We start from the raw sequence: 287645 nt of genomic DNA, 5'->3' as shown, positions 1-287645 counted from the left end.
GTGAAAGGCATTACAAATTGTACTGGACATGAATAGAGATGATTATAAACTTAAATGCTGCACAAATTGAAATTTGAATCCCACTTCAGATCGTCCTCTAGAAACAGAATTGCCCTGAACCTGAATTTTACTACAGTCATTTGGGGTGGGGTTGGGGGCGTGGGAGGGATTGTTACTGTTGAGTTGCGAAGCTCCGGCTCAAGCCTCACACAAAGATGTTTAATCTGTACAAACATAGGAACTCACTGAACGTAGTGCCCCCTATAGTCATGGAGGGGAGACAGGCTGCAATATTTAACATCACGGAGACTTGAGAATCCTTCAGTGGAACAATGCAAACGCATTTACACCACGGTCATTGCAGAGGGATTGATCTATTCGAAGCAAAGCAATCCAATGATATTGACGATAAATGGTGGGAGCCCCTTACTACTTTTCTAAAGAAGGGTCTAGGCCCGAAACGTCAGCACTGATGCTGCTTGGCCTGCTGTGTTCATCCAGCTCTGCACCTTGTTATCTCAGATTCTCCAGCATCTGCAGTCCCTACTGTCTCTTACTAGTGTCACTCGTGTTTCTAGAGTGTCATTAATCATGAGTTTGTTTCCTTTTCTCAAATTCCTGACAGACAAACCACGGAAACCGAACATCTCCCTGAAACAGTCTTCCGGCGTCTTCGTCAGGGGCGAATTGGTTAACATTACCTGCAGCGTAGATTTCCAGTCATCGCGGTACAGTTTCTATCTGCACACCAGCGAGCAGAGGAGGCGCATTTTCTTTGCTGAGCATAGGTCCAGTTTCATCACTTTCCAAATACAGGCGGCTGAGTCAGACTATTATATGTGTGAGTGCGGCGTAAATGTCTCGGGGCAACGAAAGTATTCAGAGCTCAGCGAGAAGCTGCATGTGGCCGTGATCGGTGAGTGGAATTGACCACCAAACTCTGCTCTTTCAATTTCACGCGTCTGTTGGGGAATCGATGCTAACTTTTCATTTCCCGCTTTCTTCTAGAACGTCCAAAAATGCCAGAAATCGAGCTAAACGAGTCCGCAAGGATCTTTCTGACAGGCGAATCCGTCAGCATCGTATGTCGAGTGGGCGCTCCGTCCACAGTCCGTGGGTTTTATCTGTATAAAGGCGACAGTGACCGTTCTCTTCAACAGATCCGTGAACCTCACGGGTCCAGTTCTGTCAGTTTCCAGGTTGTAGTCAACGAGACAGGAGAGTACAGATGTGCCTATTGGACCATAATGGCCAAACGATTGATAGACTCTGAGAGCAGCGTGTCTGTTTCTGTCCTTGTTCTGGGTGAGTTTAGTAATATTTTGAGCTTTGTGTAGTGCCTTTGTTTCGCCATTCGATCAACAAAACAACAAGGAAAATTACGGTGATAATGGGAACTGCAGATGCTGGAGAATCCAAGATAATAAAATGTGGAGCTGGATGAACACAGCAGGCCCAGCAGCATCTCAGGAGCACAAAAGCTGACGTTTCGGGCCTAAACCCTTCATCAGAGAGGGGGGATGGGGAGAGGGTTCTGGAATAAGTAGGGAGAGAGGGGCAGGCGCACCGAAGATGGAGAGAAAAGAAGATAGGTGGAGAGGGGTCACTTCGAAGCCTGCACCGTCATGCTTCCCGTCACAACTACTGCGGAGCCACTCGGTGTCCTCACAGCACCAGAGACCCGGGTTCGATTCCGGCCTCTGGCGACTGTCTGGGTGGAGTTTGTACATTCTCCCCGTGTTTGCGTGGGTTTCCTCCCAGGCTCACCAGTTTGCTCCTACAGTCCAAAGGTGTGCAGGCTAGGTGGATTGGCCGTGCTAAATTGCCCCATAGTGTTCAGGGGTGTGTGGGTTTATAGGGGGATGGGTCTGGGTGGGATGCTTCAAGGAGCAGTGTATACTTGTTGGGCCGAAGGGCCTGTTTCCACACTGTAGAGGCACTAAACTAGCCCTGTTCCTATCATATTTGTGTAATTGCCAAGATGCCCTTTAAAAGTCACGACAGTATCAGCTTCCCCCACCTGCCCTGGCAGCAAGTTCAAGGAACCACCACCCTCTGTGTAAAAAAGAAACTTAGAGGCACAAAAGCTGACGTTTCAGGTCCTAAAGCTTCCGACTGTTCAGGCTGTCCATGCCCTTCGTAGTCTAGCGGACCTCTATTAGGTTTCCCCTCAAACTCCGTCATTGAGAACAACCCAAGTTTCTCCAACCTCTCCTTTTTATAGCTAATGCCCTCCATACCAGGTAACATCTTGGTCAATCTTTTCCATACACTCTCTGAAGTCATTGCGTGCTTCTGGTAGTGTGGTGACCAGAATTGCAAGCAATGTTCCAAATGCGGCCTAACTAAGGTTCTATGAAGCTGCAACATTACCAATTTTTAAACTCAGTGCCCCATCGGATGAAGGCAAGCGTGCCTTCAGCCTTGTTGACTACCCTCTCCACTTCCTTGTCAGTTTCAGCGGCCTCTGTGTATGTCTACACCTCGATCCTGCAGCATATCAGTAGTCTAAAGGGTCCTGCCATTTCCTGTACATTTTGCACCTGGATTAGACCTTCCGAAGTGATAACCTCACATTTTTCCAGATTAAATTCTATGTCCCATCTTTATGCCCGTGTCACCAACCGATCTATGTCCAATATATCCTTTGACAGTCTTCATCGTTATCCGCACTGTAATTCCACCAACCTTTGTGTCATCAACAAATTTACTAATCAGACCAGTTGCATTCTCCTCCGAGTCATTTATACATGTTACGAACAGCGAGGGTCCCAACACGGATCTCTGTGAAATGCCATTAGTCACAGGCCTCTATTCAGAAGCGTACCCTTCCACTGCTACCCTCTGTCTTCTATGACTGAGCCACTTTTTAAAAAATCTATCTTGCAAGATCACATGTGCGAAATACCTTCTGTATCAGCCTGCCATGAGGGACCTTGTCAAAGGCGTGACTGAAGTCCATGCAGACAGCATCCACTGCCATATACTCATTGATTAGCTTCAAAAAAACTCAACAAAGTTATTGTGGCACCAGAGCCATCCCCGCTCCCCCCCCCCACCCCACCCCTCACTTCACAAAACCATATTGCCTCTTGCTTATACGCCCACTGAATTCCAGGTGGGAGTAAATCCTGTCTCGAAGAATCCTCTCCAATAATTCTCTACCACTGATGTGAGGCTCACTGGCCTGTAATTAGTTGGATTATCCTTGAGGCCCTTCTTAAACAAAGGAACAGTATTGGCTATTCTCCAGTCCTCTAGGGCCTCCCCTGTAGCCAGTGAGGATACAAACATTTCCCTCAAGGCCCCACTAATTTCCTCCCTTGCCTCTCTCAGTATTCTGGGGTACATCCCAACAGGCCCTGGGGACTTGTATACCTTAATGTTTTACAAGACCCCCAAGACCTCCTCCGTTTTGATCTCAACATGACCCAAAGTATCTACGCGCCCTTCCCCCAGACACATCATCAACCTGGTCCTTCTCTATGGTAAATACTGATGCAAAGTGCTAATTTTAATTCCTTGCCCATTTCCTCTGGCCCCGCACTTCAATTCCCTTCCTTATCCCTGAGTTTGCCAACCCTTGCCTGGCTACTTCTTGCTCTTTATATGTGTACAAAGAACCTTGGGATTTTCTTTAATCCTGTTGACCAATGACTGTCCATGACCTCTTTTAGCCGCACCCCCACCCCGCCCGACCCCTGGCTTAGGTTTCTTTTGACTTTCCTCAAATTCCACCCTTGTTTTGTGTGTTTCTAGCCTCTTAGCCTTGATAAAAGCTTTCTTTTTTTGTCTGATTAGGCTCACAATATCTCTCATTATCCAAGGTTCCCGAAACTTGCCATACTTATCCTTCATCCTTAAAGGAACATGCCATTCCTGAGTTCCCAGCAACTTACACTTGAAAGCCATCCAGATATCATATGTTGCCTAGCCCTGTAACATCTGCCTACAATCTACAATCTTCAGTTCCTGCCTAAAATTGCTGTAATTAGCCTCCCCCCAATTTTGCATCTTCACCTGACAACTGTGCCTATCTTTATTCATCAGTACCTTTAAAGATTACTGAATTGTGATCACTGTTCCCGAGCTGATCCCCGACTGAGACACTGACCACCTGGCCAGGCTCATTCCCCAGTACTAGGCCCAGTGCAGCCCCTTTCTTAGCTGAACTACCTACGGACTATTTCAAGAAGCCCTCCTGGATGCACCTTACAAATTCTGCATCATCTGAGCCCCAAGCACTAATTGAGTTCCAGTGAATGTATGTGAAGTTAAAATCACCCACTCCAACAACACTGTTGCTTTTACATCTTGCCAAAATCTGCCTACGTATCTGTTCTTTTATCTCTCGCTGTCTGTGGGGAAGCCTACAGTAAATCCCAAATGTTGTGACTGCTCTCTTGCTGTTTCTGAGCTCAACCTTCATTGCCTCGCTGTATGAGCCATCTGAGGTGTACTCCCACAGTACACGTGTCGTATAATCTTTAACAAGTAATGCAACTCCCCCACACTTTTTATATCCCCTTCTCTTCTGCCTGAATCGTCTGTATCCTGGAATGTTCAGCTGCCTATCCTACCCCTCCCTTAACCAAGTCTCTGCAATAGCAACAACATCATAGTTCCAAGTACTAATCCAAGCTCGAGGTTCATCTGCCTTACCTGTGACACTTCTTGTATTGAAACAGATGCTCTTCAGTCTCCCAGGTCCATCATGATCAGCAGCCAGACCCTGTCTGCTTGTTGTCGGAGTTTTACTGGCTCTATTCTACAGTTCCCTTTCAGTCTATTCACTGTTGTAATGTTTCCAATCCCCCTACCCAGCTAATTTAAATCCTCCCGCGTGACACCAGTAAACTTCCCAGCCAGAATATTTGTGCCCCTCCAGTTTAGATGTGACCCTTGTCCAGGCCCCACCTGCCCTGAAAGAGATCCCAATGGTCCAGGTATCTGAAACCCTCTCTTCTACACCACCTGTTCAGCCACTTGTTGAGCTGTACTATCCTCCTAATTCTAGTCTCACTAGCATGCAGCACATCCTGAGATTACAACCTGAGAGGTCCTGCTCTTCAACTTTCTACCCAATTCCCTGAACTGCTACTGCAGGGCCTCATTGCTCGTCCTGTCTATGTCGCTAGTACCGATATGTACACGGCCTCTGGCTGTTCACCCTTGGCCTTCAGAATGCTTTCTGCCTGTTCAGAGGCATCCTGGACCCTGGCACCAAGGAGGCAAGTTACCATCCTGGAGTCTCTTTGATGTCCTCAGAAGCTCCCATCCATATCCCTAACGAGAGAGTCCCCTGTAACTACTGTTCCAGTGCTCTTGCCATTAAGCGAGCCATGGCGCCATCAGCCTGGGTGCTACTGATGTTCACCTCTAACAGGTCAGCCCCCCCCACCCCCAGCATCCAACATGGTATACTTGTTGGAGAGTAGGACAAATGCAGGGGAAGCCTGGAGACGTGTCCGAGACACTGGAGGCATCGTGGATCTCCCACATCTCTTGACAACTGCCCCTCCACACAACACCTTCTGGAAGACGTGACTGCTCTATAGCTGATCTCCCCCCGCGTCAGCCAATCACGCAGCCGCCCTCTTCAAGGTCAATCGTGGCTGATATGTTTCTCAGACCCGGTCTCCTGCCTTCTGCCTGTGACACTTGAGCCCCTTACTAAGCAAGGCCTTATTTATCGCTGTCTCATACACACTCCATGACGTGCACTTCACAGCAATGGGTACCACAGATTCACCACCCTCCGGCTGAATAAAAAATTCCCTCCTCATCTTAGTTGTAAATGGGCGGACCTACACTCTGAGGCTGTGCCATCTGATCCTAGTCTTTCCTACAAGAGGAATAAATTTCTCCACTTTTGTTTTATGCAGGCCTCTCAGTGTTCGGTAAGTTTCAATCAGATTCACCTCCGGACTTCAAAACTTATTGAGTACAGATGCAGAGCCCTCAGTCGCTGCTCCTGTGAAAGGCATTACAAATTGTACTGGACATGAATAGAGATGATTATAAACTTAAATGCTGCACAAATTGAAATATGAATCCCACTTCAGATCGTCCTCTAGAAACAGAATTGCCCTGAACCTGAATTTTACTACAGTCATTTGGGGTGGGGTTGGGGGCGTGGGAGGAATTGTTACTGTTGAGTTGCGAAGCTCCGGCTCAAGCCTCACACAAAGATGTTTAATCTGTACAAACATAGGAACTCACTGAACGTAGTGCCCCCTATAGTCATGGAGGGGAGGCAGGCTGCAATATTTAACATCACGGAGACTTGAGAATCCTTCAGTGGAACAATGCAAACGCATTTACACCACGGTCATTGCAGAGGGATTGATCTATTCGAAGCAAAGCAATCCAATGATATTGACGATAAATGGTGGGAGCCCCTTACTACTTTTCTAAAGAAGGGTCTAGGCCCGAAACGTCAGCACTGATGCTGCTTGGCCTGCTGTGTTCATCCAGCTCTGCACCTTGTTATCTCAGATTCTCCAGCATCTGCAGTCCCTGCTGTCTCTTACTGGTGTCACTCGTGTTTCTAGAGTGTCATTAATCATGAGTTTGTTTCCTTTTCTCAAATTCCTGACAGACAAACCACGGAAACCGAGCATCTCCCTGAAACAGTCTTACGGCGTCTTCGTCAGGGGCGAAATGGTTAACATTACCTGCAGCGTAGATTTCCAGTCATCGCGGTACAGTTTCTATCTGCACACCAGCGAGCAGAGGAGGCTCATTTTCTTTGCTGAGCATAGGTCCAGTTTCATCACTTTCCAAGTACAGGCGGCTGAGTCAGACTATTATATGTGTGAGTGCGGCGTAAATGTCTCGGGGCAACGAAAGTATTCAGAGCTCAGCGAGAAGCTGCATGTGGCCGTGATCGGTGAGTGGAATTGACCACCAAACTCTGCTCTTTCAATTTCACGCGTCTGTTGGGGAATCGATGCTAACTTTTCATTTCCCGCTTTCTTCTAGAACGTCCAAAAATGCCAGAAATCGAGCTAAACGAGTCCGCAAGGATCTTTCTGACAGGCGAATCCGTCGGCATCGTATGTCGAGTGGGCGCTCCGTCCACAGTCCGTGGGTTTTATCTGTATAAAGGCGACAGTGACCGTTCTCTTCAACAGATCCGTGAACCTAACGGGTCCAGTTCTGTCAGTTTCCAGGTTGTAGTCAACGAGACAGGAGAGTACAGATGTGCCTATTGGACCATAATGGCCAAACGATTGATAGACTCTGAGAGCAGCGTGTCTGTTTCTGTCCTTGTTCTGGGTGAGTTTAGTAATATTTTGAACTTGCTTTATCACCTTCAGGGCATAAGACGTGGGAGCCAAATGAGGCCGTTTGGCCCGTTCAGCCTGTTCGACCGTGGCTGGTATGTTTCTCCAATGCATTCTCCTGCTTTCTTCCCTGTCAACCTTGATCCCCTTAACAATCAAGGCCCTGTGAACACTCCATGCCATGGACTGCACATCCCTCCACGGCAATCAGGTCACCACCCTCTGGCTGAACTAATCCCTCTTATCTCAGTTCGAAAGCATGGTCCCTTCGCTCTGAGGCTGTGCAATCTGATCGCAGTCTCTCCCACGAGTGAAACATTTTCTCCACGTTCGCGCTGTCCAGGCCTCTCTGTGCTTTGTTTTAATCAGATCCATCCTCGCCCTTCTAAACTCAATTGAGTACAGGTCCAGAGCCCTCAGTCCCTCCTCCTGTGAAATGCATTCCAAATTGTAAACGCGAACAGAGATGATTACGAGCTTGAAATGCCGCACAAATTGAAACTTGAATCCCGTTTCAGATCGTCGTCTAGAACCAGAGATTTCCCTGAGCCTGAATTTTACAACAGTCGTTAAAGGGGAATTGTTGCTGTTGACTTGCACGGCCCCGGTTCAAGACTCAGTCGAGATGTTTTATCTGTACCAACGTGAGAACTTACTGGACGTGGCGCCCCCTTTAATCATGAAGGGGAGTCAGACTGTAGTGTTTAACATCACGGAGACAGTGAACCCTGGAGTGCAACAATACGACTGTATGTACACCACGCTCATTGCAGAGCGATTGATCAGTTCACAGCGAAGCAATCCAGTGATATTGACGATAAAAGGTGGGTGGCTCTTACAAGCGTACTGCATTTAAAGTTTGCTGGCTTTTTAAAAACTGAAAATGTGTCCTCCTAAACAAAGATAATTTACTCAGAGTAGTAAGGGAATGGATTTACTCAGAGTGTAGTAAGTGAATGGAACGCTTTGCCTGCAACGGTAGTAGATTCACCAACTTTAGGTACATTTAAGGCGTCATTGGATAAGCATGTGGACGTAGATGGAATAGTGTAGGTTAGATGGGCTTGAGGTCGGTATGACAGGTCAGCACAACATCGAGGGCCGAAGGCCCTGTACTGTGCTGTAATGTTCTATGTTCTATAACCAGGCGTAGAGCTGGATGAACACAGCAGGCCGAGCAGCATCAGAAAGCTGATGTTTCGGGCCTAGGCCCCTTTCTCATCCTAAACAGATCAGATTTAGATTCAAAAACCGATTAGGATTGATTTATTCGTGTACGATCCTGTACTGTTTCATTGGTGTTTTGTTATTCTCCCACGGAACATTGGTATCCCTGGCTGGGCCCAGCATTTCTTGCCCCATCTTCTCTCAATGCTCCCTTATGAATGTGGGTAGTTAGCTGTCCTGTTGAACCGCTGTGGTCCCAACGCTGTAGGTAGACCGGCAATCCCTGGAGGGAGGGAATTCCAGGATTTTGAGTCAGTGAGGCTGAAGGAACAGCTCAGATAAGTCGGGATGGTGAGCGACTCGGAAGAAAACGCGCAGGGGTTCGTGTTCCCATGCATCAGCTGCCTTCCGCCTTCCGGATGGAAGTGATCGTGGGTTTGGGAAGGTGCAGTTTTGAGGATCTTTGGCGAATGTCTGCAGGGCATCGCCAGGATGGTACGCATTGCTGCTTCTGAGCATCGGTGGAGGATGCTTGTGGATATGGTTACAATGTGGCAATGCCGACGGTTAACCCAAATAAGCATATAAACTATATCCTTGCATCAGAAACTCTCACCACCCTCAACAGAAGCCGAGATAACAAGGTGTAGAGCTGGATGAACACAGCAGAGCCAGCACTCGTAGGAGCAGGAAGGCTAATGTTTCGAAAAGGGTCGAGGCCCGAAACGTCAGCTTTCCTGCTCCTATGATACTGCTTGGCCCGCTGTGCTCATCCAACTCTACACCTTGTTATCTAAACAAAATACTGTTTTTAGCGCTTGAATTTAACGATTGCTTTCCATTTTATTCTCCTGCTTAGACCACGTGCGAAAACCAACCTGTCTGTTGGAGTTTCATGATTACCTCCTTGCAGAGACTCAAAATGCCACTATGAATTGTACAGCGCCGATTCCCTATCCATCCATGACATTTCTTTTCTACGGGATTTCTCAAACTCCCATTCATTCCACTCAAGTGACGGATGGCCAGAGTTCTGCTGCTTTTGATTTCTTGGTTCCTCGATTTCGAAACAAGAGCGTTCACTACTCATGTAGCTATCAAGTAGACATTGGTGAGAGATGGATAGAATCGGACAAATGCATCCCGCTCCGTTCAGGTGAGTCGGCTGTGGAGTGTTGCAAAACATGTATCACGAGAAAGGTAAACAGCATTGGATAAACAAGAACTCTTCTTGATGGAGCCTTTTCAGCTCTGTTTACAGGAGAAGCTCATTTTGTTGGGTTAGGAAATGACGATTAAGCATACGTACTAAACAAGAAAACTGTTCTCAGATTGTCGGAATTATTATGGAGCAGAAAGAGACTGTGCGATCCCCCAGTGCCAACCTCCTGCCATCCCCCACCCTAATATCCCTGCACGCACCATTTCTGACCAATATCGCCGAATCAAACCTGCCTCCAACACATTTCTCGGCAGTAGTACGTTCCACTCGCTGGGTGAAAACATATTTTTCTCACATCATCCTGGATCCGTTTGCATGTCATTTTAAATCTATTTCCCACCACCCCCCACTCCTCCACCCACCCCCATGCCCTCCACTATCCGCTGTTCTTTCCTTCCTTCATTTTACAAAAGAGAGTGCTGATGTTTTTGATCGTTAAGAAGCCCACTTAAAGTCAGACTCTTCAAAATGTGAGAGCATTGATTTTTGCCAATTAACACCCCAGTAGTGACTGTCGAGTCATACAGTACTAGAGTGGCCCTTCGGTCCATCGATGCTGTACTGCAAATGGTACTCTAAATCTACACTCGTCCCATTTTACCAGCTGTAGGCTCCATTGTTTTGAATGCCATGACAGTCCAAGTGCTCGCCCAAGTTTAAAAGTTTGTGAGATTTCCTGCCTCCTCTACACTTCAAGGCAGTGCATCTGGTTCCCCATTACTACCTGGTTGAAACAATCTTCAAATCGCCCTCTACACCTCCTGCCTTTCACTTTAAAATCAGGATCCTTCATTATTGACTAAGTGGAACACTTGCTTCCTGTCCATGGCCGTCGTAATCTTCCACACCCCCACAAGGTCACCCCTCCGGCTTCTCTGCTCTGAGGAAAACAACGCGAGCTAATCCAGTCACTCGTCATTGTTGAAATGTTCCATTCCCTGGCAACACCCTGGTGAATCTTTGCCGTACCCCCTCCATGGCAAAAACATCTTCCTTATAGTGCAGAGACTGGAAATGTACACAGTTGCTCCAGCTCACCAATGCCCCGGACACTCACCTCCCTGTGACCGTGTGCCGAGTTCAGATTTGTTCTGTGTTAAAAATTAAATCTGTTGTGGTGTGCAAATGGTGATTCGAGGGCATCTGTTTCCACAGGACTCAGGCCAACGTATGCATTTGTAAACTGTCAATGCAAACATATAAGCCGTTTGACAGGGATTGTTTTTGCCCATGTGTTGCAGATGGAATCTTTCTGAAGCTTCTGATTATTCTAGGCTCTGGCCTGCTGCTACTTCTGCTCATCATCATTTTGATCTGCACGATAGTAATCGTTAAAACAGGTATCTGCACTTTCAATAACACCATGATTTATAAAATCGTGAGGAGCGTCAAAAAGGTGAAAAGCCAAGGTCTTTACCCCAGGGTAGGTGAGTTCAGAACTAGGGGGAATATTAAGAGGTGAAAGGGACCTGAGGGGCAACTTTCTGGAATAAGCCACAAGAGGAATGGTTAACAATGAAAACATTTAAAAGACACATGGGAAGGTACTTGGGGAGGAAAGGTTCAGAGGTGTATCAGCCGAATACAGGCAGTTGGGACTCTTTCAGTTAAGGGGACCTGGTCAGCATGAAAGAGTTGGGCCGAAGGGTCTATTTCCATGTTGTATGACTCTAATATGCTGAAGGATTGTCATGTCTAATTCACTTGGCAGTGCTTCTGAGGCTAACATGAAGGACTCCCCTTTTCATGCTCTATTTTCCCCTGAGGTGTGGTGACCCTCAGGTTAAACCACCTCTGAGACAGAAGGACTGTGCCCCTCAGGAAGTTTTCGTTTTGTAACATCTTCAATGAGAGGAATTTGATGCCGATAGCATTAATTTTCTATGAACAGACGTCCTCTGGCCGTACTGTAATAAAACAAAGAAGTGTGGGATGCTGGAGATCTGAAATGCACAAAAACAGAAGTTGCTGGAGAAAGTCAGCCGGTCTGGCAGCATTTGTGGAGAGAGAGGGAGAAATAAATTCAATGTTTCAGACCGTTATTTTGTTCTAAAGTAAAGCCAGCGCCAACTTATCCCACCGCTGAGAAACTCTGTCTTTTGAGAGAGGCAACTGGTGGTGGTTTAACCTGTGGGTGACCAGAACTTGGGCGATGGGGGAGTTTGCAATAGAGAGTACTGCAGAGTAACCCCAGCTGGCGTACAAATTGAACACACACTGTCAGCATCACTCTAGCTTTTTAAAGCAGCCGTCTAGCCAACTAAACAAAATGACCTCTTCATCATAGAATCCCTACAGCATGGAAACAGGTTCTTTGGCTCAACAAATCCACACTGAACCTCAGAGCATCCCACCCAGACCCATCCCCCTATAAACCACCTAATCTACACATTCCTGAACACTACGGGCAATTTAGCACGGCCAATCCACCTAACCTGCACATCTTTTGGACTGTGGGAAGAAACCCACGCAGACATGGGGAGAATGTGCAAACTCCACACAGACGGTCGCCTGAGGTGGGATTCGAACCCGGGTCCCCAGTGGTGTGAGGTAGCAGTGCTAACCACTGAGCCACCGTGCCACCCAGGCTTGAAGTTAACCTTCAATCTTTTTGTTTAAAAACATAATTGAAGGCTTGCTCCCCTTGCTCAGCAGCAGACATTTGGCAGAATGAAACCACTTACTGCATTCTGGAATAGGGGTACAATATTGAGCATAAGAAAGCAGAGAAGTAGGGTCTCTGTCTTTTTAAGTGCTGTTGGTTTCACGTGTGGTATATATTTTCCATTACATTTCCTGAGAAGTGGTGCATCATGTCAGCGGTCTGGTGGCTCATGTTTTGAAAAAAAAATCTGAAAATGAGAAAGTACAGCACAGGAACAGGCCCCTTTGGCCATCCAAGCCCATGCCAATCATCATGCCTGAATTAATCTAAATACAAACTTGCCATTTTTCAATCCATATCCCTCTATTGCCTCCATATTCATGTACCCATCTAGGTGCCCCTTAAATGTCTTCAATTTTCCCCGTCCCAAGATCTCTTCTGGTAGTGCATTCCAAGCTGCTCCCACTCTCTGTGTGAAAACCATTCCTCGCACATCTTCCTTCAGCTTTCCCCCTCATTCGCTAATCTCCAGTCCTCTGGAACTTCACTTGTGGTCAAGGAGGATGTGAAGATATCTGCCAATGCCTCAAATATTTGCTCCCTGGCCTCTCTGAGTAAGCTGGTGTAGCATTGTTGTCTTACAGAGTGAGGGCCCTTGGCTTGATTCCAGCTTTGGGCGACTGACTGCATGGAAATTGAATGTTTTCTCCATGATGGCATTGGTTTCTGCTGGGTGCTCTGATTTGCTCCTGTAGTCCAAAGATATGCATGCTAATCCAAGGTGGATTAGCCTTGGGAAATGCAGAGTTACATGTTGAACTTGTACAATATATTGGTGCAGCCACTTTGGAGAGCTGTATTCATTTGAGTTTAGAAGGTTGAAGGGAGGTCTAATAGAAACATACAAGGTAATGTATGGCTTAGAAAGGGTGGACGCTGGGAGGTTGTCTCTGTTAGGTGGGGACTCTAGGACCCATGGGCACAGCCTTAGAATTAGAGGGGGTAAATTTAGAATGTAAATGAGGAGACATTTCTTCAGCCAGAGAGTGGTGGGCTTGTGGAATTCACTGCCACGGAGCGCAGTGGAGGCCGGGATGTTAAATGTCTTCAAGGCAGAGATTGATGATTTCTTGATCTCGCAAGCAATTAAGGGCTATGGGGAGAGTGCGGGTAAGTGGAGTTGAAATGCCCATCAGCCATGATTAAATGGCGGAGTGGACTCAATGGGCCAAATGGCCTTACTTCCACTGCTATGTCTTATGGTCTTATGGTATGCAGTTGTGGACACCCTGCTCTAAGAAGGACATTATTAAGTTGGAGTCGGTGCAGAAAAGATTTACAAGGATGTAGCCTGTGCTGGAGGAGTTGAGTAAGAGAGGGATGCTTGATGGGCTGGGGCTTTTTCACTGGAGCACAGGAGGTTGGAGAGTCTTTCCTCCAGGATGGGAAGTCCAAAGTTTGATGGCATAGGTTTACGGGGTGATGGGAAAGATTTAAAGGGAACCTGAGGAGCAATTGTTTCTCACAAAAGGTGGTTCGTATGTGGAATGATAATGATCTGCCAGAGGAAGTGGAAGATGCAAGTACAGTTACAACATTTAAAAGAGAGTTAGGTAATACATAGATAGGAAAGGTTTAGAGAGCTATGGACAACATAGAGGCAATGGGACTAGTTCATTTTGGGACACCTGGTCAGCATGGACGAGTTGAGCCGAAGGGTTTGTTTCCGCGCTTACTCTGGAAATCTAAAGCTTGGTTGGGGGTCTGGGTGGGATGGTCTTGGGCGGGGTGGATGCACTCGCCGTGGAGGGAATGGCCTCTTTTTGCACTGTCGGGATTCTGTGAAATGTTTCTCTGCTAAAGTCTGTCTTCATCAAAATAAGTAGAAATATGTCTGACATGTGATCTCTATTATGTATCTGATATTTATCTCTTCTTTTATCCTATGTTCAAACTAAACCATTCAGGCAGGAACAGGTGAGACACAATATTGCATTTTGTATTTTGCAATAAAAGTTTTGCGTTGCAAATTTCTTGTCTTTACTTTGCATGCCCCTAATATGACATTTGAACACGATGATCAATTGCTACTTTGACAAGTAGAGCAAAAGTTTACAATGTATTCAGGGTGATACATCATCAGCGTGATTGCATGTCTAAGGTTGCACAGCATCTCAAGTGGGGACTGCAAACTGGAGTGATTGCAACTGTAACCTATTGCATAGATTTCAGAATTCCACATTTCAGAAAGAATGCAAAAGCATTGAGGAGAAAGACATGGGTAGGAAATATTTACATGATTGAGTAGATTCAGATTGGTGGACCAGTGGAGACACTTCGATTATTATTTCTCACTGGTTAATGCATGAGATGTGGGGGTACTGCTGGCTAGAATATGCCCAACTCTGACTGACCTCTGGGACCACCATTTGAACTGAGTTCTGGATCTTTCAGATCATGAAACTCTAATGATTACCAACCCAGAGTCCTCAACCACTCCTCGTATAACGAGAGGTGGGCTTTTCAAGCAAAAACAAAGCATGTTAATTATTAAACACATTATTCCAGACTTTAGAAAAAAAAGCAAGTGGTAGAATTCCACCATGATAGAATTTGAGCCCAGACCCTCAGAATATTGCTGGACCTCTGGATTAAAATTTTGACAATAACACCATTGGGCTGGGGCCATCTATTTCCCCTTAATCCAACTAATTGAGATGAATAATAATGTAATATTAAATGGATATATTGTGCTCTTTTCTGTCTGTTATTTATGAGATTCCTCTCACTTGTGTGAGTTATACTTTATCAAATTTTCCTGACTCTTTCAGTTTTTGGCAGTTAGATAATTAGATCGCTGTCAAAGTTCACATCAAATGAAATGTAAAATGCCAATTGAATGTTTGTTGTTGGTTTCAGGGAAGAATCTGTAACGTTGGATCAAGATACCAGGATGAACGTATTCGACTGTGAATGTTAGGATCCATTTTGATAGTAATATTCAAGATCAGAGACACAGCAGTACACCTTTCAGGCCCTCAATGCTGTTCTGCTATTCATGGCTGATCTGTAGCCTAATGCCATATACCAGTCTTCAGCCCCTGTCCCACTGATGTATTCACTTAAGAGAAAAGAGAATCCTCGAATTAAAATCAGCAAATGATCCAGCACCCACTAACGTTTAAGAGAAATAGTTCCAAACCTCCCCAACACTTTGAGTAGAAGTTTGAATGAGCTTATCTAAGAGTACAAAGATATCTTGATCAAATGGGCTAATGGCCCAAGAAGTGGCAGGTGGAGTTAAAAAAAACATAAGTGCAAGCTGGTGTATCATTATTAGACAAATTGGGACAGGACTTATGACTTAACAGTAGGACCCTGAGGAGTGTTGTCAAACAGCAGGAACTAGGGTTCTTTGAAAGTGGCACTGCAGGTAGACAGGTTGGTAAAGAAGGCATTTTGCATACTTTCCTTCACTGGTCAGAACACTGAGTAGAGGAGCTAGGACACCATCTTGTGGCTGTACGGGATTAAGGTGAGGCTACCTTTCAGAATACTGTGCGGGATTCCAGTTGTAGGAAGAATGCTGTTCAATTGGAAAAGGAGCAGAGAAAACAATTACAAGGGCGTTGCGGGGACTGGAGGGTTTGAGCTAAAGGGAGAGATGGAGTAGACCGTGACTTTTACTTCAGAGTAGGAAATTGAGACGACCTCTTTAAAGGGTTACATAATCATAAGGGACATGGATAAGTTGAATAGGCCAATGTCTTTTTGCCGGGTCAGGGAATTCCAAAACTGAAGGGCATTGGTTCAGGTGAGAGGGGAAATGTGCAATAGGGACCCGATGGTCAACTTTTTTCAAAGGACCAGTTTCTGAACTGGGTGATGCCATGATTCTAAGTGCTTCCTGAAATCTTTCCCAAATGATCTGGACCTAATCCTCAGGCTATTCCTCCAGTTCTAGAATCCCAAACTAGCGGAAGTTGTTTATCTTTATCTACCCTGATCCGATGTTGCTTTCAAATACTGTACACTTTGGAACTGGTGTACACTGTCAAGCCAAATAAATCTGAGAGTTGAATTATTGTAAATTTCTTTTGCCCCCAGATGGACAAAGATACTGACTTCAATAATATTTCAATAAAGGGGAGTTTCTTGGTCCTAATGTTCTCAGTTTGTAGGAAAAGACAGATGGATTCAGGAATATTTAACATTTGGTAATTATAATCTGATCCATACTAGCTATGTAGAATCGAATAGTTTGACCTGCAAAGTGGCCCCGATGTGAGTTTATATTGCATTTTTTTTTACTTTTATTGGACAGAATTCCAGCATCCTGACAATTCTTTTCTTTTTAAAGGTATTCTTAGTAAAACCATCATATGAGTAATATGCTACGTTAGTGAGAGTTGGTACTTGATAATCGTTACTGTGTGACTCGTTGTTAACACAGTAGGTTTATACCTGGCATTTTATTTCAATCTCCTTGTCTTACAGTTTTCAGTTAATAATAGTTCTCAAAACCAAATATTTGGCAAGGATCTTGAAGAATCACAACAAAGCCTTTCCCCTCTCTTTCTTTTCTGAACTGTCCCCTAACAGAGATTGAGTGATATTACAAACTTAAAGAGATGTTACGCATTCCTCAGTGCAGACGTCAGTGACAAGAGTTAGCCTTTAAGCCTGCTCCCCTATTCAATGAGATCATGGCTGATCTAATTTTAACCTCAACCCTACATTCTTGCATGTCACGCCCTTCCCCTGATAATCATTCACCTCCTTGGGAATCAAGAATCTATCTCAGTCTGCCTCAAAAACAAATTGATTCTGCATCCATTGACTTTTGAGGAAGGGATATCCAAAGACTGTCAGTTCTCTGACAGAGAAAATATTCCTTCATCTCTGTTTAAATAGGCACCTCCCACATCCACCCCTCGGGATATTATCTGTTTTGATTCCGTCGCCTCTGAATATTCTAAACTCCAGAAGTCACATGGCTTAGCCTGTCTAGCTTTATCCTCATGGAGCAATACACTCATTCCAGAGATTGGTCTGGTAGACCTTCTCTGAACTGCTTTCAACATATTAACATCCTTCTTTAAGGACAGTGAGCAGTCCTGTTTGATACTCCAGATACAGAATTACCAGTCACCTTTATAAATGAAGATGATATTCCAAGCTTTGCATTCATTTGCCCCTTCAATAGACCTGCTAGTATTCTTCAACTTACTGTGCATTTAGACTAACATGTGATTCATGCAATAGGACACCAAAATCCTTTTGTGCCTCAGATGTTTGCAATCTCTCAACATTTAGATGTGCTTCCTTCTTAATCTTTCTGCTAAAATGACCAATGTTACACTTTCCCAGATTGCCCTCCATTCGGTACATATTTGCCCACTCACTTCGCCTCCCTATCCTTTTGCAAGCTCCTAACTTTAGCTTTCAAATCACTTTCCTCCCTATAATATTGTTTGTCCAATCAAAACCATTCCTAATCGATTCCCATATCATTTCAAAAGAAGCTAAATTGTGCTGACATTTTAAAAAATAACTCTGCCTATTCAGAGTTTAAGATACTCCTTAAGGATAAGCTGGAACAACACATGTATATTAATTGCCAAAAGCAATTGGTAAGTTCTGTGTTTACTTCCACTGGCTTTCATCAGAATAGAATCCTATCTAAATGGAACACCAATTCCACATTCCTAACTGGGCTTTCAATCACAGAGTTCGACGGTACAGCAACTGGCCCTTCAGCCCATCGAGTCTGTGCCAGTCAAAAAAAAAACAACCAGCTCATTATTCCCTAATCCCATTTCCCTAGCACTTGGTCTACAGCCTTGGCATTTCAAGTGCACATCTAAATCCTTCTTCAATGTGACAAGGATTTCTGCCTCTCCCTCCCTTTCAGGCAGTGAGTTCCAGATTCCCTGCCATCCTCTGTGCGGAGAAAGTTTCTCCTCACATGGCTTCAAACCTTTTGCTCCAACCTTCAATCAATGTCCCCAACTTGTCAAAGCAGGAGGCTTTTCTTGCTGTCTATTCTATTTAGGTCTCTTTTTGTTTTATAAATCTCAATCATGCCCCCAACCAAATCAATCTCCTCAGCTCGAAGGAAAATAAACTCAATCTGTCCAATAAAATAAAGCAAAGAACTGTGCCTACTGAAGATCTGGAATAGATGTAGAAAGCACTGGAGAAACTCAGCAGGCTTGGCAGCATCTGTGGTGACAGAGAAACAGAGTCAATGTTTCGAGTCCAGTAACCCTCCTTTAGAACTGGACCTGTTGAGTTCCTCCAGCAGTTTCTGTTTTCATCTCTGCTTATCTAACCTCTCTTCACAACTGAAACTCTTCGGCCCCAGGCAATATCCCTGGTAAATCTCCGCCTGCGCTCTTTTCACTGCGACCACAGTCCCCATAGAATGTGGGATCCAGAACTGCACACAATACTCTAGTTGTGTGGGTTAGCTGTTTTATATAGCTCCAGTTTTATGATACATCAACAATTTAACAGCTGGGGCAAATGTGGTGATATAGTTAGTTAAGATGTCAGTTGTATTTTTTTTATAACCCTTACACCAGTAATTGCTTCACAGATTAGAAGTATAAAGCTCAGGAATTATATTTAATGCACATGGAGTCATACGTTTGTTCTTTACATGAATCTTTATGTTTTTCAGATGCAGTGATCAGCTGGGGAGCATTAACTAGAACTGTCCCTGAAGACGTAAGCTCATCTGTCATGATAATATTTTATATCTCTGTATAAGATTACGTGTCACAGGCACAAAAGTGGAAGTCAGGTACTACTGAAGTGTTACTAAGCGGTGTTGCAGATTCTAAGGGTCAGATGAGTTGACGTGCCTCCAAATTGCTGCTTACTCATAGTGTGGCTTTGACCTGTCATTGTTCTGTGTCACTTCCAGAATTATCTTCTCTTTGTGTCATTAGTAGACGAATGATTGTGGTGACCCCTCGCTTAACTACAAAGAAATCTTTGACATTGAAATTAAAGTGGAAAAGAAAAGATGCAATTTAGTTCGATAAATGATACTCCAAAGCTGAGCATCAACAATCATTGCCCTCCTGTAATTTTTGAAACACAGCCTCAAGTGCACTTCAGTAAATTATGCTCAATTTTGGAACTATTTTAATTTGATTTGATTTGCTTTAGTATTATCATATACTGAGATGAAGTGAAAGGTGCCGTTTTGTGGGCTACGGAGGCAGATTATACCTTACCTGAATACAGCAGGGCAAGACAACAAATTGCAGAATGTAGTGTTACAGCAACAGAGATAGTGCACAGTGCGAGAGAGAGAGAGATCAACTTCAATATCTGAGAGGTCTGATAACAAAAGTCTGATAACAATGAGGAAGAAGTTTCACTTGAATCTGTTGGCACGTGTTTTCAAAGTTACTTTTTTATTTTCTGCCAACTGAAGGAAAAGAAAATATCTAAGACAGGGGGGTCGCTAATTATGTTGGTTGTTTTTCCTGATGCATGGGAAGTGTCGATGGATTGATAGCTGGTTTTCATGTTGGACTGAGCTGTGTTCACGGCTGTCTGTAAGGGAAGCTATATTATCGTGAAGTTAGGTGCAAAATGGACATCAGAACGACAGAAACATGCGAACAAGAAACAGAGGGGAGGTACTCAGCCTTTCCACCCTGCTGCACCATTTAATAAGCCATCAACTCTACATTCATAATAGCAAAGTGTGGAGCTGGATGAATACAGCAGGTCTAGCGGCATCTTAGGAGCACAAAAGGGTCTAAGCCCAAAACATCAGCTTTTGTGCTCCTAAGATGCTGCTGGGCCTGCTGTGTCCATCCAGCTCCACACTTTGTTATCTCGGATTCTCCAGCAGTTCCCATTATCTCTGATACAACTCTACATTCATGCTTATGTCCTCGATAATCCTTCATCCCAGTTTATAATCAAGCATCCATCCACTTCTGCCTTAGAAGTATCTAGAGATTTTACAAACACTGTTTTTAAAGGAAGGGAATCCAAGAAAATAAACTCACCAACCTCAGAGAGAAAACAGATGCTTTCCGTCTCTTTTTAAAACTGCAACTGTAAATATTGAGAAACTTTTGAGTACAGAGAGTAGTAACTGATCAGAACCTGTCACCTGAAAGCACCGTGGTTCCAGAAAATCACTTCAATATTAACTGGAACCTATCTTAGGCACAGAGGTATATGGATCTACAGCACAGAGAAAGCACCATTAGGTCTGCACCAGTCAAAAACTATCATGTAACTCTTGAAAGCCCGTTTTCTCAGCACTCAGCATCACAAGTGCACATCTAATTGTCTGCACTCCAACTTCCATTGCTTATTGGTCTTCATTACTAGAGGTGCAAGCCATGGAGGTTTAGGACATGTTTAATTGCATTGAATACTGTCACAATAGGGGAACAAATGGAGTGACAGACAGGCACACATTTCTATTTGTGGGCAGGTCTATAATGACCCAAGTGTAAATTTAATGAAATAAATTTAAATGAAACAAAGAACAGCAGACACCCTAAGTCTGAAACAGAAACAAAAATAGCTTGTAGATCCCAATAGGTCGGGCAGCATCTGTGGTGAGCGATAGAGAGACAGTTAATGTTACAGTTCGTAAATATAGAAAGTGCGAAAGAAATTCAAAAGGTCTGGCAGGAGTTTTAGCAACAGAGAAATAGTTAACATTTTTTGAGTGGAGTGATCCTTCTCCAGAGCTAATAGTAGCCAACAAAATAGGGTATATGTGCTGAAGACAAGGGGGTGGCAGAGAAAGGAGTGAGGGGATGGGGGGACACAATCCAGAGAGATATAAACACAGGTTGTCAAAGACAGGCTTATCAACCATTCTGTTAAATGCATGGTTGATATTAAGCAAGGAAGAAATTTAAAAAAAACTGTTAATGGGGACAATGAGTAGATGAGAATAGCTGTGCTGAAAGCAGTCGACGTATAACAGGGATAGTAGGAACCGCTGACGTTGGAGAATCTGAGATAACAGGATGAACACAGCAGGCCAAGCAGCATCAGAGGAGCAGGAAGACTGATGTTTCAGGGCCTAGACCCTTCTTCCTGCTATGTTCATCCAGCTCCACACCTTTGTTATCTTGGATAGGCCCGAAACATCAGCCTTCCTGCTTCTCTGATGTATAACAGACCTCGGGTGTGGGGTCTAGGTAAAGGAATTGAAAGGAAGTGCACCAATGATTGAACTCGATACTGAGCCCCGAGGCTGCAGGGCCTCTCAGTGGGAGACGAGATGCCCTTCTTCCAGCTTTGCCAGACTGTGAGATGGAGATGTTGGCTGGGCGGAACACGATAGGGTGTCAAAGGGGCAATTGGCTGGAAGCTTGGCGTCATTTTGTTTTATGGATGGAATGTCCAGCATTTCGCAAAGCAGTTGTCAGTCCGTTTCATCTCCATACTGGAAAGGAGACCACAATATGAGTAGTGAACTCAATGGACCAAATCGAGTGAAATGCAGCTAAAATACGGCCACATCTGGAAAATGCATTTGGTCCATTGGATAGTGAGGAAGGAGGATGGAAACAGGCCGATATTGGCTCTTCAGGGGTTGCAGGGGACGCTGCCGCGGGGCTGTGGGAATGTGCTGGGACCGGAGGAGGAGTGGACAGGGGGCAACAATCCCTGCGGAAGGTTGACAAGGGAGGGGGCTATGAATATACGTCTGGTTGTGGCATCCAGCTATACAGCTGGTGGAAAAGGCAGCTCACAAATGTGGGTGCTGGTGGGGTAGTAAGTGGGGACCAGAGGGATAATAGGAACTGCAGATGCTGGAGAATCCGAGATAACAAGGTGTGGAGCTGGATGAACACAGCAGGCCAAGCAGCATCTTTAGGAGCAGGAAAGCTGACGTTTCGGGCCTAGACCCTTCATCAGAAATGGGGGATGTCATGCGTGATCTGTGTTGTGTGAGAACAGAGAAGAGATGAAGGCAGAAGTGCAGGAATTGGGTCAGACCTTTCAGCCATTGTCAGGGGAATATGAATGTAAAGTAATTTTGATGAGCTGCAGGAAAATGAGGTGCCATATAAACTGGCAGGCAGTCGTAGATGTAATGTGTACAATTCTCAAAACCCTGCTGCAGGAAAGATGTTGTTAAACTACAAAAAAGTGAAGAAAAAAAAGTCAGAGGAAGTTACCTAGACTGGAAGGCTTCAGTTACAAGGAGATGCTGGGACTTCTTTTCCTGGAGCGTTGGAGGCTAAGTGGGTGACCATAAGGGGTTTATAAAAGTATGGGAGACATAGATAAGGTGAGTAGCTAAGTTCTTTTCCCCAAGGGTAGGGGGGTCTAAAACTAGAGATCATAGGTTCAAGGTGAGAGAGGAAAGATTTAAAGGAGACCTGAGGGGCAACTTTTCACGCAGAAGGTGGTGTGTATTTGATACAAACTGCCAGAAGGAGAGGTGGATATAATTACAACCTGTAAGACATTTGGACAGGTACATGGGTAGGAAGGGTTGAGGGGAATGTGGACCAGACGCAAACCAATGGGACTAGTTCAGTTTACAAAATCTGGTCGACATGGATAAGTTGCACTGAAGGGTCTGTTTCCATGTTTTATGTCTTTGTAACTCTATGACTCTATAAAAGCAACGTTTTCCTGCTAAACCAAACGCAGGTTAGAAAGATCTCAGAGGGACTTGACATGCCTTAAATCTCTAAGTCTACTGAAGGTAAACTGGAAAGTGGAATTAGACAAAATGACACCCCCTTTAGCCTGAGCAAACAAAATAAAGGGGAAATTATTTCAATGAAAAATGGTTTTAACATTCCTCATTTTTTTAGATGTGAGGTTTTTTTTGTTTGTTTATTCATTCATTCGTGGGACATGGCCATGAATGGCTAAGCCCAGCATTTCATTCCTCACCCCAATTGCCCAGATGGCAGTCGGGAATCGACCCACATTGCTGTGGGTCTGGAGTCACATGTAGGCCGGAGCAGGTAACGATTTCCTTCCCTCAGGGACATTAGTGATCCAGCTTCAAGCCCATCATTAGACTCTTAATTCCAGATTGCTGTTTTTTTTTCTTTTTAGAAACTGATTCAAATTCCATCATATGCTATGGTGAGAATTGAACCCGGGTGCCTAGATAAATAGTCTAGCGATAAGACAACTAGACTGTCACCCCACCAACGTGAGGTTAAATAGGTAAATCGTGAGGGCACACTGTTATTTTTATGGCTATAAGTTGAAACACGAGGATGCTCATTGAGTCCTGGGTGTCCCTTGTACACCAGTTGCTAAAAGTGAGCATTACAGGAGCAGCAGGAGGTCAAGAAGGCAAATGTGATGTTGGTCTTCATAGTGAGAGGATTCAAGTCCAGGAGCAGGGCTGTCTTGCTGTAAACGTACAGGGTGAGATGACACATCAGACTATAGAATGTGTGCAGTTATGATCTCCTTATCTGAAGAAAGATGTTCTGGTTAAGGAGGGATTGTGACAAATGTTTACCAGCTGATTCATAGGATGGTAGGACTGACGTATGAAGCGACAATGGATCAGTTAGGATTATATTGACTCGAGTTGAGTGGGGGATCTCACTGAAACCTAAAGGGAGGGAAAAAAATTTGAGAAGAACTAGACAGGGTAAATCGAGAAAGACATTCCTAATGACTGGGGACAATCCAGAGCCAGGAGATCAAAGCCTAAAGGAGACAGGGTAAGACTGGGTTCAAGAAAAAAGTCGTCACCCAGAGTGGGGTGCCGCAGAAAGCGGTTAAGGTCAAAACAGTGTATGATTTCTAGAAGGAGTTGGATAGAGCACTTGAGGCGAAAGCAAATCAAATCATAACGTGGGCCAGGGAGGGAGGCATGAAATGTGGGAATAATCTAAATGTTCATTCATGGGATTTGTGTGCTGTACATTTATTGCCCATCCCTGAATGCCAAGAGGGCAGTAAAATGTCAGGCACATAGGTTGATCGACTGTGACCACGTTGAATGTTGGAGCAGGCTCAAAAGGGCTGAATGGCCTCTTCTGGCTCCAGCTGTCTATGTTTCAATTGGCCCTTCGGTCAGTGAATACATAGGCCAGCTGAGGGAAGACCCTAGATAAAAATAACAAAGATAAGAACAGGGTGATGGTGTGGGGGAGGTGAGAAAAATGAAATGACAGACCACTTAACTTTTACTTCATTTGTAAATGTAGTACGAAGTGTTTATTTTTCTTCCAGCTGGAGCATACATACGAGACGGTAGATTTTACGGATTTATCTGCAGGCCCTGGTCACCGTTGGAGGAGAGATCCTTCCATTTATGCAACAGTGAAGTAACAGCTGATCAAACAGGTTACAGTTTACCCACTTTGGCCATGATGGTGGAAAATGGTCAAACACAGGCTCATTTATTGCTTCCTTTCTGAGCTCTCTGCAGAACATTTGGATGCCAATCACACCACTAGCGATAAACATTTCTCCATGCATCTAACCGAGGCTTTTTTTAAGCTATTTATTTTCGCCCACTTTTGGTGACTTCACTGATGTTTTTCTGTAACGAAATAAACTTTTTAATCACTTACTTTGGCAGTTTTGCTGCTTCAGTTTTAGGTTTCAGAGAGAAACTAACCATCACTCCTTAGATTTATTCAATGCTACCAACAACTCTGTATCCCCCAGCAATCAATATTTTGGGGGTTACCATTGACAGTTCAATAATCTATCACTCCTTCACATTCAACACTGTTACCATCACTGAATTCTCGATTTCCCCACCCCCATAATTGACATCCAGGGGTTTACCATTGAGTGAGAATCTAGCCATTGTGCCTTGACATTCAGTGTTATTACATTCAATGAATCCCTCTGTGCCGATATGCCATGAACCAGAAACTGAACTGGACCAACCATATAAATACTGTGGTGATAACAGCAGCTCAGAGACTCAGAATTTTGCAGTGTATAACACTTAACTCCTAACTCGCCGAAACCAGAGCACCATCAGCAAGACACAAGTGAGGGATGTGACTGGAAGCTCTCCAATGCTTTCGTGCCCTTCCTAAAGTATGGCACGGAGAAATTAACACTGTAGTCATGTTGAATGCTAAGCTTGAGTCACACAAATGTTTTACATGTCCTCCTTACTCTTGCAGTGGGAGTCGGTTACCTAAGTTGGCTCTTCAGGGAAGAAACTGTCATTGAATCAGTTTGGTTTGGAGCTGTGAACTATGAGCTGACAGGTTAAGGCGACCTTTGGACTGTTTTTTTTGTGTGGGTGTTTTAAAAAGGGAGAATGAATACATCAGTTATGAGTCCAGGCCTGGAAGTTAACTGCAGTTTGATTCTTGATCAAAGGACATTACATGCTCTTCAACACTGGGGATGTACAATATAGAACATAGAACACTACAGCGCAGTACAGGCCCTTCAGCCCTGTGAACCAAACTGAAGCCCATCTAACCTACACTATTCCATTAGAATCCATGTGTGTATCCAATGACCATTTAACTGCCCTTAAAGTTGGCAAGTCTACTACTGTTGCAGGCAGGGCATTCCACGCCCTTACTACTCTCTGAGTAAAGAACCTACCTCTGACATCTGTCCTATAACTATTACCCCTCAATATAAAGCTATGTCCCCTTGTGCTAGCCATCTCCATTGGAGGAAAAAGGCTCTCACTGTCCACCCTATCTAATCCTCTGATCATCTTGTATGTCTCTATTAGGTCACCTCTTAACCTTCTTCTCTCTAACGAAAACCGCCTCAGTCCCTCAGTCTTTCCTCATAAGACCTTCCCTCCATACCAGGCAACATCCTGGTAAATCTCCTCTGCACCCTTTCCAATGCTTCCACATCCTTCCAATAATGCAGTGACCAGAACTGTACGCAATACTCCAAGTGCGGCCGCTCCAGAGTTTTGTACAGCTGAAACATGACCTCATGGCTTGGAAACTCAATCCCTCTACCAATAAAACCTAACACACTGTACGCCTTCTTAACAACCCTATCAATCTGGGTAGCAACTTTCAGGTAGCTATGTACATGGGCACCGAGATCTCTGTTATGTTTAAACAGAAAGCAGATGTTGGGTCATTGAAGAGGTCAGTGCCTAGGAAATGATGTCAGCAAAGCTGGGAGATAACAATGATCAAACAGGGAGTGGAGCTGGATATCTGAAGTATTTTCAACCAGGAAATCAGCGAATGAGTTTGGCTGTTTATGATGCAGCGGGAGGATTTTAAAGCTCCCTGCCTGGCCTGGTGTTGAAAATACTTATCAGTGGGACAGAATTTTTCTCAGGGTCATCTGGAAAAAGGCAGCCCTTCAGAAAATCAAACAAGGAACAGTCATCCATGTCTGTGGGCAAATCATCATGAATACAAAATGAAACAGTGTACGACAGTGGACAATGACGTATCCCTCCCTGACATGCTCAACGATTTCCACGGTCAGTTTGAACAGTATACCCCCCCAGCATTGGTGATGCCTGCCCCTTTAGCTCCAGACACAATTGTTCCCTCTGTCACCGCTTCAGAAGTCAGATCAGTCTTCCTGGGAGACAACCCGAGGTCATGCAGTTTGGACTCGACTCTGTCCTCTGCGACTGGATCCCCAGCTTTCTGACCCCTAGGCTGCAATCAATGAGGATAGAAAACTGCAACTCCTCTACAATAACACTCCACACTGGAGCACCCCAAGGAACCATCCTCAGCCACCTACTGTACTCGCTGTAACACTCATGACTGCATTGTCAAGTTCCAAATGAACGCCATCTACACGTTCACTGACATGCACTGAGGGCTTGTTATGTCGGTAGGCAAGCTGTAGCAGAGACTGGGGTTGACGTGGGCCATGGCCAGCCGCTCGAGGCACTTCATGGCTATTGAAATCAGGAGATATTGGGCGGCAGTCATTAAGGCACACTGCATGTGTTTGCTTGGGTACGGGGATGACGATGGTTTTCTTGAAGCGGGTCGGGACTTTGGCTTGTAGGAGGGAGAGATTGAAGATGTCGGTGACTACCTCCACCAGTTGATGTACACAGGATCTGAGTGCTCATGCAGTGTGGTGGCTCAGCGGTGAGGCTAGGGCAGCTGCCTGCTCCGGTTTCCTCTCACAGGCCAAAGATGTGCATGTTGCGGGGGGGGATTGGCCATGGGGAACACAGGGTTACAGGGCAGGGGTGAATAGGATGCTCTTTGGGTTGTCGGTGTAGACTTTACAGACCCAATGGCCTACTTCCACACTGTAGCAATGTTATGTTTCTAAAGGTGGCAAATCGGTTTGCAAGAGCAGGCAGAGCTGCGCACAATTCAGTAAAGTATCATGATATAAAGACAGACGTTCAAATCAAAACAGCCTTTCAAACTGTGTGCAGCACTTGCAATATGGTAGAATTAAAAAACTTTCAAGGGCCCTCAAAATTGAGCTGAATGGTTCCTAATCAAACTCATTTTTGAATAACCAGTCCCAGACTCTGAATAATCAATTCCAGACTCCAGTTTGTAGCTTAAGTAAAAAAACACTTAGCAATTTACTAACAAGAGCAGAGTAAAAATGAGAGCATAATGTAATGTAATTGATGTCTATGGTTTAAACCCATTGTTTTCAGCCCCATTCACACAAATGACAGACAGATGCAGCCAAAGGAGAAATTAAAAGAACATATCAAAACCAGGCAGATTATAAGTGATTTTACAAGTGATTGATTTTATTGTCACATGTACTGAAATACAGTGAAAAGCTTTGTTTAAGAGTGGTACAGGCAGATCACAGCAAGCAAAGGGTGTACTGATCAAAAAGACTTAGACACATACAGGCTACATTATTTGAGGCTAGGGTCTATTCAACAGTCTGTTAACAGCTGGAAAGAAGCTGCTCTTGAACCTGCATGTGTTCAGGCTTCTGTATCTACTGCCTGACAGAAGAGGTTGTCAGAGTTCATTACTTGGGTGCGACAGATCTTGGATGTTGTTGGTGGCTGTTCCGTGGCAGCGAGAAATGTGAATAGAGTCAGTGGATGAAAGGTTGCCTTCTGAGATAGTCTGGGCTGTGCACACTGCCATCTGTGTTACATCTGTAGAAGCTGGTGAGGGACCTTACAGGCATGTCAAATCTCCTGAGATGTCGGAGGATGAAGAGGTGTTGTTCTGCCTTCTTGACCATCACATTTATGCGGGAAGTCCAGGACAGGTTGATGGTTATTGTCGCTCCGAGGAACTTGATCGTATTCACTCTCTCAAACTCCGTTCCTTTGATGTAGGTAGGGCATGCTCTCCTCCTTTCTTTCTGAAGTTGACTATCAGTTCTGTAGTTTTGCTGACGTTGAGAGGCAGATTGTTTTCATTGTGCCACATCACAAACCCTCTACTTCCCTGTTGTATTTTGATTTGTCTTCATACTATAAAGATGAATCATCACATGGTCACGTCAAACAATAAATTTATTATTGCGTTTCTCTACAGCTAACACGTCATGAACCGAATAGCAACAGTGTCTTCAAATAACAACTCTACTTGCAGTAATGTGTCCAGTTCTGGACACAACACCTTCGGGAAAATAGATTGACCTTGGAGGGAGTACACTGTAAGTTCACAAGAATGATACCTGGGCTTCCGAGGTTAAATTTTGGGGCAAGAGACTATACGAATTAGACCCGGTATCTCAAGAAATTGTTGGGGTGGTATGGTGGCTCAGTGGTCAGCACTGCTACTTCACAGCATGAGGAATCCAGGCTCAATTCCAGCCTTGGGCAACTGTCAGAGCGGATGTTGCACACTCTCTCCATGTCCTCCCATAGTCCATAGAGATGCAGGTTAACGTGGATTGACCATGCTAAATTATCCATAGCGCTGCGGGATGTGCAGGCTAAGTGGGTTAGACACGGGCAATGCACTGTTAGTGGGATAGAGTACAGGGCGGGTCTGGGTGGAATGCTCTTCAAAGGGTCAGTGTGGGCTCACCAGGTCAAATGGCCTGCTTCAACACTGTAGGTATTAAGCGGAGATCCGATTGACGTTTTAAAAAGTATTAACAAGAAAAGGCAAGGTAAGGATAAATTATTTCCTTGAGTTGGAGATTCGAGAATAAGGGAGGGCATGGTCTGGTCCTAATTCTCAGACTATTCGAGAGAGATGTTAGGAAGTGCTTCTACACACAAAAGTGTAGTTAAGGTTTTGAACACTTCTATAAGTGACAGGAAATTCTTCATCAGTTGTCAATTATAAATTTCAGGTAGATATATTTTTGTTATGCAGTAAGATGAGATATGGACTGAAGGCCACAGATTAACCACTGAATGGCGAAACAAGATTGAGGGGATGAATGGCTTTCCCATGTTCCCAAGTTCCCATAATTGCATAAGTCACTTGAAATGTTAAATAGAACCAAGTTGATCACTAAAATGGTTAATTTTGTTGACTATGCTCATTAGCTAAGATAAATAAAATCACTCATGTCCATCAATGTACAAGAAAAACAATGCATTCATTGCAACAAATGTATCCTCCAACATGTGGCCAAATGGATATTTTTAATGATCAATATGCAAATTCAAACTGAATCCACATCCAATCCTAATATGCAAACCTTCATTTGCATGTAGGATAAGCAGAAACAATGAGATAACTTATTTATCCCCAGAATTTTTTGGAATCAAAAAAAAAATACAGGGAAGAAAGGAAATGAGGCTGTGAATGAAGATTGTAACCTAAAAAAAAGTGAAATAAGATGTCAACCTCACACATTTTTACTTACCTTTTATGGTGATGATATCATATTATTGCCAACAGCAGTGGCTCTCAATTTGTGGCTGGGCGGTTGGGCCTAGGAATTGTTGCAAATTACAGTTTATTCTCTTTGCAGGAGAGTTGACTGTCATTTCTTTTCTTTGTGGAGATGAGGGGAGGGATTGACGTCAGTCACTCTCGCAAGATTTTGGCGGTCTGATAGTGTATCTGCTGCTCTTCCTTCTCCTCTCAGTTCTATGACAATCTGCTCCTCACCCTGCAGCTGGGCAGTTTCTGCTTTCTTTCTGAACCAAAGGCTCCTGGTTCCAACGTGTCTCACTGAAGGATCATCTCCACCTTCAACAAAAGTTATATACTCTTACAAAACCCAATGATGATCACCGCACTGTTTCAATGTGACTTGCTGAATCTGTGTGTTCAGACTCCCATTGTCAAAACTTATTTCACCAAACATATACGTAGTGTTTGCACTGCCTTCTTATACTCCTTTACAGTCTTAATAGCTGTGTCATAATGCCTCTTTTACACCAAGATTGAGAGTAAACAGGGCTGAATTCAATAAATCTGTAGCCAACGTTTTTTTAAAAAAACGTTCACTTGTGGTATCCAGGCATCTCCGGCTGGCCAGCATCTGTCATCCACCTCTAACCTCCCTTGAACTGACTGGCTTGCCGAGGCAATTCAGAGGGTGGTTGAGAGTCAACCACATTGCTGTGTGCATGGAGTCACAAGTGGGCCAATCTATGCCAGGACGACTGATTTCCTTCCTGGCAGGATATTAGTGAGCTGGATGGGGTTTTTTTCCAACAATCAACAATGGTTTGATCAATAGAGTCTTAATTCCAGAAGGTTATCCCCTTTTTTAAAATTGTGCTCAAATTCCACCATCTGCCTTGGCAGGGTTCGAATCCAGGCCCTCAAGACATTAAAATATATTCCCTACGGTGTGGAAACAGGCCCTTCGGCCCACTAAGTCCACACCGCCCCTTGAAGCATCCCACCCAGAACCATCCCCCATGACCCATACACCCCTGAACACTGTGGGCAATTTAGCATGGCCGATCCACAGCTAACCTTCTGACTTAATATAGTCTAGTGATAATACTACTACACCTTCACCTCCCCATAATAACATGTTCCCTAAAGAGTTAGAACTTGCATGGAATCAGTTCTAAGAACTCACAGTGCCAGTTAGGTGAATTGGCCGTGCTAAATTGCCCATAGTATTCAAGGATATGTAGGGCAGGTGCATTAGTCACAGGAAATGCAGGGTTACAGGGACAGGGTAGGGGGATGGGTCTCGTTGGAGTCCTCTCGGAGTGTCAGTGTGGATTTATTGGGCCCGTTTCCACACTGGGGATTCTATACCATTCCCAAGATAGTGACACGATGCTTAGCTAAAAGAGCACTCAATTTAACATTTATATGTACTTTTGAAACGTGGAAATAAGCAGATTTTAAGCAGTCTTACACTGCATGCAATATGTTATTTTTAAACATAGCTATGATTTTTATTTCTAGCTGCGCAATACAGCATCTAGTTAGTCCATGATACTGTGGTTGTGGTTGACTTGTCAGCCAAAGTCTAAATATAAAAACCACACTCACTCCAGATTACATGCATATCTCTACCTTATTTCTTCTAAGTTACGGTAGAATCAAATGTGGACCAAATGCATATTTTAAGTCATCATGCACTGCAAAAGCCAACAGTTGAAAGAGTGCTGAGAGCTTGCAGTGTCTATGTGGCCTTGAAAACACTGTTTAAGCACCAAAACTGCATGTGTTAATTTGGACAAACATGAGATGCCACATAGCAGCGTAAGAGTTATCATCACAGAAGTTCAAGTTCACATTTGTACAAGCCACATGATCTCCTCATCATTTACACATCTATTTCTGCTGTGTAGCAGAACTGCAGGTCTGAAAGTTAATTGCCAGTTGCCACTTGGTCAAATAGATGCTTCAGCTCCAGAGCGCCCTTATGCTCAGACATATGGTCAACTGCAGCATTGAGGGGAGGGGGCCAGTTGGGAAGGAAGAGGCCAGAGTTTGAACTGCTTCATGGACTGCATTTTAGTCCGAGGTAGTGTGCCTGTGAAAGTTGTGAGAGCTGAGTCCCTGGTGAAGTCTGGAGTGTACTGGAGGCAGGTCCTCAGTGGGGTTTGGAGCAGACGAGGGGTGAATGCCCAGTGGTCCCTGGAGCAGTCTGAAAGTGAGAATCTGGTGCGGTCTGGAGCTGAGTGCCCAGTACGGTCTGAGTCAAGGACTGGCATGGCCAAGAGGCAAGTTTCAAATGCATATAAATCCATCCCCTCAGAACTTCCTTAAATGAGTTATCTGGGTGTCCTGCAGTGCCACAATGTTGCCACCCAAAGGTTGCAGGAACAGCAACTCATACTCCGCTTGGGAACCCTGCAGCCCAATGTTATCTATGTGGATTTCACAAGCTTCAAAATCTCCCCTCCCCCTACTGCATCCCAAGACCAGCCCAGCTCACCCCGCCTCCCTCTCACCTATCCCCTTCTTCCACCTCAAGCCCTACCCCCATTTCCTACCTACCAACCTGATCCCACCTCCTTGATCAGTCTGTCCCCCCTGGACTGACCTATCTCCTCCCTAACTCCCCACCTACACTCACCACGACTGGCTCCATCCCACCTCTTTAACCTGTTTGACTCCCCTCCATCCATCTTCTATCCGCCTCCCCCTCTCTCCTTATTTATTTCAGAAACCCCTTCTCCTCCCCCATTTCTGAAGAAGGGTCTAGGCCTGAAACATCAGGCTTCCTGCTCCTCTGATGCTGCTTGTCTTGCTGCGTTCATCCAGCTCGACACCTTGTTATCTCGGATTCTCCAGCATCTGCAGTTCCTACCGTCCCTGTCAGTGTCTACTTTGGAAATATGAAAGTGTATTTATCAGTCTTTCTCTGACATTTACTGTTGTGTGCATGTGAGAGTGTACTTACCCATCTGTCCCTGTCAGATACTGTTGTGTGTGTGTGTAACTACAGTTATTAATGCCTGTCAGTTTTAAGTTTGTGAATGTGAATAAATGTTTCATTCTGTACCTGTCAGTTTCAGGTATGAGAGTGGGAGTGTTGTAATCAGTCTCTACATGTCAGTTTCTGCTGTTTCAACAGGAATTTAGTTATTGATTTGTTCCTGTCAGTTTCCGCTCTGTGAATATGCAAATGTAGTTATCGATCTGTACCTGTCAGCTTCTGCAATGAGAATGTGTATCTAATTCTCTGTGCCTGTGAATTTTATAGTGCAATCATTATTCTGTAATTGTCAGTTTCTGCTTTGTGAATGTATGATGCAATTATTAATCTCTACCCATCAGTTCCTAGTTTTTTTAATGCGTTAATGCAATTATCACACTGTACCTGTCAGGTATTATGGTTTTTGAATTTCTGTATAGGTAATCATTCTATCGCTGGCCTTTACAGCTATGTGAATGTGTATGTGAAGTTACCCATCTATGCCTGGCAGTTTATGCTCTGCGAATGTGTGTGTCATTATCATTCTGTTCCTGTTCGTTTCTACTGATTAGTTACATAACTGTAACTATTAGTTTCTGCTGAGTGAATATGTCAGTGAAGTTATCAAACCGTACTTCTCAGTTTACGTTATGTTCAACTAACTGTGTTCTCATCAATTTATTCTTGTCCATTTTCATTGTGTATTTATGAATTGGTTGCTGTCAATATTTGCTGCGTGTATTTCTGAGTGTATTTACCAATCTGACCCCATTAGTTTCTGCTTTGTAAATGCTTAAATACAAGTATCGATTTGTGCCTGTCAGTGTCAGTTTCGTGAACATGTTTGTGTAACTATCAGTCTATCCATGACCAATTGTGCTGTGTGAATGTGGGAGTGTATTTATCAATCTTTCCCTATTGGTTTGTGGTTATCAATGTGTCTCTATCAGCTTCTGTTATCCAAATAGCTAAATTTAGTAGTCATGCCGGAAGACTAAAGATTAATAGTGGTATCACATCAGCCAATGAAAGATGGTAAGGAAAAGCCAGGAAAATATAGATCAGTGAGCCTGATATCAGTGTTGGGCAAGTTGTAGGAGGGGGATCCTGAGGGATGGGAGTCACATATAATTGGAAAAGCAAGGGCTATTTAGGGATAGTCAACATGGATTTGATCTTGGGAAATCATACCTCACTAATGTGACTGAGTACTTTGAAGAATTAACAAAGAGGCTTGAAGAAGGCAGATTGGTGGACACAATGTATATGGACTTCGGTAAGACATTTGACAGGCTTCCTCACGGTAGAGTAGTTAGTGAGGTGAGATCACACAGAGTAGAAGGAGACTGAGCCACTTGGAAACAGAACTGTTCGAAGGTTGAAAACAGAGGGCGGGGGGGTGGTGGTTGCTTTTCAGATAGGAGGCCTGTGACCAGTGGCGTGCTACAAGGATCAGTGCTGCTCCGATGCTTTTTGTCATTTATATAAATGTTTTGGATGTGAGCACAGGAGTTATGGTGAGTAAGCTTGCAGATGACACCAAAATTGGAGGTAATGCTGACAGCAAAGAAAGTTACTTCAGAGTACAATGAACGGGACCGTGATCAGATGGGCCAATGAGCCCAGGACAGACAGACGAAGTTTAATTTAGATAAATGTGAGGTGCTGCATTTTGGAAAGGCAAATCAGGCAGGACTTATAAACCTAATGGTCAGGTGTTAGGGAGTGTTGCTGAACAAAGATCTTGGAGAGCGGTTTCGTAGTTCGTTGAAAGTGGAGTCGTAGTTTTTGATCTATACCTGTCATTTTCTGCTTTGTGAATATGGAAGTTTAATTATCAATCTGTACCTGTCAGCTTCTGCTAAGTGGATATGGCAGTACAGTTAGCTATCTGTCTGTGAGTTTGTGTACGCGAGTGTAGCCAAAATCCCTCATTTCAGACATCACAGTAAACATTTTCTGTACCCTCTCCAAAGCTGATGGGCTGAAGGATATTTTTCTGTGCTGTAGACCTCTATCACTCTATGTATAAGTGATAATCTTATTGTATGTATCATTTTCAGTTACATGCACTGCATATGGATTTCCATAGCCATTAGTCCTTGTAGTTTTCATGTTTGCTTTTGGATTGAATTTTAAATCAGTAAGGAGTTGTGTGCACATGCACGCAGTCATCATTGTCGATTTGGCAGAAATTAAAAGAGAAATTCCTGCAAAAAATTCAGTTCTGAAGTGTCACTGAACCACAAACATCAACTCTGCTCTCCCTCCATAGCTTCAGCCTGCCCTGCTGAGTTTCTCCAGCAATTTTTGGATTGGTTTCTGATTTCTAGCATTTGTAGCTCTGATTTTTTTTTTAAACTTGTAAGACGTTGGCACAGAATGCGTGTTTGGAATTCACATTGTTTATTTGTTACGCCTATCTTAGGGATAAAGATCTATGATAGGAATCATTCTGTCCTTTTCAGTAGTTCCTAACTAAATGCAAGTTGATTCATCCTTTATTTTGGCGACTTATCCGAGAATGCAGTTTCTTTCTGTATTTCTAATTAACAACTATTTTATACAAGATCATTGAAACTATACAAAAGCTTAATCATGTTATTATCCTGGCTATAACTTTAAAAATGCCCTTAACAGATATAGATTTGATTTCAGTGCTGTGTGCATATTTTGGATGCGGATTCAACCTATCCCTCTTCAGAAGTGGTGTAAAAGTGGTGACATTTATTGGAAATTGAGTGGTTTGCTTTGTGAATGTAGGAAGGAAAATAATAAACTTGTACTTTCTCGGTGGTGTCTGACTCTGTTTGAAACTCTCTCACTGAAAATTGAGCTTCTTCTGATTCTGAAACAGACTGCTCTGTGACTGTGGAAAGGATGCTCTTTGCTCGGACAATTGTAACAAACCTGCTGTTTGATCGAAGGAGCTGGTCACACTTAGCTTTGTACTGAGGAAATATTATGCTGCCTTTGTACTTTAAGCATTCGCCTGTTGGAGGACAGAAGTGATATCTCCTGTAAATCAGCATCAGCTGCTTTTGCTCATATCAAACTGTTCAATTTAACAGTCTTAATAATAATTAGGATTTTATTTCAACTTGAAGCCAGCAAATCGGACAGAACTGTGGATCTGATTTCACTCTTTCCCCAGAGCTGCTTCGTCTGAATTGTTTTTTAAAGCTCCATATCAACTCAGTGACACCCTAAGTCTAACCAAAACGCGTTAATGTTCATGAATGGGACAACCTTATGCAAGTGTAAATGTGAGTTTAGTTTTTGATCGGTAGCTGTCATTTTCTGCATGGTGAATGTGTGACGATAGTTATCAATATGTACCTGATTCTGCCCTGTGCATGACTGTGTTATCAAACTGTAGCTTTCAGTTTATACGATGTGAATGTGAGAGTCTGATTTTCATCTGTTTCTCGTGAACATATTCACATATTTGCCATGCAGAGGCTGACAGGGGCAGATTGGTAAAGACACACTCATGTACAGAGCATAAACAGACATGGATAGATTGTAAACTAAACTCACATAACCACGTTGTAGAAACCAATAGGGACCTGCCACAACATCCTGGGATACACTTGATCAGGTCCCGGAGATTTATCCACCTTTATGCTTTCTCAGACCTCCAGCATTTCCTCTTCTGTAACGTGGACTGTTTTTAAGACATCTGTATTTCTTTCTCCTGAGTCCCCTCGCCTCCATTTCTTTCTCCATAGTAAAAACTGAGGCAAAATATTCATTTTGTTTCTCTCCCATTTCCTGTGGTTCAATACATAGATTATTTCATTGGTCCTCAAGGATTTTGATGAACTAAGTTGCTCTTTTGCTTTTATTGTACTTGCAGAATCTCTTTGAAATATCCTTCACCCTATCTGCCAAGGCCATCTCAAAGCCACTTATTGACCAGAGTTCTCTCTTAATGACGCTACAATCCCTGTATTATTCAAGAGATTCACTTAGAACATAGAACAATACAGCGCACAACAGGCCCTTTGGCCCTCGATGTTACGTCGGCCTGCGAACTAATCTAAGCCCATCCCCCTACACTATCCCATCGTCATCCGTATGCTTATCCAAGGACTATTTAAATGCCCCTAATGTGGCTGAGTTCACTACGTTGGCAGGCAGGGCGTTCCACACCCTTACCACTCTCTGAGTAAAGAGTAAAGTGTAGGTTAGATGGGCTTGAGATCGGCATGACAGGTTGGCACAACATCGAGGGCCGAAGGGCCTGTGCTGTGCTGTAATGTTCTATAATCTATAAACCTACCTCTGACCTTGTCTTAAATCTATCACCCCTCAATTTGAAGCTATGCCCCCTCGTACAAGCTGACGTCATCATCCTCGGAAAAAGACTCTCACTATCCACCTTATCTAATCCTCTGATCATCTTGTATGTCTCTATTAAATCCCCTCTTAGCCTCCTCCTCTTGAATGAGAACAGACCCAAGTCCCTCAGCCTTCCTTCATAGGGCCTGCGCTCCCGACCAGGCAACATCCTGGTAAATCTCCTCTGCACCTTTCCCAATGCTTCCACATCCTTCCTGTAATGGGTTGACCAGAACTGCATGCAATATTCCAATTGAGGCCTCACTAGCATTTTGTACAGTTGCAGCATGACATCACGGCTCTGGAACCTCAATCCCTCTACCAATAAAACCTAACACACCGAAAGCCTTTTTAACAGCACTATCAACCTGGGTGGCAACTTTCAGGGATCTATGTACATGGACACCAAGATCCCTCTGCACATCTACACTACCAAGAATCTTTCCATTGACCCAGTATTCTGCCTTCCTATTATTCTTCCCAAAGTGAATCACCTGACATTTATCCACACTGAACTCCATTTGCCACCTTTTGGCCCAATTCTGCAGCTTATCCAAGTCTCCCTGCAACCTGCAACATTCTTCCACACTGTCCACCACTCCACCAACTTTAGTGTCATCTGCAAACTTACGAACCCATCCACCTAAACATGCGTCCAAGTCACTTATAAAAATGAGAAACAGCAGTGGTCCCAAAACATATCCTTGAGGCACACCACTAGTAACCAGACTCCAGGCTGAATATTTTCCATCAACCACCACTCATTGCCTTCTTACAGAAAGCCTGTTTCTAATCCATATCTCCCTCAATCCCATGTCTCTGTATTATCGCCAATAGCCTGTCATCTGGAACATTATCAAAGGCTTTACTGAAGTCCATGTACACCACATCAACTGCCTGACCTTCATCCACATGCTTGGTTACCTTCTCAAAATACTCAATGAGGTTTGAGAGACATGACCTGTCCTTGACGAATCCATGTTGACTATCTCCGATCAAATTGTTGCTTGGTAGATGATTATAAATCCAATCTCTTATAATCCTTTCCTGTACAACAGACGTAAGGCTCACAGGTCTATTATTACCTGGGTCATCCCTACTGCCCTTCTTGAGCAAGGGTACAACATTTGCAATTCTCCAGTCCTCTGGTACTAAACCTGTAGACAATGAGGGCTCAAAGATCAAGGCCAAAGGCTCTGCCACCTCCTCCCTAGTTTCCCAGAGAATCCTCATAAAAATCCCAGGGGAATTATCTACCTTCACACCTTCTCGAATTGATAACACCTCCGCCTTACTAACCTTAATCCTTTCAATTCTAGTAGCTCGTAAATCAGTCTTCTCCTCTACAATATTCCCCTTTTCCTGAGTGAAAACAGATGAGAAATATTCGTTTGGCACCACTCCAATCTCCACAGGGTCCACACACAACCCCCCATTTCTGTCTTTGACTGGCCCTATTCCTACCCTAGTCATCCTCTTATTCCTCACGTACTTGTAGAAAGCTTTAGGGTTCTCCTTTATTCTACCTACTAATGTCCGCTCATGTCCCCTCCTTGCTCCTCTTAACTCTCTCTCTAAATCCTTCCTAGCTAATCTGTAATTCTCCATCACCTCATCGTCACATGAGCCTCCTCTTCCGCTTAGCAAGAGATACAATTTCCTTAGTAAACCATGGTTCCCTTCCCTTATCGCTTCCTCCCTGCCTGACAGGGACATACCTGTCAAGGACACGCAATATCTGTTCCTTAAACCAGCTCCACATTTCGATTGTCCCTATCACCTGCATTTTGCTACCCAATTCTATGCTTCCTAAGTCTTGCCTAATAACATCATAATTGCCCTTCCCCCAGCTATATCTCTTGCCTTGTGGCATGTTCCTATCCCTTTCCATCGCTAAACTAAACGTAACCGAATTATGGTCACTGTTCAACGTGCTCACCTACCACTAAATCAAACACCTGGCCTGGTTCATTACCAAGTACCAGATCCAGTGCGGCCTCCCCTCTTGTCAGCCCTTCGACATACTGTGTCAGGAAACCGACCTGCACACATTGGACAACTTGATCCCAGTTGTCTTTTCCTAATCTATAACCACGTCGTATTCACGACCAGAACCTCAATACCTTTATTCTTCTATTGTTCCCTATTTTTACCAGTCTTCCCTTTCACTCTGACAGGAACATAACGCCTCTGGACTCTCATGATTTCACTTTGGACTGCCTGTCACCTGCCAGTCATCATTTCATCGATGAATAATCTTCTCCTACCAACTTTTAAAAGTTCCTGTCTCATCCCATCAAAATTTGCCTTACTCCAATTAGGTACTTGAACTTTTGTACAAGGCCTATCGTCTTCCGCAACTGTTTTAAAACTAACTGTAACAAAATCAGTCCTGTCCTTCCATCAGCCATGCTTCTGTAAGCGCTACAATGTCTCAGTCCCAAGTTCCTCGACATGACTTCAGTGCGTCTGCCTTTTTTATAAAGGCCCATTGCATTTTAACATGTTACCTCATCCTCTGACTTGATATTGCCTGCCTTTTCACATAAACGTGCTCTTTATAGATTCATAACCATCCTGCGCTGTCTTTTGAATCTCACGGCTATGAGTTTAAACGATCATGAATAGCACTCTCAAATCTTCTCACCAGGATATTGATCTCCTTACAGTCCAGGTGAAACCCACCCCTTTTGAAAAGATCTTTTCTGCTCCAGAAGAGATCCCAATTGGCCCAAAAATCTCAATCCTTGACCAATGCACCATCAACACAGCCTTTGATTTACCTGCCTTATCATCTTATTCCTATGCTCACTAGAGCAAGGAAAAAGACAGAAGTGTATGTCCTGCCCATCAAAATAAGGCGAGCTTGACAATATTGAACCGATCAGTGTAACAGTCAGGACAAACATCAGAATATTCATCTTTAAAGACAGCAATTCAAATAGAACACAGGTCTGATTCCATTGCTGCCCTAATCTGCACCTTGTTTGGTGATTTTTTTTTCAATTCATCTACAATTGAGTGAGATCCAGAGACTAACCAACACCTGCACAACTCCGTGAATACTTTGAGCCAATGCAAGAGGATATGTGGATATGTGAAATTGTTATCGGTCTCCACCTGTCTGTTCCTGCTTGGTGAATGTCCGAGTGTTGTTATAAGCTGTAAATCTCAGTTTATGCTCTGTGAGTGTAGTTATTATTTTATTTCCTCTAAGTCTCTGGTCTATACAGATACAGGTGTCAGGATCTTGTACATGAAAAAGTGTGAAAGTCAATGTCAATCTGTTCCTGTATGTTTCTGCAGTGTGAAGCGGTAAGTGTTATTATCAGTGTCTCTTTGGTAGCTCATACCATAGGTGCACCATCCTCTGCTTGAGAAGCTTCCCCAGGTCCTTTTTAAATATTTCCTTGCTCACCGTAAACCTATGCCCACTATTTTTGGGCACCCACAACTCTCGGAGATAGACCTTAGCTATTCGCCCTATCCAAGCCCCTCATGGTTTTTCTCATGTCTATAAGGTCACACCTCAGTCTTCAATGGTCCAGGGAAGTAAGCCTCCTTATAGTGCAAATCTTCCAGTCCTGACATCAACGTCATTATTTTCTGCACCTTCTCAAGGTTAGCAGCATCGTTTCTATAGCAGGGTGACCAGAATTGTATGCAGTACTGTAAAAGTGGATTCTGCAATATCCTGCACAGCCGCAACATGAAATCCCAACTCTGATACTGAAGGCACTGACCAATGAAGGCAACCATGCTGAATGACTTTTTCACCACATTGTCTATGTGTGACTCCACTTTCAAGGCACAACATACATACACCCGGAGGTCTCGTTGTTCGTCAACATTCCCCATAGCCTTACCATTAACTGTACAAGTCCTGCTCTGTTTTGAGCTCTGAGAATGTACAAGTAATTACCATTCTCTCCCTGTCAATTTCAGCAATGTGAGTGTGCAAGAGCACTATCAAAGTAAGCCTATACTGCATCCACTGTACCCGGTGCGGCTTCCTCTACATTGGGGAAACCAAGCGGAGGCTTGGGGACCGCTTTGCAGAACACCTCCGCTCAGTTCGCAAAAAACAACTGCACCTCCCAGTCGCAAACCATTTCCACTCCCCCTCCCATTCTCTTGATGACATGTCCATCATGGGCCTCCTGCACTGCCACAATGATGCCACCCGAAGGTTGCAGGAACAGCAACTCATATTCCGCCTGGGAACCCTGCAGCCATATGGTATCAATGTGGACTTCACCAGTTTCAAAATCTCCCCTTCCCCTACTGCATCCCTCAACCAGCCCAGTTCGTCCCCTCCCCCCACTGCACCACACAACCAGCCCAGCTCTTCCCCCCCACCCACTGCATCCCAAAACCAGTCCAACCTGTCTCTGCCTCCCTAACCGGTTCTTCCTCTCACCCATCCCTTCCTCCCACCCCAAGCCGCACCCCCCGCTACCTACTAACCTCATCCCACCTCCTTGACCTGTCCGTCTTCCCTGGACTGACCTATCCCCTCCCTACCTCCCCACCTACACTCTCTCCACCTATCTTCTTTACTCTCCATCTTCGGTCCGCCTCCCCCTCTCTCCCTATTTATTCCAGTTCCCTCCCCCCATCCCCCTCTCTGATGAAGGGTCTAGGCCCGAAACGTCAGCTTTTGTGCTCCTGAGATGCTGCTTGGCCTGCTGTGTTCATCCAACCTCACATTTTATTATCAAAGTAAGCCTGTCAGTTTTTGTTACGTCCCAATACAAGTTTAACAATTGATGTATACATGTCTGTTCTTGCTTTGTGACTGAGTGAGTGAGGTTGTCAATCTGTAGTAATCACTTTCTACTCGTGAGTAACAAAGTGGCTTGGTTCTCTGGCAATCAGTAATATTCTCAGTGACTGTGACTCACGTCGTGATTTCTGTCAAGTCTGTGGAGGTGAGGAACAGGAGAGATGGGGTGAAGGCATGGCGAGACCAATTTCATTTGAGAGCCATTGTGAATCAACATAATTTCTTGTTTGGATAGCGAATGTATGTACCAGAAACTGGTCCTACCCATCAGTGAAAGACCTTTCTTTTTTTACTGTTCTGTGGGATCACTGAGACATTTAGTTTAGTTTCATACACATACATTTTTGGTGCTTTGTGAAAGAGTATTATTCTACATCTGTCTATCCATGCTGCATGATATTTTATATTGGTAGTCTATACAGCTGAATGTGATTTCCTTAACACCAAATCAGAATCACAGACTTGGTCCAGCGCAGAAATAGGCCATTCAGCTCATTGTCCTAGTACAGGTGCATTCTATTTTTCATCTGTTCTCCATACTAGTTTCCAGTAATTGTTGGGAATGAAGCTTCTCAGCTGCCATGATATAGTTATGGAAATAGAATACTGGCTGAAAGGGATTGGAATTGTTATCTTAGTCAATTGCAATGTTGTTATAGATTGTTTATGGGCAGTGCAGACTTAATAATTTTGAAGGGCTTATTCTGTGATGTAGAACTCTTGACTTGAGATCTGACAGTAGGAATCAGTTTAAATGTAAAGTTATCTGATACATGCAGTGTACATGGATCTTTATCACTTTTAGACGTCATATTTTTACATCAGAATGATGAACAAATTTGCAAATCACTGTAAATCAGTCAGGAGGGATGTGTGTATATGTCAGGGATTGGGGGTGGGGGGTCAGAAAGCAGATATGGTCATTGTTTGTGTGTACACGCAGTAAGCATTCTTTCTGTATCAGACTTTGGACCAGAGGTTCATTTGGAATTTAGAATGTTTAATTGCTGTGCTTAGTATAGGACAACTATTCATCAAAAAACATTAATTTTGTCCTGCTCAGTTAGATTAGATTCCCTACAGTGTGGAAACAGGCCCTTCGGCCCAACAAGTCCACAATGGCCCGTTGGAGCATCCCACCCAGACCCATCCCCCTATAACCCACACACCCCTGAACACTATGGACAATTTAGCATGGCCGATCCACCTAACCTGCACATCTTTGGACTGTGAGAGGAAACCTGAGCACCCGGAGGAAATCCACGCAGACACGGGGAGAAGGTGCAAACTCCGCACAGTCTGTTCCCCGAGGCCGGAATTGAACCCAGGTCCCTGGTGCTGAGAGGCTGCAGTGCTAACCGCTGAGCCACTGTGCTGCCCCAATTACTGATGTCAACGCTTCGTTCTATATCTGCACTCAATACCTACTCCATGTATTCTTGTTGTAATGATGTAACAGCACAATCTATTTGTTGAATTTGTCACGTTAAAAATGCCTTTACTACATGTGAATTTAATGCAGTTTTTTTTGGAACTAGAGTGACTGAATCCACTCTGTGACTGGAAAGAATTTTCTCAGCTCTGATAGCTGTAACATACCTCCTGGTTGGTAGAAGCAGCTGGTCACATTTGGCTTTGTCATAAGGAAAGATTACGTTGCCTTGGTCCATTAAATAACTGCCTAGTGGAACGCAGAACAGATTTCTCCTGTAAATTATCAACTGAGTATCAAAAACATCAACTGATCAATGCAATATTCAGATCATAGTCATTTTGATTCTTTGGTTCTTAAGCACCATAAGTTGAACAGAGCAGGGTCTGGTTCCACTCTCGCCCTGAGCTCCTCGTCATCTCTTTCTGTGAAATTCTAAAACAATTCACGAAGTCACAAAACTAACCGACACCTGTACAGCTCCACGAATGGAATGCTTACACAGTTCACTACCCAGCTCCCAAAACACTAACTGTTGAAAAGAACAACAACGGGCACTATTTCAAACATTTCATTTGAGAATTTTTAACCGGTGACTGCTATGTTTATCCCTTACACGTTTAGCATATTTGTATATACTGGCTGTTTTTCTTTGCACGCTTCAACGCCAATTCACAACAAACAGCGTGAAACAGAATCTAAGCAATGAATTTTCATCAGTGTTTGGAGATTTGAAAAGCACAAGACTGCCCCCCAGCAGCAGCTTCTTGCCGCTGTGTCTCCCTCCGCAGGCCCACACACAGCCCGAGAAAGGCCTCTCTCTCCCCGCCCCCAGGCCGCTCACTCCAAGTTCAGGGACCAGTTCCTGCTCCGCTCGGCCTCTTACCAACAGCCCCCGGTTCTCCCTGAACTGAGCCCGGTCTCGGAGCCCCCTCTGTGTCCCAGACTCACATCTCGATGCGCTGCTGGAAGGAGCCTGCTGTTCCCTCGCTTCCCTGGGCGCTGGTCTCTCCATTGCGGCCTGTTTCAAACAAATCGCTTCCACTCACTGAGTCAATGCCCCTCAATGGGGGGGGGGGGGCTCACGCATGCGCCCTCCAGTCAGCACCAAGCTGCTTTGGTTTTGTTGGGGGAGGAAAATTCCAGCCTCGCGCATGCGCTGCTTTCTCCAATGATTCCCAGCAGCAATTGGCCATTTCCCCATTTCGCTTTTCTCTCAGCTTGAACAAAGCAGCTGGGGGCTGTGGGGAAAACCATCTCTCCCCTGACTTGAATGTTGGAGATGCCAAGATGTTGATAGTAGAGGATGCAATAATGCTGAGGGATTGGAGAGATGGTCAGGTTGTCACTTACTGTTGATGGACAGTGTTAGTTATTTCAACAAAATACCTTGTTGTTTTCCAGCCGAAGCCAGGACACTGTTGACATCTTGTTGAATTCGGACGTGGTCTGCTTCAGTCCACGAGGAATCACAAATGGAGCTGAACGTTGTGCAATCATCGGCCAACACCCCATTTCTGAACTTCTGGTGGATTGAAGGTCATTGATGAAGCAGCTGAAGATAGTTGGGCCTTGGACGCTACCCTGAGGAACTCCTGCAGAGATGTCCTGGAAGTACGACGACTGACCTCCAACAAACACAACCATCTTCTTATGTGCCTGGTGTGATTCAAACCAGCAGAGAGATACCTCCTGACCTACCCGGGGCTCTGAAATACCAAACTTGGTCAGATATAGCTTTGATGTCAAGCACAGTAATTCTCACTTCATCGCTGGGATTCACCTGTTTTCTCTATATTTGAGCAAAAGCTGAAATGAAGCCAGGAGCTGAGTGATGTTGATGGAACCTAATCTGAGGATCAGCGAGCAGGTAATTGTTGAGTAGGTGGTGATTGAAAGCCACATATATCCGTGGTATATGAACAAATGTATTCTTACCAGATTTGCAGATGATGTAAAACTGAGTATGATGTGGGAAAATGTTAAATATTTTCAGGGGGATTTGAAGAGGCTTAGTTATTGGGCAAGTTCACAGCAGATGGAATATAATGTGGAAAATGGTAAGGTCATGCACATTCTTTGGAGAGACAGATGTGCGTATTAATTTCAAAATGGCAAGATGTTGAAAGTGTACATTTACAAATGGCCTTGGATGTCCTTATCAAAAGATCACTGAAGACAAACTTGCCGGCGTGCAAGATGTTAGGAAGGCTAATGAAGTGTAAGCCATTATTAAAAGATGATTTGAGTGCCGGAGTTGTGATTTTGCTCCAATTCCAAAAGAAGCGGTTGAGACTGCACCTGGAATAGTGGCCCATTTTTGCGTTCCTCTTTCACAAGAAAGGATACAGTTGACATACTGAGAGCGTAGTGGCAGTTCACAGCATTGGAAGAGAGTTTGGGAAACTGGGATGTTGTAGTTTTGACAAATGAGAAATTGTCTCACTGAATCCTTCAAAACACCAAAATGCATTGACAGGGTATATCCAGTTGAGATGTCTGCCCTGCAGGGTCATTCTCAAACCTGGAAGCATTAACTGAATGAGAAAAGAGATTCTGTTCAGGGATGAAACAAAGAGGGTTTTGTTTTTTTTTTACACAGGATATAGTGAATCTTTGGAATTTTTTTTCCTGGTGGTTGTAGAAGCTCAGTCAACGAGAATACTTAAAGTAGAGGTCAATAAAAATTTGATTGTCAATAATGTGAGAAGTTATGGGATATAGTGGATAAGCGACATGGAACTTCCTGATTAGGCATGGTCGTATTCACTGATTCATGTCTGATTGGCCCCTTCTTTTTCCTACCGTGTCATGTTCTGAGACAGCAACTCAGTCTAATTCAGCCATGAACATAGCTAATAACTGTGCTTCACAACACAGGGATGCTTCTGTACGTTACAAGCATGTTTCTGTGTGTTCCAGGGCTGCTGCCCTGTCTGACATGGAACCTGTTGTGTGTCCACAGGGGTGCTGCTTTGTAATTACAGGGAAGCTGCTTTGCGTTCACAGGGATGATGCTGTGAGTTGCCTGTTTATTTCCCTGTAGTACTGACACAACACCATACTAGCAAATGATGTCGTACTGTGCAACACTATGACGACCCAGTTTTACACTTGCTCACTGATCAGTTTTGATATAGCCTCCATCCACCCTAAAACCAAGCTCCATTACAGCAACACACAATCCCAAATCTCTCTGGTATTGTACCGGTTAATGTGAGTGACGGTGAACAGAATTGGACATGTTGCACTGACCCTGAGAACAATCCTCCTGTATTACAGCGGGGCACTCACTGTTCCTTCTCCTCTCGGAAAGTCTGACCGGGCACACACTCACCTTGACCGGTGGTTAGCTCCATCCCTCATGCCGAGAAACTCCAGGGTCTGTGTGTCCGTGTTTACTGTTGAGCTCCTGAACTCGGGTTGAGATTGGGACTTAATGTTCGTTATCAGGTCAAATACAACTGAAATCATCGGCCAAGCTCACTAAGCAAAGGACAAGCCCAAAGCGAAAATGACCAAGAAAGCAGCAAAGAAATGAAGGAGTCAGTGCACAAAGTGACCACCTGAACCAAAAAGTTCTTCTCAGAGCCACCCACGCTCTCAGGACAGAGCTGATGCCGGATCAAATGATCCCTGTCCCAGGTCCGAATGTATGCATACCTTAGATATTAATTGATTTGAATAACTCAAATACGCACACCCGTCCCTGATTTACACCCAGCCCCTCTCCCACATTCTACAAGAAATCAGAGCGATGGCCCTCTCTCACTGAGAATCAGTTCGAGCGCAGTTTCAGTTCATCTCCATTTCCTTTTCACATATTTATGGAGAGAGTCTCTCACAGAGGAACACTGGCGCAGGAAAGCCGCTTCAGAACACAATCCCAAGAAATGCCTCAGTCTGGTTCAGCTGGAAGAATAGAAACTGAGATTGAAATGGAAGCGATAATGGGAACTGCAGATGCTGGAGAATCCAATATAATGAACTGTGAGGCTGGATGAACACAGCAGGCCCAGCAGCATCTCAGGAGCACAAAAGCTGATGTTTCGGGCCTAGACCCTTCATCAGAGAGGGGGATGGGGTGAGGTTTCTGGAATAAATAGGGGGAGGCGGACCGAAGATGGAGAGAAAAGATGATAGGTGGAGAGGAGAGTATAGGTGGGGAGGTAGTGAGGGGACAGGTCAAGGAGGTGGGATGAGGTTAGTAGGTAGGAGATGGAGGTGCGGCTTGGGGTGGGAGGAAGGGATGGGTGAGAGGAAGAACAGGTTAGGGAGGCAGAGACAGGCTGGACTGGTTTTGGGATGCAGTGGGTGGAGGGGAAGAGCTGGGCTGGTTGTGTGGTGCAGTGGGGGGTGGGGGTTACGAACTGGGCTGGTTTTGGGATACGGTGGGGGAAGGGGAGATTTTGAAGCTGGTGAAGTCCTCATTGATACCATTGGGCTGCAGGGTTCCCAAGCGGAATGAGTTGCTGTTCCTGCAACCCTCGGGTGGCATCATTGTGGCACTGCAGGAGGCCCATGATGGACATGTACTCTAAAGAATGGGAGGGGGAGTGGAAATGGTTTGCGACTGGGAGGTGCAGTTGTTCATTGCGAACCGAGCGGAGGTGTTCTGCAAAGCGGACCCCAAGCCTCCGCTTGGTTTCCCCAATGTAGAGGTAGCCACACCGGGTACAGTGGATGCAGTATACCACATTGGCAGATCGCTCGATAAAATGACATTTTGTATTTTTACCGTCGCATGCTGTGCTAGCTTTTAAGATGTTTAAATCGGCGTGTTGTTTAGATTAACCACGGTTTCACGTTCGGTTGATCAGTTTAGCTGGACTGCATCAAACCCCGCGCTTTGCTCCTGCCTGTTTCAGGCAATGATCCAAAGTGCTGGCCGCGCAGACTGCAATCTCTGTTACAAAGAAAATTCTGTAACATATTCGGCACAATCCAAGTTGCAGACGAATGGTGTTTTACGTTGTAATATTTATTCACTTTCAGGGTGAAATCAGCGGGTTATTTCAAATCGGTTAACTGCAAATGAGTTTGTCAATCAGCCTTCAACAATTATCGCTTTTAAATTTGAAAAGCCCGCCAAAACATACAAAGGATTTATAAGTTTAGGTCGTGTTTGTCGGTTGATCCCCTTGGTCGGTACAGAATCGATTTGCCATTTTTCTCCTGTGCAGGTACTCAACGGTGTTGTTCCCTGACGGAACAATGGGGACAGCATTTTGATTATTTAATGCCGCAGTCCCTTACAGCTAAAACTCCACGTTTACTATTCCAGGGCTACAGCTGTTCTTGTTTTATCTTGACCAGATAAGGCCCTCAGTGACGGTGAGCGGACCCTAAACGTGAACTGTTTTCACTTCCACAAATTTTGCCAGACTGGTGAAGCTTTTCCAGAGATTGTTTTTTTCTCAGATTTTTATATTGGTTCATTTTTTTAAAAAACCTAAAATTAAAACAAAAGCTTAATTATCGCAATTTCATTTACACAGTCCTTAGACTTCACTGAAAAGGAAAAATAACCAACCAGCAGTGACAGTCTAGCTGCTTTTCACTGATGTTGTGGGTGGCTCTTAAAAGAGCCTTTGGGTTGTCAGGTTACAGAACGGTCTCTTCACTTTTTAGTGGCGCCCCCAGCGGCGGTTTTCTTGGGCAGCAGCACGGCCTGGATATTAGGCAGCACCCCGCCCTGAGCGATGGTCACACCTCCCAGCAGCTTGTTGAGCTCCTCGTCGTTGCGCACGGCCAGCTGGAGGTGCCTGGGGATGATGCGGGTCTTCTTGTTGTCCCGGGCCGCGTTACCGGCCAGCTCGAGGACTTCAGCCGTCAGGTACTCGAGCACCGCAGCCAGATAGACCGGCGCTCCGGCACCCACACGCTCAGCATAGTTACCCTTTCTTAGGAGCCTGTGAACACGGCCCACCGGGAACTGCAGCCCGGCCCGGGACGACCGGGACTTCGCCTTCGACCGAGCTTTCCCGCCACCGCCCTTTCCTCTGCCAGACATCACCACAGTCCCACAAACACTTCCACAGAGAATGCTGTAATGCGGCCACATCCCGCCCTCTTATACCTTCGGGAGGAATGGGGGTGCGGCCATTGCTGATTGGTCACATTGTTCAGTATCTCCTAATGTCATTTCAATGCCCAATCAGATATCTGCTTCCCTCACCAATCCGGAGAGGGCCCGGGGAGGAGGCCGGAAAATCCCGGCGCCAAATCATCAACCGCTTTCTTTCAAACTCGAAAAGCCCGCCACTAGTTTCAAAACGGGAAGAAGTTTTACAAAGAAGAATGCGTTCATATTCCAGATAATTTACTTTTAGAATACACCTGTATACGCCACACAATCTCTCTCTGATTCCCCGGCCGAGTTGAAACCAACTATTTTTGATCGTGAAGTCCTTTTTCCCCGCAAAAACTGAAGAATAAGCGGAAGGGGGAAAGGAAAGACCGCCGAAAGTTATTCTCTGCACAGATTGAATTTATTTCACATCAGCACCCGGATATAATGATAAAAGTATCACACAGCTGTTTCTTTCCCTTTGAGCGCATTACTGCTTTAAACAATATTTTACACTCGCGCTCCCTATTGCACAAGATCAACAATATTTCTACTTTTGCGATGCCAGTCCGGCAGCTGTTCTGCTTTCATCTCGGTTCACTTGCAAATTTTCCCGCCGACAGCAGAAAGCCTCATTTATAGCTTTCTGCAAACCAGGTAGAACCCGCGGGGAGATTTTAAAAATGAAACAAAATTCCTCTGCGTGGAAACCGTAGGAAAATACCGGCGCCAAATCATCAACCGTTTTCTGTCCGATTTGAAAAGCCCGCCAATATGGGCAATACGAGGAAGAGGTTTTACAAGGATTTTTGCGTTAATGCTTACGATTTAATTTCCTTTCAGTTAAAAATGTTCACTTCACATAATCTCGCTCTGTCACTCCCTAAGCAACATCGTTTTCAGAAAACATTGTAAAATAGCCCTCACTTATTGTGCTGGATCAGTCTTTCCGGACGGTCTCGGTTCATTTTGAAAGCCTCTCACCGACAGCAGAAAGCCCCACACACTGCAAACTGAAAAAAAAATCGGATAAATTCCCTGACAGATTTGGAAATTGAAAAAGGAATCGCACGGCATTTCTCTTAATGGGACTCAAATAAGAGATCATAATTTTTCATTGCCACGGGTGAAATCCAGCGTTCATACCCTATTGGGACAAATTTGAAAAAAAAAATCCAACATGTAGGATATAGGGGGAAAAGTTTCACAAAGAGGAATAAACAGTTTAATTTTTCTTTGAATTTAATTCAATTTCACATTACAAGTGCACGTTGATGTATTTATAAAAACTTACACAAAGTTTTTCGGGGTGAGCGGGTTAAAACTTGAAACAATAGTTTGAAGTTGCCCTCCCATATTGTCCTTGAACACAGTTTCACACTTGCGACTGCAATCCTGGCTCTGGCTTTATCTCAGCTCATTTTGAAAGCCTCTCACCGACAGCTGAAATCCTCAATGACAAGTATCCCCCAACATCTGTTCGTGGGACTCGAGCAGTTAGTTTTCTTTCCAGGGGGTGAAATTCCTGATCAAGGAGTAAATAATAACTGGAACACGTAGGAGTTGTTGAAAAAAAAAATGACTGAGTGACGATGAATGTGTTTTCTGTGCAGGGAGGGAGGAGACTGGGTAGGAAGGCAACCGAAAGTAACCGACAGAGGGACAGGGACCGCACGGTAATGTTTAGAACGTTTGTGTAAACAAAGATAAAGATTAGAGACATTAATTATAGACAGAGAATCATTTACAAACGAAAAATGGTTCAACTGCTTCATTGAAATTGTGGGTGGCTCTGAAAAGAGCCGTTGGGTTTTGGATGTGTTTTTCTCAGCACAATGTGGAGTCTCACTTGGAGCTGGTGTACTTGGTCACCGCCTTTGTACCCTCCGACACGGCGTGCTTGGCCAGCTCCCCGGGCAGCAGCAGCCGCACCGCGGTCTGGATCTCCCGGGAGCTGATGGTGCTGCGCTTGTTGTAATGGGCCAGGCGGGAAGCCTCCCCCGCGATACGCTCGAAAATGTCGTTGACGAACGAGTTCATGATGTTCATGGCCTTGGAGGAGATGCCGGTGTCGGGGTGAACCTGCTTCATCACTTTATAGATGTAGATGGCGTAACTTTCTTTCCTGGATCGTTTCTTTGTCTTGCCGCCTTTCCCCGGCGCCTTCTTGATGATTTTTTTGGCGCCCTTCTTCGAAGTTGCCTGCGCTTTCTTCTCATCCGGCATCGTGACGGTCACTTTCAGATACAATAAACGGAAGCAGGCTCGGAGCTCGCTTTTTATAGGCTGCTGGCGTCAGCAATGCTAATAAGGGATGGGGGAAAAGTCTTGTTCCTGATTGGGTAGTTTACAAGAACGTCAGACCATGTGATTAGCCTTTCTGTGATTGGTTAGTGTGAAACACAAAGTGGATCTGTTCGGATCTTCAACGAAATGTGAAACACAAACCGAAATTTTGTACACGGACCAAATTCCTAGCTCCCTTGCAGTTGAACTTGTTCCTGTCATCCACTAACATTTTGAACACTACCTCCGAGATTTTAATTGTGACAGGGTGTTTTATTCTGCTCATAGTAATCTTTTGTGAGTGAAATGTTATCTTGTTTCATCACTAGCTGAGATTTCCTTATTAGGCTGTGGGCAGGATTGTATTGTTCAGACATTCGGGTTTATTGAGGGACACTTTGCCGAATATCTGTCAGTCTCTGCATTATGGAAATGGGAGTGCAGTTCTCGATCTGTCCCTGTCTGTTTAGGCAGTATGAATGATGATTATTCTCTCATAAATCAGTCCCCGTCATACAGTCCGAGAGACGTACAGGGTCCACCTCGTCCATGGACAGCAGATATCCGAGATTTCTCTAGTTCCATTTACTAGCATTTGGTCCATATCCCACGAAACACTTCCTATTCAGATACTCATCCAGGTGCCTTTTAAACGTTGTAGTTGTAAGAGCCTCCAGCACATCTTTTGGCATTCAACCCATTCACACACCACTCTGTGTGCAAACATTGCACACCTTTGGTTCATTTTACGTCTTTCCCACTCATTTAAACCCATGCCCTCTCGTTTTGCATTCTTCTATCCTGGGGAAAAGATCTTGATTATGCACCCTTTCCACACCATTAAATTTTATAAACACAGCCTCCAACACTCCAGGCACGGTTTCATCAAGGGGAAGTCATGCCTGGCAAATCTGCTTAAATTCTTTAAGGAAGTAACAAGCAGGGTAGACCAAGGAGACCCAATGGATGTTATCTACCTGGGCTTCAAAAAGCCCTTTGGCAAGCTGCTGCATAAGAGGCTGTTGAGTAACATAAAGGCCCATGGTGCTAGCATGGATAGAAGATTGGCTGCCTAGCAGAAAGCAGAGAGTGGGGATAAAAGGCATGCTTTATACATTAATGATCTGGATGAAGGAACTGTTTGCATTCTGACTACGTTTGCAGATGATACAACAATAGGTAGAGTGACAGGTAGTATTAAGGTGCTGAGGCTGCAGTATGAATTGGACAGGTTAGCAGAGTGGGCAAAGAATTGGAAGATGGAGAACAATGTGGGAAAGTGTGATGTCATGCACTTGGCTAAGGAGAATAAAAGCATGAGAGATAATGATAACTGCAGATGCTGGAGCATCCGAGATTTAAAAAAAAGTGTGGAGCTGGATGAACACAGCAGGCCAAACAGCATCTCAGGAGCACAAAAGCTGACGTTTCGGGCTCAAACCCTTGATCAGAAAAGTGGGATGGGGAAGAGGGCTCTGAAATAAATAGGGACAGACTGGGAGGTGGATCAAAGATGGGTAGAGGAGGAGGTAGGTGGAGGGGAATCTAGAGTTGCAGTGGTGTAGAGATCCCCTGAGGTTTGTCTGGATTCTCCAGCATCTGCAGTCACCATTATCTCTGATACAATTTTAACTTCACTGCAAAGCGTCTTCCAGGGATGCCTGACCTGAAGAAGTTACCATCCTCCCTCCAGAATAAAAGCATAGACTCTTTTCTAAATGGGCAGAAAATTCAGAAGTCTTGCGTGCAAAGAGACTTGGGAGTTCAACTCCAGGAATCTCTCACGGTAAACTCACAGTTTGAGTCAGTAGTCAGGAAGGCAACTGCAATACTGGCATTTATTTTGCCAGGAATTCAAGGCAGAAATTGACAAATTCTTGATCTCACAAGGAATCAAGGGCTACAGGGAGAGTGCAGGGAAGTGGAGTTGAAATGCCCAGCTGTGATTTAAATGGTGGAATGGGCTTGATGGGCCGAATGGCCTTACTTCCACTCCTATGACTTATGGTCTTGAAGATGTTTAAAAAAAAGGATGTGCTTATGAGGCTTTAGAAGACTCGAGTCAGGCCACATTTGAAGTAGCATGTGCAGTTTTGGGCCCCATATCTCAGGAAGGATGTACTGCCCCTGGAGCAGGTTCAGAGGAGGTTCACGAGAATGGTCCCAGGAATGAAAAGCTGAACATATGAGCAATGTTTGAGGATTCTGGGACTGTACTCTTTGGAGTTTAGAAGGATGATAATCAAAACTTAGACTACTGAATGCCTGGACAGAGTGGATGTTGGGAAGATCCTTCCATTGGTCGGAGAGACTAGGACCCAAGGGCACAGCCTTCAAGTAAAGGGAAGACCTTTTCGAACAGAGATAAGGAGAAACTTCTTCAGCCAGACAGCGGTGAATCTATGGAATTCACTGCCACAGAAGGCTGTGGAGGCCGGGTTATTGTGTACATTTAAGGGTGAGATAGATAGGTTTTTGATTATCAAGGGGATCAAGGTTATGGGGAGAAGGCAGGAGAATTGGCTTAAGGAACGTCTCAGCCATGATTGAATGGCGGAGCAGACTTGATGGGCCAAATAGCCTGATTTCGGCTCCTATGTCTTATGGTCATATAGTAATACAGTTTGGACACAGGCCCTTCCACCCAAACTGGTTCATGATGACCGTGGTGCCCACTCAGCTGGATCCAATTGCCCACATTATATCCCTCTAAATCCTTCCCTTCCATGTACCTCTTCAAATGTTTTTTTTAAAAGTGTTGATATTGTGCCTGCCTCAACAACTTTCTCTGGCAGCTGATTCCACATGTGCTCCACTCTCTCTGTGAAGTTGGCACCCCTCAGGTCCTTCTTAAATTCTTGCCCCGTCTCACCTGAAACCTATGCCCTCTAGTTTTCAATTCCTCATCTGTGGGGGAAAAAAAACAAACACGATATGCATTTATCCGACCTATGGTGCTCATGATTTTATACATCTGAATAAGGTCACACTTCATTCTCCTACGGTCCAAGAAATAAAGTCCTACCCTGGCCAACATCTCACCATAACTCAGGACCACTAGTCCTGCATAAATTTTCTTTGAACGCTTTCTAGTTGAACTCGGTCTTTTTTACAACAGGGTGACCAAAACTGTACACAATACTCCATGTCTATTCAAAATGCCTCGATCAATGAAGGCCAGCACGCTGAATTCCTTCTTCAGCACCCTATCCACCTGTGACACTGCTTTAAACATACTACGTACCTGTACTCCTTGGTCCCTCTGTACCACATCACTACTCAGGACGTTACCATTTGCTGTAAAAGGCTTACTGTAGTTTGACATTCCAAAGTACAACACCTCACACTTATCTCCATTGAATTGCACTTTCCAATCCTTAGCCCACTTCCCCATCTGATTAAGATCCCTCTGTAATTTTCGATAACCTTCCCCACTATGAACGATACCGCCTAACATTGCATCATCTGTAAACTTACTAATCATGCTTTGCACATTCACATCCAGATCATTTATGTCAATAACAAATAACAAAGGTCCCAGCACCAATCCCTGTGGCACACCACAAGTCACAGGCCTCCAGTCCGAGAAACAATCTTCAACTGTCACCCTCTGCTTTGTACCATCAAGCCAATTTTGAATCCAATGAGCTAGCTTTCCCTGTTCAAGTGAGCCACAACACACTGCAGCATCGCGGAGTTTCACAAAGCCAAGGAAGAACACTGATAGTGTCTTTAGAAATGATAGTTACCCAAAATGCATTGTTCGCAGATGCCACACAACTGATGACAACAGGAAGACGCAACACATCCAGTGATAGTAGTCACCAGACTATGCACTGAGGGTGTGAAATAACCACCAGGTTACACTACCACGTAAGAATCATGATAGCCCACGAACTGACAGCCGCTGTTGAGAATGAAGGATCCAACATTCACAATTAGCAGAAACAATGCGATTTACAAGCTACCATGCAAATACTGCCAAATACCTTCCCTAAGGCAAACCGGGAGAAAACCCGCCATCAGGATTCATGGGCATCAACTCGCTGCCAAAAGTCATGACCCACTATCACTCACCTTAATGCACGTGGATAAAGAGGGACAGCAATTTGACTGGGACAACGTAGCCATCAGAGGACATCCCAAACAAAGACATGCACAAGAATTCAAACTAGAACTCCATTAACAAACATGTCCAGCTGGACACCACACACCAACCACTAAGAAACCAATCTGGAAGTGTTGCTCACCACCCCAGCAAAGTGAGGCACATAAATAGCAAGAAGGACAGAATACCAACGTTTCATTCACGGTGCACTGATGATGTGTAGTGTGGCGATGAAATGTCTGTGAACAAACTTACAAGCTCAGTGAGCAAGTCAACAGCATCGTATTTAATGAACTGACCCTGACATTTCCTGCAAGGCAAGTGTGAAAGTGATTATCAACATGTATCTGTCAATTTCCGCAATTTGACTGTCACTGTGATCAAACTCTGTCAGTTTCCGCTTGGTGGCCATGTGAGTACAGTTATCAATAAGGACGTTTCAGATTCCGCTCTGTGAATGAGAGTAATTATCAAACTGTACATGTCAGTCAGTTTATGCTGTGTGTAACTGGGAAGGCTGATTCCAGCATCTGCAGTTCTTGCTATGTCCAAGGTTGTTATCAATCTGTTCCTGTCAAGTTCGTCCATTTGGATATGTGCATGAAAGCAATATGCACCTATCATTTGCTTCTCTGTCAATTTGAGAGTCCAGTTACCAAGATGTACCTGTGAGAACCTACTCTGAATATTTGAGTACAGTCAGCAATCCGTGCCTGTCTGTCTGTGGATTTGTGATTGCAGTTCTAGGTTTGTAGCTGTCACTTTATGCTCTGTGAAATTGGGAGTGTTATCATCAATATATTCCTGCCAGTTTCAGTCTCTGTGAATGCGAGTACATCAATGAATACGTGCATGATAGTTTCTATTATGTGACTATGTGAACATTTTTAATCAACCTTTTACTTGCAGTTTCTGAAGTATCAATATGGTCAAATACCATTTTTTTCGTCTGACCCGACAATATGAATGTGTGAGGTTAGGTATCCATGCGTACTGGTCACTTTCTACTCCTTAAAGTGGATTAGGTTTCAGGCAGCCAAAAATATTATCCGTGGAAGCGTGATTCATTATGTGGAGTTGATATCAGAGTAATTCTATGCAGATTTCCTCCAAGTCCTGAGGGTATACTTTGGATAAGGATTCAGTCTACCCATCTTCAAAAATGGTGTAAATGTCAATGGGTTATGTTAGGTGAAATCTGTTTGAACTGGGTATTTTGAATGGAGAGAGAAGCAAAATAAAGTGGCATTCCTCCGTGTTGTTTTATTGTCGGTTTGAACGTGTCTGACTGGAAATTAAAGTTCAACGTGTGTCTGACTCAATTTGCTCCGTGACTGTGGAAAGGACGTTCTCTGCTGTGACAGTGAGAACATACCTGCTGTTTGTTAGGATGAGCTGGTCACAATTGGCTTTGTACTGAAGAAATGATACATTGCCTTGTTCCTTCAAGCGTTTGTCTGCAGGAAGGAAAAAACAGATAGCTCCTGTAAACCGTCATCAGATGGGTTTGAAAACATTAAACTGATCAATTCAACATTTCGCTAATAAACATTCAGATATTTAAATTATCACCAGGAATTCTAACAGAACTGTGGGTCTGATTGCACTCTTGCCCTGAGCTGCACTACATTTGATCAATTTTGAAAAATTCAACTCTAATTGAGTGATGCGCAGAAAGTAACCAACCCCCATACAGCTCCATGACTGGAACTACCTAATGCAAGCTTGTCTGTGCATATGAGTTTAGTTACTGATCCATTCATGTCATTTCATTCATCTCAATCTCTACATTTTTATAATGCGTGCATACATTTATCAAATCATGACAACTTCAAACACACATGCCTGACAAATGAGAAAAACCAAGGAACTGCAGATGCTGGAAATCAGAAACAAAATTAGAAATTGCTGCAAAATCTCAGCAAGTCTATCAGCATATGAGTGTGGAAATGAATGTTCTGAAGTTGAACCTCTGTTCTGAGGAAGTGCGACGGGACCTGTAATATTACTCTGCTTTGTTTCCACGTGGATGGACTGACAGATACAGGTACTGACTGACTCAGAACTAGTTCAAAATACAGACATCATAACTAAAGATGTGATCCAAGGACTAACAGCTATGGAGATCCATTTAAACTCCAGCAACAGAAACCTGATCTGTTCAAAATGATTATCACTCACACATATCTAGTCATAGACAATGACAGCACAGCAAACAGTCCTGTCTCTCCAAGCCAGCAATGATTAGAAACAACCAGCCAATAATTACATCCATTCAGCCAGCATTCAATTTCCATAAATGTATCACGGTGGCAGGGGAACTACCATCTCCACCTTTATCGCAGGATTGTTCTCAAATTCTTCATCTTGTGGAACTAGATTTTTTTTGTTCTGTTGTACGCTAGAAGATTTTATAATCATGGACATTTATTTAAAAAAATAATAATTTAAATGGTAACTGGCTCTCCACTTTACATGAAACATTTAAAATGCTCAGTTTTCGAATGCAGGAAGATTGAAGGATCAATGGAGTGTGGCTGTCCATCTTGTTCCATAACAACGGTTCTTTTCAAAAAAAAATCTCATTATCTAAAACCTGGGTACTCACCCAATGGTCCTCAGTGTTAAATTTTAGTTTCCAAATTCTTCACAAAATAATCTGGCTCTCCTCTTTTGATGGTCTGTCACATATGGACCAAGTTCTGAAGGATAATAGAATGAAACCTGCAGGGCTATGGGATGTGTGCAGGAAGATGTGATTGTGATGGCCATCTGGGGGTGTTTGGGTCAGCATGGACATGATGCACCAAATGACCTCCTTCTGTTCTGTACCATTTTTACAATGATTGATTGGTCTAGACCAATGTTTCCCTGTCAGTCTCTGCTGTGTAATACAGAAGTAATTTGCCAAAGATTTAGAGGGACACATTGATAACTACACTCACACATTCAACAGGTAGCAACTGACATGAATGGATCAGTAACTAAACACATATGCACAGACAAGCTTGCATTAGGTAGTTCCAGTCATGGAGCTGTACGGGTGTTGGTTACTTTCTGTGCATCACTCAATTAGAGTTGAAGTTTTTAAAATTGATCAAATGTAGTGCAGCTCAGGGCTAGAGTGCAATCAGACCCACAGTTCTGTTCGAATTCCTGGTGATAATTTAAGTATCTGAATGTTTATTAGCTAGATGTTGAATTGATCAGTTAAATGGTTTCACACCCAACTGATGATGGTTTACAGGATCTGTTTCTTTTGTGTCAGTTTCTGCTACGTGCTAGCATGAGCATATTTACCAATCTGTAACTTTCAGTTTCTCCTGTGTGTATCTGACAGTGTAGTTATAAATCTGTTATAACAAGGCACAGAGCTGGATGAACACAGCATGCTAAGGAGCATCAGGGGAACAGGAAAGCTGATGGGCCCTTCTTCAGAAAGTTGTGGAGGTGTGAATACATTTATCATACTTTGCCCGTTTCAGGGGTGTGTGTGTGTGTGCGCGCGTGCGTGTGTGTGAATGAATGAAGTTGTCAATCTGTCCCTGTCAGTATCTGAAATCCGAATATTCAAATGTGTTTGTGTAATTGTCAGTCTATCCCTGATACATTCATGGAGCAGAAACTGAGGTTCTGTTTTCAATATATTCCTGTCAGTTTCTTCTTGGGGAATGTGTGAGCATTTTTATAAGTCTGTACCTAGCAGCTTCTGTATCATCAAGACAGGAATTTAGTTATTAATCTGTACCTGTTAACTTTGGTTTTGTGAAGAACTGGGTGTAGTTATTGATCTGTACTTGTCAGTAGCTGCCACGTGAAGATGTGATTGTAATTATCAAACTGTCCCTCTCAGTTTCTGCTGTGTCATATGTGAGTTTAGTTGTCAATCAATACCCATCCATTCCTGCGTCATGAATTTGGGAGTGCATTGCAAAAAAACCGGCAAATTTCTGTGAATGTGCAAATATAGATCACAATCTCTACATTTTTATAATGTGTGCATATATTTATCAATCTGTACCTGTCAGTTATTTTGCATTCTGAATGTGTGCATAATTGTCATTGTCCCTGTCGTTTTCTGATACGTGAAGACAAGAGTGTAGTTATCGATATACAAAGAATAAAGAGAAGAAAGAAAATTACAGCAGAGGAAAATGCCTTCCGCCCTCCAAGCCTGTGCCGATCGAGATCCTCTGTCTAACCTGTCATCTATTTTCTAAGGGTCTGTGTCCCTTTGCTCCCTGCCCATCCAGATACCTGTCCAAATATATCTTAAAAGATGCTAATGTGTCTGCGTCTACTACCTCCACTGGCAACGCATTCGAGGCACCCACCACCCTCTGTGTAAAGAACTTTCCACGCATATCTCCCTTAACCTTTCATCCTCTCACTGTGAACTCATGACCCTAGTAATTGAGTCCCCCACTCTGGGAAAAAGCTTCTTGCTATCCACCCTGTCTATATCCCTCATGATTTTGTAGACCTCAATCAGATCCCCACCTCACTCTCCATCTTACTAATGAAAATAATCCTAATCTACTCAACCTCTCTTCATAGCCAGCACCCTCCATACCAGGCAACATCCTGGTAAACCTCCCCTGCACCCTCTCCAAACAGTCCACATCCTGTTGGTGATGTGGCGACCAGAACTGTACACAGTATTCTAAATGTGGCCGAACTAAAGTCTTATACAACTGTAACATGACCTGCCAACTCTTGTACTCAATACCCCGTCCGATGAAGGAAAGCATGCCATATCCCTTCTTGACCACACTATTGACCTGCGTTGCCACCTTCAGGGAACAAAGGATCTGAACACCCAGACCTCTCTGTTCATCAATTTTCCCTAGGACTCTTCCATTTACTGTATAGTACGTCCTTGAATTAAATCTTCCAAAATGCATCACCTCGCATTTGCACGGATTGAACTCCATCTGCCCAACTCTCCAGTCTATTTATATTCTGCTGTCATCTCTGACAGTCCCCTTCACTATCTGCTACTCCACCAATCTTGATGTCATCTGCAAACTTGCTGAACAGACCACCCACACCTTCCTCCAGATCATTTACGTATATCACAAACAACAGTGGTCCCAGCACAGATCCCTGTGGAACACGACCGGTCACAGGTCTCCAATTTGAGAAACTCCCTTCTACTACTACTCTCTGCCTCAATGATATGTGATTGTCACTTTCTTCTCTATGGCTGTGAGAGTATTTTCTCATTTCTGCCAGTCAGATCCTGCCCTGTAAATCTGAGAAACTAATTATTAAGCTATACCTGTCACTATCTGATTTGTAAATGCATTTATCGTTCTCTCCCTGTCAAGTTTCTGCTGTGTAAATGTGCAAGTGAAGTTATCGATCTGTGACTGTCAGTTTCAGCTGAATATTGCTCTTTCAACATCTGCAGGTTTTCTTTGATGTTCAAATATCTGCTCATTAACATGAATAAGATTTTATCTGCAGCTATGTAAGGTGCTGTAAGTGAAACCGTCAGTGTTTATACCATTCGCTAACTCTCGCAGTGCGGCTGAAGTTTGAGTATGTTCCACAATATTCATTCTATGGTACAGTTTAAGTTTTATTCTAATATTGGTCAGTCTCTGGTTTGAATGTGTTGAGTTTAATGTGCACATTTTTGTTGCAAGTTCACTGTACGAATCATTCTTAATTGTAAGTCAAAAAACTTGGTATCTGCTTGAACATATGTTATTTTCTGTCTGTTTTCAGGTCAACATTTAATTTCCTTCAGGTAGATTTAAAACTTTATATTCGGCAGTGGGTTCTGCTATTCAGTTTGTGGGTCAAACAAATTCAATGGCAATGTAGGTTTCAATCTGACACTTGTCCTGATATGCAATTCTTCCAGTTTGTACAAAAGGAAAAAAAAACTTTAGTTACCTCTCTCAGTCTAAGACACCGTGAGATATTTGGAGGTACAATGAATCTCTTGTTCAATCTACTACTTGGACTACTTCATGGGAATTCAGTATGTCAAAAAATTCACACAATTTTTTTTGATGATGTCGCGAACAATTGATACTTAATTTATGACCATGGCCATTACCATGTAGTTAAATCCTACAGGGAGTGCATGGAGATTGGAGAACTGAGCTCACTTTTTGTTCTGTTTGTCTCTTTCATAGAAGGCTAGCTCTCTGACCTGAAATCTGAGAGTAGAAATCATTTTTAGTGTTACATGTGCTGAGGCTTGAAGTGTACATGGTCTTCATGGCTATTAGATGTTGAGGAATGTGTGTTGGAACGGTGCATGTATGTATTTGGAATACATCGTAAATCACTCAGTAAGTCGGTGCGTGTGTGCGCGCGCGCATGTGCAGTTTATGTTATGTGCTCTCAGTAACTATTTTATGTCACACATTTGGAAGTCACATTATTTAATTCTTCTCTCTATGCCTGGGACATCAATTTGTCAAAACATAGACAGAGTCCTGCTCAGTTACTGATAATGTGAATGTTTTCTTCCATATCTGTACTCACACTGTGCGAAGTAACTGTGTAACTGCATGAACTATTTCTTCACCTTGACAGTAATTTGAAAAACATGCTTACTAAATGCAGATTTACTGCAGTTCCTCGGTGTCCGAATCAGATGAAGATTCAGTCTGTGACTTTTCAAAAATGTTGTAAATGTCAGTCGGCTATGAATGAAGAAAATTATAGCAACCGAGGAGGTGTGCATTGGGAAGAGAGAAAACAAACTACTTGTATTTTGTTGCTTGTATTTGACTGTTTTTTTGAATGCATTTCTCTGGAAATTGAGTTCACTGTGTCTCTGACTCAAACTGCTCTTTGCCTGTGGAAATGATCCATTCTGACAGCTGTAACATACCTGCTGTTTGTGAGAAGCAGCTGCTCACACTTGGCTTTGCACCAAGGAAATGATACTTTGTCTTGGTCCTTCATGTATTTGCCTGGATGAAAACAGAAGAGAAACATTCTGTAAATCAGCATCAGCCAGGTTTGACAATCTCAAACAGATTAACGTATATTCAGTTGATAATTATTAGGATGTTTCTTTTCTTCAACTTCACCTGACAATGCAGCAGAGCTCCAAAAGCTTGAGATTTTAAAATAAGCCTATTGGACTATCACACAAATCGTGAGACTTCGGCCTTTTCTTTGAAGCCATCAATTCAAACACAGGTCTAACTCAGCGAGGTCCAGAAACTGAACAATTGCACAGCTGCATCTAAAGGTGCTACCTGAGGATGCTGTAATATTGACAGTTTGTGTTACCAGATCCCAACACACTAACTGTTGTAAAGAAGCACAACAGACACTATTTCAAATGTTTTTGCTCGAGACATATAATCTGTTGACTCCAATCTGCGTCCCTTACAGGATTCTTATATTTCCACCATCTTGCCTGTGTTTCCACTATTCTTTGCACAATGACGATAAACAGTGTGAAACAGTAGCCAAACAAGCAGCATTTGGGGCAGGGCCACCAATGGCATGGACTGCTTTTCCCAATAATTCCCAACAACAAACATCAATGGGTCATTCCCTAACTCCCTTCTCTCCCACTGTGAAGAAAGCAACTGGGGCTGTGGGGAAAAGGGCAGAGAATGCTTCAAGCTGAGGCATCAGCCCTTTGTGGAGCAATAATAGAGCTCTTTCCCAGGTCACATTAATAACTCCCTGTCTCCAGCTCTCTCAGAATTGAATGAGCAATGTTCGGGCTGCCCAAGTCTAAGAGACACCGAATGGCTGGCAGCTAAGCTGTTCCTCTAGCCCTGCTGCATATGACTGACATGTGGTTAAACAGAATGAAAAAAGCCTGCTCCAGCATTTAACAAAGACACAATGGTACTTTTGAGAAGAGGTTATTCCGAGGCAAAAGGGAGCATTGCAAAAACAACAGCTGCAAGATTTGTTGGAGTCAGTTTGAAGGTTTGCAACAAAAATTGAAGGGGACAGTAAATTCTGCAATAAACAAACAGTTGAACTAATGGGATTATGGCTTGTAAAAAAAAATCTACAGAATCAAACAAGTTCATTAAAATTGATAAGCAATTGATTTCAGTCCCTTTAATGAAAGGATATTGTCCCATTAGATGAATATAGTTAGTTAGGACGAGGGGTGTCAATCATCCCAAAGACAGCTGGCCTAGCTCATCATGAAAACAGCAGATAACTCCATCTTGCAGCGATATTCACAATATTAAGAAATTGGTTCCAGTGAAAGATCCTTCAGATGGATTTCAATGTAATTCTAAATCTATATACAAGCATTAGGGGAGAAGATTCAGATATGGGTATGAAAGTTAATTAGTCTCCAGAAGGTTTCCTATGTGACTAAAGGAATGCCTGGTGCATCCAAGAAGAAGCAAATGGCTCACAATTCATTAGCTCCAACAGAGCTAAGAGTACGGTAAGCAAAATGCTTCAAATAAAACTCACTTTATAATACAATTAATATCATGAATCTCATAGCAAGTCGTAAGAATCAACTCAGCAATAGTAAGCCCTGCCAATGCTGCAGTTGGAGATAACACAATGTGGAGCTGGAGGAACACAGCAGGACAGGCAGCAGAGGTGCAGGAAAGTTTAAGTTGTGGGTCAGGACTCTTCTTCAGAAGCATCAACTTTCCTGATACTCTGATGCTGCCTGGTTTCCTCGTTGGAGTGAACTGTCTGTTTTATTATAATTCAGACAGTGGGAAAATAAGAGGAGTAACAGAATTTAATAGAGACACAAAATTAATACAATTGACAGCAGAATTCAAGCTAGCCTGATAGGTAAGTGATTCTGGGGCATGACTGAAGGTGTACAGCCAGTAACTTTGAAAAGCGAATTAATAGATGCATGGAAAGATCCCATGGCCTGGTGATTACATTGGCTGTTAAACATTATGAGATTGTGGCGACTCTTGGCCTGGCTAATAGAGGGCCCATCTTCAATTAGGAGTTTCAAAGGATTCGTTGTATCGAATATGGGGAAAGGCACAGTGATCCAGTTGCATTGAATCACTGCAACAAAATGTATAATACTGTATTCCACTGTGAGAATCAGAGTGTCATCAATCGCTTTCCAATCTGAGCTAAAAATTAATGATGTAACTGCATCTTCAAGAGGGGTGGCTGTGGCCCTCTCCCCGCATGATCTGGTGACTGGTTGACGAAATACTGCCATTAGCCTGAATTCTGCCTGCCCCGAGTCTTTGTCCTCGGTCTGGAGTTTCACTCCTGCAGGGAATCAAAGAAGTGGATTGAAAATTTGGCCCATTCAATTTGCTCCACTGTTCAATGACAATATCTGATCCAAGTGAGCCGTTAACTGTAGCATTCATTCACCTTGACCTTTATCCCATAAATATTAATTCAATGTTGAACGAACATACAGAGAAATGAAAGAAATGGGACATTCTCACTGAAGCAACACGCAAGTATTGGATGGCACCCTGTGTCAGTGGTATCTAGATGGAAGTGGTCGTGGGCTTGGAAGGCACTGTCTATGGAGCATTGGTGAATTCCAGCTGTGCATCTTCTGGAAGGTACACATTGCTGCTTGAGCATTGGTGTTTGAGGGAATGGACGTTTGCGGATGTGGAGCCAATCAAGGTTTCTCTCCTGGATGGTATCTTGCTTCTGGTGTGTTTGTGGAGCTGCACTCATCCGGGTAAGTGGGGCTAAACCATCACATTCCTGACTTGATCACATTAGATGTTGGACAGGATTTGGGGAAGCAGGAGACCAGACACTCACTGCAGGATACCCAGAGTCTGACCTGTCCTTGCAGTATCTGTATTTATGTACAGAATCAGTTCGAGCATCACAGCGTCCATGAGTGAAACAGAATGGGGACAGACCCTTTCATCCAACTGGTCTGCAATAGATTAACATCCCAAACTGACCTCGTCCCATTTGCCAGCATTTTGCACATATCCCTCTCATGTCGACCTGTTCGTCTACCCGTCCAATGGTGTTTAAAACTTATCATTGTACCCTCCACAAGGTGTACCTCTGTCAGCTTGTTCCAGACATGCCCCACACTCTGCACTAAAGAAATCTCCCTCAGGTCTCTTTTAACATTGACCCTCTCACTGTAAACCTATGCCTTTAAGGTTTGGGCTCCTCCACCCGAGAAAAAGAGACCATGGCTATTCACCCTATCCATGCCCCTCATGACTTTATAAACCTCTACAAGGTCACCCCTCGGTCTCTGACGCTGCAGGGGAGAAAGCCCGAGCCTGTTCACCCTCTCCAAACAGTTCACACCATCTCGTCCAGCTAACATCTCTGTAAACATTTGCTGCGCCCTCTGCAGTTCAACAACTTCTTTCTGACAGCAGGTTGGCCAGAACTTTAAGCAGTAAAAGTGGACCCAAAACATTTCCTGTACAGCCACAACATGACATTTCAACTCCTATTCTCAATGCACTGACCAATGAAGGAAAACACTTGCTTCACCACCTTATCCACTTGCAACTCCACTTTCAATGAACTACGCACACAAACACCTTGGTGTCTTTGTTGGGGAACACTTCCCATGGCCCTCCCATTAACTGTCGAACCCCTCTCCTGTTTTGAACAATGAGAATGTGTGTGTTATTATCATTCTCTTCTTGTCAGTTACTGCAACGTGAACAAGAGCAACTATTAACGTATGCCTTTCCGTTTCTGTTAGGTCCATTTGTGAGTTTAGTAATTGTTGCAAATATACCAGTTTTTGCTGTGTGACTGTGTGAGTGAAGTTCTCAATCCAAAATAATCAATTTCTACTCTTGTGCATCAAAGTGGTTTTATTCTCTGGCCACCAGTGATATTCTGTGACTGTGCTTCAATCTGAGAGAATAGTTATGAGTGTGTAGAGAGTGAGCCTTAATCCCATTTCCATTTGCAGTTTATGAGCTTTCTGTCAGTCTGAGGGGGTAAGCAGGTGGAGAGCAGATCATATTCCCAACAATTTGTGGAAACAGTTGAAGAGTACAAATGTTCTAGAGCAAGCACAATGGGCTGAATGGCCTGCTTCTGACATTTACTTGGTCTGTATTTCTGAGGCATTTTCATGAATCCAAGTGTTGGATAGTGCGTCAGTGTAAAGATATCATGTAGAAATGGACAGACAAGCTTATTTTTCTTTTAAAAAAGCTGGCCCTGTGAGTCAGTGTAGGTTGTTTCCAGTTTTACTGAGATACTTAGTTTCACTTTGTGTACTGGGATATTGAGTTTTTTTTCATTTATTTATTTGGAGAATTTTATTCTGTATCTGACAGACCATGCTGCATTCTCTACTTGTCAGGCTTTGGCAGAGAAAGTGCATTTGCAATTCACATTATTTAATTTCTGTGTCTTTGTATGAGACATCATTCATCAAAAGATAATTTTAGTCCTAAATAAAAACTCAAAAAACTTCAGGTGCTGCAAGTCAGAGACAAACATGGAATTTGCAGGAAACGCAAAGCAGGTCTGGCAGCACGTGAAGAGAAATCATGGTTAACTTTTCAAACACTTCCTCAGTTCTGCGCAAAGGTCACTGGATCCGAAACATTATTTCTGATTTCTCTTCACGCATGCTGCCAGGCCTGCTGAGCTTTTCCAGAAAATTCTGTTTTTGTTTACTATTTCTGTCCTCAGTCACTGATAAACATCACAAGTTTCCTTCTATATTTGTACTCAATACCTACTCCATATATGGTCATTGTAACAACTTGATCTGTTTGTATCAGACTTAAATGGAACTGCAGATGCTGGAGAATCCGAGATAACAAGGTGTGGAGCTGGATGAAGACAGCAGGCCAAGCAGCATCTCAGGGGCAGGAAAGCTGACATTTTGGGCCTAAAATTTTCATCAGAAACATCAGCTTTCCTGCTCCTATGATGCTGCTTGGCCTGTTGTATTCATCCAGCTCTAAACCTTGTGATCAGGTTGTATACCTGGATTATAACTATCAAAATACCCTCACTTAATGTGAATTCAATGTAGTTATTGAGAGTATATTTGTGACATAAATTCAATCTCTTCTCTTCAAATGCTGTGAATGACAATGGGCTGTCAAAAATGACCTTTACTGGAACTGGGTTAGATTATATTGAGAAGAGGAAAAAAAAGGTTACATTTGTATTTTGTTGGTGGCATTTGATCGCTGGTTTAATTGTTTCTTTCTGGAAATTGCGTTCAATGCGAGTTACTTAAACCGCGACTGTGGAAAGGACAGTCTCCGCTCTGACAGTGGGAACATACCTGCTGTTAGTAGGAGCAGCTAGTCACACTTGGTGTTGCACCACGGAAATGTGACATTGTCTTGGCACATCAGATAATTGCCTGGAGAAAGGCAAAAGAGAATTCTCCCGTAAATCGACATCCACCGAGTTTCAAAATATCAAAGCTCATCAATAGAAAATTTCGTGAATACTCATGATAATTCCTTGTTTTAAAGCCAACGAGTCGAACAGAAAAGGGTCCGGTTACACAACTAACCCGGGTTCCTCCTCTTTCTTTTAGCGAAATTCTAAAACAATTTACTAAGATACAAAAACGAACCAGATCCACGAATGGAATGCTTACACGGTTCAATATCCAGCTCCCAATACACGAACTATTGAAGGGAAGCACAACAGGCACGATTTCAAATATTTTGCTGGAAACTCTTAATCCGGTGACTGCTATGTTTCTCCTTCGCGGGATGAGCCCGTTTGCACACACTGCTTTGTTTTATTCACGGTTCAATGCAAACTCGCAACTAACAGCGTGAAACAGCAGCCAAACAATGAATTTCCATCAGTGTTTAGAAGACTAAAAGCTACAAGACTGACCCCCAGCAGCAGCTTCTTGCCGCTGTGTCTCCCTCCGCAGGCCCACACACAGCCCGAGAAAGGCCTCTCTCTCCCCGCCCCCAAGCCGCTCACTCCAAGTTCCGGGACCAGTTCCTGCTCCGCTCCGCCTCTTACCAACAGCCCACGGTTCTCCCCGGTGCGGCTTCCTCTACATTGGGGAAACCAAGCGGAGGCTTGGGGACCGCTTTGCAGAACACCTCCGCTCAGTTCGTAACAAACAACTGCACCTCCCAGTCGCAAACCATTTCCACTCCCCCTCCCATTCTTTAGATGACATGTCCATCATGGGCCTCCTGCACTGCCACAATGATGCCACCCGAAGGTTGCAGGAACAGCAACTCATATTCCGCCTGGGAACCCTGCAGCCATATGGTATCAATGTGGACTTCACCAGTTTCAAAATCTCCCCTTCCCCCACTGCATCCCTAAACCAGCCCAGATCATCCCCTCCCCCCACTGCACCACACAACCAGCCCAGCTCTTCCCCCCCACCCACTGCATCCCAAAACCAGTCCAACCTGTCTCTGCCTCCCTAACCGGTTCTTCCTCTCACCCATCCCTTCCTCCCACCCCAAGCCGCACCCCCAGCTACCTACTAACCTCATCCCACCTCCTTGACCTGTCCGTCTTCCCTGGACTGACCTATCCCCTCCCTACCTCCCCACCTACACCCTCAGGGGGTCACAGTCTAAAGGAGATGGGGAAGGGCTGAGGGTGGGGAGAAATGTCTTCACCAAGAGGGTGGGGAGCCAATGGGATTCTCTGCCACAGAAAGTGGTTGGGATCAGAGTAGTGAATGTTGTTCAAGTAGCAGCATCGAGTTCTTAGGGGCAAAATGTCTTGGACAGCCACATCATAACATCTCAACTCCTACACTCAGTGTTGGAACTGATGAAGGCAACTGTTCCAAACTTGCTGTCCGCCTGTGACTCCACTTTATGGAACTGTGTGCCTGCACCCTTCGATCCCTCTGTTTGACAACACTCCCCACGGCCCTACCATTAACCTGCCCTGGTTTGCCTCAGCAAAAATGCAACACCTCTATATTTGTCTAAATTAAACTCTACCTGCCAGTCCTCGGCCCATTGGCCCAGTTGATCAAGTTCCCAATGTACTCTGAGATAACCACCTTCACTGTCCATGAGGCCACCGATTTTGCTCCTGCTCCTCATTTACTATGTTTCTGTATTGTCCTATTTTCAGGCTGAGCAAGCAGACCAGCAACCATCCTGAATCACATACACCACCCTGAGGCACACAGATATGCGAGGGGATGAGGAACCAGGTCAAGGTGAAGAGGGAAATGTTTATGCCAATCTTCCGCGGACATTGTGAGACAGCACAGAAGAATCCCTTCAATGCCTCACAAATTGATGGATAGCAATTGTTCCTTCCAGCAAATAAGGGGTCCGCCTCCCCCTCTCTCCCTATTTATTCCAGTTCCCTCCCCCCATCCCCCTCTCTGATGAAGGGTCTAGGCCCGAAACGTCAGCTTTTGTGCTCCTGAGATGCTGCTTGGCCTGCTGTGTTCAACTAACATCAATTGGTTACTTCCCCAATTCCCTTTCCTCCCAGTTTAAGCAAAGCGAATGGAGGCTGTGGGGGAAATGGCATGAAATGTTTCAAACTTTGTGAAGCTCCAATGGAGCTCATTCCCGGGTCATGTTAATATCTGCCTCCCCCCGGCTTTCTCACAATCTGGTCGGGAAGCGGAGAAGCTGGCAGCCGTTCGGCCCATTAAATATTCTATACTATTCAATAAAATCACGTCTGATCTCATGTTAACTTAGATATTTAATTCTGCTGGCCTTCGTCCCATATTGACTCTGTCAAGGTAACACAGAGCGATGGAATAAATGTGACATTATTACGAAGGCAGAATGTAAGTGCTGTGGGGTGTCTTGCAGCGCAGAGGTAGTTTCCCTATTTCTGGGTCAGGTGGGCCGTGCTAAAGCCACACCCGGACCAGAGGTGTGTACTAATATCCCTGGGCCCGATGCAAATACCAGTTTGGAATTGATGACTGACTTTATTCTCAGTATGCTGCAGGCAGAAAACTTGTGATGAATGGGTTCCCGCGACGAATGACCCACCTGTTTTTTCTTGTTTGCGCATTCCTGGGAAGAGGACGTCTCTGCCTTTGTCCAGCATTGATTGCGCGTCCCTAGTTGCCCCCATTGAGAAGTTGGTGCTGAGCCACCTTCTAAAATAGTTCTCGTCCATGTGCTGCCTACATTGCAGTTCACAGGTAGTTCCAGGGTCTTGATTCAGAGACAGTGAAGGCAAGGGGACGTATTTCCAAATTAGGATTGTGCGTGATTGGATGGGAAACGTGCCTAGTATCAAGGTGGTGTTCCTCCACATCAACTGCCCAAGCCCTTTTAAATGGATATATTCGTGAGTATGGATGGTGGTCTTTTTACACTCTACAAAACTGTCATTTTAGAGGGCTATTTAACACCGTTTTTGAAATTTGAGAAGAGATTCACTGGTATTTGCAGAGTATGTAAGGCTCGAGTCAAATAGAAAGGATGTATAGGGGTCAAGATCCAGAATGTCAGCTTTCCTGTCACGAAGATGCTGCTTGACCTGCTGTGTTCATTCAGTTCCACACCGTGTTTTCATGGATAGGCTGGGGCTTTTTTTCACTGGAGAGTAGGATGTTGAGAAGTCACCTTCTCACAGTTTGTAATATACTGATGGAGTGAGACAAAGTTAATGGTCGTTGAACTTTGCGTGGGATGGAGGGAATAGAAAATCAGGGCAGTCATTTTAATGTTACAGGCGAGAGATTTTAAAAAAGACACGAGGGGCGTTTTTTAAACATAGAACACGGAACGATGTGGAATAAACTACCTGTCGAAATGGTCGACGTGACTATAATGACATTAAAACGACATTTGGAGAAGTGCATAAACACGACAGTTTTGAAAAGAAATAGGTCAGGGACAGGGAGATGGAACGAATTCAATTTGGTATTATACTCGGCCTCTACTGATTGGACTGAACGGTCTGTATCCTCACTGTATGACTCTGTGGGGGAAAAAAAACAGAGACAAGCCATTGAGTTGGATGATCTGCCATTTTCATGGTGAGTGGGAGGAGAGGTTTGAAGGGCTGATGGGTGTTATTTGCCCAGTTGCTATTCTTTACGTTTCTATGAGTGTGATTCCCAGAAACGATGTTGAGTATTGTCACTGCAATTGAAAAAAAAACTGATCTCGGTGATCAATGTGACTTCAAACCAGATGAGTGGCTCTTGCAGCTGAATATGCAGCAGAACGAATCTCCGGCGCACAGACCTCGGAGAGTTTCACAATTACTGAGGAGAAAAACTACAACTAATTCCCTGGGTACCGGAGCACAGGCTGAAAGGGGGAGAAAGTACATCCTCCCACAGGTACATTTAGAGATATTTCTGCCCTGTGACTGTATGGATGTGAATATTGAGTCAGAGAGACTGTAGGAAAAGGGCGGGCGGGATAGTCACACGTAAATGTGCTTGTGTGTCCGCTCATATCATGATATTTCCACGTCTCTCTTGTGCAAATCAAAAAGATTTTCATTTCAAGTCATCCCCCTGCTCCTCCACTAAACCTCAAAGATAGAATTCAAGGCAATATATTTGTTGATTTCAAGATTTCAGTCTAAAAATGATGATAATGCCAGCGCTCAGCTCAGACAGCGCGATCAGTGCAGCAGCAAAATGCGGTAAAATCGACAACGGAGCCGTCAATTCGAGTGAAAACCTTTCAGCCGCAAACCTTCCCGTGTCAGGGTCAGGAACGATCGAGCCTGGCTCTCTGGAGATGCGGAATTGCAGAGGAATTGCAGAGTTTCTGCCGAGAGAGAAACACAGACAGGCAGCAGGAGCAGGGAGCTGAGGGCAGGTTGTCTCCGCGCCGTCCGCTCGCTGCCTTTAAGTTGCTCAGTGCCGCCACCAGCAGCTTCATTGCTGACCCAGTTCAGTCTGACAGAGAGAGATTCAGCGCAGAGTTCCCGACATGAGCGACAGTGCAGCCGCCGAAACGGCTCCTCCAGCCTCCGCCAGCACCAAACCCAAGCCTCCCAAGAAGAAGAAGGCGGCGGCTCCCAGGAAGAAACCAGCCGGTCCCGGGTTGGGCGAGCGGATTGTGAAGATTGTCGGGGAGAACAGCGATCGGAAGGGGACGTCTCTGGTCGCTATAAAGAAGGCGCTGCAGAGAAGCGGGGTCAATGTGGAGAAGCAAAATGCACAGATCAGGATGGCTGCCAAGAGGTGCCTGGCGAAAGGCTCCCTGGTTCTGGTGAAGGGCCAGGGCGTCTCCGGCTCCTTCAAACTCGCAAAGAATCCAGTCAAGGCAAAAGTGGGAAAGAAGGCGAGACCAGCAGCAGCCGCCAAGAAAGCAGCGGTGAAGAAAACAACGGCCAGGAAGGTGGCAGCGAAGAAATCCCCAGCCAAGAAAGCAACAGGCAAGAAAGCGGGCGGCAAGAAGGCAGCAACGCCAAAGAAAGCGGCGAAGAAAGCAGCGCCGAAGAAAAAGACTCCCGTGAAGAAGGTGATAAAGACCAAGAGCCCCAAGGCCGCAAAGCCGGCCCCGAAATCGAGGAAACCGAAGGCCAAGCCCAAAGCGAAAGTGACCAAGAAAGCAGCAAAGAAATGAAGCAGTCGGTGTAACATGTAACAAACTGAACCCAAAGGCTCTTCTCAGAGCCGCCCACATCTCTTAGGAAAGAGCTGAGCCTGGATCGAATGATCCCTGAAATAACATGGTGCAGAGCTGGATGACCATAACAGGCCAAGCAGCATCAGAGGAGCAGGAAAGCTGACGTTTCGGGCCCAGATCCTTCTTCCTGCTTCTCTGGTGCTGCTCGGCTTGCTCTGTCCATCCGACTATACACCTTGTTATTTCAGATTGTCCAGCATCTGTAATTCCGTCTATCTCTCAAATGATCCCTGTCCCGGTTCCGAGTGCAGACACAGCATAAACTTGAATTGATTCGAGTAACTTAAATATCACATTTCCGAGAGCGGAGACTGAGAATGGGGATGGTATCACATGGGGATGGTCACTGAAACTGCATCTGGCTATTTCATGCCGCGACTTGTAATTCTGTCCAGACACAAATGTTACATAATGCAGTATATGCATCTCATTAACCCTTCCAGGAATGTTAATTTGTTTAATTTTAGGACCACTGGCGATGTTTTAACGGTGTATTCCTCCCATTTACCTGCGAAAGACATTTCAGGCAGTAATTACAAATTGTGTTCGGAATGCTTACAATCTGGGCGAAATAAACATGTCCCGAAAAGAAAAGGGATTTTGCAATTAATCGCTTTGAAGATGTTTAATTCGGCGTGTTTGATAAGATTGATTAACCACGGTTACACGGCCGGTTGATCAGTTTGCCTGGGCTGTATCAAACCCCGCGCTTCCCTCCTGCCTGTTGCAGACAGATCAGGCAATGATCCCGTGTCCTGTCCGCGCTGTGGGCAAGCTCGGTTTGAAACAAAATGTGTTAGCAGCGCATGCGCGTTCCTTACTCCCAAACCACCAAGACGCCGGCAGCCGATGAAAGGAGCGCATGCGTGAGACCGTCCCCCAGCGCTGGCATTGAGGAGTGTTGACTCAGTGAGTGGAAGAGGTTTGTTTGAAACAGGCCGCAATGGAGAGACCAGCGCCCAGGGAAGCGAGGGAACAGCAGGCTCCTTCCAGCAGCGCATCGAGATGTGAGTCTGGGACACAGAGGGCGGCTCAGTTCAGGGAGAACCGGGGGCTGTTGGTAAGAGGCGGAGCGGAGCAGGAACTGGTCCCGGAACTTGGAGTGAGCGGCCTGGGGGCGGGGAGAGAGAGGCCTTTCTCGGGCTGTGTGTGGGCCTGCGGAGGGAGACACAGCGGCAAGAAGCTGCTGCTGGGGATCAGTCTTGTAGCTTTTAGTCTTCTGAACACTGATGGAAATTCATTGTTTGGCTGCTGTTTCACGCTGTTAGTTGCCAGTTGTGGGGCTTCCTATAAAGGACGCAGATTGGAGTTAACAGATTATACGTCTCGGGGGGGGGGGGGAAACACATTTGAAACAGCAGCTGCTGTTCTTTTCAACAGTGTGTTGGGATCTGGTAACATGAGCTGTGTCAACAGTGTAGCATCTTCAGGTCGCACCTCAGATGGAGCTGTGCAATTATTGCTCAGTTTCTGAATCTCACTCCGTTGCTATCGAATTACATATTTGAAAAAAAATTCCTCAGACAAGGAGCAGCTCGATGTAAGAATGGAATCAGACTTGTGTTTGAATTGATGCCCTTTAAAGAAAAGACTGTGTCAAGAGAATTCTATGCTGTGGTCCAACAGGTTTATTTTGGAGTTCTGTTGCTTTGGGAGGTGAAGTTCAAGAAACGAAACACCCTAATAACTGTTCACTGAATATATGTTAATCTGATTGATATTGTCAAATTTGGCTGATGTTGATTTACAGGAGATAACTCTTCTGTCTTCCTCCAGGAAAGTACTCGAAGAAACAATATTTCCTTGTTACAAAGCCAAGTGTGAGCAGTTGCTTCTAACTAACACCAGGCATGTTCCTGCGATCAGAATGGAGAATATCTTTTCCAGAGTCAGAGTGGATTGGATCAGACTTGTTTTGAGCTCAATTTCCAGAGACTTGTCCATGGAAACAACTAACAAGCACAACTGAGGAAAGGCAAGTTTATTTTTTTTTGTTTTCATTGTCAATTGACATCATGCTCGTTCCAATTAATATCACTTGTAGCCCATTAACATTCACATCATGTTTGAAATGTTAACAGCTGACTCCTTGTTGAAAGTACTGACAACAGGAACTGAATCAAGTTTGCATTTAGGAAAGGTATTTTATAATATCTCAAACCGGATAGAGAGACTCCTCCTACCACCCCTTTGATCATGACCCTGCCCCAATCGCCAAAACAATATCAACTCCCAGACCATCCACAACCTCAGCACCTCAGGTACTCTCCTGCCAACAGCCTCTGACCTCATCTTTCCCCAACGCCATGTTAACTGTTTTTGCCTTATCCCTAAAATCCACAAACCCGACTGCCCCGTTGACGCACACTGTCTCTCACGCTCCCACTTTCTGCAGTCAAATTGGATGGCCACGGGTACCCACATGGGCCCAAGCTATTCCTGCCTCTTGTAGGATACGTGGACCAGCCCCTCTTCTGCAGCTACACTGGCCCCACCCCCACCTCTTCCTCCGTTATTTCGATGACTGTATCGGTGCCACCTCGTACCCCCACAAGGAACTCACAGTTCATCCACTTTACTAACATCTTCCACCCCAAGTTTAACTTCACCTGGACCATCTTAAATACATCTCTCTCCTTCCTGGACAGCTGTTTGTTTGCATTTCTGGAAACTGGTAACTAATTCAAGCCAACCGACTGCCACAGCTACCTAGAATACTCCTCCCCTCCCCTACCTTCCTGCAAGAATGCCGTCCCCTATTCCCAATTCCTTCCTCTGTTTCATCTGCTCCCGAGATGAGGCATTCCAATCCCGGTCATTGCAGATGTCCTTGTTTTTCAAGGACTGCCATTTCCACTCCACAGTGGCTGAATATGCCCTTGACCTCATTGTTGTTATTGTGAAGAGGGTGTCTAAGGGACAAGTTGCACAAATGAGAGCAAAGACAGAATCTCCTTTGTCAGCACGTATCACTCCATCAAACTCAGGATTCAACGCATCTTCCTCCGCCACTTCTGCCACCTTCAATCTCACCCCACTCCCAAGGACATTTTTCCCTCCGCAACCCTATCAACCTTCCAGAGAGACTGCTCTCTCTGACTCCCTCGTCCACTCCACACCCCCCATAGCCCTACCACCCCTGGCACAGTTCACTGGAACCACAGGAAGTGCTACACCTGCCCCAATATCTCTCCCCTTATCCCCATCCCAGGTCCCAAGAAAACCTTCCATGTTAAACAGATGTTCATCTGTATGTCCAGTAATACATTTTGTTGTGTCCACTGTTCCTGATGTGGCCCCCTCGACATTAGGGAAACCAAGCGGAGGCTTGGAAACCACTTTGTTGAACACCTACGCTCACATTGTGACAAATGACTGCACCTCCCCAGTCATGAACCACTTCAACACCCCCTCCCACTCCTTGGATGACATGTCCATCCCAGGCTGCCTCCAGTGCCACAACGTTGCCACCGGAAGGCTGCACGAGCAGCAGCTTATATTTCACTTGGGAGCCCTGCAGCACAATGTTCTCAACAAGGGCTTCAAAATCTCTCCACCCCAAACCCACCCAGCATGTCCCTGCCTCCTTGACCTGTCCATCTTATCTCCAATCAATCTGCTTCTCCCACCTCACTGATCAACCCCCACCGGCACTTCGGCCTACTAACCTTAGCCCTGCCTCCTTGACCTATCAGCCTTCCCTCAACCCACATCTGACCTCCCTCCCTACACTTACCGTTACTGGCTCCAGCCCTGCCTCCTTGACTGGCCATCTTCTCTCCACCTATCTGGTCCTTTATCCAACTTTTGTCATCATCTCCTCACTTCTCTCTATTTATTGCAGAGTCCCTTTCTCTTCCCCCATTTCTGACAAAAGGGTTCGGTCCAAAAATGTCAGCTGTCCTGCTCCTCTGCTGCCTGACCTGCTGTGTTCATCCAGCTCTACACCTTGTTACCCCCTCAAAGGAAGACATCATGTTACATAGTTTGAACAACTACGTCTGACAAGTAGCAAATCGCTACTGAGCACATGCAGACACATAGACAAAGCTGCTGACTGAGTCCCAAATATGCTCATTGTATCAACACATAACATACAAAGACTGAGTATACATTGTTGTCATACACACTGCAGGGAACAGAAGCAAATACATAAAAAATGTTTACAGCTCTGTTTTAAGAAAAGCAAGAGAGTCTACAGGACAGAAAAAAATACCTTTCAGCCCATGGGGTTGATAGTAGACAAAAACAAGCACCTGACAATTCTGATCCCATTCAGCCAGCATTCCATTTCAATAAGTGTGTCATGGCAGTATACGATTTGCCAACCCCAACCTTATCACAACGTGATTCTCAATGTGTTCACCTTCAGGAACAGAAACCATATTTTCCGTCTGTCTTGTAAAATTTCTTTTTTTTTGGGTTGGGGTGAAGCATTGAAGTGAATTTGGCAACTAAGTTAAACAGTTTTCTGCAGTGTCACTTGCCCCTCCCAATGAAATATTCCAGAAACACGCAAGAAAACAGAATGCTGTTTCTTCACGTTAGTGATGTAATCATCATTTAAAGCAATGAAGAATGATCCATTTAACTAAATCTTGTAATTGTCAAATTTTACTTTCTCACAAAGTTCAACCATATTCAATAAGTTTAAATCTTCTCCACTGTAAGACAGAAAATACAAGTCATTTTTCTTTCTTCATCCCCACGACAGCGCATTGTAAGAGTATTGCTGATGCCATGTGCCATCGCACAACAGAGCAGGGTTCTGTAATATCCATGGTAGTATAATTAATGAATTAATGAATTAGCCGATACCCTTCCCTGTAGAAGGAACCTCGTGGTCATTCAGCTGAATACAGTTGATTTGTTCATTGCCCTTTTCCTTTAGACTCAGAGAAAGGAATGCCACATCAATCTATTCCCTCAGCATTATTCACAAAACTATGTTCCTGTGTACTCAGAAAAGCTGATGTCACCTTGAAGAACGGCGCTTGATACAATTTCTGTCAGTTAGACTCTGCTCTGTTGGAGTTACAAAACCTTTTGCTTTTACATCACACAATCCATTGCACAAAACAAATGCATGGAGCAATAACTGACAGGTACAGGCTGATAACTGCACTCCTACGTTCTTAAAGCAGAAACCGACAGGCTTGGGCTGATAACTAAACTCGGAGATTCACAAAGCAGCAGCTGGCATGTACAGATTGATAACTATACTTCGATATTCACAGAGCAGAAACAGACAGAGAAAGATTGACATCTGTACTCTTATTCATGTGGTATAAACATTATAGGTACAGATTTCTAACTCCACTCATTAACACACCGAGCAGAAACTGACAAGGAGAAATTATTTATATTTCAATACCAGGACTGGCAAATCCAAATTGCTAAGCACATTCACAGCACACTCACTGGCTGATAGGGAACGATTGATTAAATGTCCAGAAATAGTCATGTAACAGAGACTACCAGTTACAGATTTATAACTGCACACTCAGACACACAGAGATGAAACTGACAGGGACTGACCGGTAAATGGACTCGGACATTCGCGTGGTAGTTACTGACAAAACATAGAACATAGAACGTTACAGCACAGTACAGGCCCTTTGGCCCTCGGTTGTGCCGATCTGTCATACCGATCTCGAGCCCATCTAACCTACACTATTCCATTCAAGGTTACGCTAACAACTGCACCCACACATGCAAAGCTCGGAACTGACTGGTAAAGATGAAAAACCAAGCTCACGTGTTGACATAGCAGAAACTGAGAAGCGAAGTCTGAAGCCTGCTCTCTTCCATTCAGATAGCAGAAAACGACTGGCACAGATGGATAAGTATACTCACCTTGCAGACACTGACACGAACATTCCCACAACACAAACAATCAGGTAAAGACTTACAACGGCATTCTCATATTCACAAAGGGGGAAAAAAGTCACAGTCAAGTCCAATTTGATAACTTCTCAAATAAACACAGGGCAGAATCTCACAGGTCCCCGTCAGTCTCTGCTGTGTGAATACATAAGTAATTTAACAAAGGCTCACCAATGTGTGAGACATGAATAGATCAACAAATAAACTCATATCCACAGACCCACTCACATTGTGTACTCCCATTCATGGACCTGGACACTTAGTTTGTTCCTGGACTTCACTCAATTGGTATGGAACTAACAAAAAGAAAAATCACAAGACAAAGAAGCAGCTCAGAGCAAGAGTGGAATCAAACACCTAATTCTGTTCAGATTCCTGGCTTGAAATTAAATATTGTAATGATTATTAACTGAACATTGCATTGATCAATGAAATATCATTGAACTTGGCTGATGTTGATTTACAGGAGGGTTTTCTTCAGTCTTCCTCCAGGCAAATACGTGAGGGACTAAGAGAAAGTAATATTCCCTCGGTACAAAGCCAAGTGTGACCAGCTGCTTCTAACAAACGGAAGGTATGTTACCGCTGTCAGAGCAGAGAGCATCCTTTCCACAGTCACAGAGCAGATTGAGTCAGACACATATTGAGGTCAATTTCCAGTGAGATTTGTTCCAACAACACAGAGGAAATAGAAGTCTTGTTTTTTTTCCACCATTCACGATGCACATCTGCCCAGTTCGAACAAATTTCAGCATTGTGTTTTGCGAGATCTGCAGCTCGGATAGTGGATAATGTTGAGCTGGCTTGCTTTTCTTCATACAGTTCATCACCATGCTCGGTGGTATCATCAGTGGAGCCTCCAATGAGTCAATGTTATTCCACTCCCAGTGGAATTTATACTGTATGGTCCATTATGGTGACTACTGTCATTTCTGGTTTTGATCTGTCTGAGTTTTCATATATGGGGTCCGATTCTATAATCTTGTTGATTTGAAGTATGCATGGAAAACCATACCTCTCGGAATTCCTGTGTGTCTGTGTTTGGCTTGGGCTACCATGGTTACTTTGTCCCATGTTAACCTGATGGCCTTTATTGTCTGAATATGATACATTGAGACAACCAAGGCCATCAGTTAAAATGGGACAAAGTAACCGTATTAAAAACAAAGAACTGTGGATGCTGTAAATCAGGAACAAAAAAACAAACTTGCTTGAAAAGCTCTGCAGCGCAGCAGTAACTGGTTCTGAGGAAAGGTTACTGGACATGTAAGGCTAACTCTGTTTTTCCCTTCACCGATGCTGCCTGTCCTGAGCTTTTTCCAGCACCTTTTATTTTTGTTGGATAAAGTAACCACAGCAGCCTAAGCCAAACATAGACATGTACAGGAATTCCTAGAGACATTGTTCTCCACACAAACATAGAATTGGACCCCATGTATAAACCCATACAGATCAAAACTGAAATGACAGTACTCAGCATAACAGACCTGACAGTGCAAATTCCAAGCAGAGGAGAATAACATTGCATCATCAGAGGCTCCACTGATGATGTCACCTAGCATGGTGGCAAAACGTCTGAACAAAAACAAGCCAGCTCAGTGACCAAGTCAACAAAGTCACATTTCTGCATTCACAGCCCATTGACATTTACACCATTTTTGAAGATGGACAGACTGAATACTCGTCCAAAATATACACTCAGAAACTGAATCTAATCTCCATTAAATCACTCTGATAACAGCGACCACATAACAAATTGCATCATCACAGAATATTACTGGCTGCCAAAGTTCAGCCGTGTTGACAAATAGAAACTGACAAGCATGTGTTGATATCTCTGCTTAATCATTCACCCTGTAGAAACAGGCAAAAAACAGGTTGACACTCTCATATATGGGGAAAAAAAATTTGCTAAAACCATTCTCAAATTCACTGATATGTACAAATTAATATTTATGCTCACACACCAAACTACACGTACACAAATGATAACTATGCTTACATATCCACATCATAGCAACAGAGAAGAACGGATTGTTGATAACGCTCCAGTTTCACAGCATAACTTCACAGGTCCAATTTTATAAATGCATTTAAATATCCACAGACTTAACAGTCTTTTTTTTAGGTGCAGTGTGATAATGGCAGTAGATTCACTAACTTTAGGTACATTTAAGTCGTCATTGGATTAGCATGTGGACGTACATGGAATAGTGTCGGTTAGATGGACTTCAGATTGGTATGACAGGTTGGCATACGATTGAGGGCCGACGGGCCTGGCCTGTACTGTGCTGTAATGTTCAATGTAACGACACTCCAATTTTCAGAAGCAGATTCTCACAGGTACGTACTGATTATGAACTTCACGTGTCCATGAAGCAGAAACTGACAGGAACAGCTTGGTAATAACCCTCCCAATGTCATACAGCTTGAACTGACAGGTACACTTTGATAACTACATGCATAGCAACAGTGCAGTATCTGACACCTATGTATTGGTAACTACACACATACACACTCTCTCTCACACACTCACTGAGCAGAAAATGAGAAATATAAATGGATAACTAAACAGACATATTGACAGGCTAGATGGATAACTACACTCATATCTTGCAGCAGAAACTGATAGTGACACTGATTGAAGAGCCTAAGTGGGGGAGAGAGAGTAAAATTTGTCAAATCAATAGAAAGCAAAAAGCACTGGTCACAGTACATCAGTGCTCGTCTGTGACCGAGGTAATCCGAGTAAAACTGATACCGAGACACGCTGGCAGGTGTCTGAGGAATGTTCGAATAGTTTGGGCCTAGATATATTGGAGATTTGAAGAAGGACGTCAAACCTTTCGAGGAAACAACAAGTAAAGGGTCTTGACGGAACAGGCAATTTAAAATAGTGTCTAAAGATGGTGCGCACGATTAATGCTCTCTTTCAGGAAAAAAAAAGTTGTCGATTGGTTTATTAACATATCGAGGTGTTTTTGAAATGTGAAATGAATATGCAGGTGCAGAGTGCAGATTTCGGGCCCTTTTTGCCGCTTGCATTTAAGGTTTTGAAAATCCGATTCAAGGTCAGAAATGGACATTCCACTCGGTTCGGGAATGCGGGAAAGGGAGATGAAGTCAAATATACATTCATAATCTTGAAGTAAATTTCTTCACGCATTCTATTCTGTTAAATGTCCGAGTTTTCGTTGAATATTGGCGGGCTTTTCGAGTTTGAAAGAAAGCGGTTGATGATTTGGCGCCGGGATTTTCCGGCCTCCTCCCCGGGCCCTCTCCGGATTGGTGAGGGAAGCAGATATCTGATTGGACATTGAAATGACATTAGGAGATACTGAACAATGTGACCAATCAGCAATGGCCGCACCCCCATTCCTCCCGAAGGTATAAGAGGGCGGGATGTGGCCGCATTACAGCATTTTCTGTGCAAGTGTTTGTGAGACTGTGGCTATGTCTGGAAGAGGAAAGGGCAGTGGCGGGAAAGCTCGCGCGAAGGCGAAGTCCCGGTCGTCCCGGGCTGGGCTGCAGTTCCCGGTGGGCCGTGTTCACAGGCTCCTAAGAAAGGGTAACTATGCTGAGCGTGTGGGTGCCGGAGCGCCGGTCTATCTGGCTGCGGTGCTCGAGTACCTGACGGCTGAAATCCTCGAGCTGGCCGGTAACGCGGCCCGGGACAACAAGAAGACCCGCATCATCCCCAGGCACCTCCAACTGGCCGTGCGCAACGACGAGGAGCTCAACAAGCTGCTGGGAGGTGTGACCATCGCTCAGGGCGGGGTGCTGCCTAATATCCAGGCCGTGCTGCTGCCCAAGAAAACCGCCGCTGGGGGCCCCACTAAAAAGTGAAGAGACCGTTTTGTAACCTGATAATCCAAAGGCTCTTTTAAGAGCCACCCACAACATCAGTGAAAGAGCCTCAGACCTCGATTCTGTTCGATTGACTTAATTTTAAATATACAGAGCCTGGGACTTCGCAACGTCAAATTTCAGTCACATCATTCATTGATCCTGTAGTTGTCACAGTTCGATAGAAAATGAAATCCATCCTGCTGCTCCTGATTTCGGTAATATTTCCGTTCAGAGCTGGCAGCCGATGAGCAGGAAGAAGTTATGATGAGCTTATTATAAAATTACAATGTATAACATAATTGGAGAACAGAATAATCGTTTTGCAAATACGTTTTCCAGTCCCACTGCTTGTTGTTCGCTGCCAATTTCACATCTCCCTTCATCGCATTCGAGAAAGCGAAAGTGACCCGGGGCAGCACGTTGCAGGGTCTTTTGCTTTTGATAATGAACGGCCACTGACCCTCTGCGCATTAATCTCGGTTCAGCTCATTTTCCTGCCTTTTGTATTATCGAGTCCTCACAGTGTGGAAGCAGGCCATTCGGCCCATCGAGGCCCGACTGACCCTCTGAAGAGCATCTCTCCCAAAGTGCCCTTCCATATCCCTGTCACTCTGTCTTTCTCTGGACACACTGGGCCCATAGCATAGCCATGCCACATAAAGTGCACATCTTTGGACTATGGAGGAAACCAGAGCACCTAGAGGAAATCCTCAAAGACATTAAGGCCACCCACCAGCCTACCTTTTATCCTGGGAGAAGTAGCCCTGGCCTGTACAGCTTCTCCCTGAAGCTGAGCCCCTTACAAATCTTTTATGAATGTTTAAGCTTAAAGTAAAAAAAAAAGCTTCTAGTCAATCTGGCTGTTCATCATCTTGAAACCTTGGATGAACTGTCTAATCCATTCCCTACGGCAGACCAGGAGTGCAGCATCAAAAGGGGACGACCAGGGCTGTTTCAGAAAATTCAGCGGAGAAGGCTTCAGCAAATCCATCAAAGATACCAAGAGGCAGGACTGGAACAGTTTAGTGGCCCCAACCAACCAAACTGAGCAAAGCAAGATAGTGGACAAAGACAGTTCCCACCCTGATGCTGTCTATGCTTGGTTTACACAGAATGCCAGCAGCATGGTGTCCACTCCCCCGCCAGGCCTCAATGCACCTGTTCTATCGGTCACTGCAGTTGTCAGATCCGTCTTCCTGGTGAGAACACCCAAGGAAAGTAACTGACCTGGACTGAAGCACCAACTGTGCATGTAATTCCTGTGGGGAGGTACTCTGACATCTTTGATGTCTCCCTCTGACAAGTTGTACTCTGCACCTGCTTGAGAAGACCACCATTATCCCAGTCCTAAAAACCACATGCAGTATGACTTCATCTGTACTGCCCAGTAGCTCTGGCATCCAAAATCATGAAGTGCTTAGAGATGCTGGTCATGGCCCACTTGAACTCTCGACTTTCAGCCTGCCTCAATCCCTTGCAATTTTCCCACTAATGCAACAGGCCCACAGCAAGATGCCCTTTTCCCAGCCCTGCAATCATCCATGGAACATCTGGGCAACAAGACCACCTACAATCAGGCTTCTGCTCATCAACTACAGCTCAGTCTTCAACACCATTATCCCTGCAAGACGGATCTCAAAACTAATACCTCAGGCTTGGCTCCATCCTGTGCAACTGACTCCTCAGCTTCCTGAAACACAGACCACAAATCGAGAAGATCGGCAACTGAATCTCCTCTGCGAGGACATTCAAACACTGCAACCCTCAAAAATGCATTCTCAGGTCCCTACTGTACTCCTTGTATACTCACTATTGTTGTCAAATTCTGAATGAATGCCACCTATAAGTTTGCTGTTGACAACACGATGATGGGATGGATAATAAATAATGATTATTCAGATGACAGGAAGGAGATGGAGGGTTTGGTGACGTGGTGCAATGATAAAAAGAAAACTGAATGTTCACAAATCAAAAGAACTTATAATTGGCTTCAGAAGGAAAAGAGCAGAACACACCCTCAGGTCCATCAACAGAGCAGGGTGCTGAGAGTGTCAATTTCCCAAGAGTTACAATAACCAACAACCTTCATGGGACTTCCCACACAGATGCAATGGTAATGAAGGCACAAAAAGGCCTCGTCTTCCTGAGGCTGCTCATGTATTTGGCATGTTACTCATGCACCATAGAAAGCATACTGTCTGGGTTCATCAAGGCCTGATATGGAACCTGCTCTGTCCTGTTCCACGAGCAACTATGGAAGGTTGTGTTCACACCCCACACCGTCACGGCACCCAACTTCCCAACCATGGGCTCTCATTGCTGTGCAAAGCCTGAGACATCAAAATCCATCCAACCCCAGTGGTGCCCTCCTACAACCTCTTGCATCAGGCAGAAGATACAGAAGCTCGAACACCCACACCAGCAGGTTCAAGAACAGATTCTTCCCTGTCATTGTTAGACTGACGAATGGACACTTAAATTTCAAAAGTGTTGATCTTGCCTGCATACATCCTGTGGAGTGTAACTTGTATGCCTTATCATTTCCATTTTTCACATTATGACCTGTATGTGCTTACTGACTATGATCTGGCTATACTGCTCGCCAACAAAACCATTCACTATTTAGGAACATGTCACAATAAATCTGATTAAATTCCTGTAGCAGAGAGACCAGAATTGAATGCATTATTCCAAGTGTTCTAATCCATGTCCTGTAAAGCTGCAACTTGTCCTCCCAACTACTGTTCTCAATATACTGGCCAAATTTTCCGAAGGATACCATCAGCAACAAATGTTGAAACAGAAGTTAAACAAGATACACCCTTATTTTCAAAAGGCTGAAAAAGCCACCCCAGTGCCCCCTGAAAGAAGTTTTGTACAAGATGTGATAATGGGCCAGTTGGAGGTTTCAGTTCAGTGTTGGTTAATGCAGCTACATTGTATGTGTTCAAATATCATGAAACAAAAACAAAAACGGCAACGTCTGATCAGGTTCCAGTTTCACAACTGATTTTTCTTTTTGTGAAGAGAAGGTGTGTGGCCAAGATATTGTCAATTCACACATTCTTTCCAAGCAGTTTTAAAAGGCAATCATTTCACATTGAACATCTGTCTCTGCCTCAATTATATGAAAAGAGCACTTCCTTAAAAACAAGGCACATTGCTGAATTTACCTTCACCCACTTGTTCAAAATGTGGGAAACTGGCATATTTACTGTCAACCACTCATGCCTCCAGTAGCTTGTGAGCAGGCGTCAGCACTAAAAACATATTCAACCCTAATCATCAAAACCCTGAAGCCTGCATGCATGTTACATTTATTATAAATACAGAGGTTAAAGCAGTTTGAATTTGTTCATCAGATTATGAGCATCACTGGCTCAGCTAAACCACCTGTAATTGCCCAGAGATCCATTATATATAGTCAATATCAGTGATGGGAGTGTGGAGTCACACCTAAAAGGGAGAGAGAACATAATAAACTCCAGTAACTCATTGTTCAGCTACTTACATTTGCTCAAGTTGCTGTTGCTTTTTTTGACTCCATTTCCAGGGTGACAAGCCTTAGTGGGGTATGGACCATGTGCTTCACCCCTGGCAAACAAAGGAATTACCTTCTATTTAAGTCAGAGAAAATGGGAACTGCAGATGCTGGAGAATCTGAGATAACAAAGTGTGGGGCTGGATGAACACAGCAGGCCAAGCAGCATCTTATCAGCTTTTGTGCTCCTGTTTCGGGCCTAGCCCCTTCATCAGCAAATGGAGGATGGGGAGGCAATTCTGAAATAAATAGGGAGAGAGTGGGAGGCAGACTGAAGATGGATGAAGGAGAAGATAGGTGGAGTAGCGAGTATAGGTGGGGAGTTAGGGAGGGGATAGGTCAGCCTGGGGAGGATGGACAGGTCAAGGGGTGGAAGATAAGGTCAGTAGGTAAGAAATGGAGATGTGGCTTGAGGTGGGAGGAGGGGATAGGTGAGAGGAAGAAAGGGTTACGGAGACAGGGTGGGGGCAAGCTGGACTGGTTTTGGGATGCAGTGGGGAGAGGGGAGATTTTGAAGCTGGTGAAATCGACAGCACTAGGCTGCAGGGTTCCCAAGTAGAACATGAGTTGCTGTTCCTGCAACCTTCGAGTGGCATCATTATTGCACTGCAGGAGGCCCAGGAGGGACATTTGCCTGAGAAGTGGGAGGGTGAGTTAAAATGATTCGTGACTGGGAGGTGCAGTTGTTTATAGCGAACCGAGTGTAGGTATTCTGCAAAGCTGTCCCTAAGCCTCCACTTGGTTTCCCCAATGTAGAGGGAGCCACAACGGGTACAGTGGATACAGAATAACACATTGGCAGATGTGCAGGTGAACATCTGCTAGATGTGGATCATCTTGGGGCCTGGGATGTGGTTGAGGGAGGAGGGGTGGTGGGGGGGGGTGCGAGTGGAGCACTTCCTGCAGTGGCAGGTGAAAGTGCCAGGTGTGGTGGGGGTGGAGGGGAGTGTGGAGTGGACAAGGGAGTTGCAGACAGAGTGGTCTCTCCGGAAGGTAGATAAGAGTGGGGATGGAAAAAATGTCTTGTGGTGGGGTCGGATTGTAGATGGTGGAAGTGTCAGAGTTCACCTCCCACTCATGAACAATTTTACCTCCCACTCCCATTCCTCAGACGACATGTCCAACCTGGGCCTCCTGCAATGCCATAGTGATGCCACCCATAGGTTTCAGGAACAGCAACTCATTCTCCATTGGTGCCCCATTGATACATTGACGGGGATGAACTTTCATGGAATCTCGACACAGCAGGAAATGGCCTTTCGAGCCTGAACGAGCCTCCGAAGAACATGGAAAGAACAGCTGATGCTACAAATCAGGAACAAGACCAGAAGTAGCTGAAAAAGCTCAGCAGGTCTGGCAGTAGTGAAGAAAATAAAATCCAGAGTTAACGTAGTATCAGAGATAATGGGAACTGCAGATGCTGGAGATTCCAAGATAATAAAATGTGAGGCTGGATGAACACAGCAGGCCAAGCAGCATCTCAGGAGCACAAAAGCTGACGTTTCGGGCCTAGACCCTTCATCAGAGAGGGGGATGGGGGGAGGGAACTGGAATAAATAGGGAGAGAGGGGGAGGCGGACCGAAGATGGGGAGTAAAGAAGATAGGTGGAGAGAGTGTAGGTGGGGAGGTAGGGAGGGGATAGGTCAGTCCAGGGAAGACGGACAGGTCAAGGAGGTGGGATGAGGTTAGTAGGTAGCTGGGGGTGCGGCTTGGGGTGGGAGGAACGGACGGGTGAAAGGAAGAACCGGTTAGGGAGGCAGAGACAGGTTGGACTGGTTTTGGGATGCAGTGGGTGGGGGGGGAAGAGCTGGGCTGGTTGTGTGGTGCAGTGGGGGGAGGGGATGAACTGGGCTGGTTTAGGGATACAGTAGGGGAAGGGGAGATTTTGAAACTGGTGCAGTCCACATTGATACCATATGGCTGCAGGGTTCCCAGGCGGAATGTGAGTTGCTGTTCCTGCAACCTTTGGGTGGCATCATTGTGGCAGTGCAGGAGGCCCATGATGGACATGTCATCAAGAGAATGGGAGGGGGAGTGGAAATGGTTTGCGACTGGGAGGTGCAGTTGTTTGTTGCGAACTGAGCGGAGGTGTTCTGCAAAGCGGTCCCCAAGTCTCCGCTTGGTTTCCCCAATGTAGAGGGAGCCGCACCGGGTACAGTGGATGCAGTATACCACATTGGCAGATGTGCAGGTGAACCTCTGCTTGATGTGGAATGTCATCTTGGGGCCTGGGATGGGGGTGAGGGAGGAGGTGTGGGGACAAGTGTAGCATTTCCTGCGGTTGCAGGGTAAGGTGCCGGGTGTGGTGGGGTTGGAGGGCAGTGTGGAGCGAACAAGGGAGTCACGGAGAGAGTGGTCTCTCCGGAAAGCAGACAGGGGAGGGGATGGAAAAATGTCTTGGGTGGTGGGGTCGGATTGTAAATGGCGGAAGTGTCGGAGGATAATGCGTTGTATCCGGAGGTTGGTAGGGTGGTGTGTGAGAACGAGGGGGATCCTCTTGGAGCGGTTGTGGGGTGTGAGGGATGTGTCACGGGAAATGCGGGAGACGCGGTCAAGGGCGTTCTCGATCACCGTGGGGGGAAAGTTGCGGTCCTTAAAGAACTTGGACATCTGGGATGTGCGGTAGTGGAATGTCTTATCGTGGGAGCAGATGCGGCGGAGGCGGAGGAATTGGGAATAGGGGATGGAATTTTTGCAGGAGGGTGGGTGGGAGGAGGTGTATTCTAGGTAGCTGTGGGAGTCGGTGGGCTTGAAATGGACATCAGTTACAAGCTGGTTGCCTGAGATGGAGACTGAGAGGTCCAGGAAGGTGAGGGATGTGCTGGAGATGACCTTCCACCCCAACCTTCAGTTCACCTGGGCCATCTCCAGCACATCCCTCACCTTCCTGGACCTCTCAGTCTCCATCTCAGGCAACCAGCTTGTAACTGATGTCCATTTCAAGCCCACCGACTCCCACAGCTACCTAGAATACACCTCCTCCACCCACCCTCCTGCAAAAATTCCATCCCCTATTCCCAATTCCTCCGCCTCCGCCGCATCTGCTCCCACGATAAGACATTCCACTCCCGCACATCCCAGATGTCCAAGTTCTTCAAGGACCGCAACTTTCCCCCCACGGTGATCGAGAACGCCCTTGACCGCGTCTCCCGCGACACATCCCTCACACCCCGCCCCCGCCACAACCGCCCCAAGAGGATCCCCCTCGTTCTCACACACCACCCTACCAACCTCCGGGTACAACGCATTATCCTCCGACACTTCCGCCATTTCCAATCCGACCCGACCACCCAAGACATTTTTCCATCCCCTCCCCTGTCTGCGTTCCGGAGAGACCACTCTCTCCGTGACTCCCTTGTTCGCTCCACACTGCCCTCCAACCCCACCACACCCAGCACCTTCCCCTGCAACTGCAGGAAATGCTACACTTGTCCCCACACCTCCTCCCTCACCCCCATCCCAGGCCCCAAGATGACATTCCACATTAAGCAGAGGTTCACCTGCACATCTGCCAATGTGGTATACTGCATCCACTGTACCCGGTGTGGCTTCCTCTACATTGGGGAAACCAAGCGGAGGCTTGGGGACCGCTTTGCAGAACACCTCCGCTCAGTTCGCAACAAACAACTGCACCTCCCAGTTGCAAACCATTTCCACTCCCCCTCCCATTCTCTAGATGACATGTCCATCATGGGCCTCCTGCATTGCCACAATGATGCCACCCGAAGGTTGCAGGAACAGCAACTCATATTCTGCCTGGGAACCCTGCAGCCATATGGTATCAATGTGGACTTCACCAGTTTCAAAATCTCCCCTTCCCCTACTGCATCCCTAAACCAGCCTAGTTCGTCGCCTCTCCCCACTGCACCACACAACCAGCCCAGCTCTTCCCCCCCACCCACTGCATCCCAAAACCAGTCCAACCTGTCTCTGCCTCCCTAACCGGCTCTTCCTCTCACCCATCCCTTCCTCCCGCCCCAAGCCGCACCCCCAGCTACCTACTAACCTCATCCCACCTCCTTGACCTGTCCGTCTTCCCTGGACTGACCTATCCCCTCCCTACCTCCCCACCTATACTCTCTCCACCTATCTTCTTTACTCTCCATCTTCGGTCCGCCTCCCCCTCTCTCCCTATTTATTCCAGTTCCCTCCCCCCATCCCCCTCTCTGATGAAGGGTCTGGGCCCGAAACGTCAGCTTTTGTGCTCCTGAGATGCTGCTTGGCCTGCTGTGTTCATCCAGCCTCACATTTTATTATCCAGAGTTAACGTTTCAGCTCCGGCGACCCTTGCAGTTCTGAGGAAAGCTCACGCGACCCGAAAACTTAGCTCTGATTTTTTTTCTTCTTCAGAGATGTTGCCAGACCTGCTGAGCTGTTTCAGCAACTTCCGGTTTTGCTCCGAATAGCATCAACCGAAACAGGCTGGGGCCTGAGGGAAAGTGTGATGTCTGGTCTGAACCCCCTACATATTGGCGGGTTTTACAGATTTGAAATAAAGTGGTTGATGATTTGGCGCCAATTATTTCTCCCGCCCACCTTCCCAGCCCTGTTCAGTTAGAGTGGGGTAACAACAAGGGAAGCAGAGGCAGGGAGGTGCTTTCCTGTCACTCAAATCTCCAGCACACTGGGAGGCTTCAATTATGTACTGCCATCAATTTATATCTTCCCCACAGCAATGTCCGTTTTGTCTTCCAATTAACGTGACAAATCCACTTCTCGGCCAGATTGAAATTGTTTAATAACAGACGAAACGACACAATACAACAGCAGAAAAAAACTGAGCGATAATAAAGTAACCAACATTGCCAATCGATTGCTGCTCTCTCGGGACAGTTTAGTGGCTCTGAAAAGAGCCGTTGTGTTTCTCGGGGTGAATGTGCAGGGCCGGGCACGCTCCGTTTAGGCGCGCTCCCCGCGGATCCGCCGCGCCAGCTGGATGTCTTTGGGCATAATGGTGACCCGCTTGGCGTGGATGGCACACAGGTTGGTGTCCTCAAACAGACCCACCAGGTAAGCCTCGCTGGCCTCCTGCAGGGCCATCACGGCCGAACTCTGGAAGCGCAGGTCGGTCTTGAAGTCCTGAGCGATCTCCCGCACCAGGCGCTGGAACGGCAGTTTGCGGATCAGCAGCTCGGTGGATTTCTGGTAGCGGCGGATCTCCCGCAGAGCCACCGTGCCGGGCCTGTAGCGATGAGGCTTCTTCACTCCGCCCGTGGCCGGAGCGCTCTTGCGGGCCGCTTTGGTCGCCAGCTGCTTGCGCGGAGCTTTCCCTCCAGTGGATTTGCGCGCTGTCTGCTTGGTTCTGGCCATTCTCTGCAACACACACACAGGCTGCTACTGTCAATGCCGACGCCGCTGCTGCGCTGCCTATTTAAGGGGATGGAGAGCCCGCCCTAGAGCTGGGATTGGATACAGTCCCGTCCCTCAATCCCCTGAGAAACAGCTCCGGAAGGGACAGAAAAGGCAGAAAAATATTTTTTGGAGTCTGATTGGTTAATTTGAAATGACAGTTGGTCTCTTTCAAAAAGCCCGCCGATTTTATCCTCGCGATCCTGAGTTCAAGGTAAATATTTAAAAGGTTTAATGAAGTCCGACTCCGATCAAATCGTGTACTTTGCAAACTAAGTTTTTTGAATAAAATCTACATCAGCGGAGACAGGACGACAGGATTGCCTCATCTGTCTGTAACAGGCGTGAGGAAAGGGGGAGGGCGTGTAATACAGTCGGACAAACTAATGAACCGAACTTGTAACTACCGTTAATGCATCTAAACACCGCCGAATAAAGCATTTTAAAAGCTAATATGGTGTAACACAGTGTAACGAATAAAGTTACACAAACTCAATTTAGCGGCACATCTAACTTTCACCGAGGTTATAATTAGTCCCAAGATAATTTGGCGTTGCTTCCTGCAACAGGCTGATGGAAAGTGAATTAAAACTTCCACAGTTGTCCCAGAATCAAAACTGAACGAAATACCATTCCTGTAACGGTTAATGAAATACAAATACAGCAATATATGTTAACTCCAGCCCCCAACTGGATCTGTAAATAAAACTATTCTCCACAATGCAGTGAACACAATTTTCGGCAAAAAGAGCTGCGGTCTCGAGCTTCATGTTCGAAGCAGATAAAAACAGGGACCTTTTTTTTCAAAGCAGTTGTGATACAATTAAACGCCCATAATCCGGCCTTTCTTAACAAGACAACATGGTTGCTTCCATTTCTACGTCAGTTTCTATTCCCCCAGCTGAATGAGACAAAATCATTTCTTGAGGATTGTGTGGTGAAGAGGGGTTTCAGAGCCTGTGTTTGACTCTTTGAGACTCTCCCTGCATGTGTGAAAAGCAGACTGACAAAGCACTAGAGCCTATGGTCAGCGTGAGCAGGACCTCAGAGTTATTGTAGAGTATGGAAGAGGGGCTGAGTGTAAATCCGGTAGGTAAATACGGAACAGTTATTCACATAAATTAGTGTCTAATTTATTCCTGCACTCGGAGCTAGGACAGGGATCATTTGATCCGGGCTCAGCTCTCTCCTGAATGATGTGGTGGCTCTGAGAAGAGCCTTTGGGTTCAGGTCGTTACACGTTGCACGGACTGCTTCATTTCTTTGCTGCTTTCTTGGTCACTTTCGCTTTGGGCTTGGCCTTCGGTTTCCTCGATTTCGGGGCCGGCTTTGCGGCCTTGGGGCTCTTGGTCTTCATCACCTTCTTCACGGGAGTCTTTTTCTTCGGCGCTGCTTTCTTCGCCGCTTTCTTTGGCGTTGCTGCCTTCTTGCCGCCCGCTTTCTTGCCTGTTGCTTTCTTGGCTGGGGATTTCTTCGCTGCCACCTTCCTGGCCGTTGTTTTCTTCACGGCTGCTGCTGGTCTCGCCTTCTTTCCCACTTTTGCCTTGACTGGATTCTTTGCGAGTTTGAAGGAGCCGGAGACGCCCTGGCCCTTCACCAGAACCAGGGAGCCTTTCGCCAGGCACCTCTTGGCAGCCATCCTGATCTGTGCATTTTGCTTCTCCACATTGACCCCGCTTCTCTGCAGCGCCTTCTTTATAGCGACCAGAGACGTCCCCTTCCGATCGCTGTTCTCCCCGACAATCTTCACAATCCGCTCGCCCAACCCGGGACCGGCTGGTTTCTTCCTGGGAGCAGCCGCCTTCTTCTTCTTTGGAGACTTGGGTTTGGTGTTGGCGGAGGCTGGAGGAGCCGTTTCGGCGGCTGCACTGTCGCTCATGTCGGGAACTCTGCGCTGAATCTCTCTCTGTCAAACTGAACTGGGTCAGCAATGAAACTGCTGGTGGCGGCACTGAGCAACTTAAAGGCAGCGAGCGGACGGCGCGGAGACAACCTGCCCTCAGCTCCCTGCTCCTGCTGCCTGTCTGTGTTTCTCTCTCGGCAGAAACTCTGCAATTCCTCTGCAATTCCGCATCTCCAGAGAGCCAGGCTCGATCGTTCCTGACCCTGACACGGGAAGGTTTGCGGCTGAAAGGTTTTCACTCGAATTGACGGCTCCGTTGTCGATTTTACCGCATTTTGCTGCTGCACTGATCGCGCTGTCTGAGCTGAGCGCTGGCATTATCATCATTTTTAGACTGAAATCTTGAAATCAACAAATATATTGCCTTGAATTCTATCTTTGAGGTTTAGTGGAGGAGCAGGGGGATGATTTGAAATGAAAATCTTTTTGATTTGCACAAGAGAGACGTGGAAATATCATGATATGAGCGGACACACAAGCACATTTACGTGTGACTCACCCGCCCGCCCTTTTCCTACAGTCTCTCTGACTCAATATTCACATCCACACAGTCACAGGCCAGAAATATCTCTAAATGTACCTGTGGAAGGATGTACTTTCTCCCCCTTTCAGCCTGTGCTCCGGTACCCAGGGAATTAGTTGTAGTTTTTCTCCTCAGTAATTGTGAAACTCTCCGAGGTCTGTGCGCCGGAGATTCGTTCTGCTGCATATTCAGCTGCAAGAGCCACTCATCTGGTTTGAAGTTACATTGATCACCGAGATCAGTTTTTTTTTCATTGCAGTGACAATACTCAACATCGTTTCTGGGAATCACACTCATATAAACGTAAAGAATAGCAACTGGGCAAATAACACCTATCAGCCCTTCAAACCTCTCCTCCCGCTCACCATGAAAATGGCAGATCATCCAACTCAATGGCCTGTCTCTGTTTTTTTCTCCCATAGAGTCATACAGTGAGGATACAGACCGTTCAGTCCAAACAGTAGAGGCCGAGTATAATACCAAATTGAATTAGTTCCATCTCTCTGTCCCTGACCTATTTCTTTTCAAAACTGTCGTGTTTATGCACTTCTCCAAATGTCGTTTTAATGTAATTATAGCCACGTAGACCATTTCGACAGGTAGTTTATTCTATGTTTAAAAAACGCCCCTCGTGTCTTTTTTTAAAAAATCTCTCGCCTGTAACATTAAAATGTCCGCCCTGGTTTTCTATTCCCTCCATCCCAAGCAAAGTTCAACGACCATTAACTCTGTCTCACCCCATCAGTATTTTACAAACTGTGAGAAGGTGACTTCACAACATCCCACTCTCCAGTGAAAAAAAGTCCCAGCCTATCCACGGTGTGGAACTGAATGAACCCAGCAGGTCAAGCAGCATCTTAGTGACAGGAAAGCTGACGTTTTGGATCTTGACCCCTATCCATCCTTCCTAGATGGCTCGAGCCTTACATACTCTGCAAATACCAGTGAATGTCTTCTCAAATTTCAAAAACGGTGTTAAACAGCCCTCTAAAATGACAGTTTTGTAGACTGTTAAAAAGACCACCATCCATACTCACGAATATATCCATTTAAAAGGGCTTGGGCAGCTGATGTGGAGGAACACCACCTTGATACTCGGCACGTTCCCCTCCAATCACCCACAATCCTAACTTGGAAATACGTCCCCTTGCCTTCACTGTCTCTGAATCAAGACCCTGGAACTACCTGTGAACTGCAATGTGGGCAGCACAGGGACCAGAACTATCTCAGAAGGTGGCTCAGCACCAACTTCTCAATGGGGGCAACTCGGGGCCCGCAATAAATGCTGGACAATGGCAGAGACGTCCTCTTCCCAGGAATGCGCAAACCAGAAAAAACAGGTGGGTCATTCGTTGCGGGAACCCATTCATCACAAGGTTTCTGCCTGCAGCATACTGAGAATAAAATCAGTCATCAGTTCTAAACTGGTATTTGCATCGGGCCCAGGGATATTATTACTCACCTCTGGTCCGGGTGTGGCTTTAGCACGGCCCACCTGACCCAGAAATAGGGAAACTACCTCTGCGCTGCAAGACACCCCACAGCAGTTACATTCTGCCTTCGTAATAATGTCGCATTTATTCCATCGCTCTGTGTTACCTTGACAGAGTCAATATGGGACGAAGGCCAGCAGAATTAAATATCTAAGTTAACATGAGATCGGACGTGATTTTATTGAATAGTCGAGAATATTAAATTGGCCGAACGGCTGCCAGCTTCTCCGCTTCCCGACCAGATTGTGAGAAAGCCGGGGGGAGGCAGATATTAACATGACCCGGGAAAGAGCTCCATTGGAGCTTCACAAAGGGCCAATGCCCCAGTTTGAAATATTTCATGCCATTTCCCCCACAGCCTCCATTCGCTTTGCTTAAACTGGGAGGAAAGGGAATTGGGGAAGTAACCAATTGATGTTTGTTTCTGGGACACAGCGGGGAAAGCAGCGCATGCGTGATCCTTGCAATCCCCACCCCGAAAAAAGCTGCTTGTTGCTGACCAGAGGAGCGCATGCGTGAAGCTTTCCGCTGAGCCGCTATTGAGGGGCATTGAGTCAGTGAGTGGGAGAGGTTTGTTTGAAACAGGCCGCAATGGAGAGACCAGCGCCCAGGGAAGCGAGGGAACAGCAGGCTCCTTCCAGCAGCGCATCGAGGTGTGAGTCTGGGACACAGAGTGGGCTCCGAGACTGCCATTGATTCGGGCTCAGTTCAGGGAGAACCGGGGGCTGTTGGTAAGAGGCGGAGCGGAGCAGGAACTGGTCCCGGAACTTGGAGTGAGCGGCCTGGGGGCGGGGAGAGGGAGGCCTTTCTCGGGCTGTGTGTGGGCCTGCTGAGGGAGACACAGCGGCAAGAAGCTGCTGCTGGGGGTCAGGCTTGTAGCTTTTAGTCTTCTAAACACTGATGGAAATTCATTGTTTGGCTGCTGTTTCACGCTGTTAGTTGCGAGTTTGCATTGAACCGTGAATAAAACAAAGCAGTGTGTGCAAACGGGCTCATCCCGCGAAGGAGAAATATGGCAGTCACCGGATTAAGAGTTTCCAGCAAAATATTTGAAATCGTGCCTGTTGTGCTTCCCTTCGATAGTTCGTGTATTGGGAGCTGAATATTGAACCGTGTAAGCATTCCATTCGTGGATCTGGTTAGCTTTTGTATCTTAGTAAATTGTTTTAGAATTTCGCTAAAAGAAAGAGGAGGAACCCGGGTTAGTTGTGTAACCGGACCCTTTTCTGTTCGACTCGTTGGCTTTAAAACAAGGAATTATCATGAGTATTCACGAAATTTTCTATTTATGAGCTTTGATATTTTGAAACTCGGTGGATGTCGATTTATGGGAGAATTCTCTTTTGCCTTTCTCCAGGCAATTATCTGATGTACCAATCAATGTCACATTTCCGTGGTGCAACACCAAGTGTGACTAGCTGCTCCTACTAACAGCAGGTCTGTTCCCACTGTCAGAGCGGAGAATGTCCTTTCCACAGTCGCGGTTTAAGTAAGACTCGCATTGAACGCAATTTCCAGAAAGAAACAATCAAACCAGCGATCAAATGCCACCAACAAAATACAAATGTAACCTTTTTTTCTCTTCTCAATATAAACTAGCCCAGTTCCAGTAAAGTTTATCTTTGACAGCCCATTGTCATTCACAGCATTTGAAGAGAAGAGATTGAATTTATGTCACAAATATACTCTCAATAACTACATTGAATTCACATTAAGTGAGGGTATTTTTATAGTTATAATCCAGGTATACAACCTGATCACCAGGATTAGAGCTGGATGAACACAACAGGCCAAGCAGCAGCATAGGAGCAGGAGAGCTGATGTTTCTGATGAAAAGCTTAGGCCCGAAATATCAGCTTTCCTGCTCCTGAGATGCTGCTTGGCCTGCTGCCTTCATCCAGCTCCACACCTTGTTACCTCGGATTCTCCAGCATCTGCAGTTCCCATTTATCTCTGATACAAACAGATCAAGTTGTTACAATGACCATATATGGAGTAGGTATTGAGTACAAATATAGAAGGAAACTTGTGATGTTTATCAGTGACTGAGGACAGAAATAGTAAACAAAAACAGAATTTTCTGGAAAAGCTCAGCAGGCCTGGCAGCATGCGTGAAGAGAAATCAGAATTAATGTTTCGGATCCAGTGACCTTTGTGCAGAACTGAGGAAGTGTTTGAAAAGTTAACCATGATTTCTCTTCACGTGCTGCCAGACCTGCTTTGCGTTTCCAGCAAATTCCATTTTTGTTTCTGACTTGCAGCACCTGAAGTTTTTTGAGTTTTTATTTAGGACTAAAATTATCTTTTGATGAATAATGTCCCATACAAAGACACAGAAATTAAATAATGTGAAATGCAAATGCACTTTCTCTGCCAAAGCCTGACAAGTAGAGAATGCAGCATGGTCTGTCAGATACAGAATAAAATTCTCCAAATAAATAAATGAAAAAAAACTCAATATCCCAGTACACAAAGTGAAACTAAGTATCTCAGTAAAACTGGAAACAGCCTACACTGACTCACAGGGCCAGCTTTTTTAAAAGAAAAATAAGCTTGTCTGCCCATTTCTACATGATATCTTTACACTGACGCACTATCCAACACTTGGATTCATGAAAATGCCTCAGAAATACAGACCAAGTACATGTCAGAAGCAGGCCGTTCAGCCCATTGTACTTGCTCTAGAACATTTGTACTCTTCAACTGTTTCCACAGATTGTTGGGAATATGATCTGCTCTCCACCTCCTTACCCCTTCAGACTGACAGAAAGCTCATAAACCGCAAATGGAAATGGGATTAAGGCTCACTCTCTACAGCCTCATAACTATTCTCTCAGATTGAAGCACAGTCACAGAATATCACTGGTGGCCAGATAATAAAACTATTTTGATGCACAAGAGAAGAAATTGATTATTTTGGATTGAGAACTTCAGTCTCACAGTCACACAGCAAAAACTGGTATATTTGCAACAATTACGAAACTCACAAATGGACCTAACAGAAACGGAAAGGCATACATTAATAGTTGCTCTTGTTCACGTTGCAGTAACTGACAAGAAGAGAATGATAATAACTCACACATTCTCATTGTTCAAAACGGGAGAGGGGTTCGACAGTTAATGGGAGGGCCATGGGAAGTGTTCCCCAACAAAGACACCAAGGTGTTTGTGTGCGAAGTTCATTGAAAGTGGAGTTGCAAGTGGATAAGGTGGTGAAGCAAGTGTTTGCCTTCATTGGTCAGTGCATTGAGAATAGGAGTTGAGATGTCATGTTGTGGCTGTACAGGAAATGTGCTTTTTTACTGCTTAAAGTGCTGGCCAACCTGCTGTCGGAAGGAAGTTGTTGAACTGGAGAGGGCGCAGCAAATATTTACAGAGATGTTAGCTGGACTAGATGGTGTGAACTGTTTGGAGAGGGTGAACAGGCTCGGGCTTTCTCCCCTGCAGCATCAGAGACTGAGGGGTGACCTTGTAGAGGTTTATGAAGTCATGAGGGGCATGGATAGGGTGAAGAGCCATGGTCTCTCTTTCTTGGGTGGAGGAGCCCAAACCTTAAGGGCATAGGTTTACAGTGAGAGGGTCAATGTTAAAAGAGACCTCAGGGAGATTTTTTTAGTGCAGTGTGTGCGGCATGTATGGAAGTGGCTGACAGAGGTACGCCTTGTGGAGGGTACGATGATAAGTTTTAAACACCATTGGACGGGTAGATGAACAGGTCGACATGAGAGGGATATGTGCAAAATGCTGGCAAATGGGACGAGGTCAGATTGGGATGTTAATCTATTGCAAACCAGTTGGATCAAAGGGTCTGTTCCCGTTCTGTTTCACTCATGGACGCTGTGATGCTCGAACTGATTCTGTACATAAATACAGATACTGCAAGGACAGGTCAGACTCTGGGTATCCTGCAGTGAGTGTCTGGTCTCCTGCTTCCCCAAATCCTGTCCAACATCTAATGTGATCAAGTCAGGAATGTGATGGTTTAGCCCCACTTACCCGGATGAGTGCAGCTCCACAAACACACCAGAAGCAAGATGCCATCCAGGAGAGAAACACTTGATTGGCTCCACATCCGCAAATGTCCATTCCCTCAAACACCAATGCTCAAGCAGCAATGTGTACCTTCCAGAAGATGCACAGCTGGAATTCACCAATGCTCCATAGACCCTTCCAAGCCCACGACCACTTCCATCTCGATACCACTGTGACACAGGGTGCCATCCAATACTTATGTGTTGCTTCAGTGAGAATGTCCCATTTCTTTCATTTCTCTGTATGTTCTTTCAACATTGAATTAATATTTATGGGATAAAGGTCAAGGTGAATGAATACTACAGTTAACAGCTCACTTGGATCAGATATTGTCATTGTACAGTGGAGTAAATTGAATGGGCCAAATTTTCAATCCACTTCTTTGATTCCCTGCAGGAGTGAAACTCCAGACCTAGGACAAAGACTCGGGGCAGGCAGAATTCAGGCTAATGGCAGTATTTCATCAACCAGTCACCAGATCATGCGGGGAGAGGGCCACAGCCACCCCTCTTGAAGATGCAGTTACATCATTAATCTTTATCTCAGATTGGAAAGAGAGATTGATGACACTCTGATTCTCACAGTGGAATACAATATTATACATTTTTTTACAGTGATCCAATGCATCTGGATCACTGTGCCTTTCCCCTTATTCTATACAACCAATCCTTTGAAACTCCTAACTGAAGATGGGCCCTCTATTAGCCAGGCCAAGGTTCACCACAATCTGATAATGATTAACAGACAATGTAATCACCAGGCCATGGGATCTTTCCATACATCTATTAATTCGCTTTTCAAAGTTACTGGCCGTACACCTTCAGTCATGCCCCAGAATCGCAGACCTATCAGGCTAGCTTGAATTCTGCTGTCCATTGTATTAATTTTGTGTCTCTATTAAATTCTGTTACTCCTCTTATTTTCCCACCGTCTGAATTATAATAAAACGGACAGTTGACTCCTACTAGGAGGCCAGGCCGCATCAGAGTAGCAGGAAAGTTGATGCTTCTGAAGAAGAATCCTGACCCACAACTTAAACTTTCCTGCACCTCTGATGCTGCCTGTCCTGCTGTGTTCCTCCAGCTCCACATTGTGTTATCTCTAACTGCAGCATTGGCAGGGCTTACTATTGCTGAGTTGATTCTTACAAGTTGCTATAAGATTCATGATATTAATTGTATTATAAAGTGAGTTATATGTAACGCTTTATGCGTACCCATACTCTTAGCTCTGTTATAGCTAATGAATTGTGAGCCATTTGCTTCTTACAGGATGCACCAGGCATTCCTTTAGTGACATAGGAAACCTCCTGGAGACGAATTAACTTTCATACCCATGTTTGAATCTTCTCCCCTAATGCTTTTAGTGATATTTGTATTTTATTTTATATATATAGATTTAGAATTACATTGAAATCTATCTGAAGGATCTTTAACTGGAACCAATTTCTTAATATTGTGAATATTGCTGCAAGATGGAGTTATCTGCTGTTTTCATGATGAGCTCGGCCAGCTGTCTTTGGGATGATTGACACCCCTCGTCCTAACTAACTATATTCATCTAATGGGACAACATCCTTTCATTAAAGGGACTGAAATCAATTGCTTATCAATTTTAATGAACTTGTTTGATTCTTTAGATTTTTTTTATGAGCCATAATCCCATGAGTTCAACTGTTTGTTTATTGCTGAACTTACTGTCCCCTTCAATCTTTGTTGCAAATCTTCAAACTGTTTCCAACAAATCTTGCAGCTGTTGTTTGTGCAAAACTCCCTTTTGCCTCGGAATAACCTCTTCTCAAAAGTGCCATTGTGTCTTTGTTAAATGCTGGAGCAGGCTTTTTTCATTCGTTCTGTTTAACCACGTGTCAGTCATATGCAGCAGGGCTAGAGGAACAGCTTAGCTGCCAGCCATTCGGTGTCTCTTAGACTTGGGCAGCCCGAACATTGCTCATTCAATTCTGAGAGAGCTGGAGACAGGGAGTTATTAACATGACCTGGGAAAGAGCTCTATTATTGCTCCACAAAGGGCTGATGCCTCAGCTTGAAGCATTCTCTGCCCTTTTCCCCGCAGCCGCAGTTGCTTTCTTCACAGTGGGAGAGAAGGGAATTAGGGAATGACCCATTGATGTTTGTTGTTGGGAATTATTGGGAAAAGCAGTCCATGCCATTGGTGGCCCTGCCCCAAATGCTGCTTGTTTGGCTACTGTTTCACAATGTTTATTGTCATTGTGCAATGAATAGTGGAAACACAGACAAGATGGTGGAAATATAAGAATCCTGTAAAGGACGCAGATTGGAGTCAACGGATTATATGTCTCGAGTAAAAACATTTGAAATAGTGTTTGTTGTTCTTCTTTACAACAGCTAGTGTGTTGGGATCTGGTGACACAAACTGTGTCAATATTACAGCATCCTCAGGTAGCACCTTTAGATGCAGCTGTGCAATTGTTCAGTTTCTGGACCTCGCTGAGTTAGACCTGTGTTTGAATTGATGGCTTCAAAGAAAAGGCAGAAGTCTCACGATTTGTGTTATAGTCCAATAGGCTTATTTTAAAATCTCAAGCTTTTGGAGCTCTGCTACATTGTCAGGTGAAGTTGAAGAAAAGAAACATCCTAATAATTATCAACTGAATGTACGTTAATCTGTTTGAGATTGTCAAACTTGGCTGATGCTGATTTACAGAATGTTTCTCTTCTGTTTTCATCCAGGCAAATACATGAAGGACCAAGACAAAGTATCATTTCCTTGGTGCAAAGCCAAGTGTGAGCAGCTGCTTCTCACAAACAGCAGGTATGTTACCGCTGTCAGAATGGATCATTTCCACAGGCAAAGAGCAGTCTGATTCAGAGACACGTTGAACTTAATTTCCAGAGAAATGCATTCAAGCCAACAGTCAAATACAAGCAACAAAATACAAGTAGTTTGTTTTCTCTCTTCCCAATGCACACCTCCACAGTTGCTATAATTTTCTTCATTCATAGCCTACTGACATTTACAACATTTTTGAGAAGTCACAGACTGAATCTTCATGTGAGACGGACACCGAGGAACTGCAGTAAATCTGCATTTAGTAAGCAGGTTTTTAAAATTACTGTCAAGGTGAAGAAATAGTTCATGCAGTTACACAGTTACTTTGCACAGTGTGAGTACAGATATGGAAGAAAACATTCACATTATCAGTAACTGATCAGGACTGTGTCTATGTTTTGACAAATTGATGTCCCAGGCATAGAGAGAAGAATTAAATAATGTGACTTCCAAATGTGTGACATAAAATAGTTACTGAGAGCACATAACATAAACTGCACAAGTGCGCACACACACACACACACACATACACGCCCCCTACTGCGAGATTTACAATGTATTCCAAATACATACATGCACCGTTCCAACACACATTCCTCAACATCTAATAGCCATGAAGACCATGTACACTTCAAGCCTCAGCACATGTAACACTAAAAATGATTTCTACTCTCGGATTTCAGGTCAGAGAGCTAGCCTTCTATGAAAGAGACAAACAGAACAAAAAGTGAGCTCAGTTCTCCAATCTCCATGCACTCCCTGTAGGATTTAACTACATGGTAATGGCCATGGTCATAAATTAAGTATCAATTGTTTGCGACATCATCAAAAAAATTGTATGAATTTTTTGACATAATTACTTCCCATGAAGTAGTCCAAGTAGTAGATTGAACAAGAGATTCATTGTACCTCCAAATATCTCACCGTTTCTTAGACTGAGAGGGGTAACTAAAGTTTTTTTTCCCTTTTGTACAAACTGGAGGAATTGCACATCAGGACAAGAGTCAGATTGAAACCTATATTGCCATTGAATTTGTTTGTCCCACAAACAGGATAGCAGAGCCCACTGCCGAATATAAAGTTTTAAATCTACCTGAAGGAAATTAAATATTGACCTGAAAACAGACAGAAAATAACATATATTCAAGCAGATACCAAGTTTTTTGACTTACAATTAAGAATGATTCATACAGTGAACTTGGAACAAAAATGTGCACATTAAACTCAACACATTCAAACCAGAGACTGACCAATATTAGAATAAAACTTAAACTGTACCATAGAATGAATATTGTGGAACATACTCAAACTTCAGCCGCACTGCTAGTTAGCGAATGGTATAAACACTGACGGTTTCACTTACAGCACCTTACATAGCTGCAGATAAAACCTTATTCATGTTAATGAGCAGATATTTGAACATCAAAGAAAACCTGCAGATTTTGAAAGTGCAATATTCAGCTGAAACTGACAGTCACAGATCGATAACTTCACTTGCACATTTACACAGCAGAAACTTGACAGGGAGAGAATGATAAGTGCATTTACAAATCAGATAGTGACAGGTATAGCTTAATAATTAGTTTCTCAGATTTACAGGGCAAGATCTGACTGGCAGAAATGAGAAAATACTCTCACAGCCATAGAGAAGAAAGTGACAATCACATATCATTGAGGCAGAGAGTAGTAGTAGAAGGGAGTTTCTCAAATTGGAGACCTGTGACCGGTCGTGTTCCACAGGGATCTGTGCTGGGACCACTGTTGTTTGTGATATACATAAATGATCTGGAGGAAGGTGTAGGTGGTCTCATCAGCAAGTTTGCAGATGACACTAAGATTGGTGGAGTAGCATATAGTGAAGGAGACTGTCAGAGATGACAGCAGAATATAAATAGACTGGAGAGTTGGGCAGATGGAGTTCAATCCGTGCAAATGCGAGGTCATGCATTTTGGAAGATCTAATTCAAGGGCGTACGATACAGTAAATGGAAAAGTCCTAGGGAAAATTGATGAACAGAGAGATCTGGGTGTTCAGGTCCATTGTTCCCTGAAGGTGGCAATGCAGGTCAATAGCGTGGTCAAGAAGGCATATGGCATGCTTTCCTTCATCGGACGGGGTATTGAGTACAAGAGTTGGCAGGTCATGTTACAGTTGTATAAGACTTTAGTTCGGCCACATTTAGAATACTGTGTACAGTTCTGGTCGCCACATTACCAAAAGGATGTGGACGGTTTGGAGAGGGTGCAGGGGAGGTTTACCAGGATGTTGCCTGGTATGGAGGGTGCTGGCTATGAAGAGAGGTTGAGTAGATTAGGATTATTTTCATTAGAAAGACGGAGAGTGAGGCAGGGCTCTGATTGAGGTCTACAAAATCATGAGGGGTATAGACAGGGTGAATAGCAAGAAGCTTTTTCCCGGAGTGGGGGACTCAATTACTAGGGTCATGAGTTCAAAGTGAGAGGATGAAAGGTTAAGGGAGATATGCGTGGAAAGTTCTTTACACAGAGGGTGGTGGGTGCCTCGAATGCGTTGCCAGCGGATGTAGTAGATGCAGACACGTTAGCATCTTTTAAGATATATTTGGACAGGTACATAGATGGGCAGGGAGCAAAGGGACACAGACCCTTAGAAAATAGATGACAGGTTAGACAGAGGACCTCGATCGGCACAGGCTTGGAGGGCGGAAGGGCATTTTCCTCTGCTGTAATTTTCTTTCTTCTCTTTATTCTTTGTATATCGATAACTACACTCTTGTCTTCACCTATCAGAAAACGGCAGGGACAATGACAGTTCTGCACACGTTCCGAATGCCAAACAACTGACAGGTACGGATTGATAAATGTATGCACACATTATAAAAATGTAGAGATTGTGATCTGCATTTGCACATTCACAGAAATTTGATTTTTTTTTGCAATGCACTCCCACATTCATGAAGCAGGAATGGATGGGTATTGATTGACAACTAAACTCACATATGACACAGCAGAAACTGAGAAGGACAGATTGATAATTACACTCACATCATCACGTGCCAGCTCCTGACAAATGCAGATCAATAACTACACCCAGTTCTTCACAAAACCATAGTTAACAGGTACAGATTAATAACTAAATTCCTGTCTTGATGACACAGAATCTGATAGGTACAGGTTTATAAAAGTGCTCACACATTCCCCAAGCAGAAACTGACAGGAATATATTAAAAACAAAACCTCACGTTCGTGGAGCAGAAACTATTAGGGATAGACTGACAATTACACAAACATGCTTGAATATTCTGATTTCAGATACTGACAGGGACAGATCGACAACTACATTCATTCATTCGTATAGCTGAAACTGATGGGGAGAGTATGATAAATGTATTCCCACACTCTCAATTTTCTGAAGAAGGGCCCAGGCCCGAAACATCAGCTTTCCTGTTCCTCTGATGCTGCTTAGCATGCTGTGTTCATCCAGCTCTGTGCCTTGTTACAACAGATTTATAACTACACTGTCAGATACACACGGGAGAAACTGAAAGTTACAGATTGGTAAATATGCTCATGCTGGCATGTAGCAAAAACTGACACAAAAAAAAACAGCTCCTGTAAACCGTCATCAGATGGGTTTGAAAACATTTAACTGATCAATTCAACATCCAGCTAATAAGCATTCAGATACTTAAATTATCACCAGGAATTCGAACAGAACTGTGGGTCTGATTGCACTCTAGCCCTGAGCTGCACTACATTTGATCAATTTTAAAAACTCCAACTCCAACTGATTGATGCACAGAAAGTAACCGATACCCATACAGCTCCATGACTGGAACTACCTAATGCAAGCTTTTCTGTGCATATGAGTTTAGTTATTGATCCATTTATGTCATTTCATTCATCTCAATCTTGACATGTTTATAATGTGTGCATACATTTATCAATCTGTACCTGTCAGTTTTTTTGCATTCTGAATGTGTGCCTAATTGTCATTATCCCTGTCATTTTCTGATACGTGAATAGAAGAGTGTAGTTATTGATATACAAAGAACAAAGAGATAACTATACTTAGTTATTTACAAAGCAGAATTTGACAGAGAAAATTGATAACTACACTCATTGAAGAGCATAAACTGACATAGATTGACAACTGGATTCACACATTCAATTTGCAGAAACTGAAAGGTAAAATCTAATATAAAAAGACAAAAGAATTGTGGATGCTGTAAATCAGGAGCAAAAAGAGAACATGCAGGAAAAGCTCAGCAGGTCTGGTAGCACCTACGAAGAGAAAATCAGTTAATGTTTCAGGTCTGGTGATGCTTCCTCAGAACTGTGTAAAATGTGATAATTACAGTCATTTGCAGAGCAGAATCTGACAAGGACAGAATGATAGCTATGCTCACATATTGACAAAAGCTGAAATTGACAGGTAAGGATTGATGATTACATTCACAGAGAAGAAACTGACAGGGGCAGAATGACAACTGTATTTAAATATTCATGCCACAGAAACTGTCAGATATAAATTGGTTATTACATTCATATATTCACATCATAGAAACCAGCAAGTATAAATTGATAACTGCATGTACAGATGCCTCCAGGGCTGCTGAACTTTTCCAACAACTTTGGTTTTGTGTTGAGAGTGACACTTCATTTTAGTTTACCAGTAACTGATCGTGACAGAATTGTTCCTTTTGATAAATATTTATCCCATATATAAACATAACAAATAAATCATGAGAACTTCAAACACATTTTCCTGACAAATAGAAAAACCAAGGAACTGCAGATGCTGGAAATCAGAAACAAAATTAGAAATTGCTGCAAAATCTCAGCAAGTCTATCAGCATATGAGTATGAAAATGAGTGTTCTGAAGTTGAACCTCAGTTCTGAGGAAGTGCAACGCGACCTGTAATATTACTCAGCTTTGTTTCCATGTGGATGGACTGACAGATACAGGTACTGACTGACTCAGAACTAGTTCAAAATACAGACATCATAACTAAAGACGTGACCCAAGGACGAACAGTCCATTTAAACTCCAGCTAACAGAAACATGATCTATACAAAACGATTATCACTCACACATATCTAGTCATAGACAACTACAGCACAGCAAACAGTCCTGTCTCTCCAAGCCTGCAATGATTAGAAACAACAAGCCAATAATTACATCCATTCAGCCAGCGTTCAATTTCCATAAATGTATCACGGTGGCAGGGGAACTACCATCTCCACCTTTATCGCAGGATTGTTCTCAAATTCTTCATCTTGTGGAACTAGATTTTTTTTTGTTCTGTTGTACGCCAGAAGATTTTATAATCATGGACATTTATTTAAAAAATAATAATTTAAATGGTAACTGGCTCTCCACTTTACATGAAACATTTAAAATGCTCAGTTTTCGAATGCAGGAAGATTGAAAGATCAATGGAGTGTGGCTGTCCATCTTGTTCCATAACAACGGTTCTTTTCAAAAAAATCTCATTATCTAAAACCTGGGTACTTACCCAACGGTCCTCAGTGTTAAATTTTAGTTTCCAAATTCTTCACAAAATAATCTGGCTCTCCTCTTTTGATGGTCTGTCACATATGGACCAAGTTCTGATGGATAATAGAATGAAACCTGCAGGGCTATGGGATGTGTGCAGTAAGATGTGATTGTGATGGCCATCTGGGGGTGTTTGGGTCAGCATGGACATGATGCACCAAATGACCTCCTTCTGTTCTGTACCATTTTTACAATGATTGGTCTGGACCAATGTTTCCATGTCAGTCTCTGCTGTGTAATACAGAAGTAATTTGCCAAAGATTTAGAGGGACACATTGATAACTACACACACACATTCAACAGGTAGCAACTGACATGAATGGATCAGTAACTAAACTCATATGCACAGACAAGCTTGCATTAGGTAGTTCTAGTCATGGAGCTGTACGGGTGTTGGTTACTTTCTGTGCATCACTCAATTAGAGTTGAAGTTTTAAAAATTGACCAAATGTAGTGCAGCTCAGGGCAAGAGTGCAATCAGACCCACAGTTCTGTTAGAATTCCTAGTGATAATTTAAATATCTGAATGTTTATTAGCTAAATGTTGAATTGATCAGTTAAATGTTTTCACACCCATCTGATGACGGTTTACAGGAGCTATCTGTGTTTTCCTTCCTGCAGACAAACACTTGAAGGAACAAGACAATGTATCATTTCTTCAGTACAAAGCTCCTCCTAACAAACAGCAGATATGTTCCCATTATCACAGCATGAGAACATCCTTTCCCCAGTCACAGAGCAGATTGAATCAGACACACGTTGAGCTTTAATTTCCAGTCAGACACGTTAAAGCCGACAATAAAACAACACAGAGGAATGCCACTTTATTTTGCTTCTCTCTCCATTCAAAATACCCAGTTCGAACAGGTTTCACCTAAAATAACCCATTGACATTTACACCATTTTTGAAGATGGGTAGACTGAATCCTTGTCCAAAGTATACCATCAGGAATTGAAGGAAATCTGCATAGAATTACTCAAATATCAACTCCACATAATGAATCACACCTCCACCGATAATATTACTGGCTGGCTGACAACTGATCCACTTTTAGGAGTAGAAATACCTAACCTCAAGCATTCATATTGCAGGGTCAGACAGGAAAAAAGTGGTATTTGACCATATTAATACTTCAGAAACTGCAAGTAAAAGGTTGATTAAAAATGTTCACATAGTCACATAATAGAAACTATTATGCACATATTCATTGCTGTACTCGCATTCACAGAGACTGAAACTGGCAGGAATATATTGATGATAACACTCCCAATTTCACAGAGCATCAAGTGACAGCTACAAACTTAGAACTGCAATCACAAATCCACAGACAGACAGGCACGGATTGCTGACTGTACTCAAATATTCAGAGTAGGTTCTCACAGGTACATCTTGGTAACTGGACGCTCAAATTGACAGAGAAGCAAATGATAGGTGCACATTGCTTTCACTCACATATCCAAATGGACGAACTTGACAGGAACAGATTGATAACAACCTTGGACATAGCAAGAACTGCAAATGCTGGAATCAGCCTTCCCAGTTATACGCAGCATAAACTGACTGACATGTATGGTTTGATAATTACTCTCATTCACAGAGCGGAATCTGAAACGTCCTTATTGATAACTGCACTCACATGGCCACCAAGCAGAAACTGACAGAGTTTGATCACAGTGACAGCCAAATTGCGGAAATTGACAGATACATGTTGATAATCGTTTTCACTGAAATGTCAAGGTCAGTTCATTAAATACGCTGCTGTTGACTTGCTCACTGAGCTTGTAAGTTTGTTCACAGACATTTCATCGCCACACTACACATCATCAGTGCACCGTGAATGAAACGTTGGTATTCTGTCCTTCTTGCTATTTATGTGCCTCAGTTTGCTGGGGTGGTGAGCATCACTTGCAGGTTGGTTTCTTAGTGGTTGGTGTGTGGTGTCCAGCTGGACATGTTTGTTAATGGAGTTCTAGTTTGAATTCTTGTGCATGTCTTTGGTTGGGATGTCCTCTGATGGCTACGTTGTCCCAGTCAAATTGCTGTCCCTCTTTATCCACGTGCATTAAGGTGAGTGATAGTTGGCCATGGCTTTTGGCAGCGAGTTGATGTCCATGAATCCTGATGGCGGGTTTCCTACCAGTTTGCCTTAGGGAAGGTATTTGGCAGTATTTGCATGGTATCTTGTAAATCGCATTGTTTCTGCTAATTGTGAATGTTGGATCCTTCATTCTCAACAGCGGCTGTCACTTCGTGGGCTATCATGATTCTTACGCGGTACTGTAACCTAGTGGTTATTTCACACCCTCAGTGCATAGTCTGGTGACTACTATCACTGGATGTGTTGTGTCTTCCTGTTGCCATCAGTTGTGTGGCATCTGCGAACAATGCATTTTGGGTAACTGTCATTTCTAAAGACACTATCTGTGTTCTTCCTTGGCTTTATGAAACTCCGCGATGCTGCAGTGTGTTGTGGCTCACTTGAACAGGGAAAGCTAGCTCATTGGATTCAAAATTGGCTTGATGGTACAAAGCAGAGGGTGACAGTTAAAGATTGTTTCTCGGACTGGAGGCCTGTGACTTGTGGTGTGCCACAGGGATTGGTGATGGGACCTTTGTTATTTGTTATTAACATAAATGATCTGGATGTGAATGTGCAAAGCATGATTAGTAAGTTTACAGATGCTGCAATGTTAGGCGGTATCGTTCATAGTGGGGAAGGTTATCGAAAATTACAGAGGGATCTTAATCAGATGGGGAAGTGGGCTAAGGATTGGAAAATGCAATTCAATGCAGATAGGTGTGAGGTGTTGCACTTTGGAATGTCAAACTAAAGTAAGCCTTGTATAGTATTTGGTAAGGTCCCTGATTAGTGATGTGGTCCAGAGGGACCAAGGAGTACAGGTATGTAGTTTGGTTAAAGCAGTGTCGCAGGTGGGTAGGGTGCTGAAGAAGGAATTCAGCATGCTGGCCTTCATTGATCGAGGCATTTAGAATAGACTTGGAGTATTGTGTACAGTTTTGGTCACCCTGTTGTAAAAAAGACCTAGTTCAACTAGAAAGTGTTCAAAGAAGATTTATGCAGGACTAGTGGGCCTGAGTTATAGCAAGATGTTGGCCAGGGTAAGACTTTATTTCTTGGACCGTAGGAGAATGAAGTGTGACCTTATTCAGATGTATAAAATCATGAGGCCCATAGGTCAGATAAATGCATATCATGTTTGTTTTTTTTCCCCCACAGATGAGGAATTGAAAACTGAAGGGCATAGGTTTCAGGTGAGAGGGCAAGAATTTAAGAAGGACCTGAGGGGTGCCAACTTCACAGAGAGAGTGGAGCACATGTGGAATCAGCTGCCAGAGAAAGTTGTTGAGGCAGGTACAATATCAACACTTTAAAAAAAAACATTTGAACAGGTACATGGAAGGGAAGGATTTCGAGGGATATAATGTGGGCAGTTGGATCCAGCTGAGTGGGCACCATGGCCATCATGAACCAGTTTGGGTGGAAGGGCCCATGTCCATACTGTGTTACTATAAGACCATAAGACATAGGAGCAGAAATCAGGCTATTTGGCCCATCAAGTCTGCTCCACCATTAAATCATGGCTGAGAAGTTCCTTCAGCCAATTCTCCTTCCTTCTCCCCATAACCTTGATCCCCTTGACAATCAAAAACCTATCTATCTCACCCTTAAATGCACTCAATAACCTGGCCTCCACAGCCTTCTGTGGCAGTGAATTCCATAGATTCACCGCTCTCTGGCTGAAGAAGTTTCTCCTTATCTCTGTTCTAAAAGGCCTGCCCTTTACTTGAAGGCTGTGCCCTTGGGTCCTAGTCTCTCCTACCAATGGAAGCATCTTCCCTACATCCACTCTGTCCAGGCATTCAGTAGACTAAGTTTTGATCAGATCCCCCTTCATCCTTCTCAACTCCAAAGAGTACAGTCCCAGAATCCTCAATCATTGCTCAAATGTTCAGCTTTTCGTTCCTGGGACCATTCTCGTGAACCTCCTCTGAAACTGCTCCAGGGCCAGTACATCCTTCCTGAGATATGGGGCCCAAAACTGCACATGCTACTTCAAATGTGGCCTGACTCGAGTCTTCTAAAGCCTCATAAGCACATCCTTTTTTACATATTCAAGTCCGTAAGACCATAAGACATGGGAGTGGAAGTGAGGCTATTTGGCCCATCAAGTCCACTCCACCATTTAAATCACGGCTGGGCATTTCAACTCCACTTTCCTGCACTCTCCCTGTTGCCCTTGATTCCTTGTGAGATCAAGAATTTGTCAATTTCTGCCTTGAATTCCTGGCAAAATAAATGCCAGTATTGCAGTTGCCTTCCTGACTACTGACTCAACCTGCGAGTTTACCGTGAGAGATTCCTGGAGTAGAACTCCCAACTCTCTTTGCACGCAAGACTTCTGAATTTTCTGCCCATTTAGAAAAGAGTCTATGCTTTTATTCTGGAGGGAGGATGGTAACTTCTTCAGGTCAGGCATCCCTGGAAGAAGCTTTGCAGTGAAGTTAAAATTGTATCAGAGATAATGGTGACTGCAGATGCTGGAGAATCTGGACAAACCTCAGGGGATCTCTACACCACTGCAACTCTAGATTCCCCTCCACCTACCTCCTCCTCTATCCATCTTTGATCCACCTCCCAGTCTGTCCCTATTTATTTCAGAGCCCTCTTCCCCCTCCCACATTTCTGATCAAGGGTCTCGGCCCGAAACGTCAGCTTTTGTGCTCCTGAGATGCTGTTTGGCCTGCTGTGTTCATCCAGCTCCACACTTTTTTTTTAATCTCGGATTCTCCAGCATCTGCAGTTATCATTATCTCTCATGCTTTTATTCTCCTTAGCCAAGTGCATGACATCACACTTTCCCACATTGTACTCCATCTACCACTTCTTTGCCCATTCTCCTAACCTGTCCAATTCATACTGCAGCCTCAGCACCTCAATACTACCTGTCACTCTACCTATTGTTGTATCATCTGCAAACGTAGTCAGAATGCAAACAGTTCCTTCATCCAGATCATTAATGTATAAAGCATGCCTTTTATCCCCACTCTCTGCTTTCTGCCAGGCAGCTCGTCTCCTATCCATGCTAGCACCATGGGCCCTTGTGTTACTCAACAGCCTCCTGTGCATTTAAAAAGCACATGGATGAGTAAATGAATAGGAAGTGTTTCGTGGGATATGTACCAAATGCTAGTAAATGGAACCAGATTAATCTCGGATATGTGCTCTCCATGGACGAGGTGGACCCTGTACATCTCTCGGACTGTATGACGGGGACTGATTATGAGAGAATAATCATCATTCACACTGCCTCAACAGACAGGAACAGATCGAGAACCGCACTCCCATTTCCACAATGCAGAGAATGACAGATATTTGGCAAATTGTCGCTCAATAAACCCGAATGTCTTAACAATACAATACAATACTCCCCACAGCTTAATAAGGAAATCTCAGCTAGTGATGAAACAAGGTAACATTTTACTCACAAAAGATTACCATGAGCAGAATAAAACACCCTGTCACAATTAAAATCTCGGAGGTAGTGTTCAAAATGTTAGTGGATGACAGGAACAAGTTCAACTGCAAGGGAGCTAGGAATTTGGTCCGTGTACAAAATTTCGGTTTGTGTTTCATATTTCGTTGTAGATCCGAACAGATCCACTTTGTGTTTCACACTAACCAATCACAGAAAGGCTAATCACATGGTCTGACATTCTTGTAAACTACCCAATCAGGAACAAGACTTTCCCTCATCCCTCATTAGCATTGCTGACGCGGTCAGGCTATAAAAAGCGAGCTCCGAGCCTGCTTTCGCTTATTTTGTGTCTGAAAGTGACTGTCAGTATGGCGGATGAGAAGAAAGCGCAGCAACCTTCCAAGAAGGGCGCCAAGAAAATCATCAAGAAGGCGCCGGGGAAAGCCGGCAAGAAAAGGAAACGATCCAGGAAAGAAAGTTACTCTATCTACATCTACAAAGTGATGAAGCAGGTTCACCCCGACACCGGCATCTCCTCCAAGGCGATGAGCATCATGAACTCTTTCGTCAAGGATATTTTCGAGCGTATCGCGGGGGAGGCTTCCCGCCTGGCCCATTACAACAAGCGCAGCACCATCAGCTCCCGGGAGATCCAGACCGCGGTGCGGCTGCTGCTGCCCGGGGAGCTGGCCAAGCACGCCGTGTCGGAGGGTACAAAGGCGGTGACCAAGTACACCAGCTCCAAGTGAGATCCCACATTGTGTTGAAAAAACACACATCCAAAACCCAAAGGCTCTTTTAAGAGCCACCCACAACTTCTCTGAAACAGCTGAACCGTATTAACTTGGATAGCCGATGCTGGAGAATCTGAGACGACAAGATGTGGAGCTGGATGAACACAGCAAACCAAACAGCATCAGAGAAGCAGGTAAATTGACGTTTCGGGGCGAGACCCTTCTTTTCAAATGAAGTTTTAGCTTTACAATTGATTCTGGGTCTGGATAATGAATGTCGCTAAGCTTTGTTTTTAATTATAAAAATAATTTCGTTTGATCCCAGACCCTCTGCCCTTTATTGTCGGTTGCGTATTTCCCAGTCTCTTTTCCCAGCCTGTATAGAGAGCATATTTATCGACACCGAGTCACTTTTCAGCAAATTCTGTATTTTCCAGTTATTCTTTAACCCTTGATCAGGGCAGAAGGTACAGTGCCCCGTGGGGTATGAAACACGAGTTTCACTCCCGGAAAGAAAAGTAACTGTTGTCGTCCCACGAATAGATTTTGAAATTTATTTGTTCTTTTCTTAAATTAAATTTTCAAAACGCCACTGAGACGTCGTCTAATTTTTGCAGAACACTGTAAATGAGGCTCTCAGCTGTCGATAAGAGGCTTTCAAAATGAACTGAGATAAAGCTAGTATAGCTGCTGGATTGCCATCTCAGGTGTGAAACTGGCTGAAGTCTGATCAACGACAATAGGGATGGCAACTTTGAACTGAAGTTTCACCGTTCTCACCCGCAGGAACGTTATGTGAGTTTTAAATAAATATTTCAGGGTGCACTTGCAATATGAAAATGAACCGGAAGGCAAAGTACTGGGCTTATGGTAAGATTCATGGCAGTGTAGATGAGCAGAGAGATCTCGGTGTCCATGTATACAGATCCTTGAAAGTTGCCACCCAGGTTGACAGGGCTGTTAAGAAGGCATACAGTGTTTTAGCTTTTATTAATAGAGGGATCGAGTTCCGGAACCAAGAGGTTATGGTGAAGCAGTACAAAACTCTGGTGCGGTCGCACTTGGAGTATTGTGCACAGTTCTGATCACCGCATTATAAGAGAGGATGTGGAAGCTGAGGAAAGGGTGCAGAGATTTACTGGGATGTTGCCTGGTATGGAGGGAACGTCTTACGAGGAAAGGCTGAGGGACTTGAGGCTGTTTTCATTACAGAGAAGGTGGTTGAGAGGTGACTGAATTGAAACATATAAAATAATCAGAGGATTAGATAGGGTGGATAGGGAGAGCCTTTTTCATAGGATGGTGACAGCGAGCACGAGGGGGCATAGCTTTAAATTGAGGGGTGAAAGATACAGGACAGATGTCAGAGGTAGTTTCTTTACTCAGAGTAGTAAGGGAATGGAACGCTTTGCCTGCAACGGTAGTAGATTCTCCAGCTTTAGGTATCTTTAAATCGTCTTTGGATAAGCATATGGACGTACATGGAATAGTGTAGGTTAGATGGGCTTCAGATCGGTATGACAGGTCGGCACAACATCGAGGGCCGAAGGGTCTGTACTGTGCTGTTATGTTCTATGTTCTAACTTAGTTCGGCGAAAATTTAAATTATTCATTCCTCTTTGTAAAACTTAGTTTTTTTTTCCTATTTCGTACACGTTGTAGGGTTTTGTCCCTGTGGGTAACGACCCCAACTCTCTCTCGTGGTAACCAAAACCAATAAGCCCGTATTTGAGACATACGAACAGAAGTATCGTGCGATTTGTGTTTTTCAATTTCCAAATCTCTACGTGAATTTATTTTCAGAATGCAGTCTGTGGGGTTCCCCGTTGTCGGGTAGAGTCTTTCAAAATGAACCGAGATTAACAGGGAAGTCTGATCTCACACAATAATCACAAAATTTTCGGAAGACGCTGATGTTTTGAATGAGAACGAGAGAGGTTATGTCAAGGATCAATTTGTAATCTAAAAGGAAATTAAATCATACGCATTCATGTAAAACGTCTTCCTCGTATTGCCCATATTGGCGGGCTTTTCAAATCGGAAAGAAAACGGTTGATGATTTGGCGCCGGTATTTTCCTACGGTTGCCGCGCCGAGGCATTTTGTTTTATTTTCAAATCTCCCCGGGTTTTGCAGAAAGCAATAAATGAGGCTTTCTGCTGTCGGTGGGAAAATTTCAGTGAACCGAGATGAAAGCAGAACAGCTGGCGGACTGGCATCGCAAAAGTAGAAATATTGTTGATCTTGTGCAATAGGGAGCGCGATTGTAAAATATTGTTGAAAGCAGTATTGCGCTCAACGGCAAAGAAATAGCTGTGTGATACTTTTATCAATGTATCCGGGTGCTGATGTGAAATAAAATGCATCTGTTCAGAGCAATTTACGCCGGGCTCTTTTTCTGCCATCTGTTTATTCTTAAGGATCAGGGTAAAAAGCAAAATCATAATCACATCGATTCACTTAGGCCTGGGAATCAGAGAGAGATTGTGTGAAGTATACAGGTGTATTCTAAAAGTAAATTATCTGGAATATGAACGCATTCTTCTTCGTAAAACTTCTACCCGTTTTGAAACTATTGGCGGGCTTTTCGAGTTTGAAAGAAAGCGGTTGATGATTTGGCGCCGGGATTTTCCGGGCCCTCTCGGGATTGGTGAGGGAAGCAGATATCTGATTGGGCATTGAAACGACATTAGGAGATACTGAACAATGTGACCAATCAGCAATGGCCGCACCCCCATTCCTCCCGAAGGCTTAAGAGGGCGGGATGTGGCCGCATTGCAGCATTTTCTGTGCAAGTGTTTGTGAGACTGTGGCCATGTCTGGGAGAGGAAAGGGCAGTGGTGGGAAAGCTCGCGCGAAGGCGAAGTCCCGGTCGTCCCGGGCTGGGCTGCAGTTTCCGGTGGGCCGTGTTCACAGGCTCCTGAGAAAGGGTAACTATGCTGAGCGTGTGGGTGCCGGAGCGCCGGTCTATCTGGCTGCGGTGCTCGAGTACCTGACGGCTGAAATCCTCGAGCTGGCCGGTAACGCGGCCCGCGACAACAAGAAGACCCGCATCATCCCCAGGCACCTCCAGCTGGCCGTGCGCAACGACGAGGAGCTCAACAAGCTGCTGGGAGGGGTGACCATCGCTCAGGGCGGGGTGCTGCCTAATATCCAGGCCGTGCTGCTGCCCAAGAAAACCGCCGCTGGGGGCGCCACTAAAAAGTGAAGAGACCGTTCTGTAACCTGACAACCCAAAGGCTCTTTTAAGAGCCACCCACAACATCAGTGAAAAGCAGCTAGACTGTCACTGCTGGTTGGTTTATTTTAATTTTATGTGCAAACACGGGACTGTAAATGCGCAACAATATCCGTTTCCTTTTTGCCTTAACCCAAAGAAAACTAGAACAGCAGCCGGAAGGGTGTAATAAAGTTTTACTGCAGGGACAGCGACTTTAAATAGTAACTCACAGCGGTTTCCCTATCACTATGCCGACAGGGAACAAAAGACATGCGCTAACTCCCCGCAAGAAAGGGGCCGTTCGAGACTAAACCGAGCCTCCTCAGAGGATCGAATGAATACACTCGTGGGAGATTGGGCAAAATTTCAATTGCACGATCAGCAATATAAAAATCGTTTGTATATTTTGGTGAGCTTTTCGAATTGGCCACTGTTTCCCAACATCCTCATTCGTCAACTTCAGTTGCAGCTGGGGAAACGCCAAGGGAAGCAATTGGCAAGCAAAGGCGTTTGAATCGGAAATTTATAAAATGTTAGGTACAGTGCTTGAACTGTGTTGTGATTACTGAGCACTTATAAACCTGTTTCACAACTCGGGGGAACTATTGGGCCTGAGAGATGCACTAAGTTTCTGTAACAGCGGTGACATTGAGACATAACATCAATGGCATGCTGTGGGTTTATATTAACTACAGTCCATCGTGTCTAATGATTACTGTTCTCTCTCTCTCTCTCTCTCTGGATAGTGTAGTGGCTCTGAAAAGAGCCGTTGTGTTTCTCGGGGTGAATGTGCAGGCCCCAAGCACGTTCCGTTTAGGCGCGCTCCCCGCGGATCCGCCGGGCCAGCTGGATGTCTTTGGGCATAATGGTGACCCGCTTGGCGTGGATGGCACACAGGTTGGTGTCCTCAAACAGACCCACCAGGTAAGCCTCGCTGGCCTCCTGCAAGGCCATTACGGCCGAGCTCTGGAAGCGCAGGTCGGTCTTGAAGTCCTGAGCGATCTCCCGCACCAGGCGCTGGAACGGCAGTTTGCGGATCAGCAGCTCGGTGGATTTCTGGTAGCGGCGGATCTCCCGCAGAGCCACCGTGCCGGGCCTGTAGCGATGAGGCTTCTTCACTCCGCCCGTGGCCGGAGCGCTCTTGCGGGCCGCTTTGGTCGCCAGCTGCTTGCGGGGAGCTTTCCCTCCGGTGGATTTGCGCGCTGTTTGCTTGGTTCTAGCCATTCTCTGCAACACACACACAGGCTGCTACTCTCAATGCTGAACCTGTGGCGGCGCTGCCTATTTAAGGGAATGGAGAGCTCGCCCTCGAGCTGGGATTTGTTAGAGTCCCGTCCCTCAACCCCATGAGAAACAGCTCCGGAAGGTTCTGAAAAGGCAGAAAAATATTTTTTGGTTTAAATTGAAATGACAGTTGGTCACTTCCAAAAAGCCCGCCGATTTTACCCTCGCGATCCTGAGTTTAAGGTAAATATTTAAAAGGAAAATAAACTCCGACTCCGATCAAATCGTGTACTTTGCAAACTAAGTTTTTTGAATAAAATCTACATCAGCGGAGACAGGACGACAGGATTGCCTCATCTGTCTGTAACAGGCGTGAGGAAAGGGGGAGGGCGTTTGGCATTGCTTCCTGCAACAGGCAGATGGAAAGTAAATTAAAACTTTCACAGTTGTCCCAGAATCAAAACTGAACGAAATATCATTCCTGTGACTGTTAATGAAATACAAATACAGCAATATATGTTAACTCCAGCCCCCAACTAGATCTGTAAATAAAACTATTCTCCAGAACGGCAGTGAACACAACTTTCGGGAAAAAAAAACTGCGGTCTCGAGCTTCATGTTCGAAGCAGACAAAAACAGGATTTTTTTCTAAGCAGTTGCGATACAATTGAACGCCCATGATCCGGCCTTTCTTAACAAGACAACACGGTTGCTTCCATTATCAAGATAATAAAATGTGAGGCTGGATGAACACAGCAGGCCAAGCAGCATCTCGGGAGCACAAAAGCTGACGTTTCGGGCCTAGACCCTTCGCCCTCTCTGATGAAGGGTCTAGGCCCGAAACGTCAGCTTTTGTGCTCCCGAGATGATGCTTGGCCTGCTGTGTTCATCCAGCCTCACATTTTATGATCTTGGAATTCTCCAACATCTGCAGTTCCCATTACCTCTGCTTCCATTATCAATGTGGGCTATACCAGCTTCAAAATCTCCCCTTCCCCAACTGCATCCCAAAACCATTCCAGTTCTTCCCTCCCCCCACTGCACCACACCACCAGCCCAGCTCTTCCCTCCACCCACTGTATCCCAAAACCAGTCCAACCTGTCTCTGCCTCCCTAACCTGTTCTTCCTCTCACCCATCCCTTCTTCCCACACCAAGCCGCACCTCCATCTCCTACTTACTAACCTCATCCCACATCCTTGACCTGTCCGTCTTCCCTGGACTGACCTTTCCCCTCCCTACCTCCCCACCTGTACTCTCCTCTCCACCTATCTTCTTTTCTCTCCATCTTCGGTCCGCCTCCCCCTCTCTCCCTATTTATTCCAGTTCCCTCTCCCCATCCCCCTCTCTGATGAAGGGTCTAGGCCCAAAACGTCAGCTTTCGTGCTCCTGAGATGCTGCTGGGCCTGCTGTGTTCATCCAGCCTCAAATTTTGTCTTGCTTCAATTTCCACGTCAGTTTCTATTCCCCCAGTTGAATGAGACAAAATCATTTGATGGGGATTGTGTGGTGAAGAGGAGTTTCAGGGCGTGTTAGTCTCTTTGAGACTCTCTCCCTACATGTGTGAAAAGCAGACTGACATGAACTGACAAAGCACTAGAGCCTATGGTCCATGTGAGCAGGACCTCACACTCACATATTGTAGAGTATGGAAGAGGGGCTGAGTGTAAATCCGGTGGGTAAATACGGAACGGTTATTCACATAAATTAGTGTCTAATTTATTCCTGCACTCGGAGCTAGGACAGGGATCATTTGATCCGGGCTCAGCTCTCTCCTGAAAGATGTGGTGGCTCTGAGAAGAGCCTTTGGGTTCAGGTCGTTACACGTTGCACGGACTGCTTCATTTCTTTGCTGCTTTCTTGGTCACTTTCGCTTTGGGCTTGGCCTTCGGTTTCCTCGATTTCGGGGCCGGCTTTGCGGCCTTGGGGCTCTTGGTCTTTATCACGTTCTTCACGGGAGTCTTTTTCTTCGGCGCTGCTTTCTTCGCCGCTTTCTTTGGCGTTGCTGCCTTCTTGCCGCCCGCTTTCTTGGCTGGGGATTTTTTCGCTGCCACCTTCTTGCTCGTTGTTTTCTTCACGGCTGCTGCTGGCCTCGCCTTCTTTCCCACTCTTGCCTTGACTGGATTCTTTGCGAGTTTGAAGGAGCCGGAGACGCCCTGGCCCTTCACCAGAACCAGGGAGCCTTTCGCCAGGCACCTCTTGGCAGCCATCCTGATCTGTGCATTTTGCTTCTCCACATTGACCCCGCTTCTCTGCAGCGCCTTCTTTATAGCGACCAGAGACGTCCCCTTCCGATCGCTGTTCTCCCCGACAATCTTCACAATCCGCTCGCCCAACCCGGGACCGGCTGGTTTCTTCCTGGGAGCCGCCGCCTTCTTCTTCTTGGGAGACTTGGGTTTGGTGCTAGCGGAGGCTGGAGGAGCCGTTTCGGCGGCTGCACTGTCGCTCATGTCGGGAACTCTGCGCTGAATCTCTCTCTGTCAGACTGAACTGGGTCAGCAATGAAGCTGCTGGTGGCGGCACTGAGCAACTTAAAGGCAGCGAGCGGACGGCGCGGAGACAACCTGCCCTCAGCTCCCTGCTCCTGCTGCCTGTCTGTGTTTCTCTCTCGGCAGAAACTCTCCAATTCCTCTGCAATTCCGCATCTCCAGAGAGCCAGGCTCGATCGTTCCTGACCCTGACACGGGAAGGTTTGCGGCCGAAGCGTTTTCACTCGAATTGACGGCTCCGTTGTCGAGTTAAACGCATTTTGCTGCTGCACTCATCGCGCTCTCTGAGCTGAGCGCTGGCATTATCATCACTTTCAGACTGAAATCTTAAAATTAACAATTACACAGCTTTGAATTCTAGCTTTGGGGTTTAGTGGGGGAGCAGGAGGATAACTTGAATTGAAAGTATTTTCGATCTGATTAAGAGAAATTCGGAAATATCATGATATGAGCGGACAGACAAGCACAGTTACGTGCGCCTAACCCGCCCGCCCTTTTCGCACTGTCTCTCTGATTCAATATTCACATCCACACAGTCACATGCCAGAAATATCGCCAAATGTAAATGTGGAAGGATATATTTTCTTTTCCTTTCAGCTTTTGCTCCGACATCCAGGGAGTTAGTTGCAGTTTTTCTCCTCAGTAAGTGTTAAACTCTCTGAGGACTGTGCGCCGGAGATTCGCTCTTCTCCAGATTCAGCTCCAAAAGTTAATCATCTGGTTTGAACTTATATTGATCACCCAGATCAGTATTTTTAATTTCGCTGACAATACTCAACATCGGTTCTGGGAATAAACAGAAATAGAAACATAAATAATGTCAACTGGACCTAACCAATCAGCCCTTCAAACCAAGATAACAAATTGTGAAGCTGGATGAACACAGCAGGCCAAGCAGCATCTCAGCAGCACAAAAGCTGACGTTTCGGGCCTAGACCCTTCATCAGACAGCTCCTTCAAACCTCCCCTCCAACTCATCATGAGAATGGCAGATCATCCAACTCAATAGCCTGTGCCCGTTTTTCTCTCACATGGACACATTCAACAAGGATGCATAACCTTCAGTCCGACCATAACATGGCGAATATAATGCCAGACTGAACTAATTCCACCGATCTGTCCTTGGCCTATTTCCTTTCTTATTTATGTACTTATCCAAATGTCGTTTTAATGTTATAGTTGTAGGCATAGAGACGATTTCGTCAGGAGCTTCATTCCACATGCGCCCATGCTCTGTTCAAAAACAAAACGCAAGTGTCTTTTTAAAAATTTATCTCCCGTCACATGAAAAATGTTCGCCCTAGTCTTCAATTCCTCCCCAGCCGCCACCCACAACTCAGGAAAAGGACAACGTCAGTCAACACTGTCTCATCCCCTCATTATTTTAAACACTTCTATAAGGTGACCTCTCAACCTCAATGTGACTACCCACCTCATAATCTCAAAGGACTGTGCAATGAAGGTAAGCATGCCTTCATAAACAACCCGTTTAGAAGTGATGCAGACTTCAACAGGATAGGTCCTACAACACTACCAAGGACCTACCATTAATCATTCAAGGCCTACTTCTGTAAGTTGCTCCAAAATGCAAAATGTTGCATTCATCCAGATTGAATTCTATCTGTCATTTTGCAGCCCATCGAGGTAAAGGATCGAGATCCATTTGATATCTTAGGACTCATTCTCCTCTGAATACTATGCTGCTGAGTTTGTTATCATCTACAAACGTGTTTGCCATGACTTCTCTCTTCTCATTCATATCATTTATATAATGACAAGCGAAAGAGGACTCAGTCCCAATCCCTGGGGAGCACCTCTGGATGACAGGCCTACAGTCGAAAAAACAACCCTCCATCTTCACTCTCTGTCACTTGCCATTCAGCCAATTATACCTTGCTTCCCTTTGGCCACAAGTGCTACACCTGCACCATACTGAACTCATACAATGTGTTGAACGTGGCTGATTTCTGTGGCAGGGAATTTCACAAGATCACCACTTTCTGAATTAAGTAGACTCTCGGCTTCTCAGTCATGAAAGGGTTATCCTTTCTCCTAAAAATATGACTCCTACCAACAGGAATATTTTTCTGCATTTACACTTTCTCGGTCTGACAGTGTCTTACAGATTTCTAAGAGAATCCCTCATTCTTCTAACTTTCAGCACATATATTCACAACTAATTCAACCTCTCCTTCCATCCCAGCAATCTGCCTGTTAAAATTACCTTCACAGCAACACCATCCTTCCTCAGTAAGGAGGCCAAATCTGCTCTCAGTATTCTATGTGTTGCCTCACAGATGCCCTGATAAATTGTCACAATTCACTGTTTCTCCTGTACTCAAATTCACTTTCCACAAAGGCCAACATACCTCTCGCCTTCCTCATTGCCTGGTGCATCTGCATGCTTACTTTCAGTGATTAGCGTAGGAGACACCCGGGTCTTGTTACAAATATCTAAATTACTGTGAACATGTTGTGAAGACGTTTGATCCTAAAACTGATTCTTGTCATTGAGGAAAAAAAAATCATTTCTTCCCTCTCCATATCTCTTGTTATCCAGCTAGAGTTTTTTTTTAATCATTCTGAATGCTTTGCACCAATCACAGTTCCTTGGTGTTAACACGATAACATCTTTTGTGGGATTTTGTTAAAAAAGCTTTTTGGTAAATTAAAATGAACAGCTCTGCTTTAACATCCCTAATCCAGTAGATTAATCAGGCTGGGAACATTGAATAGTACAGCAGAGGAACAGTTCTTTCAAATCCATGCTGACTCTGTCTGATCCTGACATTTCATTCCAATTATCTGCATTTTTTTCCTGCAGGCTGAATGGTCTAAAATTACAAGTTTTACCTCAACACTCCCTTTACAAATAGATTGTTGACATTAGCTACCCTCCAATCTTTGGAAATTATTGTAGCACCTATGAAGGTTTGGAACATCATCACCAATACGGCCACTAAGAGCTCTGGCACATAAGTTATCAGTCCCCGGTACTTCCAAGCCTTCAGTACTACCAATTTTCCCAACACAATTTACTGAATAATACTGGCTTGATTCAGAGTCTCCCTCTCACTAAACTCTGTTTTCCACAACATTCCTGACGTGTTATGTGTGTCACCCTGTGTGAACATAGAACAACAGTAAGTAGTCAGTTGGATAGCCTTTTTTTTATTCCTCACAATGGACTCCCCTCTTTTTGATTGTAAGTGATGTGCATTTGTGTTTACCAACCTAGATTTATTTCCATTCTCCTTTTACATATTTATCAAGACATTAACAGTTATTTTTTCAAAGATTTCTGCAATTGTAAAAAACTTTTCCTCATTTTCTCATTCATAATCAATGCATTTGTTTGTTCCTTCATTCCAGATTTTGAAATGTTCCCCAAGTTCAGGGACTTTTATTTTCTTTCAAGTTCATTTTCTTCTCCATTTGTACGCCTCCACCGTGGATCAAACACGGTGTTAAATTGCCCTCTGAAAAGACAGTTTTGTAAACTGTAAAAAGAGCACCTTCCATACTCACGAATACATCAGTATAAAGAATTTGGGCGGCTGATGTTTAGGAACACTGGGCAAGATCGAGGGCAAGTTCTCCTCCAAGCCATCCACTATACTAACTTAGAAATATATCCCCTTTGCTTCACTGTCGTTGGATCAAGACCCTGGAACTCCCTACTAACGGCAATGTGAGCAGTACACGGACGACAATTGTTCTGGAAGACGGCTCGGCAGCACCTTCTCGGGGCGGGGGGGGGGGTGGCGCGGGGGGTGACTCGGGACGGGCAAACAATTTTGGCCCAGCCAGCGACATCCACGTCCCAGGAGTGAGTAAACAAGAACATTTAGGGTCTGTGGTTGAGGTATCCCTTTCATCAGAAGGTTTCTGTCTGCAGCATACAAAATCAGTCATCTTTTCGAAACTGGTATTTGCATCTGGAGGCATTCAGATATGATATTGAAAAACTTTCGTTCGTGTGTAACTTCAGCACGGTCCACCTGACCCATAAATAGTGACATTACCCCTGCGCCGCAAGACTCCATCCAACAGTTGTATTCTGCCTTCCTTCAAATGTCCCATTTATTCCATCGCTCTGTATGTTAGTTTGACAGAGTTAAAATGAGGCGAAGGTCAGCAGGAATGAAAACTGCAGTTGACATGAGATCCGACGTGATGTTATAGAATGGTGAAGCGCATTAAATGAATGGAATGGCCGTCAGCATCAGTGCTTCCCCATCAGATTGTAAGAGAGCCGGAGGGAGGCAGTTATTAACATGATCCGGAATAATCTCCATTGAAGGTTCAGAAAGAGCCAAAGCCCCAGCTTGAAACGTTCCCTGCCCTTTCCCCAACAGCACCACTTGCTTTGCTCACACTGGGAGTGAAGGGAATTACGGAAAAGACCATTGGATAACAAGGTTTGGAGCTGGATGGACACAGCAGGCCCAGCAGCATCAGAGGAGCAGGAAGGCGGACGTTTCGGGCCGGGAGTCTTTTCTGAAGAAGGGCCGAGGACCGAAAGGTCAGCCTCCCTGATCTTCTGACGCTGCTGGGCCTGCCGTGTTTATCCAGCTCTAACCTTGTTGTCTCAGATTCTCCAGCATCTGCAGTTCCTACTGTCAATGGCCAATTGATGTTAGTTTATGGGAATCTTTGTGAAAAGCAGCGCATGCGCGATAATTTTTCACTCCCCCTCCCCAAAACAACCAAAAAGCTGCATGTTGTGACTGGAGGAGCGCATGCGTGAGGCCCTCCCCCAGCGCTGCCATTGAGGAGCATTGACTCAGTTAGTTGAAGAGGTTTGTTTGAAACAGGCCGCGATGGAGAGATCAGCGCCCAGGGAAGCGAGGGAACAGCAGGCTCCTTCCAGCAGCGCATCGAGATGTGAGTCTGGGACACAGAGGGGGCTCCGAGACCGGCATTGATTCGGGCTCAGTTCAGGGAGAACCGGGGGCTGTAGGTAAGAGGCGGAGCGGAGCAGGAACTGGTCCCGGAACTTGGAGTGAGCGGCCTGGGGGCGGGGAGAGAGAGGCCTTTCTCGGGCTGTGTGTGGGCCTGCGGAGGGAGACACAGCGGCAAGAAGCGGCTGCTGGGGCGGGGGGTTCAGTCTTGTGATATTTAATTCTCCGAACGCTGATGGTAATTCCTCGTTTAGCTTCTGTTTCACGTTGTTTGTTGCGAATTGGCATTGAATCGTAAAGAAGTCACAGTACAGACAAATGTGTTAATCATGTAAAGGATAAACGCAGCACTCGTAGTGTGTTTTGTTTTAAATAGTGTCTGTTGTCCTTCCTTTAAATGGGTAGTGTATTGGGAGCTGGGTATTGAACTGTGTAAGCATTCAATTCATTGTCTCTTAATAAATTGTTTCAGAATTTCGCATAAAGAAAGAGACGAGGAGGAGCTCAGGTAAATTATGGAGCCAGCCTCTTCTCTGTTTGAATTGTTGGCTTTAAAACAACGAAGTGTTATGAGTATTAATTCAATTTTGCCTTGATCAGTTTTAATATTTGCAAACTCGTTGGATGTTGATTTACAGGAGAATTCTGTTCTTCCTCCAGGCAAATACTTGATGGGCCAAGGCAATTTCATATTTACTTGGTACAGCATGTGTGACCAGCTGCTCCAACCAAACAGCAGGTATGTTAGCACTGTCAGAGTGGAGAATTTACTTTCCACAGTCATAGGGGTAAGACTTGCATTGAGCTCAAATTCCAGATATCTACATTCAATCCAAGGGCCAAACAACATCACCAAAACCCAGTGCAATTCCAGTAAAGTTCGTCTTTGAAAGCCCATTGTCATTTTTAGCATTTGAAGAGGGATTAATTGAATCTTCATCACAAATATATGCTCACTAACTGCATTGAATGCTTGGTGAGGAAGGGCATTTTTAAAGTTACAGTCAAGGTATATAAATAGATCAAGTTGTCACTGTTACAATATAACCATGTATGGAGTGGATATTGGGTACAGACATGGAAGGAAACTTTAGATGTTATCAGTGACTAAGGAAGACAATTAATAAACAGAAGATTCTGGAAAAGCACAGCAGGTCTGGCAGCATCTGTGATGAGAAATCAGAGTTAACGTTTCAGGCCTGGTATGCTTCCTCAGTTCTGAACAAAGGCCACCAGATCTGGGAGGCATTGACTTAGTGGTCGTATCACTGGACTGTTAATGCAGAGACCAGACAACATTCTGGGGACATGGCTTCAATCACTGCCACAGCAGATGGTGGAATTTGAATTAAAAAAACATCTGGAATTAAGAATGTAATGATGACAATGAATCCATTGTCTGTTGTCAGGAAAAAGAATCCATCTGGCTTCACTTGTGTCCTTGAGGGAAGGAAACTGGCATGCTTACCTGGTCTGGCCTACGTGTGACTCCAGACCCACAGCAATGAGGTTGACTCTGAACTGCTTTCTGGGCAATTAGGTGCAGGCAATAAATGTGAGCCGAGTCAGCAACACCATCATGCTGTGAATGAATAAAAAATTAGAGGTGTTACTATTAGAAGAGAAGATGTTATTCTGACACAAAAGGGAGCATTTGCATAAACAACTGCAAGAAGGTTTGTGCGAGACTGTTTGAAGATTTGGAACAAACATTGAAGGGGACGGTAAACTCCTGCAATAACAAACAGATGAACTAATGGGATTATGGCTCACATAAGTACCAGAGGATCAAACACGTTCATTCAATTACAGTTATGATTAATTCCAATCTCATTAATGAAAGGAAGTTGTCCCTTTAGGTGAACAGAGTCAGTTCGGGAAAGTGACGTGAATGATCCCAGATGACAGTCAGCCTAGAATTTCATAAAAACTGCAGAAAAAAAACATATGAAGCAATTCGTTGTTTCTTTGAAATTATTCATGGTATTAAGAAATACTTTTAGTTAAAGATTCTTCATATAATTATGTTGAAATCTCGAAATATATGTGCTTCATAAAATACAAAGATCGCTAAAAGCATTAGGGAAAAAGCTTCATATAGAGATATTAATTAGTCTCCGGAGGCTTTCCTGTATCACGAAAGGAATACTTAGTGCACCTTGTTAAGGTGAATAATTAGTTCATGCCATTGCATAGTTACACCAACCATATGTGAGGTAGGTAATGAGTACAGATATGGGTGGAAACATTCACATCAGTAACTGAGCAGGGACAGTCTTGATCGTTTGCCCAACACGTGTCCCAGGCAGAGACAGAACAATTAAGTAACATGACTTTTAAATGCCCATGTCCTGTGCCAACACCTGACAGAGAATGCTTACTGAGTGCACGTGATTTTTCGCTGTCACAATCTCGTGCTCGCATGAACATAAACAACACACTCTCAATACACACACACACACACACACACACACACACACACACACACACACAGATTTACAATGAGTTGCAAATACCTGCACAATCCCAACACGTGCTACAACATGTAACAGCCATGAAAATCACATACACTGCAAGCCTCAGAACATGTAACATTCAAAATGATTTCTTGTCATGGATTTCAGATCAGAGAGCTAGCTTTTCATGATAAGAGATAAACAGAACAGAATTTGAGCTAAGGAGTCCAATTCCCATCATTTAAATCCATGGTAATTGCTGTGATCATAAACTAAATATCATTTGGTCGCTCCATCAGAGAAAAAAAAGCTGTTGACTTTTCTAGCAGAATTCTCATGAACTGTTCCAATAAATTGAAGAGGATATTGTATGGTGAACTTTCAAAGAAAATGAATATTAAACTCTGAGCACATTTAGACAAGACAGTGACCAATCCCAGAATAAAATTTCAACTGTACCACAGCCTGAATATTGTGGAATATCCTCAGCCCTCAGGCACTCTGCCAGAGACAGTCAATGCTAAAAGCTCTAACAGTTTCATTTCTAGCACTTTACACATTTGGCAACAAGTAAAATCTGATTTGTGTTGTGGAGCAGATATTTGAACATCAAAGAAAACCTGCAACTTCTAAAAGTAGAATATTTGATTGAAACTGACAGTCACAGGTTGAGAACTTCACTTGCACATTCACACAGCAGAAACTTGACAGGGAGAGAATGACAAGTGCATTCACACATTCACTAATCAGATAGCGACAGGAAGAGGTTAATAACTAGTCACTCAGATTTAGAGCAGGATCTGACTGGGACAAGTGGGTAAATACACTCTCACAGCCATAGGGAAGAAACTGACACGCACATAGTGATAAGTACACTCTCATATTCGCATATCAGAAAATGATAAGGACAGAATTATAATTGGACACATTCAGACCACAAAAAACTGGGAAAAATTGAGAAATGCATGCACACGTTATAGAAGGAAAAAGCATAAACATTGAGAGACTGATAGCGACACTTGGATATTCATAGATGAATTTGACAGGCATATTTTCGTAACACGTAATTGGTTTGCTTGCTGAGCTGGTTCATTAGCTTGCAAACATTTCATTGCAGTTTCCGATGATATTACCCATCAGGGTCATGAAACATCTGCAAATGAATGAACCAGCTCGGCAAGCGAACCAACCACAGTATCCACGACCTAACCTACAAATATACTCAGGAACCTTAGACATATTCATAATACAGTCCCGCATTCACGAGGCAGGAAGTGATGGCTGCAGATTGATGACTAAACACACATATTACTGAGCAGAAACTGAGAGGGACAGATTAATGATCATATTCACATCTTCACGTGAAAGCTCTGGCAGGTACAGATTAATTACTGCAGACAATTATTCACAAAACCAAAGCTGACAGGTACAAATGAAAAACAGTGTTCACACATTCCCTAAGTAGAAACTGACAGGTATTTTTTGATAACTGAAGCACATATTCACAGAGCAGAAACTATCAGGGATAGAATAATAATTGCACAAACACGTTTGAATATTCTCATTACAGACACTGACAGGGACAGAATGATAAATGCATTCGTTCACATAGCTTAAACTGATGGGGAGAGAATGATAAATGCTTTCACGCATTCATAAAGCAGAAACGGGTAGAGATCAGTAACTCCACTGTCAGATATACAGGAGAAACTGAAAGTGACAGATTAGTAAATATGCTCAAGGCAGCACATAGCAGAAACTGACTGGAACCATGATGAGAGATAATGGGAACTGCAGATGCTGGAGAATTCCAAGATAATAAAATGTGAGGCTGGATGAACACAGCAGGCCAAGCAGCATCTCAGGAGCACAAAAGCTGACGTTTCGGGCCTAGACCCTTCATCAGAGAGGGGGATGGGGAGAGGGAACTGGAATAAATAGGGAGAGAGGGGGAGGCGGACCGAAGATGGAGAGTAAAGAAGATAGGTGGAGAGAGTATAGGTGAGGAGGTAGGGAGGGGATAGGTCAGTCCAGGGAAGACGGACAGGTCAAGGAGGTGGGATGAGGTTAGTCGGTAGCTGGGGGTGCGGCTTGGGGTGGGAGGAAGGGATGGGTGAGAGGAAGAGCCGGTTAGGGAGGCAGAGACAGGTTGGACTGGTTTTGGGATGCAGTGGGTGGGGGGGAAGAGCTGGGCTGGTTGTGTGGTGCAGTGGGGAGAGGGGACGAACTAGGCTGGTTTAGGGATGCAGTAGGGGAAGGGGAGATTTTGAAACTGGTGAAGTCCACATTGATACCATATGGCTGCAGGGTCCCCAGGCGGAATATGAGTTGCTGTTCCTGCAACCTTTGGGTGGCATCATTGTGGCAGTGCAGGAGGCCCAATACACCTCCTCCCACCCACCCTCCTGCAAAAATTCCATCCCCTACTCCCAATTCCTCCGCCTCCACCGCATCTGCTCCCATGATCAGACATTCCACTCCCGCACATCCCAGATGTCCAAGTTCTTTAAGGACCGCAACTTTCCCCCCACAGTGATCGAGAATGCCCTTGACCGCGTCTCCCGTATTTCCCGCAACACATCCCTCACACCCCGCCCCCGCCACAACCGCCCCAAGAGGATCCCCCTCGTTCTCACACACCACCCCACCAACCTCCGGATACAACGCATCATCCTCCGACACTTCCGCCATTTACAATCCGACCCGACCACCCAAGACATTTTTCCATCCCCTCCCCTGTCTGCTTTCCGGAGAGACCACTCTCTCCGTGACTCCCTTGTTCGGTCCACACTGCCCTCCAAACCCACCACACCCGGCACCTTCCGCTGCAACCGCAGGAAATGCTACACTTGTCCCCACACCTCCTCCCTCACCCCTATCCCAGGCCCCAAGATGACATTGCACATTAAGCAGAGGTTCACCTGCACATCTGCCAATGTGGTATATTGCATCCACTGTACCCGGTGCGGCTTCCTCTACATTGGGGAAACCAAGTAGAGACTTGGGGACCGCTTTGCAGAACACCTCCGCTCAGTTCGCAACAAACAACTGCACCTCCCAGTTGCAAACCATTTCCACTCCCCCTCCCATTCTCTAGATGACATGTCCATCATGGGCCTCCTGCACTGCCACAATGATGCCACCCGAAGGTTGCAGGAAGAGCAACTCATATTCTGCCTGGGAACCCTGCAGCCATATGGTATCAATGTGGACTTCACCAGTTTCAAAATCTCCCCTTCCCCTACTGCATCCCTAAACCAGCCTAGTTTGTCCCCTCTCCCCACTGCACCACACAACCAGCCCAGCTCTTCCCCCCCACCCACTGCATCCCAAAACCAGTCCAACCTGTCTCTGCCTCCCTAACCGGCTCTTCCTCTCACCCATCCCTTCCTCCCGCCCCAAGCCGCACCCCCAGCTACCTACTAACCTCATCCCACCTCCTTGACCTGTCCGTCTTCCCTGGACTGACCTATCCCCTCCCTACCTCCCCACCTACACTCTCTCCACCTATCTTCTTTACTCTCCATCTTCGGTCCGCCTCCTCCTCTCTCCCTATTTATTCCAGTTCCCTCTCCCCATCCCCTTCTCTGATGAAGGGTCTAGGCCCGAAACGTCAGCTTTTGTGCTCCTGAGATGCTGCTTGGCCTGCTCTGTTCATCCAGCCTCACATTTTATTATCTTGGAACCATGATGATACCAGTTCCATCTACCAAAAACTGACAGGTACAGTTTGATAACTATCTTAGTTTTTTTTTTACAAATCAGAATTGGATGGGTAAAAATTGATAATTACACACATTGAAAAGCAGCAACTGACCTACATGGATTGACAAATGTGCTCTCACATTCCCTTTGCAGAAACTGACAGGTAAAACTTGATAACTACTCTCTCATATTGACAAAAGCTGAACTGACAGGCAAAGATTGATAACTACTTTCACATGGAAGAAACTGACAGGTGCAAACTGATGCCTATGTTTAAATATTCACACAGCAGAAAGTGACAGATACAGATTGCTCATTACATTCACACATTCACATTGTCAAAACCAACAAACTGATAACTGCACTCAAACATTCACATGGCAGAAACTAACATGAACAGATTGATGACTAAACTCACATATTGACATTGCAGAAACAGACAGGGATGGATGGCTTTTATGAACATATAAATGTCATTATCAATCAGTCTCTGTCAGTTACAGCAACTGAAATCAGTCAGGAACTGAATTAAATCTACGGTTATTAAGCATATTTTTCAAGTTACAATCCAGATGATCACTCTGTTACACTGTATCAACAATCTTAGTCGAGGTAGATGTTTAATACAGATGTAGAAAATACTGCAGTCACTAACAGTCATGAGTCACCAAAATAAATGACGAATGATATTTAAGTTTAGTTGACCAATAACTGATCGGGACAGAATTGCTCCTTTGATAAGTATTAATCCCATACATAAACACGACAAATAAATGATGTGAATTTTCAGTGTCAAAGTCTGGCAAATGGAAAATCAAGGAACTGCAGATGATAGAAATCAGAGACAGAAGTAGAAATTGCTGCAAAAACTCAGCAAGCCTGTCAGCACCTGTGAAGAGAAACGAGTGTTCGGAAGTTCAACCTCTGTTCTGAAGAAATGTCACAGGACGTGTGATATTAACTTTGCTTTGTCTCCATGTGGATGGACTGACAGCCATAGGTACTGACTGATTCAGAATTAGTTCAAAATGCAAACACCATAACGACAGATATGATGCAAGGACTAACAGCTATGGAGTTCCATTTAAACTCCAGCTAACAGAAAATGTGAATAATTATCACTCTCACATATGTAGTCATAGACATCTGCGGCACAGCAAACAGTTCTGTTTCTCACTGAGCCTGTACTGGTTAGAAACAACCAGGCAACAATTCTACGTCCATTCAGCCAGCATTCAATTTCCATCAATATATCATGGTGGCAGAGGAACTACCATCCCTACCTTGATCACCGAATAGTTGTCAATTTTTTCACTGAGCGGGAATAGATTTTTCTTTTGTTCTGTCCTCAGCAAGAGGACTTTATAATTGTGAACCGTTTTTTTCCCAATTAGCTTAAATTTTATTCAAATAGCCCTGTGTTCCACATGACACTCCCTTTGAAGTATTACATCACACACACTAGAAAATTAGATGCCATTTTCTCAAATGTGGAACATAATAAAAAGTCATTTTTTTCAAAACAATGGAGAAAGAAGGATTTGGCCAAATCAGGTAGACAGTAAACGTTTTTTTTTGTTTGCCAGGAGAGTTCAACAATGTTTATTCTTCAGTAAATTTAGTTTGACTGTTCCAGTTTACTCCAAAGCATGACAGAAGACAAAACTTCTGTCTTCTTCCTCCCCACACAGAGAGGGTAATGTCCGAGCCACAAAATAAAATTGAAGTAAATAAGCCAATTTTCTTTCCTGCACAAGGAATATTGTGATCAGTCAGCTGCAGTGCAGTTGATTTGTTCATGGCACTTTCCCTTTAGCAATTACACATTAAATTAATGCATTTACTTCAGTATTCCAAAATGAATGTCACTATGCAATATGAAACAATACTCCTATCATCTTGAAGATGTCCCTTGATATCACCACTGCTGTTTAGACTCTGCAATATAGCAGTTGCAAAGGTCTCTTATGTTTCCCTACTCAACTCTGAAGAAAAGCACAGACTCATTACTATTGCAATGTCCTGTGTGTTCATCTGCCTGTGAATGCTACAGGCACAAACAACTGAAGAATTTCAGCTCTTTCCCATTCACTACAGGAGAGATGACTTGAAAACTCTCTCCTCTCCAACTGTGATAAATGGTTTTCCAATTTCCAGGAAACATTTAAACTGCTCAGTAACACAATGCAGGAAGATTGAAACAGGGTCCATCGATTGTGGCTGTCTATCTTGTTTCATCACAACAGCTCTTTTCAAAAAACTCATATGAATTCTGAGAATTTGCGCATCAGAGAGCAGCCCCAGTCCTGTGTGTTAATTTTTAGTTTCCAAGTTCTTCACAAAATAATCACGCTGGTCTGTGTTGACTGTCTGTCTAATTTTTAAGGGCAACGGAGTGAAGCCTGCAGTCCCATTGAATAGCACATTCTGACAGGTAGAGAAGTAATTCGTAAATACATTAATTGTACCTGTGAATGGAAGAAACAAGTAACAGAGAAGACCAAATAGGATGCACCAGGTATTCTCCTTATTCATGCAATTAAGGACTTGAGGAAACTGATTTTCTGACACAACAACGAATGCAGTGAGATGGTGCCAATACACAATGTGCACACAATAATTGACAAAGCACAGAGATGCTGCCACGTCAGTAGATGTCCATACAAAAACACCAAAATATATTCACTGTCGAAGATCACATTGGTGGGGAGAGCTCGCTTTTCATTAACTGTTAACAGGACAGGGTGAGAGTGAAGAACTTCAATCCCAGTACGTGAGTGCATTCCTTTTAGATAAAGTATGTGGTATCAGCTTGGTCGAAAGCAAATTAGTCTTGTTCTCTACGTTAGAAAATATTGAAGCTATTGCATGATCCACGATGGACTCTACTGAAACAGCCCAAGAGGTAAATTGAAATCCAGATGAAATGTGCCTCCAAATATCTCATCATGTCTTAGACTTGGACGTGTAACTCATGTATCAATTTCTGTTGGAGAAAGTACAAATTAAAAAGCAGCACAATCTCATACAAACAAACTGAATAAAAATGTTGTTGTTAAATGGACCAAAAAGGAGATCAAACAGTGACATGAGCAGACCCAGATCAAGACAGAAAACCAGAGATTATTGGAAATAGATTGAAGAAACACTCATAATGATCTTGTTACAGAAGGGATAGATTTGAAATACACATTCAGATGAGAAACTGACCAATCCAGAGCAAAAAAATAAAACTCCAGCAGTTCTTGCAATGTACATGTTGAACATAACATGAAACCCGTACTGTGAAAGACAATGACAATGAATGAGGAGCACTTTGCACACAATACCAGAGACTGAATGGATCCCATGCTGACTGCTAGCCTGATGTTGATGAAAACCAACTTTAACCACACTCTCAATCTTGTTGAGAGACTGACTATTGCAGAAGCATGTCCACACTTACTTAACATAAGAAAATTTGTCATACATTAATCCCACCTCCTAAAGGCTATCAGATCATACATGCAGAGCTGGAAAGACAAGTAGACATATACAAAAGGACAGTGTGACTCAGACCAGTACCTGCCTTTAATTTAGATTGGCAGCACATTAGAAATCTCATTCACATGCAAGGAGTAGATGTTAAAAGGAAAAGAATGAAATTGATACCTGTGGTCAGCATGGACTGTTGGAACAAAAGGGTCTGTTTTCCATCTGTATCACTCTATGACTGTTTAACTACACTCTCATGTTCATAAAGCCAAAGCTGATACAAAGAGATTTGTATAACACGCCCAGTTTCATATGACATAAACTGACAGGTACAGTTTGATAACTATACTCATATTCACAGAACAGAATCTAACACTGAGATTAATAATTATATTTCCATTCTCACAACATAGAAACTGACTGGAAAAGGTTTATAAATGCACTTAAACATTCACACTGTGGATATTGATAGGAACAGTTTGATCATGTTTGTATATCCATATAGTCAAGAAGGACAGGTCGAAATGGATAACTACATTCACATATTCATGTAGAGGAAACTGACAGTTACACATTAACAGCAATCATTGGATATTCACATCGCAGAAACTGATAGTTAAGGATGAATAACCAAATTCTTAGACTCTCACAGCAGAAAAAGACAGGTACAGGTTAATAACAGCACTCCAATATTCATGTTGTGTGTTCATACATTAACATAAACAGGTTAATAACAAAGCTTACAAATCTATACAGCAGGAACAGACACTGATTGCTTTGTGAAGACGCAGTTGTATTTCACAATCTGCCCCTGTCAGTAAATGCCACGTGAATGTGTGAGGGCAGTGTAATGGGTGTTGACTACATGGATTTTAGTGAGTCATTTGACTTAGTACCACATGGCAGACTAATCAAAAATAGAAAAGCACATGGGATACAGAGCAATGTGTTTAAATTGGAACCAAAGTTGGCTTAGCAACAGGAATCAAATGGTAATGGTCAATGACTGCCCTTATGAATGGAAAGCTGTTTCAAGTGGTGTTCCACACAGCTTGCTATTGGAATCTCTGTTTGTTTTATTCATTAACAATTGGACTTGAGCATGAGGGACACAATTTGGAAATTTGCAGACAACACAAAAAATAACCATGTTTTGGGTAGTGTAGAGGATAGCGATCAACTCTGAAATGATATCAGTGGTTTTGTGGCGTGGGCAGGTAAGTGGCACATGGAGTTCAACGTTGATAAGTGTGAGGTAATGCATTTCTGGAGGTGAAACAATAAATAGGAAGACAAGAGGTGGCGGGGCAGTGGTGTGGCGGATGAAGCAAGTCATCTTGGTGTGCAAGTGCACTGGAATATGAAGGTAGCAGTACAGATAGATAAGGTTGTTAAAAAGGTGTATATAATGCTGTCCTACTTTGGCAGAGGTTTGGAACACAAAAGTAGGGCGATAATGATGAAACTGCAGAAGACCCTGGTGAAGCTGGAACTGGGGTATTGTGTGCTGTTCTGGACATCATATTACAGGAAGGATGTTATTGCTGGGGAGAGAGTGTGGAGAAGTTTTACAAGAACGTTGCCAGGGTTGGAGAGCTGCAGCTACGAGGTGTGATTGGAGAGGTTGGAGTTGTATTCCTTGGAACAGCATTAACTGAGCAGTGCCATGATTGAGGCGTATGAAATTGGGAAGGGGAGCGAGAGACAGTAAATAGGAGGAACATGTTTCCCTTGGTAGGGAATTTAAAAAAAAACATTGGTCATAGATTAAAGTGAAGTGACAGAAGGATTAGAGGTGATGGGAGGAAAATCATTTTTACAAGAAGGTGTGTATCTCCAATACCATGCCTGAGTTGGTGGTGGAGGCAGAGACTCTAAACTCTTTTAAGAGCATACCTGAACCTCCCCCGTAAGTTCTGTAAGCTGCAGGGCTATGGGATGTGTGCAGGAAAATGGGATGAAGATGGCTATCTGGTGTTGTTTGGATCAGCATGGACATGATGACCCAAATGGATGCCTTCTGTGCTGGATCGTTTGAGTTGGTCTGTAGATCAGCATCATTCTGTCCTTGTCAGTCTCTGCTGTGTAATACACAAATAATTTACCAAATTTGACAATGACACTCTCACATTCATCAAGTAGTAAATTGACATGAATAGATCAATAACTAAACGCGTATCCACAGACAGGTTTGTACTTTTTGGACCTCACTCAAATGGTCTTGAAGTCTTTAAAAATGATCAGACAAGAAGTATCTCAGGACAAGTCTGGAATCAGACCCATAGTTCTGCTCGAATCCCTGGTGTTAAGTAAAATATCCAAATGACTATTAGCAAAATGTTGTATTGATCGGTTAAGTATTGTCAAATCCAACTGATGTTGGTTTACAGGAGCTATCTTTTCTGTCTTCCTACAGACAAACACTGGAAGGACCAGGACAATGTAACATTGCTTCAGATCAAAGCCAGTGTGACCAGCTCATCCTAATAAACAGCAGGTATGTTCCCACTGTCAGAGCAGAGAACATCCTTTCCACAGTCACAGAGCAGATTGAGTCAGTCACACACTGAGCTTAATTTCCAACAGATATATTCAAACCAACAGTAAAATGCAATTTTATTTTTCTTTTCTCTCCATTCAAAATGCCCAGTTCTGACAAGTTTCATTATTCACAGCCCATTGACATTTACACCATTTTTGTACAAAGTATACTCTCAGAAATTGAAGGAAATCCACATAACATTACTCTAATAACATCTATCATGTTATGAATGTAGCGAGTTTTGAGAAGATTTATAGGTCAGTTTGAGGTTCTGGATGTGAGTTTGCTCGCTGAGCTGGAAGGAAACCTAAACAGATAAACAGAAAGTGGGACATAACACCAGCGCTTCGTCGGAGGCTCACTGATGATGTTACCTAGACTGGTGACGAAACGTGTGAAAACTAACCTTCCAGCTCAGCGAGCAAACTCACATCCAGAACGTTATGAATCACACGTCAACCCATAAAATAATTGATTGCTGACCATTAAGCCACTTTTAGAAGTAGAAAGCAACAAGTATGGATTGATACCTAACCCTTCAGATTCATATTTACTGAAACAGACCAAAAAAGATTGATAATGAAACTCACATGTTGAGTTTGCATAAACTGACAGGTAAAGATTGATGAAAATATTCCCACAGTCAGAACTGGCATGCACACATTAATAACCACGCTCATATTCACACAGCAAACTGACAGAAATTGAATGATAACTACACTGTCATATCCACATTATCAGAAACTGGCAGGGATATATTGATGATAACACTCACAATTACACCGAGCATAAAGTGATAGGTACAGATTTATAACTGCACTCACATATCCACAGATTTAAAAAATACTGACAGGCACAGCTTGATAATTGTACTCAAATACTCACAAAGTAGATTTTCATAGGTACATATTGATAGGTTTACTTGCAAATTGACAGAGAAGAAACTTATAGAGACAGGTTGCTGTACATGCACATTTCCATATCGAAGAAATTGATAGGAATAGATTGAAAATAACCTTGGAGAGAGCAAGAATTGCAGAAGCTGGAGCCAGCCTTCCCAGTTTTACATGGCATAAACTGCCAGGTACATTTTGATAACTACTATGATATTCACAGAAAAGAACCTGGCTGGTCCTTATTGATAACTGTACTCACACGGTCACCAAGTAGAAACTGACAGAGATTGATAACAGTAACATTCAAAATTGCAGAAACTGACAGATACAAATTGACAATTGCCGTCACATTTGCATTGCAGTTACTGTCAGGGTCAGATTCATAACTATGCTTTTGCTGACTTGCTTGCCAAGCTTGTAAGTTTCTTCACAAATGTTTTGTCATCATCCTACGTGACATCATCAGTGAAGCAGTGGTGTTCTGTCCTACTTACTGTTTATGTGCCTCGGTTTGCTGGGGTGGGTGGCTCTTCTGGATTAGTATCTTAGTATATGACATCCTGCTTGACATGTTTATTAATGGAGTTTCAGTTTGAGTGCCAGCCTCCAGGAATTCTGGTGAGTGCCTTTGGTTGGCTTGTCCTAGGATGGCTACGTTGTCCCATTCAAATTGGTGTCACTCTTTGCCCATGTGTATTGAGATGAATGATAGTTGGCCATGTCCCTTGGTAGCTGGATGGTGATTATGAATGCTGATGTCTAGTTTGCAACAGGTTTACCCTATGTAATGTTTATGGCGATCCTTTCATAGTCTTGTAAATAACTTATAACATCTTATAAATATTGTATCTTGTAAATAATATTGGTTCTGTCGGTCGTGGTTGGCGGATCCTTTATTCTCATCAGTAGCTGTTGGTTTGTGGGGGCAATCATGATTCCTACTGGGCGGTGTAATCTAGTGATCATTTCTGGCATGCCGTTAATGTATGGCAGGGTCACTAGTATCTCGACGTGTTGTGTCTTTCTGTTGTCATCTGTTTTGTAGTTATTGGAAATGACACTTGGGATGATTGCTGTTGTAGTTGAGTACCTGATCTGTATGAATTACAAACCTTAATAACTATGCTTTCAGACTCTCAGAACTGAAACTGACAGATACAGATTGATAACGAAACATTCCTGTTGCAAAGCAGTGTCATGGATAGACTGATAATTTCAGAAACACGTTCAGAGTAGAAACTGACAGGAAGAGAATGGTATCTATACTCAGGTACCTACTTACCAGAAACTGACAGGAACAGGTTGATGATCACACTCCTAGTTTCTCATAGCGTAAACTGACAGGTATAGATTTATGACGACACTCAAGTATTCACAGAGCAGAATCTCATTGTTACATGTTGAAAACTGCACTCACAAATTCATCTCACAGAAACTGACATGTACAGATTGATAATTAAACTGTCATATTGACATAGCAGAAACAGAGAATGAACTCACACATTCACACAGCAGGAAGTGAATAGTATGGATTGATAACGGCATTTTCACATTCATATTGCAGAAACTGAGAGGCATCAATGAATAACAACACTCTCATAGTCAAGTCTGACAAACTGACGGGGACAGGGTGATCACTACACTGTCTCATTGCAGTGCATTAACTGACGGTACAGGATGATGATGGACTCATACATTCACATAACAGAGACAGACAGATAACTGCATTCATTCACTTAACACAAACTGTGTGGACGATGTTGACAACTGCGCTCTCAGATTCACAGACCAGAAACTAACAGATACAAATTAAAACTGCACTCATACATTCACTAATCAGAAACTGAAAGGTCTAGGTAGATATTTACACTCGCATATTCACACAGCAAATACTGTCATGAGCAGACTGATCATAACACTCTGTCTCCCACAGCATAACCTGACAGGCTCACTTTGATGACTACACACATTCACTGAGCAGAAAACACCAGGGATGAATTGATAACTAAACTTTCAGATGGACATTGCAGAGACTGACTGACCTAGAACGATAACGACACTCACCTTCTCGCAGCAGAAAATGTCAGGAACAGGTTGATAACTACGGTCACATATTGATATTACATTGTCTTTCAGGTTACACTTAGGTTGACATGTATAGAACTTGACAGAGACAGACAGATAACTACACTCCCTTATTCACATTGTACATACTGACCAGATCAGCCTGACAATTACACTTTCATACTTGCATATTGGAAAGTTGTCAGTTATAGATTGATAATTGTGCTCAAATAGTCACCTGGCAGATACTAACATCACATTGATAGCTAAAGTGAAATGTTGTAATAGCAGAAACAAGAGAGACTGAAAATGACATTCACAGTCACAGAGCTTAAAACAAATATTGACACACCAGAAGGTGACAGGTACAGATTGACATCCAAACTCTCATATTCAGATACCAGAAAATGGCAGGTACAAATTGATACCCATACCCACACTCCCATATGCACAGAGAAACTGAGAGGGAAAGACTGATAAAAGCAATCAGACATTCACATAGCAGAGCCTGGCAGCAACAGAATGATAAATAACTCTTGCATTCTTATAACAGAAACAGTCATGGATTGACTGAAAATTTATTCATCGAGCATAACCTGACAGGTACAGAGTGATAACTGCTGCCAAACATTCAGAGCGCAGACAAAAATGTACAGATTGATAACTAACCTCACATTTTCATATGACAGGAAACTGAAGGGGACATATGAGTGAATACACTCATGAGGAATACATTGGGTTTAAGCTATCAGACTCAGGTGAATCTCTAGATAGCTCCAAAAAGTGTAAGAGAACACTTGAGAGGGAAATCAGAAGGTCAAAAAGAGGGTATGAGATGGATCTGGCAGATTAGGGTAAAGATAATCCCAAGAGGTTCTACAGCTATATTAAGAGTAAAAGGGTGGCTCAGGAGAGAAAATGTCCCTTTAAAGGTCAACATGGTGATCTATGTGTGGAGCCACAGCAGATCGCGGTGCCAGGGGAGGGGATTTTTAATGAATATTTCATCTCCGTGTTTACTAAGGAGAGAACCATGGATGCTAAGGAAATAAGAGAAACAAGTGGAGATATTTTTAGACTGCATACATATTACCAGAGAGGAGGTGTTTGCAGCCTTAGATCACATTGAGGTGGATGAATTCCCGAGGCCTGATCAAGTCTGTCCTTGGATGATGTGGGAGGCTAGGAAAGAAATTGCAGAGACCGTGCAGAGATTTCTGCTTCATTTTTAGCCACTGGTGAAGTTCTGGAAGACTGGAGGGTGGGCAATGTTGTTCCATTGTTTAGGAAAGGTAGCAAAGACAAGCCAGGGAACTACAGGCCAGTGAGCCTGATGTCAGTGAGAGGTAAGCTATCGGAGAGGATAGTGAGGGACAGAATCAACCAACTTTGGATCGTCAATGTCTGATTAGGGATAGCCTGCAAGGATTTGCGAGTTGGAAGTCATGTCTGACAAATGTTTGAGTTTTTTAAAGAGGTAACCATTTGGATAGATAAGCGTCGGGAGTGGATGTTGTCTGTGTGGACTTTAGTAAGACCTTTGACAAAGTCCTGCATGGCTAGACAGTGAGGAGGTTTAGTTGCATGGCTCACAGGAGGAGTTAGCTAAATGGATTCAAAATGTACTTGATGGTAGGGAGCTGAGGGTGATGGTTGAAGGTTGTTTCTTGGACTGGAGGCCTGTGACTAATGGTGTGCCGCAACGGTTGGTGCTGTGACCTTAGTTATGTGTCATTTATATAAATGATCCGGATGTGAATGTACAAGTTAAGATTGGTAAGTTTGCCAATGAACAATATTAGAAGGTATTGTTGATAGCAAGGAAGTTTGTCAAAAATAACAGAGGGATCTTGATCAGATGGGTAAGTGGGCTGAGGATTGGAAAATGCAATTCAATTCAGATAAGTGTGAGGTTTTGCACTTTGGAAAGTCAAACCAAGGTAGGACTTGCACAGTAAGTGTTCCGGTCCTGAGGAGTGTTGTGGAACAGAGGCATCTGGGAATACAAGTACATGGTTCATTGAAAGTGATGTCAGAAGTGGGCAGGGTAGTGAAGAAAGCGTTCAGCATGCTGTCCTTCATTGGGTGGAACATTGAGTACAAGAGTTGGGACGTACGTTACAGTTGTAGAAGTTGCTGGTAAGGCCACATTTGGAGGATCATGTACAGTTTGGTCATCCTGTTATAGGAAAGTCATTGTTAAACTGGAAAGTGTGCAAAAAAGATTTACGAGGATGTTGCCAGGGCAAGGAAGCCTCAGTTATAGGGAGTGATTAGCCAGGAGAGTACTTTATTCCTTGGAACATAGGAGAATGAGGTATGACCTTATTGATGTGTGTTACATCATCAGAGGACAGTTAGGATGAATGCATACAGTGTATTTTTTCTGCAAGAATAGGGAATTGAAAACTAGAGGGCAAAGGTATAAGAAGGACATGAGAGAGTGGTGCATATGTGGAATAGGTGATCAGAGAAAGTGGTTGAGGCAGGTACAATAGGAACATTGAAAAAAACATTTGAATAGCAAGGGTTTAGAGGGACATGGACCAAATTCAGGCAATTGGAACTAGCTGAATCGGCACTGTGGTCAACATGAACCAGTTTGACCTAAAGTGCCTTTCTCCATGCTGTATGACTGTATGACCTCAGACAACAATGGGACCTTTGATCGAAGAACCACTGGGCTGGGGATTGTCAGATGGAGTTAAATCTTGATAAGCATGAGGTGCTACATTTTGTCAGGGAAGATCAGGGCAGGACTGGCAGGCTCCAGGTAAGCTCCAGGGAAGCCAAACCAAAGGGTCTTTGAGTGCAGGTTCATAGCTCCTTACAATAGAATTACAGATAGACAGGTCAGCAAAGAAGGCATTTCATACACTTGCCTTTATTGGTCAGTGCATTGAATGTATGGTTTGGGAGGTCATGTTGCTGCTGTACAGAACATTGGTTCGGCTACTTTTGAGAAACTGCATTTGGGTCTTGTGTCCCCTTAAAATGGGGAAGGGTTTTTTTAAAACTCGAAAGGGTTCAGAAAATGTTTAAAAGATTGTTGCCATGGCCGGAGACTTGGCCTTTCGGGAAAGACTGAATAGACAGGGCTTACTGGGGCTTGTTTTCCATGGAGTGTTGGACGCTGAGTGGAGACCTTGCAGAAGATTATAAAATTATGAGGGGCATGGATAGGGTGAATAATCAAGTTCTTTTGCCCAGAGTAGAGGAATCCCTAACTAGAGGGCATGGGTTTCAGGTGAGAGGTGAGAAAAATAACCTAAGGTGGGCAACATTTGCTCGCAGTGGGTAGTGCATAATTGGACTGAACTGCCAAAGGAAGTGGTGGAGGATGGGACAATTACAACGTTTAAAAGGCTTCTGGATGGTTTCAGGATGAGAAGGGTTTAGAGCGATATCGGCCAAATGCTGGTAAATGGGACTAGATTAATTTACGAAATCTGATTATTAAGGCCGAGGTGGACCCAAGAGTGCTATCCATCTCTATGACTGTATGACAGGAACAGATTGTGAGAGAGTGATAATCATTCACACTGCAGAAACAGACTGGGACAGATAGATAACTGCAGAGATAATGGGAACTGCAGATGCTGGAGATTCCAAGATAATAAAATGTGAGGCTGGATGAACACAGCAGGCCAAGCAGCATCTCAGGAACTGCACTCGCATTTTCACATAGGAGACACTGACAGACATTGGACAAACTATCCCTCAATAAGCCTGAATCTCTCAATGACACAAGTGCCCTGTGGAACTCAGAGAGAGATGAAACAAAATAATATGTTATGCACAAAAGACTGTCATGAGCAGAATAAAACACACTGCCACATTTAAAATCTCACAGATACTGTGTTCCAGATATAATTAAATGACAATAACCAGTTGATTTTCGAGTGAGTTAGGAGTTAGATCCGTGTTCAAAATTTGGTTTGTGTCTCGCATTTCGTTGCAGATCCTGACAGATTCACATTGTGTCCCAAACTAACCAATCACAGAGAGGCTGCTGTCATGCTTGACATTCTTTTAAACTACCCAATCATGAATAAGACTTTCCTCCATCCCTCATTAGCATTGCTGACGCGATCAGGCTATAAAAAGCGAGCTCCGAGCCCGCTTTCGCTTATTTTGTGTCTGAAAGTGACTGTCAGTATGGCAGATGAGAAGAAAGCACAGCAAGCCTCCAAGAAGGGCGCCAAGAAAATCATCAAGAAGGCGCCGGGGAAAGCCGGCAAGAAAAGGAAACGATCCAGGAAAGAAAGTTACTCTATCTACATCTACAAAGTGCTGAAGCAGGTTCACCCCGACACCGGCATCTCCTCCAAGGCGATGAGCATCATGAACTCGTTCGTCAAGGATATTTTCGAGCGTATCGCGGGGGAGGCTTCCCGCCTGGCCCATTACAACAAGCGCAGCACCATCAGCTCCCGGGAGATCCAGACCGCGGTGCGGCTGCTGCTGCCCGGGGAGCTGGCCAAGCACGCCGTGTCGGAGGGTACAAAGGCGGTGACCAAGTACACCAGCTCCAAGTGAGACCCCACATTGTGCTGAGAAAAACACATCCAAAACCCAACGGCTCTTTTAAGAGCCACCCACAACTTCTCTGAAACGGCTGAACCACGTTAAGTTTGCGAAATATTTTCGGTATGTATTATTAATGTCCCTAGGCTTTACGTGCGTTGTACAAGTTTATGGGTGGACCCTGATCTGCCCTTTAGTTTCAGTTGCGGCCATACCCTGTCTCGTTTCCCCGTATCTGCAACGAGCATAATTATCGCCAGTGAGTCATATTTTAGCAACTTCCGTTTCATTCGCGTTCCTCTTTAACACTTGATCACCCCGAAACAAAATTAACTTCTAATCCCATGAATAGAGTTTACAATCTACTGTTTTTTTTTCTTTTAATAATAAAGAACAAGAACAACTGCCGAATTGCGATTGTGCCTGAAGTCTGATGAAGAACAATAGGGGGAGGGCAACTTCAAGCTGTTGTTTAAAGTTTGAACGCGTTCATCCGAAAGGATGTTGTGCAAGGTTTAATCAATATTCGGTGTGCACTTGAAAAATTGAAATTAAAAAGTTGCAGAATGCCGTGCTTTTGTAGTTGTTTTCCTGGTTCCTAACTTCAGAAAATTCTCATCAAGTGCAGAAATGGACAGATGCGATGAAGAAACAGTGTGTCAAGTATTCATTTGCAACGTCAATGTAATTAAGCTTATAAACGAACATTTTAATTATTCATTCCTCCTCCTCTTGTACACTGGAGGGTTTTTCAAACTAATCGCGGTGGGTTCTGAACCCCGAAATCCAACTGTGGCAACCAAAATGAAATGACCTCTTATTTGAGTTCGACGAATAGAAATATCTTGCGATTTCAGTTTAATTTCAATTCTAAATTTCTACGCGGGATTTGTGATTTTCTTTTCTCAAAATGCAGTACGTGGGGCTTTCTGCTTTCGCTTGGAGGCTTTCAAAATGAACCGAGATCAAGCGGAAACCTGATCTATCACAATAAGGGCCACTTTACGAAATTGTCTGAAGACTGTGCTGCCCATTAATGCGCTCAGCCGGATGAACGTTGCCTGATGCCTTATCAATATGTTGGGGAGCGTTTAAAACGTGAAATACAAAAACAGAAGCGGACGTTGGCGCTTTGTTTTATTTTGTTTCTGCCTGTTCGGAAAACTCCACTCAAATCAGAAATGGGTGGATTCAATTAGGTCAGGGAGTGAGAAAGAGAGATGGAGTGAAGCATCCATTTGTAATCTAAAAGGCAATTAAATCGTAAGCATTTATGCACTATTCTGTGAAAAACGTCTTCCTCGTCTTGTCCAGATTGGCGGGCTTTTCAAATTCTGAAAGAAGACGGTTGATGATTTGGCGCCGGTCTTTTACAACAGTTCACACACTGAGGATTTTTTTTCAGATCTCCCCGCGTGTTCTCTCCGGTTTTGCGGAAAACTCGATATGAGGCTTTCTGCTGTCGGCGGGAGAATTTCGACCTGAAATGAAACTAGAACATTTGCATCGCAAACGTAGAACTATTGTTGAAGTGCAGCCGACAGCTATAGGCAGGGCGATTTTAAAAATATTATCCAAAGCACTGATACTCACACACGGAATAAATGAGTAGAATTCGATCAAAAAAGCCCGGTGCTGATGTAAAATAGTATCTACGCAGGGAATGGATTTCGTGCGTTTTTTTTTCTTTCTGTTTATTTGTAAAGTTCGAGGAAACAATCCTTTCAAGATCACAAATACAGATGGAAGGAGGCTAGGGAATGACTGAAATTGTGTGAATCATGTCGGTATATTCTAAAAGTAAACTACTTCAAATAAATAAGCATTATTCTTTGTTTGCCTTCTTACTGTTTGGTATATATTGGCGGGCTTTTCGAGTTTGAAAGAAAGCGGTTGATGATTTGGCGCCGGGATTTTCCGGCCTCCTCCCCGGGCCCTCTCCGGATTGGTGAGGGAAGCAGATATCTGATTGGGCATTGAAATGACATTCGGAGATACTGAACAATGTGACCAATCAGCAATGGCCGCACCCCCATTCCTCCCGAAGGTATAAGAGGGCGGGATGTGGCCGCATTGCAGCATCTTCTGTGAAAGTGTTTGTGAGTTTGTGGCGATGTCTGGCAGAGGAAAGGGCGGTGGCGGGAAAGTTCGGTCGAAGGCGAAGTCCCGGTCATCCCGGGCTGGGCTGCAGTTCCCGGTGGGCCGTGTTCACAGGCTCCTGAGAAAGGGTAACTATGCTGAGCGTGTGGGTGCCGGAGCGCCGGTCTATCTGGCTGCGGTGCTCGAGTACCTGACGGCTGAAATCCTCGAGCTGGCCGGGAACGCGGCCCGGGACAACAAGAAGACCCGCATCATCCCCAGGCACCTCCAGCTGGCCGTGCGCAACGACGAGGAGCTCAACAAGCTGCTGGGAGGGGTGACTATCGCTCAGGGTGGGGTGCTGCCTAATATCCAGGCCGTGCTGCTGCCCAAGAAAACCTCCGCTGCGGGCGCCACTAAAAAGTGAAGAGACCGTTCTGTAACCTGACAACCCAAAGGCTCTTTTCAGAGCCACTCCCAACATCAGTGAAAAGCAGCTAGACTGTCACAGCTGGCTAACTAATTTTGATTTTATGTGCAAACCGGGGCCTCCAAATACGCAAAAATAGTCCGTTTTGTTTTCGCTTTAACAGTGATAAAACTAGAACGGGACGAATCAAGTTGGAGGTTTCGCTGTCGGGACAGCGACTTTAAATAGTGACTCAAAAAAGTATCCCCATCCATCCGGTGGCAGGGAACAAGAGACATGGAATAGCTCGGTGCCAGAAAGAGGCCATTCGAGACAGAACCGACCAGCCTCAGAGGATCGAATACACTAGTGGGAGATTTGGGCAAAACTACAAAAATCATTTGTATCAGAGATAATGGGAACTGCAGATGCTGGAGATTCCAAGCTAATAAAATGTGAGGCTGGATGAACACAGCAGGCCAAGCAGCATCGCAGGAGCACAAAAGCTGACGTTTCGGGCCTAGACCCTTCATCAGAGAGGGGGATGGGGGGAGGGAACTGGAATAAATAGGGAGAGAGGGGGAGGCGGACCGAAGATGGAGAGTAAAGAAGATAGGTGGAGAGAGTGTAGGTGGGGAGGTAGGGAGGGGATGTCATTTGTATGTTGTGGTGGGGTTTGAATTTGGCGATTGTTACCCACCATCCTCCTCCGCCAAGTTCAGTTAGAGCTGGGGAAACGCCACGGGAAGCAATTCGCACACAGGCGGTTCCATTGGAAATATATAAGTTATAAAATATGGAGTGCAGTACTTGAATGTGTTGTGATTACTGAAAATTTATAAACCTGATTGTCCCGAGTTGCATCGTCTGTAGTATGAATTCGTGCATCTCACAGACCTATTCAGTTTCTGCAACTCCCGTTGCATTGAGACATCAATAGCACGCTCTGCGTTTACATGAACTGAAGTCCACAGTGCCTGACGATTGCTGCTCTCTCGGGACAGTTTAGTGGCTCTGAAAAGAGCCGTTGTGTTTCTCGGGGTGAATGTACAGGGCCGGGCACGCTCCGTTTAGGCGCGCTCCCCCCGGATCCGCCGGGCCAGCTGGATGTCTTTGGGCATGATGGTGACCCGCTTGGCGTGGATGGCACACAGGTTGGTGTCCTCAAACAGACCCACGAGGTAAGCCTCGCTGGCCTCCTGCAGGGCCATTACGGCCGAGCTCTGGAAGCGCAGGTCGGTCTTGAAGTCCTGAGCGATCTCCCGTACCAGGCGCTGGAACGGCAGTTTGCGGATCAGCAGCTCGGTGGATTTCTGGTAGCGGCGGATCTCCCGCAGAGCCACCGTGCCGGGCCTGTAGCGATGAGGCTTCTTCACTCCGCCCGTGGCCGGAGCGCTCTTGCGGACCGCTTTGGTCGCCAGCTGCTTGCGGGGAGCTTTCCCTCCGGTGGATTTGCGCGCTGTCTGCTTGGTTCTAGCCATTCTCTGCAACACACACACAGGCTGCGGTTATCAATGCTGAACTTGATGCGGCGCTGCCTATTTAAGAGGATGGAGAGCCCGCCCTAGAGCTGGGATTTGTTCGAGTCCCGTCCCTCAAATCCCCGAGAAACAGCCACTGAAGGACAGAAAAGGCAGTAAAATAATTATTGTAGGCTGGATTGGTTAACTTCAAATGACAGTTGGTCAATTTCAAATCGCCCGCCGATTTCAGCCTGACCTTACAAAATATTAAAAAGTCCCATGCGCCTGCGCCTAAGATTATATCTTACGCTTCACAAAATTTTCTTGTGAACCTAACTTGCAGTCAGCGCGGAGAGGGCTCTGAATCATTTCCTGACCATCTCTAACAGGCAGGTGGAATGAACACGCCACTAAAACCTCGGCACGGCTACCAGAATCAAAACTGAACAAATTATCATTCCTGGGAGCGTCATTAAAAGTCGCTGCACCAGCCCTATGTGCTGGTTCCCCATCCTCAGGTCTCCGCTCTCAGGCGGAGGGTTGGGGTGGCTCTGAAAAGAGCCTTTGGGTTCGCTGGAAAAGGGACGATTTGCTCAGCCGCCGAATCCATACAGAGTGCGGCCCTGGCGTTTCAGAGCGTACACCACATCCATGGCAGTCACCGTCTTGCGCTTGGCGTGCTCAGTGTAGGTCACCGCATCCCTGATCACATTCTCCAGGAAAACCTTCAGCACCCCGCGGGTCTCCTCGTAGATCAAGCCCGAGATGCGCTTGACCCCGCCACGGCGAGCCAGGCGCCGGATGGCTGGTTTCGTGATGCCCTGGATGTTATCACGGAGCACTTTGCGGTGCCTCTTCGCTCCGCCTTTTCCCAGGCCTTTGCCTCCTTTCCCTCTCCCAGACATCACGCTTCTTCACTCCAATCGCTGCCGACTGAGAGCCGAGCTGCCTCACCTTCCTTTTTTATACCGCCTGCCCCGACCTGACTGAGAAACAGCTGACAGAAAGTGAGAGGCTGGCAGAAAACTGAGTGACAGGCAGAGAAATGTCCAGCTCCGCCTCCAGCTTACTGCCGCCCCCAACTGGATCTGGAACTAAACCTTTTCTCCACAAGGGCAGTGAACACAAGGCCCGGCAGAAAACCTGCAGACCCAAACTTGTGTTCAAAGATAATAAAACCTGGATATTTTAAAAGCAAGATGACAAAGTGTGAAGCTGGATGAACACAGCAGGCCAAGCAGCATCTCAGGAGCACAAAAGCTGATATCACTGATACAATTTTAAAAGCAGTTGTGAAACAATCAAAAGCCCATGTCCTGGCCTTCCTTTCAGAAGACAGCATGTCAGCTTCCATTTCACAGATAGCAGGAACTGCAGATGCTGTAGAATCCGACAGTCAGTTTCCATTGCTCCCGGTGAATCAGACAAAATCATTTCTTGGGGACTGTGTTGTGAAGCGGGGTTTCTGCGCCAGTGTTACTGACTCCCTGAATATGTGAAATAGAAATGGACAGGAACTGAAACTGACATTACCACAGCCATCATAACAAAGTGTGGGGCTGGATGAACACAGCAGGCCAAGCAGCATCTTAGGAGCTCAAAATCTGACATTTTGGGCCGAGACCCTTCATCCAGCCATTTCACTTTCCACAGCCATGTCACATTCCTCAATGACTGCCTCTGGTTCAGGCTTACCCCACGTGGATTACAACTCAAGTTTCATCCCTCATGTTTTGAATCCTCCCAGGAGCATATATACCTCCATAATGTTCAACGTTTCACGGACAGCTGCTCTCACCACATCCTGAGATCCACCCTGAGTGCCATGTGGCGGCACATGCATACTCTCAACCTCTCTCTCCAACAGCATCGTAACACACTGGCTCAGGGCTGCTCCACTCCCCAGTTCCACTTCATCCTCCACAGACAACAAAATGTGAGGCTGGATGAACACAGCAGGCCAAGCAGCATCTCAGGAGCACGGATGCTGCTTGGCCTGCTGTGTTCATCCAGCCTCACGTTTTGTTGTCTTGGATTCTCCAGCATCTGCAGTTCCCATTATCTCTGATACCACTTCATCCTCCGACTCATTTGTCGTGCTAACAAGGGACTTTTTTTTTCTTTTCCTTTCAGGCAATAAGGCCCACAAGATGCACCAACTCAAAACTACTCATGGCTCTCTGGGACCTACCTCTCCTTCCCTTCCCTCTGACTCTATCCCCTCCCCCAAACTCTTCACCTCCTGCCAGGTATTCACCATCCCTCCTAACCTTCTGCTCTCCGATGCTGGATGCTCTGTACTCAACAAAGGCCTCAGCTTTATTTCTCTGCATCCAGTTCTGAGGAAAGGGCACTGGGCCTGAATCGTTAACTCCTTTTTTTTCCCTCCATAGGTGCTGCCAAACCTGACCTTTTCCAACAACTTTGTTTTTGTTCATGAACTGCAACTGCACCCGAACTGATGGTCAGTTAAAATGAGAGGGGGAACCTCACACTGATTCCTTGTAGAATGTGTGAGAAGAGCTGGGTGTAAATGAAGCCGAGAAAGTGTGTTTTGAGTTATTCAAATCAATTAATGTCCGTATCTCCACCGGAACTGGGACAGGGATCCTTTGATCCGGGCCCAGCTCTCTCCTGAGAGATGTCGGTGTCTCTGACAGGAGCTTTTGGGTTCAGGTGGTTACATGTTGCACCGACAGGTTCATTTCTTTGCTGCTTTCTTGGTAACTTCGGTTTTCAACTTGGCCTTCACTTCAGTGAGCGTTTCCAATGTTTTCAATTGTATTTGCTCCTCCTGCTCTGACAGTGAACAGTACAAAATCAATCCCAACCGGAGATCAGCTGTTCTCCACTAAACAGAGACACACAGATGGTGCAGTTTCTCAGCATGGGGGGTATGTAGCTAACCACTGTCAAGGTGAGTGTGTGCCCGGACAGACTTTCTGAGAGGAGAAGGAATAGTGATGACCCCACTGTAATACAAGAGGATTGTTCTCAGGGTCAGTGCAACATGTCCAATTCTGTTCACTATCACTCACATTAACCTATACAATACCAGTGAGATTTGGGATTGTAGTGGGGGGTTGTAGTGATAGAGCTTGCTGTTAGGGTGGATGGAGGTTATATCAAGTCTGATCAGTGTGTGAGTGTAAAACTGTGTCACAGAGTCGTGCAGTAAGGCATTCTTTGACTTGGGACTCAGCATCATTGTATCCTCCACTGTCAACATCCTGGGAGCTACCATGAAGGACAAATTGAACCGGACTCACCCGATAAATGCATTGGCTACAAGAACAGGGCCAAGGCTATGGATACTGCAGCAAGTAACTTCCCTCCTGATTTCTCAAACCTGTCCAAAATCTCCAACATTCAAGTCAGGAATGTAAAGGTTTCCCCTCTGTAGCCCCCATTACCTGTATTAGTGCAGCTCCAACTGCACACAGCAAGCAAGGTACTATCCACGAAAAAGCTGCTCCTGTTTAATTGGCACCATATTCACAAACATCCACTCTCTCAAATATAAAATTAGATAGCACCTACCAAACCCACAACTACTTCCATCTTGAAAGACAGCAGCAGCAGGTTCATGGGAACTGCACGATCTGCAAGATCTTCTCTAAGACACTCACCATCCTGACTTGGAAGTATATTGGCCGTTCAGTCTGTGTCAATCCGTGAAAATCCTGCAATTCCCTGACTAATGGCAATGTGGGCCAACCTACAGCTCAGAGATTGCAACGGTTCAGGAAGGCAGTTCACTACCGCCTTCTCACGGGCATTTCAGGAGGGTCAATCAATGCTCAGACCAGTCAGTGATGTCCACAGTTGGCATTTTTTTTTCTTTGAAATGTCTGCATTATTCTTGCTCTGTCCAAATGTTCTTCTCTCTGTTAGGCTCTATCCTAACATTTATTCCAAACCCCATCACACTCCCCTTTTATCTGCATATAAACTGACGTTTTCCCAGCCACCATCAAATCTGCGGAAAGGTCACTGGACCCAGAATGTTAATTTTGTTCCTTTTTCCTTCGAAGATGCTGCCACACATTGAACCGCTCCAGGCCATTTGGCTCAACAAGTCCTCATCGCCCGCTGAAGAGCACCCTATCCAGACCTATTCCCCTACCCTTTATTTCTCATGTCTAATCCACCAAACCTAAACATCTCTGGGCACCACGGGCAATTTAGCATAGCCAATCCACCTAGCTTGCACACCTTTGGAATGCGGGAGGAAACAGGAGCATTCAAAATTATGCTCTAACTTTTATTCTATATGAAAACAGTAAGGAAGGTGACATGAGCAGAACAAAACATTGGCACATAGTTCACAATTATGCGCCTAATCTGCAGCACGCTTCATAGAATCATCATAGAATCCCTACAATGTGGAAACAGACACTTCAGCCCAACTAAAATTTCACACCGACCCACTGAAGAGCATCCCCTCCCAGAACCATTGCACCGCCATTTCCCTGCAACCCTGCATTTCCCTTTGTCACACACAACCCAGAGGAGCGCATGCGTGAGGCCCTCCCCCAGCGCTGCCATTGACTCAGTGAGTGGAAGAAGTTTGTTTGAAACAGGCCGCAATGGAGAGACCAGCGCCCAGGGAAGCGAGGGAACAGCAGGCTCCTTCCAGCAGCGCATCGAGATATGAGTCTGGGACACAGAGGGGGCTCCGAGACCGGCGTTGATTCGGGCTCAGTTCAGGGAGAACCGGGGGCTGTTGGTAAGAGGCGGAGCGGAGCAGGAACTGGTCCCGGAACTTGGAGTGAGCGGCCTGGGGGCGGGGAGAGAGAAGCCTTTCTCGGGCTGTGTGTGGGCCTGCGGAGGGAGACACAGCGGCAAGAAGCTGCTGCTGGGGATCAGGCTTGTGCTTTTCATCCTCTAAACTGGGATGGACATAGTGCCGTGAACAGTGGAAACACAGACTAGAGGCATGTTATAACCCTGAAAAGGACAGGTATTTGAGTCCCCAGGTTACATTTCTCACCTGAAACATTTAAAATAGCGCCCTTTGTTCTTCCTTTTCACAGGTAGTGTGTTGTGAGCTGGATATTGAACTGTGTATGCATGCCTGTTTCTTCGGATAGCCCCATGTATGAAAGTACAGTTGTTGCTCAGTTTCTGATTCTCACTCAGTTGATTTCGAATTATTTCAGGAAAAAAAAAGTACCATGAGAATTCCCAGAAAAGGAGCAGATCTGGAGAACAGGGAATAAAGCCTCTGGTTCTGTTCAATTTGCTAGTTTTCTTCTTTTAAAAACAGACACACGTCCCAATGATTATGAACTTGATGTTATGTTGATTAGTTCAATACGGCCAGACTTTCTGTATGTTGACTTCCTCCAGGCAAATACTTGAAGCACCAGGATGATGTTGTATTTCCTCGGTACAAAGCCAAGTCTGACCAGTTACTGCTAACAATCAGCAGGTATGTAGCCCACTGACGTTGACACAAGTTTTGAAGATGGATAGACTGATTGGTCATCCGAAATAGACACTCAGGAACAGCATTAAATCTGCATTTTATAAGGGCATTTTCAAAGTTACAATCAAGACAAACAATAGATCATGCTGTAACATAGTTTCAACAGCCATACCTCAGTGAGATGTTAAGTACAGAAATGGGAAGAACCCGTGCAACAAGAGTTACTAAAGTGGATGAAACATGTTTATATGAAGTTTATCAGTGACTGAGAAGGACAGAATTAATCCTTTGATGAATAATTCTCTCCTCCTCTCACTCTCACACACACACACTCTGACTGACTGAAGGTGTATGTTACAATGTGGAACAACTAAATTGTTTTGTGTTCACTGCAAATCATAGAAAATGATAGACTCAAAATGATCTCCACTAACACCCTCAAGTTACAGAACTCTGCAGCACAAGAGAAAGGCCCGTCAGCCCATTGCGTCTGCACCTTTTTTTTCAATGAACAACTTTTAAAATCCCAATCAGCCAGCATTCTATTTCCATGAATGTATTGAGGCTGAAGAGGAACTGCTATCCTCACCCTTATCATTTCTTCACCTTACAGGAGTTAATATTTCTTTTTTTTTCTTCAGTCTGGCAAGAAACATTGTGTATCTCTTTGAATTTTTTGTTTCAATTTTCTACAAAGGGCTTGATGTTCATGTCAACCTTCCCTACAGCACAATCACATTAGTCCTCATGGTACGGACAAATGTCAGTGTAATATTAATCCCTCAGTCATACAGAGTCAGTGAATATCTACTGTATCTGAGATGGTTGCCGACATCACGAAGCTAGCACTGCAGCTATTCGCAGGCTGATAACTGGAGAAATAATGTCAAATTGGCACTAACAGACACTGGCAGTGAGTGGAAGAAGTTCACAATTCCAACAATTACTGGAAACTAGTATGCAGAATGTAATGTCCCAGTGCAGCCACAGTGGGCTGAATGGTCTGCTTCCACGCTGCACCTCACCTTGATTCTGATCCTGGTGATGAAGTAAATGATATTCTGTTGTATAGAGTATTAGTTTAAAAATGTAACATAGAAATAGACAGACAGGTGCAAAACAAAATCTTTAAGAAAGAGCACTAACGATGTCCAATACAAAAAAAAATGAATCTAAATGTCTCATTGATACTACTGAAACCTGAAAAAACAAATCCCGTACTGAGACAGAGAATCAGCATATGATACAATCGGTATATAAAACCCACACTCAGCACACAAACTGTAAATTGTGTTGTTGATTCAGAATGGTTCTCATAGGAAATCAGTCCCATTTGTATGACCCCTCCTAGATCCTGCCAACTGATAACGAACTAAGAAGTCTCAAAATGCCGAAGAGATTGAAATCCAGTCTCAACGCCGTATTACCTGTGTCAGAATGTGTTGCATATTCACAGAGAATATTACTGGTTGCAAGAGAATCAAGGCACATTGATACACAACAGTAGAAACTGACAGATACGGATTGATACCTACACTGACTCATTCACATTCCAGAAACACACAAAAGAAAATTGATGATGAATCACATATTCACATTCAAATAACAGAAACTGACAGGCATGGACTGATAATTTGACTTGGCCATTCACACAGCAGAAACTGACTGGAGAGATGGGGAAATGCAGCCTCACATTTATGTTGCAGATACTGACAGCAAGAATAATGTTGTTACACACAAATTCACAGAATAAAAACTGACTGTTACACATTGATAAATGCATTTGCCTATTCAAAGCCAGAAACTCATAGGTGGAAATTGATGGGTAAAATCACACATTCCCAAAGCAGAATGATTGTTTGTAATAGTCTTGGTTTCAAATAACTGATCGGGCACAGATTGGTAACTTCACTCACCGATGCACAGAGCAGAAACTGACAGGCATAGACCAATAACTACACTCATCTGCTGCCGTAGGTACTGATTGACAATGACATGTACATATTCACACAGAAGAAACTGACAGGTATTCACTGATAACTAAACTCATATATTGACATAACAGAAACTGCAAGTGATAGACTGAGAATTACACAAACATATTCACAAAGCAGAGGCTGAAAGTGTACAGATTGATAACTACACAAACATATTCACACAGCAGTCTGAGAGGGATAGACTGATTGTTAAACTCACATAGACAGAGCAGAAACTGACAGGCAGAAATCAGCAGTGAAACTCTCATTCTTTTAGCTGAAACTGACAGGTAGAGATCAATAACTAAATCCTCACGTTCACAAACCAGAAACTGATAGGGGCAGAATAATAATGACATTGACATCTGCACGTAGAAGAAACTGACATGGACAGAATAAAAATATCACTCCCAGGCTCATTTGACATCATCTGAAAAGTACGTTTGAACCACTAAATTCATTTTCACAGAAAAGTGTTTGCCAATTAAATATTGATAACTTTATTCCCAGATTGACAGAGCAGAAACTGATAGGCATAGATTGATAACTGAAATCATATTCAAAGAGGAGAACCTGACAGGCACAGATCCATAACAGCACTCACATATTAACATATCAATTGCTGTCTGTTAGTTCCAGCTAACATCATTCACATATTGACAAAGAAGTAACTGACAGATAAAAATAGACAACTATATTTATATATTCCCAGACCTGAAACTGGCAGGGACAGAGTGGTAAATACACTTATGCATTCACATATCAGACTGACAGGGACAAATTTAAAATGCTATTTCACAGAGCACAAGGACAAGAATAGATTGATCACAGCACTCAATGCATTCACATAGCAGGACCTAACAGGTAAGGATTGATAATTATACTCATGTTTTGAAGTAGCAGATGCTTACAGCTAGAGATTAATTACTGCACTCTCATATGCACAGTACACAAACTGACAGATAACTGATAACTGCACTCAAAATTTCACATGGCAGAAACTAATATAAACAGATTGATAAATAAGCTCATATTTATATCGCAGAAATAGGCAGTGACTAACTACTTCTGTGTGAATATGTAAACATATTCATCAGTCAGTCTCTGTCAGTTTCTACAATGTGGATATATCACTTTAGTTATCAGTCTGTCCTTGTCAGTTTCTGTGATGTGAATGTGTGAGGGAAGTGCATCAGATGCCATCTGTATGGATTTTAGTAAGGTATTTGACAAAGTGCCACATGGTAGACTGGTCCAAAAAGTAAGAGCCTCTGCGATACAGGGCAATATGTTGAATTGTGTCCAAAGATGGCTCAGTAACAGGAAACAAAATGTAGTGGTTGATTGCTGCCTTTGTGAATAGAAAGCTGTTTCAAGTGGTGCTCAGCTTGGCTCAGTGATGGAACCCCTGCTGTCCATTTTCTACATTGATGATTTGGACTTGAATGTGTTGGGCTTATTTGAGAAGTTTGCAGACAACACAAACTTGGCCATGTAGTGGGTAGTGCAGAGGATAATTGTAAGATGCAAAATGGTACAGATAGTTTCATGGAGTCGGCAGGAAAGTGGCAGATGGAGTTCAGCTCTGATAAGTGCGAGATAATGCACTTTGGAAGCTCCAACAGTAAATGGAATCAAAAATAATTGAGAATATATTGAGAGGGGTAGATGAAGTGAGAGATCTTGGTGTGCAGGTGCACAGGTCGCTAAAGGTAGCAGTACAAGGATTTAGAATTGTAAACAAGGCATGTAGAATGTTCCCCTTCATTGACAGTGGTATGGAATACAAACGTAGGGATATAACTGTGAAACTGTATCCGGAAATGGTGAGGCTGCAACTGGAGTATTGTGTGCATTCTGGTCACCACATTACAGGAAGGATGTAATTGCTGTGGAGGGAATGCAGAGGAGATTTACCAGAATGTTGCCAGGGCTGGAGATTGTAGCTACGAGGAGAGATTGCAGAGGTTGTGGTTATATTGCTTGGAATAGAGGAGGCTGAGGGGTGTCATGATTATAGAAAACAAAACTGTGAAAAGGAGAGACAGAGTGGACAGGAGGAACCTGCTTGGAGAAACTGTTCAAAAATCAGAGGTCATTGATTGAAGTGAAGTGGCTGAAGGATCGGAGGATTCTGAAGGATTTTTTTTTAACAGTATGAAACAGTCTGAACTCTTCTAGCCTACCAATGTTAGGAAGGAAGATGTGCCAGGAATTTTGAGGAAGGTGAAGACAGGTAAGTCCCCCGGGCCTGATGGGATTTATCCAAGGATTCTGTGGGAAGCGAGGGAAGAGATTGGAGGGCCCTTGGCAATGATCTCCTCGCCCTCACTGTCAACGGGTAGAGTGCTGGAAGATTGGAGAGTGGCAAACGTCAATCCCTTGTTCAAAAAAGGAAATCGGGATAACCCTGGAAATTACAGACCAGTTAGCCTAACGTCAGTGGTGGGCAAATTATTGCCAAGGGCTCTGAGAGATAGGATTTCTGATCACTTAGAAAGGCACAGTTTGATTTGGGACAGTCAGCATGGATTTCTGAGGGGTAAAACATGCTTCACAAACCTTACTGAATTCTTTGAAGAGGTGACCAAACACGTGGATGAATGTAGAGCAGTGGATGTGGTATCCATGGATTTAAGTATGGCGTTTGATAAGGTTCCCCACAGTAGGCTCATGCAGAGGGTAAGGAGGCATGGGATAGAGGGAAATGTGGCAGATTGGATTCAGAATTGGCTGACCCTTAGATGACAAAGGGTAGTAGTGGACGGAAAATATTTGATATAGTGTTCAATTACGAGTGTGTACCACAAGGATCTGTTCTGGGTTCTCTTCCATTTGTGATTGTTGTAAATGATTTGGTTGAAGGCGTGGAAGAATGCATCAGCAAGTTCGCAGACGATACGAAGGTGGATCATGTTCTGGGTTACAAAAGTACATTGATGGTATACGGAGCTGGGTTAAGAATTGGTAAATGGAGTTTAACCTTGAAAAGTGTGAGATGATACATTTTGGAAGGACAAACTTGAAAGCAGAATACAGGGTTAGTGGAAAGTTTCTTGGCAGTGTGGAGGAGCAGAGGGATCTTGGGGTTCATGTTCACAGCTCCCTGAAAGCTACCAGCCAGGTGGATAGAGTTGTTTAGAAGGCGTATGTTGTGTTAGCTTTCATTAACAGAGGGATTGAGTTCAAGAGCCATGAAGTCATGCTCCAGCTATACAAAAGTCTGGTTCATCCACATCTGGAGTATTGAGTCCAGTTGTGGTCATGCCATTACAGGAAAGATGTGGAATCATTGGAAAAGGTGCAGACAAGATTTACCAGGATGTTGCCTGGAATGGAGGGAAGATCTTATGAGGAAATGTTGGGAGACCTTGGGCTTTTCTCTTTAGAGCGACGAAGGATGAGAGATGACTTGATAGAGGTGTACAAAATGATCAGAGGTATAGATAGAATGGACAGCCAGAGACTTTTTCCTCGGGTGAAGGTAGCTATTGTGAGGGAGCAGAGTGTTAAAGTGAGTGGAGGTAGATATTGGGGAGAAGTCAGAGGTGGGCTCTTTACTCAGAGAGTGGTCGGGGTGTGGAATGCATTCTGGAAAGGAGAGTGGAGTCAGCCTCTTTCGGGGCATTTAAACAGCTATGAGACAGGCATATGGATGATAGCATAAGGTAGGAGTGGAGGTTAGATAGACATGAGGATTAGGGGAGACGTTCGGCACAACATCGTGGGCCGAGGGGGCGGGGGGGGTGGGCGGGTGGGGTAGCGGGTGTGCGGAGGGGCAGGTGGGGGGTGGGGGTGCGGCAGTGGTGGTGCTCCCCCATTCTTTCTGAAGCCAATGGTCAGTTCTTTAGTTTTTCCAACATTGAGAGAGAGGTCGCCTTCACTGCACCATGTCATCAAGCCCTCTATCTCCCTTCTGGGTTTTGACTCCTGGTTGTTCCATATGTGTCCCACTATGATGGTGTCATCAGCAAGTTTGTAGATGGTGTTCATTTGGAAATTGGCCCCACAGTGTTGGGTGTACAGTAGGGGCCTGAGGTTGCATCCTTGGCGGGTGGCCTCCAGTGTTGTGTGTTATTGTAGAGGAGATGCAAATGTCTGTCTTCACTGATTGCAGTCTATGGGTCAGAAATTTGAGGATCCAGTTGCAGTGGGTGGAGCCGAGACCAAGGTCACAGAGTTTTGAGATCAGTCTGCACAGGGTAACGGTGTATAGATGTTCCAGGGATGAATAATCTCCTACAACCTCTTGAATCAGGCAGAAGATACAGAAGCCCGAACAGGTTCAGGGGCAACTTCTTCCTGTTCATTATTAAATTGATGAATCGACTCTTTGGCCTCAAATAATGATGATCTTGTTAATGTTGATCTCTCCGAGTGCGCACCCTGTGAAATGTAACCTGCATGCCTCTCTGAGTTGTTTTGTTCTGTACATCCTTGCTGACTGTGATCGGCCTGTACTGCTCGTAAACAGAGCATTTCACTGTCTCTCGCGACATTTGAATTTATTAAAAAAAATTAACAGAGCATATACTGACAGGTATATATTTGTAACTACACTGACGCATTCAACAAGAGGGAGCTGACAGATATAGATGGACAACGAAACTCGCATATCCATATACCCACTAGCAGTATGTAGTCCCACTCATGCAGCTGTATCAGTGTTGGTTAGCTTTTGGATCTCACTCAACCGGGTATTCGAATTTTAAGAAAAGAAAATAGACAAGGAGAAGCTCAGGCTAGGAGTAGAATCAGACCGTGGTTCTGTTCAAATAAATAGCTCAAAACAAACAATCCTAATGAATAATTAACTGAATGTTACATTGGCAATATCACTCTGATCAATCTCAACTGATGTTAGTTTACAGGAGGTATTCCTTCTTCCTCCAGGCCAATACTTGAAGGACCAGGACAATTTAGTGTTTTCTCAGTTCGAAGCCAATTGTGACCAGCATCTTACAACAACCACCAGGTATGTTGCACTGTCAGAGCATAGAATATCCTAGCCACAGTGATAGCAGATTCAATCTCACACATTGAATGCAATTTCCAGAGAGATGTGTTCTAACCAAGAGTCAAACACCATTGAGGAAATACCAGTGTATATGTCTTATCTGTACCGTCACTTCCAGCCACCCAGTTCTAAACAATTTCACTTTGGAGGAATGACAGACTGAATCCTCATCCAAAATATATACACAGGAACAGCATGAAATCTGCATTTAGTCAGGGTACTTTTAGTGTTACAGTCAAGTGAACACATAGATGATGCTGTTAGTTTGACCAACCACATGGGAAGTAGATATGGAGTACAGATATTGAAGCAAACATTTCAGTCAGAAGTAACAGACAGACAATTATTATTTCAATGAATATTTGTCTCAATAGTCACAAAACTTAAATAATGTGAATTCCAAATGCACGTGCTGTGCCAAAGACTGACATTGAGAGAATTGTTAATATACACTCTCACTCCCTCTCTTGCACCCTCCTCTCTCTCTCTCACTATCAAATGCATAAACCATCCCAACACACATTCCAACAAATAATAGCCATGCAATACCATATACATTGCAAGCAACAGAAACTGTCACATCTGGAATGATTTCTACTCACAGAACCATTGTCAGAGAGGCCTGCATTCCTTCACATTATTGAGTCTGTACCGAGAATTCTCATCCCATTCATTCAACATTTCATTCACACAAATGTATGATAGCAGCAGAGGAGCTGCCATCCCCACCTTTATCGCAACATCATTCTCCTTTTCTTCACCTTTCAGGAATAGAATTTGTTTTGTCTTTTTCAGTCCAGCAAGAAACCTCGAGTACCTCTTTCAAAATTAATCTCAATTTATTGTAAAGAGCCTGACATTCCTCCTGGCCCTCCCTCGGATGTATTGCAGAGAAATACCAAGATATCTGAATACAATTTTCACAATAAATCAGTTTAATCAAGTGGTTACCTTTCGAAGCAGTGCACAAAATAAAAATAGACAAAATTGGTTTGCTTGGTAGGTTTGTGAAACACTCCTTTTGTTTCAAAGCAGAGTTGAACAGTGTTGATTGTTCAATAAATTGAGTTTCACCCTTTAAATCTGCTGCACTGCAAGACAGAAAATAAACTTCCTTTTCCTTTCCACTTCCCTTCCATAGAACAACACAAGAGTACCAGTAATTGCTTCCACCATCACGGCACAGAGCAGGGTCATGTCCTGTCTACATCAGGGAATAAGTTCCCCGTTTGTCTTTTCTGTCCAAGCGACACTGTGTGATCAGGCAGCAGCAATGCAGTTGAATTGTTCACTGCCATTGGCTTTCACAGTTTACACTGATTGCTACTTTAGCATTACTCAGAAAAGCATATCACTACACACTGAAAAAGAAACGGATATTATTCTGACAGTCAACACTTTATATCATTAATCCCTGTTCAACTCTACACTATACAAGTTACAAAGGCCCATTGTGTTTCCAGTCTTGAATCTGAGGAACAGCACAGAGTCCCTTCTGTAGCAGTGTGTTGCCTTTCACTTGCACATGATTCCCACAGGCACCAACAATTAATGATCTTCGGTGGTTTCCCATTCACGACAGGAGACGGGAACTGAGATACAGACTGGCAGCACGAGGGAAAACTCACTCACACACAGCCAGTGGATGCTAAAAGGAAAAGAATGAAGTACGGCCTCACAGTAATTTCCAGATATGAACTGACTCTCAAAATCTCTGATTACACCTGAGGATATTGGACTGTGACAGTGCCCAGTAGTGACAGATAGATTCTACTGCACACTCAACCTCATGCACAATGTAAAAACAAACTGAGACTGAAATGCAATGCAGTTCAGTGCAATTGAAAAGAGTTTGACAGAGTTTACTACTCCGACACAAACCACAACTGAACATACGAAAATGAGATCCATGTACTCTCCCTGAGACTGTGGGAAACATATCAAAACTACCACAATCGTTATGAAAAGCCAGATACCCACAGAACTTATGTCATATTGGCCTTTACAAATAGACGCTGACAATGAGTAGATGAAGTTCACATTCCTAACAATTACTGCGGAACTGCTGCATAAAAAATTCCCAGTACAGAGACAGTGGGCTGAATGGTCTGCTGCTATGCTGTACCATATCTGTGATTCTGTTTTTGGTGAGAAACAAGCAGTTTAATCAGTGGTACCACAGATCTCAGGCTGTCTGACCAAATAGGAAATATGTGACAATTTGTCAGAATGGTTCTCAGAATAAAGCAGTTCCCCTCCTGTTATCACCCCATGTCCTCAACTTCTCCATCCCCCTCACCTACCACAAGGACTGACACTCAACTCATAAATCACACAATGCAGAAGACATTAAGACGCAGCCTCAACACCCTAAAAATAACCATCACAGAGTGAATCATACAGTCACAGAATACTACTGGCCTTCAGAGATTTAGCCATTTTGATACATGAGGAGAAACTGACACGTACAGATTGATAACTACACCCAGAGATTTAGCCATTTTGATACATGAGGAGAAACTGACACGTACAGTTTGATAACTACACCCACTTGTTCGTATTGCAGAAACACACAAATGATGACAACACATTGACTACAATGTAAAGGTGTGACTGTAGTTATCAGTCTCTCTTGGTTTCTGCTAATGTTAGTCATGCATTCGCATTGCAGGAACTGTCAGGGAGAGATGAATAACTTCACCCTCATTCTCAAAGCTAAAACGGACATACACAATGATAACTACACTCCCAGTTTCACAGAGCACAAACTGACAAGTATAGTCTGTTAACTAGACTCTCCTATTTACAGAGCAGAATCTCACAGGTACATGTTGGGAACAGCACCCACACATTCACCCAGCAGGAACTGACAGGTGTACTTCGATATGTGCATTTACACACTGACAAGGCAGTTCAGTATTTGGTCTGTCTGTGTTGTTTTCCTGTAGACGCTGGTTTGAAGTTCCCCATTAACTGGTCGCTCTACTGTGGTACCTAGGAATGCAGTTTGTTGTTGTGTTCCTCCTCTTTTGTGAATTTTACATCAGGAAGGATATTATTGATGGTCTTGAATGTTTCCTCTAATTTGTTTCGTTTAGTGATGACAAAGGTGTCATCCACGTAGCAGACCCAAAGTTTGGGTTGGATGATTGGCAGAGCTGTTTGTTCGAGTCTCTGCACTACTCCCTCTGCTAAGAACCCTGATGTCGGAGATCCCATGGGTGTACCGTTAGTTTGTCTGTAGGTTTTGTTATTGAAAGTGAAGTGGGTGGTGAGGCATAGGTCCACGAGCTTGATGATTTTGTCCTTGCTGATGAGGTTGGTGGTGTCTGGTGTATGTGTCTTTGGTTCTTCGACTAGTGTAGTCAGTGTTTCTTTGGCCAGATTGATGTTGATGGATGTGAACAGGGCTGTTACGTCAAAGGAGACCATTGTTTCATCCTCTTCTATCTTGGTGCTTTTGATGGTGTTCAAGAATTCTTGGCTGGAGTGAATGGAGTGGCGTGAGTCTTCTACTCGGTGTTTTAGTCTTTGGTGTAGTTCCTTGGCTAGTCTGTATGTTGGTGTTCCAGGTAGTGAGACTATGGGTCTGAGGGGAGCTCCTGGTTTGTGAATTTTGGGTAGTCCGTAGAAGCGTGGTGTGTTGGATCCATCTGGTTTCATTTTTTGGAAGAGTCTCTTGTTTAATTCTCCAGATTTTTGAAGTTTTATGAGTAAGGCTGTGATTCGGTTCTCCAGTTGTGGGGTCAGGTCTGTCGCCACCTGTTGGTAAATATCCACCAAAAGACATGACCCACGATCACTAGTATCCTTGCATACAGATGAGGAAGGCCACCACTTTGGGACAACACATCCATCCATCTTGGACAAGACAAACAGAGACACGCACAAGAATTCCTGGAAGCATGTCATTCCAACCGAAACTCCATCAACAAACAGAGATTTGGAGCTCATCTACCACCCTTTGAGAAAAAGAACAGGAAATGACATCACCGGCACAGGAAGTGACATCACCAACCCAAGGAAACCTAAACACCAGCGCTTCACCGTAGGCTCACTGATGATGTTACCTAGAATGGTGACGAAACGTCTGAAAATGAACCTTCCAGCTTAGTGAGCAAACTTACATCCAGAACCTCAAACTGAGCTACAAATCTTCTCAAAACTCGCTAACAGATTAATATTGTCACTTGCAATTCTCAGCAGAAACTAACAGGTACAGGCTGGTAAATAGTCATACGTTTACGTAAGAGAAACTGACAGATATATATAGATAAATATATTGATTGTAGAAATGATTTGGAGTTGGGTATTGAGGATAAAGTCTCTAAATTTACAGATCATACTAAGCCATGGAGAAGAGTGCATTGTGAGGATGATACTGAGTGACTTCACAGGGACATTGACAAGTTGGCCAAATGGGCAGAGACCTGGCAGATAAATTTCAATGCAGAAAAATATGAGCTTATGCATTTTGCTGAGAAAAATGCAAAGAAACAATACAAGCTTAAGGGTACAGCTTTAAAGGGAAAATTGGAACAGAGAGATCTTGGGGTTCATGTGCATCGTTCTCTGAAGGTGGCCAGGCCAGTTGAAACAGTTGTGAAGCAGGTTCAAAGGATCTTTGAGTTTAAAAATAGAGGCATTGAGTCTCAAAGCAAGGAAGTAATGCTACGCCTCTACAAATCATTGCTAAGACCACATTGCTCAGGCTACGCTTGTGTTCAGTTCTAGACACCTTATTTAAGGAAGAACACTCTGGAGATGGCTTAAAGGTGTCACTAGAATGACAGCAGGAATGAAGGATTTTACGTTCAAAGAAAGATTAATGAAACCAGGCTTATTCTCCATGGAGCAGAGGGGTCACAAATGGGGGTGTTCACAATAATGAAGAATTTTGAGAGGGTAAAGTAGAATACTCTGTTTCCACTATGTCAGTAACCAGGGGTACAATTTCAAATTTGTCACCAAGACAGCTAGGAGTGAGATGAGGAGAAACATCTTTGGAGCATTGTTCGGATTTGGAATGCACTGCCTGGGAGAGTGGTGGAGGTGGATTCCATATGAGGTATGAAGAGAGAGCTGGATATATGTTTGAAAATGATGAAGTTCGAGGGTAATGAAGATCAGGCTGGGGAATAATCACACCTCTGATAATAGCTCACCACAATTAAAAAATAAATGCAGAGTAGATTCAATTCATTGGCTCATCTGCCCTGATACACTCACCAGGAGATCAAATGGATACTCAAGTTGGGAATGGACAGCACAAAATCTCAAATCCCTGCCATCAAGGGTCAGATCATGCTGCAGCAGAAGAGATTGGCCCACTCAGAGTTATGTGAGAGACAGTTATTCCGATGGCTTCTCAAGGCAAATTCATGTTTGGAGTTGATGTCTGGCTGAGTGAATGGGAACAAAGCTTAGCCATTTCTCAGCTGCAGAAACCTGACGCTCCTCTGTCCTCTCTTCCTTCTCCCCCTTATTTGCTGGAAGGAACAATTGCTATCCATCAATTTGTGAGGCATTGAAGGGATTCTTCTGTGCTGTCTCACAATGTCCGCGGAAGATTGGCATAAACATTTCCCTCTTCACCTTGACCTGGTTCCTCATCCCCTCGCATATCTGTGTGCCTCAGGGTGGTGTATGTGATGCAGGATGGTTGCTGGTCTGCTTGCTCAGCCTGAAAATAGGACAATACAGAAACATAGTAAATGAGGAGCAGGAGCAAAATCGGTGGCCTCATGGACAGTGAAGGTGGTTATCTCAGAGTACATTGGGAACTTGATCAACTGGGCCAATGGGCCGAGGACTGGCAGGTAGAGTTTAATTTAGACAAATATAGAGGTGTTGCATTTTTGCTGAGGCAAACCAGGGCAGGTTAATGGTAGGGCCCTGGGGAGTGTTGTCAAACAGAGGGATCGAAGGGTGCAGGCACATAGTTGCATAAAGTGGAGTCCCAGGCGGACGGCAAGTTTGGAACAGTTGCCTTCATCAGTTCCAACACTGAGTGTAGGAGTTGGGATGTTATGATGTGGCTGTCCAAGACATTTTGCCCCTAAGAACTCGATGCTGCTACTTGAACAACATTCACTACTCTGATCCCAACCACTTTCTGTGGCAGAGAATCCCATTGGATCCCCACCCTCTAGGTGAAGACATTTCTCCCCACCCTCAGCCCTTCCCCATCTCCTTTAGACTGTGAGCCCCTGAGGGTGGACTCATGTGTCCTTAGCCCCATGTCCAGCCATCAGCAACATCTGTGTTTACCCCTGTTAATTCCCATTGAAATTTCACAGGTTTCTATGAGATGACTCCTCATTCTTCTAAACTCCAGTGAATATAATCCTAAGCGATCCAGTCTGTCCTTATCCTTCAGTCCTGCCATCCCAGGATTCAGTCTGGGAAACCTCGGCTGCACTCCCTCCATAGCCAGGACATCCATCCTCAGAGACGGAGACCCCAGACTGCAGACACAATACAGCAGGATGTGGTCTCTCCCTGTACAATTTCAGCAAGACAGCCCTGCTCCTGGACTGGAACCTTCTCACTATGAAGGCCAACATCACATTTCCATTCTTCACCATCTGCTGCTCCTGTAATGCTCACTGTCACTGACTGGTGTATGAGGTACATCCAGGACTTGGAGCACCCCCACATCCCAATCCGGCGGATAAAAACCCAATTTCCTGGTTTTGCACCCAAAGCAGATAACGTCACTCTGATCTACATTGAACTGCATGAATCATTTCAGTGTTGAGCCAACAAGCTGGACATTCGGAGTGGTTGGATGGTGAACGTGGGGATATGGAGGGGTGAATGGTGAGAAAAACAAACTTTATCTGGAAGACAGTGAGAGTTTACGGGATGAGCAATTAATATCTGGGGTTGTGACACAGACCAGTTCCTCTTAGAAAAGCACACAGTTGGAACAAGCCTAAAACTGACGATGACAAATGTTATTTCTCTGTACTTTGAACAGGGTGTGGCCAGCTCTGCCAAGGTGGCAAGGGGATGCCAATCTCAAAATGTCCTTGAATGGATTGACATGCTCGACCTGAAGGTAATGAGGAGTTTGCAAAGGGTTAAGAGTCACGTGCAGAGCAGATCAGGTGAGAATGGCAGATTTTGCTCCCATAAGGACCATCAGAGACAGGAATGGGAGTAGGATATTCGGCCCCTCGATCCTGCTCCACCATTCAATAGGACTGTGGCTGATCCAACATTCCTCATGTCCACTTTCCTGCCCTTCCCATTGATTCCCTGTCTGATCAAGAAACTGTAAATCCCAGCCTTAAATCTGCCTTCCCCCTGCTGCCACAAATACATACAGCTCTGTCTAGCAAGGAGTTCCAAAGTCTCTTATCTCCCTGAGAGAAGAAATAACTTTTCATGTCAGTCTTCACTACTGAACCAGATGGTTCTTTGCTTCTCACAATGGTCATCATTAGAGCCTTAACTCCAGATCTGTTTTGTTTAAAGTTTAAGTCAAAATCCGTGATCTGCAATAGCAAGATTTAATTTCAAGTCCTCACAGTATATCCCAGGCATCTGACAAAATAGGATATTGCCTCCCCATTATTTCGAAATTGAAAGTGAATCACACTAAAGTGCGGTGTTCAGATCAGAATAAATTGCCCCGCACCTTTGAGCCAAACATCGACATCAGTGGAATCCCTACAGAGTAGAAGTAAGCCATTCAGTCCATTAAGTCCGTACCAACCATCTGAGCAGCATCCCACACAGACCGACTCCTCTAATGTATCCCTGTAACCATGCATTTCCCATGGTTAATCTCCCTAATCTACCAACCCCGGACACTATGCGTAAATTAGAATGACCACTCCACCGAACCTGCACACCTTGAGACAATGGGAGAAGACTGGAGCACCCGGTGGAAACCACACACACAATATGAGGCAGCAGTGCTAACCACTGAGCCACCGTGTTGCCCAGTGTTTTTGCCGTGTAGGGCTTGGTTAGCTCAGTTGACTGTCTGGTCGTGCTGAAAGTGTGTGGTTCAGTTTCTGCACTGGTTGAGATTGCTGTGAATGATCGTTCCCCTTTGCCTTAGATGTGGTGACCCTCAGGTTAAACAGTTGAAAAGTTAAACAACAAAAATAGTTGTTGTTGGTCTCCCTCTCTCTCCCTCTCTCTCCCTCTCTCTCCCTCTCTCTCCCTCTCTCTCCCTCCCTCTCCCTCCCTCTCCCTCCCTCTCCCTCCCTCTCCCTCCCTCTCCCTCCCTCTCTCTCTCTCTCTCTCTCTCTCTCTCTCTGCAAGGAGACAACAGTGACTCTACATGAACCACCTGCTAAAAACGTAACTTTGCTGATTAAAAATTAACTGCCAGCTTTTTCACTGCAAAATAACTTGCGTGTTTCCCACCTGATGCAACATCACAGTGAGCTGTAAATAAAAGAAAAGACACTTTAATGACAGAATGTATCTAAATGCACGGGGAGAGGGTGTAGAGGCAGATTTACCAGGATGTTGCCTTCGACACTGGAGAGTGCCAGTGATGGAGAGAGATTGGACAGACTGGGGTTCTTATCGTCAGAGCAGAGGAGATTGAGATGCTGGACATGATTGGGATGTATCAAATGATGAGGGTCCATAGATTGGGTAAGCAGGAAGAAAGGTTTCATCCTTGATGGAGGGAGCAATGAGGGACCAAGTTTTCACCCAGAAGCTGGTGGGGAACCTGCAACTTGCTACCTGTGAAGATGGGAGAGGCAGAAACCCTCATCACATATGAAGAAGAATTTTGATGTGCACCTGGGATGCCAAGGCAATGGGCTGAGTGCTGGGGAAATGGAATTAGAGAATGGTGAGGTGGTGTTTTTAACTGGCACAGGCTCGATGGGCCTTTTATTGGCACTGGAGACCTCTCCAACACTGTGACGAGCTCACTTTGGGATGTGTGTTCTACATCCAGTATACTATTTAGATGCAATGCGATTTTGTCCATGTCATTTTCTGAGGTAAGCGGTTTGGCTTATGAGGAGAGATTGAGCAGTTTCGGCCAATAATCTCTGGAGTTTAGAAGAATGAGAGGAGATCTCATTGAGGGATATAAGATGGAAAGGAGAAGGAAAGAGAATGATTGCTCATGTGGGACAATCTGGAACAAGAGTTCAACATTTCAGGAGAAGGGGCTGGGACAGATTGAAAACAGAGAGAAGGAGGAATGGGTTCTGTCCAAGGGAGACAGGGATGTGAATCTGGGGGATTTGCTGTGGGTACATACTGCTGTTCTCGAGTGTGTATTCAATGTTGGGACACTGAATGAATTGGAGGAGGAGACAGACAGATTTGGAATCAATGATAGGTGAATGGGAGTGGGGGCAGGAAACTGGAGCTGAAGCCAAGATGGGATCAGCTGTGCCATATTGAATGGGGCCGTAGGCACCCAAGAGGCTGAATGGTCTCCTGCTGCTCCTAGCCCTTCAGTTGTATTGGTCATTCAGTAGCCTGGGCTCATGTTAGTGTGGGTGGTACAGACAGTAGCAACAGAAAGCTCTTATTCTGTGTTGCTAAAATGTGTAATCCATTAAAGGTCACTCAGTAAGAGTGAATGTAAGACCCATGTGATAATGGAGCAGAATTAGGCTGTTTGGCCGATCGAGTCCACTCTGTCATTTGATTGTGACTGCTGTGTTTCTCAACCCCATTCTCTGCCTTCTCCCCCTCGGCCTTGATCTCTTCACCAATCAAGAACCTATCCATCACCGTCTTAAAGACATTCATTGAGTTCCACAGATTCAACACCCTCTGGCTGAAGAAGTTCCTGTTCATCTCAGTTCAAAAATATCATCCCTTCATGCTGAGGCTGTGCCCCTCATGTCCTCGTCTCTGTCCAAGCCTCTCAGTATTCTGTAAGTTTCAATCGGATTCTCCCTCATCCTTCTAAACTACATTGAATGCAGACAGAGAGCCTTCACCACTCCTCATTAGACAAGCCCTTCATCCCTGGGATCTTGTAAATCTCCTCTTGACCCCCCTCCAGGGCCAGCACATCCTTCCTGAAATACAGGGCCCAAAGCTGCTCACAATATTCCAAATATGGTTTGACCAGAGCCTAATACAGCTTCAGCAGTACATCTCTGTTCTTGAATTCTGGCCATCTTGAATTGAATTCTAATGTTACATTAACTGCCAAATGAACTTGCATGTTAACCTGAAGAGAATCCTGAAGTAGGACTCCCAAGTGGCTTTGTGCTTGAGATTTCCGAAGCCTTCCCCATTTGAAAAACGGTCTCTGCCTCTATTCCCACCAAAGTGCACAACCTCACACTTTCCCCCATTGTATTCTGTTTGCCATTTCTTTGCCCAATCTCTGAGCCTGTCCAATTCCTTCGGCAGCCTGTCTGCTTCCTCACCATTACCTGTCCCTCCACCGAACTTTCTGACATCAAAGAAACATGAAATGACAACGCTCCCTGTGTGAACAATGCTGGACCCAGAGTGAATGGCTCCTTGTCCCAGAGACCCAGGCCAGAAGGGGCCACACTCAGACATTAAGCTGTTGTAATGCGGTAATAAACAGATTGATGTCTCAGTGCCCAAACTTTAGGTCACCTCAAAACAAGATGAACAATATAGCAGTTAGCTATCAATGTACGTTTCCCTCTTCCAATTCAATTCAATGACTGCCACTTGGAATTCCCGTGTGTGTCTATGTTTGGCTTGGACTAGTATGGTTACCGTGTCCCAGTTAAACTGATGGCCTTCACTGTCAGTGTACCGATAGTAAGAAGCGTTTATTGTGCAGTTTTGCTGCTAGCAGATGTTCATGTGTCTTGATAGCTAGTTTTCTTCCTGCCTGTCTAAGGTAATGGTTGTGGCAGTCGTTGCTTGGTATTTTGTAGACCACATTGGGTTTGCATGTTGTGAGAATGCGGTCTTTAATCCTTGAGTGTTTATCATAAAGTGGCTGTGGGCTTGTGTGCTCCCATGATTCCTGGTGGTCTCAGGAGTCTTGTTGTTTTGGCGTGCTATGTCCTCCTGTTGTCCAAAATAAATGTTGACTCCCGGGGCAACTCCACCCTGCCACCACCTCTCCAGGGTCTATCCTGCTGGTGGGACATGGCATATCCAGGGATGGTGATGGTGGTGTCTGGTACATTGTCTGTAAGGTATGATTCTGAGTATAATGCTGACTCTCCGGATTTTGACATGAGCTCCCAGAGGTTAGGAAGCAGGACTTTGCAGGGCTGACAGGGCTGTTTCAGGTCTGTTGTCTTTTCCGGTGCCTGACTCGATGCTGGGTGATCCATCCCATTTCATTTCATTATTCAGAACTTGTGGCGAGGAATACGACTGAATGGCTTGCTCTTTCGTTTCAAAGGGTCAACCCTGATTACAGGTCACTGTACTCGAAACATTAACTTTGTTTGTCTCTCTCGATGGTTGCTGCCAGATCAGCTGAGGTTCACCAGAACTTTCTGTGTTTATAACCTGTAATGTTAACTCTGTTCCTGTTTCTCTCCCTCTCCATAATCCGGCTAAGATTTTGAAATTTGCCGTTCTTGCCGTCTACTCCTGATTGATGCGAGACGAAAAACTTCAAACAGAATCTGTTCGTTTTTCAGGTGCAGTCCTGCCAAGTGAATATCATCAAAGATTCCCAGCTTCCCAAAGTGGTCTGTGTCTACTTAATGACCTATTCTACAGGTGTGGGGGTGGGGGAGGGGGGTGGGTGGTGGGGTTGTTGGGAGGTTGGCATTGGGTGTGTGGTTTGGCTGGGGGGGGTGGTGTGGTGTCAACTTCAGAGAGATACATGATCGCGATAACGGTTTGTACAAAGTACAGCTTTCTGTCGGTATTTACTGTTTAAAAAGCAATTGGTGCATCAATTACAGATCATGGTCAATTCACCACAGTCTTACCAGATCATTAGAGCTGCTCTCCCGTTGGAGAGAGCGGATTGGAAGGTGATGGAACCTGAGGGTCACTGCGCCTCAGGTGATTGGGAGGTTCAAAAGGAGAGTCCTTCACGGTAACCCCATCCGGTGTAGGATTTGAACCCACACTGTTACCATTCTAATGCATCACAAAGCAGCCATTCTGAGGCAGGAATAGTCGCTGATCTGGAGAGGGGGTGTAATTACAAAACAAATAGCCTTGCCCCTCTCCCCACCTCAACATCATTGGAGATAAAGAGCTTTGTGATGATACTGTCGCTTTAAGAGATTATTTTGTCCTGGTTTCTTTTGAGAGAGAGAGATTGAATGAGAGCCATTGAGCTCCCTGGTTAAGGCCACTTGACTAAACAGTTTGAGTTTTTTTTTCCAGCTCTGGTGGGTGTGGCCAGCTCTCTCAGAAGATCAGGATTTCTCGGTTTTGTTTCATTTCACATGCACCTGAAGCTGTTGGCATCTCAAGTGCCTTTGAAGCTTCAGTGGATGTCTCCCGGCTCCTGCTGTCTCTGTATTTTCTGTTGACTTTTTATCCTCCTGGATTGGAGATCTGCACGTGAGAACCTGTGTCTCAATTTTCCATTTCTGTCAAGGACTCTGTTTATGGGATGTTACTTTTTCTTAAAACAGTTAATTAGCAATAGTTACTATATCTACTATTTTGTTACATTTCCAACAGTGATAAGTTATTCTTAAATCGTCTTTCTTTTGTTGCATTTTAACTATAGTGTTTAAATAAATTGTTTTGCTTAACATTGAGTTGTTTGCCCAATCGCATTGCATCTGAAACCAGCACTTCATGTTTGCTTTGAAAAATAAAGTTAGGGGAGAGACTACCTTCTGAAAATTCTTTGAGTGGGTCTGGCCTGGTCTAGTCTTGTCCATAACAGACTGAATAATTCCAAAGATTTATCTTGGGAAGACAGACTGAGCGGTTTTGGCCGATACTCTCTGGACTTCAGAAGAATCAGAGGGGATCCAAAATGCTAAAGTTGGGGGATTGACAAAGGAGATGGAGAGAGGATGTTTCCTCATGTGGGAAAATCTAAAATGAGAAGTCAAGTCAAGATAAGGAGTTGGGGCAGATTGAAAATGGAGATGAGGAGGAATGGCTTCTCTCAAAGGTTGGGGAGAACGGGCATGTCTAACCTGCACATCCATTGGAGTGTGCCAGGAAACAGGAGCACCTGGAGGAAACCCACACCATCACAGGGAAAATGTGCAAACTTCACACGGACAGTCACCTGAGGCTAAAATCAAAGCTGGATCCCTCACACTGTGCAGCAGCAGCGCTAACCACTGAGCCACCATGTCATCCATTGAGCCTGTTCCACCTTTCAGTATGTGCCTTCACACCATTAACTTGCCTTTAGTCCCATCCCCTTATTATCTCAGCCAAACAAAAATCTGTCAGATTGGAAACTAACCACTGATCCAGCCACTGCTGTGTTTGTGGAAAAGAGATTTAAACGTCGATAACCCTTGTGTGTAATCATTTAACGGAATGTTTTCAGCCTAACGTTAGCAACATACCATGGCGATCCAAATATGAAGCCGTTCTTACTATTTTTTTTGAAACAGAATTTTCCTTACACCTGTGAATGCTCTCAGTTTCGATTATAACCTCTGGAAAACGCACACGCCCACCTGATCATGTGTTATTTGCTTACAGAAATCTACTGGTTGAATTCCTGTAGCCACAGGTTTTGGGGCAGGATTTTTGTTTGTCAAAGAGATACATCATGCTTTATGCCCCAAGTTTGTACGTTTGCTTTAGAAGTCCCGTAACCAGTAAGGGGCGGCAGGCACTAACGTCCAACAGGAAAGCTGAGCCCAGAATATCAGGATGGAGCTGGGTAATACTTTACGACAGAGAATCGAGGAGAAAGTGGGAGAAAGAAACAGAGTGGTGATAAGGGAGGGTCCTGGGAATGAAGCTTCATTGAATTGAGATGCCTGGTCAATTTGCTCATTTCGAAAGTTTGGGGCATCTCACAATAAAGTCATAGAATCGTACAATACAGAAACAGGGCCTTAGGCATAACTTGTCCAATCCAACTGGGCTTTCCATAATAAACTAGTCTCACGGCCTGCAAATCCCTTTTGCACCCTCTCCAATTTAATACGATCTTCCCTTTTGCTGAGGTACCAGAATTATACACAGTAATCTAAAAGTGGCCAGACCAATGTCCTGTACAATGGCAACATGACGTCCCAAATCCTATTATCAATGGTCTGACTGATGGATGCAAAAATGAAATCTGAATGGTGGCATGTGATCAGGAATGTACACTTTAATACAACAGAGTCTCACAGTACTGGAGAGTCTTTTCGATCCATCCAGACTATACCGACGAACAATAAAGGATGTTCCCAGTCACGATGGGGCAGTTCAGAACCAGGGGGTGACGGTGTAAAGGGGACAAGGTAGGACTGAAATGAGGAAAAATGTCTTCACCCAGAAAGTGGGGAGCATGTGGGATTCTCTGCCACAGCAAGCGATTGGGGCCAAAACATTGAATGTGACTCCATCTCTCAGTCCTGTCATCATCTCTGTATATCTGTCTCTCCCTCTGTCTCTCTCCCTCCCTCTGTGTCTCTCGCTCTGTCTCTGTCTCTCTCGCTCTCTCTCTGTCTCTGTCTCTCTCCTGTCATCATCCTTTTCTCTCCCTTCATCCTGCTGTCATCTCTCTCTCTTCCTCACCCGACCCTCACTTCCAGAAATTTTAATTGCAGGCTCGAGCGCGCGAAAACAGCCTGGTCCTGGCGTCTCAGTCGTATGTGAATAATCTGGGAGATAAATGCACACAATGTTTCATTTATATATACATATGTAACAACCACTGACAGAAAGTAAACATGGAAAACACCTTCACATGCATCGCACGGGTCCACATGTAAAGTCAACCTCTTTCTGTCTGGGAGGGGAAACACTTTGGGAATTCAATTAATTTCACCTCTGACATTTCTGAAAAAGAAAATAAATAGGAGCAGAGAATGACGCCACTCGGTCCATCTGCCAGTGGTGTAATTTGTAATCTGTGACCATCCATCTCCCTGAGAGTGTTACAAACTAGTTTCTCCCCACCTCCCCCTTCCTCCACAATTTACTCCCTTTAACTGCAGCAAGTAAAAGGAACACATCAAACACTTATACAGCAGAAACAGACCCTTCAGCCCAACCTGTCCATGCCAGCCAGGTTTTCTAATCTACCCTACTCCCATTTGCCTGCATTTGACCCATGTCCCTCTAAACCTTTCCTATTCACGTCCCTGTTTAAATGCTTATTAAATGTGTGATCGTACCCACATCTACAACATCGTCTCCCAACTCATCCCATACACGCACCACTTTCTGTGTGAAACAGTTGTCCATTAGGTCCCTTTTAGATCTCTCCCCTCTCACCTTCAACCTACGCCCTTTAGTTTTGGACTCCCCCGCCCTGGGGAAAAGACCTTGGCTATTCACCTTATCTCTGGCTTTCATGATTTTGTTGACCTCTGTAAGATCACCCAGCAACCTCCACTCTCGGGGGGGAAAAATAGTCCCATCCGAATTAGCCCCTCCCTCCAACTGAAACCCTCCATTCCCAGTAACATCCTTGTCAATCTTTCCAGTTTAATAATATCCTGTCCATAGCATTTAATGCATTTCTGTTTTGGTCATTTAAGGATTTCTCATGATCAATCTTGCCAATGGATCCACCAAAGAGAATGAATTGCCTCCAGTTATCCCTTCAGTTTCTCTCCCATCAATAATGCTGGAGAAACACGACCTACTTGTGCACAGCCTTTCCAAAGCATACATGATCTTGAGGGACCGACTCCCCACCCCAGGGAGACAATCTAAAGGGGGAGATTAGGGTCCACCTTCTGCAGATTGGTCTGCAGCTCTAAACCCTCTGGCACGGGGTCGGGGGGGGGAAGCTCTAGTGGCTTCTGTGGGATGACCTTGGGCGAGAGAGAACAGAAAATGATACTAACCACCCAGAGAGAAGTCGAATGGACTGTCTGCAACCGGAACACACACGACAAGGAACTAAACCTCATCTGTTGGTCCTTATCTGATAGAAACACTTGTCAGTAAGGCATTAGAATGGATGCAGAGTCGACAAACTCAAAATACTAACTCACTCTCTCTCGATACCCCACGCCCTCCCCTCGCTGACAGATGCTGTCAGACCTGTTGAGTTACCCCAGTGCTCTCTGTGTTGGTTTCAGATCTCCAGAACCCTGCACTGTGTTGCTTTTGCAACCTTACAAGCTGTGTTCCTTGCTTCAGACACCAGTGCCCCGACTTCTGGTGAAATGGTGTCCTCTGTTGTTCAAGCATAGAGGAAAGATATGGCTAACACATTTCAAAATAGCATTGCATCACTGTCAGAAAGGAAACACAGGACAATGAGACGACATTGCTTGGTAATGGTGTACATATGACCAGAGGATCAGAAGTAGGCCATTCAGCCCATCTGGCTGCTCCACCTTTCAACCATGACTGTGGCTGAACTGCTCATTCTTAACTCTACTTTGCTGCACTTCCACCCCTTGCCCCATAACCTTTGATTTTCCTTCCTGATTGAAAATCTCTCTCAGACTTGAATATACTGAATGACCTGGCAGTGACAGCCCTCTGTGGTAAAGAATTCCACAGATTCACTCCCCTCAGAAGAAGAAATTCCTCATCTCCATCTTCAATGGATGAACGCCTATTAAGAGATGATGCCCCTCTGGTCCCAAATTCTCCCACACGAGGGGCAACGGCTCCCCATCAAATTCCTCAAAGGATCTTCAATGAGGCCACCTCTCATTCCTATAAACTCCAATGAGGATAGGCCAACAGACTCAATCTCTCCCTCATCAGACACTCCCTCTATACTCGGGATCAGCCGAGTGAACATTCTTTGAACCTGCCTCCAACGCTAGACTCTCCTTCTTTAAATACGAGGCCACAAAACTGCTCAACATATCTCAGCTGTGTCTTGTATAGTTTTTTTTAGAAAAATTTCCCAACGTTTATCTTACATTGAAGGCTGACGTTTAGGGCCTTGATCCGATGGTTCATTTAAACCCTTCTTCCGAAAAAAGGATCTTGGCCCGAAACTTCAGCCTGACTGCTCCTCTGATGCTGCTCAGCCTACTGTGTTTATCCAGCTCTACACCTTGTTATCTCTGATTCTCCAGTATCTGCAGTTCTACTATCTGTGAAACAATTTTACCCCAGATTGTAACAAATAGTTTTCATCTGAAATCCTCAAGGAGTTGATAATCTCTGTCCCTTTGTGAAGTGCAGCTGGTTTTGAGGGCGTTCCTAACATACCACAACATCAGACAGAGTTACAGCGTGCCATGGTGTAATTGGAGATCCCCAGTGGGCAGATTTTATGCCATTCCCACTCAGTGGGCGATATGTACTCCCTGAGGAACAAGCTATGGTAGTTCTATCCCTCTGTAAAATCAGGATTTACCACAAATCTGCCTTATTTATTTCCTCTTTCTGTCCCTCCTCTATCCCACCCTGTAATCAATTCTCCTTTTGTGTTTACATTTAAAACAAATGCATTCCCCTTTGAATCGACTTTTTTAAAAAAATGCTAATCTGTTTATGACTCTCTTGCAATTTATTCCACGTGGCTGTTACTTTAGCCCTCTGTTTGCTGTATTCGGGCAGTTTAATTGTTGACTGCATAGCAGATCAGTTCTTTTTTTCAGCAGAACTCCCAGGTTTCCCCTTATTTCCTGTGCCTATCGGCCTGAAGAAGGCTAAGATCAGAAATGTTGACTGCTCCTTTCCTCCACATGCTGCCTGGCTTGTCCTTCCAGCCTCCTGTTTGTCTGTCTCCGCTGAATATTCAGCCGGCTTGTTTCAGCTAAAGGGGAGGGCATGGCTCAGTGAATGTCTACTGTGTGTGTGTGTGTGTGTGTGTGTGTATGTGTATCACAGAGAGTGAGAGAGAGCGCATGTTTCATTGAAAGGAAGAGTTTGGAGGTTTAAAGGGGATGTGAGGTAAAAGGTTTTCACCCAGAGAGTGCTGGGGAATCTGGTACTCACTGCCTGTGAGGGTGGGAGAGGCAGAAATCCTCATCACATTGAAGAAGGATTTAGATGTGCACTTGTGATTCAAAGGCTATGGGCCAACTGCTGGGAAAATGGGATTAGGGAATAGGGATAGATAGGAGGAACTGCAGATGCTGGAGAATCTGATAAAACAAAGTGTCGAGCTGGATGAACACAGCAGCCAACCAGCATCAGACGAGCAGGAAGACTGATGTTTCGGGCCTAGACCCTTCTTCAGCAATGCTTAAGAATCTTGCTGCATTGACCCCCATCACCAAACCCCAACCTGTCCATTCTTCTCAGGGTTTACGAAATTGCATTGAGATCATCTCTTGATCTCCCAGATCCGGATGATACAGAGTGCCCAAACTCCCTTCCCAGCTCACTGCCTCATTGTGTGATTGCGCACATTTTTCTCACTCTCTCACAGACTCACACACACACACGCTCATGCATGTAGATTCACACACATAGTCAGACTCTCACACACACTCACACCAGCCTTCCCCTCACTCTATGCTCTACATCCTGTTTCCGCTCAGTCTCAACCCAACTCCATCCTCCTTGACTAACCCCCACCCCGACAATTTTGTCCCTTTTCTCGCTATTCCCCCTCTCACGCACCGCACACGCACAAAGACACGCACACACTTACATGGTCACATATTCACACACAGTCTGACAGACACATATACACTGGAACAATTTCACACACACGTCCTTCACAGGTGCGTGCGCACACACACGGTCTGACACACAGTCACACCAGCTTGCATTCACACAAACACATGATTGCTCAAACAAATTTATTCACAAAATTACATTGAATATCACACACCCACACACACTCAGAACCGTCATAATCTCTCACATTCCCTTACACATTCACATGCAATCACAGTTTATGCTCAGACTCTTGTAAAACCCACATTATCTCACACACAATTTCAAACAAACTCACACTCACCCACACACAGCCCCTTAAACTCTAATTCTCACAGAAAAACACATTCACAACACACTCTTGCTCTCTCTCTCTCGCACACACACACTCTCACACACTGTCACACATATTCACGCACAGTCACACAAAACATCCTACGCGCACATTTAATCTCACAAACCATCTCAGACGCTCTTTGACATAAACTTTCCTCAAACATTTTCTCTCACACATACTCCTTCCCTTACCCTCTACCCCTCCCTATCACGATATCTCACCCTCCATCCCGCACCCCCCCACCTCCCTCCCACCCACACATGAGCGACGGATGGAAGGGGCGATGCTGGTGACCCAGGGGAAACTGCGGCTGACGTATTGGCTCACTGCACCTTGCATCACCTTCCCATCCTTGAGAGTAATCCCCAAGTTCGGTCTCTGATACCCGCCTCACATTGGATCACCGGGGGTTCCACCAACGCACCTTGATTTTAAAAAAGAAATCCACCAATTTGTTGTGTGTTACAATTTTATTCATCACCAAAGGCAGAATTGTTGTGTACAAAAGCAAATATCATCAAGAAATTACATTTACAATAGCACAGCGATAGATTAAACCCATCCCAATGTACGCCACCCATGAACAATACTTTCCATTGCTTCATAAATACCGGGCCCATTGTGTTTTCATTTAGTTTTCCATCTCAACACAGGGTTCGGAGGGAGGGGGGAGTTGTGAAGGAGGATGCAGAGATGCTTCCATGCCATTGGGTCAAGTTGAGTGAGTGGGCAAATGCACGGCTGATGTAGTTTGATGTGGATTGATGTGAGGCTACCACTTTGGGAGAAATAAGAAAACAGGAATGCAGATTATTATCGAAATGGTGATGGATCAGGAAAGCAGCACGGAGGACAGGAGTTGGAACATCATGTTGTGGCTGTACAAGGCATTGATAAGGATATTCTTGTAGCATTGTGTACAGTTCTGGTCATGTTGCTGCAGGAAGGATGTTATTCAACTGGAAAGGGTGAAAAAAATGAACATAACCATGTTGTCAGGAATGGAGAGTTTGGGCTATAAGGATAGGCTGTTTTTTATTCCAGAGCATTGGAGGCGGAGGGGTGACCCTTTGAAGGTTTTAAAAATCATGAGGGACATAGATAAGGTGAAAGCCAAGGTCTTTAACCCCAGGGTTGGAGAGTCCAAAAGTAGAGGGCATAGGGTTAAGGTGAGAAGGGAAAGGTTCAGAAGGGGCCTGAGGGGCAAATCTTTCGCACAGATAGTGGTGGGTATATGGAATGAGCTGTCAGGGGAAGTGGTGGAGGTGGGTAAAATTATAAATATTTAAAAGAAATTTTGGCAGATACATGGATAGGAAAGGTTGGAAGGGATATGGTTCAAACACAGGTAAACAGGGCTGGGTCAGTTCAGGAAACCAGGTTGGCATGGACGAGTTAGGCCGAAGAGTCACAGAGCACAGAAATAGCCCCTATGACTCTATGATGAGGGGCACAAATGCTGTCTTTACCAGCAATGCCCCACATCCTTCGCCTGAACGAGGGGTCATCGTGATTAAAAAACAGCAATAAGCCAGTCACCATCCTTACTGGCTCGAATGTGAACAATTCATCAGCACAGTCCTGCTGTTCCATTCAAAGGTACCTGGTACCTATTGACCAGACCCTTTGGCCCTCGCGCTGGTGTTGTCCCTGATGGTGTTCTCCAGTTTGCAATCGGACCTGCGCTGCTCCTTTCTTGGTGGCCAGCAATTGTCAGATCCAGACGGCGTCGATGTTAAAATCTTAATGTCTTCTACCAAGCCTGTACTTACATCAACCCAAACCCTTTTGTGCTGCAGCGAGAGTGTCTGTATGTCGGGACTAAAAAGCCGACGTTTTTTAATTCATGGGATGAGGGCATTGCTGGCCAGGCCAACATTTGTTGCCCATCCTTAGCTGTCCGGGGGGCTGTTAAAAATCAACCACTTTACTGTGGGTCTGGAGTCACATGAAGGCAAGACCAGGTAAGGATAGCAGTTTCCTTCCCTAAACCATGTGAGTGAACCAGATGGGGTTTTCCAACAATTGATTCACAGTTACCATCAGACTCTCAGATTCAGGATTTTGATGAATTTAAATTCCACCATCTGTGTTGCAGGATTTGAACCCGGGTCCCCAGAACATCACTGGAACATCTGGATTAACAGTTCCGCGATAATCCCATGAGGCCATCGCTTCCCCATTCAAAGGTCAAGCCTGCCACTCTGGAGGTGTGTGATCCCCCATCCTGACAATGTGGCGTTTCCAAAATACCTGCAGCGGAGAGAAACCCCCTACGTTCCCGTTCCCACAATGGGTTTTGGAATCTCAGAAAACCGAGTTGAAGTGTCCAGCAGGGGTTTCGGATCATTGGGAGATCTAGTTTTCTCCGTACAGACTCCATTTCAGCCATGCCTTTTCTATCCAGTTTGTTCAGTGGCTTGCAGCTCAGTGTGTGTTCCTTCTGTGGGGCCAGAAGTTGCTCGATCCAACCCCACACCCCAGGTCTCTTTCGCCCTGGAATGTAACCATTGAAATTGGCTGGTTTCTGTTTTTGTTTATATCTCCCAACTGTCAGATCCTTCTGACTATTCCTGTTCAAAGTTGGTCTGTTCCATGCGCAGAAGGTGGCAGACGATGTCTTCCTCCCCTTAAACATGGACCAACTGAAAAGCTCAATCCTCAGACATGTACATGAGGGGGAAGGAGGGACAGGTATTAAATTTCCAAAGACCACCAGCTGCTAAAATAGTGTTGATTTTACAAAACTAATGGCCTGCAATGTCCAGAACAGACCAACAGATGCAACAACATGAAATTAGCTTCCCCGGCTGAAAATGAGTGGAGTCAAACAACGTGTGAAACATGGTTTCCATCGCAAAGTTCACAAGTTTGGGATCTGTACACAGGAGTTACATTGTACCTCTTCACCAGACAGTCTATAAAAATCGAATGACCCACCTCTCATCTGTCTTCTTCTTTTTTACTTGTGTGGAATATTCTCGTAAACATTTCCACCCGCTCTGTCTTCTTCCTCTGAGAGCTCGCTGAGGTTCAGTGTGGCATATGTGATACAGGAATCATTGGGGTCAGGCTTGGCGTCCTGCAATTGGAACGATATTGAAATGGAATTGGAATTGAGTGGGAGCAGGAAGGTGAAGAGGTGGGAGAGGTCAATTGGGAATAAAGGTAGAAGTGGATATCAGGGGAAAACAGGAATCACCAACAGGAAATGAAGGAGGTCAAGTATTGTTTTATGGTGAGGGTGAGCATTCAGTTTAAGGTTAGTGTTGGGATTCAGATTAGGATTAGGGTCATGGTTAGGTTTTGGGTTATGGGTTGGGTGAGGGTTAGGGTTAAGGTTGGTTCAGCATTAAGGTTTGGTTTAAGGTTAGCATTGGGTTAAGGCAAGGATTACAGTGAGGGTCAGTGGTCAGTCTAGGGCTAGGCTTAAGGTTTGGGTTGGTGTATTAGTTTTAGTTAGCATTTGGCTGAGAGCCACGATTAGAATGAGTATTAGAGCTCGGTTTAGGACTAAGATTTAGTTTAGGGGTAGGTTTGAGTTTAAATTAGGGTTACGATTAGTGGAGCGAGGACTTGAGGGGTCTGAATGGCCTCCTCCTGTTCCTGATTCACATGATGTTATGTCTCTCCTCTTCTGAGATGCTCTAGCACAGAGTGGGGATAGTGATCACATTTACCCGAACCAGGAGGCTAACTTTGTGACTGCTCTCCATCCGACTGTCAGGAACACGGTCTACCCCAGTTCCTGACCCAACACCTCGTTCCCCGGGGTCCCCCAGCCCAACCCTGTCCAGCTGCAAAGGTTACATTGGGGCGGGGACGGCAATGCCATGCCCCGGGGAACAAACCCGATCCCCGTGGGAAGTTACAGACCTGTGTGCCCCCTCTGGTGGATGAACCACGCCGACGCGATCAGGCCGGCGAACAGCAGAACTGGGACGAGCGAGGCCGCGATCTCCGTGGAATAACTCCGAGCTGAAATCCAACAACAACATCCGGCTCACGTTAACAAACTCAGCGGGAAGTGTTACCGCATCAGCCCTGTGTGAGGCACACGGTCAGCATCAGAGTGACCAACCCCTGCAGGTACGTAACTCCCTGCCACCCACGGGGGGATGGAAAACACGGAAGAATTGAGCCCATTGAGCTCCCTACATCAATTCCACTTTCCTGCACTCGGCCCCCTACAGCCTGGAATGTTATGGCACGTCAAGTTTCATTCAAGTTCTCTTTAAAGGCTGGGAGGTTTCCCACCTCAACTACCCTCCGAGCCCCCACAGCCCTGTGGGTGAGACAATCCTCAAACCCCCTCTCAACCTCCTGCCTTTCACTTTCAAATGATGCTGCCCTTGTTATTTACACTTCCACCCGGGGGAGCAGCTGCTTTCTCACCCCCCCCCCACAGCAGTCCCTGTGCCACACAGACTGGCACACCTCTATCAGTTCCCCCTCAGCATTCCCTGCTCCAAAGAAAACAGCCTGAGCTTACTGAGCATCTCTTCATCGCTGAAATGCACCACCCCAGGGCAACGTCCTGGTGAATCTCCTCTGCACGCCCCTCTCCATAAGACTTACACTTCCAGATTTTTATTGCGCTCAAATTCTACCATCGGGTATGAGCGGGATTTGAACTGGGATCCCGGGAAAATGACCCAGGCAGCTGGATTAATAACCTCACGTCACCTTCCTAACTGAGATGGTTAATTGTTTCTGACTGGCACGGACTGGATGGAGCGAATGGCCTTTCCCTGTGCTCTGTCTGTGTCTGATCTGACTGTCACTGTTACCTCGCAGCGTGAATTCGATATAGTCGCTGGTCACGTTAAAAATGGTGCCGTCGGTTCCTGTGTTGATCGCTGCACAGTGATACCTCCCGACACTGTTTCTCCGGAATGAATGAATAACCAGCTCACCACCATCGGCAGTCACATGGGAGCTCGCACTGCCGTTCCTTAGCGGCACGTTGTCTCGGTACCAAATGAACTGGGGCTCAGTGCCTTCCCTCACCAGGCACCGGAGAACAAGGCGGTCCCCGGGCTGTATCTCAGTCCCGTTGGTGCGGGGTATCAGCACAGCATCTGAGACAGGAACTGAGGAGAAAACACACTGAGTTCAAAACCATGGAGTTCGCCCATCGATTGAGGCTGTCAGTGGGGACCAGTTTAATGCAAATAATTTAAAAGGAAATTTAGCAGTTCGATGGATTCAAAATCTAATGGAGAGCTTTAACACTCCCCAACGATCAACATTTTTGGAGATTATCATTCAGAGAGAAAACACCACCCCCACCACCAGCATGTTCAAAGGAGTTCCCATCGGTGTATCCCCACACACTATCCTTGGGAGATGCTAAAATTGAGAGAGTCATTGAGTCATACAGCGTGGAATGAGCCCTTCGGCCCATTGAGCCTACACACACAATAACTGCCCCCTAAAGGCGCACTAAATCCAATTTCCAGCCCTGGTCCCATATTCTTAAATGTTATGATATGAGAAATGCTTCACCAAATATATTTTGAAGATATTTCGGTTTATGCTCACCACTATATTCCCAGTCAGTGCATTCCTGATTCACCCAAAGCTGAGTGAAAAAGCTTTATTTTTTGTCAAATCCTCTCTGAATCCCCTGCCTGTTACACTAAATCTGTGCCCTCTCATGATTGACCCATCAACCAGGGGGAACAGATGCTCTCCATTCACCCTGTCCATCCCCCTCACAATTTTATACACCTCATTCATGACCCTCCTCCGGCTTCCCTGCTCGAAAAAAAACAATCCAGGCCTATCCGGAGATAGTGGGAACTGCCAATGCCGGAGAATCGAAGATAACAAGGTGCAGAGCTGGATGAACACAGCAAGCCAAGCAGCATCAGAGGAGCAGGAAGGCTGACATTTCGGGTCTGGGCCCTTCTTCAGAAATGTCAGCTTTCCTGCTGCTCTGCTGCTGCTTGGCCTGCTGTGTTCATCCAGCTCTACACCTTGTTATCCCAAGCCCATCTAGTCTCTCTTTCTAGCTCAATTGCTCCAACCCAGGAAACAACCTGGTGAACCTCTTCTGTACCCCCTCTAGTGCGATCACATCTTTCCTGTAGTGAGGTGACCAGAAATGCACACAGCTTTCTATCGGTATGCCAGGAACAAAAGAATGACTAGAATAAGATTAGGGCCAGTCAAGGACAGTCATGGGAAGTTGTGTGTGGAGCCTGTGCAGACAGCAGAGAAGCAAAATGAATATTTTTCTTCAGTGTTCACACAGGAAAAAGACAATGTTGTCAAGGAACATACTGAGATGTGGGCTATTACACTAGACGAGATTGAGATTCACAACGAGCAGGTGTTAGCAATTCTGGAAGGTGTGAAGATAGCTAAGTCCCCTTGCATTGGATGAGATGTATCCGAGGATTCGCTGGGCAGCTCGGGAGGAGATTGTACAGCTTTTGACTTTGATCTTTATGTCATCATTATCTTCAGGAAAAGTGCCAGAAGACTGGTGGATAGCAAAAGTTTTCCCCTTGTTCAAGAAGGGGAGGAGGGACACTCCTGGTAACTACAGACCAGTGAGCCTTACTTTGGTTGTGGGTAAAGTGTTGGAAAGGATTACAAGAGATTATAATCATCTAGAAAGGAATAATTTGATTAGGGATAGTCAGCACGGTTTTGTGAAGGGGAGGTCGTGACTCACAAACCTTATTGAGTTCTATGAGAAGGTGACCAAACAGGTGGATGAGAGTAAAGCTTTCGATGTGGTGCATATGGATTTCAGTAAAGTGTTTGATAAGGTTCCCCACAGTAAGCTATTGCATAAAATACGGCGTCATGGGATTGAAGGTGATTTAGAGGTTTGGATCAGAAGCTGGCTAGGTGGAAGAAGACAGAGGGTGGTGGTTGATGGGAAATGTTCATTCTGGATTTCAGTTACCAGTGGTGTACCACAAGGATCTGTTTTGGGGCCACTGCTGTTTGTCATTTTTACAAATGACCTGGGCATAGAAGGATGGGTTAGTGAATTTGCAGATGACACTAAAGTCATTGGATTTGTGGATAGTGCAGAAGGATGTTGCAGGTTCCAGAGAGACATAGATAAGCTGCAGAGATGGGCTGAAAGATGGGAAATGGAGTTTAATTTGGAGAAATGTGAGGTGGTTCCCTTTGGAAGGAGTAACAGGAATACAAAGTACTGGGCTAATGGTAAGATTCTTGGTCGTGTGGATGAGCAGAGAGAGCTCAGTGTCCATGTGCACAGATCCCTGAAAGTTACCACCCGGGTTGATAGGGTTGTTAAGAAGGCATACAGTGTATTCGATTTTATTGGTAGAGGGATTGATTTTCGGAGCCATGAGGTCATGTTGCAGCTGTACAAAGCTGTGGTAGGCTACAGTTGGAGTATTGTGTACAGTTCTGGTCGCCACATGATAGGAAGGATGCGTAAACATTAGAAAAGTGTCCAGAGGAGTTTTACCAGGATGTTGCCTGCTATGGAGGGAGGATCTTATGAGGAAAGGCTGAGGGACTTGAGGATGTTTTCATCAGAGAGAAGAAGGTTAAGAGGTGACCTAATAGAGACAAACAAGATGATCAGAGGATTAGATAGTGTGGAAAGTGAGAGCCTTTTTCCTTGGATGGAGATGGCTAGCACGAGGGGACATCGCTTTAAATTAAAGGGTGTTAAGTATAGGACAGATTTCAGAGGTAGGTTCTTTACTCAGAGAGTAGTAAGGGTGTGGAATGCCCTGCCTGCAACAGTAGTCGACTCATCAAGTTTAAGGACATTTAAATGGTCATTGGATAAACATATGGGTAATCATGGAATAATGTAGATTGGATGGGCTTCAGTTTGGTTTCACAGGTTGGTGCAACATCGAGGGCCAAAGGGCCTGGGCTGTCTGTAGTGTTCTATGTTCAATGTAATTTAATGGGTAATTAACAATGGGTTGGGAGTGTATGGGCTGCCAGCAGGAAAGTGCAGTTGGCGTGGGGTGAGATCAGCCACAATTTTATTAAATGGCTGAATTGCTACTCCTGCTGCTAATTCTTTTGTTCTCAGATTATGGGAGGATACGGACTGGCTGATCAGTAGCAACTGGAATTCAATTCAGGTACGTGTGAGGCAATGCACATGGGCAGGGCAAACAAGTGAATGGAGTACATGACAAACAATGTAGGACTAAGGATCAGAGGGACCTTGCATTATTTGCCCATCTGTCCCTTAAGGTAAGAGAACAGCTCGCTAAAGGGGTTAGAAACCAAATGAGACACTTGCCTTTGTTAATCGAGGCACAGAGTTTGGGAGCGAGGAGGTTATGCTGGAACTACATATACAGTTGCTGCGGCCCCAGCGAGAGTGTTGTGCACAGCTCCGGAATCAACAGAATAGGAGGGATGTGATTTCACTGGACACAGCACAGAGGAGATTTACCAGAAAGCTGTCTCAGATGGAAAGCTTTAGTTATGAAGAAAAGTTGGGCGGACTGGATTTTTTTCTGGAGCAGAGGAGATTGAGAGGCACAGGGTTGAGATATATAATTTAGACAGTCATGGCGGATTTCAAGCCTGGATTCCCTGAATTTCTGAATTACCACTAAACCGAGGCATTCCCGAGAATTTTGGCACAGCAACAATTGGCACGAAATGCAATATTGTTCCAAGTTTGCACGAAGGAGATGTTTACAGGACAGATGACGGGATGTGTGTCTTTGCTGCATATGCTACTTGGGTTAATGCTTGGTGCTCTGACCATTTTCATTCCCTTTGGACTTTTCTGTGGTGGTTTGATATTGAATAAAATATTTAATACAGAGCACTCGGAAAGCAGGGGCTGGGTTGGACAGAGGCGGTATGGATGTCCAAATGGGAAATGATGCTGTCCAAATCTCCAGGAATTCTTCAAGGAAATAAATAGTGGAGTTGATGAGGGGGAGTCAGTGGTTGTGCTTTATTTGGACTTTGAGAAGGCTTTTGACAAATTCCAACGGAAGATACCAGTGTGTAAAGCTAAAGCGCCCGGGATTGGGGTAGTGTACTGAGATGGGTAGGATACTGTTTGCAGATAGAAACAAAGAGTAGGAATAAACAGGCCTTTATTTAAATGATGGGCAGTGACTAGTGGGTGCCATAAGACAGTAAGATATAGGGGCAGAATTAGGTCATTTACATCATTGAGTCTGCTCCCACTATTTGATCATGTTTCTCAACCCTGTTCTCCTGCCTTCTGCCCTTGACCCCCTCACTGATCAAGAACGTATCTATTTCTGCCTGAAGTGCACTCACTGACTTGGCCTCCACAGCCCTCTGCAGCAATAAGTTCTACAGGGTCACCAGTTTATGGCTGAAACAAATTCCTTATCTCAGTTCCAAAATGTCATCCCTTCACCTCGATTGTGCCCTTGGGTTTTAGTCTCCCTTACTAGTGGAAACAGCTTCTGCTTGTCTGCTCGATCCACAGCTCTCAGTATCCTGTAGGTTTGAATTACCAATCATCCTTCTAAACTCCAATGAATACAGACCCAGTGTCCTCAACTGCACATCATTCATCCTCAGGATCATTCTTGTAAACTTCTTCTGCACCCCCTCCAATGCCAGCCCATCCATCCTCCGATATGGTTTGCAAAACTTCTCATGATATTCCTAAAGCAGTACAGATCTGCTCTTGTATCCTTGCCCTTTTGATATGAATGCTAACATCACATTTGACTTCCTAACTGCCAGCTGAACCTGTATGTTAACCTTAAGAGAATCCTCAACAAGGATTCCCATGTTACTTTGCTCTTCAGATTTCTGAAGGTATTCTTCGCTCAGAAAATAATCTGTGCCTCTAATTTTCCTCCAAAATGTATAACCTCACACTTTCCCATGTTGTATCTGTCACTTCTTTGCCTACTCTCCTAGCTTGCTTGCTTCCTCGGTACTACATGTCCCTCCACCTGTCTTTGTGTCAATAGCAAACCCAACACCAATGTTCTGAGTTCCTTCTTCCTGATCATTAATGTATAACCTGAATAGTTGTGGTTGTAATGCTGACCCCTGTGGAACACCACTAGGCACCTGCTGCCATCCTGACAAAAAACCGAGTTCCTGGCAGTCTGCCAATCCCATATCCATGCCAGTACTTTGCCCCTGACACCATGAGCTCCTATCTTCTTTCACAGCCTCTTGTCAAAGGCTTTCTGGAAATTCAAAGTGTTCATGCCCACTGGATATCCTTTCCTAGCTTAGTCATGACCTCCTCAAAGAATTCTAACAGATTTGTCAGGGATGACATCTCTTTGATGCAGCTGTGCAGACTCTGCATTATTTTATCATGCACTTCCACGTATTCCACCACCTCATTCTTAATAATGATCTCTAAAATCTTACCAATGACCGAGGTCAGGCTTAGCCTCTCTTCTTAAACCATGGTGTTGGATTAGCTACTCTCAAGTCCTCTAGGACCCTCCCTGACTCCAGTGATTCCTGACAGATCACCACCAATACGTTTACAATTTTCTCAGACATCTCCTTCTGAACTCTGGGGTGTAGCCTGTCCGTGATTTATCCACTTTCAGGCTTTTCGCCTTCACCAGAACCTCCCCCTTGATGATAACCACAAACCTCACCTCTGCCCCAAACTCTTTTGAAGTTCTGGTGTTGTTGCTGATGGTCTTCTACTGTGAAGGCTAATGCAAGGTACCTATTCAGTTCCACCACCATTTCTTTGTTAGTTCTTCTCCAGCCTCATTTTCTACTCTTTTTTTCTCTCTTAATGTTTAGTATCTTAAAAAAAAACTCTTGCAGTCTTCCTTTCTCTGACTGGATAGGCTGCTCTCCTATTGCATCCTCTGCCCCCTTATTGTTGTTTTTGTGATCCTCTGGCTTTTAAAGGCTTCCCAATCTTCTGTTGCTGGCACAGTGACTCAGTGGTTGTCACTGCTTTTACATGGTGCCAGGGACCTGGGTTTGATTCTACCCTCGGGCAACTGTCTATTGGAGTTTGCACATTACCTGTTTGCTGGCTTTCCTCCCACAGACCAAAGATGGGCTGGTTAAGGGGATTGACCATGTTAAATTGTCCATCATGTCCAGGAATGTGCAGGCTTGCAGGATTAGCCATGGGAAATTAAGGGTTACAGTGACAGGGGAGGGGTCTGGGTCTTGTTGGGATGTGCTTTGGAGGATCAGTGTAGAATCGATGGGCTGAATGACCTGTTTCCATATTCTTAGGGATTCTATGATTCTGGCTTCCCACTAATCTTCACCACTTTGAATGCTTTTTCTTTTGTTTTTACGCTGTCTCTGACTTCCCTCGACTGCCATGGTCCCTCATCCTGTCCTTAATATGTTTTGTTTTAAACCCTTGGATGAACATCTGCTGTGCTTCTTCAATTACTCCCAAAAACCTCTGCCATTGCTGCTTCACTGCCTTCCCTACTATATGTCCCTTCCAACCAACTCTGGCCTGCCTCTCTCACATGTCTTCATAGTTAACTTTGCTCAATTATAATGGCATCACATCTGATTCACGCTCAACCATTTCAGACCATAGGGTGATTTTTTAAAAAATGTGATCATTACTGCGCCCGAGGCATTCGTTCACCTTCTGATCTCTAATCAAGTCTGCCCCATTACATGTCATTAAATCTGGTATTGTCTGTTCCTTTGTGGGTTCTCCTGTAAGGTGCTCTTTAAAAAAAAGATCTCGCAGACATTCCGCTGTTTATTTTTTTCTTGAGATACACTCCTTAAGTGATTTTCCCAGTCTGCCTGCATATTGGAGTCTCCTGGTTTATTTTACTCCCCACGTCTTGATCCTGCTCAAAGGCCTATACACAGCTCCCATCATGGTCTTGTCTTCTTTTGCAGTTCTTCAACTCGATCCATGCAGATTCTATGCCTTCTGATGTTATATCACGTTTTGTTCAAAATATAATTTCTTATGGACAAGGCAACGTCACCCTCCTGCCCATCTGCCCATCCATTTGACAGGATGGCTATTCTTGGATGGTCTGTTCCCAGCCCTGATCCCCTGCAGCCAAAATGCGTGTTAGGACCCCAGGCTATTCACCAAATATGTCAATGCTTTCGATGAGGGGAACTAAACGTAATATCTCCACATCTGCAGATGACACAAAGCTGGGAGGGAGGGGGAGCCCTGAGGAGGATACAGAGATGCTTCAGTGTGATTTGGACAAGTCAAGTGAGTGGCACACGCAGTTTCATGTCAGTAAATGTGAGTTTCAATCTCTTTATTTGAGGAAGGAGATTCTTGCAATAGCGGGGCTGCAGTGAAGCTTTACTGGGCTGGTTCCTGGAATGCAGAGCTGATGTCTGAAAGGTACAATCGGTGAGGGTTGTATTCACTGGAGCTCGGAAGAAAGAGGGGGTTTCTCACAGAAACATAAAATCCAAACAGGACAAGGTCGATACAGAAAGGTTGTTCCTGATGCCAGGGGACTCCAGAACCAGTGATCACAGTTTGTGGCTGTGATGACATCACACACTGACAATTGCACAATGACATCACCCACTCCCTGGGGATTTCCTCGAAGGTGGGATTTTTCTGACTCCGGTCTTTCTGATATCTTTGCAGGTGCCGGCTCCAGCAGGAGATTTCCAAATTGCAGACGGTGAAATTGTTGAACGGTGAGTACCTTTGACCATTCTTTCACAAATTTGAACTTTTTGGTACTGTGCCAGTTATCTGTGAGAGGATCCACATGTCTGGGGCTGGTACAACTCCTTCATTGTGGATCTAAATCCACATCCATCCATTGCTCTGCTTCACATCGGTCCTACCTGTTCAGCTCTCTGCCATTGTCTCACCTCCTCTCTTTTATATTTCCATGTTTGTTTGCTGTGTCTCTGAGGTTTCTAGATTGCCCATCATCCAAATACATGCTGCGGGCTTACCAGCTTCATCTTCACTTGGCACCTCTCACCATCAGGAATCATAATCGTCATAGAATCATACCGTTCAGAAGAGGCACTTTAATTCATCCTGTCAGCACCAACAAAACTACTTGATCTATACCTTTCCCACTTTCTACCACTTTGCCCATCATCTTAAAGGTTATGGCATTTCAAGTGATCATCCTTTTCGTTTTGAAGGTTATGAGATTTCCTGCTTCAGTTACCCTCCCACTTGGTGCATTCCAAATACCCACCGCCGTCTGGGTGGGAAAAAGAGTTTATCAATTTCCCTCAATACACTGTCTTTCACCTTGAAATGATGTCCTATTGACCCTTAAACTGAAGGGAACAAATGCTTCCCATCTGCCCTGTCCATGCCCCGCACAATCTTACAGGAACAGGAGGAGGCCATTCAGTCCCTCAACCCTGTTCCACCATTCAGTGCTGTTCAGCCACCCTATACTGTCAAAGTGTCTTCAGCACATTGAATTGAGTTACGGCGAGTCTTAGAGTCATACAACATCGAGGCAGGCCCTTTGGTGCCCCATGTCTCTGCCAACCAACAAACACAAAGCCACACTAATCCCTTTTGGCTGCATTTACTTCAGAGACTATTATGTTCTGGCATTTTAAATGTTCATCCAGATGCTGTTTAACTAGTATGGATGTACCTGCCTCCACCACCCTCTAAGCTAGCACATTGCATATTTCTACCATCAGTCACTCAGAACAATCAAAATTGATGATGAGGAAGCAATGTAGAGAGAAGTCAGATTTTACTGGATCCAGGAAAATGAGGGAAAACCTAAATTGCATCTGGATGGCAACTCTCAGATTACCGTTCTGGTGCTGCAAGAGGAGTGAAGAATTGCAAACATTCAGCATGTTCAAAACGCCAAAGTAGGACAGTAGCTTAACTTCTAAATTCTAGAGGGAACGAAGCCACCCGCCAAAGGAAGCAAGCCAAATCGATTGGTAATAGCGAAAATGGCCAGAACAGGAAGCTGTGAATGGATATTCATTTCTGTGGAAGTGCCTGGCACTTTGGAGAACTTTTGAGAGGATTGTGGCAATACTTGTGATTCCTCCTTTTGGGAAGAATATAAGTCCCCTTTAGTTAAAGGGTTAATAGGACATTGTGTCAAGGGGAAAGACAGGAAATTGAGGAAATTTGATTTTTTTTTTCACCCAGTGGTGGGATGCAACATGTGGGAGGGTAACTGAAGCAGGAAATTTCTAAAAAAAAATTCTTAGAAGACAACCTTAGAAAAGGAGGAGGAGAGGGGGCCGAATTGAGGTATACAAGATAATGAGAGGCATAGATAGAGTTGATAGCCAGAGACTATTTCCCAGGGCAGAAATGGCTAACACGAGGGGTCATAGTTTTAAGCTGGTTGGAGGAAAGTATAGAGGGGATGTCAGAGGCGGGTTCTTTACACAGACAGTTGTGAGAGCATGAAATGTGTTGCCAGCAGTTGTGGAAGCAAGGTCATTGGGGTCATTTAAGAGACTGCTGGACATGCATATGGTCACAGAAATTTGAGGATGCATACATGAGGATCAACGGTCAGCACAACATCGTGGGCTGAAGGGCCTGTTCTGTGCTGTACTGTTCTATGTTCTACGTTCTATGTTTAACCTGAAATGTCATATTGTCCAATTGTTACTCAGGGAATTAAGTATTGAACGGGAATGCATAGGATGCTCAGTAATGGCGTCTATGGATCTGTTCAGTGTGCTTGTTTTTTTTCATCAATTCATTTCCTTCCAGTAAAGATTTCATTTTGTTAATAATGTGAAATCTTGTACCGCAGTTCTTAATGTCAAACCAGGTTTTGGGGCTTTCTATTTGAACGTTAATGGTCGCCAAGTAGTGGGTAAAATAATTTCCTTGCAAATTTCCTTGTAAAATCAACATTTCAACAACAGTTTGCTTTTCCTGTACAAGTATACGCTTTGCCTAAGCTTCATGATGTACGAAGGCAGGATTGAGAGACAGTAACTTGCTTAAAGCTGTTTCCTGACAAACAAACATGTCATATACATGCTTGTGAGGGTATTAATCACTCATTAACTTAACAATACAGCAATTCAGGCAGGAGGGTTAGAGGGGATGTGTGGAAAATCTTTTTCACCTTCAGGATGATGGAGAATATGGAACTCAAAAACTGTAAGGGTGGGAGAGGCAGCAACTTTCATCACATTGAAGGAGGATTTAGGTGGAAAGCTTGATGCTACAGACAAAGTGGTGGGAAAATGCGATTGGAATATTTAAAGAGTTGTTTTTGACCAGCATGGACGTGATGGGCCAAAGGGCCTGTTTCTCTGTTGTAGACCTCACTGAGCCAAATGGGTTTTTACTCAAAGCCGCAGTCTCTTTTGGGCCATTAATTTATTGTTGAATTGAATTTATTGCAAACAAGTCAAAAAGGCCAGTTTTTAAAATATTCTGACACAAAGCATCTCGCTCGCTCTCTCTCTCTCTCTCTCTCTCTCTCCCCCTGCCTCACATTGCCAGGGACAATGGTTCAATTGCACTCTTTGGCGACTGTTTGTGTGGAGCTTGTACATTCTCCCTGTGTCTGTGCGTGTTTCCTCCGGGTGCTCCGGTTTGCTCCCACAGCCCAAAGATAGGCAGTTTAGGTGGATTGGCCATGCAAAATTGTCCATGGTGTTCAGGGATGTGTAGATTAGGTGGGTTAAAGGGGGATGGGTCTGGGTAGGTTGCTTTGAATGTTGGTATGGACTTTTTGCGTTGAAGGCCCTGTTTCCACACTGTATAGATTCCATGATCTATGAAATATCATGTGGACAGAATAGGTGCATTTAAGGCAAATAACATGAGAGTAATCAATGGAATAATGCACTGAAAATCCTGGCAGTTCGAGACTGGGAGGGGATCAGTGGTGATCAACAACGCAAGGTCAATTTTCACTTCGAGAGACTAATTACAAGCTGGTAATTATACGCATTTGTTTGGAACTCTTCTCAAAATGTCTGGTCTTGTCTGTTTCAGATCACCATTGTTCATCCGCAGTTCTTTGTTTTATGTTATGACTCTGGAGATGCTTCGCATGAAAATTGCACAAGAACAGTTCAAAGGACAACAACCCTTCCTTCAGTTGGAGAGATACAAAATGATGGAGTTTCCCTTTTGAAGAAATTCAGTTTGACAGGAAGTTGGTGGGAGCTACTCAATGCCACTGCTGTTCTGGGGAAAGTAGAGAGAGGTGCAGGGTTTCCGTTTGATCGAAATACTGTTGGGAAACTACATGATCTGCTTCAGTATCTGAGGAGTGGTGAATCATGCTGAACATTGTACAATTTTTGGCAAACATCCTACTTCTGACCTTACAACAGAGGGAAGCTCATCGATGAAGCAGCTGAATTAAACATATTGAACAAAGCTGCATCATGAATGATTCAGTTGGTGTTCTGAACATTGAATTGAAAGGTGAGAGGGAGTTACATTATTAAATTGGAATGTTATTAAGATGAAATTGATATAGGTGAGATAAAGCAAAATAATTTAAGTTTATAATTAACAGAATGAATCTTTGACTGCCTCAGGAATCCTTCTGACAATTTCAGTTTTATTTTCAGAATTCTAATTTTTATGCCACACTAATTGAAATAAAAATTTAAATTCAGACAGAGCTTTAAGGAGCTAGGAAGATGTGATTTTCCAAACCGCTTCACATTCTACCTCACAGTTTCTCTCCAGTTCGGCAATTCAACAGGCAGATCACCAGCAACTCCTTAAAACAACTAGGGATGGTTAGTAATTGCTGGCCATGAGTAAATTTTAAAAAGGACGCTATGTCTCAGGGAGATCGATATATACAGGGCTAATATGTGATGTACATTCAGCTTTTCTTCTCTCAAATGAACACTATGTTCCTCAGACTTATAACAGCATGTTATACAGCTTTACAGAATTGACAAATTGTCACGGTGTAAATTATTTTTTGAATTGATTTCAAATACACCTTATGCACTTTAAACATTCCATTTACATGTACAGTCAGAATTTCTTCATGCAATCATGTAGCCACGAGATCTGTCATGACTACTAACCCCTCGGTAATGGTAAACTTGCCACAGTGCCACTCTTTTTGTCAGGGAGAGAAATGACTTGTGGTGGGTTTCATCTGAAGGTCAGCATGCCTCAAGTGAGGGGTGAGGGGGAGAAGGTGAGAACTTTGCAGTAACCTCAGCTGGCTGTGGGAATTGAACTGGTTAGTGTGACTCTGCAGGACAAGTTAACAGTCCAGCCAACTGAGCTAGATTTAGCCACAGTGTGTAAACCGGCTTGAAGGGCCTATAGGCTCTCACTTCCACGCACTGTTTCTGTGCTGCCTGCTCAACAAAGTTGCCTGTTTTTTGATGTTAGCAATAACTTTTTGCCAGAAAATGCATTGGCAAACGGCATGATAACTTGTGTTGCCATCTCATTTCCTGTTTCACCTTGTTCAAACTGCCTGTTATCTTCCAACCAGTCAGAAATCAACTCACAGATCTCAACATCCAAATATCGGGTGAGAATTTTGTCGGAAAATGTTTGCTTCTCCAATCCTTCTTGCAATTGGTGAGTAGTAGGTCCTCTCAGTTTGTGCTTTTAACTCCACAAAGATGGCTTTAAGTAATGAGTTACTTTGCATAATTCAGGAACTGGTCAATTGTGGAAGTGCATCAAAAGAATTTAGTTCGCTGCCACTTTTTAATTTAGTCAATACCTTCAATTATTGTAGCCCAGTATTTTGAAAGTGAAAACTTAGTGTTTATCCCATTGATCTACATTGTTTTCTGACAGTTAATAACAATTTTTACAGGGGAATGAGGAGAAACAGTGAATTCATCAAGGTTAACTACTGTAAAGCAAAAGAACATAACAAGGGATACCTGTATAGATAAATAATCCTGAGTGAGTGTGTAGTTGGCAAGATCAAATTCAATTATATGCAGGAAGGGGAGAAAGCTGTCTTTGGAACCCGCTGGAGGAACTTCAGTTCTGGTGAAACGAGAGTTGATCTGTGTTTTTATGAAGAGAGAGAAGTCACTTGGAAATGACTGCACAATTTGCAACTGTGATAGGAGAAATTAACTGAATGGTTCAAGGGAAAAGGCATGCTGATGTTTGGTCAAGGGGAAGATAAACTGACTCAGAAATTGAGGGGCAGAATGGGAGTGAATGATGTCGTGGGGCAGGCTAAAGTGAATTGGACTCATAGAAACTTCTCGACAGCGAAGGAAATGTACTGGCATGATGAAATATATTTGAATTGAGGCAGACTAGACTATAGGAATACTTGTGGGAGGGAAAGGGGGAGTGAGGTGTTGGTAGAAATGAGTGGAAGGCATTTCTGAGGTAGTCACATTCCTGAATCTGCATCAGTACTATTTGAGCAGCATCAAATCAGCCATGAGCCTATTGAATAGTGGAACAAACTCAAAGGGCTGAATGGCCTCCTCTTTCAACAAATTTGGAAATATTACCATTTGCAACATCATCCAAATCATTATCAAAGTTGTGTAGAGTTATGGGCCTGGTCCTTGTCACTGAATCTGAGTAATCAAGTCAGAGCCATTGAGTCATGCAGCACAGAAACAGGCCCCTCAGCCCACCTGTCTATGTTGACCAACAAACTGACCCTATTTTTCTGCACATGTTCCTGGCTGACTAAGTCCTGGCATTTAAAATACTGTCCAGATGCTTCCGAAATGTGAGAGCACCTGCTTCCACCACCGTCTCAGCCAGCACAGTCCATATTTCTACCGTCCTTTGGATGAAAAATTGTTTCCTCACAACCACGAACTGCTCACCTTTAACTTATGCTGTCTGGTCTTCGACTTGCCTGCCATGGGGAAAAGATTCTCACAATCTCCTCTGTCTATGCCTCTCATATCTTTGCGGACCTCAATCAGATCCCCCCTCTGCTCCAGAGAAGGCAAACCCAACATATCTTGTCTCTGTGAGGCTGGATGAACACAGCAGGCCAAGCAGCATCTCAGGAGCACAAAAGCTGACGCCCCGGGCCTAGACCTATGAAGGGTCTAGGCCCGGGGCGTCAGCTTTTGTGCTCCTGAGATGCTGCTTGGCCTGCTGTGTTCATCCAGCCTCACATTGTATTATCTTGGAATTCTCCAGCATCTGCAGTTCCCATTATCTCTGATATCTTGTCTCTCCTCAGAACTGAGACTTTCCAGCCCAAGCAACATCCTGGTGACTCTCCTCCACACTCATTCTGTTTGTTATAATGTCCTTGCAATAGTGTGGTAATCTGAACTGCACACAGTATTCCATCTGTAGTCTAACCCATGTTTTATAAAGTTGCAACAGTCTCCTCTTCTCCTATGTTCTCCAACCTGGCAAATGAAGCCAGGATTATCTACATTTTCTTCTGACAGAGTTAATAACAATTTTTAAAGGGAAATGAGGAGAAAATGTGAATTCATCAAGGTTGACTGTGTGAAGCAAAAGAAAATAACAAGGGATACATATAGAGATACATAATCCTGACTGAGTGCGCAGATAATCCTGCATGGCTTCTTCACCACAGCCTGCCTGTGCTGATATCTTCAATGATTTCTAGATCATGATGTTTCATGGTTGTAACATCACGTGAGGAGAGCTTGCCTCCTGATCATGATATATTCTTTTCTTATCTCTGCTTTCTCTGTATGGAGCAATTTCAAAATCTTCCAGTTCAATCCACCCTGTCCCACAGGCTGAGTAATTTGTGATCATATTATTCAATACATCCAATCTCTTCCGGTGCAATTACATTTGTTGGAATCCTGTGTGGGATTTGGTTGAAAGCCTTCTGATAGGGTAGGTGATGGCCGGGTGGTATCAGCGCTGGACTATTAAACCAGAAACCCAGCTCATCTTCTTGGGACCAGGGTTCGAATCCCACCAGGGCAGGTGGTGGAATTCGATTCAATTTTTTTTAAAAAAAGCCTCGAATTAGGAATCTATTGATGACCATGAAACCATTGTTGATTCTTGCAAAAACACATCTGGTTCATTAATCCCCTTCAGGGAAAGAAATCTGCCATCCTCACCTGGTCTGGCATACATGCGACTCCAGACCTACAGCAATGTAGTTAACTCTCAGTTGCCCACTGAAGTACCAATCGCTACAGAGTCTCAATGAAATGAAACCAGACGGATCATCGAGCATTAACCTCAGCACTGGAGAAGACAACGGCAGAAACAGCACTGTTGATCCTGCAATGACTTCCTCACTGCCAACTAGGGGCTAGTGCCAAACTTGGGAGATGTGCCTCACAGACACGTCCAGTAACAACCTGACATAGTCATACCTAAAGAATCATAACTTACAGACAATGTCCCAGACACCACCATCACCATCCCTGGGTATGTCCTGTCTCACCGAAAGGACAGGCCCAGCAGAGGTGGCCGCACAGTGACATACAGTAGGGAGGGTGTTGCTCAGGGAGAGCTCAACACTGACTCCAGACCCCATGACGTCTTATGGTTTCAGATTAAATATGGGCAAGGAAAGCTCCTGATGATGACCGTATACCATCCTCCTTCAGCTAATGAATCGGTACTCCATGTTGAACATCACTTGGAGGAAGCACTGAAGATGGCAAGGACACAAAATGCACTCTGAGTGGGGGATTTCAATACCTACCACCAAGAGTGGCTCGGCAGCAGTACTGCAGAGCGAGCTGGTCAGTGCCCAAAGGACATCGCTGCCAGGCTGGATCTGTGGCAGGTGGTGAGGGAACCAACAAGAGGGAAAAGCATACTCGGTCTCATCCTTACCAACCTGCCAGCTGCAGTTGCATCTGTCCATGACAGTATCGGTAAGGGCGACCATCGCACTTGTGGAGACACAGCCCCACCAGCACATTCCATTGTATTGTGTGGCACTATCACCATGCTAAATGGGACAGACTTTGCACAGATCTAGCTACTTGTGACTGGGCATCTATGAGGCACTGTGAGCCATCAACAGCAGCAGGATTGTACTCCAGCATAATCTGTCATCTCATGGCCAAGCATATCCCCCAGTCAACCATTACCATCAAGTCATGGGATCAACCCTGGTTCAACGGAGTGTGCAGGAGGGCATGCCAGGAGCAGTACCAGGCACATCTGAAGATGGGGTGTGAACTTGGTGAAGCCACCAAACAGGAATACTGCTCACTAAACAGCAAAAGCAGCAACTGAGAGAGAGAGCTAAGCGATCCCACAACCCACAGATCAGATCTAAGCTCTGCAGGCCTGCCACATCCAGTCATGAATGGTGGTGGGCAATTAAACAGCTCACTGGAGGAGGAGTCTCCACAAATATCCCCATCCTCAATGATGGAAGAGCCCAGCACATCTGTGTAAAAGGTGAGGCTGAAGCATTCACAGCAATCTTCAGCTAGAATTGGCAAGTGGGTAATCCATCTCAGCCTCCTCCAGTGGTCCCCAGCATCACAAATACCAGTCTTCAGCCAATTTGATTCTCTCCATGTGATAGCGAGAAACTTTGGAGACACTGGGTCCAGAAAAGCCTACGGGCCCTGACAACATTCCGGCAAATGTACTGCAGGCTTGTACTGCAGAACTTGCCAGTCCCCGAGCCAAGCTGTTCCAGGACAGTTACAACACTGGTATCTACCCGGCAAAGTAGAAAATTTCCCAAGTTATGCTCTGTACTCAAAAATCAGGAAATATGCAACCCGGCCAGTTACTACCCCATCAGTCTACTCTCAATCATCAGGAATTGATGGAAAGTGTCATCAACAGTGCTATGGAGCAGCACCTTCTCAGCAACAGCCTGCTCAGTGACGCCCAGTTTGGGCTCCACCAGGGCCACTCAGCTCCTGACCTCATTACAGCCTTGGTTCAAACATGGGCAAAAGAGCTGAATCCCAGAGGTGAGCTGAGAATGACAGCTGTTGACATTAAGGCTGCATTAGACTGGGCGTCAAGGAGCCCTGGCAAAGGAACCAGTGGGGATCGGGGGCAAAGTCTCCAGTGGTTGGAGCCATACGTGACACACAGAAAGATGGTTGTGGTTGTTGGAGGTCAATTATCTCTGCTCCAGGACATCTCTGCCAGAGTGCCTTAGCATAGTGTCCTCAGCCTAACCATCTTCAGCTGCTTCACCAATGGCCTTTCCCACCTCATAAGGTCAGAAGTGGTGATATTCGCCACTGTTCATTACCATTTGTCACTCCACAGATACTGAAGCAGTCTGTGTTCAAATGCAAGAAGGCTATGGCCATCACCAATAAGAGACAATCTATTCACCACCCCTTGACATTCAATGTTGTTACCATCACTGAACCCTCCACCATCAACATCCTGGGGGTTATCATTGAGCAGAAACTCAACTGGGCTGAGCACATGAACGCAGTTGGTACAAGAGCTGGTCAGAGCTGAGACTACCACAGTGACTCACTTCTCTCCTGACTCCTTCAAGCCTGTCCACAATCTACAAGACACAAGTCAGGAATGTGATGGAATACTACCCATGTGACGGGATGAGAGCAGCCCCAACAACACTCAAGAAGCTTGACAATAACCAACACAAAGGATCCCGCTTGATTGGCACTACATCCACAAGCATCCACTCCCTCCACCACCGACAGTCAGTAACAGCAGTGTGTACCGTCTGCAAGATGCACGACAGAAATTCACCAAAGATCCTCTGACAGCACCTTCCAAATCCATAACCACTTCCATTGAGAAGGACAAGGGCAGCAGACAGATAGGAACACCACCAGCTTCAAGATCCCCTCCAAGCCACTTACCACCCTGACTTGGAAATGTATCGCTGTTCCTTCGCTTATGCTGAGTCAAAATCCTGGAATATCCTCTGTAATGGCACTGTGGGGCAACCCACAGCCGTTGGATGGCAACAGTTCAAGAAGGCAGCTTCCAACCACCTTCTCAAGGGCAACGAGGGGTGGGCAAGAAATACTGGCCATCCTGCGATGCCCATGTCCCACAAATGAATTAAAAAAAAATCAACTCTCTTTTTCTCATTTACTGATGGTGTAACTAATATCATCAAAATCTCCATCAGTTTTACCAAGCACGATCGCCTTTTAATGCTGCCTTGTTGGCTCTGTCCCATATATTCAATCTTCGATTCCTGTTCATGTACCAGGTTCTCTCGAACAGATTCTAACATGTTCTCTATTGTGGTCACCAAGCTAACGAAGATCTCCATTGTCCCATTTTCATCACTATCCAAGAGGTTACATTGGACACCTTCAAGTCAGCATGACCAACTTCAGAATCTGCAGTTAGGAAAGAATAGCCAAAAATGTGCCAATTATGTTTCTGGCAGTCCCTTAATCTGCTTGATTTCACCTCACAAAATGTTATATATCTTTAGTGATCCTTCATTAGATCCACTGTTCCCGTTGAACGTTTATACATTAAAAGAATGTACAACCGTTGTGGAACCTGAAGTAAAAACTGAAAGACCTGTGAAACCTGAAGTAAAAACTGAAAGACCTGTGAATGCTGTAAATCGGGAAAACACCAGACTTCACGTTTCGGGTCCAGTGATCCTAGTCAGTTCTGACTTATTTCTTCACACATGCTGCTGACTTGCCGAGCACTTCCAGCAACTTACAGTCTTGTTTTGGAGCCTGAATTATTTGTTTATAGAATTGCCTATTTCCTATTGACTATTTTTGTGTATTTTTAAACTTTCCTTCAGATGACCTCTTCTTTTATATTTATATTTTCCTTTGTTCATCTTAAAGCTGAACAATGTCACATTCAAACTTAACCAAAATTGCGACATTATGGTCACTATTTCCTAAATTCTATGATGTTACAATCACTATTTCCTATGGGCTAATCTGAAGAACAGGTATTCATGAATCCTTTCTCATTACAAAATACCAAATCCTTATATGATCCCAGATTGGTGCCTCAATGTGATAGTCCAGGAAAACATCTTGTATACACACCTGCCATTCATCCTCCACCACATTAACACTGACTTGATAATTGAGTCTCCAAATGCAGTGCTCATTATTATTTTATTATCGAAAAACAGTCCCTGGGTGTATTCCGGAGAGGAGACCTAGGGTACAGGCGCATGGTGCTTGAAAGAGAAGTCACAGGTACACACGATGGTGAAGGTGGTGTTTGGCACAGAACATTCAGTATAGGAGTGATGTCATGTCGTGGCTGTAGAGGACGTAGGTGAGGCCAGTTTTACAATGCTCCTCCAGCTGAAGGAGGATGATGGCTCGGTGACGTCGTCTCGTCCCGACATTTTGAGGATCAGCAGATCCTTCTACGCCAGACTGTAGGACGCGAAGCCCATGGACAGAACGGCCTCTGAGTGGTTCCTGTCATCTATCACGAAGATCTTGGACAACGGCACTGTGGAGTGGCTGGACCGGCCAATATCCCTGGATGAGCTGACCAGAGCCCTCAAGTCCTTGGAGAGGAATAAGACTCTCGGAAGCAACAGCTTACCGGTCGAGCTGTATTCCGCTCTGTGGGACCTGGTCGGCCAGGACATGCTGGAGGTGTACGATAGTGCGCTTCGGGCAGGGGCAATGTGCAAGTCCATGACGAAGGGCATCATCATCCTCATTTACAAGAGGAAGGGGGAGAGGGAAGAAATTAAGAATTGGCGTCCCATTTCATTATTGAACGTGGACTACAAAATCCTGGCCAAGGTAATAGCCAACCGGGTCAGGTCTGTCCTGGAGTCGGCAATTCACCCTGACCAAACCTGTGCTGTGCCAGGCAGGAAGATCGCTGAGAGCCTCGCGCTGATCAGGGATATGATCGCCTACATGCAGGACAGGAGGGTGGACACCTGCCTTGTCAGCCTGGACCAGGAGAAGGCCTTCGAAAGGGTCTCTCATGCTGACATGAGGGACATGCTCTCCAAATTGAGGTTCGGGGAGGGCAGCCGCAATTGGATCCGGCTGCTCTGCACCAACATCTTTAGCCTAGTCTTGATCAATGGGTGGGAATCAAACAGTTTTCCCATCAGATCTGGAGTCAGGCAGGGCTGCCCGCTCTCTCCTGCCTTTTTCGTGCGCAATATTGGGCCCTTGGCCAGAACATCAGGGAGGACATGAGCCTTAAGGGCGTGACTATCCCAGGCAGCGGAGGCCTTCAGGTCAAAACCTCCCTGTACATGGACGATGTCGCCGTCTTCTGCACCGATCTTCGGTCGGTGAGTACGCTGTTGGACATCTGCGGCCAGTTTGAACTGGCCTCGGGTGCCAAAGTCAATAGGGGTAAGAGCGTGGCCATGTTCTTCAGGAACTGGGACGACCGCTCCTTCGCCCCTTCACCGTCAGGACAGACTACTTGAAGGTGCTGGGTGTTTGGTTCGGTGGAGGTGGGGTGTGCACTAAGACTTGGGAGGAGCATATCACCAAACTGAAGCAGAAGCTGGACAGGTGGACCCTCCGGTCCCCCTCCATCACGGGTAAGAACCTGTTTGTCAGGTGAGAGGGGCTTTCGGTACTGTTCTATGTGGCGCAGGCCTGGCCTATTCTCTGGACCTGCGCCGCTGCAGTCACCCGGGCCATCTTCCACTTCATTTGGGGGTCGAGGCTGGATGGACCAGGTCCGCAGGGACACCATGTACAAAGACCTGGAAAACAGGGGAAAGGGTGTACCGAACGCTAACCTCGCCCTGATGGCTACCTTTGTGTGTGGCTGCATCAAGCTGTGCGTAGATCCTCAGTCCGCAAACACCAAGTGTCACTGCATACCAAGGTTCTACCTGTCCACTGTGTTGCGATGGATGGGCCTGGCCTCGTTGCCGCAGAACGCTCTGCGTAGTTGGACCGTCCCGTACCACCTGTCCTTCGTGGAGAAATTTTTGAAACACCTTTGACCACAAGGCCGCCAGGCAGTGGTCAGCACGTAATATCCTCGAGACCCTTCGGGAAAAGGAGAATGTGGATCCCGTCGTGTCGTTGCCCACGCAGACTGCCAAAGTCGATCAGCAGAATGCGTCATCACCAGAATTTTAAAAACAAGCACAAGGGCATTGCTTGGCTGGCGGTGAGAGGGGCTCTGCCGTGCAGGACCTTGTCAAAGGCCTTACTAAAGTCCATACAGAGTACATCCACTGCCCTCCACTTGGTTCCCTCTTTGAAATGCTCAAAAATTTGTCAGATGTGCCTTCCCGCACACAAATCCGTGATGACTATCCGTAATCATACCTTGACTGTGTTCATTGATCCTGTCACTCGGTATCCTCTCCAATAACTTGCTTACTGCTGATGTTAGGCTCACTGGCTGGAAGTTCCCTGGCTTGTCTTAGCTCCATCTCTTAAACAATGGAAAACATTAGCCACCCTCCAGTATCCAGAACTTCACCAGTGGCTAAAAATGAGGCTAAAATCTCAGCAAGGGAAGGGCCTCTGCAATTTCTTTCTGAGCTTCCCACAAAATCTGAGGATGGACTTTATCAGGCCTTGGGAATTCATCCATCTTAAATATGATCTAAGGCTGCAAACACTCACTCTCTGGTCATATATGTGCGGTACAAAATATCTCCACTTCCTTCCCTTATTTCCTCAGTATCCATGATTCTCTCCTCAGCAAACACTGAGGAGAAATATTCGTTAAAAATCCTCCTCTTCTGCTGTGGCTTCACACATGGACTACCAACCTGATCTTTAAGGGGACCTCCTTTCCCCAGCCAAGCTTTTAGTCTTAATATAGCCATGGAGCCTCTATAACCTTTTCTGCCAGATCCATTTCATGCCATCTTTTGCTCTTCTGATTTCCCTCTGATGTGTGCTTCTCCACTCTTTATAGTTATCTAGAGATTCACTTGAGCCTGATCGTTTAAACCCAATGTATGCCTTCTTCCCTTTCCTAACCAGATCCTCAATGTCCCTTGATATTTCAGCTCATCTGCCTCTATCATTTCTGTTGTCTGAAAGTGTGACATTATTAGTCTGTTCCTTTCAATCTGTGCTCTGTGAATGTGTGGGTGTAGTTCTCAATCCATGCCTGACAGTTTCTCCAAGAAAATGCATGAGTGTTGTTACTCGTACCTAAATGTCCATTCGGTGGTATCAATGTAAGAGTGCAGGCAGTACTCTGGACCTGCCAATTTCTGCTCTGTCAATACGTGAGTTTAGTTTCCGTTCGGCAGATGTGAGAATGTAGTTATCACACTGTACCTGGGAGACTTTTGTTCTGTGACTATTTGAGTTCAGGTGTCACGCAGTACCTGCCAGTTTTTGTAGTTTGTGAAAACGAGAGTGTGGTTTTAAATCTGTGACTGTCAGTTTCTCCTAAGTCAGTTTGTTTGTACAATTATCAGCACATTCCTGAAAGATTATGCTGCATGAACGTGTAATTGTAGTTATCATTCTGTCCATATCTGTCTTTGCCTCGTGAATGTATGAGTGTATGTACTAATTTTTCCCCATCAGTCTCCTGTCACGTGAAAATGGGTGTTTAGTTATCAATCTGTTTATTTTCATATGTGCTCTGCGAATGTTTGGCAGCAGTCATCACTCTGTATCTGTCAGGTTCTGCTTGATGAATAAATTTTAAGTCTATCCATGACAGTTTCTGTTATAAGAATGAGAGAATTTAGTTGTCACTCTATTTCTGCCAGGGTCTGCGATGTGAATGTCTGAATGCTTTTATCAGTTCTTTCCCTGTCAGTTTCTGTGACTGTGGATGCGAGAGTGTGGTTGTCAATTTATACTTGCCATTTTCTGGTATGTGATTATGAGAGTTTGGATATTAAACAGTGCTGGTCAGCTTCTGATGTGTCAACATTTGAGTGCAGTTATCAATCTGTTCCTGACAGTTTCTGCTATGCAATAGGTGGGATTGAAGCTATCTGTTTGTCATTGTCAGTATTTACAGTGTGAATGTATGAGTGTAGTTATCTATCTGTACATGTGAGATGCAGCTGACAAGATAATGTGAATGCAGTTTCCAATCTATGCCAGTCAGTTTCTGCTATGTTAAGATATGAGGTTAGTTATCAATCTATGCCTGTGAGTTCCTGTTCTGTGAATGTACGACTGTAATTATCAGTCTCTCGCTCAAAGATTCCTCAATGTGAAGATGTGAGTTTAGTTATCGATCTGTACACTGGACCTTAAATGTTAACTCTATTTTCTTCCTCACAGATGCTGCCAGACCTGCTGAGCTTTTCCAGCACCTTGGTTTTTGTTCCCGATTTACAGCATCCGCAAATAACAAGGCGTGGGGCTGGATGAACACAGCAGGCCAAACAGCATCTTAGGAGCATAAAAGCTGACATCTCGGGCCTAGACCCTTCATCAGAAAAAGGAGGAGAGAGAGAGGACTCTGAAAGAGATAGGGAGAGAGGGGGAGGTGGACTGAAGATGGACAGAGGAGAAGATAGGTGGAGAGGAGAGTATGGGTGGGGAGAGGTCAGTCTGAGGAGGACGGACATGTCAAGGGGGCGGGATGAGGTTAGGAGGTAGGAAATGGAGGTTCGGCTTGAGGTAGGAGGAGGGGATAGGTGAGAGGAAGAACAGGTTCGGCAGGCGGGGATGAGCTGGGCTGGTTTCGGATGTAGTGGGGGGGGGGAGGGGAGATTTTGCAGCTGGTGAAATCCACATCGATACCATTAGGCTGCAGGGTTCCCAAGCGGAGTATGAGTTGCTGTTCCTGCAACCTACGCATCGTTATGGCACTGCAGGATGCCCAAGATGGACATGTTGTCTAAGGATTGGGATGGGGAGTTGAAATGGTTTGCGACTGGGAGGTCCAGTTGTTATTGGCAAACCGAGTGTAGGTGTTCTGCAAAGCGGCCCCCAAGCCTCCGCTTGGTTTCCCCAATGTGGAGGTAGCCACAACGGGTACAGCGGATGCAGTATACCACATTGACGGATGGGCAGGTGAGCATCTGCTTGATGCGGAAGGTCATCTTGGGGCCTGTGATGCGGGTGAGGGAGGATGTGTGGGGGCAAGTGTAGCACTTCCTGCGGTTGCAGGGGAAAGCGCCAGGTCTGGTGGGGTTGGAGGAGAGTGTGGAGCAGACAAGGGAGTCGCGCAGAGTGGTCTCTCCAGATGGCAGACAAGGGTGGGGAAGGAAAAATGTCTTTGGTGGTGGGGTCGAATCGTAGATGGTGCAAATGTCAGTGGATGATGTATTGTATCCAGACGTTGGTGGGGTGGTATGTGAGGACGAAGGGGGATTCTCTTTTGGCAGTTATTGCGGGGGCAGGGTGAGGCTATGAGGTCATTCTCGACCACTGCGGGGGGAGCATCCGTAGTTCTTTCCATTTTTATTTTGTCCATTTAAGCTGTGTGATACAGAGAGTGAGGGTATCTATATGGGCCTTTCAGTTTCAGCTTTGTGAATGTCTGAGTGCAGATTTACTTTGCAGCTGTCAGTTTCTGCTCTGTGAATGTGAGAGTGTGTGTTGTCAACCTCGTCCTCACAATTTGTGCTGCGTGAATGAATGCAGTTATCTGTCTGTCTCTGCCACTTTCTGTTGTGTGAATGTGAGAGTGCAGGAATCAATCTGTACCACTCAGTCAATGCAATTGGAACGAGAGAGTGCAGGGATCACCCTATACATGTCAGTGTTATCATCAACCTGTTCCTGTCAGTTTCTGCTCTCTGGGTACCTGAGTATAGATGTCATTCTCTTTCAATCAGTTTCTACTCAGTGAATATGTATCTGAAATTATCAGTCTATCCACGACACTGTTTTGCTGAGTGAATGTTTAGACAATCGACGATAGGTGCAGGAGTAGGCCATTCGGCCCTTCAAGCTAATACCACCATTCATTATGATCATGGCTGATCATCCACAATCAGTATGCTGTTCCTGCCTTATCCCCATAATCCTTAATTCCACTATCTTTAAGAGCTCTATCTGTCCCTTTCATGAAACTATCCAGAGACTTGGCCTCCACTGCCTTCTGGGGCAGAGCATTCCATACATCCACCACTTTCTGGGTGAAGACATTTCTCCTCAACTCTGTTCTAAATGGCCTCCCTCTTATTTTTAAACTGTGTCCTCTGGTTCTGGACTCCCCCATCAACGGAAACATGTTTCCTGCCTCCAGAGTGTCCAAACCCTTAATAATTTTATACATCTCACTCAGATTCCCTCTCATCCTCCTCAACTCAAGTGTACACAAGCCCAGTCACTCCAATCTTTCAACGTATGATAGTCCTGCCATTCTGGGAATTAACCTTGTGAACCTACGCTGCACTCCCTCAATAGCCAGAATGTCCTTCCTCAAATTTGGAGACCGAAACTGCACACAATACTCCAGGTGCGGTCTCACCAGGGCCCTGTACAGCTGCAGAAGGACCTCTTTGCTTCTATACTCAATTCCTCTTGTTATGAAGGCCAGCATGCTATTAGCTTTCTTCACTGCCTGCTGCACCTGCATGCTTGCTTTCATTGACTGATGTACAAGAACACCCAGATCTCGTTGAACTTCCCCTTTACCTAACTTGACTCCATTTAGATCGTAATCTGCCTTTCTGTTCTGGCCACCAAAGTGGATAACCACACATTTATCCACATAAAACTGCATCTGCCATGCATCCGTCCACTCACCTAGCCTGTCCAAGTCACCTGTATTCTCATAACATCTTCCTCACATTTCATCCTGCCACCCAGCTTTGTGTCATCAGCAAATTTGCTAATATTACTTTTAATGCCTTCATCTGTATCATTAATGTATATTGTAAATAGCTGCGGTCCCAGCACCGAACCTTGTGGAACGCCGCTGGTCACTGCCTGTCATTCTGAAAGGGACACGTTTATCACTACTCTTTGCTTCCTGTCAGCCAGCCAATTTTCAATCCAAGCCAGTATTTTGCCCCCAATACCATGTGCCCGAATTCTACTCACTAATCTCCTATGTGGGACTTTATCAAAGGCCTTCTGAAAGTCCAGGTACACTACATCCACTGGCTCTCCCTTGTCCATCTTCATAGTTACATCCTCAAAAAAGTCCAGAAGATTAGTCAAGCACGATTTCCCCCTTTGTAAATCCATGCTGACTCTGCCCTATCCTGTTACTGCTATCCAAATAATTCGTAATTTCTTCCTTAATAATTGATGTCAGCATCTTTCCCACCACTGACTTCAGGCTAACGGTCTATAATTCCCTATTTTCTCTTTCCCTCCTTTCTTGAAAAGTGGGACAACATTAGCCACCCTCCAATCCGCAGGAACTGATCCTGAATCTATAGAATATTAGAAAATAATTACCAATGCGTCCACGATTTGTGGAGCCACCACCTTAAGTACCCTGGGACGCAGACCATCAGGTCTCAGGGACATATCAGCCTTCAGACCTAACAATATATCCAACACCATTTCCTGCCTAATATAAATTCCCTTCAGTTCATCCATTACCTTAGGTCCTTCAGCCACTATAACATTTGGGAGATTCGATCTGTCTTCACTAGGGAAGACACAAGGAAAGTACCTACTCAACTTCTGCCGTTTCCTTGTTCCCCATAATAAATACACCCGTTTCTGACTTCAAGGGCCCAATTTTAGTCTGAACCATTTTTTTTCTTTTCACATTCCTAAAAAAACATTTACTATCCTCTGTATTAAGATAATAAAATGTGAGGCTGGATAAACACAGCAGGCCAAGCAGCATCTCAGGAGCACAAAAGCTGACATTTCGGGCCTAGACCCTTCATCAGAGAGGGGGATGGGGTGAGGGTTCTGGAATAAATAGGGAGAGAGGGGGAGGCGGACCGAAGATGGAGAGAAAAGAAGATAGGTGGAGAGAGTATAGGTGGGGAGGTAGGGAGGGGATAGGTCAGTCCAGGGAAGATGGACAGGTCAAGGAGGTGGGATGAGGTTAGTAGGTAGATGGGGGTGCGGCTTGGGGTGGGAGGAAGGGATGGATGAGAGGAAGAACACGTTAGGGAGGCAGAGACTGGTTGGACTGGTTTTGGGATGCAGTGGGTGGAGGGGAAGAGCTGGGCTGGTTGTGTGGTGCAATGGGGGGAGGGGACGAACTGGGCTGGTTTAGGGATGCGGTGGGGGAAGGGGAGATTTTGAAACTAGTGAAGTCCACATTGATACCATATGGCTGCAGGGTTCCCAGGTGGAATATGAGTTGCTGTTCCTGCAACCTTCGGGTGGCATCATTGTGGCTCTGCAGGAGGCCCATGATGGACATGTCATCGAAAGAATGGGAGGGGGAGTGGAAATGGTTTGCGACTGGGAGGTGCAGTTGTTTGTTGCGAACTGAGCGGAGGTGTTCTGCAAAGCGGTCCCCAAGCCTCCGCTTGGTTTCCCCAATGTAGAGGAAGCCACACCGGGTACAGTGGATGCAGTATACCACATTGGCAGATGTCCTTTATAATCCTCTTATATTTTTGGCCAGTGTGCCTTCGTACCTCATTTTTTTCTCCATGTATTGCCTTTTTAGTTATCCTCTGTTGGTGTTTAAAACTGTCCCAGTCCTCCGGCTTCCCGCTCATCTTTGCTATGTTATACTACTTCTTTTTTATCTTTATACAGTCCTTAACTTCCCTTGTCAGCCACGGCCGACCCTGCCTCCCCATAGGATCTTTCTTCCTCTTTGGAATGAACGGATCCTGCACCTTCTGCATTATATCCAGAAATACCTGCCATTGTTGTTCCACTGCCATCCCTGCGAGGGTATTGAACCACTGAACTTTGGCCAGCTCCTCCCTCATAGCTCCATAGTTCCCTTTGTTCAACGCCAATACTGACACTTCCGATTCTCCCTTCTCCCTCTCAAATTGCAGATTAAAACTTATCATATTATGGTCACTACTTCCTCATGGCTCCTCTACTTTGAAGTCCCTCATCAAATCTGGTTCATTGCACAACACCAGACCCAGAATTGCCTTCTCCCTGGTAGGTTCCAGTACCAGCTGTTCCAAGAATCCATCTCGGAGGCACTCCACATCAAGCTGTATCTGTCAGTTTCAGTTACAAGAGTCTTGACAGTGCAGTTATTACAGTTTTTAATACATACTGATCAGGTACTCAACTACAACTGCAATCACGCCAATCCCCACTAATGGAGCTGCATCAAAACACTGTTCAAGTGAGCCATAACACACTGCAGCATCCAGAGCTGCGTAAAGCCGAGGAAGCACATTGACACCAACGACATAGGTAGGAAGAGAGATGGGGATTTAAGGCAGAAATTCAGGGAGCTCGGATGGAAGCTGAGAGCTAGGACGAACAGAGTTGTTGTGTCTGGTTTGTTGCCCGTGCCACGTGCTAGTGAGGCGAGGAATAGGGAGAGAGAGGAGTTGAACACGTGGCTACAGGGATGGTGCAGGAGGGTGGGTTTTGGATTCTTGGATAATTGGGGCTCTTTCTGGGGTAGGTGGGACCTCTACAAGGAAGATGGTCTTCACCTGAACCAGAGGGGTACCAATCTCCTGGGGGCAAAATTTGCTCAGCCTATTCGGGTGGGTTTAAACTAATTCAGCAGGGGGATGGGAACCAAAATTGTAGGTTGAGGATAGAAAAGGTTGAGAGTAGGGAGGTCAGAAATAAAGTTTCAGGGATGCAAGATGGCGCCGGCAAGCAAGAAGTTGCTTTGAAGTGTGTCTACTTCAACGCCAGGAGCGTCTGGAATAAGGTGGGTGAACTTGCAGCATAGGTTAGTACCTGGGACTTCAATGTTGTGGCCATTTTAGAGACATGGATAGGGCAGGGACAGGAATGGCTGTTGCAGGTTCTGGGATTTAGATGTTTCAGTAAGAACAGAGAAGATGGTAAAATGAGGGAGGTGTGGCATTGTTGGTCAAGGATTACAGTTGCAGAAAGCATGTTTGGGGACTCATCAACTGAGGTAGTATGGGCTGAGGTTAGAAACAGGAAAGGAGAGGTCACCCTGTTGGGAGTTTCCTATAGGCCTCCGAATAGTTCCAGAGATGTAGAGGAAAGGATAGCAAAGATGATTCTCGATAGGAGTGAGAGAGACTGGGTCGTTGTCATGGGGGACTTCAACTTTCCAAATATTGACTGGGAACACTATAGTTCAAGTACTATAGATGGGTCAGTTTTTGTCCAGTGTGTGCAGGAGGGCTTCCTGACACAGTATGTAGATAGGCCAACAAGGGGCGAAGCCACATTAGATTTGGTGCTGGGCAAGAGCCCGACCAGGTGTTGGATTTGGAAGTAGGTGAGCACTTCAGTGATCGCGATCACAATTCTGTTATGTTTACTTTAGTGATGGAAAAGGATATGTGTATACCACTGGGCAAGAGTTATAGCTGGGGGAAAGGCAATTACGATGAGATAAGGCAAGATTCAGGGAGCATAGGATGGGGAAGGAAACTGCAGGGGATGGGCACATTAGAAATGTGGCGTTTATTCAAGGAAAACCTCCTGTGTGTCCTACATAAGTATGTACCTGTCAGGCAGGGAGGAAGCTGTACGGCGCGGGAGCCGTGGTTTACGAAGGAGGTGGAATCTCTGGTAAAGAGGAAGAAGAAGACTTATGTTAGGATAAGATGTGAAGGCTCAGTTAGAGTGCTTGAGGGCTACGGGGTAGCCAGGAAAGACCTAAAGAGAGAGCTCAGAAGAGCCAGGAGGAGACATGAGAAGTTGTTGGCGGATAGGATCAGGGTAAACCCTAAGGCTTTCTATAGGTATTTAAGGAATAAAAGAATGACAAAAGTAAGATGAGGGCCAATCAAGGATAGTAGCGGTAGATTGTGTGGGGAGTCAGAGGAGATAGGGGAAGCACTCAATGCATATTTTTCAACAGTATTCACTCCTGAAAACAGCAATGTTGTCGAGGAGAATACTGAGATACAGGCTATTAGACTGGGTGGGATTGAGGTTCACAAGGAAGAGGTATTAGAAATCCTACAGAGGGTGACGATAGATAAGTCCTCTGGGCCGGATGGCATTTATCTGAGGATCCTCTGGGAAGCCAGGGAGGAGATTGCCGAGCCTTTAACGTTGATCTTTCACTCGTCATTGTCTGCAGGAATAGTGCCAGATGACTGGAGGATAGCAAATGTGGTTCCCCTGTTCAAGAAGGGGAGTAGAGACAACCCTGATAATTATAGATCAGTGAGCATTACCTCAGGTATTGGCAATGTGTTAAAAAGATTATAAGGGATAGGATTTATAATCATCTAGAAAAGAATAAATTGATTAGGGATAGTCAGCACGGTTTTGTGAAGGGAAAGGCGTGCCTCACAAATCTTATTGAGTTCTTTGAGAAGGTGACCAAACAGGTAGATGAGAGTAAACCTGTTGATGTGTTGGATTTCAGCAAGGCATTCGATAAGGTTCCCCACAGTAGGCTCTTGTACAAAATGCGGAGGAATGGAATTGTGGGAGATATAGCAGTTTGGATCGGAAATTGGCCTGCTGAAAGAAGACAGAGGGTGGTAGTTGATGGGAAATGTTCATCCTGGACAGCAGTTACTAGAGGTGTACCGCAAGGGTCAGTGTTGGGTCCACTGCTGTTTGTCATTTTTATAAATGACCTGGATGAGGGCGTAGAAGGATGTGTTAGTAAATTTGCGGACGACACCAAGGTCGGCGGAGTTGAAGATAGTGACGAAGGATGCTGAAGGTTGCAGAGAGACATAGATAAGCTGCAGAGCTGGGCTGAGAGGTGGCAAATGGAGTTTAATGCAGACAAGTGTGAGGTGATGCACTTTGGTAGGAGTAACCAGAAGGCAAAGTACTGGGGTAAGATTCTTGGTAGTGGCGACGAGCAGAACGATCTCGGTGTCCACGTACACAGATCCTTGAAAGTTGCCACCCAGGTTGACAGGGCTGTTAAGAAAGCATACAGTGTTTTAGCTTTTATTAATAGAGGGATCGAGTTCTGGAACGAAGAGGTTATGCTGCAGCTGCACAAAACTCTGGTACAGCCGCACTTGGAGTACTGCGTACAGTTCTGGTCACCGCATTATCAGAAGGATGTGGAAGCTTTGGAAAGGGTACAGAGCAGATTTACTGGGATGTTGCCTGGTATGGAGGGAAGGTCTTACGAGGAAAGGCTGAGAGACCTGAGGCTGTTTTCATTGGAGAGAAGAAGGTTGAGAGGTGACTTAATTGAAACATATAAAATAATCAGAGGGTTAGATAGAGTGGATAGGGACAGCCGTTTTCCTAGGATGGTGACAGCGAGCATGAGGGGGCATAGTTTTAAATTGAGGGGTGAAAGATACAGGACAGATGTCAGAGGTAGTTTCTTTACTCAGAGAGTGGTAAGGGAATGGAACGCTTTGCCTGCAATGGTAGTAGATTCGCCAACTTTAGGTACATTTAAGTCATCATTGGATAAGCATATGGACGTGCATGGAATATTGTAGGTTAGATGGGCTTCAGATCGGTATGACAGGTTGGCACAACATCGAGGGCTGATGGGCCTGTACTGTGCAGTAATGTTCTATGTAAGAACGCTGATACAGTGTCTACAGAAATGACGGGGTTACCTGAAAAGCGTAGTCCTTCAACACCTGCACAACAGACGACAAATGGATAACACAACACTTCCAGAGACACTGGTCTCCCCACCATACATGAAAAACATATCAGAAATGACCACCATATTACCCCGATCCAACAACCACAACTGACAGAACCAACGTTATTTGCGAGATATCGTGGACAGATGCCAAAAACATTACAAAGGCCAAACTGGTAGGAAGCTAGACATCACAATTCATAAACACCATCTAGCTACCAAGAGACATGGCCAACTATCACTCATCTCAATACACATGGACGAAGTGGGACACCGATTTGACTGGGACAACGTAGTCATCTGAGGACAAGTCAACCAAAGACATGCATGAGAATTCCTGGAGGCCTGATATTCAAACTGGAATGCCATTAACAAATGCATAGAGCAGGATCCCATATACCAACCACTGAGAAACAAATCCGGAAGTGATGTCAGCCACCCCAGCAAACTGCGGCACATAAACAGCCAGCAGGACACAACAGCAATGCATCACCAGAGGTGCACTGAAGGTATTATGTCGTATGGTGACAAAATGTCTGTAAACAAGCAACAACAAGCTTGTCAAGCAATTCAACAACAGCATGGTTATTAATCTGACCCCAACGGTTCCTGCAATGCAAGTGTGACAGCAGTTATCAATGGGTAGCTGCCAGTTTCTGCAATTTCAATGTCACTGTTATCAATCTCTGAGTTTCTGCTTGGTGACCATGTGTGCAGTTATCAATAACAGCCTGTCGGCTTCTACTCTGTGAATATGAGAGTAGTTACCAAACTGTACCTGTCAGCTAATGCTTTGTAAAACTGGGAAGGCTGACTCCAGTATCTGCAGCTCTTGCTATCTCTAAGGTTATCGTCAATCAGTTCCTATCAATTTCTTACGTATGGATATGTGCATGTCGAGCACCTGTACCTGTCAGTACCTCATAATTTGCCAGTAAAGTTATCAATGTGTACCTGTGGGAATATACGTTGTGAATATTTGAGTATAGTCATCAAACTGTAACAGTCAGTTTTTTTTTAATCTGTGGATATGTGATTGCAGTTACAAATCTGTACCTGTCACTTTGTGGTCTATGAAATTGGGAGTTGTCATCAATATGTAGCTGCCAGTTTCTGCTGTGTGGATATGTGAAAGTAGCTACCGTTCAGTTGCTGTCAGTTTGCTATGTGAATGTGAGTGTTGTTTACGAACGTGTGCATACCAGTTGCTATGATGTGAATGTGTGAATATCTTTATTAATCTTTAGCTGTCCGTTTCTGCAATGTCAATGTGAGTCTCGTCATCATTTTTTTTTCATAAGCATTTGCAATACAAATGAGTGAGGTTAGGTATCAATCCATACCGGTCATTTTCTACTTGTAAAACTGGCTTAATTGTCAGCAGCCAGGAATATTATCGGTGGAGGTGTGACTCATTATGTGATAGTTGCTATGAGAGTAATTTTACGTGGATTTCATTCAGATACTGAGTGTATAATTTCAGTCTATCCATCTTCAAAATGGTGTAAAAGTCAATGGGTGATGAATTCTGAAATTTGTTGGAACTGTGCATTTGGAATGGAGAGACAAGAAAAATAAAGTTTCATTTCCTCAACGTTGTTTTACTGTTTGTTTGAACATAACTGTTGGAAATTAAGCTCACTGTGTGTCTGACTCAATCTGCTCTGTGACTGTGGAAAGGATGTTCTGACAGTGGGAACATACCTGCTGTTTGTCAGAAGGATCTGGTCACACTTGCCATTGTACTGAAGAAATCTTACTTTGTCTTGGTCCTTCAAGTGTTTTTCTGCAGGAAAACAGAAGAGATAGTTCATGTAAACCAGCATCAGTTGGGTTTGACAATGTTTAACTGATCAACACAACATTTAGTTAATAATCATTTGGATATTTTAATATCACTAGGAATTCTGACATAACTATGGGTCTTGGTCCAATCTAGCCCTGAGCTGCTCCTTGTTTGATCATTTCTAAAAACTTCAACACCATTTGAATGAGGTCCTCAAAGTAAATGATACCTGTACAGCTCCATGACTGGAACTCCCCAGTGGAAGCTTGTCAGTGGATATGAGTTTAGTTATTGATCTATTCATGTTGGTTCCTACTTAGTGAATGTGTGACTGTAGTTATCAATGTGTCCCTCTAAGTCTTTGGTAATTACTCATGAATTACACAGCAGAGAATGGCAGGGACAGAATGATAAGGAACTATTGATCAATTTAAATTATACAGCACAGAAGGTGGCCATTGAGCTCATCATCTCCATGCTGACCCAAACACCCCAAAATGGCCATCATAATCCGATCTTCTTGCATACATCCCATAGCCCTGCAGCTTACAGAGTTAATGTGGAGGTCCAGGTATGTTCTTACAAGAGTTGAGAATCTCTGCTATCAGCAACTCAGGTAGCATATTTGAGATAAGCACCCTCTCATAAAAATGGTTTTTCTCCCATCATTTCTCATCCTCTTGCCACTTCACTTAATCAACTCCCGATGGTTTTAAACTCTATGCCAAGGGAAACAGATTCCCCCTGTTGATTCTATCTCTGCCCATCCCAATTGCCTCAAACATGGCACTCCCAGCTTTCACTGTTCAAAATAATACAGCTTCAACCTCTACAATTATTCCTCATAGCTACAACTCTCCAGCCCTGGCAACATTCCAGTAAATCTTCTCTGTAATATATCCAGAGCAATAACATCTTGCTGTAATGTGGTGACCATAGCAGTGCACAATACATCAGTTCCAGCCTCACCAGTGTCTTCTATAGTTTCATCGTTCTGGCCCTACTTGCGTGCTTCATACCTCTGTCAAAGAAGGACAGCATTCTATATACCTAGTTTAACAACCTTATCCACCTGTACTGCTATTGTCACACTCCAGTACACTTGCACACCAAGACCACTCACTTTATCTACAATTTCCACACCACCTCATGTATTCCCATTTCATGTCCTTTCACCTCTTGAAATGCATTACCTCACATTTATCAGAGTTGAACTCCATGTGCTACTCATCTGCCCCTTCCACCAAACCTTCTCTATCATTTTGGAGCCGACAGTTATCCTCTGCACTACCAGTACTCTGATAAATTTTTGTGTTGGCTGAAAATTTCCCAATCGTAACCCACATGTTCAAGTCCAAGTTGTTACCATATAAAACAAACAGCAGCGGTCCCAACACTGAGCTGTGCGAAACACCACCTGAAACAGCTTTCCATTTACAAGGGCAGCCATTGACCATTTGATTCCTGTTGCTGAGCCAACTTTGCTTCCAATTTAACACATTGCTCTGTATCCCATGAGCCTGTCTATTTCTGATTCATCTGCTGCATGGTACTTTATCAAATGTCTTACTAAAATCCATGTAGTTAACATGCATTACACTACCCTCACATTCACGTGGCAGTCACTGACAGGTATCGATTGACAACTAAAATCACACATCCACATTGTGAAAACTGGCAGGGACTGATTGAAAAATACAACTGCATCTTCAGACAGCAATCAGTATCTGTTTCTGTTATTTAGATGTGAGTTTTCTTATTAATCTGTTGATAATGATGTGTGAACATGCAACATGAATATTTGGGTGCAAATTTCAATCCGTACCTGTCCACGTCTGCTCTGGGAACCTGAGAATGTAGTTATTCATCTGCAACTATCAGTTTCTGTGATGTGAATATATAAATGTAGTTATGAATTTATAACTCAGTTTCCTCTACGCGAATACGAGAATACAGTTATCTATTTCTACCGATCATTCTTGGCTATGTGCATATACGGACATTGTGATCAATCTGTCCCTGTCATTACCTGCTGTGTGAATGTTGAAGTGCAATTGAAAACCTTTTCCAGTCAGTTTCTGTGATGTGAATATGGAAATATAATTATTATTTCCCCCTGTCAGATTCCGCTCTGTGAATACAAGTGCCTCGTTATGCCACATGAGGCTTGGGAGTGTTACTGCAAGTTTCTTCCGATCGGTTTCTGCTTTGTGAATTTGAGGGTAGTAATATTGTCAAAGAGTCATACAGCTGCGAAACAGACCTTTGGTCCAACAGTCCCTGATGACCACAGGCATCAATTTCATTCCTTTCCTTTCAGCATCTGTTTGTTGTATGAGAGAGAGTTTTCTGATGAGCTGCCAATCTGAATTAAAGATAGGTATTGGTCTAAGTCACACTGTCCTTTAAATGTCTGTTTGTGTTTCTAGCTCGGCATGTATGATCTGATACCCTTGGTGAGGTGTATTATAAAATCATCATAGCACTAACTTATAACACATTAATCATAAAGAGAGTGCGAGAATTCTCTGAAATAGTCAGTCTCCCACTGAGATTGCAAGTGTGGTTATTGTTAGTTTCATCAGCATCGGGCTGACGTTCACCATGGGATCAATTCAGTCTCTGGCATTGTGTGTCAATGTGTTCCTCATGCTTTGTCATCATATTTCACACGGACACCGAATGGGTAATGTTGTGGGTAATGTTCAAATGGGTAATGTTGCATTGAACATGTTACTTGTAGGAACTGCTGACATCCTTCTGTTGTTCAAATCTCTGCTGCTCAACATGAATGAGATTTTACCCAATGCCCTATGAATCAGATCATGTAAATGAAACTGTTTTAATACCTTTGTCAGTCTCTGACTCTGTAGATGCAGTTTGGTTAATGTCCACAAATATTGAGTCTCTGTACAGGTTATGATAGTAAGTTTGGTTCTGGATTGGGCAGTCACTCATCTGACTGTGTATTTCAAATTTATTCCTCCTGTAACAAGATCATTATGTGAGCGTTTCTTCAATCCATTGCCAATAATCTCCAGTTATCTGTTTGCATCTGTATCTGTTCACGACCCTATTTGCTTTCTTCTTTGGTCCATTTAATAACACCGTTATGCAGTACTTGTGTACGAGATGAGAGCTGCTTTTTAATTTGTACCTCTTTGGAGGCAAATTACATTGTAATGTTTATTTCATTTTAGACTTGGCCTACTATAGTTCAGTTCCAACAAAGGAAATTGATACATTAGTTACATGTCCAAATCTAAGACATGGTGCGATATTTGGAGGCATATTTAATCTGGCTTTCAATTTACTTCTTGAGCTGTTTCAGTAGAATTCATCATTGATCATGCAATAGCTTCAGTATTTTCTAATGTAGTGAACATGACTAATTTACTTTATGCCAAGCTGATACCTCATACTTAATCCTAAAGGAGAGCATTCACATACCGGGATTGAAGTACTTCACTCTTACCCTGTCCTATGAATGCTGAATGAAAGAGGAGCTCTCCCACCCAGGTGATATTTAAGAGAAATGGCATTTTCTTTTGTTTTCGCCTGGGTATCTACTAACCTGGCAGCATCTCCGTGCTTTGTAAGTTATTCTGTACCCACCGTGCATTGGCACAGGAGCTGCTGTTATGAAACAAGACAGACAGATACACTCAATTGATCCTATTTCCATCTTCCTGTATTGCGTTACTGAGCAGATTAAGTATTTCTTGGAAAGTGGGCAGCCAATTACCACCATGGCAGAGGACAGAGTTTTCAGTTCATCTCTCCTTTCGCATATGGGAAACAGCCTATGTTCTTCAGTTGTTTGTGCCTACAACATTTATAAGCAAGTGAAAATGCAAGACATTGCAACTGAAATGCGTCTGTGCTTTTCCTCAAGAGTTGAGGACAGAAAATAAATGGATCTTTGTAAAGGATACATTGCAGAGACTAATCGCTGTGGTGATATCAAAGGATATTTTCAGGATGATATTAATATCATTCAACATTGCATAGTGGCACAAGTCTTGGAATGCTGCTAAACTAAAGATGTTAATTTCGTATGTTATTGCCAAAGATGAAGTGCAATGAACAAATGAACTGCATTGCGGCTGACTGACCACAATGTTGCTTGTGCAGGAAAGAAAATTAGCTTTCTCACTTCGATTTTGTTTTATGGCGCAGACATTAACATGCTCGGTGTTGAACTTTTGTTTTCTGTCATGTAGTGGGTAAAACTGGGGCCGTCAAACTGAATTTACTGAAGAATAAACACTGTTGAACCCTCTTTGCAAAATATAAATGAGGACGGTTATGTAGTTATATTGCTTGTTTGAAAAAAATGGCATGAAGCGTCCTTGTGTTTGATGTAAAAATTCAGATGGAATGTCAAGAGGAACACAGGGCTATTTGAACAAAATTTAAGCTAATTTGAAAACAAAAGGTCTATGATTATAAAGTCCTCTTGCTTAAGATAGAATAAAAGATATTCTAATCATGCTAGGTGAAGCAATTGACAACTGATAAAGGTGAGGATGATACTTCATCTGCCAACATGACACATTTATGGAATTTGAATACTGGCTGAATTGATGTAGAATTGTCGGCTGGTTGTTTCTAAACAGTGCAGGTTCAATGAGAGAAAGGTCTGTTTGCTGTGCTGCAGACATCTATGAATATATGGGTGTGAGTGATAAGCATTGATCCGTACTTGTTGGTAGCTGTCACGTGAAGATATAAGCGTAACCATCCAACTGTCCCTCTCAGTTTCTGCTGTGAAATATGAGAGTTTAGTTATCAATCTATATCCATCAATTCCTCTCTCATGAATGCAAAAGTGTTACAAATATGTCCTAGTCAAAATCTTCTGTGAATATGCAAATGTTGTTATCAATCTACATATGCTTATGCTTTTGCTTTCCTGTCATGTGTGGATGTATTTATCAGCCTGTACCTGTCAGTTTTTGCAGTCTGAATGTGTGTGTAATTATCTTACTGTCCCTGTCACTTTCTGATGTGTGAATGAGTGTACTGTTATCAATATGTGCCTGTCAGTTTCTTCTCTATGGCTGTGCAAGTGTATTTACCCATTTGGCCCTGTCAAATCCTGTCCTGTAAATCTGACAGATGAGTTATTAGGCTATGCCTGAAGCTATCTGGTTTGTGAATGTGTGAATGCATTTATCATTCTCTCCCTGTATAATTTCTAGGGTCGGGTTTATGTCTTATTCCGGCTTGGTCTGTCTCTGGTCTGGACACATTTAGAGTTTAATGTTCATTTCTTGTTGCAAGCTCACTGTATGAGACATTATTAATTGTATAGTCAACAATCTAGGTTATCTGCCTGAATGTAGGTTTTTTTTGTATCATTTCAGGTCAATATTTGATTTCCTTCTGGTCTATTTAAATAGCAAAGTTTATATACAGTAGAAGTGTTTCAGATGGTTTTCACTATTCAGTTTGTAGTTTTATGCAAACAAATGCAATGTCAATGTCAATTTCAATCTGAAACCTGTCCTGATGTGCAATTTCTCCAGTTTGTAGAAAAGGAAATGACACATTAATTACCTCTAAGTCGATGAGATGGTAACACGTAGAGAGGTGAAATTAATCTCTTGCTCAATATATTTCTTGGACTACTTCTTGGGAATTCAGTGTGTCAAAGAACAAAAAAAAAATTCCAGCAAAGGAACAGGCCCTTTGGCCCTCCAAGCCTGCGCCGATCCATATCCTCTGCCGAAACCTGTCGCCTATATTCCAAGGATCTGTATCCCTCTGCTCCCTGTCCAGTCTTGTGTCTGTCTCGATACATCTTAAAGTGACACTATCACGCACATCTCTACCACCTCCGCTGGCAAAGTTTTCCAGGCACCCACCGCCCTCGGTGTAAAGAATTTTCCATGCATATCATCCTTATACTTGTCCCCCCTCACCTTGAAATCATTACCCCTAGTCATCGAGTTCCACACTCGAGGAAAAAGCTTCTTGCTATCCACCCTGTTGTTGCAACTCATGACTCTGTCGGCCTCAATCAAGTCCCCACTCAACCTCCATCTTTCTAATGTAAATAATCCTCATGTACTCAAACTCTATTCAGAGCTAGCACCCTCCATACCAGGCAACATCTTTGTTAACTTCCTCTGCAACCTTCTCCAAAGCATCAAGATCCTTTTGGTAATGTGGCGACCTGAACTGTATACAGGATTCTAAGTGTGTACAAACCAAAGTCCAATACAACTGTAACATGACCTGCCAACTCTTGCACTAAACGACCCATCTGATGAAGCAAAGAATGCAACATGTCTTCTTGGCCATTCTATCGAACTGTGTTGCCATCTTCGGGTACAATGGACCTGAACACCCAGATCTCTGAGCATCAATTTTTGCCAGGGCTTGTCCATTTTCCGTATAGTTCACTTTTGAATTGGATCTTCCAAAATGCATCACCTCGCATTTGCCTGAACTGAACTCCACAAAATTTGTCCAATTTTTTTTCCCCCCCATATAATGAATGAGTGATATTCACATTATGAACACGGGAGTGCATGTGCACATGAGGATTGAAGTATTTAGCTCACATTCTGTTCTATTTGTCTCTTATCATGAAAGGCTACCTCTCTGACCTGAAATCCGTGAGTGGAAGTCATCTTCAATATTACACATTCTGAGGTTTGCAATATACATGATCTTCATGGCTGTTAGATGGTGTAACACATGTGATGGGGATAGTGTATATATTTACAACTCAGTGGAGTGCGTGTGTGCCAGAAAGTGTGCACACACACTCTGCTGGCATTCTACGTTAGGCTTTGGGACAGGATGTGCATTTTGAAGGCACATTATTTAATTGTTCTGGCTGTGCCTGGGACATCTATTTGACAAAAGATTAATGCTGTCCTGCTCGGTTACTGATAATAATGTCAATGTTTTCCTCCATATCTGTCCTCATTATCTGCTAGATGTATGGTTGGTGTAACTATGTAGCAGCATGAACTATTTCTTCACCTTGACAGTAACTTTGAAAACATAGTTACTAAATGCAGATTTACTGCAGTTCTTTTGTGTCTATTTCAGATGAAAATTCAGTCTATTCATTTTCAAAAATGTTGTAAATGCCAATAGGCTACAAATGATGAATTTTTTTGAAATGGGGTGGTGTGTGTTGAGAAAACAGAGGGAGAGAAAGAACTATTTGTATTTTGTTGGTTGTGTTTGACTGTTGTCTTGAAAGCATGTCACCAGAAATTGAGTTTAATGTATCTCTGACTCAATTTGCTCTGTGCCTGTGGAAAGGATGTTCTCTGCTCGGACATGGTAACATACCTGTTGTTTGTTAGAAGCAGCTGGTCACCCTTAGCTTTGTATTGGCCAAGTATTACATTGTCTTGTTCCTGCAAGTATTTTCCTGGGGGAAGACAGAAGAGTTTACTCCTGTAAATCAACATCAACTAAGTTTTACAATGTCAAAAAGATTAATGTAATATTCAGTTAGTAATTATTAGGATGATTCTTTTCTTTAACTTCTTCTGATGAAGACCAGTGCTCCAAAAGCCTATCATTTTAAAATAACCTGTCGGATGATGACAGCGTCATGAGACTTCTGCCTTTACTTTAAAGTCATCAATTCAAACACAGCTCTGATTCCATTTTAACCTTGAGCTGCTCCTTGTCTAAGGATAATTTCTGTTTTAAATATATATGCTTCGATACCAATTGAGTAAAATCCAGAAGTGGAACGATAATTGGACAGCTCTACGTAAGGTGCTACCCAAAGCCACTGCGATGTCTGCGCCGTTACCAAATCCCAAAGCACTAACTGTAGAATACATTGACTCTGATCAATGTCCGTTACAGGGTTCTTATACTTCCATAGTCTTATCTGTGTTTCGACTTAGACTGCACAATGTTAACAAACAGCATGAAACAGAAGCCAAACAATGAATTTCCAGCAGTGTTTAGAAGACTAAAAGCTACAAGACTGACCCCCAGCAGCAGCTTCTTGCCGCTGTGTCTCCCTCAGCAGGCCCACACACAGCCCGAGAAAGGCCTCTCTCTTCAAGTTCCGGGACCAGTTCCTGCTCCGCTCGGCCTCTTACCTACAGCCCCCGGTTCTCCCTGAACTGAGCCCGAATCAATGCCGGTCTCGGAGCCCCCTCTGTGTCCCAGACTCACATCTCGATGCGCTGCTGGAAGGAGCCTGCTGTTCCCTCGCTTCCCTGGGCGCTGGTCTCTCCATTGCGGCCTGTTTCAAACAAACCTCTTCTACTCACTGAGTCAATGCTCCTCAATGGCAGCGCTGGGGGAAGGCCTTACGCATGCGCTCCTCTAAACAAACAAATGCTCTTTTTCGAGTGGGTGGGGGAAATCGCGCATGCGCTACTTTTCCGAATAATTCCCAGAAACAAATATCAATTGATCATTTCCCCGATTCACTTTTCTCCCAGTTTCAGCAAAGCAACTGAGGGCTGTGGGGGAAAGAGCAGAGAACGTTTGTATGTAATGACTTTTCTTTCCCACGATTCAATTCCAATTCGCAAAAACAAGAGCGTGAAACAGAAGCTGAACGATGAACTTCGATCGTTTCCCGGAACATGTCAGTAACTGCCTCCCTGCGGCTCTCTCACAATCTGATGGGCAAGTGGAGTAGCTGCCGGCCATTCGACCCTTTAGATGTGCTCCCTAATTCAAAACATCACGTCTAATCTTATGACAACACAGTGTCGAGCTGGATGAATACAGCAGGCAAAGCAGCATCTGAGGAGCACAAAAGCTGACGTTTCGGGCCTAGACCCTTCATTAGAAAAGGGGGATGGGCAGAGGATTCTGAAATAAATGGGAAGAGAGGGGAGGTGGACTGATGATGGACAGAGGAGAAGATAGGTGGAGAGGAGAGTATGGATGGGGAGTTAGGGAGGGGATCGGTCAGCCCGGGGAGGACAGATAGGTCAAGGGGGCAAGATGAGGTTAGCAGAGTGGAAATGGAGGTGCGGCTTGAGGTGGGAGGAGGGGATAGGTGAGAGGAAGAACAGGTTAGGCAGGCTGGGACGAGCTGGGCTGGTTTTGGGACGCAGTGTGTGGAGGAGAGATTTTAAAGCTGGTGAAATCCACATTGATCCCATTGGGCTGCAGGGTTCCCTAGCGGAATACGAGTTGTTTTTCCTGCAAACTAAGGGTACTGCAGGACGCCCAGGATGGAAATGTCGTCTGAGGAATGGGCCCAAGCTACGCCTGTCTCTTTGTAGGTAATGTGGAACAGTCCCTCTTCCGCACCTACACTGGCCCCAAACCCCACCTCTTCCTCAGTTACATTGATGAATGTATTGGTGCTGCCTCATGCTCCAAAGAGGAGCTCGAACAGTTCATCCATTTCATCAAAACCTTCCACCCCAACCTCAAGTTCACCTGGACCATCTCTAACACATCCCTCACCCTCCTGGACCTTTCTGTCGCGATCTCAGGCGACCACCTATAAACCAATACAACAAAATGTGAGGCTGGATGAACACAGCAGGCCAAGCAGCATCTCAGGAGCACAAAAGCTGACGTTTTGGGCCTAGACCCTTCATCAGAGAGCTCTCTGATGAAGGGTCTAGGCCCAAAACGTCAGCTTTTGTGCTCCTGAGATGCTGCTTGGCCTCCTGTGTTCATCCAGCCTCACATTTTGTTGTCTTGGATTCTCCAGCATCTGCAGTTCCCATTATCTCTGACCTATAAACCAATGCCCATTTCAAGCCCACCGACTCCCACAGCTACCATGAATACACCTCCTCCCAACCACCTTCCTGCAAAAATTCCATCCCCTATTCCCAATTCCGTCACCGCTGCCGCATCTGCTCCCAGGATGAGGCATTCCACTCCTGCACAACCCAGATGTCCTCGTTCTTCAAGGGCCGCAACATTCCACCCCACCCTCCCCCGACAGTGGTCAAGAACACCCTCGGCCGTGTCTCCCGCATTTCCTGTACCTCATCCCTCACACCCCACCCTCTCAATAACTGCCCCAATAGAATCCCCCTCGTTCTCACATACCACCCCACCAACCTCCGGAAACAACACATCATCCTCCGACACTTCTGCCATCTACAATCCGACCCCACCACCAAAGGTATTTTTCCATCCCCACCCTTGCCTGCCTTCCAGAGAGACCACTCTCTCCGCGACTGCCTCATCCACTCAACACTCCCCTACAACCCCACCACACCCGGCACTTTCCCCTGCAACTGCAAGAAGTGCTACACCTGCCCCCACACCACCTCCTTCACCCCCATCCCAGGCCCCAAGATGACTTTCCATATCAAGCAGATAGTCACCTGCACATCTGCCAATGTGTTATACTGCATCCGCTGTACATGGTGTGGCCTTCTGTGCATTGGGGAAACCAAGTGGAGGCTTACAGACTGCTTTGCAGAACACCTACACTCGCAGTAAATAACCGCACCTCCCAGTTGCGAACCAGTTCAACTCCCCCTCCCATCAATGTGTCCTCAATTTGACCCAGGAATGCACTGTATAATATAAGGTTATACACGTTGGTAGCAAAATAAAAGGAAGGCACTTTATTTTCTGGACGTCGATAGTTGGACACAGTGGAATTTGCAATGAGATCTGGGTGTCCTCACAAACCAATCACTGAAATTAAGCATGTAGGTGTAGCAGACAGTGAGGAAGGTAACTGGTATGTTTTCCTTCATGGAGAGGTAATTAGAGTACAGGAGAAAAGTAGAAATTGTGGCAATTTAACAGGGTATCTGTGAGACAACATCTCGAATACTGACAGCAGGTGTGGCCTCCTTATCTGAGGAAGGATGGTGTTACTATAAAGGTAGTTTTAGTGGGCAGATTGCTGGGATGGAAGGAGAGATTGAATTGTTTGTGAACTTCTGTGCTAAAGTTCATAAAAATGAGGGATTTTTGTAAAAACCTGTTAGCCACTGGCAGACTTAAACAATATAAATGCTGGAAAAATATTCCTGATGGTAGGAATTACATGTTTCGGAAATAGGATAGGACATTTAGGGCTGAGAAAGTGAGAGCTTTCTTCATTCAGAGAACGGTATGCCTCTGGAATTCTCGACCGCAGAAATCAGCTCCATCCAACACACTATATGATTTCAAAATGTTATTGTGTGCAGCAATTGTGAAGAAATAGAATCAAGGTATAATTGGCTTAATGGCAATAGAGAGAGAGTGAAAGTGGAGGGCTGTTTTGTTTTCAGTCTGGGGGCCTGTCACCAGTGGTTTCCACAGGGATTTGTACTGGCTCTGTTTTTGTTTGTCATTTATAAAAATGATGTGGATCAGAATATAGAAGGCATGGTAAGCATGTTTGTGAATGCTCGCAAAGTTATTATCATAGTGAATGGAGAAGGTTTTCTGAGATTACAAAGGGATCGTAACCCAATCGGTTGGGCTGCAAAATGGAGTTCAACTGGATAACTGTGAGGTGTTGCATTTTGGTGCAACAATCAAGGGTAGGCCCTGTACAATTAATGGGTAGTGTTGTAGAAGAGAAGGACCTAGAATTCTTTTCAGTCTGCATCACACCTCAACAGGATGGTTAAGAAGGTGTTTGGCACGCTTTCCTTCGCTGCTCAGTCCTTTGTGTTTAGGAGGTGGCATTCACATTGACGTTACACAGGGCATTGGGTGAGGCCACTTCTGAAATACTGCCAACAGTTCTGGTCGGCCAGTTAGAGGAAGGACAGGATTAAGGTGGAGACGGTTCAGATTAAGTTCACCAATATTTCGAGTATGTAAGGTTCGAGTTATAAGGAAAGGATGGATAGGCTGCGAGTCTTTTTTTTCACTCGAGTGTGGCATGTTGAAAGTCAGCTTATAGAAGTTCATAAAATAATGAGAACTGCAGATGCTGGAGAATCCAAGAAAACAAAGTGTTGAGCTAAATGAACACAGCAGGCCAAGCAGCCTCTGAGGAGTACAAAAGCTGACATTTCGGGCCTAGACACAATGGTAGCTGTCCTTTGCCTGGGAAGGGGGGAATTGAAGAGCGGCATGAACATTTTTAAACTGACAGGAGAAAGATCAAAAAAATATACGCGAGGGTTTTATTATCACAGAGCCTGATGCAAGTCGAATGAACTTCCTGACGAAATGGTCGATGTGGCTACAATTACAACATTAAAACGGCATTTGGATTAGTACGTGAACATGACAGGTTTGAAAGGAAACAGGCCAGGGTCAGGTGGGTGGAAGTAGTTCAGTTCGGCATTAAATTCGGCATGTTATGGCTGGACTGAAGGATATGCTGAATGATTCGATATGAGAGAGAAACGGACACAGGCTATTGAGTTGGATGACCTGCCATTTTCATGAGGACTGGGAGGAGAGGTTTGAAGGGCTGATTTGTTAGTTTCAGTTGCTATTATTTGTGTTTCTCTGCCTGTTTATTCCCAGAAAAATACTGACCTGGGTGATCAATGTAACTTCAAACCAGATGATTGGCTCTTGCAGCTGAATCAGGAGAAGAGCGAATCTCCGGCGCTCCGTCCTCAGAGAGTTTAACAGTGACTGAGGAGAGAGAAAAAAACTACAACGAACTCCCTGGGTATCGGAGCAAAGGCTGAAAGGAAAATAAATTATATCCGCCCACATTTATATTTCGCGATATTTCTAGCCTGCGACTGTATGGATGTGAATATTGTGCCAGAGAGACTGTAGGTAAAGGGCGGTCGGGAGAGTTTAACGTAACTGTGTTTGTGTGTCCGCTCATATCATGATATTTCCCAGTCTGTCTTGAGCAAATTAAAAAGATTTTCGATTCAACTTATCCCCCTGCTCCCTCACTAAACCCCAAAGCTAGAATTCAAGGCAACGTGTTTGTTGCTTTCTAGATTTCAGCCCAAAAGTGATGATAATGCCAGCGCTCAGCTCAGAGAGAGCGATCAGTGCAGCAGCAAAATGCGTTTAACTCGACAACGGAGCCGTCAATTCGAGAGAAAACGCTTCGGCCGCAAACCTTCCCGAGTCAGGGTCAGGAACGATCGAGCCTGGCTCTCTGGAGATGCGGAATTGCAGAGGAATTGGAGAGTTTCTGCCGAGAGAGAAACACAGACAGGCAGCAGGAGCAGGGAGCTGAGGGCAGGTTGTCTCCGCGCCGTCCGCTCGCTGCCTTTAAGTTGCTCAGTGCCGCCACCAGCAGCTTCATTGCTGACCCAGTTCAGTTTGACAGAGAGAGATTCAGCGCAGAGTTCCCGACATGAGCGACAGTGCAGCCGCCGAAACGGCTCCTCCAGCCTCCGCCAGCACCAAACCCAAGTCTCCCAAGAAGAAGAAGGCGACAGCTCCCAGGAAGAAACCAGCCGGTCCCGGGTTGGGCGAGCGGATTGTGAAGATTGTCGGGGAGAACAGCGATCGGAAGGGAACGTCTCTGGTCGCTATAAAGAAGGCGCTGCAGAGAAGCGGGGTCAATGTGGAGAAGCAAAATGCACAGATCAGGATGGCTGCCAAGAGGTGCCTGGCGAAAGGCTCCCTGGTTCTGGTGAAGGGCCAGGGCGTCTCCGGCTCCTTCAAACTCGCAAAGAATCCAGTCAAGACAAAAGTGGGAAAGAAGGCGAGACCAGCAGCAGCCGCCAAGAAAGCAGCCGTGAAGAAAACAACGAGCAAGAAGGTGGCAGCGAAGAAAGCGACAGGCAAGAAAGCGGGCGGCAAGAAGGCAGCAACGCCGAAGAAACCGGCGAAGAAAGCAACGCCGAAGAAAAAGACTCCCGTGAAGAAAGTGAAAAAGACCAAGAGCCCCAAGGCCGCAAAGCCGGCCCCGAAATCGGCGAAGGCAAAGGCCAAGCCCAAAGCGAAAGTGACCAAGAAAGCAGCAAAGAAATGATGCAGTCGGTGTAACATGTAACAACCTGAACCCAAAGGCTCTTCTCAGAGCCACCACATCTTTCAGGAGAGAGCTGAGCCCGGATCAAATGATCCCTGTCCTAGCTCCGAGTGCAGGAATAATTTAGACACTGATTTATGTGAATAACCGTTCCGTATTTACCTATCGGATTTACACTCAGCCCCTCTTCCATACTCTACAATATGTGAGTGTGAGGTCCTGCTCACATAGACCATAGGCTCTAGTGCTTTGTCAGTTCATGTCAGTCTGCTTGTCACACATGCAGGGAGAGAGTCTCAAAGAGTCAAACACAGGCTCTGAAACCCCTCTTCACCACACAATCCTCAAGAAATGATTTTGTCTCATTCAGCTGGGGGAATAGAAACTGACGTAGAAATGGAAGAAACCGTGTTGTCTTGTTAAGAAAGGCCTGATCATGGGCGTTTAATTGTATCACAACTGCTTTGAAAAAAAGTCCCTGTTTTTATCTGCTTCGAACATGAAGCTCGAGATCGCAGTTCTTTTGCCGAAAATTGTGTTCACTGCATTGTGGAGAATAGTTTTATTTACAGATCCAGTTGGGGGCTGGAGTTAGCATATATTGCTGTATTTGTATTTCATTAACCGTTACAGGAATGATATTTCTTTCAGTTTTGATTCTGGGACAACTGTGAAAGTTTTAATTTACTTTCCATCAGCCTGTTGCAGGAAGCAACGCCAAATTATCTTGGGACTAATTATAACCTAGGCGAAAGGTAGAAATGCCGCTAAATTGAGTTTGTGTAACTTTATTCGTTACACTGTGTTGCACCATATTAGCTTTTAAAATGCTTTATTCGGCGGTATTTAGATGCATTAACGGCAGTTATACGTTCCGTTCATCATGTTTGTCCGGCTGTATTACACGCCCTCCCCCTTTCCTCACGCCTGTTACAGACAGATGAGGCAGTCCTGTCGTCCTGTCTCCGCTGATGTAGAGTTTATTCAAAAAACTTAGTTTGCAAAGTACACGATTTGATCGGAGGCGGACTTTATTATCCTTTTAAATATTTACTTTAAACTCAGGATCGCGAGGGTAAAATCGGCGGGCTTTTTGAAAGAGGCCAACTGTCATTTCAAGTTAACCAATCAGCCTCCAAAAAATATTATTCGGCCTTTTCTGTCCCTTCCGGAGCTGTTTCTCAGGGGATTGAGGGACGGGACTGTATCCAATCCCAGCTCTAGGGCGGGCTCTCCATTCCCTTAAATAGGCAGCGCAGCAGCGGCGTCGGCATTGACAGCAGCAGCCTGTGTGTGTGTTGCAGAGAATGGCCAGAACCAAGCAGACAGCGCGCAAATCCACTGGAGGGAAAGCTCCCCGCAAGCAGCTGGCGACCAAAGCGGCCCGCAAGAGCGCTCCGGCCACGGGCGGAGTGAAGAAGCCTCATCGCTACAGGCCCGGCACGGTGGCTCTGCGGGAGATCCGCCGCTACCAGAAATCCACCGAGCTGCTGATCCGCAAACTGCCGTTCCAGCGCCTGGTGCGGGAGATCGCTCAGGACTTCAAGACCGACCTGCGCTTCCAGAGCTCGGCCGTAATGGCCTTGCAGGAGGCCAGCGAGGCTTACCTGGTGGGGCTGTTTGAGGACACCAACCTGTGTGCCATCCACGCCAAGCGGGTCACCATTATGCCCAAAGACATCCAGCTGGCGCGGCGGATCCGCGGGGAGCGCGCCTAAACGGAGCGTGCCCGGCCCTGCACATTCACCCCGAGAAACGCAACGGCTCTTTTCAGAGCCACTAAACTGTCCCGAGAGAGCAGCAATCGATTGGCAATGTTGGTTACTTTATTATGCGCCCAGTTTTTTTCTGCTGTTGTATTGTGTCGTTTCGTCTGTTATTAAACAATTTCAATCTGGCCGAGAAGTGGATTTGTCACGTTAATTGGAAGACAAAACGGACATTGCTGTGGGGAAGATATAAATTGATGGCAGGACATAATTGAAGCCTCCCAGTGTGCTGGAGATTTGAGTGACAGGAAAGCACCTCCCTGCCTATGCATCCCTTGGTGTTACCCCACTCGAACTGAACACGGCTGGGAAGTTGGGCGGGAGAAATAATTGGCGCCAAATCATCAACCGCTTTTATTTCAAATCTGAAAAGCCCGCCAATATGTAGGGGGTTCAGACCAGACATCACACTTTCCCTCAGGCCCCAGCCTGTTTCGGTTGATGCTTGTCGCAGCAAAACCAGAAGTTGCTGAAACAGCTCAGCAGGTCTGGCAACATCTCTGAAGAAGAAAAAAAATCAGAGCTAAGTTTTCGGGTCCCGTGAGCTTTCCTCAGAACTGCAAGGGTGGCCGGAGCTGAAACGTCAACTCTGGATTTTATTTTCTTCACGACTGCCAGACCTGTTGAGCTTTTTCAGCTACTTCTGGTCTTGTTCCTGATTTATAGCATCAGCTGTTCTTTCCATGTTCTTCGGAGGATCGATCAGGCTCGAAAGGCCATTTCCTGCTGTGTCGAGATTCCACGAAAGTTCATCCCTGTCAATGTATCAATGGGGCACCAATGGAGAATGAGTTGCTGTTCCTGAAACCTATGGGTGACATCACTATGGCATTGCAGGAGGCCCAGGTTTGTCATGTCGTCTGAGGAATGGGAGTGGGAGTTAAAATAGTTCATGAGTGGGAGGTGAACTCTGACACTTCCACCATCTACAATCCGACCCCACCACAAGACATTTTTTCCATCCCCACTCTGATCTACCTTTCGGAGAGACCACTCTGTCTGCGACTCCCTTGTCCACTCCACACTCCCCTCCACCCCCACCACACCTGGCACTTTCACCTGCCACTGCAGGAAGTGCTCCACTTGCCCCCCACCCCTCCTCCCTCAACTACATCCCAGGCCCCAAGATGATCCACATCTAGCAGATGTTCACCTGCACATCTGCCAATGTGTTATTCTGTATCCACTGTACCCGTTGTGGCTCCCTCTACATTGGGGAAACCAAGTGGAGGCTTAGGGACAGCTTTGCAGAACACCTACACTCGGTTTGCTATAAACAACTGCACCTCCCAGTCGTGAACCATTTTAACTCACCCTCCCACTTCTTAGGCAAATGTCCCTCCTGGGCCTCCTGCAGTGCAATAATGATGCCACTCGAAGGTTGCAGGAACAGCAACTCATGTTCCACTTGGGAACCCTGCAGCCTAGTGCTATCGATTTCACCAGCTTCAAAATCTCCCCTCTCCCCACTGCATCCCAAAACCAGCCCAGCTCGCCCCCACCCTGTCTCCCTAACCCTTTCTTCCTCTCACCTATCCCCTCCTCCCACCCACATCTCCATTTCTTACCTACTGACCTTATCTCCCCCCCTTGACCTGTCCATCCTCCCCAGGCTGATCTATCCCCTCTCTAACTCCTCACCTATACTTGCTACTCCACCTATCTTCTCCTTCATCCATCTTCAGTCTGCCTCCCACTCTCTCCCTATTTATTTCAGAATTGCCTCCCCAGCCCCCATTTTCTGATGAAGGGGCTAGGCCCAAAACATCAGCTTTTGTGCTCCTAAGATGCTGCTTGGCCTGCTGTGTTCATCCAGCCCCACACTTTGTTATCTCAGATTCTCCAGCATCTGCAGTTCCCATTTTCTCTGACTGAAATAGATGGTAATTGCTTTGTTTGCCAGGGGTGAAGCACATGATCCATACCCCACTAAGGCTTGTCACCCTGGAAATGGAGTCAAAAAAAGCAACTTGAGCAAATGGAAGTGGCTGAACAATGAGTTACTGGAGTTTATTATGTTCTCTCTCCCTTTTAGGTGTGACTCCACACTCCCATCACTGATATTGACTTATATATAATGGCTCTATGGCAATTACAGGTGGTTTAGCCGAGCCAGTGATGCTCATAATCTGATGAACAAATTCAAACCGCTTTAACCTCTGTATTTATAATAAATGTAACATGCATGCAGGCTTCAGGGCTTTGATGATTAGGGTTGAATATGTTTCTAGTGCTGACACCTGCTCACAAGCTACTGGAGGCATGAGGGGTTGACAGTAAATATGCCAGTTTCCCACATTTTGAACAAATGGGTGAAGGTAAATTCAGCAATGTGTCTTGTTTTTAAGGACGTGCTCTTTTCATATAATTGAGGCAGAGACAGATGTTCAACGTGAAATGATTGCCTTTTAAAACTGCTTGGAAAGAATGTGTGAATTGACAATATCTTGGCCACACACCTTCTCTTCACAAAAAGAAAAATCAGTTGTGAAACTGGAACCTGATCAGAAGTTGCCGTTTTTGTTTTTATTTCATGATATTTGAACACGTACAATTTAGCTGCATTAACCACCACTGAACTGAAACCTCCAACTGGCCCATTATCACATTATCACATCTTGTACAAAACTTCTTTCAGGGGGCACTGGGGTGGCTTTTTCAGCCTTTTGAAAATAAGGTTGTATCTTGTTTAACTTCTGTTTCAACATTTGTTGCTGATGGTATCCTTCGGAAAATTTGGCCAGTATATTGAGAACAGTAGTTGGGAGGACAAGTTGCAGCTTTACAGGACATGGATTAGAACACTTGGAATAATGCATTCAATTCTGGTCTCTCTGCTACAGGAATTTAGTTAGATTTATTGTGACATGTTCCTAAATAGTGAATGGTTTTGTTGGCGAGCAGTATAGCCAGATCATAGTCAGTAAGCACATACAGGTCATAATGTGAAAAATGGAAATGATAAGGCATACAAGTTACACTCCACAGGATGTATGCAGGCAAGATCAACACTTTTGAAATTTAAGATTCCATTCGTCAGTCTGACAATGACAGGGAAGAATCTGTTCTTGAACCTGCTGGTGTGGGTGTTCGAGCTTCTGTATCTTCTGCCTGATGCAAGAGGTTGTAGGAGGGCACCACTGGGGTTGGATGGATTTTGATGTCTCAGGCTTTGCACAGCAATGAGAGCCCATGGTTGGGAAGTTGGGTGCCGTGACGGTGTGGGGTGTGAACACAACCTTCCATAGTTGCTCGTGGAACAGGACAGAGCAGGTTCCATATCAGGCCTTGATGAACCCAGACAGTATGCTTTCTATGGTGCATGAGTAACATGCCAAATACATGAGCAGCCTCAGGAAGACGAGGCCTTTTTGTGCCTTCATTACCATTGCATCTATGTGGGAAGTCCCATGAAGGTTGTTGGTTATTGTAACTCTTGGGAAATTGACACTCTCAGCACCCTGCTCTGTTGATGGACCTGAGGGTGTGTTCTGCTCTTTTCCTTCTGAAACCAATTATAAGTTCTTTTGTTTTGTGACCATTCAGTTTTCTTTTTATAATTGCACCACGTCACCAAACCCTCCATCTCCTTCCTGTCATCTGAATCATCATTATTTATTATCCATCCCATCATAGTGTTGTCAACAGCAAACTTATAGGTGGCATTCATTCAGAATTTGACAACAATAGTGAGTATACAAGGAGTACAGTAGGGACCTGAGAATGCATTCTTGAGGGTTGCAGTGTTTGAATGTCCTCGCAGAGGAGATTCAGTTGCCTATCTTCTTGATTTGTGGTCTGTGTTTCAGGAAGCTGAGGAGTCAGTTGCACAGGGAGGAGCCAAGCCTGAGGTGTTAGTTTTGAGTTCCGTCTTGCAGGGATAATGGTGTTGAAGACTGAGCTGTAGTTGATGAGCAGAAGCCTGATTGTAGGTGGCCTTGTTGCCCAGATGTTCCAGGGATGATTGCAGGGCTGGGAAAAGGGCATCTGCTGTGGGCCTGTTGCATTAGTGGGAAAATTGCAAGGGATTGAGGCAGGCTGAAAGTCGAGAGTTCAAGTGGGCCATGACCAGCATCTCTGAGCACTTCATGATTTTGGATGCCAGAGCCACTGGGCAGTACAGATGAAGTCATATTGCATGTAGATTTTAGGACTGGGATAATGGTGGTCTTCTCAAGCAGGTGCAGAGTACAGCTTGTCAGAGGGAGACAAAGATGTCAGAGAGTACCTCCCCACAGGAATTACATGCAGAGTTGGTGCTTCAGTCCAGGTCTGTTACTTTCCTTGGGTGTTCTCACCAGGAAGACGGATCTGACAACTGCAGTGACCGATAGAACAGGTGCGTTGAGGCCTGGCGGGGCAGTGGACACCACGCTGCTGGCATTCTGTGTCAACCAAGCATAGACAGCATCAGGGTGGGAACTGTCTTTGTCCACGATCTTGCTTTGCTCAGTTTGGTTGGTTGGGGCCACTAAACTGTTCCAGTCCTGCCCCTTGGTATCTTTGATGGATTTGCTGAAGCCTTCTCCGCTGAATTTTCTGAAACAGCCCTGGTCGTCCCCTTTTGATGCTGCACTCCTGGTCTGCCGTAGGGAATGGATTAGACAGTTCATCCAAGGTTTCAAGATGATGAACAGCCAGATTGACGAGAAGCTTTTGTTTTTAACTTTAAGCTTAAACATTCATAAAAGATTTGTAAGGGGCTCAGCTTCAGGGAGAAGCTGTACAGGCCAGGGCTACTTCTCCCAGGATAAAAGGTAGGCTGGTGGGTGGCCTTCGTGTCTTTGAGGATTTCCTCTAGGTGCTCTGGTTTCCTCCATAGTCCAAAGATGTGCACTTTATGTGGCATGGCTATGCTATGGGCCCAGTGTGTCCAGAGAAAGACAGAGTGACAGGGATATGGAAGGGCACTTTGTGAGAGATGCTCTTCAGAGGGTCAGTCGGGCCTCGATGGGCCGAATGGCCTGCTTCCACACTGTGAGGACTCGATAATATCAAAGGCAGGAAAATGAGCTGCACCTGAGATTAATGCGCAGAGGGTCAGCGGCCGTTCATTATCAGAAGCAAATGACCCTGCAACGTGCTGTCCCGGGTCACTTTCGCTTTCTCTAATGCGATGAAGGGAGATGTGAAATTGGCAGTGAACAACAAGCAGTGGGACTGGAAAACGTATTTGCAAAACGATTATTCTGTTCTCCAATTATGTCATACATTGTAATTTATAATAAGCTCATCATAACTTCTTCCTGATCATCGGCTGCCAGCTCTGAATGGAAATATTACCGAAATCAGGAGCAGCAGGATGGATTTCATTTTCTATCGAACTGTGACAACTACAGGATCAATGAATGATGTGATTGAAATTTGACGTTGCGAAGTTCCAGGCTCTGTATATTTAAAATTAAATCAATCGAACAAAAACGAGGTCTGAGACTCTTTCACTGATGTTGTGGGTGGCTCTTAAAAGAGCCTTTGGATTGTCAAGTTACAGAACGGTCTCTTCACTTTTTAGTGGCGCCCCCAGCGGCGGTTTTCTTGGGCAGCAGCACGGCCTGAATATTAGGCAGCACCCCGCCCTGAGCGATGGTCACACCTCCCAGCAGCTTGTTGAGCTCCTCGTCGTTGCGCACGGCCAGCTGGAGGTGCCTGGGGATGATGCGGGTCTTCTTGTTGTCCCGGGCCGCGTTACCGGCCAGCTCGAGGATTTCAGCCGTCAGGTACTCGAGCACCGCAGCCAGATAGACCGGCGCTCCGGCACCCACACGCTCAGCATAGTTACCCTTTCTTAAGAGCCTGTGAACACGGCCCACCGGGAACTGCAGCCCAGCCCGGGACGACCGGGACTTCGCCTTCGACCGAGCTTTACCGCCACCGCCCTTTCCTCTTCCAGACATCGCCACAAACTCACAAACACTTTCACAGAGAATGCCGGAAAGCGGCCACATCCCGTCCTCTTATACCTTCGGGAGGAATGGGGGTGCGGCCATTGCTGATTGGTCACATTGTTCAGTATCTCCTCATGTCGTTTCAATGCCCAATCAGATATCTGCTTCCCTCACCAATCCGGAGAGGGCCCGGGCAGGAGGCCGGAAAATCCCGGCGCCAAATCATCAGCCGCTTTCTTTCAAACTCGAAAAGCCCGCCAATATTTAACGAAAACTCGGACGTTGAACAGAACAGAATGCGCGAATACATTTACTTTTAGATTATGAATGTATATTTGACTTCATCTCCCTTTCCCGCATTCCCGAACCGAGTGGAATGTCCATTTCTGACCTTGAATCGGATTTTCAAAAACTTAAATGCAAGCGGCAAAAAGGGGCCGAAATCTGCACTCTGCACCTGCATATTCATTTCACATTTCAAAAACACCTCGATATGTTAATAAACCAAACGGTAACTTTTTTTTCCCCTGAAAGAGAGCATTAATCGTGCGCACCATCTTTAGACACTATTTTAAATTGCCTGTTCCGTCAAGACCCTTTACTTTTTGTTTCCTCGAAAGGTTTGACGTCCTTCTTCAAATCTCCAATATATCGAGGCCCAAACTATTCGTACATTCCTCAGACACCTGCCAGCGTGTCTTGGTATCAGTTTTACTCGGAGTACCTTGGTCACAGACGAGTGCTGACGTGCTGTGACCAGTGCTTTTTGCTTTCTGTTGATTTGACAAATTTTACTCTCTCTCCCACTTCGGCTCTCCAATCAGTGTCACTATCAGTTTCTGCTGCAAGATATGAGTGTAGTTATCCATGTAGCCTGTCAATTTCTGCAATGTCAATATGTCTGTTTAGTTATCCATTTATATTTCTCATTTTCTGCTCCGTGAGAGTGTGTGTGTGAGAGTGTGTATGTGTGTAGTTACCAATACATAGGTGTCAGATACTGCACTGTTGATATGCATATAGTTATCAAAGTGTACCTGTCAGTTCAAGCTGTATGACATTGGGAGGGTTATTACCAAGCTGTTCCTGTCCATTTCTGCTTCATGGATACGTGAAGTTCATGATCAGTACGTACCTATGAGAATCTGCTTGTGAAAATTGGAGTGTAGTTACATTGAACATTACAGCACAGTACAGTCCCTTCAGCCCTCAATAGTATGCCAACCTGTCATACCGATCTGAAGTCCATCTAACCTACACTATTCCATGTATGTCCACATGCTAATCCAATGACAACTTAAATGTACCTAAAGTTGGTGAATCTACTGCCATTATCACACTGCACCTAAAAAAAACTGTTAAGTCTGTGGATATTTAAATGCATTTATAAAATTGGACCTGTGAAGTTATGCTGTGAAACTGGAGTGTTAGCAACAGAGAAGAACGGATTGTTGATATGCTGTGGATATATAAGCGTAGTTATCATTTGGGTACATGTAGTTTGATATGTGAGCATAAATATTAATTTGTACATATCATTTTTCAAATGTGAATTTGAGAATGGTATAGCAAACTTTTTTTCCATATATGAGAGAGTGTCAACCTGTTTTTTGCCTGTTTCTACAGGGTGAATGATTGAGCAGAGGAATCAACACATGCTTGTCAGTTTCTATTTGACAACACGGCTGAACTTTGGCAGCCAGTAATATTCTCTGTGACGATGCAATTTGTTATGTGGTAGCTGTTATCAGAGTCATTTAATGCAGATTATATTCAGTTTGAGTGTGTATTTTGGACAAGTATTCAGTCTGTCCATCTTCAAAAACGGTGTAAATGTCAATGGGCTGTGAATGCAGAAATGTGATGTTGTTGACTTGGTCAGTGAGCTGTCATGTTTTTGTTCGGACGTTTTGCCACCATGCTAGGTGACATCATCAGTGGAGCCTCTGCTGATGCAATGTGATTCTCCTCTGCTTGGAATTTGCACTGTCAGGTCTGTTATGCTGAGTACTGTCATTTCAGTTTTGATCTATATGGGTTTATACATGGGGTCCAATTCTATGTTTGTGTGGAGAACAATGTCTCTAGGAATTCCTTAACATGTCTATGTTTGGCTTAGGCTGCTATGGTTATCTTACACAACAAAAATAAAAGGTGCTGGAAAAAGCTCAGGTCAGGCAGCATCGGTGAAGGGAAAAACAGAGAGTTAGCCTTGCGGGTCCAGTAACCTTTCCTCAGAACCAGTTACTGCTGAGCTGCAGAGCTTGTCCAGCAAGTCTGTCTTTTGTTCCTGATTTACAGCATCCACAGTTCTTTCTTTTTAATATGGTAACTTTGCCCCATTTCAACTGATGGCCTTGGTTGTCTGAATGTATCACATATTCAGACAATAAAGGCCATCAGGTTAACATGGGACAAAGTAACCATGGTAGCCCAAGCCAAACACAGACACACAGCAATTCCGAGAGGCATGGTTTTCCATGCATACTTCAATCAACAAGATTATAGAATCGGACCCCAAAAATGAAAACTCAGACAGATCAAAACCAGAAGTGATAGTAGTCACCATAATGGACCATACAGTATAAATTCCACAGGGCGTGGAATAACATTGACTCATTGGAGGCTCCACTGATGATACCACTGAGCATGGTGATGAAATATATGAAGAAAAGCAAGCCAGCTCAACATTATCCGCTATCCGAGCTGCAGATCTCGCAAAACACTTGAAATGCTGAAATTTGTTCGAACTGGGCAGGTGTGCATTGTGAATGGTGGAAAAAAACAAAACTTCTATTTCCTCTGTGTTGTTGGAACAAATCTCACTGGAAATTGACCTCAATGTGTGTCTGACTCAATCTGGTCTGTGACTGTGGAAAGGATGCTCTCTGCTCTGACAGCGGTAACATACCTTCCGTTTGTTAGAAGCAGCTGGTCACACTTGGCTTTGTGCCGAGGGAATATTACTTTCTCTTAGTCCCTCACGTATTTGCCTGGAGGAAGACAGAAGAAAACCCTCCTGCAAGTCAACATCAGCCAAGTTCAGTGATATTTCATTATTGGATGCAATGTTCAGTTAATAATCATTACAATATTTAATTTCAAGCCAGGAATCTGAACAGAATTAGGTGTTTGATTCCACTCTTGATCTGAGCTGCTTCTTTGTCTTGTGATTTTTCTTTTTGTTAATTCCATCCCAATTGAGTGAAGTCCAGAAACAAACTAAGTGTCCAGATCCATGAATGGGACTACACAATGTGAGTGGGTCTGTGGATATGAGTTTATTTGTTGATCTATTCATGTCTCACACATTGGTGAGCCTTTGTTAAATTACTTATGTATTCACACAGCAGAGACTGACGGGGACCTGTGAGATTCTGCCCTGTGTTTATTTGAGAAGTTATCAAATTGGACTTGACTGTGATTATTTTTTTTCCCCCCTTTGTGAATATGAGAATGCCGTTGTAAGTCTTTACCTGATTGTTGGTGATGTGGGAATGTTCGTGTCAGTGTCTGCAAGGTGAGTATACTTATCCATCTGTGCCAGTCGTTTTCTGCTATCTGAATGTCAGAGAGCAGGCTTCAGACTGTGCTTCTCAGTTTCTGCTATGTCAACACGTGAGCTTGGCTTTTCATCTTTACCTGTCAGTTCCGAGCTTTGAATGTGTGGGTGCAGTTGTTAGCGTAACCTTGAATGTTTCTGCTTGTAAAAATGCACCATATTCATTCAATCCTAACAGTCATTTTCAGACATGTGAATATGAAAATGTAGTTATCCGTCTGTGATTGTCAGTTTCTGTTCTGTAATTATGAGACTGTGCTTTTCAGTGCGTACCAACCAATTTCTGTTGTATGAATGAGATTGTCATTATCAATCTGAACCTTGTCAGTGTCTCCCCAGTGAATATTCTTGTGTAATTATCAGGATTATACCTCTAGGCTTCTGCTGTGAATTATTAATTAATTAGTTCTCTTGCTTTCTTGTAACATTTTGCAGGAAGGATTATCCCATCCCTGTCACATATTGCAAAGCAAATGTGTGGCTATGGTTATCAAATCTGTACACTCAGTTTTTGTCATGTGAATGAGAGGGTGCAGTTATAAATCTCAGTTTCTGCAATGATAATGGAAGTGCAATTATCAGTCTCTGTCAGTTTCTGCTGTATCCATAGATGGGTTTAGTTATTATCAGTACATGTCAGTTTCCGTCACATCAATGTGTGAGTGTTATCAACCTGCCCCTGACAGTTACTGTAATGCAGGTGGGTGACTGTAGTTATTAAGCTGTAGCTCTCTGTTACTGCCATGTGAATGAGTGTAGCTGTGCACCTACACATCAGTTGCTGGTGGTCAATGCATGAGTGTAGTTGTCACGTCTATACCTGTTTTGTATTTGCTTGTCAATCTGAGTTTAGTAATCGATCAGTTATTGTCAGATTCTGCTGTGAAAATCTGATAGTTATCAAACTGTACCTGTCAGTTTAAACAAATATGAAACTGGGAGTTTTATTATTAATCTGTTTCTGTCAGTTTTTGCTGTGTGGATATGATAGATTTGTGATCAAAATTTCAGGAATAGTGCCAGATGACTGGAGGATAGCAAATGTGGTTTCCCTGTTCAAGAAGGGGAGTAGAGACAACCCTGGTAATTATAGACCAGTGAGCCTTACCACAGTTGTTGGTGAAGTGTTGGAAAAGGTTATAAGGGATCGGATTTATATTCTAGAAAAGAATAAAATTGATTAGGGATAGTCAGCATGGTTTTGTGAAGGGAAGGTCGTGCCTCACAAACCTTAGAGTTCTTTGAGAAGGTGACCAAACAGGTAGATGAGAGTAAACCGGTTGATGTGGTGTTTATCGTTTTCAGCAAGGCATTTGATAAGATTCCCCACAAGACGCTATTGTACAAAATGCGGAGGAATGGAATTGTGGGAGATATAGCAGTTTAGATCGGAAATTGGCCTGCTGAAAGAAGACAGAGGGTGGTAGTTGATGGGAAATGTTCATCCTGGAGAGCAGTTACTAATGGTGTACCGCAAGGGTCGCTGTTGGGTCCACTGCTGTTTGTCATTTTTATAAATGACCTGGATGAGGGCGTAGAAGGATGGGTTAGTACATTTGCAGACGACACCAAAGGTCGGTGGAGCTGTGGATAGTGACGAAGGATGCTGTAGGTTGCAGAGAGTCATCGATAAGCTGCAGAGCTGGGCTGAGAGGTGGGAAATAGATTTTAATGCAGACAAGTATGAGGTGATGCACTTTGGTAGGAGTAACCAGAAGGCAAAGTACAGGGCTAATGGTAAGATTCTTAGTAGTGTAGATGAGCAGAGAGATCTCGGCGTCCATGTACACAGATCCTTGAAAGTTGCCACCCAGGTTGACAGGGGTGTTAAGGTGGCATACAGTGTTTCAGCTTTTATTCATCGAGTTCTGGAACCAAGAGGTTATGGTGAAGCCATACAAAACTCTGGTGCGGCTGCACTTGGAGCATTGTGTACAGTTCTGGTCACCGCATTATAAGAAGGATGTGGAAGCTTTGGAAATGGTGCAGAGGAGATTTACTAGGATGTTGCCTGATATGGAGGGAAGGTCTTGAGGAAAGGCTGAGGGACTTACATTACAGAGAAGGTGGTTGAGAGGTGACTTGAAACATATAAAATAATCAGAGGGTTAGATAGGGTGGATAGGGAGAACCGTTTTCCTCGGATGGTGACGGTGAGCACAAGGGGGCATAGCTTTAAATTGAGGGGTGAAAGATATAGGACAGATGTCTGAGGTAATTTCTTGACTCAGTAGTAAGGGAATGGAACACTTTGCCTGCAACGGTAGTAGATTCGCCAACTTTGGGTACATTTAAGGCGTCATCGGATAAGTATATGGATGTACATGGAATAGCGTAGGTTAGATGGGCTTGAGATCGGTATGACAGGTCGGCACAACAACATCGAGGGCCAAAGGGCCTGTACTGTGCTGTAATGTTCTACGTTCTATGTTTTGTCATTAACTACCAGACGAATGTCCGAGTCCATTTACCGGTCAGTCCCTGTCAGTTTCAGCTGTGTGTCTGAGTGTGCAGTTATAAATCTGTAACTGGTAGTCTCTGTTACATGACTATTTCAGGACATTTATCAATCGTTCCCTATCAGCCAGTGAGTGTGCTGTGAATGTGCTTAGCAATTTGGATTTGCCAGTCCTGGTATTGAAATATAAATAATTTCTCCTTGTCAGTTTCTGCTCGGTGTGTCAATGAGTGGAGTTAGAAATCTGTACCTATAATGTTTATACCACATGAATAAGAGTACAGATGTCAATCTTTCTCTGTCTGTTTCTGCTCTGTGAATATCGAAGTATATAGTTATCAATCTGTACATGCCAGCTGCTGCTTTGTGAACCTCCGAGTTTAGTTATCAGCCCAAGCCTGTCAGTTTCTGCTTTAAGAACGCAGGAGTGCAGTTATCAGCCTGTGCCTGTCAGTTATTGCTCCATGCATTTGTTTTGTGCAATGGATTGTGTGATGTAAAAGCAAAAAGGTTTTGTAACTCCAAGAGAGCAGAGTCTAACTGACAGAAATTGTATCAAGGGCTGTTCTTCAAGGTGACATCAGCTTTTCTGTGTACACAGGAACAGAATTTTGTGAATAATGCTGAGGGAATAGATTGATGTGGCATTCCTTTCTTTGAGTCTAAAGAAAAGGGCAATGAACAAATCAACTGTATTCAGCTGAATGACCACGAGGTTCCTTCTACAGGGAAGGGTATCGGCTAATTCACTTAAATTATACTACCATGGATATAACAGAACCCTGCTGTTGTGCAATGGCACATGGCATCGGCAATACACTGACAATGCGCTGTCGTGGGGATGAAGAAAGAAAAAGGAATTGTATTTTCTGTCTTACAGTGGAGAAGATTTAACCTTATTGAATATGGTCAAACTGTGAGAAAGTAAAATTTGACAATTACAAGATTTAGTTAAATGGATCATTCTTCGTTGCTTTAAATGATGATTACATCACTAACGTGAAGAAACAGCATTCTGTTTTCTTGCGTGTTTCTGGAATATTTCATTGGGAGGGACAAGTGACACTAGAAAACTGTTTAACTTAGTTGCCAAATTCACTTCAATGCTTCACCCCACACAAAAAGAAGAAATTTTGCAAGACAGACGGAAAATATGGTTTCTATTCCTGAAGGTGAACACATTGAGAATCACGCTGTGATAAGGTAGATTGGCAAATCGTATACTGCCATGGCACACTTATTGAAATGGAATGCTGGCTGAACGGGATCAGAAATGTCAGGTGCTTGTTTTTGTCTACTATCAACCCCATGGGCTGAAAGGTATTTTTTTCTGTCTGGTAGACTCTCTTGCTTTTCTTAAAACAGAGCTGTAAACATTTTCTATGTATTTGCTTCTGTTCCCTGCAGTGTGTATGACAACAATGTCTACCCAGTCTTTGTATGTTATGTGTTGATACAATGAGCATATTTGGGACTCAGTCAGCAGCTTTGTCTATGTGTTTGCATGTGCTCAGTAGTGATTTGCTACTTGTCAGACGTGGTTGTTCAAACTATGTAACATGATGTCTTCCTTTGAGGGGGTAACAAGGTGTAGAGCTGGATGAACACAGCAGGTCAGGCAGCAGAGGAGCAGGAGAGCTGACATTTTTGGACTGGACCCTTCTGTCAGAAATGGGGGGGGGGGGGGGGGGGGGGAAGGGAAGAGAAGAGAAAGGGACTCTGCAATAAATAGAGAGAAGTGAGGAGATGATGACGAAAGGTGGATAAAGGACCAGATAGGTGGAGAAAAGATGGCCAGTCAAGGAGGCAGGGCTGGAGCCAGTAACGGTAAGTGTAGGGAGGGAGGTCAGATGTGGGTTGAGGGAAGGCTGACAGGTCAAGGAGGCAGGGCTAAGGTTAGTAGGCCAAAGTGCCGGTGGGGGTTGATCAGTGAGGTGGGAGAACCAGATTGGTTGGAGAAAAGATGGACAGGTCAAGGAGGCAGGGATGGGTTTGGGGTGGACAGATTTTGACGCCCTTGTTGAGAACATTGTGCTGCAGGGCTCCCAAGTGAAATACGAGCTGCTGCTCGTGCACCCTACCGGTGGCAATGTTGTGGCACTGGAGGCGGCCTGGGATGGACATGTCGTCCAACGAGTGGGAGGGGGTGTTGAAGTGGTTCATGACTGGGGAGGTGCAGTCGTTTGTCACGATGTGAGCGTAGGTGTTCAAAGTGGTTTCCAAGCCTCCGCTTGGTTTCCCCAATGTAGAGGGGGCCACATCGGGAACAGTGGACACAACACAATGTATTACTGGACATACAGATGAACATCTGTTTAACATGGAAGGTTTTCTTGGGACCTGGGATGGAGATAAGGGGAGAGAGATATTGGGGCAGGTGTAGCACTTCCTGTGGTTCCAGTGAAATGTGCCAGGGGCGGTGGGGCTATGGGGAGTGTGGAGTGGACGAGGGAGTCAGAGAGAGCGGTCCCTCTGGAAGGTTGATAGGGTTGGGGAGGGAAAAGTGTCCTTGGGAGTGGGGTGAGATTGAAGGTGGCAGAAGTGGCGGAGGAAGATGCGTTGAATCCTGAGTTTGTTGGAGTGATCCGTGATGACAAAGGAGATTCTGTCTTTTTTGTTATTGTGAAGAGGTTGTCTAAGGGGCAAGTTGCAGAAATGAGAGCGATGAGGTCAAGGGCATATTCAGCCACTGTGGAGTGGAAATGGCAGTCCTTGAAAAACAAGGACGTCTGCAATGACCGGGATTGGAATGCCTCATCTCGGGAGCAGATGAAACAGAGGAAGGAATTGGGAATAGGGGATGGCATTCTTGCAGGAAGGTAGGGGAGGGGAGGTGTATTCTAGGTAGCTGTGACAGTCGGTTGGCTTGAATTAGTTACCAGTTTCCAGAAATGCAAACAAACAGAGTTGTCCAGGAAGGAGAGAGATGTACTTAAGATGGTCCAGGTGAAGTTAAACTTGGGGTGGAAGCTGTTAGTAAAGTGGATGAACTGTGAGTTCCTTGAGGGAGTACGAGGTGGCACCGATACAGTCATCGAAATAACAGAGGAAGAGGTGGGGGTGGGGACAGTGTAGCTGCAGAAGAGGGGCTGGTCCATGTATCCTACAAGAAGCAGGAATAGCTTGGGCCCATGCGGGTACCCGTGGCCACCCAATTTGACTGCAGAAAGTGGGAGCGTGAGAGACAGTGTGCATCAACGGGGCAGTCGGGTATGTGGATTTTGGGGATAAGGCAGAAACAGTTAACATGGCGTTGGGGAAAGATGAGGTCAGAGGCTGTTGGCAGGACAGCACCTGAGGTGCTGAGGTTGTGGATGGTCTGGGAGTTGATATTGTTTTGGCGATTGGGGCAGGGTCATGATCAAAGGGGGTGGTAGGAGGAGTCTCTCTATCCGGTTTGAGATATTATAAAATACCTTTCCTAAATGCAAACTTGATTCAGTTCCTGTTTTCAGTACTTTCAACAAGGAGTTAGCTGTTAACATTTCAAACATGATGTGAATGTTAATGGGTGACAAATGATATTAATTGGAACGAGCATGATGTCAATTGACAATGAAAACAAAAAAAATAAACTTGCCTTTCCTCAGTTGTGCTTGGTTAGTTGTTTCCTTGGACAAGTTTCTGGAAATTGAGCTCAAAACAAGTCTGATTCAATCCACTCTGACTCTGGAAAAGATATTCTCCATTCTGATCGCAGGAACATGCCTGGTGTTAGTTAGAAGCAACTGCTCACACTTGGCTTTGTAACAAGGAAATATTGTTTCTTCGAGTACTTTCCTGGAGGAAGACAGAAGAGTTATCTCCTGTAAATCAACATCAGCCAAATTTGACAATATCAATCAGATTAACATATATTCAGTGAACAGTTTTTAGGGTGTTTCGTTTCTTGAACTTCACCTCCCAAAGCAACAGAACTCCAAAATAAACCTGTTGGACCACAGCATAGAATTCTCTTGACACAGTCTTTTCTTTAAAGGGCATCAATTCAAACACAAGTCTGATTCCATTCTTACATCGAGCTGCTCCTTGTCTGAGGAATTGTTTTTCAAATATGTAATTCGATACCAACGGAGTGAGATTCAGAAACTGAGCAATAATTGCAAAGCTCCATCTGAGGTGCGACCTGAAGATGCTACACTGTTGACACAGCTCATGTTACCAGATCCCAACACACTGTTGAAAAGAACAGCAGCCGCTGTTTCAAATGTGTTTTTTCCCCCCCGAGACGTATAATCTGTTAACTCCAATCTACGTCCTTTATCGGAAGCCCCACAACTGGCAACTAACAGCGTGAAACAGCAGCCAAACAATGAATTTCCATCAGTGTTTAGAAGACTAAAAGCTACAAGACTGATCCCCAGCAGCAGCTTCTTGCCGCTGTGTCTCCCTCCGCAGGCCCACACACAGCCCGAGAAAGGCCTCTCTCTCCCCGCCCCCAGGCCGCTCACTCCAAGTTCCGGGACCAGTTCCTGCTCCCCTCCGCCTCTGACCAACAGCCCCCGGTTCTCCCTGAACTGAGCGCGAATCAGTGCCGGTCTCGGAGCCCCTTCTGTGTCCCAGACTCACATCTCGATGCGCTGCTGGAAGGAGCCTGCTGTTCCCTCGCTTCCCTGGGCGCTGGTCTCTCCATTGCGGCCTGTTTCAAACAAACCTCTTCCATTCACTGAGTCAACACTCCTCAATGCCATCACTGGGGGAGGGTCTCACGCATGCGCTCCTTTCATCGGCTGCCGGCGTCTTGGTGGTTTGGGAGTAAGGAACACCCCTGCGCTGCTTACACACCAATTTGCTTGAAACCGACCTTGCCCACAGCGCGGACAGGACACGGGATCATTGCCTGATCTGTCTGCAACAGGCAGGAGGGAAGCGCGGATATTGATACAGCCCAGGCAAACTGATCAACCAGCCGTGTAACCGTGGGTAATCAATCTTATCAAACACGCCGAATTAAACATCTTCAAAGAGATTAATTGCAAAATCCCTTTTTTTCGGGACATGTTTATTTCTCCCAGATTGTAAGCATTCCGAACACAATTTGTAATTACTGCCTGAAATGTCTTTCGCAGGTAAATGGGAGGAATACACCGTTAAAACATCGCCAGAGGTCCTATCATCAAAATTAAACAAATTAACATTCCTGGAAGGGTTAATGAGATGCATGTACTGCATTATGTAAGATTTGTGTCTGGGCAGAATTACAAGTCGCGGTATGAAATAGCCAGATGCAGTTCCAGTGACTCTCCCCATGTGATACCATCCCCATTCTCAGTTTCTGCTCTCGGAAATGTGATATTTAAGTTACTCGAATCAATTCAAGTTTATGCTGTGTCTGCACTCGGATCCAGGACAGGGATCATTTGAGAGATAGACGGAATTGCAGATGCTGGACAATCTGAAATAACAAGGTGTAGAGTCGGATGGACAGAGCAAGCCAAGCAGCACCAGAGAAGCAGGAAGAAGGATCTGGGCCTGAAACGTCAGCTTTCCTGCTCCTCTGATGCTGCTTGGCCTGTTATGGTCATCCAGCTCTGCACCATGTTATTTCAGGGATCATTCGATCCAGGCTCAGCTCTCTCCTGAAAGATGTGGCGGCTCTGAGAAGAGCCTTTGGGTTCAGTTTGTTACATGTTACACGGACTGCTTCATTTCTTTGCTGCTTTCTTGGTCACTTTCGCTTTGGGCTTGGCCTTCGGTTTCCTCGATTTCGGGGCCGGCTTTGCGGCCTTGGGGCTCTTGGTCTTTATCACCTTCTTCACGGGAGTCTTTTTCTTCGGCGCTGCTTTCTTCGCCGGTTTCTTCGGCGTTGCTGCCTTCTTGCCGCCCGCTTTCTTGCCGGTTGCTTTCTTGGCTGGGGACTTCTTCGCTGCCACCTTCTTGGCCGTTGTTTTCTTCACGGCTGCTTTCTTGGCGGCTGCTGCTGGTCTCGCCTTCTTTCCCACTTTTGCCTTGACTGGATTCTTTGCGAGTTTGAAGGAGCCGGAGACGCCCTGGCCCTTCACCAGAACCAGGGAGCCTTTCGCCAGGCACCTCTTGGTCGCCATCCTGATCTGTGCATTTTGCTTCTCCACATTGACCCCGCTTCTCTGCAGCGCCTTCTTTATAGTGACCAGAGACGTCCCCTTCCGATCGCTGTTCTCCCCGACAATCTTCACAATCCGCTCGCCCAACCCGGGACCGGCTGGTTTCTTCCTGGGAGCCGCCGCCTTCTTCTTCTTTGGAGACTTGGGTTTGGTGCTGCCGGAGGCTGGAGGAGCCGTTTCGGCGGCTGCACTGTCGCTCATGTCGGGAACTCTGCGCTGAATCTCTCTCTGTCAGACTGAACTGGGTCAGCAATGAAGCTGCTGGTGGCGGCACTGAGCAACTTAAAGGCAGCGAGCGGACGGCGCGGAGACAACCTGCCCTCAGCTCCCTGCTCCTGCTGCCTGCCTGTCTCTCGGCACAAACTCTCCAATTCCTCTGCCATTCCGCATCTCCAGAGAGCCAGGCTCGATCGTTCCTGACCCTGACACAGGAAGGTTTGCGGCTGAAAGGTTTTCACTCGAATTGACGGCTCCGTTGTCGATTTTACCGCATTTTGCTGCTGCACTGATCGCGCTGTCTGAGCTGAGCGCTGGCATTATCATCATTTTTAGACTGAAATCTTGAAATCAACAAATATATTGCCTTGAATTCTATCTTTAGGGTTTAGTGGAGGAGCAGGGGGATGATTTGAAATGAAAATCTTTTTGATTTGCACAAGAGAGACGTGGAAATATGATATGAGCGGACACACAAGCACATTTCCGTGTGACTATCCCGCCCGCCCTTTTCCTACAGTCTCTCTGACTCAATATTCACATCCATACAGTCACAGGGCAGAAATATCTCTAAATGTACCTGTGGAAGGATGTACTTTCTCCCCCTTTCAGCCTGTGCTCCGGTACCCAGGGAATTAGTTGTAGTTTTTCTCCTCAGTAATTGTGAAACTCTCCGACGTCTGTGCGCCGGAGATTCGCTCTGCTGCATATTCAGCTGCAAGAGCCAATCATCTGGTTTGAAGTTACATTGATCACCGAGATCAGTTTTTTTTTCAATTGCAGTGACAATACTCAACATCGTTTCTGGGAATCACACTCATATAAACGTAAAGAATAGCAACTGGGCAAATAACACCCATCAGCCCTTCAAACCTCTCCTCCCACTCACCATGAAAATGGCAGATCATCCAACTCAATGGCTTGTCTCTTTTTTTTTCTCCCACAGAGTCATACAGTGAGGATACAGACCGTTCAGTCCAATCAGTAGAGGCCGAGTATAATACCAAATTGAATTCGTTCCATCTACCTGTCCCTGACCTATTTCTTTTCAAAACTGTCGTGTTTATGCACTTCTCCAAATGTCGTTTTAATGTCATTATAGCCACGTCGACCATTTCGACAGGTAGTTTATTCCACATCCTTCCGTGTTCTATGTTTAAAAAACGCCCCTCGTGTCTTTTTTTTTCAATCTCTCGCCTGTAACATTAAAATGTCCGCCCTGGTTTTCTATTCCCTCCATCCCAAACAAAGTTCAACGACCATTAACTCTGTCTCACCCCATCAGTATTTTACAAACTGTGAGAAGGTGACTTCTCAACATCCTACTCTGCAGTGAAAAAAAGCCCCAGCCTATCCATGAAAACACGGTGTGGAACTGAATGAACCCGACAGGTCAAGCAGCATCTTAGGGACAGGAAACGTTATGGATCTTGACCCCTATCCATCCTTTCTATATGACTCGAGCCTTACATACTCTGCAAATACTAGTGAATCTCTTCTCAAATTTCAAAAACGGTGTTAAATAGCCCTCTAAAATGACAGTTTTGTAGACTGTAAAAAGACCACCATCCATACTCACGAATATATCCATTTGAAAGGGCTTGGGCAGTTGATGTGGAGGAACACCACCTTGATACTAGCCACGTTCCCCTCCAATCACCCACAATCCTAACTTGGAAATACGTCCCCTTGCCTTCACTGTCTCTGAATCAAGACCCTGGATCTACCTGCGAACTGCAATGTGGGCAGCACATGGACCAGAACTATTTTAGAAGGTGGCTCAGCACCAACTTCTCAACGGGGGAAACTAGGGACGCGCAATAAATGCTGGACCAAGCCAGAGACGTCCTCTTCCCAGGAATGCGCAAACCAGAAAAAACAGGTGGGTCATTCGTTGCGGTAACCCATTCATCACAAGGTTTCTGCCTGCAGCATACTGAGAATAAAATCAGTCATCAATTCCAAACTGGTATTTGCATCGGGCCCAGGGATATTATTACACTCCTCTGGTCCGGGTGTGGCTTTAGGACGGCCCACCTGACCCAGAAATAGGGAAACTACCTCTGCGCTGCAAGACTCCCCACAGCAGTTACATTCTGCCTTCGTCATAATGTCGCATTTATTCCATCGCTCTGTGAGTCAATATGGGACGAAGGCCAGCAGAATTAAATATCACAGTTAACATGAGATCAGACGTGATTTTATTGAATAGTAGAGAATATTAAATGGGCCGAACGGCTGCCAGCTTCTCCGCTTCCCCACCAGATTGTGAGCAAGCCGGGGGGAGGCAGATATTAACATGACCCGGGAATGAGCTCCATTGGAGCTTCACAAAGGGCCAATGCCCCAGTTTGAAACACTTTATGCCATTTCCCCCACAGCCTCCATTCGCTTTGCTTAAACTGGGAGGAAAGGGAATTGGGGAAGTAACCAATTGATGTTTGTTTCTGGGACACAGCGGGGAAAGCAGCGCATGCGTGATCCTTGCCATCCCCACCCCGAAAAAGCTGCTTGTTGCTGACCAGAGGAGCGCATGCGTGAAGCTTTCCGCTGAGCCGCTATTGAGGGGCATTGACTCAGTGAGTGGAAGAGGTTTGTTTGAAACAGGCCGCAATGGAGAGACCAGCGCCCAGGGAAGCGAGGGAACAGCAGGCTCCTTCCAGCAGCGCATCGAGATGTGAGTCTGGGACACAGAGTGGGCTCCGAGACCGGCATTGATTCGGGTTCAGTTCAGGGAGACCCGGGGACTGTTGGTAAGAGGCCGAGCGGAGCAGGATAATAAAATGTGAGGCTGGATGAGCACAGCAGGCCAAGCAGCATCTCAGGAGCACAAAAGCTGACGTTTCGGGCCGAGACCCTTTATCAGAGAGCGGAGCAGGAACTGGTCCCGGAACTTGGAGTGAGCGGCCTGGGGGCGGGGAGAGAGAGGCCTTTCTCGGGCTGTGTGTGGGCCTCCTGAGGGAGACGCAGCGGCAAGAAGCTGCTGCTGGGGGTCAGGCTTGTAGCTTTTAGTCTTCTAAACACTGATGGAAATTCATTGTTTGGCTGCTGTTTCACGCTGTTAGTTGCGAGTTTGCATTGAACCGTGAATAAAACAAAGCAGTGTGTGCAAACGGGCTCATCCCGCGAAGGAGAAACATAGCAGTCACCGGATTAAGAGTTTCCAGCAAAATATTTGAAATCGTGCCTGTTGTGCTTCCCTTCAATAGTTCGTGTATTGGGAGCTGGATATTGAACCGTGTAAGCATTCCATTCGTGGATCTGGTTAGCTTTTGTATCTTAGTAAATTGTTTTAGAATTTCGCTAAAAGAAAGAGGAGGAACCCGGGTTAGTTGTGTAACCGGACCCTTTTCTGTTCGACTCGTTGGCTTTAAAACAAGGAATTATCATGAGTATTCACGAAATTTTCTATTGATGAGCTTTGATATTTTGAAACTCGGTAGATGTCGATTTACGGGAGAATTCTCTTTTGTCTTTCTCCAGGCAATTATCTGATGTGCCAAGACAATGTCACGTTTCCGTGGTGCAACACCAAGTGTGACTAGCTGCTCCTACTAACAGCAGGTATGTTCCCACTGTCAGAGCGGAGACTGTGCTTTCCACAGTCGCGGTTTAAGTAAGACTCGCATTGAACGCAATTTCCAGAAAGAAACAATTAAACCAGCGAACAAATGCCACCAACAAAATACAAAATGTAACCTTTTTTTTCCTCTTCTCAATATAAACTAACCCAGTTCCAGTCAAGTTTATCTTTGACAGCCCATTGTCATTCACAGCATTTGAAGAGAATAGATTGAATTTATGTCACAAATATACTCTCAATAACTACATTGAATTCACATTAAGCGAGGGTATTTTTATAGTTATAATCCAGGTATACAACCTGATCACAAGGTTTAGAGCTGGATGAACACAACAGGCCAAGCAGCATCATAGGAGCAGGAAAGCTGATGTTTCTGATGAAAAGTTTAGGCCCAAAATGTCAGCTTTCCTGCCCCTGAGATGCTGCTTGGCCTGCTGTCTTCATCCAGCTCCACACCTTGTTATCTCGGATTCTCCAGCATCTGCAGTTCCATTTAAGTCTGATACAAACAGATCAAGTTGTTACAATGACCATTATATGGAGTAGGTATTGAGTACAAATATGGAAGGAAACTTTTGATGTTTGTCAGTGACTGAGGACAGAAATAGTAAACAAAAACAGAATTTTCTGGAAAAGCTCAGCAGGCCTGGCAGCATGCGTGAAGAGAAATCAGAATTAATGTTTCGGATCCAGTGACCTTTGCGCAGAACTGAGGAAGTGTTTGAAAAGTTAACCATGATTTCTCTTCACGTGCTGCCAGACCTGCTTTGCGTTTCCAGCAAATTCCATGTTTGTTTCTGACTTGCAGCACCTGAAGTTTTTTGAGTTTTTATTTAGGACTAAAATTATCTTTTGATGAATGATGTCCCATACAAAGACACAGAAATTAAATAATGTGAATTGCAAATGCACTTTCTCTGCCAAAGCCTGACAAGTAGAGAATGCAGCGTGGTCTGTCAGATACAGAATAAAATTCTCCAAATAAATAAATGAAAAAAAACTCAATATCCCAGTACAAAGTGAAACTAAGTATCTCAGTAAAACTGGAAACAGCCTACACTGACTCACAGGGCCAGCTTTTTTTAAAAGAAAAATAAGCTTGTCTGTCCATTTCTACATGATATCTTTACACTGACGCACTATCCAACACTTGGATTCATGAAAATGCCTCAGAAATACAGACCAAGTACATGTCAGAAGCAGGCCATTCAGCCCATTGTGCTTGCTCTAGAACATTTGTACTCTTCAACTGTTTCCACAAATTGTTGGGAATATAATCTGCTCTCCACCTCCTTACCCCCTCAGACTGACAGAAAGCTCATAAACTGCAAATGGAAATGGGGTTAAGGCTCACTCTCTACGCCCTCATAACTATTCTCTCAGATTGAAGCACAGTCACAGAATATCACTGGTGGCCAGAGAATAAAACTATTTTGATGCACAAGAGTAGAAATTGATTATTTTGGATTGAGAACTTCACTCTCACAGTCACACAGCAAAAACTGGTGTTTGCAACAATTACTAAACTCACAAATGGACATAACAGAAACGGAAAGGCATACATTAATAGTTGCTCTTGTTCACGTTGCAGTAACTGACAAGAAAAGAATGATAATAACTCTCACATTCTCATTGTTCAAAACAGGAGAGGGGTTTGACAGTTAATAGGAGGGCCGTGGGAAGTGTTCCCCAACAAAGACGCCAAGGTGTTTGTGTGCATAGTTCATTGAAAGTGGAGTCGCAAGTAGATAAGGTGGTGAAGCAAGTGTTTGCCTTCATTGGTCAGTGCATTGAGAATAGGAGTTGAGATGTCATGTTGTGGCTGTACAGGAAATGTTTTGGGTCCACTTTTACTGCTTAAAGTTCTGGCCAAACTGCTGTCGGAAGGAAGTTGTTGAACTGGAGAGGGCGCAGCAAATATTTACAGAGATGTTAGCTGGACCAGATGGTGTGAACTGTTTGGAGAGGGTGAACAGGCTCGGGCTTTCTCCCCTGCAGCGTCAGAGACCGAGGGGTGACCTTGTAGAGGTTTATAAAGTCATGAGGGGCATGGATAGGGTGAATAGCCATGGTCTCTTTTTCTCGGGTGGTGGAGCCGAAACCTTAAGGGCATAGGTTTACAGTGAGAGGGTCAATGTTAAAAGAGACCTGAGGGAGATTTCTTTAGTGCAGAGTGTGGGGCATGTCTGGAACAAGCTGACAGAGGTACGCCTTGTGGAGGGTACAATGATAAGTTTTAAACACCATTGGACGGGTAGATGAACAGGTCGACATGAGAGGGATATGTGCAAAATGCTGGCAAATGGGACGAGGTCAGATTGGGATGTTAATCTATTGCAGACCAGTTGGATGAAAGGGTCTGTTCCCATTCTGTTTCACTCATGGACGCTGTGATGCTCGAACTGATTCTGTACATAAATACAGATACTGCAAGGACAAGTCAGAGTCTGGGTATCCTGCAGTGAGTGTCTGGTCTCCTGCTTCCCCAAATCCTGTCCAACATCTCATGTGATCAAGTCAGGAATGTGATGGTTTAGCCCCACTTACCCGGATGAGTGCAGCTCCACAAACACACCAGAAGCAAGATACCATCCAGGAGAGAAACACTTGATTGGCTCCACATCCGCAAACGTCCATTCCCTCAGACACCAATACTCAAGCAGCAATGTGTACCTTCCAGAAGATGCACAGCTGGAATTCACCAATGCTCCATAGACAGTGCCTTCCAAGCCCACGACCACTTCCACCTAGATACCACTGTGACACAGGGTGTCATCCAATACTTATGTGTTGCTTCAGTGAGAATGTCCCATTTCTTTCATTTCTCTGTATGTTCTTTCAACATTGAATTAATATTTATGGGACGAAGGTCAAGGTGAATTAATACTACAGATAACGGCTCACTTGGATCAGATATTGTCATTGAACAGTGGAGCAAATTGAATGGGCCAAATTTTCAATCCACTTCTTTGATTCCCTGCAGGAGTGAAACTCCAGACCGAGGACAAAGACTCGGGGCAGGCGGAATTCAGGCCCGTGGCAGTATTTCGTCAACCAGTCACGAGATCATGCGGGGAGAGGGCCATAGCCACCCCTCTTGAAGATGCAGTTACATCATTAATTTTTAGCTCAGATTGGAAAGCGATTGATGACTCTGATTCTCACAGTGGAATACAGTATTATACATTTTGTTGCAGTGATTCAATGCAATGGGATCACTGTGCCTTTCCCCTTATTCTATACAACGAATCCTTTGAAACTCCTAATTGAAGATGTGCCCTCTATTAGCCAGGCCAAGAGTCGCCACAATCTGATAATGTTTAACAGACAATGTAATCACCAGGCCATGGGATCTTTCCATGCATCTATTAATTCGCTTTTCAAAGTTACTGGCCGTACACCTTCAGTCATGCCCCAGAATCGCTTACCTATCAGGCTAGCTTGAATTCTGCTGTCAATTGTATTAATTTTGTGTCTCTATTAAATTCTGTTACTCCTCTTATTTTCCCACTGTCTGAATTATAATAAAACAGACAGTTGACTCCTACTAGGAGGCCAGGCAGCATCAGAGTATCAGGAAAGTTGATGCTCCTGAAGAAGAGTCCTGACCCACAACTTAAACTTTCCTGCACCTCTGATGCTGCCTGGCCTGCTGTGTTCCTCCAGCTCCACATTGTGTTATCTCCAACTGCAGCATTGGCAGGGCTTACTATTGCTGAGTTGATTCTTACGACTTGCTGTGAGATTCATGATATTAATTGTATTATAAAGTGAGTTTTATTTAAAGCATTATGCTTACCCTACTCTTAGCTCTGTTGGAGCTAATGAATTGTGAGCCATTTGCTTCTTATTGGATGCACCAGGCATTCCTTTAGTGACATAGGAAACCTTCTGGTGACTAATTAACTTTCATACCCATGTTTGAATCTTCTCCCCTAATGCTTATATATAGATTTAGAATTACATTGAAATCCATCTGAAGGATCTTTAACTGGAACCAATTTCTTAATAGCGTGAATATTGCTGCAAGATGGAGTTATCTGCTGTTTTCATGATTAGCTAGGCCAGCTGTCTTTGGGATGATTGACACCCCTTGTCCTAACTAACTATATTCATCTAATGGGACAACATCCTTTCATTAAAGGGACTGAAGTCAATTGCTTATCAATTTTAATGAACTTGTTTGATTCTGTAGATTTTTTTATGAGCCATAATCCCATGAGTTCAACTGTTTGTTTCTTGCAGAATTTACTGTCCCCTTCAATCTTTGTTGCAAACCTTCAAACTGTCTCCAACAAATCTTGCAGCTGTTGTTTGTGCAATGCTCCCTTTGGCCTCGGAATAACCTCTTCTCCAAAGTACCATTGTGTCTTTGTTAAATGCTGGAGCAGGCTTTCTTCATTCGTTCTGTTTAACCACGTGTCAGTCATAGGCAGCAGGGCTAGAGGAACAGCTTAGCTGCCAGCCATTCGGTGTCTCTTAGACTTGGGCAGCCCGAACATTGCTCATTCAATTCTGAGAGAGCTGGAGGCAGGGAGTTATTAACATGACCTGGGGAAGAGCTCTATTATTGCTCCACAAAGGGCCGACGCCTCAGGTTGAAGCATTCTCTGCCCTTTTCCCCACAGCCCCAGTTGCTTTCTTCACAGTGGGAGAGAAGGGAGTTAGGGAATGACCCATTGATGTTTGTTGTTGGGAATTATTGGGAAAAGCAGTCCATGCCATTGGTGGCCCTGCCCCAAATGCTGCTTGTTTGGCTACTGTTTCACACTGTTTATCGTCATTGTGCAAAGAATAGTGGAAACACAGACAAGATGGTGGAAATATAAGAATCCTGTAAAGGACGCAGATTGGAGTCAATGGATTATATGTCTCGAGCAAAAACATTTGAAATAGTGTCTGTTGTGCTTCTTTACAACAGTTAGTGTGTTGGGATCTGGTAACACAAACTGTGTCAATATTACAGCATCCTCAGGTAGCACCTTTAGATGCAGCTGTGCAATTGTTCAGTTTCTGGACCTCGCTGAGTTAGACCTGTGTTTGAATTGATGGCTTCAAAGAAAAGGCAGAAGTCTCATGATTTGTGTTATAGTCCAATAGGTTTATTTTAAAATCTCAAGCTTTTGGAGCTCTGCTGCATTGTCAGGTGAAGTTGAAGAAAAGAAACATCCTAATAATTATCAACTGAATGTACGTTAATCTGTTTGAGATTGTCAAACCTGGCTGATGCTGATTTACAGAATGTTTCTCTTCTGTTTTCATCCAGGCAAATACATGAAGGACCAAGACAGTGTATCATTTCCTTGGTGCAAAGCCAAGTGTGAGCAGCTGCTTCTCACAAACAGCAGGTATGTTACCGCTGTCAGAATGGATCATTTCCACAGGCGTAGAGCAGTTTGAGTCAGAGACACGGTGATCTCAATTTCCAGAGAAATGCATTCAAGCCAACAGTCAAATACAAGCAACAAAATACAAGTAGTTTGTTTTCTCTCTTCCCAATGCACCCCTCCTCGGTTGCTATAATTTTCTTCATTCATAGCCTACTGATATTTACAACATTTTTGAAAAGTCACAGACTGAATCTTCATCTGAGACGGACACCGAGGAACTGCACTAAATCTGCATTTAGTAAGCATGTTTTTCAAGTTACTGTCAAGGTGAAGAAATAGTTCATGCAGTTACATAGTTACTTCGCACAGTGTGAGTACAGATATGGAAGAAAACATTCACGTTATCAGTAACTGAGCAGGACGGTGTCTATGTTTTGACAAATTGATGTCCCATGCATAGAGAGAAGAATTAAATAATGTGACTTCCAAATGTGTGACATAAAATGGTTACTGAGAGCACATAACATAAACTGCACATGCGCGCGCGCACACACGCACCGACTTACTGAGTGATTTACAATGTATTCCAAATACATACATGCACCGTTCCAACACACATTCCTCAACATCTAATAGCCATGAAGACCATGTACACTTCAAGCCTCAGCACATGTAACACTAAAAATGATTTCTACTCTCAGATTTCAGGTCAGAGAGCTAGCCTTCTATGAAAGAGACAAACAGAACAAAAAGTGAGCTCAGTTCTCCAATCTCCATGCACTCCCTGTAGGATTTAACTACATGGTAATGGCCATGGTCATAAATTAAGTATCAATTGTTTGCGACATCATCAAAAAAAATTGTGTGAATTTTTTGACATACTGAATTCCCATGAAGTAGTCCAAGTAGTAGATTGAACAAGAGATTCATTGTACCTCCAAATATCGAACGGTGTCTTAGACTGAGAGAGGTAACTAAAGTTTTTTTTTCCTTTTGTACAAACTGGAGGAATTGCATATCAGGACAAGTGACAGATTGAAACCTATATTGCCATTGAATTTGTTTACCCCACAAACTGAATAGCAGAACCCACTGCCGAATATAAAGTTTTAAATCTACCTGAAGGAAATTAAATATTGACCTGAAAACAGGCAGAAAATAACATATGTTCAAGCAGATACCAAGTTTTTTGACTTACAATTAAGAATGATTCGTACAGTGAACTTGCAACAAAAATGTGCACATTAAACTCAACACATTCAAACCAGAGACTGACCAATATTAGAATAAAACTTAAACTGTACCATAGAATGAATATTGTGGAACATACTCAAACTTCAGCCGCACTGCTAGAGTTAGCGAATGGTATAAACGCTGACGGTTTCACTTACAGCACCTTACATAGCTGCAGATAAAATCTTATTCATGTTAATGAGCAGATATTTGAACATCAAAGAAAACCTGCAGATGTTGAAAGAGCAATATTCAGCTGAAACTGACAGTCACAGATCGATAACTTCACTTGCACATTTACACAGCAGAAACTTGACAGGGAGAGAATGATAAATGCATTTACAAATCAGATAGCGACAGGTATAGCTTAATAATTAGTTTCTCAGATTTACAGGGCAGGATCTGACTGGCAGAAATGAGAGAAAATACTCTCTCAGCCAGAGAGAAGAAAGTGACAATCACATATCATTGAGGCAGAGAGTAGCAGTAGAAGGGAGTTTCTCAAATTGGAGACCTGTGACCGGTCGTGTTCCACAGGGATCTGTGCTGGGACCACTGTTGTTTGTGATATACATAAATGATCTGGAGGAAGGTGTAGGTGGTCTGTGCAGCAAGTTTGCAGATGACATTAAGATTGGTGGAGTAGCAGATAGTGAAGGGGACTGTCAGAGATGACAGCAGAATATAAATAGACTGGAGAGTTGGGCAGATGGAGTTCAATCCGTGCAAATGCGAGGTGATGCATTTTGGAAGATTTAATTCAAGGGTGTACTATACAGTAAATGGAAGAGTCCTAGGGAAAATTGATGAACAGAGAGATCTGGGTGTTCAGGTCCTTTGTTCCCTGAAGGTGGCAACGCAGGTCAATAGTGTGGTCAAGAAGGCATATGGCATGCTTTCCTTCATCGGACGGGGTATTGAGTACAAGAGTTGGCAGGTCATGTTACAGTTGTATCAGACATTAGTTCGGCCACATTTAGAATACTGTGTACAGTTCTGGTCGCCACATCACCAACAGGATGTGGACTGTTTGGAGAGGGTGCAGGGGAGGTTTACCAGGATGTTGCCTGGTATGGAGGGTGCTGGCTATGAAGAGAGGTTGAGTAGATTAGGATTATTTTCATTAGAAAGACGGAGAGTGAGGCGGGGATCTGAATGAGGTCTACAAAATCATGAGGGATATAGACAGGGTGGATAGCAAGAAGCTTTTTCCCAGTGTGGGGGACTCAATTACTATGGGTCCTGAGTTCAAAGTGAGAGGATGAAAGGTTAAGGGAGATATGTGTGGAAAGTTCTTTATACAGAGGGTGACGGGTGCCTCGAATGCGTTGCCAGTGGAGGTAGTAGATGCAGACACATTAGCATTTTTTGAGATCTATTTGGACAGGTATCTGGATGGGCAGGGAGCAAAGGGACACAGACCCTTAGAAAATAGATGACAGGTTAGACAGAGGATCTCGATCGGCATAGGCTTGGAGGGCGGAAGGGTATTTTCCTGTGCTGTAATTTTCTTTGTTCTCTTTATTCTTTGTATATCGATAACTACACTCTTGTCTTCACGTATCAGAAAACGACAGGGACAATGACAATTATGCACACATTCAGAATGTAAAATAACTGACAGGTACAGATTGATAAATATATGCACACATTATGAAAATGTAGAGATTGTGATCTATATTTGCACATTCACAGAAATTTGACATTTTTTTTGCAATGCACTCCCACATTCATGACGCAGGAATGGATGGGTATTGATTGACAACTAAACTCACATATGACACAGCAGAAACTGAGAGGGACAGTTTGATAATTACAATCACATCTTCACGAGCAGCTACTGACAAATACAGATCAATAGCTACACCCAGTTCTTCACAAATCCAAAGTTAACAGGTACAGATTAATAACTAAATTCCTGTCTTGATGATACAAAAACTGCTAGGTACAGGTTTATAAAAATGCTCACACATTCCCCAAGCAGAAACTGACAGGAATATATTGAAAACAAAACCTCAGTTTCTGCTCCATGAATGTATCAGGGATAGACTGACAATTACACAAACACATTTGAATATTCTGATTTCAGATACTGACAGGGACAGATTGACAACTTCATTCATTGACACACACACACACACACCCCTGAAACTGACGGGCAAACTATGATAAGTGTATTCACACCTCTACAACTTTCTGAAGAAGGGCCCAGGCCCGAAACATCAGCTTTCCTGTTCCTCTGATGCTGCTTAGCATGCTGTGTTCATCCAGCTCTGTGCCTTGTTATAACAGATTTATAACTACACTGTCAGATACACACGGGAGAAACTGAAAGTTACAGATTGGTAAATATGCTCATGCTGGCATGCAGCAAAAACTGACACAAAAAAAAACAGCTCCTGTAAACCGTCATCAGATGGGTTTGAAAACATTTAACTGATCAATTCAACATCTAGCTAATAAGCATTCAGATATTTAGATTATCACCAGGAATTCTAACAGAACTGTGGGTCTGATTGCACTCTTGCCCTGAGCTGCACTACATTTGATCAATTTTAAAAACTTCAACTCTAATTGAGTGATGCACAGAAAGTAACCAACACCCGTACAGCTCCATGACTGGAACTACCTAATGCAAGCTTGTCTGTGCATATGTGTTTAGTTACTGATCCATGCATGTCAGTTGCTACCTGTTGAATGTGTGTGTGTAGTTATCAATGTGTCCCTCTAAATCTTTGGCAAATTACTTCTGTATTACACAGCAGAGACTGACAGGGAAACATTGGTCTAGACCAATCAATCATTGTAAAAATGGTACAGAACAGAAGGAGGTCATTTGGTGCATCATGTCCATGCTGACCCAAACACCCCCAGATGGCCATCACAATCACACCTTCCTGCACACATCCCATAGCCCTGCAGGTTTCATTCTATTATCCTTCAGAACTTGGTCCATATGTGACAGACCATCAAAAGAGGAGAGCCAAATTATTTTGTGAAGAATTTGGAAACTAAAATTTAACACTGAGGACCATTGGGTGAGTACCCAGGTTTTAGATAATGAGATTTTTTTTTGAAAAGAACCGTTGTTATGGAACAAGACGGACAGCCACACTCCATTGATCCTTCAATCTTCCTGCATTCGAAAACTGAGCATTTTAAATGTTTCATGTGAAGTGGAGAGCCAGTTATGATTTAAATTATTATTTTTTTAAATAAATGTCCATGATTATAAAATCTTCTAGCGTACAACAGAACAAAAAAATTCTAGTTCCACAAGATGAAGAATTTGAGAACAATCCTGCGATAAAGGTGGAGATGGTAGTTCCCCTGCCACCGTGATACATTTATGGAAATTGAATGCTGGCTGAATGGATGTAATTATTGGCTTGTTGTTTCTATCATTGCTGGCTTGGAGAGACAGGACTGTTTGCAGTGCTGTTGTTGTCTATGACTAGATATGTGTGAGTGATAATAATTTTGTATAGATCATGTATCTGTTGCTGGAGTTTAAATGGAACTCCATAGCTGTTAGTCCTTGGATCACATCTTTAGTTATGATGTCTGTATTTTGAACTAGTTCTGAGTCAGTCAGTACCTGTACCTGTCAGTCCATCCACGTGGAAACAAAGCAAGTAATAATACAGGTCCCGTCACACTTCCTCAGAACAGAGGTTCAACTTCAGAACATTCATTTCCATACTCATATGCTGATAGACTTGCTGAGATTTTGCAGCAATTTCTACTTTTGTTGCTGATTTCCAGCATCTGCAGTTCCTTGGTTTTTCTCATTTGTCAGGCATGTGTGTTTGAAGTTGTCATGATTTGATAAATGTATGCACACATTATAAAAATGTAGAGATTGAGATGAATGAAATGACATGAATGGATCAGTAACTAAACTCATATGCACAGACAAGCTTGCATTAGGTAGTTCCAGTCATGGAGCTGTACGGGGGTTGGTTACTTTCTGTGCATCACTCAGAGTTGAATTTTTCAAAATTGATCAAATGTAGTGCAGCTCAGGGCAAGAGTGCAATCAGGCCCACAGTTCTGTTCGAATTCCTGGTGATAATTTAAATATCTGAATGTTTATTAGCGAAATGTTGAATTGATCAGTTAAATGTTTTCAAACCCATCTGATGACGGTTTACAGGAGCTATCTGTTTTTTCCTTCCTGCAGACAAACGCTTGAAGGAACAAGGCAATGTATCATTTCTTCAGTACAAAGCCAATTGTGACCAGCTCGTCCTAACAAACAGCAGGTATGTTCCCACTGTCACAGCAGAGAACATCCTTTCCACAGTCACGGAGCAGATTGAGTCAGACACCGTTGAACTTTAATTTCCAGTCAGACACGTTCAAACCGACAATAAAACAACACGGAGGAATGCCACTTTATTTTGCTTCTCTCTCCATTCAAAATACCCAGTTCAAACAGATTTCACCTAACATAACCCATTGACATTTACACCATTTTTGAAGATGGGTAGACTGAATCCTTATCCAAAGTATACCCTCAGGACTTGAAGAAAATCTGCATAGAATTACTCTGATATCAACTCCACATAATGAATCACGCTTCCACGGATAATATTTTTGGCTGCCTGAAACCTAATCCACTTTAAGGAGTAGAAAGTGACCAGTACGCATGGATACCTAACCTCACACATTCGTATTGTAGGGTCAGACGAAAAAAATAGTATTTGACCATATTGATACTTCAGAAACTGCAAGTAAAAGGTTGATTAAAAATGTTCACATCGTCACATAATAGAAACTATCATGCATATATTCATTGATGTACTCGCTTTCACAGAGACTGAAACTGGCAGGAATATATTGATGATAACACTCCCAATTTCACAGAGCATCAAGTGACAGCTACAAACTTAGAACTGCAATCACAAATCCACAGAGAGACAGGCACGGATTGCTGACTGTACTCAAATATTCAGAGTAGGTTCTCACAGGTACATCTTGGTAACTGGACGCTCAAATTGACAGAGAAGCAAATGATAGGTGCATGTTGCTTTCATGCACATATCCAAATGGACGAACTTGACAGGAACAGATTGATAACAACCTTGAACATAGCAAGAACTGCAGATGCTGGAATCAGCCTTCCCAGTTACACACAGCATAAACTGACTGACATGTACAGTTTGATAATTACTCTCATTCACAGAGCGGAATCTGAAACGTCCTTATTGATAACTGTACTCACATGGCCACCAAGCGGAAACTGACAGAGTTTGATCACAGTGACAGATAAATTGCGGAAATTGACAGATACATGTTGATAATTACTTTCACACTTGCCTTGCAGGTAATGTCAGGGTCAGTTCATTAAATACGATGCTATTGACTTGCTCACTGAGCTTGTAAGTTTGTTCACAGACATTTCATCACCATACGACATAACATCATCAGTGCACCGTGAATGAAACGTTGATATTCTGTCCTTCTTGCTATTTATGTGCCTCACTTTGCTGGGGTGGTGAGCAACACTTCCAGATTGGTTTCTTAGTGGTTGGTGTGTGGTGTCCAGCTGGCCATGTTTGTTAATGGAGCTCCAGTTTGAACTCTCGTGCATGTCTTTGGTTGGGATGTCTTCTGATGGCTACCTTGTCCCAGTCAAACAGGTGTCCCTCTTTATCCATGTGCATTAAGGTGAGTGATAGTTGGCCATGACTTTTGGCAGCGAGTTGATGTCCATGAATCCTGATGGCGGGTTTTCTCCCGGTTTGCCTTGGGTAAGGTTTGTGGCAGTATTTGCATGGTATCTTGTAAATCGCATTGTTTCTGCTAATTGTGAATGTTGGATCCTTCATTCTCAACAGCGGCTGTCACTTCGTGGGCTATCATGATTCTTACGTGGTAGTGTAACCTGGTGGTTATTTCACACCCTCAGTGCATAGTCTGGTGACTACTATCACTGGATGTGTTGTGTCTTCCTGTTGCCATCAGTTGTGTAGCATCTGCGAACAATGCATTTTGAGTAACTGTCATTTCTAAAGACACTATCAGTGTTCTTCCTTGGCTTTATGAAACTCCGGGATGCTGCAGTGTGTTGTGGCTCACTTGAACAGGGAAAGCTAGCTCATTGGATTCAAAATTGGCTTGATGGTACAAAGCAGAGGGTGACAGTTGAAGATTCTTTCTCGGACTGGAGGCCTGTGACTTGTGGTGTGCCACAGGGATTGGTGCTGGGACCTTTGTTATTTGTTATTGACATAAATGATCTGGATGTGAATGTGCAAAGCATGATTAGTAAGTTTACAGATGATGCAATGTTAGGCAGTATCGTTCATAGTGGGGAAGGTTATCGAAAATTACAGAGGGATCTTAATCAGATGGGGAAGTGGGCTAAGGATGGGAAAATGCAATTCAATGGAGATAAGTGTGAGGTGTTGTACTTTGGAATGTCAAACTACAGTAAGCCTTTTACAGCAAATGGTAACGTCCTGAGTAGTGATGTGGTACAGAGGGTCCAAGGAGTACAGGTACGTAGTATGTTTAAAGCAGTGTCACAGGTGGATAGGGTGCTGAAGAAGGAATTCAGCATGCTGGCCTTCATTGATCGAGGCATTTTGAATAGACATGGAGTATTGTGTACAGTTTTGGTCACCCTGTTGTAAAAAAGACCGAGTTCAACTAGAAAGCGTTCAAAGAAAATTTATGCAGGACTAGTGGTCCTGGGTTATGGTGAGATGTTGGCCAGGGTAGGACTTTATTTCTTGGACCGTAGGAGAATGAAGTGTGACCTTATTCAGATGTATAAAATCATGAGCACCATAGGTCGGATAAATGCATATCGTGTTTGTTTTTTTTCCCCCACAGATGAGGAATTGAAAACTAGAGGGCACAGGTTTCAGGTGAGAGGGGGCAAGAATTTAGGAAGGACCTGAGGGGTGCCAACTTCACAGAGAGAGTGGAGCACGTGTGGAATCAGCTGCCAGAGAAAGTTGTTGAGGCAGGCACAATATCAACACTTAAAAAAAAATGAACATGTACATGGATGGGAAGGATGTAGAGGGATATAATGTGGGCAGTTGGATCCAGCTGAGTGGGCACCACGGTCATCATGAACCAGTTTGGGTGGAAGGGCCTGTGTCCGTACTGTATTACTATATGACCATAAGACGTAGGAGCCGAAATCAGGCTATTTGGCCCATCAAGTCTGCTCCGCCATTCAATCATGACTGAGACGTTCCTTTAGCCAATTCTCCTGCCTTCTTCCCATAACCTTGATCCCCTTGATAATCAAAAACCTATCTATCTCACCCTTAAATGTACACAATAACCCGGCCTCCACAGCCTTCTGTGGCAGTGAATTCCATTGATTCAGCACTCTCTGGCTGAAGAAGTTTCTCCTTATCTCTGTTCTAAAATGTCTTCCGTTTACTTGAAGGCTGTGCCCTTGGGTCCTAGTCTCTCCTACCAATGGAAGGATCTTCCCAACATCCACTCTGTCCAGGCATTCAGTAGTCTAAGTTTTGATTATCATCCTTCTAAACTCCAAAGAGTACAGTCCCAGAATCCTCAACATTGCTCATATGTTCAGCTTTTCATTCCTGGGACCATTCCCGTGAACCTCCTCTGAACCTGCTCCAGGGGCAGTACATCCTTCCTGAGATATGGGGCCCAAAACTGCACATGCTACTTCAAATGTGGCCTGACTCGAGTCTTCCAAAGCCTCATAAGCACATCCTTTTTTTTTAAACATCTTCAAGACCATAAGTCATAGGAGTGGAAGTAAGGCCATTCGGCCCATCAAGCCCATTCCACCATTTAAATCAAGGCTGGGCATTTCAACTCCACTTCCCTGCACTCTCCCTGTAGCCCTTGATTCCTTGTGAGATCAAGAATTTGTTAATCTCTGCCTTGAAGTCCTGGCAAAATAAATGCCAGTATTGCAGTTGCCTTCCTGACTACTGACTCAAACTGTGAGTTTACCGTGAGAGATTCCTGGAGTTGAACTCCCAAGTCTCTTTGTACGCAAGACTTCTGAATTTTCTGCCCATTTAGAAAAGAGTCTATGCTTTTATTCTGGAGGGAGGATGGTAACTTCTTCAGGTCAGGCATCCCTGGAAGACGCTTTGCAGTGAAGTTAAAATTGTATCAGAGATAATGGTGACTGCAGATGCTGGAGAATCCGGACAAACCTCAGGGGATCTCTACACCACTGCAACTCTAGATTCCCCTCCACCTACCTCCTCCTCTATCCATCTTTGATCCACCTCCCAGTCTGTCCCTATTTATTTCAGAGCCCTCTTCCCCCTCCCACATTTCTGATCAAGGGTCTCGGCCCGAAACGTCAGCTTTTGTGCTCCTGAGATGCTGTTTGGCCTGCTGTGTTCATCCAGCTCCACACTTTTTTTTTAATCTCGGATTCTCCAGCATCTGCAGTTATCATTATCTCTCATGCTTTTATTCTCCTTAGCCAAGTGCATGACCTCACACTTTCCCACATTGTACTCCATCTACCACTTCTTTGCCCACTCACCTAACCTGTCCATTTCATAGTGCAGCCTCAGCACCTCAATACTACCTGTCACTCTACCTATTGTTGTATCATCTGCAAATGTAGTCAGAATGCAAACAGTTCCTTCATCCAGATCATTAATGTATAAAGCATGCCTTTTATCCCCACTCTCTGCTTTCTGCCAGGCAGCCAATCTTCTATCCATGCTAGCACCATGGGCCCTTATGTTACTCAACAGCCTCCTGTGCGGCAGCTTGCCAAGGGGCTTTTCGAAGCCCAGGTAGATAACATCCATTGGCTCTCCTTGGTCTACCCTGCTTGTTACTTCCTTAAAGGATTTAAGCAGATTTGCCAGGCATGACTTCCCCTTGATGAAACCGTGCCTGGAGTGTTGGAGGCTGTGTTTATAAAATTTAGTGGTGTGGAAAGGGTGCATAATCAAGATCTTTTCCCCAGGATAGAAGAATGCAAAATGAGAGGGCATGGGTTTAAGTGACTGGGAAAGTCTTAAAATGAACCAAAGGTGTGCAATATTTGCACACAGAGTGGTGTGTGAATGGGTTGAATGCCAAAAGAAGTGCTGGAGGCTCTTACAACTACAACGTTTTAAAGGCATGTGGATGAGTATATGAATAGGAAGTGTTTCGTGGGATATGGACCAAATGCTAGTAAATGGAACTAGATTAATCTCGGATATGTGCTCTCCATGGACGAGTTGTCCCTGTACATCTCTCGGACTGTATGACGGGGACTGATTTATGAGAGAATAATCATCATTCATACTGCCTAAACAGACAGGGACAGATCGAGAACTGCACTCCCATTCTCATAATGCAGAGACTGACAGATATTCGGCAAAGTGTCCCTCAATAAACCCGAATGTCTGAACAATACAATCCTGCCCACAGCCTAATAAGGAAATCTCAGCTAGTGATGAAACAAGGTAACATTTCACTCACAAAAGATTACTATGAGCAGAATAAAACACCCTGTCACAATTAAAATCTCGGAGGTAGTGTTCAAAATGTTAGTGGATGACAGGAACAAGTTCAACTGCAAGGAGCTAGGAATTTGGTCCGTGTACAAAATTTCGGTTTGTGTTTCACATTTCGTTGCAGATCCGAACAGATCCACTTTGTGTTTCACACTAACCAATCACAGAAAGGCTAATCGCATGGTCTGACATTCTTGTAAACTACCCAATCAGGAACAAGACTTTTCCCCCATCCCTCATGAGCATTGCTGACGCCAGCAGCGTATAAAAAGCGAGCTCCGAGCCTGCTTCCGTTTATTGTATCTGAAAGCGACCGACACGATGCCGGATGAGAAGAAAGCGCAGGCAACTTCGAAGAAGGGCGCCAAGAAAATCATCAAGAAGGCGCCGGGGAAAGGCGGCAAGACAAAGAAACGATCCAGGAAAGAAAGTTACGCCATCTACATCTATAAAGTGATGAAGCAGGTTCACCCCGACACCGGCATCTCCTCCAAGGCGATGAGCATCATGAACTCGTTCGTCAAGGATATTTTCGAGCGTATCGCAGGGGAGGCTTCCCGCCTGGCCCATTACAACAAGCGCAGGACCATCAGCTCCCGGGAGATCCAGACCGCGGTGCGGCTGCTGCTGCCTGGGGAGCTGGCCAAGCACGCCGTGTCGGAGGGTACAAAGGCGGTGACCAAGTACACCAGCTCCAAGTGAGACCCCACATTGTGCTGAGAAAAACACACATCCAAAACCCAACGGCTCTTTTCAGAGCCACCCACAATTTCAATGAAGCAGTTGAACCATTTTACGTTTGTAAATGATTCTCGGTGTCTATAATTAATGTCCCTAATCTTTATCTTTGTTTACACAAACGTTCTAAACATTAACGTGCGGTCCCTGTCCCTCTGTCGGTTAGTTTCGGTTGCCTTCCTACCCAGTCTCTCCTCCCTCCCTGTACAGAAAGCACATTCATCGTCACTCAGGCATTTTTTTTTCAACAACTCCTTTGTGTTCCAGTTATTATTTACCCCTTGATCAGGAATTTCACCCCCTGGAAAGAAAACTAACTGCTCGAGTCCCACGAACAGATGTTGGGGGATACTTGTCATTGAGGATATCAGCTGTCGGTGAGAGGCTTTCAAAATGAGCTGAGATAAAGCCCGAGCCAGGATTGCAGTCGCAAGTGTGAAACTGTGTTCAAGGAGAATATGGGAGGGCAACTTCAAACTATTGTTTCAAGTTTTAACCCGTTCACCCCGAAAAACTTTGTGTAAGTTTTTATAAATACATCAGCGTGCACTTGTAATGTGAAAGTGAACTAAATTCAAAGAAAAATTAAACTGTTTATTCCTCTTTGTGAAACTTTTCCCCCTATATCCTACATGTTGGAGGGTTTTTCAAATTTGTCCCAATGGGGGTATGAACGCTGGATTTCACCCGTGGCAATGAAAAATTATGATCTCTTATTTGAGTCCCATTAAGAGAAATGCCGCGCGATTCCTTTTTCAATTTCCAAATTGTCAGGGAATTTTTCCGATTTTTTTTTCAGTTTGCAGTGTGTGGGGCTTTTTGCTGTCGGTGAGAGGCTTTCAAAATGAACCGAGACCATCCGGAAAGACTGATCCAGCACAATAAGTGAGGGCTATTTTACAATGTTTTCGGAAAACGGTGTTGCTTCGGGAGTGACAGAGAGAGATTATGTGAAGTGAACATTTTTAACTGAAAGGAAATTAAATCGTAAGCATTAACGCAAAAATACTTGTAAAAACTCTTCCTCGTATTGCCCATATTGGCGGGCTTTTCAAATCGGACAGAAAACGGTTGATGATTTGGCGCCGGTATTTTCCTACGGTTTCCACGCAGAGGAATTTTGTTTTATTTTCAAATCTCCCCGCGGGTTCTATCCGGTTTTGCAGAAAGCTGTAAATGAGGCTTTCTGCAGTCGGCGGGAAAATTTCCAAGTGAACCGAGAGGAAAGCAGAACAGCTGCCGGACTGGCATCACAAAAGTGGAAATATTGTTGATCTTGTGCAATAGGGAGCGAGATTGTAAAATATTGTTTAAAGCAGTATTGAGTTCAACGAGAAAGAAACAGTTGTGTGATACTTTGATTATTATATCCGGGTGTAGATGTGAATTAAATTCTATCTGTGCAGAGAATAACTTTCGGCGGGCTTTTCTTTCCCCCTTCCGCTTAATGTTAAGTTTTTTCGCGGGGTGGAGGGAATTCAAGATCAAAAATAGTTGGTTTCAACTAGGCCGGGAAATCAGAGAGAGATGGTGTGACGTATATAGGTGTATTCTAAAAGTAAATTATCCGAAGTAAGAACGCATTCTTCTTTGTAAAACTTCTACCCATTTCGAAATTATTGGCGGGCTTCTCCAGTTTGAAAGAAAGCGGTTGATGATTTGGCGCCGGGATTTTCCGGCCTCCTCCCCGGGCCCTCTCCGGATTGGTGAGTGAAGCAGATATCTGATTGGGCATTGAAACGACATTAGGAGATACTGAACAATGTGACCAATCAGCAATGGCCGCACCCCCATTCCTCCCGAAGGTATAAGAGGGCGGGATGTGGCCGCGTTGCAGCATTTTCTGTGCAAGTGTTTGTGAGACTGTGGCGATGTCTGGGAGAGGAAAGGGCAGTGGCGGGAAAGCTCGTTCGAAGGCGAAGTCCCGGTCGTCCCGGGCTGGGCTGCAGTTCCCGGTGGGCCGTGTTCACAGGCTCCTGAGAAAGGGTAACTATGCTGAGCGTGTGGGTGCCGGAGCGCCGGTCTATCTGGCTGCGGTGCTCGAGTACCTGACGGCTGAAATCCTCGAGCTGGCCGGTAACGCGGCCCGGGACAACAAGAAGACCCGCATCATCCCCAGGCACCTCCAGCTGGCCGTGCGCAACGACGAAGAGCTCAACAAGCTGCTGGGAGGGGTGACCATCGCTCAGGGCGGGGTGCTGCCTAATATTCAGGCCGTGCTGCTGCCCAAGAAAACCGCCGCTGGGAGCGCCACTAAAAAGTGAAGACACTTCTTGAATCTGACAACCCAAAGGCTCTTTTAAGAGCCACCCACAATATCAGTGAAAAGCAGCTAGACTTTCACTGCTGGCTAACTAATTTTCATTTTATGTGCAAACACGGTCCTCTAAACGCGCAAAAATCATCCCTTTTGTTTTCGCTTTAACAGTGATAAAACTAGAACGGGACGAATAAAGTTGGAGGGTTTGCTGCAGGGACAGCGACTGCGACTTTAAATAGTGACTCAAAGCGGTATCCCCATCCAGGGAACATGAGACATGGAATAGCTCGGCCCCAGAAAGATGCCATGCGAGACAGAACCGACCATCCCCAGAGGATCGAATACACTTGTGGGAGATTGGGCAAAATTTCGATTGCATGGCCAAAACTACAAAAATCATTTGTATAATGTGGCGGGTTTTGAAATTGGCAATTGTTTCCCACCCTCCTTCTCCGGCAAGTTCAGTTACAGCTGGCGAAACGCCACGGGAAGCAATTCCCACACAGGCGGTCCAATTGGAAATGTACCAATTATAAAGGGTGGAATGCAGTACTTGAATTTGTTGTGATTACTGAAAATTTATAAACCTGATTGTCCCGAGTTGCTTCGTCTTCAATATCAATTCGTGCATCCCAGACCCATTCATTTTCTGTAACTCTTGTTGCATTGAGACATCAATAGCATGCTGTGTGTTGACATTAACTAAAGTCCAGTGCCTGACGATTGCTGCTCTCTCGGGACAGTTTAGTGGCTCTGAAAAGAGCCGTTGTGTTTCTCGGGGTGAATGTACAGGGCCGGGCACGCTCCGTTTAGGCGCGCTCCCCGCGGATCCGCCGGGCCAGCTGGATGTCTTTGGGCATGATGGTGACCCGCTTGGCGTGGATGGCACACAGGTTGGTGTCCTCAAACAGACCCACCAGGTAAGCCTCGCTGGCCTCCTGCAGGGCCATCACGGCCGAGCTCTGGAAGCGCAGGTCGGTCTTGAAGTCCTGAGCGATCTCCCGCACCAGGCGCTGGAACGGCAGTTTGCGGATCAGCAGCTCGGTGGATTTCTGGTAGCGGCGGATCTCCCGCAGAGCCACCGTGCCGGGCCTGTAGCGATGAGGCTTCTTCACTCCGCCCGTGGCCGGAGCGCTCTTGCGGGCCGCTTTGGTCGCCAGCTGCTTGCGGGGAGCTTTTCCTCCGGTGGATTTGCGCGCTGTCTGCTTGGTTCTGGCCATTCTCTGTAACACACACACAGGCTGCTGCTATCAATGCTGATCGTGCTGCGGCGCTGCCTATTTAAGGGAATGGAGAGCCCGCCCAAGAGCTGGGATTGGATACAGTCCCGTCCCTCAAATCCCCGAGAAACAGCCACTGAAGGACAGAAAAGGCAGTAAAATAATTATTGGAGACTGATTGGTTAACTTCAAATGACAGTTGGTCAATTTCAAATCGCCCGCCGATTTCAGCCTGAGCTTACATAATATTAAAAAGCAAAGTCCCATGCGCCTGCGCCTAAGATGATATCTTATGTTTTACAAAATTTTCTTGTGAACCTAACTTGCAGTCAGCGCGGAGTGGGCTCTGAATCATTTCCTGACCATCTCTAACAGGCAGGTGGAATGAACACGCCACTAAAACCTCGGCACGGCTACCAGAATCAAAACTGAACAAATTATCATTCCTGGGAGCGTCAATGAAGTACAAACACTGTAGTATATATCATTAGCGCCTGGGCCCAAAGTTACGGACAGAGCAAATTATTATTCATGGTATGGACAGCTGGTGTTGTTATTCTGATGAAGGGTCTAGGCCCGAAACGTCAGCTTTTGTGCTCCTGAGATGCTGCTGTGTTCATCCATCCTCACATTTTATTATCTTGGATTCTCCAGCATCTGCAGTTCCCATTATCACTGGTGTTATTACTGATAGACTGGTATTCACATGGAAGAGAATCAAAGATTTAGGGTTGAGAAACAGATCAGCCATGGTCGCATGACGGAGCCGGCCGCTCCTTCTGTATCTGACATAACCAGCTGCAGAACCGTATCGTATCGACTGGCCGTGAAACCTCTATCTGTAGTGCAGGGATATCTTGATTATAAAACACGTTACTGCAGACAGTATAATTTAACAATCTTGCTCTCTCTCTTGCAACGCGGGACACGAAGTTAATATATTTCCTAAAGGCTTGGTGCAAAATTAAAAGTCGCTGCACCAGCCCAATGTGCTGGTTCCCCATTCTCAGGTCTCCGCTCTCAGGCGGAGGGTTTGGGTGGCTCTGAAAAGAGCCTTTGGGTTCGCTGGAAAAGGGTTGATTTGCTCAGCCGCCGAATCCATACAGAGTGCGGCCCTGGCGTTTCAGAGCGTACACCACATCCATGGCAGTCACTGTCTTGCGCTTGGCGTGCTCCGTGTAGGTCACCGCATCCCTGATCACATTCTCCAGGAAAACCTTCAGCACCCCGCGGGTCTCCTCGTAGATCAAGCCCGAGATGCGCTTAACCCCGCCACGGCGAGCCAGGCGCCGGATGGCTGGTTTCGTGATGCCCTGGATGTTATCACGGAGCACTTTGCGGTGCCTCTTCGCTCCGCCTTTTCCCAGGCCTTTGCCTCCTTTCCCTCTCCCAGACATCACGCTTCTTCACTCCAATCGCTGCCGAGTGAGAGCCGAGCTGCCTCGCCTTCCATTTTTATACAGCCCGCCCCGACCTGACTGAGAAACAGCTGACAGGGAGTGAGAGGATACCCGGGCAGAAAACTGAGTGACACACAGAGAAATGTCCAGCTCCGCCTACAGCTGACTGCCGCCCCCAACTGGATCTGGAACTAAACCTTTTCTCCACAAGCGCAGTGAACACAAGGCCCGGCAGAAAACATGCAGACTCAAACTTCTATTCAAAGATAATAAAACCTGGATATTTTAAAAGCAAGATGACAAAGTATGAAGCTGGATGAACACAGCAGGCCAAGCAGCATCTCAGGAGCACAAAAGCTGATATCACTGATACAATTTTAAAAGCAGAGATAATGGGAACTGCAGATGCTGGAGAATTCCAAGATAGTAAAATGTGAGGCTGGATGAACACAGCAGGCCAAGCAGCATCTCAGGAGCACAAAAGCTGACGTTTCGGGCCTGGACCCTTCATCAGAGAGGGGGATGGGGAGAGGGAACTGGAATAAATAGGGAGAGAGGGGGAGGCGGGCCGAAGATGGAGAGTAAAGAAGATAGGTGGAGAGAGTATAGGTGGGGAGGTAGGAAGGGGATAGGTCAGTCCAGGGAAGACGGACAGGTCAAGGAGGTGGGATGAGGTGAGTAGGTAGATGGGGGTGCGGATTGGGGTGGGAGGAAGGGATGGGTGAGAGGGAGAACCGGTTAGGGAGGCAGAGGCAGGTTGGACTGGTTTTGGGATGCAGTGGGTGGGGGGGAAGAGATGGTCTGGTTGTGTGGTGCAGTGGGGGGAGGGGATGAACTGGGCTGGTTTTGGTATGCAGTAGGGGAAGGGGAGATTTTGAAACTGGTGAAGTCCACATTGATACCATATGGCTGCAGGGTTCCCAAGCGGAATATGAGTTGCTGTTCCTGCAACCTTCGGGTGGCATCATTGTGGCAGTGCAGGAGGCCCATGATGGACATGTCATCTAAAGAATGGGAGGGGGAGTGGAAATGGTTTGCGACTGGGAGGTGCAGTTGTTTGTTGCAAACTGAGCGGAGGTGTTCTGCAAGGCGGTCTCCAAGCCTCCGCTTGGTTTCCCCAATGTAGAGGAAGCCGCACCGGGTACAGTGGATGCAATATACCACATTGGCAGATGTGCAGGTGAACCTCTGCTTAATGTGAAATGTCATCTTGGGGCCTGGGATAGGGGTGAGGGAGGAGGTGTGGGCTACACTTGCGTCCCAGTCACAAACCATTTCCACTCCCCCTCCCATTCTTTAGATGACATGTCCATCATGGGCCTCCTGCACTGCCACAATGATGCCACCCGAAGGTTGCAGGAACAGCAACTCATATTCCACCTGGGAACCCTGCAGCCTAATGGGATCAATGTGGACTTCACCAGTTTCAAAATCTCCCCTTCCCCAACTACATCCCTAAACCAGCCCAGTTCGTCCCCTCCCCCCACTGCACCACACAACCAGCCCAGCTCTTCCCCCCCACCCACTGCATCCCAAAACCAGTCCAACCTGTCTCTGCCTCCCTAACCGGTTCTTCCTCTCACCCATCCCTTCCTCCCACCCCAAGCCGCACCCCCATCTACCTACTAACCTCATCCCACCTCCTTGACCTGTCCGTCTTCCCTGGACTGACCTATCCCCTCCGTACTTCCCCACCTATACTCTCTCCACCGATCTTCTTTACTCTCCATCTTCAGCCCGCCTCCCCCTCTCTCCCTATTTATTCCAGAACCCTCTCCCCATCCCCCTCTCTGATGAAGGGTCTAGGCCCGAAACGTCAGCTTTTGTGCTCCTGAGATGCTGCTTGGCCTGCTGTGTTCATCCAGCCTCACATTTTATTATCTTGGAATTCTCCAGCATCTGCAGTTCCCATTATCTCCAATACCAGAGAGATTCGGGATTGTAGTGGGGGTTGTAGTGATAGACCTTGCTGTTAGGGTGGATGGAGTCTATATCAAGTCTGATCAGTGTGTGTGAGGGTAAAACTGTGTCACAGAGTCGTGCAGTAAGGCATCCTTTGGCTTGGGCCTCAGCATCATTGTATCCTCCACTGTCAACATCCTGGGAGCTACTATGAAGGACAAATTGAACCGGACTCATCCGATGAATGCAATGGCTACAATAACAGGGCCAAGGCTATGGATACTGCAGCAAGTAACTTCCCTCCTGATTTCTCAAACCTGTCCAAAATCTCCAACATTCAAGTCAGGAATGTAAAGGTTTCCCCTCTGTAGCCCCCATTACCTGTATTAGTGCAGCTCCAACTGCACACGGCAAGCAAGGTACTATCCATGAAAAAGCTGCTCCTGGTTAATTGGCACCACATTCACAAACATCCACTCTCTCAAATATAAAATTAGATAGCACCTACCAAACCCACAACTACTTCCATCTTGAAAGACAGCAGCAGCAGGTTCATGGGAACTGCACGAACTGCAAGATCTTCTCCAAGACACTCACCATCCTGACTTGGAATTATATTGGCCGTTCAGTCTGTGCCAATCCGTGAAAATCCTGCAATTCCCTTACTAATGGCAATGTGGGCCGACCTGCAGCTCAGAGATTGCAACGGTTCAGGAAGGCAGTTCACTACCACCTTCTCACGGGCATTTCAGGAGGGTCAATCAACGCTCAGACCAGTCAGTGATGTCCACAGCTGGCATTTTTTTCTTTGAAATGTCTGCATTATTCTTGCCCAGTAACAAAGACTGTCCAAATTCTCTTAAAACACCCAGTTGTGAAACAGAGCATAGACTGGGTAATCATTTTGCACAACATCTATGTTCTGCTTGCAAAAAAGACCTTGAACTTCCTGTTGCCTGTCACTTTAATGCACCACCCCGTTTCCAGTCCAACATCTCTGTCTCTGTCTTGCTGTAGAGTTCCATTGAAGCTCAACACAAGCTAGAAGAACAATACCTCATCTTCCACTTGGGTCCCTGCAGCCCTCCAGACCCAGTATCGAGATCAATATTTTTGGGCCTAAACTCTACCCCTCACAAGGCCTTGTTACCACATACCCTGCCATTATCCACCACCCACTAAGAGTTCCCATTAATTACTATTCAACATCCCAGCCTGATCGTTATCGACTCTGTCCAAGTGTTCTTCTCTCTGTTAGGCTCTATCCTAACATTTATTCCAAACCCCATCACACTCCCCTTTTATCAGCATATAAACTGACGTTTTCCCAGCCACCATCAATTCTGCAGAAAGGTCACTGGACGCAGAATGTTAATTTTGTTTCTTTTTCCTTCTTAGATGCTGCCATACATAGAACCGCTCCAGGCCATTTGGCCCAACAAGTCCTCAGCACCCGACCCAGACCTATTCCCCTACCCTTTACTTCTCATGTCTGACCCACAGAACCCAAACATCTCTGGGCACCACGGGCAATTTAGCATAGCCAATAGCATAGCTTTCACACCTTTGGACTGCGGGAGGAAGCATTCAAAATGATGCTCTAACTTTTTTTCTATATGAAAACAGTAAGGGAGGTGACATGAGCAGAACAAAACATTGGCATATAGTTCGTAATTATGCGCCTAATCTACAGCACGCTTCATAGAATCATCATAGAATCCCTACAGTGTGGAAACAGACACTTCAGCCCAACTAAAATTCCACACCGACCCACTGAACAGCATCCCCTCCCAGACCCATCGCACCGCCATTTCCCCGCAACCCTGCATTTCCCTTTGTCACACACAACCCAGAGGAGCGCATGCGTGAGGCCCTCTCCCAGCGCTGCCATTGTGGGGCATTGAGTCAGTGAGTGGAAGAGGTTAGTTTGAAACAGGCCGCAATGGAGAGACCAGCGCCCAGGGAAGCGAGGGAACAGCAGGCTCCTTCCAGCAGCGCATCGAGATGTGAGTCTGGGGCACAGAGGGGGCTCCGAGACCGGCATTGATTCGGGTTCAGTTCAGGGAGAACCGTGGGCTGTTGGTAAGAGGCGGAGCGGAGCAGGAACTGGTCCCGGAACTTGGAGTGAGCGGCCTGTGGGCGGGGAGAGGGAGGCTTTTCTCGGGCTGTGTGTGGGCCTGTTGAGGGAGACACAGCGGCAAGAAGCTGCTGCTGGGGGTCAGGCTTGTAGCTTTTAGTCTTCTAAACACTGATGGAAAGCTTTTGTGCTCCTGAGATGCTGCTTGGCCTGCTGTGTTCATCCAGCCTCACATTTTATTATCTTGGAATCTCCAGCATCTGCAGTTCCCATTATCTCTGGAAATTCATTGTTCGGCTTCAGTTTCGCGCTGTTTTTGGACATAGTGCCGTGAACAGTGGAAACACAGACTAGAGGCATGTTATAACCCTGAAAAGGACAGTTAATTGAGTCCCTAGGTTAAATTTCTCACCTGAAATATTTAAAATAGCGCCCTTTGTTCTTCCTTTTCACAGATAGTGTGTTGGGAGCCGGATATTGAACTGTGTATGTATGCATGCCTGCTCCTTCGGATAGCCCCATTTATGAAAGTACAGTTGTTGCTCAGTTTCTGGACCTCACTCATGTGATTTCGAATTATTTCAGGAAAAAAAGTACAATGAGAATCCCCAGAAAAGGAGCAGATCTGGAGAACAGAGAACAAAGCCTCTGGTTCTGTTCAATTTGCTAGTTTTCTTCTTTTAAAAACAAACACACGTCCCAATGATTATGAACTTAATGTTATGTTGATTACTTCAATACGGTCAGACTTTCTGTATGTTGACTTCCTCCAGGCAAATACTTGAAGGACCAGGATGATGTTCTATTTCCTCGGTGCAAAGCCAAGTCTGACCAGTTACTGCTAACAATCAGCAGGTATGTAGCCCATTGACGTTGACACAAGTTTTGAAGATGGATAGACTGATTGGTCATCCGAAATAGACACTCAGGAACAGCATTAAATCTGCATTGAATAAGGGCATTTTCAAAGTTACAATCAAGACAAACAATAGATCATGCTGTAACATAGTTTCAAAGTCATACCTCAGTGAGATGTTAAGTACAGAAATGGGAAGAACCTGTGCACCAAGAGTTACTAAAGTGGATGAAACATGTTTATATGAAGTTTATCAGTGACTGAGAAGGACAGAATTAATCCTTTGATGAATAATTCTCTCCTCCTCTCACTCTCTCTCTCACACACACACACACACACACACACACACACACACTCTGTAACATAGACCTTCAGTCAGTCAATGTGGAACAACTAAATTGTTTTGTGTTCACTGCAAATCATAGAAAATGATAGACTCAAAATGATCTCCACTAACACCCTCAAGTTACAGAACTCTACAGCACAAGAGAAAGGCCCATCAGCCCGTTGCATCCGCACCATTTTTTAAAAATGGTGAACAACTTTTAAAATCCCAATCAGCCAGCATTCTATTTCCATGAATGTATGGAGGCTGAAGAGGAACTGCTATCCTCACCCTTATCATTTCTTCACCTTACAGGAGTAAATATTTCTTTTTTAACATTGTGTATCTCTTTCAATTTTTTGTTTCAATTTTCAACAAAGGGCTTGATGTTCATCTCGACCTTCCCTACAGCACAATCATGTTAGTCCTCATGGTACGGACAAATGTCAGTGTAATATTAATCCCAGTGTAATATTAATATTAATCGTACAGAGTCAGTGAATATCTACTGTACCTGAGATGGTTGCAGACATCATGAAGCTAGCACTGCAGCTATTCAAATGCTGATAACTGGAGAACTAATGTCAAATTGGCACTAACAGACACTGGCAGTGAGTGGAAGAAGTTCACAATTCCAACAATTACTGGAAACTAGTATGCAGAATAGAATGTCCCAGTGCAAGCACAGTGGGCTGAATGGTCTGCTTCCACGCTGCACCTCATCTTGATTTTGATCCTGGTAATGACGTAAATGATATTCTGTTGTATAGAGTATTAGTTTAAAAATATAACATAGAAATAGACAGAGAGGTGCAAAACAAAATCTTTAAGAAAGAGCACGAACAATGCCCAATACAAAAAAAATGAATCTACGGAAACCTGAAAAAACAAATCCCGTACTGAGACAGAGAATCAGCATCTGATACGATCGGTATATAAAACCCATACTCAGCACATAAACTGTAAATTGTGTTGTTGATTCAGAATGGTTCTCATAGGAAACCAGTCCCATTTATATGACCCCTCCTAGATCCTGCCAACTGATAACGAACTCAGAAGTCTCAAAATGCCGAAGAGATTAATACCCAGCCTCAATGTCTTATTAGCTATGTCAGAATATGTTGCATAGTCACAGAGAATATTACTGGCTGCAAGAGAATCAAGGCACATTGATACACAACAGTAGAAACTGACAGATACAGATTGATACCTACACTGACTCATTCACATTCCAGAAACACACAAAAGAAAATTGATGATGAATCACATATTCACATTCAAATAACAGGAACGGACATGGACTGATAATTTGACTTGGCCATTCACACAGCAGAAACTGACTGGAGAGATGGGGAAATGCAGCCTCACATTTATGTTGCAGATACTGACAGCAAGAATAATGTTGTTAGACACAAATTCACAGAATAAAAACTGACTGGTACACATTGATAAATGCATTTGCCTATTCAAAGCCAGAAACTCATAGGTGGAAATTGATGGGTAAAATCACACATTCCCAAAGCAGAATGATTGTTTGTAATAGTCTTGGTTTCAAATAACTGACGGGGACAGATTGGTAACTTCACTCACCGATGCACAGAGCAGAAACTGACAGGCATAGAGCAATAACTACACTCATCTGCTGCCGTAGGTACTGATTGACAATGACATGTACATATTCACACAGAAGAAACTGACAGGTATTCACTGATAACTAAACTCATATATTGACATAACAGAAACTGCAAGTGATAGACTGAGAATTACACAAACATATTCACAAAGCAGAGGCTGAAAGTGTACAGATTGATAACTACACAAACATATTCACACAGCAGTCTGAGAGGAATAGACTGATTGTTAAACTCACATAGACAGAGCAGAAACTGACAGGCAGAAATCAGCAGTGAAACTCTCATTCTTTTAGCTGAAACTGACAGGTAGAGATTAATAACTAAATCCTCACATTCACAAACCAGAAACTGACAGGTGCAGAATAATAATGACATTGACATATGCACATAGCAGAAACTGACATGGACAGAATAAAAATATCATGCCCAGGCTCATTTGGCATCATCTGAACAGTACGTTTGAATAACTAAATTAATTTTCACAGAACAGAGTTTGCCAATTATGTATTGATATCTATATTCCAAGATTGACAGAGCAGAAACTGACAGGCATAAATTGATAACTGAAATCATATTCAAAGAGCAGAACCTGATTGGTACAGATCCAGAACTGCACTCACATATTAACATATCACTTGCTATCAGTTAGTTCCAGCTAACATCATTCACATATTGACAAAGAATTAACTGACAGATAAAAATTGACAACTATATTTATATATTCCCAGACCTGAAACCGGCAGGTACAGAGTGGTAAATACACTCATGCATTCACATATCAGACTGACAGGGACAAATTTTAAAACTACATTTCACAGAGCACAAGGACAAGAACAGATTGATCACAGCACTCATGCATTCACATATCAGGACCTAACAGGTAAGGATTGATAATTATACTCATGTTTTGAAGTAGCAGATGCTTACAGCTAGAGATTAATTACTGCACTCTCATATGCACAGTGCACAAACTGACAGATAACTGATAACTGCACTCAAACATTCACATGGCAGAAACTAATATAAACAGATTGATAATAAGCTCATACTTGTATCGCAGAAATAGGCAGTGACTAACTACTTCTGTGTGAATATGTAAACATATTTATCAGTCAGTCTCTGTCAGTTTCTACAATGTGGATATATCAGTTTAGTTATCAGTCTATAGTTGTCAGTTTCTGTGATGTGAATGTGTGAGGGAAGTGCATCGGATGCCATCTGTATGGATTTTAGTAAGGTATTTGACAAAGTGCCACATGGTAGACTGGTCCAAAAAGTAAGAGCCTCTGGGATACAGGGCAGTATGTTGAATTGTGTCCAAAGATGGCTCAGTAACAGGAAACAAAATGTAGTGGTTGATTGCTGCCTTTGTGAATAGAAAGCTGTTTCAAGTGGTGCTCAGCATGGCTCAGTGTTGGAACCCCTGCCGTTTGTTTTCTGCGTTGATGATTTGGACTTGAATGTGGTGGGCTTATTTGAGAAGTTTGCAGACAACACAAACTTGGCCATGTAGTGGGTAGTGTAGAGGATAATTGTAAGATGCAAAATGGTACAGATAGTTTAGTGGAGTTGGCAGGAAAGTGGCAGATGGAGTTCAGCTCTGATAAGTGCAAGATAATGCACTTTGGAAGCTCAAACAGTAAATGGAATCGAAAATAATTGAGAGTATATTGAGAACGGTAGATGAAGTGAGAGATCTGGTGTGCAGGCGCACAGGTCCCTAAAGGTAGCAGTACGGGCATTTAGAATTATAAACAAGGCATGTACAATGTTCCCCTTCATTGACAGTGGTATGGAATACAAACGTAGGGATATAACTGTGAAACTGTACGGAAATGGTGAGGCTGCAACTGGAGTATTGTGTGCAGTTCTGGTCACCATATTACAGGAAGGATGTAATTGCTGTGGAGGGAATGCAGAGGAGATTTACCAGAATGTTGCCAGGGCTGGAGATTGTAGCTCCGAGGAGAGATTGCAGAGGGTGAAGTTATATTGCTTGGAATAGAGGAGGCTGAGGGGTGTCATGATTGAAGAAAACGAAACTGTGAAAAGAAGAGACAGAATAGACAGGAGGAACCTGTTTCCCTTGGAGAAACTGTTCAAAAATCAGAGGTCATTGATTGAAGTGAAGTGGCT

The 287645-nt window shown here is 44.6% G+C and overlaps 21 protein-coding genes and 4 long non-coding RNA genes across 38 annotated transcripts; 12 read left to right on the top strand and 13 right to left on the bottom strand.

Moving 5' to 3' along the window:
- The first annotated feature begins 1226 nt into the window (after positions 1 to 1226).
- Positions 1227 to 11517, top strand: LOC132206015 (uncharacterized). The gene is made up of 7 exons (XM_059642331.1): positions 1227 to 1305; positions 6602 to 6892; positions 6985 to 7281; positions 7808 to 8113; positions 9316 to 9612; positions 10920 to 11101; positions 11461 to 11517. The coding sequence occupies exons 1-7, from the start codon at positions 1248 to 1250 to the stop codon at positions 11515 to 11517; spliced, it is 1488 nt and encodes a 495-aa protein (XP_059498314.1). The 5' UTR covers positions 1227 to 1247.
- Positions 11518 to 15199: 3682 nt separating this feature from the next.
- LOC125449925 (uncharacterized) lies at positions 15200 to 24662 on the top strand. The gene is made up of 3 exons (XR_009443231.1): positions 15200 to 15258; positions 18969 to 19015; positions 24503 to 24662. It is a non-coding gene; the product is annotated as an uncharacterized LOC125449925 (long non-coding RNA).
- A 23871-nt stretch (positions 24663 to 48533) lies between these two features.
- Positions 48534 to 49586, bottom strand: LOC132207209 (late histone H2A.2.2-like). The gene has a single exon (XM_059642441.1). The coding sequence runs from the start codon at positions 49568 to 49570 to the stop codon at positions 49178 to 49180; it is 393 nt and encodes a 130-aa protein (XP_059498424.1). The 5' UTR covers positions 49571 to 49586; the 3' UTR covers positions 48534 to 49177.
- Positions 49587 to 50902: 1316 nt separating this feature from the next.
- LOC125450093 (histone H2B 1/2-like) lies at positions 50903 to 51886 on the bottom strand. The gene has a single exon (XM_048526068.2). The coding sequence runs from the start codon at positions 51851 to 51853 to the stop codon at positions 51473 to 51475; it is 381 nt and encodes a 126-aa protein (XP_048382025.2). The 5' UTR covers positions 51854 to 51886; the 3' UTR covers positions 50903 to 51472.
- A 10516-nt stretch (positions 51887 to 62402) lies between these two features.
- Positions 62403 to 68792, bottom strand: LOC132206915 (uncharacterized). Its single transcript, XR_009443216.1, has 3 exons — positions 68560 to 68792; positions 68236 to 68316; positions 62403 to 62959 (listed from the first exon to the last, which is right to left on the bottom strand). It is a non-coding gene; the product is annotated as an uncharacterized LOC132206915 (long non-coding RNA).
- A 4040-nt stretch (positions 68793 to 72832) lies between these two features.
- Positions 72833 to 74095, top strand: LOC132207113 (histone H1-like). Its single transcript, XM_059642287.1, has one exon. It carries the CDS (start codon positions 72833 to 72835, stop codon positions 73469 to 73471), a length of 639 nt encoding a protein of 212 aa, XP_059498270.1. The 3' UTR covers positions 73472 to 74095.
- Positions 74096 to 82796: 8701 nt separating this feature from the next.
- Positions 82797 to 117902, top strand: LOC132207155 (core histone macro-H2A.1-like). Its single transcript, XM_059642330.1, has 3 exons — positions 82797 to 83262; positions 98101 to 98107; positions 117501 to 117902. Exons 1-3 carry the CDS (start codon positions 82823 to 82825, stop codon positions 117900 to 117902), a joined length of 849 nt encoding a protein of 282 aa, XP_059498313.1. The 5' UTR covers positions 82797 to 82822.
- Positions 91685 to 92121, bottom strand: LOC132207205 (histone H3). Its single transcript, XM_059642436.1, has one exon. The coding sequence runs from the start codon at positions 92119 to 92121 to the stop codon at positions 91711 to 91713; it is 411 nt and encodes a 136-aa protein (XP_059498419.1). The 3' UTR covers positions 91685 to 91710.
- On the bottom strand, positions 93416 to 94039 carry LOC132206881 (histone H1-like). The gene has a single exon (XM_059641988.1). The coding sequence runs from the start codon at positions 94037 to 94039 to the stop codon at positions 93416 to 93418; it is 624 nt and encodes a 207-aa protein (XP_059497971.1).
- LOC125450492 (uncharacterized) lies at positions 102670 to 110228 on the top strand. 2 transcript variants are annotated; one of them, XR_009443406.1, is made up of 3 exons: positions 102670 to 102904; positions 105692 to 105748; positions 109084 to 110228. It is a non-coding gene; the product is annotated as an uncharacterized LOC125450492 (long non-coding RNA). The 2 variants fall into 2 exon arrangements; XR_009443405.1 differs by lacking the exon at positions 105692 to 105748.
- LOC132206852 (late histone H2B.L4-like) lies at positions 114300 to 114713 on the top strand. The gene has a single exon (XM_059641945.1). The coding sequence runs from the start codon at positions 114330 to 114332 to the stop codon at positions 114708 to 114710; it is 381 nt and encodes a 126-aa protein (XP_059497928.1). The 5' UTR covers positions 114300 to 114329; the 3' UTR covers positions 114711 to 114713.
- Positions 117903 to 118727: 825 nt separating the features above from the next.
- LOC132207226 (uncharacterized) lies at positions 118728 to 119138 on the bottom strand. Its single transcript, XM_059642456.1, has 2 exons — positions 119080 to 119138; positions 118728 to 119010 (listed from the first exon to the last, which is right to left on the bottom strand). Exons 1-2 carry the CDS (start codon positions 119136 to 119138, stop codon positions 118728 to 118730), a joined length of 342 nt encoding a protein of 113 aa, XP_059498439.1.
- A 1840-nt stretch (positions 119139 to 120978) lies between these two features.
- Positions 120979 to 121587, bottom strand: LOC132207154 (histone H1-like). The gene has a single exon (XM_059642329.1). The coding sequence runs from the start codon at positions 121585 to 121587 to the stop codon at positions 120979 to 120981; it is 609 nt and encodes a 202-aa protein (XP_059498312.1).
- A 24208-nt stretch (positions 121588 to 145795) lies between these two features.
- LOC132207118 (histone H2B type 1-O-like) lies at positions 145796 to 146289 on the top strand. Its single transcript, XM_059642291.1, has one exon. It carries the CDS (start codon positions 145826 to 145828, stop codon positions 146204 to 146206), a length of 381 nt encoding a protein of 126 aa, XP_059498274.1. The 5' UTR covers positions 145796 to 145825; the 3' UTR covers positions 146207 to 146289.
- Positions 146290 to 148286: 1997 nt separating this feature from the next.
- Positions 148287 to 148700, top strand: LOC132206914 (late histone H2A.2.2-like). The gene has a single exon (XM_059642012.1). It carries the CDS (start codon positions 148308 to 148310, stop codon positions 148698 to 148700), a length of 393 nt encoding a protein of 130 aa, XP_059497995.1. The 5' UTR covers positions 148287 to 148307.
- Positions 148701 to 149752: 1052 nt separating this feature from the next.
- LOC132207180 (uncharacterized) lies at positions 149753 to 253491 on the bottom strand. The gene is made up of 2 exons (XM_059642392.1): positions 252954 to 253491; positions 149753 to 150079 (listed from the first exon to the last, which is right to left on the bottom strand). Exons 1-2 carry the CDS (start codon positions 253452 to 253454, stop codon positions 149753 to 149755), a joined length of 828 nt encoding a protein of 275 aa, XP_059498375.1. The 5' UTR covers positions 253455 to 253491.
- Positions 150718 to 151068, bottom strand: LOC132206945 (histone H4). The gene has a single exon (XM_059642056.1). The coding sequence runs from the start codon at positions 151048 to 151050 to the stop codon at positions 150739 to 150741; it is 312 nt and encodes a 103-aa protein (XP_059498039.1). The 5' UTR covers positions 151051 to 151068; the 3' UTR covers positions 150718 to 150738.
- LOC132207171 (uncharacterized) lies at positions 165233 to 228462 on the bottom strand. 12 transcript variants are annotated; one of them, XR_009443353.1, is made up of 6 exons: positions 227829 to 228016; positions 226980 to 227061; positions 222512 to 222648; positions 219581 to 219662; positions 185419 to 186635; positions 181994 to 184624 (listed from the first exon to the last, which is right to left on the bottom strand). XR_009443353.1 is itself a non-coding variant. In XM_059642367.1 (5 exons), exon 5 carries the CDS (start codon positions 166521 to 166523, stop codon positions 165564 to 165566), a length of 960 nt encoding a protein of 319 aa, XP_059498350.1. In that variant the 5' UTR covers positions 166524 to 166531; positions 167799 to 168252; positions 219581 to 219662; positions 226980 to 227061; positions 227753 to 228015; the 3' UTR covers positions 165233 to 165563. The 12 variants fall into 12 exon arrangements, 6 of the variants coding, with proteins under 6 accessions (XP_059498350.1, XP_059498348.1, XP_059498349.1 ...); XR_009443349.1 differs by lacking the exon at positions 222512 to 222648 and having other exon boundaries at positions 185419 to 185520; positions 186333 to 186635; positions 227753 to 227987; XM_059642367.1 differs by lacking the exons at positions 181994 to 184624; positions 185419 to 186635; positions 222512 to 222648 and adding exons at positions 165233 to 166531; positions 167799 to 168252 and having other exon boundaries at positions 227753 to 228015.
- Positions 232843 to 235389, top strand: LOC132207178 (uncharacterized). The gene is made up of 3 exons (XM_059642390.1): positions 232843 to 233214; positions 233371 to 233463; positions 234801 to 235389. Exons 1-3 carry the CDS (start codon positions 232873 to 232875, stop codon positions 235212 to 235214), a joined length of 849 nt encoding a protein of 282 aa, XP_059498373.1. The 5' UTR covers positions 232843 to 232872; the 3' UTR covers positions 235215 to 235389.
- On the bottom strand, positions 238104 to 241624 carry LOC132207201 (late histone H2A.2.2-like). The gene has a single exon (XM_059642432.1). The coding sequence runs from the start codon at positions 241208 to 241210 to the stop codon at positions 240767 to 240769; it is 444 nt and encodes a 147-aa protein (XP_059498415.1). The 5' UTR covers positions 241211 to 241624; the 3' UTR covers positions 238104 to 240766.
- A 2511-nt stretch (positions 253492 to 256002) lies between the features above and the next one.
- On the top strand, positions 256003 to 263544 carry LOC132207267 (uncharacterized). Of its 2 annotated transcripts, none has more exons than XR_009443397.1 (3): positions 256003 to 256146; positions 256953 to 257033; positions 262319 to 263544. It is a non-coding gene; the product is annotated as an uncharacterized LOC132207267 (long non-coding RNA). The 2 variants fall into 2 exon arrangements; XR_009443396.1 differs by lacking the exon at positions 256003 to 256146 and adding an exon at positions 256428 to 256709.
- Positions 263545 to 273280: 9736 nt separating this feature from the next.
- LOC132207217 (histone H2B 1/2-like) lies at positions 273281 to 274821 on the top strand. Its single transcript, XM_059642448.1, has 2 exons — positions 273281 to 274355; positions 274635 to 274821. The coding sequence occupies exon 1, from the start codon at positions 273419 to 273421 to the stop codon at positions 273797 to 273799; it is 381 nt and encodes a 126-aa protein (XP_059498431.1). The 5' UTR covers positions 273281 to 273418; the 3' UTR covers positions 273800 to 274355; positions 274635 to 274821.
- An 882-nt stretch (positions 274822 to 275703) lies between these two features.
- LOC132207250 (late histone H2A.2.2) lies at positions 275704 to 276460 on the top strand. The gene has a single exon (XM_059642478.1). The coding sequence runs from the start codon at positions 275707 to 275709 to the stop codon at positions 276097 to 276099; it is 393 nt and encodes a 130-aa protein (XP_059498461.1). The 5' UTR covers positions 275704 to 275706; the 3' UTR covers positions 276100 to 276460.
- A 367-nt stretch (positions 276461 to 276827) lies between these two features.
- LOC132207244 (histone H3) lies at positions 276828 to 286533 on the bottom strand. The gene is made up of 2 exons (XM_059642472.1): positions 286517 to 286533; positions 276828 to 277316 (listed from the first exon to the last, which is right to left on the bottom strand). The coding sequence occupies exon 2, from the start codon at positions 277313 to 277315 to the stop codon at positions 276905 to 276907; it is 411 nt and encodes a 136-aa protein (XP_059498455.1). The 5' UTR covers position 277316; positions 286517 to 286533; the 3' UTR covers positions 276828 to 276904.
- On the bottom strand, positions 278274 to 278728 carry LOC132207227 (histone H4). Its single transcript, XM_059642457.1, has one exon. It carries the CDS (start codon positions 278710 to 278712, stop codon positions 278401 to 278403), a length of 312 nt encoding a protein of 103 aa, XP_059498440.1. The 5' UTR covers positions 278713 to 278728; the 3' UTR covers positions 278274 to 278400.
- Positions 286534 to 287645: the final 1112 nt, after the last annotated feature.

The sequence above is a fragment of the Stegostoma tigrinum genome, chromosome 44 (genome assembly GCF_030684315.1).
Source record: "Stegostoma tigrinum isolate sSteTig4 chromosome 44, sSteTig4.hap1, whole genome shotgun sequence".
Taxonomy (NCBI): domain Eukaryota; kingdom Metazoa; phylum Chordata; class Chondrichthyes; order Orectolobiformes; family Stegostomatidae; genus Stegostoma; species Stegostoma tigrinum.
This window is presented reverse-complemented; position numbering and strand designations above follow the sequence as displayed.

Bases quoted from the DNA above. Each gene is read 5' to 3' on its own strand.
- LOC132206015 (XM_059642331.1), top strand. From the start codon at position 1,248: ATGGCCAAACGATTGATAGACTCTGAGAGCAGCGTGTCTGTTTCTGTC. The intron at 1,306-6,601 runs GTGAGTTTAGTA...AATTCCTGACAG, and splicing joins TGTTTCTGTCCTTGTTCTGG to ACAAACCACGGAAACCGAGC. The intron at 11,102-11,460 runs GTAGGTGAGTTC...GGTGACCCTCAG, and splicing joins GCCAAGGTCTTTACCCCAGG to GTTAAACCACCTCTGAGACA.
- LOC132207209 (XM_059642441.1), bottom strand. From the start codon at position 49,570: ATGTCTGGCAGAGGAAAGGGCGGTGGCGGGAAAGCTCGGTCGAAGGCG.
- LOC125450093 (XM_048526068.2), bottom strand. From the start codon at position 51,853: ATGCCGGATGAGAAGAAAGCGCAGGCAACTTCGAAGAAGGGCGCCAAA.
- LOC132207113 (XM_059642287.1), top strand. From the start codon at position 72,833: ATGAGCGACAGTGCAGCCGCCGAAACGGCTCCTCCAGCCTCCGCCAGC.
- LOC132207155 (XM_059642330.1), top strand. From the start codon at position 82,823: ATGTGGCCGCATTACAGCATTTTCTGTGCAAGTGTTTGTGAGACTGTG.
- LOC132207205 (XM_059642436.1), bottom strand. From the start codon at position 92,121: ATGGCCAGAACCAAGCAGACAGCGCGCAAATCCACTGGAGGGAAAGCT.
- LOC132206881 (XM_059641988.1), bottom strand. From the start codon at position 94,039: ATGAGCGACAGTGCAGCCGCCGAAACGGCTCCTCCAGCCTCCGCCAAC.
- LOC132206852 (XM_059641945.1), top strand. From the start codon at position 114,330: ATGGCGGATGAGAAGAAAGCGCAGCAACCTTCCAAGAAGGGCGCCAAG.
- LOC132207226 (XM_059642456.1), bottom strand. From the start codon at position 119,138: ATGGCTAGAACCAAGCAAACAGCGCGCAAATCCACCGGAGGGAAAGCT. The intron at 119,011-119,079 runs GCTGGCGACCAA...TCATCGCTACAG, and splicing joins GGGAAAGCTCCCCGCAAGCA to GCCCGGCACGGTGGCTCTGC.
- LOC132207154 (XM_059642329.1), bottom strand. From the start codon at position 121,587: ATGAGCGACAGTGCAGCCGCCGAAACGGCTCCTCCAGCCTCCGCTAGC.
- LOC132207118 (XM_059642291.1), top strand. From the start codon at position 145,826: ATGGCAGATGAGAAGAAAGCACAGCAAGCCTCCAAGAAGGGCGCCAAG.
- LOC132206914 (XM_059642012.1), top strand. From the start codon at position 148,308: ATGTCTGGCAGAGGAAAGGGCGGTGGCGGGAAAGTTCGGTCGAAGGCG.
- LOC132206945 (XM_059642056.1), bottom strand. From the start codon at position 151,050: ATGTCTGGGAGAGGGAAAGGAGGCAAAGGCCTGGGAAAAGGCGGAGCG.
- LOC132207171 (XM_059642365.1), bottom strand. From the start codon at position 166,523: ATGAGCTCCAAATCTCTGTTTGTTGATGGAGTTTCGGTTGGAATGACA.
- LOC132207178 (XM_059642390.1), top strand. From the start codon at position 232,873: ATGAGCGACAGTGCAGCCGCCGAAACGGCTCCTCCAGCCTCCGCCAGC. The intron at 233,215-233,370 runs GTGGGAAAGAAG...GCAACGCCGAAG, and splicing joins AGAATCCAGTCAAGACAAAA to AAAAAGACTCCCGTGAAGAA. The intron at 233,464-234,800 runs GCGAAAGTGACC...TGTGTGTTGCAG, and splicing joins AGGCAAAGGCCAAGCCCAAA to AGAATGGCCAGAACCAAGCA.
- LOC132207201 (XM_059642432.1), bottom strand. From the start codon at position 241,210: ATGTGGCCGCTTTCCGGCATTCTCTGTGAAAGTGTTTGTGAGTTTGTG.
- LOC132207180 (XM_059642392.1), bottom strand. From the start codon at position 253,454: ATGAGCGACAGTGCAGCCGCCGAAACGGCTCCTCCAGCCTCCGGCAGC. The intron at 150,080-252,953 runs GCAGCGCCGAAG...GCGGTCCGCAAG, and splicing joins CGAAGAAACCGGCGAAGAAA to AGCGCTCCGGCCACGGGCGG.
- LOC132207217 (XM_059642448.1), top strand. From the start codon at position 273,419: ATGCCGGATGAGAAGAAAGCGCAGGCAACTTCGAAGAAGGGCGCCAAG.
- LOC132207250 (XM_059642478.1), top strand. From the start codon at position 275,707: ATGTCTGGGAGAGGAAAGGGCAGTGGCGGGAAAGCTCGTTCGAAGGCG.
- LOC132207244 (XM_059642472.1), bottom strand. From the start codon at position 277,315: ATGGCCAGAACCAAGCAGACAGCGCGCAAATCCACCGGAGGAAAAGCT.
- LOC132207227 (XM_059642457.1), bottom strand. From the start codon at position 278,712: ATGTCTGGGAGAGGGAAAGGAGGCAAAGGCCTGGGAAAAGGCGGAGCG.